This window comes from Mchenga conophoros, linkage group LG7 (assembly GCF_057382185.1).
Source record: "Mchenga conophoros isolate Kocher_MC1m ecotype Shallow Benthic linkage group LG7, M_conophoros_male_GT1.1, whole genome shotgun sequence".
NCBI classification, from domain to species: Eukaryota; Metazoa; Chordata; class Actinopteri; order Cichliformes; family Cichlidae; genus Mchenga; species Mchenga conophoros.
In genome coordinates, this window is record NC_140532.1 from 29,715,494 (window position 1) to 29,951,180 (window position 235,687).

Genomic DNA, 235,687 nt, shown 5'->3' on the forward strand with positions numbered 1-235,687 from the left:
CTGAGATCCCGCACCGCTGCCTACAACACGGGACTCATGACGGGGGACATGGACCCGTACAAAGCCGCGTCATATAACGTGCGGAGGGCGGTGAAAGAGGCGAAGCAGCGCTACGGGAGGAAACTAGAGTCACAACTCCAACAGAGTGACTCTAGGAGCCTGTGGCGGGGACTAAGGACAATAACGGACTATAAAGCACCAACAACCGGTATGACGAACGCGGCCGTGACTCTGGCAGACAAGCTGAACACTTTCTATGCTCGCTTCGAGGCTGCAGCTAAGGTCTCCAACAATGCTAGTGTTAGCGGTGCTAACGGCTGCGGACAGGAAGATACTGCCAGCACCGGAAACGTGCTCGTCATCTCCGAGCATGAAGTAAGGAGAGCCTTCAAGAGAGTGAACACCAGGAAAGCAGCAGGACCAGACGGCATCCCAGGTCGTATCCTCAGAGACTGCGCATACCAGCTAGCTCCTGTGTTCACTGAGATATTCAACATCTCTTTATCTCAGTCGGTGATCCCCACATGCTTCAAAGAGTCCATCATTGTTCCTGTCCCGAAGAAACCCCACCCTGCTTCTCTCAATGACTATCGCCCTGTAGCCCTCACCTCAGTAGTGATGAAGTGCTTTGAACGCCTGGTCAGAGACTTCATCATTTCTTCACTACCAGACACACTGGACCCACTACAGTTCGCTTACCGTCCAAATCGTTCCACAGACGATGCCATCTCTCATCTCCTCCACACATCACTCACTCACTTGGACACTAGAAGGGGGAATTATGTTAAAATGCTCTTCATAGACTACAGCTCTGCATTTAATACCATAATTCCCTCCACACTCACCACCAAGCTGGAGCATCTGGGACTCAGCTCATCTATGTGTCAGTGGATCTCCAACTTCCTAACTGGCAGACCACAGGCAGTAAGGATGGGCGGACATGTCTCAGCCTCCACCACTCTCAGCACTGGAGCCCCCCAGGGGTGTGTTCTGAGCCCCCTGCTGTACTCTTTGTACACATATGACTGTGTGGCCACTACCAGCTCCATCACCATCATCAAGTTTGCTGACGACACCGTCGTGGTGGGCCTGATCTCTGATAACAACGAGACGGCCTACCTGAAGGAGATTAGGAATCTGGAGAACTGGTGCCAGAGGAACAACCTCCTTCTAAACGTCAGTAAGACAAAGGAGCTGATAGTGGACTTCAGCACTAAGCAGGAGAGGAACTACCAGACCCCCGTCATCAACGAGTGCCCAGTGGAGAGAGTGGACAGCTTCAAATACCTCGGAGTTCACATCACGCAGGACCTGTCATGGTCCTGTCACATCAACACCGTGGTGAAAAAGGCCCGACAGCGTCTCTACCACCTCAGACGCTTGAGAGACTTCCAACTGCCCTCCAAGGTGCTCAGGAACTTTTACTCGTGCACCATAGAGAGCATCCTGGCGGGAAACATCTTAACCTGGTTCGGGAACAGCACCATGCAGGACAGACGAGCTCTACAGAGGGTTGTGCGGTCAGCTGAGCGCACCATCCGCTCCGAGCTCCCTGACCTGCACTCAATCTACAGCAGGCGGTGCTGGACCAAGGCCAGGAAGATCGTGAAGGACCTCAGCCATCCCAACAACAGACTGTTCTCTCTGTTGAGGTCAGGAAAGCGATTCCGCTCCCTGAAGACCAACACAGAGAGACTGAGGAGGAGCTTCTTCCCGCAGGCGATACGGTCTCTCAATCACACCACCTCACAGTACTGACCCACACATATGGTTCTTACACACACACTGGACTTTCTGGACTTTGTTTTTGCACAACACTGGTCACTATATTCTTCATTTCCGGTTAATACTTGTACAGCTGCTGTTATTGTGTATATATTTATTTAGATTTAGATTTCTTCATACATTCTTATATAGTTCTATATTGTGTATTGTGTATTTTGTTGTACAGTTATTTTATTTTCAACTTTAATTTATATATTTTATCTTATTCTTCCCAGTTAAATTTACCCTTCATTCTAATTTGTGTTGTACAGTTATTTCATTTTTAACCTTAATTTATATTTTATTCCTTCCTAGTTAAATTTACCCTTTTTAATTTTTCATATTTATTTCCTATCTTATTCATAGCCTTTTCCTTTTTTGTTTTCTTTAGGTCACGAGCAGTTGTCCAAGCATTTCACTACATATCGTACTGTGTATGACTGTGTACGTGACAAATAAAATTTGAATTTGAATTTGAATTTCAAATTTCAGCAATCTCTGTGATTAAGTCCTGTTCAGAGTCTTCACTTGTGTTTGTGGTATGCAGGGGAACACGGGACATACAGTCAGCTATAACATTTTGGCTTCCTGGACGGTACTCTAAGTCATACTGGAAACACATCAGTCTGGCTGACCAACGTGCTATCCTCATGCCAGCTCTGTTCATCCCCTTAGTACTTAACAGGGTGGTGAGGGCCTGGTGATCAGTTCTCAGAGTAAATCTCCGTCCCCATATGTACGTCCTACATCTTTCAACGGCCCATACGCAGGCGAGGGCTTCTTTTTCAATTGTTGAATATTTCCTCTCGGCTGGGGACAGGGTGCGGGAGCCAAAAGCAACAGCACGTTCCTCATTGTTTGAGTTGATCTGGGTCAGAACAGCTCCAAGACCATAATCTGACGCATCAGTGGTGATGAACGTTGGGAGATTTGGGTTGAAGATTGCCAGTGCTGGGCTTTTTAGTAGCATTTCCTTCAGTTTGTTGAAGCTTTCATTTGCTGTATCAGTCCATTGAAGTTCAGCAGTCTGACTTGTCCGAAGTAACTCACGGAGTGGTTCAACCACAGTTGCATAGTTTGCTAGGAATTTGCTGAACCACGAAGTCAAGCCTAAGAAGGAACGAAGAGCAGCCATGTCCTGTGGTGCAGGGGCTTTGGCAATGGCAGTCAGGTGGTCTGGGCTGGGGCTCAGGCCATCCTTGGAAATGACGTGTCCCAAGAACAGAATAGATGTCTGTCCAAATGAACTTTTGTTGAAGTTGATCTGCAGACCGACATCCTTCAGGCGTTGGAGGACAGCCTGTAACCGTTCATCATGCTCTTCTCTGGAATGTCCATACACTATTATGTCATCCAAGTAGTTCTGTACTCCTGTCTGGTCTTTTAGGACTGTTTGCGTCATCTTTTGGAAGGCAGAAGGGGCTGAAGCAAGTCCAAATGGAACTCGGGTAAACCGGAAGAGTCCTTCATGGGTTATGAATGCTGTGAGGCTTCGGCTATCAGGGTGAAGAGGCAGTTGGTGATAAGCTGAACTTAAATCAATCTGGCTAAAATGTGTAGCCCCAGCCAGCTGTGCGAACAAATCCTCCATGTGAGGAAGAGGGTAACAGTCCATGATCACACTCTTGTTAGGTTCACGCAGATCCACACAAAGTCTTAAGTCTCCCTTACTTTTTCTTCCAACCACCAGAGGACTCACCCATTCAGCTGCATCCACTGGTTCGATGATGCCTGCTTGGAGTAGACGTTTCAATTCAGCTGACACCTCCTCACGTATGCTGAGTGGTAGACGCCGCAGTTTTTGACGAACTGGCTGTACTGTCTTGTTCACTTGAACTTTGTGGATAAACCCTTTAACAGCTCCGAGATGATGGGAAGAAGAGGAATCAATGTTATTCACCATGCATGTTTGTTTACTGGCTGGTGCTCCTCTTGCAGGATCCTCTCCTTTGTTGATGACTTTTCCAGCAATGATATCAATGTTAAGTGCTTTAATTAAGTCCAACCCCAGCAACGGTGATCCATCTTTAACTATGAAGAATGATCCTGGCACTTTTCTGTCATTGTTTGCAACCCTCACTGAAGCCTGTAGGCAGCCAATGACAGGCAAGTCACCTTTTGCATAAGTGACAAGCTTAACTTTCGGTTCAGTCAAAGCGCAGGGTGCAAAATGTTCTTTGTAGATGGCTTCTGGGAGGATAGATACTGAAGCTCCTGTATTCACAATTAACTCCAGAACCTGAGAGTTTCCCTGTGGTGTTTCAATGTTCATTTTGCATGTAATCTTATCACATGCTGCAGTCATCAGTTTGTGATCATCGACACATAAAACTGTGAACTCAGGAACAACTACTTCCCTGACCACTGCTACAGCTGATTTACAAACTCTGGCGAAGTGCCCTTTTTTGTTGCATTTATCACATTTTACTGTTGCTGCTGGACAGTTTTTATCATTAGCCAGGTGTTTCTCGGATCCACATCTGAAACAATGATGCTGTTGCTCTTTATCACTTGCCTTTTTGTGCCATTCTTTAGATGTAGGTCCCCGAGCTTGAGCCGATCGCGCTCCTCTTTTTCCCCGAAGACGTGCGTCCTTCACCTCCACAGCTTGTACTGCCGCAGTCTGGGCCGTGGGTGCAGCAGAGAGGAGTGTAGCATTCTTGACCGCAGCCTCCACCTGACATGCAATAGTAACTGCCTTGTCCAATGTAAGGTCCTCCTCCAGCAGCAATTTTTCTTTAACAACACTGAGATTAGCATTAGCAACAAGTTGATCCCGAATCATTTCACCCTCCATTATTCCAAAACCACATGGCACAGCTAACGCTCTGAGGGTGGCAACATACTGGGTCACCGTTTCATCAGCCCGCTGAACTCGCTGTCTGAATGTGTGCCTGCATGCCACTACATTCACTTTAGGGACAAAGTGGTTTTCAAGCGCAGTCATGGCTTCAGCAAACGTTGTACCTTGATTCGGCAGTGTGTAGAACAGTCGTTGTCCCTCTGGTCCCAAGCAATGTAATAAGATGGCTCGTCGTCTCGCCTCCGGCCATGCATCTCCCGTAGCATTTATCACTAGCATGTAGTTCTCAAAGAATTTGCGCCACGTCATAAACGGTATTGGCGGCTCACCCGCATGTTGCAAAAAGGGCGGTGGGCTCGGCACTGAAGCGCTCATCTTCGTCGCCAATTTGTTGGGTGTGTAATCAGGCAGCGGAGGCGACGTCTGGGTTCAACACTTTATTTTAGGCTTTACAGCGGAGCTCCATCTTGTTCTCGCTCTCTACTTTCTTCTTCTCCTCTTTCTCTTACCCAGCCTCATTAGCGACACCCCTGGTCTGACAGGGTAACAGCATGTACTAATTTTCTTCCCTTATTATAGAACCTTGTAACACAACACACTGAATCCAGCAAATGTGCCTATTTTAGCTTGAATCAGTCAGTTAATAACAGCCCTGTAACAATGAGCCACTGGTATTGAGTAAATTATGTAGAAAAGATCATTTTCTTTCTTGTGAGAGCGTTGCAGCCATGCATTCTCTATGATAAAGCCGGGCAAAGGTCATCAGATTAATGAGAAGGGCAGAAGGAGAAGTGCTCTGTTATTAGTGGTGAAAAGTTCAGAGTTTAAAGTGAAGAGAGAATTTGTGAATGACAGGAAGTGTGTAAAAGTGATCTGATTATTTCAAAGCAGCTCTTGTTTTGTCTGATAATGCAAAAACTTTTAAAGATAAGATAAGATAAGATAAGATAAGATAACCTTTATTAGTCCCACATGTGGGAAATTTGTTTTGTCACAGCAGGAGTGGACAGTGCAAAAGTTATGAGGCAAAAATTAGAATACAATAAGAATAAATACAGTACACAACTGTACAGAATAGAATAAAATAAAATACTATATACAGTAGAATAAAATAAAATAAATATACAATAAGATAAAAATAGAATACAAATACTATATACAACTGAGTAAAAATACAACGATGACAGAAAGGATTATTGCACTTAGTATTATTGCATATGTATGGATGTGTGTGCTTGATCAGTTAAAGTCTTTATTATGGAGTCTGACAGCAGTGGGGAGGAAAGACCTGCGAAATCTCTCCGTCCCACACCGTGGGTGCCGCAGTCTCCCACTAAAGGAGCTGCTCAGTGCTGTCACAGTCTGCTGCATGGGGTGGGAGATGTTGTCCAACAGGGATGACAGCTTAGCCGCCGTTCTCCTGTCACTCACCACCTCCACTGGGTCCAGAGGGCATCCTAGAACAGAGTGCAGAGTAACATCAGCTGAGTCTCTCCCAAAGATGGTAAAGAAAAAAAGATTAATGTAACTGTAATCCCTATAGACATGGTTACTAGTATTTTCTTGTTTTTTACCTTGTATTATTATTTCCGACACCCCTTGAACACACTTTGATTTTCCGTAGTTCAGTGAATGCAACAAAAGCACGTTGCTGCATTAAGCTAGGCAAAATGGAGCAAGACACCCAAGAGCAATTAACAAGCTACACAGTGAGTCTTTCGGTATAAAATAAGTGTTATAAAGTATTTTTTACAGTCTCTAACTTAAAGTTATGTACTTTTCAGAGGCCTTTATGTGTTTTACTCTCGACCAAAACCAGGCAGAGCGTGTGTTTGTTTCTTGGGAACTCCGGTGAGTTACTAAAAATGATAAGTTAGCAGGAAAATCTATGCTAATTTTACATGTGGTAACAACTGCAACAGTGAAAATTCTGTATTGTCTAAAAAAAAACAAAGCTAAAGCCAGTCGGAGTACTTGAATTGTGTGTGAAATGGAGTGTCGTATTTTATTTTATTGTCTATTTGATTGGGCATCTTCACAAATGCGCAAAACTAATGCAGGATGCACTTTTCTTTTAGCCATAAATGTTGTCCAGTGTTTTTTTCTGCACTTTGTCATTTCAGTTATGGGTTGATTCATGTAAATACGTTATGTAAAACTACTTACGTTACAAACATTTCATGATGTGATTACATATGCCTTAAAAAGGGGTATATAAATACAATTGATTGTAATGCTGTAAAGCAATACAAACCCTACTATACTAAGCAGGTGTTACATAACTAAAACATGATTTCAACAGCACTGCTCAAGAAAGGAACATTTCACACTGACAGCCTAATAAGTACCAGGGAGACTTTCATTTTCCTTCTGTCAATAAAGACAATGTCGATTTGCCTTTATCGCCGTCTGTTTCTGTGTGTCCTCATGAACTGCTTTTTGGTTACTTTTTGCAAGTTTGATGATTCAAGTTCACCAGTTTGTATTTTTTACCCTTTTGGAGATTTGGATTTTACATTCACTTTTTATTGGTTTTTATTTTATTCAGTTTTGTTTTGTTTTTTTTAAACCATTTGTGTTGCATGTTTGACACTTAATAACTGTGTGTGCTTGTGTTGTATGTTCATGTATTTCCTCCCTAGCGTTGGTCCTAAAACCAGGATTGATCCCACGTCACTGCGTTGTTAGTCAGTTTTCCTCATGGCTGAAGCCTTGGACAGGTCACATCAACACCGTGGTGAAAAAGGCCCGTCAGCGTCTCTACCACCTCAGACGCTTGAGAGACTTCCGACTGCCCTCCAAGGTGCTCAGGAACCACATCAGTGAGTTCATCCAAATCAGAAATGCTGTCTTGGAACAAGGACCAGTCAATGCGATCAATACACCCCTGAAGGGCAACACAACTGTCTTTTGTCCAGACATTAGTCCACTTGACACAGGCCATCTCCCTCCTAATCACAGATCTGTAAGCAGGGAGGAGGTGAATAACATTGTGATCCGAAGAACCTGGTGCAGGTCTGGCCACAGACTTATATGCCCCCTTAATTGGTCCATAACACAAATCCAGCGTTTTGTTATGCCTTGTAGGACAAGTGACATATTGAAAGAAATTGTTCAGTGATTTCTTAAGATTACAATTGTTAAAATCACGAAGAATAAAATTAGGAGCATCCGGAGAGTAGGGATGGGTACCGGTATCCGGTGCCATTATGGCATAAACGGTAGTAACCAGACTGATTTATGATTTCTCAGCTTTATTTCGGTGCTTTTTTTCCCCCCCTGAGATGTGATACACTTGAGATTCTAGCCAATCATTTTATGTTTCCAAGGATAGTAGGTGGGCCCAGGCTAAAATGACCAAAGAAAAAGTGGGAAACAGCTGAACATGAGAGGTTTTTGGACAAAGTTTGTGTTTTTTCCATTGTTTAAGCACTGCTTCCAGCCAAGAGTGATACCATTTCTTCACACAAAAACTCAGTAATCCTGTGGTAGAAAAACATTAAATTGTGTGTCATACTGTAAATCACATGATCAAACACATGATTAACCCTCTGTTGTAGAAAAGAAATGTAAATGTTAGCGCTGCGCAGGTGTATACCGGCTCATCATCCACATCGGCACCAATGACATCCCCAAACAGCAATCTGAGCTGCTGAAGTTGGACTTCCTCGAACTCTTCAGCCTCCTTGGTCAGTTGCAGGTGAGTGCTTTTATCTCTGGGCCCACCCCCACCTGTGGCAGAGGGATAGGCCGTTTCAGCCGGCTGCTCAGCCTTAACACCTGGCTTTCCTCTGCCTGTATCTCCCACGGCGTGGGTTTTATTAACAACTTTGATGCCTTCTGGGAGAGGAGGCATCTTTTTGGGGCAGACGGGCTCCACCTCAACGCCTGGGGACGCCGTTTGCTGTCTGCCAATTTGGCATTTGGCGTACAGCACTCCCGCACATCGCCACTGTCTGCCACTGACTGATGTTCCCCTGGTCCCAGCTCCTATATTTGTTCCACTTTTAACAGTAATACACAAAACTCTGGACTCGGACCTCTCTCTCCCACAGTCAACACAATACCCGTCATAATCACAAACAGAGAGCAACAGAATTATCATAAATCCAGTAACTCCAAAAACATTAATAACCTCCGGCCTCTTCAAAAATATCAACATCCATTCAACTCTATTGTCAATAATCCACCAGTCTCAATCAGTATGGCACTTTTAAATGTACGCTCTCTGTCGAACAAGTCTTTTATTATTAATGATTTAATTTTAGATAATAAACTTGACTGTTTATTTTTAACTGAAACATGGCTGGGCTCGGATGCACCAGTTGTTCTCACTGAGGCCTCCCCACCAAATTTTAATTTCTCTTTTTCTATTAGAAGTGGTAAGAGAGGTGGTGGGACTGCATCTTTAGCCAACAACACACTCACCACCAAACAAATTTTATTTGATCATTTTACCACTTTTGAATTCCACGCTATTGTTTTCAGCAGCCCTCCAGTTTTATCTGTCACAATTTATAGACCACCCAAAGACAGCGTTGCTTTTATCAAGGAATTCTCAGAATTTTTAACAAACATACATTCAAAATATAATATGATAATTTTAACCGGTGATTTTAACCTGCACATAGATAATCCTTCTGACCCTGCAACAAAAGAATTCTTAAACATTCTTCACTGTTTGGATTTTACCCAGCACGTCACACAGCCGACTCACAACAGAGGACACACTCTGGACCTGGTCATCACCCATGGGCTGTCCACCAGCGTGTCCTCTGTTGTTGACTTGGCTGTCTCTGACCACTACTGTGTGGTTTTTTTTTTCTTTTGCCTGTCCCGTTTGGCTCTTTTGCCATCAGAATTGTTGTCTAAAGGCAAAGAAAGATGCCCAACGGATTTACTTTACCAAACTGACCATCCCAGCCTTGCCGTAATGGTCCATTTGATTCACCTTTTATTGTTTATTTTATTTTCACTTACTGAATACGGGACAGACTTGACTGGGGGAAAGAAGGGGAGAAAGAAAGAGGGAAAGAGAAACAGCTGAGAAGAGGGACGGGGGAGAAGGGCAAAAGACAAAAACCAACAGAACGGGCAGAGAAAAAAAATGCATCACCTGGATCACCTGCTGAGAAAGAAAAAAGAAAGCAAGCAGAAGAGAACAAGAGTAATAGAATAAACAACATCACAATGATATATGGGAATATGACAGTAAATACTAAATGTTAAACATTATTGTGCAGCACATAAGATCAACCGAACACAGTGTGCTTTGAGGTAGGAGCCAAAAAGGGTGTAGTTTGTGGGTGTGATCACCCGTGTGTACACCTGTGAGCATGGACGCGCTTGTTTTTTGTTTTTTTAAAAGGTTCCTTCATGTAATAATCTGCTAGAGGGTGTGGGGGGGCCACAGCCCCGTCCTCCAGGGCGTGAAGCAGGTGTGTTTTTTAACATCACCGGTTTTATTCAGCGGGAGACCTCGGTGCGAACTGTGAGGAGGCGCTATCTAACCTCTGAAGTGGCTGCAAATTTTACCAGGGTTTTAGTCAAATGCCCCCCTGTGATTTTACCTGCACCCTGCGATTTGATTTTTAGTTATTTTAACAGCAAACTGAAGAAAAGCCTTGACTCCGTTGCTCCACTCACCACCAAAAAGATTAACGTAAAACACGTATCACCCTGGAGAAACGAAGAAGTCAAAAAACTCAAAAGAAATTGCAGGGCAGCAGAAAGGAGGTGGAGGAAAAATAAAAATACTATCAACCATCAAATATTTTCCGAGCAACTTAAAATGTACAATAATACATTAAGGAAGTCAAGAAATTCATACTTCGCCAAAATAATCAGTAATAACAAAAATAATCCCAAGCTCCTCTTTTCCACCATAGATCATTTATTTAACCCTGATTTTAAAAGCTCCAAAAGAACCCCACAGACTCGCTCTGTGAGCAGTTTGCAGACCACTTCAGGGGAAAAATCAGCGCCATCAGATCTGATATTTTATCTAATCGCGATATGATTGTAAACACATCTGAGGGCTCGATTGTACCTGAGGAGACACTGGACAGCTTTGTCCTGGTTAATGCTGAGAACTTTCAGAAGGTTTTCTCCACAGTGAGACCCACCACATGTCTTTTAGATCCAATCCCTTCTTCACTCTTTAAAACACTATATGGATTTTTTGAGGCTGAGCTTTTATACATGATGAATTGCTCTCTTCAGTTGGATGTCTTCCCTGCTGCCTTTAAAACGGCGGTGGTGAGGCCCCTTCTGAAGAAGAGCAATTTGGATTGTAATGATTTTAATAACTACAGACCTGTATCCAACTTACCATTTTTAAATAAAGTCTTAGAAAAACTTGTTTTTACTCAGATTACTGATTTTCTCAATGATAGACAGATCCTGGAGATATTCCAGTCTGGATTTAGGGTGAACCACAGCACAGAGACTGCTCTCCTAAAGGTTTTAAATGATCTTAGATGTAACTGGGACGCCCAAAAGCTCTCAGTCCTGGTGCTACTGGATCTAAGCGCAGCCTTTGATACAGTAGACCACGCTATTCTTTTAAACAGACTAAAACACATGGTGGGCCTCTCTGGTGCTGTACACAACTGGTTCACTTCCTATCTCTCTGACAGAACTTTTATGGTGAGTATGGATACATGCTCCTCTAAGATCCATAAGATGACATGTGGTGTGCCTCAAGGGTCGGTTCTAGGCCCTGTACTTTTTAATTTGTATATGTTGCCTCTCGGCAGTGTCATCAGGAGGCATGGAGTGAACTTCCACAGTTACGCTGATGACACGCAGCTGTACATCTCCGTGTCTCCTGATGACACCAGACCAATGGATGCCCTTTTTAACTGTATCTTGGATATAAGATCTTTGATGGCAGAAAACTTTTTACAGCTTAACCAGGACAAAACTGAAGTTTTAATTGTCGGTCCTGAGGCTCAGAGAGAGAAACTCTTGTCTAAATTAGAGGCATTTTCACTATGTCCTTCGCTACAAGTGAAAAACCTGGGTGTTATTTTTGACTCTGAGCTTGGTTTTATCCCACATGTTAAACATGTAACCAAAATTGGATTTTATCATCTAAAAAATATAGTCAGAGTCCGCCCTATTCTCTCTCGGGCCAACACGGAGATGTTGATGCATGCTTTTATTACCAGTCGCATTGATTACTGTAATGCCCTGCTCTCTGGTCTTCCTAAGAAGAATATTTCAACTTTACAACTCTTGCAAAACTCGGCAGCTCGTGTGCTGACGAAGACCAGAGGGCGGGCCCACATTACACCGGTTTTAGAATCGCTGCACTGGCTCCCCGTGTGTTTCAGGATCGATTTTAAAGTTCTTTTATTGGTTTTTAAATGTCTTAATGGTCTTGGGCCTTCTTATCTCTCAGATCTGCTTTTATCATACAAACCCTCGCGGACCCTGAGGTCCTCTGGTACTGGCCTTTTGATTGTCCCTAAAGTCAGGACACATACTCACGGAGAGGCAGCTTTTCAGTGGTATGGTCCTCGTCTGTGGAACAGCCTGCCGGAGGAGCTCAGGGCCGCAGAGAACGTACATGTTTTTAAGAACAGGCTCAAGACCCACCTTTTTAATTTAGCTTTTACTTAGCGTTTATTTATTTTTTATGCTTATTTATTCTATCCTGTTATTCTATTATTAATTTAGGATTTACCTAATATTTTTTTGATTTTATTCTTATTCATTTTTTAATCTTCTTACTCTATTTATATTTATATTTATATTGTATCCTGTTCTTATTTATTTTATCATTTTACCCTGTATATATCGTATTGCGTCATATCTCCAGTGTTTCCTCGGAGGGCGCTCTCTGCACCGGGGCTGTTATTGACCGTGGCTGCTGGGTCTCTGGGGTTCTCTCAGCCTGGTTGGGGGGCTCCTTGGCCTCCCTCCTGCTGTGTGCCCAGCCCGGAGGCTGCGGTCTGTGACCGGCTCCCGGTGCAGACGGCTCTCTGTTATAATGTTTCCTCACTTGGCTCATGCGAGCCCAGCCCAATTTTTACTCTTTAAGTGTGCGCGTGTGTGTATGTGTGTGTGTGTGGGGGTGGGGGGATATATGTGTATTGAGAGTGTGGGGAGTGAGTTGGAGGGTGGGGTGGGCTGCTTTTAACTATGTAAAGCACTTTGTGCTACATTTTTTCTGTATGAAAAGTGCTTTATAAATAAAGATTGATTGATTGATTGATTGATTGATTGATTGATATACACTCTTTCTCAAAGTGACTTCTGTGAGCAACACAAGGTAATGAATAACACACTGCTGGTAAATTCACAAAGACACAGAAAGTGGCAATTAAAAGGTTAAGTCAGCACAGCCCAAAAGCTCATGCATCCTGTTGCTGTCATCTTTCTGCTCCTGTAAAAAGAAACATACACTCAACAAAAATATAAACGCAACACCTTTGTTACTGCTCCCATTCCCCATGGGATGGACGTAGAGACCTAAAATTCATTCCAGATACACAATATAACCATCCCTCCCAAACAGTGGTCACAAATCAGTCCAAATGTGTGGTAGTGGGCACATCTGCTATATTGAGATAATCCATCCCACCTCACAGGTGTGCCACATCAGGATGCTGATCTGACATCATGAGTAGTGCACAGGTATACCTCAGACTGCCCACAACAAAAGGCCACCCTGGAATGTGCAGTTTTGTCTCACAGCAAAATGCCACAGATGCCACAAGCAATGAGGGAGCGTGCAATTGGCATGCTGACAGCAGGAATGTCAACCAGATCTGTCGCCCGTGCATTGAATGTTCATTTCTCAACCATAAGCCGTCTCCACAGGCGTTTCAGAGAATATGGCAGCACATCCAACCGGCCTCACAACCGCAGACCTCGTGTAACCACACCAGCCCAGGACCTCCACATCCAGCAGGTTCACCTCCAAGATCGTCTGAGACCAGCCACCCAGACAGCTGCTGGAACAATTGGTTTGCACAACCAAACAATTTCTACACAAACTGTCAGAAACCGTCTCAGGGACGCTCAACTGCATGCCCGTCGTCCTCATCGGGGTCTTGACCTGACTCCAGCTCGTCGCCGTAACAGACTTGTGTGGGCAAATGCTCACATTCGATGGCGTCTGGCACGTTGGAGAGGTGTGCGCTTCACGGATGAATCATGGTTCACATTGTTCAGGGCAGATGGCAGCTGAGAATGTCCCAGTTCTTGCATGGCCAGCATACTCACCGGACATGTCACCCATTGAGCAGGTTCGGGATGTGCTTGACCGGCGTATACGACAGCGTGTACCAGTTCCCACGAATATCCAACAACCTCGCACAGCCATTGAAGTGGAGTGGACCAACATTCCACAGGCCACAACTGACAATCTGATAGACTCCATGCGACGATGTGTTGCACTGCATGAGGCAAATGGTGGTCACACCAGATACTGACCGGTTCTGGGTCCCCAGACCTCCAATAGCGCAAAAAACTGCACATTCCAGGGTGGCCTTTTGTTGTGGGCAGTCTGAGGTACACCTGTGCACTACTCATGATGTCAGATCAGCATCCTGATGTGGCACACCTGTGAGGTGGGATGGATTATCTCAATATAGCAGATGTGCCCACTACCACACATTTGGACTGATTTGTGACCACTGTTTGGGAGGGATGGTTATATTGTGTATCTGGAATGAATTTTAGGTCTCTACGTCCATCCCATGGGGAATGGGAGCAGTAACAAAGGTGTTGCGTTTATATTTTTGTTGAGTGTACATACATACATCCACCCTTTTGTCACTGGGTGGAGGTGCAATCTTGCATACTGGAGTCAAGTCAGTCAAGCTTTTGTCTCTCCAGTCAGCTTTTACCAATCAGTCAGTCAGTTCCCCATTTTTTAATTTTCACTCATTCATTTACTCATTGATTCTTTCTTTTGCTGATAGTGGAAATTATTGTCACATTTCGTTTCCAACCTCAGCAAAACGACAACATTTTGAAAAGAAAAAGAAGAATTTTAGACTGGATTACCTCGCTGTATCCTTATAGAAAAAGGGACTCGCTTCCTAATTGTCCCAAATAAATGACTTTCTCCTGAGCCCATTCTAATTTTGGAGAAACTCACTTTGCAACCGTTCGCAACAACATGTTGTGTAGTTCTTCCTATTGAAACATTTAGATCTGCTTAGATGACAAAGAATATTGAACAAAACTTTCAGTGCACTGTGAAAGTAACAAAATAAAAAGAATAAAAGAAAAGAAAGGAAAGGAAAGGCCTTGTTAAATCATGACACGTGTTCTTCATTTCAGGGGGATAAATCATACCAAACCTAATTGGCAGGCTCAACTTTGTAACATGAGACAAATCATCAGCCAGTTTAATCTCAAACATTCATCCAATCAGCCACACCACACACAACATACAGCATAACCCTGTTGTCTCATCACATAATAAGTTTCTTCTCATGCAGTGTTGGTCAAGTTACTTGAAAAATCAGTAACTAATTACCAATTACTTCCCCAAAAAAGTAATCCCGTTACTTTACTGATTACTTATTTTCAAAAGTAATTAATTACACCTGAATAGGTGATAAAGCGATAGATCTTTCAGCCCAATTCTACTTTTTCTGCAATCCATCATACAAAATGTAATCAAATGGAAAAGTCTCTTTTTAAAACTTGTTTTATTAGTTTTAATCTTTTAACTTTATGCATCAAGCAAAAATTTAATTATATGCACCATTCTCTGACTGGAAGAAATTTGTTTAACATTTAAACCTATTTTCTGCACGTTCCAGCACATAAAATAAAATATTTTTTGTGATTACACTCACTCTTTCAAATAGATGCAAGTAAAACACAGCAGAAAATAAATAAAGTCAAAGACTAGCAGTCCTGTTGCTCTATTTTCACCTGTAAAGCAGGACTACGGTAGGCGGAGGTTTACCCTGGTGCAGGTGTGCCGCAGCGGTCAGTTGAAGAATCCGCGAGTTTCTCTGTGAGTTTCCCATTACGTCGTAGCACACTCGGTGCTTGCTTGGAAGTTTAGGGGTTTTTCGCTGTAAAAAGAAGTTTTCTTCCCACACATAACGGACGCTAATGTTTTTGTCACTTTTTATGGAATCAAACTTAAAGTAAGGTCAGTACTTCCACGCTTTAAACGCTGCACGCTCATACTCTCTCTTGCACTCGATATAGGATCCATTGTTGATCTGCACACAGCTGTTGTCACAAAAGTCACACTCGCTTAGGTCACTGTCATGAGACATTCTCGCAAAAAAAAATCACGGTTTTAGTAACGCAGTAACGCAGCGTTCCTACAGGAAAGTAACTGTAATCTAATTACCGTTTTTGCAATAGTAATCCCTTACTTTACTCATTACTGTAAAAAAGTAATCAGATTACAGTAACGCGTTACAAGTAACGCGTTACTTGTAACAAGTAACGTGTTACTGCCCATCTCTGTTCTCATGTAACCAAATGTGTGCCATGTTAAAACTTATTCACCCACCAGAAACTCAACAATCATGCAAAACTCCTCATCAGCATTCTGTTTTCTCCCTATGATGCAATCATCTGTCCTCCTATAATATTTAATCCACTAGTCTACGTATCACTTCCATCTTACTGAGTGACTTGGACAAGATGACAAACAGAATCTCATGCTTAAGATGCTGTCTGGTCTTCATGAGTGTCATTGTATGTGTATATGCATGTAGGGTTAGTATGGTTAATGCATTTTCTGCTTGTGTGTGTTTTATATACCTTTCTCATTTTGTGGTCCAAACTCCTTCACAATTTTCCCACTTAAATCAGTTTCCTTTTTTCCCAGGATTGCTAACCCAAATTTTGATTTCCCACACTAAACGACAGCCTTCCTCTGTGTTCTCACCTGCTCCTCTCACTCTTTGCAGTCCAATGGCAAACAGTTCTCTTCAGCTTTGTCCTGTGTCATCCTCACTGTCTCATCTTGCCATTCCACTCCAAAAGTGGCAAATGTCACTCAGACAGTCTCCTCAAAAGTCATCTTCACACACAGTGAAGTTGCAGCTTGCTGGAAACGCATCTCCATCCATCCATGATGATGGGGTTTTCTTACTCTCTGATGCCGTTTGTACACACTGCTGCTGGACCTCTCTCAGGACTCTGTTGTTGTCTCTTGGGCTGCTATGAATTGTAGATGTGCTGTGCTTCTGGAACTGCACTCCTTGTCTTCAGGCAGAGGTTAGCTTCCATGGAGCTTGTTTTTTCAGGGTGAGGAACACATGGGAGTTAAGCTGTAAACACCACTCAGCCAAAAGCTCTGCCTCAGTGTTTCCTAATGATGTGAAACCTATAACTTTCTTCCAACTGCTGCATGTGGAAAATTGATCCAGGTCTGCTTTTCACCTGAAAGTGACAAACTAAGACATTTTCATTGTTCTCCTCACTGCTTAAACAACACACATCTCTCTCTCTCTGGTTTTTTTTTGGAACTCTCCTTTCTTAAAAACAGAAAGTGGCATTACAGTTGTTTCAGGCTGAGAAACACCAAACACTTGCCATGTTATCATTCATATTTCGTCCACACAACTATTTTTTTCTTTTTTGTGTCCACTGGGCAGGTGACCTGCAGAATCATGTCTTCCCCAGTTCGAGACCACTTCACTCACATACTTTCACACCTCTCTGTAACTCACACACACCATGACGTCAGACACAATCACCTGCTTTTCGACAAAACAAAAACATGATGCTGATGTTACAAAAGTCTCACACACATGAATCAGGATGCAGAAAAGCTGTTGCCCATATGGGGTGCCAGGAAGAAACTAAACTCATGGATAGCTGCATGCTTGAGATGTCATAGCTCTGTTTCCCTCCCCTCTGATAAGGTCAACCAGCTCCTGCTCTGAACATGTGTAGCTTGCTCATCAGCTTAAAAGCGACTGCATACAAAATGACAATCAGACTCACTCACGCAGACCACGTCTGGCCCGCACACGCACACAAAATAGACACATATGAGCTGTCACCACTTTCAAGTACAAAGTTGTTATGAAGTCTGTCACAATCCCCCCTTTTTTCCCCTTTATTTATTTATCCTTCTTATTTCATTGTACTGTATATTGTTACTCTTATTTGCCTTGTATGTCTACTGTACAAACTGAACTGGAATGACTGACTGTTTGCTTTATAATTTCAAATAAAGTTTGGGGAAAAAAAGAAAAAAAAAAGAGTGACTGACTCCAGGTGAATATCGCCAACAACAATAAAAATAAGGTGTAGAAGATCTCCATCTCGGCAAAAACCTCATAAAAAGTTAAAACCACAGTTAGGAACAGAATTAAAACAAAGTTAAAAACAAAAAGAAAACGCCAGTAAACACCTGCTGCAGGTCGCCACAAGAGCAGCACCCCCTTCTGGAGGACTAATATTTCACTGAAAAATATCTGATATGCATATCAACATAATTATGGATGATTATAAAAAACACACACATAAAGAAAATACATCAAAAGACAGATTGTATTATATTTATGTATCAAATATGACAAAATGCAGATTTTACAGAAGTAAAATTATCTCTAGTTTAACCCTTTAAGACCTACCCCAAGTCCGCCAGAGCTTATATTATATTTTTACATGCTGTAGTGCCATTTTTGGGAGCATTTCAAGTTGCTATACATCAATACAACTGTTATAGCCCAAATTTTCATAATATGCATGCATTAAGGGCATAGTAATTACATAAATTGCAAAAAGTGCAATAAACTACAAAAAAATTTTTAAATCGTTTTTGTTTTTTTAACATATATTTCTAGTTAGAGAAATTTAAGAGGCTTATCCCTCTAAACTGCAAATACAAAAAAGTTGCACAAAATAGTTTCCCACCATAGGAAATTTATTTTAAGTGTCTTCATAGTTTTATTTTTGAAATACACCAATTTTTATATACTGCAGGAAAAACGAAAACAAATATTACAGTGCAAATTTGCAAAAGAGCAGCATGTGCATCACAATAAACTATTTCCAGCAGTGCAATATGAGTCCTAAGCATCCCAGAAACGATACAGAAAGTCATAAAGTCAAACACAACTTTTAAAAACACCAGTATAGGCTCATCAGGCCCTGATGGTAAAAGACTACATTTTCGCGAAAATGACGTCACTTCCGGTTTCCGGCAGGTCATGGCGGACATGCGATAGTTCGTGGTGATGTCTATTCCAACCTAAGAAGTGTTACGAACAACTGATTGGCTCGGCAAAGCGTGTTTCTGGAATATTATGTTTTTGTTGCTGCAAGTGCTTTTTATGCAGTTTTTGCAAAGCTATATGTGGAAGGAAACTGTGACCTAGGACAAGCTGATGGCATAAGATGTAAGTACAACTCCTCCGGTTTCATATGCAAAAAAAATTATTGCACTAGCTTACGTGGTTGCAGTTCTACAGGGATTTAAAAGTAGTTGCGCAAAACGGAGCATGCCGCTCTGACCGGTTTTAAAGGGTTAAACATTTAATTAGCGTTCTGCCTGCACAGAATGGATAGTCAAACAAATTGAATAATCATAAATACGTATCCCTAGCCCCATTTTATATTTATTACTTTATTTTTGTATTATCATTATTTTATAATTATAGCACTATAATATATAATAAAGGAAGGATTCTGGATCAGCACCATGATGCAAACTTGTGGCCATAGTATATACAGTATAGATTTTTTAAATTTATTACTAATGATATAACGTTGGTGAGAGTTTTTAAGTGTGGATAATTAAATAATACATTAATCCAATAGCAAATTTCACCTTGCTCTCAGATGGACAGCAAGTGGAGAGCAGAGATGGACAGTAACGCGTTACGCGTTACTGTAATCTGATTACTTTTTTCAAGTAACGAGTAAATAAAGGGATTACTATTTCAAAATCGGTAATTAGATTACCGTTACTTTCCTGTAGGAACGCTGCGTTACTGCGTTACTAAAACCGTGATTTTTTTGCGAGAATGTCTCATGACAGTGACCTAAGCAAGTGCGACGTTCATGACAAAAGCTGTGTGCAGATCAACAATGGATCATATATGAAGTGTGGGAGAGAGTATGAGCGTGCAGCGTTTAAAGCATGGACGTACTGACCTTACTTTAAGTTTGATTCCATAAAAAGTGACAAAAACATTAGTGTCCGTTGTGCGTGGGAAGAAAACTTCTTTTTACAGCGAAAAACCCCCTAAACTTCCAAGCAAGCACCGAGTGCGCTATGACGTAATGGGAAACTCACAGAGCTGCCATATCCTTCCACTGACCGCTGCGGCACACCTGCACCAGGGTAAACCTCCGCCTACCCCACTCCTGCTTTACAGGTGAAAATAGAGCAACAGGACCACTAGTCTTTGACTTTATTTATTTTCTGCTGTGTTTTACTTGCATCTATTTGAAAGAGTGAGTGTAAACACAAAAAATATTTTATTTTATGTGCTGGAATGTGCAGAAAATAGGTTTAAATGTTAAAGTAATTTCTTCCAGTCAGAGAATGTTGCATATAATTAAAGTTTTGCTTGATGCATAAAGTTAAAAGATTAAAACTGATAAAACAAGTTTAAAAAAAAGGGACTTTTCCATTTGATTACATTTTGTATGATGGATTATGCAGAAAAAGTAGAATTGGGCTGAAAGATCTATCGCTTTATCACCTCTTCAGGTTGTAAATCGTGTTTTTAAAAAGTAACTAAGTAACTAAGTAATTAATTACTTTTGAAAATAAGTAATCAGTAAAGTAACGGGATTACTTTTTGGGGGAAGTAATCAGTAATTAGTTACTGATTACTTTTTTCAAGTAACTTGACCAACACTGGTGGAGAGTGATAAATGAGATGAGGAGATGGAAGGAGGAAGAGCGGCACAGAGTGAGTCACAGACAGAGCCTAGTTTATTTCCCACAGTTGTTTCAATCACTTGCTTTATGATTCCAAGCGCTGTCACCAATCTTTGCATTTTGTTATCATCTAATAACACTTGTTTAATCAGCTACCATTTCTCCTATGGACTTTTTGATGTCTACAGTTTCAGATCAACACAAACCTGCCCTCCAGCACAATCAGCAGCAGGAGCAGCAGTAACCCCTCAACAGCATCATTGTAATATATAGGTAAAATATAAGCTATGTTTGCTTTGCGTAGTCCCCACCTGATGACAGTGATATAGTATGATGCAATTCCATATTAGATTCTTGATGAATGTGGGTTGTTGTTATTCAGCCTGGTTCTATGTGCCCCTTTTTTTAAAAACTTTGAGCACCTGCCCTTTCAAACATCTCTGCACAGCCCTGCTGAACTTGTGTTTTGACCGGACTTCGGGCTCACAGATAGGAGGATGGAGGACAAAACAGATGGTGTAGAAATAAGACCATGCTCTGTCCAAACATGCTTTCGAGCTCCTTGGAGGTCCTCCTCTGCTGGCTGAACTTGTTCCTGGCCTTCCTCCAGGGGCTCAAACACAGAGTTTACAGTCAGTCAGCTGGCTGTTCTACTGTTTGTTGACCTGGAGACACATCACAGCACAGCAATCAGGCTTTCTACGGCAATTCTATCCTATCCTCAAATGAAAAAGGAGCAGCTTCACTCTCAGCTACAAACGTGCTCAGTACCTGACGATAGAGATGAAGACCAAGGATCATGAGTACAATGACCAGCAGGACTACCAGTGTGATGACAACACCTTTAACAACATCTGAGTGTGTGGGATCTAATAAAGACACATTCACAGTCAACAAGCATCATTAAAGAGATAATTCATTCAGTCAAGGCCTCTGGATGTCTGGGGCCTGGATCTCCTCCATGCCTGCTTCATGCCCTGGTGGATGGGTTTCTGGCTCCCCACACTCCATTTAACAGATCGTGGATCAGTGTGCTTGTATTAAAAAGGTTTTTCCATTTAACAGATCGTTAAATGGAAAAACCTTTTTAATACAAGCACACTGATCCACACAGGTGTGCACACGGGTGTTCACTGTTCACAGACACAAACAACATCTTTCTTGGCTGCTACCTCAAAGCACATTGTGCGCAGTCGGACCTGCGTGCTGCACAACAACATTCAATATTTAATATTGACTAGTGATGGGAATTCCGGCTATTTTTAGTGAACCGGCTCTTTTGGCTTCCAACCGGCCTGTTTGTACATGCTTTGGAGTTTTTACACAATTTGGAGTTTGTACGTGCTTTGTCTCTAGGGGCCAGCGTAAATATACTTTTATTTATTCACTCAACATAAAATGTAATAAATAAATTATAAAATACAAAAACCAACTATTCACATTTCAACTTTTAACTATTTAAATTTCCAGCTTTTTCCTTTTAAACAAATTTAAAGCGAAACAACACAAAACACTGCAAACCACAACACAATTAAACATCAATTAAAATATTCAAAACAAAAAGAAGATGTATATTCTCTGTCATATGGACCTGCATGAATAAACTTTCTGAATCCTTTATAGTAATCATCCACAACTATTTTCAGTTGTGGATGATTACTATGCCTTTCTAATGTGATGTTGTTGTCCCTGGCTCTCTTTCTCTCTCTTTTCCTCCCGCTCTGTTCCTGTGCTACTGCAAGTGTAACTACTGCCCCTCCCCCCTGTGAAGCGAAAAAAAGTGCGAGAGAGAGGGTGAGAGAAAGAAAAAACAAAACAAAAAAACACGTCGTTCACTTCAAAGATCCGGCTCTAAGAGCTGTTTCGCGATCGACACATCACTAGCATTTACTGTTATTTACACTTAGCATGATTATTGCGATGGTGCTGTGTTTATTATGTTGCTCTCTTTTTTTGCTTGTTTTCTCTTGTTTTCTTTTTTTTTCTCTCAACAGGTGATCCAGGAGGTTTTTTTTCTTTTTAAGTGTCCTTTCTCACTTTCCCTGTTCTCCTCTGTTTTTCCTTCATCTTTCTTTCTCCCTGTCCTATTCCCCAGCCATGTCTGTCCCATCTGTAACAACTGAAAATAAAATAAAATAAATCCGTTGGGTATCTTTGTTGACCTTCAGACATCAATTCTGATGGTTAAAGAACCAAACGGGACAGGCAAATATAAGAAATTGGCATTTTTCATAGATTTAACTTAAGACATGTCAAAATTGCTGCACTTTGGTGGCAAGTTTCTAGCACAATAGTGATTTAAAAAAACAATGTAAAATTGAGTTCCTGCCAAGTTATCTGTTATGTGTAGACACAACACTGGTTGATCAGTCAGGTACAAGGACTGGACTGAAAATGAGTGATAAAGCAGCTAATGTCCAAAGAAAAACAGTGAAAGACCTTCAAAAAGCTGGAGACCTATTGCTCAAGACCACATGTGGTCATGTGATAAAGTACAAAAATACTTACTGCATATTTATGGCTAATATTTCTATGTATCTCAGAATACTGCAGTGTATGCATCAAAGTAGTAGTACCATAACTCATAACCTGAACCTCTCTGTTATTTAACGCTGCCCTGAACACAAACCCAGCAGCCTCTGCTTCAACTTACCTGACACAGTGACAGATAGCAGGGGGCTCTCAGAGGACAAGTCATGGTAAAAAACATAGACGTGATAAATGCAACTGTAGTTTCCTTGGTGGGTGGGCTCTGCAGCAGGAAACAGGAAGTGGGCGGAGTGATTGACAGCTGGCTGGGTGTAGTTGTACGCCGTGTTGGATGAGGTGAAGGTGAGCTGGAAGGAGCCCCCCGGGTACTGTGGCTGGATGGAGCAGCTGATGGTGAAGTTTGAGCCCCTGGACACCTGAAGCCCCTGCTGCTGGGCCATGGAGACCCCATTCATGAAGGACACAGAGATGATTGGCTGAACCAGCAGGTCTGTAAACATTGAGATGATGCAAGGTGAGGTCACATCTACCTTCTGTAAAAAAAATGTAGCAGGATCTCAGCTGGGTGCACTCTCTCCAAAATCATTTACTGTAAACACCAGAGCATATGTCTGCTCCTCGAGCCCTCTCTCGAACCATTAACCTCCAGTTTTCCCGTCTGGTGGACAGTTTGTGTTCTTCATTCAATTTGTTTCAGTTTTCAGGTTGTTTTAGTCACAGCAGCTCTTTATCTCCTTTCTCATCCCGACTTGTCTGTTTTATTTCCATCCAGTTTGGAGATGAACTTACATTTTAAGTTAGTAACTGGTTTGCTGGTGAACACTGATTGTCTACAACAGATGCAACAGTCAAGGTAAAATGGCTTTCTTTTGACATTGGGTATTAATATGTGTTAACTTTTAGTTTGCAAAGTTTTCATGTCACAATTATACAAATGATTCCACTAATTATGTCCAGATACTTTTTTGGTGTTGCTACTTCAGTATCAGCTAACTGAGCAGATTTTGTCTTTTAGGGTTCAGACGGTAACTCTTTTTGCCATTTAAGAAAAGTCTGAGATGGTTAAGTTAAATGAGACAGGCAAAAGGAAATACAGGAATTCAGGTGTCTTTACTGGTCAAGCAGATAATAAATAACTGAAATAAAAATGGAATGAAGCATTTGATAAAATTTCCCAGAAAGTATGAACATATTTCAGAAGAGCAGTGATCGTGACAAACAAGAACTAAACCCTGCAAAGTCGATAAGATAAGGATATGTGATAGATGATTCTGCTTACCTTTGCAGGTGACATTCAGGGTTAGGAAAGAGGAAGATGATTTTGCACATTCTCTCAGAGCAGATCCGGAGTGAACACAATCAGGCTCAATTTTCAACACAGAAATCTCAGAGGGCTCATTTTTCCATTGTATAGAAAATGCAGAGCCACAGCCCAAATGTTCACAGACGACATGTGCCTCCTTCAGATCCCAGTCAAAATAATCGATTGTTCTCCACTTTCCCACTTTCACCTCCAGCATGCCTGCACAGCGACTGGCTTGGCCCACCAACCTGACAGGCTCTGAACAGAAAGCAGAGTTGTTACATAAGTCATTATTTTGACAGTGCCGAGTTGTTTTCCCTGAGAATCTGTTCAGTATAGGTTTGAGATAAATGTTCTTAAATTCTGCCCCACACAAACGTTTTTAAACCTTATTGATGAAACACTGCAGCACGACCTGGAAATTTAAAGAAAAGGACCAAACTAAAACTGTATTTAACCTCCTTTATGTTTACTTATTTAACACTCTGAGAGAGCAAAGAACCGTCAGCCTGCTCTCTGAGTCCAATTTCATCCACCTCTTGTGTGAGGAGGACGTTCTTCCTCACTTCTTCTCCCTTCTTCTGCTTTTCTCCTCCTTCTCCTACTCCAGTCTCCAACAATTAAGGTAAACTGGGAACCGCTTATTTAGTCACTCTAGCCTCGTCTCCACTGGACATTTTAACCCTATATAAATAGCTTTAATAGCTGCAGGTCCAAGAAACTGACTGTACCTGTCTACAGACTTGTCTCTCTGTCTCTGTCCTTCTGCCTTTGTCTCTGGGCAGGCAGGTGAGTGACAAATGAGGTAACCAGCTTGAGAGCGTAGGCGAGTTAAAATGACAGAGTTCTTCAATTCAAACAGGCTTAAAGGAATCCGTGCTGAAGCTCTGGCATATGTGCTAAAACAACTACACAGTGCTTCAGAAGCACAGTGTCGAGGCTTCATTAGTCTGGCCAGAGTGAGGTGATCAATGATGTCCAAAGATTCATTCGTCCCTTTTATGGTGCCTGATCCAGTGGATTACAAAGGATTAAATGATTGGTATGATCATTTATGTGTATAATGTATAAAAATATACATATACATTACAATACTACATTTAAACATACCTATCCCCTGGTTTATTACATGAGCATGTGGATGCAGGGACCTGACAGCAGAGGTATACTGCCAATATGTACATAAAATGTGCTGGGAGTATGCAGAGAGTCATCAGTAAAAGAATAAAGTGAGTTTGAACCACATCAAAGCTGCAGCTCCTCTTCTACCTGAGCAGGTGAGTCCAACAGCTTTGCCAGGTGAGCAGCTGTTTCTAGCTGAGCCTGAGCTTCTACAGTCCAGGAGAGCAGACTCATGGCCTCCACAGTGGAGCACTTTGCTCCACACTGGAGCCTCCACTTCTCCATACAGCGCCCCCTGGAGGACTGAAGGAGGCCCACAGCCGAGCTCCCTACAGACCACCTCTGCATCCTGCTGGTCAAAGTCAGCTTCACACACTGAGGACCAGCTCTGGTTAGACTTCACCTCCAGTCTGCCTGAACACAGACTGGAACCATTCAGCAGCCTGACAGAGTCTGGAGACATCAGAGAAGATCAAACAGAGAGATCAGAGACAGCAGAGACATGTTTCAGCTGTCAGTGATTTGTTTTTGTGGTGCGTCAATATCAGCAAATATTTACTAAATTTTCTACTTTTTCTGAAAAATAAAATGATACTATTTTAGAGAATACTCCAAAGATTCAAAAGGGTTACTTTAAGAAGTGCCTTGACTACAGGTGGCTGTGTGGGTGTCAGGATACTGATGAGCCACAGATGGACTGATAGAAGAAGTCTTTTCAGGCTTATCTGCTGCTGCAGATGATGTGCTACTATTCTACCTGGTCTTTGTGTCTGGTGCATCAGTGTCACTGATGGGCTGACCTGAGCAGGTGAGCTCCACGGCAGAGGAGAAGCCTTCTGTTGTTACACAGTTCCTCAGAGCAGATCCTGACTGAACACAGGTAGAATTGACCCCCCACACTGAGCTTTGTGGGGACTGTTCTATAGAAACAGCGGAGCCACAGTCCAGATGTTTACAGAATACAGCTGCTTCCTTCAGGGTACAGTCAATGAATTGCAATGGTTTCCACTCTCCCAGATGTTTCACCTGCAGTGTACCTCCGCAGTGATTGGCTCCTCCCACCAACCTGACATCATCAGACTCTGAACAGAAAGCAGAGCGTCATCAGTAAAGAAGCAATTTTACTTCTGAAATGATGAGAGACAAATGCGAGTCACGATTTTCCCTCAGTGATTGTTCATTTCACTTTAATTTTTCTGTGTACCTGTTGAATCTTGTTTTCCATAAGCCTGAATTCCTGAGGAGAAAATCAGAGAACCATCAGCATAAAGCAGGATTCTGTGGAGCTCAGCTGTGGACATAACTCTTAGTGTTAGGGTGATTTTGATAATAGTTGTCATTCTTGCACTTAAATTTGTAGCCTTGTTTCAAACTGTATGATTAAAGACATTCTTCTGTTTCTATTGTCCTCCCCTACATGTAGAATGGTGGGGGAAGCTACAGTGTTTAACTGCAGGCACATCCTATGTAAACGTTCTGTTTTCTTATTTAGTAAACTTGCTGCCCTTTATGGCCTCACCTATGCTTGTGTATGGTGTACCATTAAAGGGGTTAAGCCATATACAGGGTGAGGGGAGATGACCCTTTGTGATCAACAGGAAGTCACTTATTTGGGTTTTAACCTGCAAACACGCACGCACATGCACACGCACACGCACGCACACGGGTTGACAATGGGTGGTGCTTGTGTATTCACAGAATAAAAGGCTGCAGGGAAGGGTCGGTCATTTGAGGTCGGGTGAAGAGCTGCAGCCTGATCCGACCAGGCTTCCCTTGCAAGTTAAAACGGATCGCTGTTTGTCTTGCTTTGTTCACGGGTGATAAGTCTCTGAACCAGCAGGGCCTGCAAGCTCAGACCCAAAACTCAGGTTTTGTCTGATTAGTATCTTCTGTCAGTATCTTATATAATATCTAAATAACCAGAGTGCAGAGTACAGAAGTCAAAGACTGATTTAAAAGCATGAACAACGTGATCAAATAAAATTTAGTTCAATTCAGTTTTATTTATATAGCTAAATACCAATAAAAGTCACCTCAAGGTGCTGTATTGCTTTTGTTTTTCACAGATGCAGTCTTGTAAACTTTTTTTAAACACATGTTGATCTTGAATCAAATCCCTGAAGAGCATGAACAGTTTCCAACTGGAAATGACACCATTATTATTTACTACTGGTTATTATTACTTGTAGTTTGGTGCTATACAAATAAAATTGAATCAAACTTAACTGAATTATTAAACATAGTATGTGAAGAAAACTCCTCATTTACATTTTAAAAAATGGAGCATAGATATTTATGATTCAAACGAGAGCAGCACAATATTGGGGATGCAGTCAAAATTAAGAGAATGATAAATTATAAAAAATGTAATATCATCTGTAAAGCATCTGATTGACAAAAGCACATGTTTTTCAGCATGACAATGATCAGAAACACTGCAGTAAAAGCATACCTAGACAGTGTAGAATAAAAAGGGGATGTTTTTTCCTCTTCTAGTTTCATTATTTTAATATGGCACGATTAGTTCATTAGAATCATATAACCAGCTTTGCATTAAATATATACTGAAGTTTTTGATCTTACATTAGCCTTTGTATTACAGTGATTGTTATAACTCTAGTTTGATTTTCTACTTACAGGTACCAGAATAATATGATCTTTCATTGCAGATGTGACCATGATCAACTTATACATATTGCAGTTTGTTGCTTATTATAGAGTTGTGCTCAAGTTAATTAAGGGTTAAAAGCTACAGTCAGCGTGAATGTCTGACTGATCTATGGAGGGGAAAGGCTTCGAGCATAGAGGGCCGCACGCGCTTACATACCACTGATATCATATTATTCTTTGTGGTCTTTTATTCAATTATGTTTTTTGCTAAGTTTAAAGTGGTAGTTAATTAAACAACATGCTTACAGTACATATAATACATATAATCTAGGAATGTGTCCGGCCTGAGGCCTTAACTCATTTGGAGTCTCACTATATTTTGCTCTACTTGGTAACAGATGACCAGAGTCAATAATTAGCCTCAGAGACCCTGAGGGCTTGAAGTTTATTACCTTGTTTGGAAGGTGTTATAGAAAGGAGAAGTTCTATGTCTGTTTGTAGCCATTAAAGATGTACAAGATGCACGATTAACTGTGACTAATGTCTGGAACCTATTTTGATCTGTCATTACGCATGAAGGGGCGTTCTAATACCCTGATTTTTACAAAACTATGGAGATGTGTTTTTTGTGATGAGATCTGAGGCTGTCTGCATACAGTTTCCATCTCCCACGGGTGTGACCATTAAAATCATCGTTTGACTTGACCCTGCCGGACCAGTGTTGTTATTGTGGTGTTTCTCCTGTCTCCATCCCCAATATTTTGAACCATAACAACAGACAAACAGTGGAACACTGTCAGTCATGGACTCCCCAGAGCCTGAATATTCCTGACAGAGAGCAAAACAAAAGGCAGAAACACCAAGAGAAGTGCTTTGAATGTCCTTCAAGAAGAGATGACAGAGAACTGCTCAGAGAGCTCAGATTGAGCTGAAGTATGAAGCTGCTGACACCAAATATTGACTTTCAAACTTGTTTTCATTAGTGCAATAAAAACAAATCAAAGCAGTCCTACCTGAGCCCCACAGCAGCAGCAGCAGCAGCACAAACAGCTGATCCATGTCCGGATAAACGTGTTTCTGTCTGTGCTCTGCTATGTTCATCACATGCTGTCTGGTTTATAAATTTAGGTTACACTAGTTTCGTTATAATAGAAGAATTTGCTAAAAGAAAAAAACAAAAGCACAGGGAGGCGAGTTGTGTGTATCTGCCAAGAGAATCTCATCTTACTCATCACATGATCAGAATTCCCATCGTTTATGTTTACTTTTCTCTGTTCTGTATGAGTCTGTCACAAGAGTAAAAACATAAACTCAGTTATTACTAATGCTGAAATTATTAAGAATCCAGCAGCCAGAGTCCACAAGTAAACCACCAAACCAATCTTATCCAGGAGGAAACTGTCTCTCAGTGCAGCTGGTTTAAGGTGTAAATCTCCAACTTTTACTAGTGAATACACATCTGTTCAGTTACTATTGCTGAATTCATTAACACAAGGGTGACAGTGGGTAAAGAACAGTCACCAAAGAAAGTTTTTCCTCATGCAGTCATTGGGTGTTAGTGTAAATGTGAATGTTAGACAAGGCACATAGATGCAGAATAAATAAAATATATGTGTGTCTGTGTGTGGTTAAGTGAAGGAGGCTTTTAGTAAAAGTCACTTGGACTGCTCAAGTATGAGCAGATTGACCAATCAGAGCCATGTGTAATGCAGAACTGAGTGATGGAAAAATGTAGACAGAGGAAACAGCACTGAGTTCTTTCAAAGCAGCAGTCATATTCTTGTAAAAATGGTGATTTGTGTGGGCTGAATAAACTCCACCCACCCCGTAATAGGTCAGCATTTCTGATTATCCCCCAGTCCAGTTGAAAATTTTTAAACAGGAGGAAGACCACACTGGTGAAATTCACTGCTGATAGTTAATAAAGTGTAACTTGGTTTTGCAAAAAACAGTCAATAAAAGATACATCAGACCGAGAATGATATATGAGATAAATGAAAACATATCTCATGTCAAAGGTTAGGAAGTCTCAAAACTCTGATTATGGAAGAAAGTCTTCTGTGTCTGTGTTTGTGCACATCTTAAAGCACAGAAAATGATTTGGAAGCAAACAGAAAAGGACAATAACTGTTAAAAGAAAAACAACTGAGCTGAAATAAGACGAGTTGCTGAAATCAAGGACCAAGAGCCTTAGCTGGATCAAAAAGTACCACCCAACATACCTAATATAAAACATAGCAAGAGGAAAACAACACAAGACAGCACATTCAGATAAAATGAGTCACACTCCAATAATTCATCCCACATGTTGGTAAAAAATCCAGAACTGAAATCCTGTTTCCAGGAAGAAAGCCACAAGAGTCCATGCAAAGCATTAGCTGCGGCTTAGAAATTCTCAGGAAAGTGCAAAAATTCAGCATGGAGATGTCCTGAATGCAGGTGTCATGCCAGAAAATGAAGACCAAAACAAAATGTTGGCCAATATGAAAAACACAGTAAGATAATGCCACTTCCAATACAACACTAACAATGCTTCTTTACCAGGAACAGAAATCTAGTGTTTGATAGTGATGCACTGAAATATGCACGTCTGAACCTTTTGAGAATGGTGGTGAAAGAAACACTGAGCAGCAGAGACAGCGAGTAATTGTTTAAGACTAAGGCATCTTGGAACGGTTTGAAAAGATGTTCTTAGAGGTTTGTGTCAGTGTATGCTATAATGCCATGGAGTTTGTGTAACTGTTCGGCAGTGTGAACAACCATCTTTGAACAGAGGTGGTGGTTTATGACACCAACTGTCTGCCATCTATAATCGAGTTTTGAGATCCCTTCCCAGAAGCCTTAACGCCCACTCACATCCTGGGCCATTTGACCTCAATAAATCACATGATAGGGTGCAGCTAGGTTTCACAATGGGTTCACCTTGTCTGATTGTGACTCATACCCGTTTTCACACCTTGGCTCATGTGAGAGGAGTGTGAGCGTGTTAATCACTGCCCTGCACCCTTCCTTTGGAACCCCTGGAGCCCTTGTAACAGCCGTTATGGTGTGGTGTCCCTTTAAGACACCCAAGTCGAGGGTTGATGGTGTCATCAGTGTGTGCCACTGCTCTCTCGCTCTCTCTCTGTGATTATGAGGACACGTGCCTTCACGCTCGTGCTTAACGAGGGACGGACTTATGTTTTCTTTTCGAGACCCTTTTTTTGTTTTGTTTGCAGCGCTTGGGTTGTATGAACGCTGGGCATTTTGTTGTTGAGCCGCAGCTCATTAAAGAACCACCGTGGATTACTGATACCAGTGTGGGTGTGTATCCTTCCGCCTAGCCTGCTAGGTGTTTTGCCGCCTCTTCTCAACCACACAACACAACCCAACGTTACAAAATGGCGCCCGAACATCTTCTCTTGGACCTCAGTATGCAGTATCTTCGAGCAGCGGATGATTGATACACTGAAAGGTACATAGAGGAGAAGTAGAGCTAGTAGTAGCCTGCCATACTTCGCGGAGACAGACCAGGCTGGCCTCGACGCGGACGTCCGATTCGCCGGATCACGGAAGTGTGTTTCTACGGCAACGAGTGGAGCCGCCGCAGCGCTGTTTTCGGGATGTATTATCGTCATCTGCCGAACGCCTTTACTGCGACATTTTTGGATTAACGTGGATTCACGCTACTTGGACGCGAGATGGATGCCGCTTCTTCATAGTTTCTGAAGAACATGTAAGCGGAGTAAAGCGCACCGGATTTTTTTTTACCTTCCTCGCCAGCTGAGCTCACGCTGCAGACTTTGCTTCGTTCGTACGGTCTCTGCAGGTGGGAACTTTTCCACGGGACAAACCTCTATACCGCGTCAGGACTGGACAAGTCTGGTGTCCTCTGGAAAATCGCCAAACTGATGTTGTGAGTGTATTTAAAAAAAAAAAAAAAAGAAGAAAAAAGAAGAACGCTGTCTATATTTCAAACTGATTTGCTATTGATTCTCACTGGCTTAACTGTCCTTATTGAAATGCTGTTTTAAGTGCATCTGACTTGAAAAGGTGTTGCTCATACTCAGTTACTCGTAAGTTTGGATCTATTTTACACCTAAATGCTTTTGATCCAGGGTGTTTGCTCCTTCCACCTCCACGTTTCAAAGTCAGATAAGACATGTGCAGCTAAACTTCAGAATTCACATGTTTCATATATTTTTGTGTGACCAGAACTGAAGTTGATTTCTGCTTAACTGCTACCTTGTATAGATTTGGGTCTTTGATAAGTGTGTATTATGGCTACTCATCCTGACTTGAATGACATGTGTGATGATATAGACTTTATGTTACACCCCAACCGACTTACTGCCAGACATAGTACTGCTGACCTTGGGCATAAAGTGCAAAGTCTGCAAGCAGAGGTTGATATGCTTCAGCAGTGTCTTCATGACTCTTTGGACCTCCAGAGGAATATTCTGGAGCAGTGGACTCAACAAAAACGACCAGTCCCAAAAGTGCCAGCTGCCCAGATTACTCACCCTTTTCCTCAGGCCTCCTCTACCCCATATGTGCCAGGCCTGCCAACCAGGGAAACGCAACAATCTATCTCAACACCTGGCCCCACGCAGCCTGCCAGAGCCTTGTCCCAATCCCACTCAGATTCACTGGAGCTAATTAATACAACCAGAGTCCTTGCTGCGGCATTGCACCAAGCTAAATTGGAGCCCAAGGTGTTCGCTAATGATGGCAGCCTTCACCCAGAAGAATGGCTGCAGTCTGTTGCTGCTTATAAAACCTCCTTAGACCTAACAGACGCCCAAATCCTCAGAGAGCTGCCACACTTCCTAGCTAAGGAACCAAGAAAGTGGTCTAATGTGCTCATTCCTCACGTATCTACATGGGCTAAGTTTTGTGAACTTTTCAGAACCGTCTTCTTGCCTGCTGACAACCAGGAGCAGATTTTGAGAGGCATCCTGGACTGTTTCCAGCACCCCGAAGAACCTCTGCCAACGTTTGTTGCCCACATGCTCAGTGAATTTAGGAGACTGAGGAACCCACCATCTGAACTGGAGCAAATTGAGCTCATCTGTAACCACGCAGTGGAGAAGTACAGAGTAGCACTGTACGGAACGCCTGTAAAGTCAGTAATTGATCTAGTGCTGCGTGCCCACGAGCTGCATTCTGTTCTTGGCACTAACCTTTCACGGCCCTCCCGAGCTCAGCCGAAAAACAGAGCTGAGGGAGGACCCCGCTGTTTCAAATGTGCCATGCCTGGTGTTACCTCTCGTACGTGCCCTAACTGTTCCACTGATTTTCAGGGAGCTCGACACTCTCCCAGGATGGCTCCGGAGCTTCCCCAAACGCTGTCTCCTGACCAACATCCAGTAGCTCAGCCTGCGGATCCAGATGAAACTGGCGGGGTCAGGGAGACGAGAGCAACGGGCAGGAGGCCGGGAAACTTCAGGGGGGGGAGAGTGTTTCACTGGGGCAACCCTCCCCCCCAACCAATAACTCAGCCCTCATCGTCTTTGTCAAATCAAAGTGTGCCACCAGTGCTCAATCACGTTGAAGATGGAACTTCGCAAGCATCGTGGAACACCCCTCTCAGAGTTAAAGTGAACTTTAATGGGGCGGCTCTGGATGCCACACTAGATACAGGGGCATCTCTTTCAGCAGTAAATGCAGACTTATTATCTGAGAGACACCGAAACCAGTCATTAGAGAATCCGTGGGATTCTCCTCCAATAAGACTGGCCAATGGCACCAACTGCAGTCCATTAGGAATAACCTGGCTGACCATTGGATTTATGGGCAAGCGAGTCTATCAGCGGTTTGTGATAGTGCAGGACCTGTCATCCCCCTTTGTTCTTGGGATGGACTTCATGACTCGCACTTCACTGACAATACATGTCCCAACAAGAACTGTAATTATGGATGATAATCCCCCATGTCTTGATGAACTCTGTGAAAATGGCTTTGTGGAAGCTGATCTTGAGTGTGGAACTATGACCCTGCAGAACACCCCGCAGCTCCGTGATAAGGCTGGAGAAGCTAACTTGGATTCTGAGGAACGGGAAGAACTGTTGGAGTTGTTAAATAGTTTTGGTGACCTGTTTGATGGCCACCTTGGTCGCACTTCTCTGGCAGAACATGTCATTGTAACTGGGGATGCAAAGCCTGTTAACTTGCCACCATACCGCACCTCACCAGCTAAAAAGCAGATCATAGAAGAGCAAGTGAAAAAAATGCTACAGGATAACTTCATCGAACCTGCATCAGGACCATGGGCAGCCCCCGTGGTCATTGTGAACAAACCCCCCCGCGAACCACGGTTCTGTGTTGACTTCTGTGGTCTGAATCAGCTGACCGTGAAGGATTCTTACCCACTCCCACGAGTGGATGAATCACTGGACTTTCTGTCGAGAGGGAAGTTTCTCACAACACTAGACCTCGCTCGAGGTTACTGGCAGGTCCCCATTGCTGAAGAAGCTAAACCAAAGACTGCTTTTATCACGCACTGTGGCCTGTTTCAGTTCAGAGTCCTTCCTTTCGGCCTGTGTAACGCCCCTGCGACTTTTCAGCGGCTTATGAACAATGTTCTAGCTGGCCTGATTTATAAGTCCTGCGCGGTGTATCTAGATGACATTGTTGTCGCATCACCGACCTTTGAGCAACACCTGCTTGACTTAAAAGAGGTCCTTGGTAGGTTTCAGTCTGCTGGCCTCTCTTTAAAGCTGAGCAAATGCCAATTCTGCCTTTCAGAACTCACCTTCCTTGGTTATCGGGTTACGCCGGCTGGCATTCATCCTGACCCTGACAAGGTGAGAGCTGTGACTGACTTCAGAGTGCCGACCACAACAAAGCAGGTTCGACAGTTCCTTGGCCTGACTGGCAACTATCGCCGCTTTGTGCAGGACTATGCCCGCCATGCAGAGCCACTCTTCGCCCTCACTAAAAAGGACGTGCAGTTTCACTGGGATGACAAGTGCCAGGCAGCTGTGGACTTTCTGAAACATTCAATAACCTCAGCGCCGGTCCTCAGGTTCCCAGATTTTTCGCGTCCATTCTTCATTCACACTGCTGCATGCGATGCTGGTCTTGGGGCAGCATTAATGCAAAAAGATGAGGATGGCAAAGACGTTGCTGTAGCATTTGCTAGCCGGGCTATGCACAAATCGGAAAAGCCCTACTCAACTCCAGAGAAGGAGTGTCTGGTCGTGATCTGGGCCTTGGAACATTTCCGACCCTATGTCGAAGGCTTGCACGTAACCATTTACACCGACCACGGCAGCCTCAAGTGGTTGATGTCTCGACCGAATCCCTCTGGCAGGCTTGCTCGGTGGTCTCTGCGCCTTCAAGACTTTGACTTCAGCATCATCCACAAACCTGGAGAACGTAATAAGGTGCCCGATGCCCTTTCCCGTAATCCTCTACCAGATGTGGATGCCCCCATTGATCTTCTCCCTCCCTATGCCGTGATTGGGAGCATGGACCTTCGTGCTCTACCTTCTGTAATTGTTTCGGACCGCCCGCATGTTCGTCAGCTGCAGCTTGAGGACCCAGTCACAGGCCCGTTGCTCAATCAACTGGAAACTGACCAACAAACGGGGGAGAATAATCAAGATCTGGAACAGTACGTTGTCCATGACAGTCTCCTCTATTTCCTCGACCCAAAGACAAAGTGTGGTCTCCACCCACTCAAGCAGCTTAAACTGTTTGCTCCTACTGCCCTCCGTGGTTATCTGCTCAAATATTACCACGATCATCCCACAGCTGGACACCTGGGCATTGCAAAAACGCTGGCACGCTTGCGTCTCAGATTCTTCTGGCCACACATGAACTCTGACGTGAAAAAGTATGTGGTCTCATGTTGTTCGTGTCAAACCACTAAGCCGAGTCAAAGAAAAACAGCAGGCCTTATGGTCCCTATCCAGCCACAAAGACGATGGGAGTACGCAGGGGTGGACTATGTTGGCCCACTGCCCCGCACACAAAGGGGGAATGCTTATATCCTTGTTTTTGTGGACTATTTCTCAAAATGGGTCGAGGTGAGTGCTGTGAGAGAAGCCACTGCTCAAGTTGCTGCGAACAAGTTCATTACTGACATTTTTGCCCGACATGGTTCTCCCTCCCACCTTATTTCTGATAGGGGAACGCCTTTCGTCAGTGAACTCTTTGAGCATGTTTTGTTGACTCTTGGGACTGAACACAGACTAACAACTGCATACCATCCTCAAACGAATGCAACTGAGCGTGTAAATCGCACTTTGAAAATGGCCATTCGAGCCTATGTTGGGGATAAACACACCTCTTGGGACAAGTATCTTCCCCAGATCTGTTTTGCACTGCGCACTGCACCTCACGAGAGCACAGGCTTGAGCCCGTCCATGATGCTGTATGGGCGAGAGTTGGACACGCCCTTGGACCTTGTCACTCAACCCTCCTGGGAGGGACTGAGCAACCCGGAAACGCCCCACTCAGATAACCTGAGAGCTTTGCTTCGGGATGCTCATGAACATGCTCGCTTGGTGCTCGGAGAGAGTCATGAAAGGCAAAAGCGCTACTATGATCTGAGACGTCGCACGGTTTCTTATGAAGTTGGGGACCTTGTCAGGGTAAAGTCACACCCAAAATCAGATGCATCGTCCAACTTTTCTGCTAAGTTGGCCCCGCTTTACACGGGTCCCTACCGCATCTCCAAGGGGATGTCGGATGTGAATTACTCTCTCACCACAGTGGACACTGGGGAGAGAGTGGGAGTTTTTCATGTTGCGAACATGCAACCATTCCATACCTGGGACTCAGCTTTGTCTAGCCAGCGTGCGAAGCTAAATGCTACAGCAGCTTTGGATCTCAGTGTCCCGGACAGCAGTTTGCCTCCTGCTCTTTCAGTCCTGCTCTTTCGGGCCGCATTGACTGTGACGCGGTTGACGCAACTCCCGCGGTCTTTAGCAATGCCCCTGCTGAGACTGGCTTTGACTGTGCTGACGCTGCCCCGCTTGTCGTGGACCAGAACTCTTTCCAAGAGACTGCTGACGTTGCTCTGGAGACAGAGGTTAACAGTTCACCTCCTGCTGCCGATGGGTGTGCTGTTAGAGGTTCTTATGACCTCAGACCAAGACGAGTTCCTAGGGTCACCGCTGACTGGTCGGTCAATAGGTGGACCAACCCTTTTCATACTGACAGATTTAACATAAAGTGACCTTGTTTGCTTTCTGATGTGTTTCATGTGGTCTACCTTTGTCACAGGACCGTTGTTTGAGTTTTCTACGATTCATGTTGGCACTGTTTTCATGTTGTGGTGATATGTTCATGCTTACTGTTGTAATTTTTGGGAAAACGGTGGAAACGCAATGTAACAATAAGAGGGAATTTCATTCTGTCATTGTCCTGGCTGTCCTAAGCTTATTTTCTTTCTTTGACATTTATTTGAATGGGCATTCACCATGTGGGACACTGTCATGTATGCCAGTTTGTCAATTTTGGACTGTACATTCCATTCCCCTATTTTGGTTTTGACGTCTTATCCTGCTGACCATGTATGGAGGCTGGTTAAGTTTGAACTGTACCTTTGCTGTGTTCGGCTGGGGACAGCCTTTGTTTAACCGGGGGGGAATATGTAACAGCCGTTATGGTGTGGTGTCCCTTTAAGACACCCAAGTCGAGGGTTGATGGTGTCATCAGTGTGTGCCACTGCTCTCTCGCTCTCTCTCTCTGTGATTATGAGGACACGTGCCTTCACGCTCGTGCTTAACGAGGGACGGACTTATGTTTTCTTTTCGAGACCCTTTTTTTGTTTTGTTTGCAGCGCTTGGGTTGTATGAACGCTGGGCATTTTGTTGTTGAGCCACAGCCGTTCAGCCGGGCTTTTATACGGTTGCTGAAGAATGCGTATTAAAGAACCACCGTGGATTACTGATACCAGTGTGGGTGTGTATCCTTCTGCCTAGCCTGCTAGGTGTTTTGCCGCCTCTTCTCAACCACACAACACAACCCAACGTTACACCCTCTTCCCTTGATCACTGTTTATATGTACATATCTCACATGGTGTACATAAATTCTCCTTCGATTGCACAGGTATGAGTCCTGCAATTGAGTCCTGCCTAACCCAACGTGATATGAGCAATGTTTATTTCAACACTGGCCCCACCTTTCCAGATATCCCACCTACTGTTCCCCAGTAGGAGTAAGAGCTATTAATATTTAGATCCATACCCTGATACTGGTAACAGACTGATACTAGCAGTACAGGATCAACCCTTTGGTTAATTTTTCAAGTTTTTTGTGAAAAGCACCGATATCGGTGCAGAACCTCACTTAAACAAAGGCTGTATTTAGCTAGCCCCTTATTCCCCAGAGCAAACAGCCCACATATTCGATTTGGTAGATTTTTACACAACCTGCCCTCTCCGATGCAAACCCTGAGGGATTTGTGTCAACACATAGGCTCAAACCAGGGAATATTCACTTGTTAGACAAAGGTTGGACCACTACACAACAGGCATACATAAAAAAAAGTGCTGTTTGGGCAGGTTAAACTTGTTTGAGTTTACCCCTTTCTCATTGATATTTATGTATTTTAGAAAATCTTAATGCAGTTTTATTCTGTGAAGCATCTAATTTAGCTCTGAAAGATGCTTTAGAAATAAAATTGTCTTGCCACCTCTGCCACAGTGAAATGCATGGTCCCCATGTGCCACCCCCCAAAACATCTGGAAAAACAAACAAACAAGTATTGTAGGAATAATAATAAGGCAGAGAAATACTGTCGGTAATAACTGCAATATGTTCTCTGCTTTCATCTGTCAGCTCTGAGATGAAATAAAGGCAGTGTGGGAGAGCCTGATGCTCTTGTCTCTGTTATTTATGCAGTTTAAGTTTAAGGAACTCAAAATAAGAGGGTAAAGTTAGCAGGACCTGCAGATTTAAAGGTACATAAAATATTAAGGATCTGTTTCCAGAACTTTATGAACAACTTCAGTGAAGTTCTCACTGCAGATACATTAAACGTCTGAGGCTCCAGTTCATGAACTTGAATATGCCAACACACAGGTTTTATAATACTGCTATAAAGCTGCTGTTACTAAGAAGGACCTGACCTAACTAGTTGGAGGTCTTTCTTCAAGTTCAGTGTTGTTTGTTTAACCAACTGCAATGCTCTTCAGACCCTGGCCTGTAACAGCTTGTATTAACTGTGTGCATTCTGCACAAATCAGGAACAAAACACACAGAGAAGGCTGACAAAATAGAACCAGTACTTACCCAAGAATGAGAAAGTTATCAGCAAAACATCAAAATCAGACAGACCAAGCTCAATGGAGCACAACGTTTTTTAGATTAAAGAGAAAATCCTCATGTTCAGGCTTCTGCACTTAATGTGGACCTTTTCACTCATACTGCAACAGAAAAAGGGCAAAACCACCACCCACTTATGTGTGACCACAGAAGTTTCATATGAGCCTCAACTGAGCTTTGGTGTGGATTCCTGCTGAAGGCATAGCTGTGCATTGTAAGCAGGGTGTGTTCACAAGAGGTGGGATGATCCCCTGGGTAGGAGACCACCCTGACAGTCCCAGATGGTGCAGTCCCCATAGACTCCCATGTTAAAATTTCCAATGCTACAAGTTTAATATCATGTTTACCACCTGATATAAAAAAACAAACGAACAAAAAAATGGTTTTGGTCTCCAGCATAGTCTGTGTTTCCCCACCATTATTAACTAGACTCTATGATTCTTTACAGGTGACATCCAAGGCAAAGAGGAAAAGAAATATTCAGATGGTTTTGTAATTTTCAAGATATTGTGCAAATGGAAGAAATCAGTCCTACATATGTGATTAATATGTGCGCTGAAGGACGTATCCTGGTCAAAAATGACACCAACGTTCCTCACAGCAAGCATCTGACACCATGTTTCTGAGATTTTCAGGGTTGAGTCCAATTAACTCAGTTTTATCTGAATTTAGAAGCTGAACTTTAGAGGTCATCCTGTTTTTTATGTCTGTAAGACATTTCTGCCGTTTAAGTAATTGGGGTATTCATCTAGTTTCAGAGTCGACTGCTAGAGGCCAGAAGAAGGTCATTAGTAACCTTCGCTAAAGCCGCCTCAATGCTCGGATTGCTGTATTACAAATCCTGACTGAAACACTTCACATAAACTGTTAACTATCAGTCAGCTGTTTGACAACTGCTCTTTAAAGGATTTCTGACATGAAAAGGCTAGAAATCTAAAAGTTTAATTATCACTATTTCAAAAGCCTGTGGTATGTAATGAAGATAGATGGACGATGGACCCAACAAAAAGCTTTGTTGCATGAATTCCCCCCAAAAAACAAAAGTCTGGCATGCAGAGGTAGGAAGTAGGGAAAAAAGAGAACACACAGCATGAAGTTTTAACTCTAAAGGAATTCATGAAGTCATCACAAGTTAAAGGAATCCTTGGCTCAGTAGAGCTCCGATTCTTTGTCAGCCTGACTATAGACCTGAAAAGAAATGTGTTCGTTTTAAACTAGCAGATTCATCCTGCTGTGACCAGGTAACTGTAGGAGGAATAAATCAATATGTTCATCAGTTATTAATTAATTTTTCAATTCAATTTGATTTTATTTATATAGCGCCAAATCACAACGAGTCACCTCAAGGTGCTTTATATTGTAAGGTAGACGCTACAATAATACATACCAATTAATAATATAAAGTTTACTAACGGGACATAGAAAAAGAGAAATGTGATAAGTCATTCACTCTTTGCAGAGATGGGCAATAACGTGCTACAGGTAACGCGCCACTGTAATCTGATTACTTTTTTCAAGTAACAAGTAAAGTAAGGGATAACTGTTGCAAAAAAGTAATTAGATTAAGCACGCTGCATTACTGCATTACTAAACTGTGATTTTGTTTTTGAGAGTGTCTCATGACAATGACGTAAGCGCGTGCGACTTTCGTGGTAACAGCTGTGTGCAGATCAAAAATGGATAATATATCGAGTGTGGGCGAGAGTATGACTGTGCAGCGTTTAAAGCGTGGAAGTGAAAGTGACAGCGTCCGCTGTGGGAAGAAAACTTCTTTTTACAGAGAAAAAAAACACCGCCTGAGCAAGTACCTCGCACAAGAATGTGAAATTCGCAGAGAAACCCCTGGATCCCCCCACTGACATCACCGCCGAGGCACCGGGCAAACCCCCACTCCTGCTAAACAGGTGAAAATAGATTTAAGAGCGACAGGACTTAGTCCCCTTGAGACTTTGATTTTATTTATTTTCTGCTGTGTTTTATATGCATCTATTTTTTAAAGTGAGTGTAAACACAAAACAATATTTAAATTGCATATGCTGGAATATGCAGAAAATAGGTTTAAATGTTAAACAAATTTCTTCAAGGCAAAGACTGTTGCATATAATTTAGTTTTTGCTTGATGCAATGTGCATTAAGTTAAAAGATTACAACTAATAAAGCAAGTTTTAAAAAGAGACTTTTTTCATTTGATTCAATTTTAGATGATGGGTGAATGTGGTGTGTTGTATAAAGCACTTTGAGTACTCCAGGAGAGTAGAAAAGCACTATATAAGAATCAGTCCGGCAGCCTCAGACACCGTAACTCCAGGTCGTCACTCCTGTGGAATGAAGTAAAAAGTTACAGTTAGTTAAACAATGCTGGTTTAAATTGTACCAGTCAGAGAACTGATCAATACTTATGAGATCTTTTGGAATTATAGTACTTTTTGTTTTATTGTTAACAATGAAATGATCATGTTTGCAAATCAGTTGCAATTTGGTAAAATATGTTTATTCATAACACAGGCTCATATAACTTTTAAAAAGTTATGAATTTTGCATGGTGTATTGCATCTACATGTCCAATGTCTCGTTTCCTCACTGGATTTTGTGCAAAGTGGATCTCTATAAACACTTAATAAACACTTAGTAAACAAAATTAACTATAATTTTATTATTAATACTCACAAATATTGAATTGCTAAAAAAAAAAAAGGTCATATTTTGTATTTAATGTTACTGATCCAAAGTGTGCACGCCAATAGGACACAGTTAAAATCCAACAGCCTAATATCAAAAAATACAGATATCAAAACCAGCAGTGGGGTCCACCAAGCTCCAGCGTGGCCCACAGGTGAGCTCTGCTGAATGTGAAGGCCACAACATGTCACCTGTCACACTCATCAAACTGTTAAATGAGTCAGTTGACCTGTGGAAGAAGAGCTCTCTCTCATTCAGGACGACTTTGCACTGAGCTGCTGTGACTCATTGCTTTAGGCAATAAGTCCATGAAATGTGAGCTGATGTTTCATCTGCTGATGCAGTAGTGAAGCAGTGCTGGGTGTGTGCGCTGGTACTCTCTGGTCCTGTTCCACCCTCCTGCTTCCTGATGGAGCAGCTGTGTGGAGTGACACAGCTGACTCCACTTAACAGTGAACACTCAGATCAAGAACACAATGATCAATAATTCAGGCCAAGAATTAAACTTCATTCTCTTAAAGCATCAGGCTGCTCATTTTTTCAGCTTTGTGTGGTTGAGAGATGTCATGATATCAGAATTTACTACAGCTGTTGTGGCAAAAAAATCACTTCAATGATATTTCTTCATTGAAAATCCATATTTAGGGTCCCCATTTCAGTCAAATTAATGAACTTTGAGTTTGTTTTGTCACTTTTTAGGTAAATTACTTATGATCAAAAGATAGGTTTGGGCAGAGAGAGAGTCTGTAACTATAATTGTGTCAGAGGATGCAAAAAGAACACATATCAGTATGATTCAATTCAATTCAATTTTATTTATATAGCGCCAAATCACAACAACAGTTGCCTCAAGGCGCTTTATATTGTACAGTAGATCGCACAATAATAGATACAGAGAAAGACCCAACAATCATATGACCCCCTATGAGCAAGAACTTTGGCGACAGTGGGAAGGAAAAACTCCCTTTTAACAGAAAGAAACCTCCGGCAGAACCAGGCTCAGGGAGGGGCGACCATCTGCTGCGACCGGTTGGGGTGAGAGAAGGAAGACAGGATAAATGCTGTGGAAGAGAGACAGAGGTTAAGAACAGATATGATTCAATGCAGAGAGGTCTATTAACACATAGTGAGCGAGAAAGGTGACTGGAAAGGAAAAACTCAATGCATCATGGGAATCCCCGGCAGCCTACGTCTATTGCAGCATAACTAAGGGAGGATTCAGGGTCACCTGATCCAGCCCAAACTATACAGGGAGTGCAGAATTTTTAGGCAAATGAGTATTTTGTCCACATCATCCTCTTCATGCATGTTGTCTTACTCCAAGCTGTATAGGCTCGAAAGCCTACTACCAATTAAGCATATTAGATGATGTGCATCTCTGTAATGAGAAGGGGTGTGGTCTAATGACATCAACACCCTGTATCAGGTGTGCATAATTATTAGGCAACGTCCTTTCCTTTGGCAAAATGGGTCAAAAGAAGGACTTGACAGGCTCAGAAAAGTCAAAAATAGTGAGATATCTTGCAGAGGGATGCAGCAGTCTCAAAATTGCAAAGCTTCTGAAGCGTGATCATCGAACAATCAAGCGTTTCATTCAAAATAGTCAACAGGGTCGCAAGAAGCGTGTGGAAAAACCAAGGCGCAAAATAACTGCCCATAAACTGAGAAAAGTCAAGCGTGCAGCTGCCAAGATGCCACTTGCCACCAGTTTGGCCATATTTCAGAGCTGCAACATCACTGGAGTGCCCAAAAGCACAAGGTGTGCAATACTCAGAGACATGGCCAAGGTAAGAAAGGCTGAAAGACGACCACCACTGAACAAGACACACAAGCTGAAACGTCAAGACTGGGCCAAGAAATATCTCAAGACTGGTTTTTCTAAGGTTTTATGGACTGATGAAATGAGAGTGAGTCTTGATGGGCCAGATGGATGGGCCCGTGGCTGGATTGGTAAAGGGCAGAGAGCTCCAGTCCGACTCAGACGCCAGCAAGGTGGAGGTGGAGTACTGGTTTGGGCTGGTATCATCAAAGATGAGCTTGTGGGGCCTTTTCGGGTTGAGGATGGAGTCAAGCTGAACTCCCAGTCCTACTGCCAGTTTCTGGAAGACACCTTCTTCAAGCAGTGGTACAGGAAGAAGTCTGCATCCTTCAAGAAAAACATGATTTTCATGCAGGACAATGCTCCATCACATGCGTCCAAGTACTCCACAGCGTGGCTGGCAAGAAAGGGTATAAAAGAAGAAAAACTAATGACATGGCCTCCTTGTTCACCTGATCTGAACCCCATTGAGAACCTGTGGTCCATCATCACATGTGAGATTTACAAGGAGGGAAAACAGTACACCTCTCTGAACAGTGTCTGGGAGGCTGTGGTTGCTGCTGCACGCAATGTTGATGGTGAACAGATCAAAACACTGACAGAATCCATGGATGGCAGGCTTTTGAGTGTCCTTGCAAAGAAAGGTGGCTATATTGGTCGCTGATTTGTTTTTGTTTTGTTTTTGAATGTCAGAAATGTATATTTGTGAATGTGGAGATGTTATATTGGTTTCACTGGTAAAAATAAATAATTGAAATGGGTATATATTTGTTTTTTGTTAAGTTGCCTAATAATTGTGCACAGTAATAGTCACCTGCACACACAGATATCCCCCTAAAATAGCTAAAACTAAAAACAAACTAAAAACTACTTCCAAAAACATTCAGCTTTGATATTAATGAGTTTTTTGGGTTCATTGAGAACATGGTTGTTGTTCAATAATAAAATTATTCCTCAAAAATACAACTTGCCTAATAATTCTGCACTCCCTGTATGCTCTAGCAAAAAGGAAAGTTTTAAGCCTAATCTTAAAAGTAGAGATAGTGTCTGTCTCCCGAATCCAAACTGGAAGCTGGTTCCACAGAAGAGGGGCCTGAAAACTGAAGGCTCTCCCTCCCATTCTACTTTTAAATACTCTAGGAACAACAAGTAGGCCTGCAGAGCGAGAGTGAAGTGCTCTAATAGGGTGATATGGTACTACAAGGTCATTAACATAAGATGAGGCCTGATTATTTAAGACCTTGTATGTGAGGAGCAGGATTTTGAATTCAATTCTGGATTTAACAGGAAGCCAATGAAGGGAAGCCAAAACAGGAGAAATCTGCTCTCTCTTTCTAGTCAGGACTCTTGCTGCAGCATTTTGCTTTAACTGAAGGCTTTTCAGTGAGTTTTTTGGACATCCTGATAATAAATATTATAGTAGTCCAGTCTGGAAGTAATAAATGCATGAACTAGTTTTTCAGCGTCACTAAGAGACAGGATATTTCTAACTTTAGAGATGTTGTGCACATGGAAAAAAGCAGTCCTACATATTTGTTTAGTATGTGCATTGAAGGACATATCCTGGTCAAAAATGACTCCAAGGTTCCTCACAGCATTACTGGAGGCCAAGGTAATGCCATCCAGAGTAAGAATCTGGTTAGATACCATATTTCTAAGATTTTCAGGGCCGAGTACAATAACCTCAGTTTGATGTGTTATTAGCTTTAATAACACAACATTTTTAAGTGTCTGTGTTTATTAGTGGTATATCTAGTGTACAAAGGTGAACAGCAGCCAGCAGTTCACCTCATGAACTTTTCATGAGGTGAACTTTCATTCAGTCCTGACACACAGGAAAAACTGATCATGTGACACTAAACCAATTTTTTAAAAATCAGATCAGATCCCAGTGAAGCTCCGCCTCTCAGTGTGGTTAAACACTGAGTATCATCAGAGAGACGCCTGCCTGGACATGGATCCACTGCTGCTGCTGGTGGTGCTGCTGTGGAGCTCAGGTAGGACTGGCCTACACATCTGCATCACCCAAACGCACAGTTCATATCAAAGGAATTTGTATTCACTTCAGAGCCCCTTATTCAGCAGCATCACATGGGTTCATGTTCAGTAATATGTCAGATAAAGTGTGTTTATCAGAATGAAAAAATTGTAGCACACACTGCTGTCTCATGCTAAGCAGTCAACCTCATTCAGGAAAGGGAAGAGGCTTCCTGCTCGCACTGTATACAGCTGGAATGCAGTTTGCTCTGTCCACAGCTGAGTGTGACTGATATTTCTTGTCTAACTTTCTCCTCAGGAGTCCAGGCTGAAGAAAAACATGACTCAACAGGTAATCATCCTAAAAAGAAGTAAACAGCCACAGAAGCAAAATAAGCAGGGCAGTTTGACTTCATCCTTTTGAAAATTAAATTCACGTCTGTACTGATGATTTTCTGCCATCTATTCAGAGTTTGCCAGGCTGGTGAGAGGAGCCAGTCGCTGTGCAGGAACACTTGAGATAAAACATCTGGGAGAGTGGAGACCCATAGACATGTCTGACTGGACATTAAAGACATCAGCTATATTCTGCGAACATCTGGACTGTGGCTCTGCTGTTTCTGTAGAAGAGAGAAAAGAGTCTGCAGGCAGATCTGTGTGGATGATCAATTCTGACTGTGCTCAGTCTGGAGCTGCTCTGGGAGAGTGTGTAATATCAGGATCCTCCTCCTCTATAGTGGATTTCACTTGCTCAGGTGAGTCAATGATTGGTAGTAATGTACCTGATTTACACACACACACACTAGATAGACTAGCAGCAGACTGCCCAGAAGCCATGAAGAACAGAGCTTCAGAGTTCCTCTGAGCTAACTACCAGCCAGCCCAGGAGAACTCCTCTTTTAGCTTAATGAAACTTGTTGGTTAGCTTCATAAAAAGACACCAAAGAACACCTGGACACAAATCTGAGACACAAATTCTGTCCAACCAGAGTTCATCAGTATCTCCACACACAGACAACCTCCTTCACTCTGGGCACTTCCTTAATGTAGTGATCCAGTTAGATTTTTTTTAGATTTAGATTAAGATTTTTGGGAGTTTGTTCTCAAATTATCTCATCTCGTTCCGCAACATCAAGAACATTGATATGGACATTCTCACTACCAGTTTGGACAATGTTCAGATTCCGGACTTCTATTCTACTCCTGATGATTTGTTGTTATCTTATAATAATTGTCTACGCACTGTCCTTGATTCAAATCTGCATATTGACTGTGAATCCACTGTTTGTTAATTTTATCATGTGCTTTTGTTTTATTGTTCTTATCTTGCCATTGTTTTACTATGTGTCTTCTTATTGTAAAGTGTCCTTGGGTGACTTGAAAGGCGCTCGTAAATAAAATTTATTATTATTATTATTATGCTAAAAAGTGTCCAGTGTGTGATGTTATAAAGATGTGTTCTGTTGTTAATGATGAAGTCATGTTGAGTTGTGCTGAGGTTGAATCAGTGAATAGTTGTTTGCTGCCATCTTTTTCTTGTGTGTCTGCTGTCTCTGATCTCTCTGTTTGATCTTCTCTGATGTCTCCAGACTCTGTCAGGCTGCTGAATGGTTCCAGTCTGTGTTCAGGCAGACTGGAGGTGAAGTCTAACCAGAGCTGGTCCTCAGTGTGTGAAGCTGACTTTGACCAGCAGGATGCAGAGGTGGTCTGTAGGGAGCTCGGCTTCGGTCCTCCAGGGGGCGCTCTATGGAGAAGTGGAGGCTCCAGCGTGGAGCAAAGAGTTCCAGTGTGGAGGCCATGAGTCTGCTCTCCTGGACTGTAGAAGCTCAGGCTCAGCTAGAAACAGCTGCTCAGCTGGCAAAGCTGTTGGACTCACCTGCTCAGGTAGAAGAGGAGCTGCAGCTTTGATGTGGTTCAAACTCACTTTATTCTTTTACTGATGACTCTCTGCTTTCTGTTAGAGCCTGATCGTATCAGGTTGGTGGGAGGAGACAGTCACTGTGCAGGTATACTGGAATTGAAATATTTGGGGGACTGGAAACCAGTTTTTATCCGTCATTGGAACCTGAAGGCAGCAGCTGTTGTTTGTGAACATCTGGGCTGTGGTTCTGCTGTTTCTGCCCAATCTGAAGACTCTACAGAAAAAAATGTGTGGTTAATCAGACCTGACTGTGTCAAACCTGGATCCGCTTTGTGGGAATGTGCAAAATCAGGTTATTCATCCAATGTCCTGAAAGTAACCTGCTCAGGTAAGAACAACAGTGACACATTCTCTGAGCTGATCATTGTTGTATTGAACATTCAATTAGAAGTAAGAGTAATTATACAAACATAACTTTAATTTTTAAGCCAATAGGAAACTTGAGTAAAAATATCAAGGCATGAGTTTAATTTATCTCCTTTGAATGTAACTAACAATTTATCAACCACATAGGATTCCCAATGTTAAAGAGCTGATATTAACAACTGGTTCTACTAATACTAATACTGATGATAGTAATAATAGTGACAATACCCCTCTATGGATTGCCACATTACCATTGTTGAATGGTAGGGGTGTCCCAGTGATATATTCCTGGGCTTTTGATAGAGTCTCCAAAGACAGATTGGTCCTGATTGAGGTGTCAGATAAAGAGTGATTCACAAAAGCCCTGTGGAGAACTGGATCAGGTCAAGGGACAGGTCTACTTTTATATTAAATTCACTTGTTGGCCTGTGTAAAGCACTCTCTGGTCTGTTTTTTCACATGTTCATGTCTCTGAAAGCAGACTGATAAAATGACTCATGGTGAATTTGATAATATGTGAGCTGATAGCAAATTCCTCAAAAACCGGTCTGAGATTTTGTTCTGTCCTCTGCTGAGCTCCAATCAATGTTTTGCCTTAAATATGTGGGTTTTTTCTTCTTTGGTTTCCTACTCAGGACTCCAGGCTGAAGAAAAACACAATGCTACAGGTAAAAGGATGAAATCAGAGAGAATAAAGAATGAAAGTTCAATTAATCTGTTCAGAAGTAAATTCACTTCTTTACTGATGACGCTCTGCTTTCTGTTCAGAGCCGGATGATGTCAGGTTGGTGGGAGGAGCTAATCTCTGTGCAGGTACGGTGGAGGTGAAACACCTCGGAGAGTGGAGACCAGTGGAAGAATCTGACTGGACACTGAAGGCAGCAGCTGTTGTGTGTGAACATCTGGATTGTGGCTCTGCTGTTTCAGTAGAACAGAGACAGAAGTCACTGACATTGGTGTGGCAGCTCAAACCTGATTGTGTTCAGTCTGGATCTGCTCTTAGGGATTGTGTCTCTTCAAGTTTGTCTTTTTTTGTCCTAGATCTCACCTGTTCAGGTAAGCCAATCAGGCAAAAATATTTATGACATCATGTATGGCACAGTAACAGCTTGCACACAGCAGCTAAAGTGAGTTGTACCCTTGTCTCCAGACTATGCTTCCATTTACAGAAGGTATGTCAGTGAGATTTGCGATATCCTCAAAGTATTCCTAAGTGCCAACTCCTCACTCTTTAGATTGTATACAGAAAAGTGGCATGCTCTCCTTAGATGGACCCAACTCTCCAGGATCTTTTTCAGCCTGACCAAAATTTTTGTTCCTTTAACCACACCTAGGTTTTTGATTCTTTAGTCACTAAATCTACCCTTAGCTTGCCCCAGTGATTCTCCCAGCTCCCCTTGGGCACCAAAGCTAACCAATCAATAGGACTCCTTCTTCCGTTCACTTTACATCTGATTATCACAGTCTTTTCAGGAGTGACTGCTGCATCTGTCACTGAAGACCTTACAACCATAGATAATCTGCCTCAGCAATGGAAGTGAATTGGCCTACTTTTCCATCCTGTCTCTCTAAAATCATTAGAACATTTTTTTAAATAGAAGATTTTTATATAGGTTGTATGTGTAGAGCAATAATTGTTGAGTATCAGAAGAGCACAACAAAGAACTGCAGCTGTTTTGCCATCATTTGTAAAACATCAGAAATCAGTGAGAGCCTGTCCACTGTATAAAATGTAAATGTGATACTAACATGTCTCCTGTTAGAAAGATGAGTTCTGTTGTTAATGATGAAGTCATGTTACAGTTGTGCTGAGTTTGAATCAGTGAATAGTTGTTTGCTGCCATCTTTTTCTTGTGTGTCTGCTGTCTCTGATCTCTCTGTTTGATCTTCTCTGATGTCTCCAGACTCTGTCAGGCTGCTGAATGGTTCCAGTCTGTGTTCAGGCAGACTGGAGGTGAAGTCTGACCAGAGCTGGTCCTCAGTGTGTGAAGCTGACTTTGACCAGCAGGATGCAGAGGTGGTCTGTAGGGAGCTCGGCTGTGGGCCTCCTTCGGTCCTCCAGGGGGCGCTCTATGGAGAAGTGGAGGCTCCAGTGTGGAGCAAAGAGTTCCAGTGTGGAGGCCATGAGTCTGCTCTCCTGGACTGTAGAAGCTCAGGCTCAGCTAGAAACAGCTGCTCACCTGGCAAAGCTGTTGGACTCACCTGCTCAGGTAGAAGAGGAGCTGCAGCTTTTTGTGGTTCAAACTCACTTTATTCTTTTACTGATGACTCTCTGCTTTCTGTTAGAGTCTGTCAGGTTGATGGGAGGAGTCAGTCCCTGTGCAGGTATACTGGAAGTGAAACTGGGAGATTGGAAACCAGTCTTTGTCCCCAACTGGAGCCTGAAGGAGGCAGCTGTTATCTGTGAACATCTGGGCTGTGGTTCTGCTGTTTCTTTGAGAATGATAACAAAGTCCTTAGCCAGACTTCCAACAAGGATCAAACCTGAGTGTGTCCAGTCTTTCTGTGCTGTAAGGGAGTGTGTAACATCAGTTTATTCTCTCAACATCCTCGATTTCACCTGCTCAGGTAGGTCATCTATAACATCCAGTGTTCCCTCTGTCACACTGACAGTTAGTGGTTATTTTTGGTAAAACCCTTGATAGACTTTACCTGGCAGGACACACCTGGGAAAGCTGTGTACTCACTGTTTTTAACCCATTATTTGAATACAGGATGGATGTGACCTCACCTCAGAGCAGACACTCCACAAAGGTTAAAGATGAGTTTATTGCATCAAAACAACCCAGAATGCTTCATGGTAAACTTGAGTAATTTTTACAGGGATTATGTTCAGTCCCTTACACAGGATTACTTTGCAAGGATTTACAGATAAGTCGTTAATCCATATATTCTTTCATCTAATTTCGATTTGGGGTAAAAACCTGAAGATAAATTCAGTCGTGCTCCTAAGGCTGAAGAGAAAACTTTCCATACCTGTGATGTAAATTGATGGCCACATTCAAAGACTATATTCATTAGGATGCCATGAATGATACCAAGAAAAACATGTCACCCCCCCTACCTGGGTGATATGTAAATCTTGTCACATGCCACAGTGTATCAGAGAAGTAAATGGACATGTTCTGTTTATTTTCTCTATGTTCATGTTTCCTGATTTATTGTGTTAGTCATCTGTCTCCATGCATTGCGTTTAGTTCTACTTCTTGTGTGTTATTAGTCAGATTTGGTTGTAGCTGTGTTCTGACCTGTCTCTTATCATCATCATCACTCCTGTGTATTTAAGTCCTTAGTTTTCTCCTTTTCTGTCTTGTCATCATCGATTTGTGTGTTTCTGGTTCAGTTCAGTCATTCAGTCAGTCTCTATCCTGTTCTGTTCATCCTGTCTCCACAATAAAGACCATCCTTCACCAGCTTGCGAGTGAAGGTCCTCTCTTCCTTCTCTCCACACACCACGATTTGACACTTTGTGGTGATGCCACTTCCCGTCTTCAAGGAAAGCTGGGATCTGGAGTTCTCACCTACTCTTCTTTTCTGCAGGCAGTTGTCTGTCTTGATAGGCAGAGAAACCAATGTTTCAAATGTTTCTGTGTCATCACTTGATGCTACCTCATTCTTCACTTGATCATCTAAACTGTGCAAAACAAACCTCATGATGTGTCTTCAGCACAATCATCAGTGCTCCACTGGCCTTGTCTCAAACTTAGCAACCTATCAGAAGTGTCATCGGGGATAAGGGAATGATCAAACACTAGGGGACGATTCTTCCTCAAAGTTAGAATAATTACACTCCTTATTCAGTAATTGGGTTTGGTGACCGGATGACAATGTAGTAGAAACCTTTGACTCTTCCCTAACTCACCAGAGTGGGCTTCCAGATGTGGAAGGTTGAACTAGGTATACGGGTGGTGAATCAGATGCCAAAGCTGGAGGGCAGGGAGACGCTGTCTGAAGTGGACAGATTGTTCTGATGAGTTTGAGATTTTCAAAAGACTCATAATTTTCTTACTTTCCATATGAATTTCATAAGGATGTCAATCAATTAAAGTAAGAATAAAGTGTTTGGGTGTTAAATATATAACTGTAACTCTAACTTAAACACAAGTTGGGTTCTGTTCTAATAGTTGTTTTGCTGAGTATTTTTGAGTCTTCGTTTGACAATGAAGCCCTCAGTATGTGATGAAGTCAGTCTGATCTATGCACTATCACGTCTCCTCAGGCCAGCAGGAGGCAGAGCTCGAGCAGACGGGAAAACACTGAGCTGGTTTACTCCATTCTCAGTGTTTGTGTACATGAAGGAGAGATGGCTGAAGTGAAAGGAACTAAAGGAGCAGAAGAGGACCTCATCTTACATCCACATGAATTTCCCATCATAGACAGCTTAAGATCAGCTCAGTCAAACTCAGTTTTCTACCAAAGACACAAATCTGTAAACATACCTGACTAACACATTCATTACAAATGAGACCATTAGTATGTGAATCAAAGAATTGTCACTGAAAAATATCCAAAAGTTTCATGTATAAGTTGATTTTGTAAGTTGAGCTAAAAATAATGCACAGCTGAAGTAACCGTGGAACGTGGATCATTTATACAGCCATGACTGTCATCATGTTTATAAGTGCTTTGGCTGATTTTAGTAGCTTACAAACACAAAGGAAGCATTAACTTCTATAACAGCTTTACGTTTAACTTTTACAGTTTTAAGTGTGATTTTCATGAATGAAGCTCAGCCAAGCCATCACAGGCCAAGACTGCTTATTTTTCCATAGTTTTTTGAGTACAACATGAACCAGACTTCACAAATAATTAGAAATAAACATACAAGGCAAAATATCCATCCTTCATTTTTTTCCACATATCCACTCTTGAGTTGTTCATGAGGCCAATGTCACTCAGTGTGTACAGAACCAACGAGATAGGTCCAAAGACCGAACCTCGGGGGAACCGCAGGAGAGGATCCAAAATTAGCAGCAAAAAAGGAAAAACTGCTGTGAATGAGAAGAGAACCACTCCTAAGATGATCCAAAGAGGCCAACATGATTTTTCAGTCAGGATACCGTCATCAACTGTGTCAAAGGCAGCAAGACACGGCAGTACAGAATACTCACCTGGATCTGCATCAAGGTTCTTACAGGTTCTAAAGAACATCACTTATAACCATCATTTCACTAAGCTTATACTTCAGAGGTGTTCAGTTATAATTTAAGGAGAAAATTTCCTCGGACAAAGGTCCAGAATATTATAATTCAGTCAATATATTTTAAAATAGCCTGACTGCTGTGTGTTGATAAAAAGCATAGCAGAAGATGCCAGTGGGTGAATTATGTCCTTTCAGAAAGACAGCTACTGTGATGAAATCTACTCTCCACAGACAAAACTAGACTAAAGCTCTCGCTTTATAAACCCTTTGTGTTAACCGTGGAAGTGACACAGTAAAATTATTATATGTAGAAAGGATACTGACTGATTTTATTTTGAGGTTTATCTTGAAATATTTTGTTATTTCACCTACATCAGAGATATCAAACTCATTTCACATCGTGGGGTCCATACAGGGCACTTCGATCATTTAATAATATATTTAAATATATAAGCAGCTCAATTTTCTGACACGATAAAGAAACACTTCTATACTAAATGAGAGACATATTTCAGCGTCTGACTCTGCATCCTGCAGCACCGAGCTGACACTGTCTGCAAACCTGTGGAAATATAAAGACTCACTCACTGCTGTTCAACACTTAAACATCAAATCAATTTTCGCCTTCATCCTTTTTCTTTATATTCCCATTTCATTTTACAGAGTTTCACCAGAAGAATTTTAACAGTGTGACCACTATAAAAAAAAAACCCTACTCATAGGAAAACAAAGGGAGTTGGTGTGGGTGGTGTTCCTGGATTGTAGGACAGAAGTTAACAATGTTATCTCAAAGTTCCTCAGAACAAATTCTCAGGAAAATAACTGTTCAAATAACAACTTATAACCATTAGCATGTGATCAGTTTTAAATCTCCTGTGTGATGAAAGCCTCAGCTTCATGGGAACAAATATTATCATTTTATTCGATGTTATTCTGACCTGTAGTTAGACACTGCATCTTGTAATGCTAATAGTATTCAAACAAAACTCAGATTTGTCTGAGGTTAAAACATTTATTGAATTTAAATGTAATTTTCTTACAATATCTTTCTCTAATAATCTGACAAAAACAGCATCTGGTCTCCACTCCACATGTTTCTTACACACTGCATGTTGTTCAGGGTCCTGCTGAGTCAGCAGGTAGTACTACTTCCTTTACACGTTACTGTCATCATCTGAACTCGCTCATTTCAGGCTGTGGAAGCTGCCAGGACACACTGCTTCTTAATGTTTCACTGTGAGACACTAAGGAAGCTCTTTGGTTTGTTCTATGTAGCAGTGCCTTATATCAAAGATAAAAACATAAAAAAAAAAACTATGTTCACAGAAATAACATACAGGGTAATTCACACACACACACACACACACACACACACACACACACACACACACACACAGCATGGTCAGATTAAGTTGTTTTTACAGACAATAGCAATGAGCCAGAACCACACAACAAAAAAGTAATGAATAAAAGACATTTCCACAACAAGTTGTTTGTCTTTGAAAGTTCTCAGTCATCCAGGTCATCATAGTCTAAGTAGCTTGGAAAGAAAAGCGTCTGGACTTAGGTTGTTTGAAGACAGAAGAGCTACCTCGTCAGGCCAGGACTCTGCAGTATATTTACACCTACAGGCCAGTGGACAGTCTTTCAATGATGAGGATGTACACATCTTGGACAGGGAGGAACGCTGGTTTAAGCGCGGAGTCAAGGAGGCCATTTACGTGAAAAGGGAAAGACCATCTCTGAATCAAGGAGGGGGCCTAAGGGTACATCTTTCACCATCTTACAATGCTGTGATTGCAGCCATTCCCCAACTCTCTGTGAATGTTACTCGTGGCCATTGATCAGAGGTTGTTTATCATTGGTCATGAGAATTTGCATAATTAAGATTAAGGAACTGACCTCCCAGCCCATTGTTCCGTCACTGGGCTGGTTTCAGTCATTATGCAAATGTACTGTTTATAAGATTGGGGAAACCTGCAGTCAGGTGAGACTGAAGAAGTCACTTTGATGAGTGACGAAACGTTTCTCCCTCAAAATGCTACGTCCAGATGAACAGAATCAACTTTTGGAGAGTTGCTTGAAGACGTTTCACCTCGCATCTGAGAAGCTTCTTCAGTTCTAGGGTTAAATGGTGGAGAGTCACAGATTTAAGCCCTATGGGAGTGTACCCAAGACAGACATGGACCCCCTAATGATCCTCTACCTAATCATATGAGCCAGCGTGTGAAAACGAGTGTAGGTCACAACCAGCCAAGGTTTTGGGTGAGCTCATTGTGAAACCCAACCCCACCCTATCATGTGATTTCCTGAGGTCAGATGGCCCATGATGTGAGTGGGTGTTACAGTTTTTTACAGACGCTAGGACACATTTCTCAATACTTAGGTCACTTTTGCAAAACTCCTCACACAGTGAGCACAACAGAAGTCTATGTGGGCTAAACTGAGGACCAGTTATCATTGTTTTGGCACAAAATGCATTCAATGACTACATCTCTCAAATTTCATGAATTATTTTCTCACTCAGACACAACAACTGCCAAAAATCTTTGTACGTACAGGACATTTTGCATGTGCTTACATACTGTTTTCAAAACTGTTAAACTTATGATCAAAACAACAACACAATGCAAAACTTAAAAAGACAGCAAAATTCAACAGCAATATTTTAGTGAAACATATTTTAAACTAAAAATGCAGTTTAACCAGCCACAGCTGATTCTCATTGTAGATGAACATCTACACAGGTGTTACTCCTTCAATTTTTCAACTCCTTCAATTCTGGCATGCCAGAAGATTCTTTCCTAGGTGTGTTGCCCTAGATGACATAAGATGTGATGTGGATGAGAACCTGTGGCCAAATGGAGAAGACCGAGTAGATTAGCATTACTATTGTATGTGTATCAGTGGATGGTGTGTATACAAATTCTTGTATTTTGGGATTACAAAATGTAATCAAATGGAAAAGTCCCTTTTTTTAAACTTGTTTTATCAGTTTTAATCTTTTAACTTTATGCATCAAGCAAAAATTTAATTATATGCAACATTCTCTGACTGGAAGAAATTAGTTTAACATTTAAACCTATTTTCTACACATTCCAGCACATAAAATAAAATATTTTTTGTGTTTACACTCACTCTTTCAAATAGATGCAAGTAAAACACAGCAGAAAATAAATAAAGTCAAAGACTAGCAGTCCTGTTGCTCTATTTTCACCTGTAAAGCAGGAGGCGGAGGTTTACCCTGGTGCAGGTGTGCCGCAGCGGTCAGTTGAAGAATCCGCGAGTTTCTCTGTGAGTTTCCCATTACGTCGTTGCACACTCGGTGCTTGCTTGGAAGTTTAGGGTTTTTTTCGCTGTAAAAAGAAGTTTTCTTCCCACGCACAATGGACACTAATGTTTTTGTCACTTTTTATGGAATCAAACTCAAAGTAAGGTCAGTACGTCCACGCTTTAAACGCTGCACGCTCATACTCTCTCCCACACTTCATATATGATCCATTGTTGATCTGCACACAGCTTTTGTCATGAACGTCGCACTTGCTTAGGTCACTGTCATGAGACATTCTCGCAAAAAAATCACGGTTTTAGTAACGCAGTAACGCAGCGTTCCTACGGGAAAGTAACGGTAATCTAATTACCGATTTTGAAATAGTAATCCCTTACTTTACTCGTTACTTGAAAAAAGTAATCAGATTACAGTAACGCGTAACGCGTTACTGTCCATCTCTGCTCTCCACTTGCTGTCCATCTGAGAGCAAGGTGAAATTTGCTATTGGATTAATGTATTATTTAATTATCCACACTTAAAAACTCTCACCAACGTTATATCATTAGTAATAAATTTAAAAAATCTATACTGTATATACTATGGCCACAAGTTTGCATCATGGTGCTGATCCAGAATCCTTCCTTTATTATATATTATAGTGCTATAATTATAAAATAATGAGAATACAAAAATAAAGTAATAAATATAAAATGGGGCTAGGGATACGTATTTATGATTATTCAATTTGTTTGACTATCCATTCTGTGCAGGCAGAACGCTAATTAAATGTTTAACCCTTTAAAACCGGTCAGAGCGGCATGCTCCGTTTTGCGCAACTACTTTTAAATCCCTGTAGAACTGCAACCACGTAAGCTAGTGCAATAATTTTTTTTGCATATGAAACCGGAGGAGTTGTACTTACATCTTATGCCATCAGCTTGTCCTAGGTCACGGTTTCCTTCCACATATAGCTTTGCAAAAACTGCATAAAAAGAACTTGCACTGTAATATTTGTTTTCGTTTTTCCTGCAGTATATAAAAATTGGTGTATTTCAAAAACAAAACTATGAAGACACTCAAAATAAATTTCCTGTGGTGGGAAACTATTTTGTGCAACTTTTTTGTATTTACAGTTTTGAGGGATAAGCCTCTTAAATTTCTCTAACTAGAAATATATGTTAAAAAAACAAAAACGATTTAAAAAAAATTTTGTAGTTTATTGCACTTTTTGCAATTTATGTAATTACTATGCCCTTAATGCATGCATATTATGAAAATTTGGGCTATAACAGTTGTATTGATGTATAGCAACTTGAAATGCTCCCAAAAATGGCACTACAGCATGTAAAAATATAATATAAGCTCTGGCGGACTTGGGGTAGGTCTTAAAGGGTTAAACTAGAGATAATTTTACTTCTGTAAAGTCTGCATTTTGTCATATTTGATACATAAATATAATACAATCTGTCTTTTGATGTATTTTCTTTATAATGTGTGTGTTTTTTATAATCATCCATAATTATGTCGATATGCATATCAGATATTTTTCAGTGAAATATTAGTCCTCCAGAAGGGGGTGCTGCTCTTGTGGCGACCTGCAGCAGGTGTTTACTGGCGTTTTCTTTTTGTTTTTAACTTTGTTTTAATTCTGTTCCTAACTGTGGTTTTAACTTTTTATGAGGTTTTTGCCGAGATGGAGATCTTCTACACCTTATTTTTATTGTTGTTGGCGATATTCACCTGGAGTCAGTCACTCTTTTTTTTTTCTTTTTTTCCCAAACTTTATTTGAAATTATAAAGCAAACAGTCAGTCATTCCAGTTCAGTTTGTACAGTAGACATACAAGGCAAATAAGAGTAACAATATACAGTACAATGAAATAAGAAGGATAAATAAATAAAGGGGAAAAAAGGGGGGATTGTGACAGACTTCATAACAACTTTGTACTTGAAAGTGGTGACAGCTCATATGTGTCTATTTTGTGTGCGTGTGCGGGCCAGACGTGGTCTGCGTGAGTGAGTCTGATTGTCATTTTGTATGCAGTCGCTTTTAAGCTGATGAGCAAGCTACACATGTTCAGAGCAGGAGCTGGTTGACCTTATCAGAGGGGAGGGAAACAGAGCTATGATATCTCAAGCATGCAGCTATCCATGAGTTTAGTTTCTTCCTGGCACCCCATATGGGCAACAGCTTTTCTGCATCCTGATTCATGTGTGTGAGACTTTTGTAACATCAGCATCATGTTTTTGTTTTGTCGAAAAGCAGGTGATTGTGTCTGACGTCATGGTGTGTGTGAGTTACAGAGAGGTGTGAAAGTATGTGAGTGAAGTGGTCTCGAACTGGGGAAGACATGATTCTGCAGGTCACCTGCCCAGTGGACACAAAAAAGAAAAAAATAGTTGTGTGGACGAAATATGAATGATAACATGGCAAGTGTTTGGTGTTTCTCAGCCTGAAACAACTGTAATGCCACTTTCTGTTTTTAAGAAAGGAGAGTTCCAAAAAAAAAACCAGAGAGAGAGAGAGATGTGTGTTGTTTAAGCAGTGAGGAGAACAATGAAAATGTCTTAGTTTGTCACTTTCAGGTGAAAAGCAGACCTGGATCAATTTTCCACATGCAGCAGTTGGAAGAAAGTTATAGGTTTCACATCATTAGGAAACACTGAGGCAGAGCTTTTGGCTGAGTGGTGTTTACAGCTTAACTCCCATGTGTTCCTCACCCTGAAAAAACAAGCTCCATGGAAGCTAACCTCTGCCTGAAGACAAGGAGTGCAGTTCCAGAAGCACAGCACATCTACAATTCATAGCAGCCCAAGAGACAACAACAGAGTCCTGAGAGAGGTCCAGCAGCAGTGTGTACAAATGGCATCAGAGAGTAAGAAAACCCCATCATCATGGATGGATGGAGATGCGTTTCCAGCAAGCTGCAACTTCACTGTGTGTGAAGATGACTTTTGAGGAGACTGTCTGAGTGACATTTGCCACTTTTGGAGTGGAATGGCAAGATGAGACAGTGAGGATGACACAGGACAAAGCTGAAGAGAACTGTTTGCCATTGGACTGCAAAGAGTGAGAGGAGCAGGTGAGAACACAGAGGAAGGCTGTCGTTTAGTGTGGGAAATCAAAATTTGGGTTAGCAATCCTGGGAAAAAAGGAAACTGATTTAAGTGGAAAAATTGTGAAGGAGTTTGGACCACAAAATGAGAAAGGTATATAAATCACACACAAGCAGAAAATGCATTAACCATACTAACCCTACATGCATATACACATACAATGACACTCATGAAGACCAGACAGCATCTTAAGTATGAGATTCTGTTTGTCATCTTGTCCAAGTCACTCAGTAAGATGGAAGTGATACGTAGACTAGTGGATTAAATATTATAGGAGGACAGATGATTGTATCATAGGGAGAAAACAGAATGCTGATGAGGAGTTTTGCATGATTGTTGAGTTTCTGGTGGGTGAATAAGTTTTAACATGGCACACATTTGGTTACATCTGCAAGTATGGCTCGTCTGTGAAGCACTTTGTTGTACCTGTGACTTTTAAATGTGCTATAGAAATAAAATTGAAATTGAAATTGAAATTGAAACATGAGAACAGAGATGGGCAGTAACGCGTTACTTGTAATGCGTTACTTGTAATGCGTTACTTGTAACGCGTTACTGTAATCTGATTACTTTTTTACGGTAATGAGTAAAGTAAGGGATTGCTATTGCAAAAACGGTAATTAGATTACAGTTACTTTCCTGTAGGAACGCTGCGTTACTGCGTTACTAAAACCGTGATTTTTTTTTGCGAGAATGTCTCATGACAGTGACGTAAGCGAGTGTGACTTTTGTGACAACAGCTGTGTGCAGATCAACAATGGATCCTATATCGAGTGCAAGAGAGAGTATGAGCGTGCAGCGTTTAAAGCGTGGAAGTACTGACCTTACTTTAAGTTTGATTCCATAAAAAGTGACAAAAACATTAGCGTCCGTTATGTGTGGGAAGAAAACTTCTTTTTACACCGAAAAAACCCCCTAAACTTCCGAGCAAGCACCGAGTAGCTACGACGTAATGGGAAACTCACAGAGAAACTCGCGGATTCTTCAACTGACCGCTGCGGCACACCTGCACCAGGGTAAACCTCCGCCTACCGTAGTCCTGCTTTACAGGTGAAAATAGAGCAACAGGACCGCTAGTCTTTGACTTTATTTATTTTCTGCTGTGTTTTACTTGCATCTATTTGAAAGAGTGAGTGTAAACACAAAAAATATTTTATTTTATGTGTTGGAATGTGTAGAAAATAGGTTTAAATGTTAAACAAATTTCTTCCAGTCAGAGAATGGTGCATATAATTAAATTTTTGCTTGATGCATAAAGTTAAAAGATTAAAACCAATAAAACAAGTTTTAAAAAGAGACTTTTCCATTTGATTACATTTTGTATGATGGATTATGCAGAAAAAGTAGAATTGGGCTGAAAGATCTATCGCTTTATCACCTATTCAGGTGTAATTAATTACTTTTGAAAATAAGTAATCAGTAAAGTAACGGGATTACTTTTTTGGGGAAGTAATTGGTAATTAGTTACTGATTACTTTTTTTAAGTAACTTGACCAACACTGCATGAGAAGAAACTTATTATGTGATGAGACAACAGGGTTATGCTGTATGTTGTGTGTGGTGTGGCTGATTGGATGAATGTTTGAGATTAAACTGGCTGATGATTTGTCTCATGTTACAAAGTTGAGCCTGCCAATTAGGTTTGGTATGATTTATCCCCCTGAAATGAAGAACACGTGTCATGATTTAACAAGGCCTTTCCTTTCCTTTCTTTTCTTTTATTCTTTTTATTTTGTTACTTTCACAGTGCACTGAAAGTTTTGTTCAATATTCTTTGTCATCTAAGCAGATCTAAATGTTTCAATAGGAAGAACTACACAACATGTTGTTGCGAACGGTTGCAAAGTGAGTTTCTCCAAAATTAGAATGGGCTCAGGAGAAAGTCATTTATTTGGGACAATTAGGAAGCGAGTCCCTTTTTCTATAAGGATACAGCGAGGTAATCCAGTCTAAAATTCTTCTTTTTCTTTTCAAAATGTTGTCGTTTTGCTGAGGGTGGAAACGAAATGTGACAATAATTTCCACTATCAGCAAAAGAAAGAATCAATGAGTAAATGAATGAGTGAAAATTAAAAAATGGGGAACTGACTGACTGATTGGTAAAAGCTGACTGGACAGACAAAAGCTTGACTGACTTGACTCCAGTATGCAAGAGTGCACCTCCACCCAGTGACAAAAGGGTGGATGTATGTATGTATGTTTCTTTTTACAGGAGCAGAAAGATGACAGCAACAGGATGCATGAGCTTTTGGGCTGTGCTGACTTAACCTTTTAATTGCCACTTTCTGTGTCTTTGTGAATTTACCAGCAGTGTGTTATTCATTACCTTGTGTTGCTCACAGAAGTCACTTTGAGAAAGAGTGTATACACCTGCGCAGCGCTAACATTTACATTTCTTTTCTACAACAGAGGGTTAATCATGTGTTTGATCATGTGATTTACAGTATGACACACAATTTAATGTTTTTCTACCACAGGATTACTGAGTTTTTGTGTGAAGAAATGGTATCACGCTTGGCTGGAAGCAGTGCTTAAACAATGGAAAAAACACAAACTTTGTCCAAAAACCTCTCATGTTCAGCTGTTTCCCACTTTTTCTTTGGTCATTTTAGCCTGGGCCCACCTACTATCCTTGGAAACATAAAATGATTGGCTAGAATCTCAAGTGTATCACATCTCAGGGGGGGAAAAAAGCACCGAAATAAAGCTGAGAAATCCTAAATCAGTCTGGTTACCACCGTTTATGCCATAATGGCACCGGATACCGGTACCCATCCCTACTCTCCGGATGCTCCTAATTTTATTCTTCGTGATTTTAACAATTGTAATCTTAAGAAATCACTGAACAATTTCTTTCAATATGTCACTTGTCCTACAAGGCATAACAAAACGCTGGATTTGTGTTATGGACCAATTAAGGGGGCATATAAGTCTGTGGCCAGACCTGCACCAGGTTCTTCGGATCACAATGTTATTCACCTCCTCCCTGCTTACAGATCTGTGATTAGGAGGGAGATGGCCTGTGTCAAGTGGACTAATGTCTGGACAAAAGACAGTTGTGTTGCCCTTCAGGGGTGTATTGATCGCATTGACTGGTCCTTGTTCCAAGACAGCATTTATGATTTGGATGAACTCACTGATGTGGTGTGTAGCTACATCTCTTTTTGCAAAGACTCTGTGATTCCAGTCAGAGAACTTAAGACTTTCCCCAATAACAAACCGTGGCTCTCTAAAGATATTAAGGATCTGATTCTTAGAAGAAAATTGCTTTTAAGGAGGGAGACGTTCCCACTGTGAGAATATTGAAGATGGAGGTGAGGCCTGGAATAAAGATTGCCAAGATGAGGTATAGAAATAAGATTGAGGCAGAACTCAGTAGTAACAACCTCAAAAGAGCTTGGCTTGGTATGAAAACAATGCCAGGGCTACAGACAAAAGGTAAAAATAATATTACCTTAGACGGGTTTACCTCTGACAAACATCTGGCAGACAGTCTTAACAGTTTTTACCTTCGTTTTGAGAACTTTGACTGTTCTAGGCAGACCAGCACACTGAGGGAAAAGACTATCACTCCCCCATCTATTTGTATTGATGAGAGGGGGTTAGCTAATCTTTTTAGACACACTAAAAGTAAGAGTCCCGGACCTGACAACATCTGTGGACAGGTACTGAGAACTTGTGCTGATCCGCTGAGTGGGATTTTCACCATATTTTCTCACTTTCTTTAGAGCTACAGACAGTACCTAAGATTTAGAAACATGCTATCATTGTTCCTGTTGCTAAGGGCAGTTCTCCTAAGGTACTGAATGATTTTAGGCCTGTGGCTCTGACTTCTTTAGTGATGAAGACATTTGAGAAGATAATTAAGAAGGAGATTTTAATGCATGTTGAACACCATGAGTGGGGGTGAATCGTGTATTTTCTGATGTGCTCTCCTCCTCTACTGGTTCACCCCAGGGTTGCTGCCTCTCTCCCCTTCTGTTCATTCTGTACACAAATGAGTGTTGCAGCAATTTCACGAACAGACACATCCTGAAGTTTGATGATGACACAGTGATCGTCAGTCTTCTAGTGGGGGACGAGTCAGGCCATGGACAGGTTGTAGATGATTTTGTGAATTGGTGTGATGAGTCCTTCCTTTCACTTAATGTGTCAAAAACTAAAGACATGATTATTGATTTTAGGAAGTCCTCTTATAACTCATCACCTACTATCATTAAAAGTGCTGATATTGGATAGTTGAGAGTTATAAATATCTAGGTGTGGTACTTGACCATAAACTGTGTTTTGAATCTCATGCTGATGACAAACACTGTTCTTTTTAAATTCAAATTCAAATTTTATTTGTCACATACACAGTCATACACAGTACGATATGCAGTGAAATGCTTAGACAACTGCTCGTGACCTAAAACAAAAGACTATGAATAGGATAGGAAATAAATAGGGTAAATTTAACTAAGAAAGAATAAAATAAAATATTAAATTTTAAAATAAAATAACTGTACAACAAAATACACAATACACAAAATATAAATTATAGAAAATGTATAAGAATATATGAAGAAATATAGAACAGTAAGAGCAGCTGTGCAAGTAATAAATGGTAATGGTAAGAAATGTAATGTCCAGGGTTGTGCAATCCACATATTTAAGTGTCTTGTGCAGTGCAAATATGCTTAAAAGTGATTTATTTAAGTGACTTGTGACTAAGTGAGTGATTTTATTAGATGACCATGCAGTGTAGTTGTTCAGTGGCAACTAGTCTAAAGAAATGTCCAGAATGTCCAGTGTGTGTAAGAACTGTATGTGTGGGTCAGTACTGTGTGGTGGTGTGATTGAGAGACCGTATCGCCTGCGGGAAGAAGCTCCTCCTCAGTCTCTCTGTGTTGGTCTTCAGGCAGCGGAATCGCTTTCCTGACCTCAACAGAGAGAACAGTCTGTTGTTGGGATGGCTGAGGTCCTTCACGATCTTCCTGGCCTTGGTCCAGCACCGCCTGCTGTAGACTGAGTGCAGGTCAGGGAGCTCGGAGCGGATGGTGCGCTCGGCTGATCGCACAACCCTCTGTAGAGCTCGTCTGTCCTGCATGGTGCTGTTCCCGAACCAGGTTAAGATGTTTCCCGTCAGGATGCTCTCTATGGTGCACGAGTAAAAGTTCCTGAGCACCTTGGAGGGCAGTCGGAAGTCTCTCAAGCGTCTGAGGTGGTAGAGACGCTGACGGGCCTTTTTCACCACGGAGTTGATGTGACAGGACCATGACAGGTCCTGCGTGATGTAAGCCCCGAGGTATTTGAAGCTTTCCACTTTCTCCACTGGGCACTCGTTGATGACAGGGGTCTGGAAAATTAGATCTTTTAATGTCTCATCTGAGATGCTGTCTTTGTTTTATAGAAGTTTTATCGAATCTGTGATGTCTGTATCGCTGCCTGGTTTGGTAACCTGACGGTGAAGAATAAGAATCGGTTGGGACTTCTCATAAAAACTGCTAGCAAAATTTTAGGGCGCTGGCAAGATAGACTTTTGGCCATCTACAATAGAAATGTGCTTAGAAAAGCTCATTCTATTATTAATTGTTTGAACCATCTACTTCACAGTGAGTTTGAGTTGTAGCTTTCCGGCCGCCGTTTTAGAGTACCGAGGAGGAGGACTAAAAGACTCCAGGTCTCTTTTATCCCTACTGCATCTTGTCTCCTTAATGGCAAATAACTGTCCTTGGACTTTCTATCACTATTATTGTCATTATTACTTTATAGTATTGTTCTGTTTATTTTTATCCTGCTGCTAAACTAATTTCCCCTTGTGGGACAAAAAAAGAAATTGAATTGAATTGAGAAAGGCAGAGAAAGGCCCTGTAACTTACTTGGTGGATAGAGCTACAGACCCGTGACACCCTTACCCAGTTAGCTACCAGCTATGACCAGTACACGTGTTCAGCTAATAAAATGGTTGTAACTGGCTTCTGTCCAGCTTCTTTTCAGTTATACAGCGATGATGCCCTCTAGTGGTGACTGCAGAGTTAATCGGTACATAATGAGACGTTTGAGTTTTGCCCAGTGTTAAATTTTTTTATCAGGTTTGATTTTTGGGATTTTGGAGACTTGAAGGAAAATACTTTAGGTGAACTTGTATTTTTAATAAGTGCTCTATAAATAGTGATACATTTGATCCAGTTTCATTTCTTCCTGCTTTGCTCCGTAAGCCACTGTGCATTTGCACCTCTGACACTTATCTTTGTAAGTTTCAATGATTTTTTATCTCACTGTCCTTTTTTCATGATCAAATGTAAAGTACAGTGTTCAGCCCTGTTGACCAGGTGGGAAAACAACTGTTTAATGTTTTATATGTTTGCAAGTCCAGCTCCAGATGGGCAAAGTGTGGATTTTGCTATTTGCTTTCAGACCCAGAAAATATCCTGAAGCAGGGTTAGCTACAAGCTGCTTATAGTCTATTCGCTCTGCCAGTTGGCTACTCTCTTTATCACTGAGCAGCAAACTTCAGGCCGACATTCACTGCTTTACAATGCCTGACAGTTTCCATGGTATCTAACCAACAACCCAAAACGTTTGCAGTCACAAACTTTTACTTCGTATCAATGCAGGAAGCCACTACTCTGCCTTAGCTCATCTCGTCTCCCTCAGCCTGCAGCAAAAATCCACACCGTGTACCTGTGTCTGGTTCAATTTAATTGGGGGGGAAACAAAAACAAACCAGCTCTATCAAAGTAAAATGTTTTGTAACAAATTAAATTAAAAACATTACCTAATATAATGATAAATAAATACATCCTTTAACATTTTTAACAGTTTAACCATGAAGTTAATTTGTTATCATGCAACAGAGAATATATTTGAACTTTTTTTAAGCATGTGTTATTTAGCTGTGATTATTGTGAACTGCATATTTATACACATTTTATTCTTTTTTTTTTAACTGGGTTACACTCATGTCTCCAAGGTGGTAGACTTTGCTGAAGTGTTGGAGGCACCCAGGTTCAAAGCACCAACCATGTGATTATCAAACATCTGAAACCAGCCTGAAGCAACGTAAACACAGAAAGAGACGAGAACTGATGTTGCAGCACAAATTTGACTTGAAGTATGCAAGTCCCAAATTCAATTTGTCTTAAATTTAGGTGTGTGATTACCATGCCCAAAAGTCCAATCCACCAGCTGTCTGCTGCAAAGTGACACACGATGGCAGAATCTGTCCAAGGCTTCAGCCATGAGGAAAACTGACTAACAACGCAGTGACGTGGGATCAATCCTGGTTTTAGGACCAACGCTAGGGAGGAAATACATGAACATACAACACAAGCACACACAGTTATTAAGTGTCAAACATGCAACACAAATGGTTTAAAAAAACAAAACAAAACTGAATAAAATAAAAACCAATAAAAAGTGAATGTAAAATCCAAATCTCCAAAAGGGTAAAAAATACAAACTGGTGAACTTGAATCATCAAACTTGCAAAAAGAAACCAAAAAGCAGTTCATGAGGACACACAGAAACAGACGGCGATAAAGGCAAATCGACATTGTCTTTATTGACAGAAGGAAAATGAAAGTCTCCCTGGTACTTATTAGGCTGTCAGTGTAAAATGTTCCTTTCTTGAGCAGTGCTGTTGAAATCATGTTTTAGTTATGTAACACCTGCTTAGTATAGTAGGGTTAAACTTATAAACTAGATTCGAGAGGAGTAAAATAAATTTGAGAGAATTGAGTGTTGAACAGCCGGCAGATTTATTACAATGTTACAATGGTGCAATAACCCAATGTATACAGCACAGAAAATTAACAGAAGATCAACAGAAAAGAGCACTCTTTCGAAAATAACAACAAAATAAAATAAAATGAGTAGTCTCTTTAGACCTGACTCCTGATGAGCAGGATATTGGGACTTCAACAGTTTCCCAGAGAAACAATCTGTATCAAGTAAGCAGTTTTTGCTCTTGCTTATTTGAAATCCTGCGATTCGAAGTATTTCAGACTGTAGCTCTACTCCTGCATCCAGAACAGCTGGCCACACTGCTTTTGGATTCGCCAAGAGTTTTCACAGGGTCTGGCTCGCCATCCATATCCAGAACCACTTCAGATCCAGGATCACAAAAAACCAGTCTGCACATACAGTACAGAGCAATAAACAAAACAGTTCTTAACAGTTTTTCTAAATAAAACGAGATCTTATAGAGTTTTCAAAATCAAGTACACTGTTGTTTTAACATTGTTCTGTCTCTATGAATTCCATTTGTATTGCTTTACAGCATTACAATCAATTGTATTTATATACCCCTTTTTAAGGCATATGTAATCACATCATGAAATGTTTGTAACGTAAGTAGTTTTACATAACGTATTTACATGAATCAACCCATAACTGAAATGACAAAGTGCAGAAAAAAACACTGGACAACATTTATGGCTAAAAGAAAAGTGCATCCTGCATTAGTTTTGCGCATTTGTGAAGATGCCCAATCAAATAGACAATAAAATAAAATACGACACTCCATTTCACACACAATTCAAGTACTCCGACTGGCTTTAGCTTGTTTTTTTTTTTTTAGACAATAGGGCTTTGGAGTTGACGTCATGCCGCAATGCATTGTGGGAGCGCAGCTCCATTTTCGGGGTCTACGATCCAAACAAACTCACTGTTGGAACGGCGACGACGACAAGAAACATGTTTAAAAGCAGCTCAAAAGAAAACGGACGGTATAGAGACCGATTGCGTCCAGAGGCGAAGCAGCAGTATTTGAAAAAAAATAGAGTGCATCGCAAATCTGGACCCATACGACATATGGCAGTGGAGTAAAGACCCAGACGACTTACCGCCACTGTCCTACCCCGATATCTTCACCTATCTTGTTTGTGGAGTAAGCGCTTACACTGCGAACCAGTTTCGTAATTACAAGTCACTGGAGGCGCACATCCAATTTAAAAATGGCTGGGTGCAAGATTTGGCTATTTTCAAGCCGCCAAACTCTTGAGTACGTCGTCAAAGTAAGTCAGCTGGAGTGCATCGAGTGAAATAGCCATTTTCCACCCCCCACCATAATTAATGTTATACATTTATCAGTAAACTGCTAAAATATCGTTATCATATTATGTGCCCATAATTGTAAAGTAGATGCAAATTAACACATTGATAATCGGGCAAATTATTAACGCCAATTTGTGTCCTCCCTGTCTCCTCCTGCGACTCTTTACATAGCACATATGTCTGCAAAGTCACTCCATTTGATGTTTGATCACAATTTCTATAACTTCCGAGACCACCAACGATAATATTATTCAGCTATAAAGTGTGATGTGAACATATTTAGAACTTACCGGAATGAAAATGTCTTGAGCACACCAACTGATATCTGGAGATGTAACAGAACTTGATATCAGCTCGTCTCACGGCTGCTATCCAGGCTAGACGCCTTCGTTTGGTAATATCCGATACATGAGCTCCTTCATGTTGCTTCCAGGTTGGGAAAGCATAAAAAGACAATCCAAACTTTATTCCCGTGCCGGTCGTAAGATCTAACATTGCAGCCGACCACACAGCAAGTACGAACCATGGCTATGCTTTCGCTCCTTACTTACGGTGTGTTCACACCGAACGCGATGGACGCGAATAGAGCGTCAGGTTTACATGTAAAGTCAATGGAAAGGCGCGATGACGCGCAATTGCGGGTCCCGCGAAAATTCGGAAGCAGATTTGCGTCGCGAAAACGCCAAAACGCGTGAAACGCGCGTCAGTGTAGCGCGTCTGGCGCGTTTGACTCTCGAATAAAACCACGCGCGTGAGTTTTTGTGTTGCATTTTGTGCATACGCGCGTTTCGCGTCTACCGCTCGAGTTGGAAAAATCTGAACTCCAGCGTCAAATCGCGCCGCGACAACCAATCAGGAGCCTGGTGACGTGGCTGTTACCTAGGTCAAAGGGGCAGATCCAGCCAAAGCCTTTCATACTTCAAAGGAGGGAAGGCTAATCAATGCGGTAGCAAACAACTCGGAGCTGTACAACACCAGCTGCTTTCAGTACCGAGACAGGAATAAAAAGGACCGAGCTTGGAGGAAGATATGTGAAGAGATCGGGCAACCTGGTAAGTTTATTCATTTCTCTTTTGAAAGTTTTCACTGACCCGGGAAGCCGCACAAAAGCTAGCAAGCCACCGCTATTTTCCCACTGACGTACAAGTACCGTTCTGCTTTTATGCATGTTGTCATTTAGGAATATATTTTATTGTTTATTAATAAACAGCACACAGTGGTCCCGCTGTTCATCCGTCACTGCTTTGCTTTTTCGCTGATTTTTTATTGCACAGTACAGCATTGCATTCTGCAGCCTGATTGACAAATCTCCTGCGCTTGCCAAATTTATCACGTTTGGTTTTGATAACCATCACGTCCAATAGAAAAAACAGCACAAAAACACCCATAACTATGAGCCTCATTCGGAAATAGACACCTGCACCGTGAGGGAAAAAGGCGCACGAAAGTGGCGGGCAGATGAAGACAAACCGCGGCATAATAATACTTTTACGTTTTGCAATCTACAAAGGTTTGCACTTTGAGAATCAATTGTGAGAACTGTGACCAGGGGCTAGTTATTCTGAGAACCCCTGCAATAAATGAGGGACCACTGTCTACTCTACGATTATTATATCCAACCTGTTAACATTTAATACTGTATTGATAGAACCAACTGATTCTGCAGCAGAGCATCCCCTGTTGATTCTCCTGGCTCCCCAGTCCCTGAGCTCCTGCTGCTGCACCCACAGATATGTACAGCAAGCACTGATACCTTTTTAGTCGGTGGGATTCCCTTGTGATCACCTTTACTAAATATCTACAACCAATCTGATTATATCCTGTTATTGTTTTTTTTTTTTTTTCAATGTTGAAATTAAAATCTAGTAGCAGCCTTCTCATTTCTTTGTGTTTTGTGCTGTTTTACAGGCCCACAGAGGAGGACGGCTCCGAGGCAGATGAGGGACGGGTCCCAGGACGGTCCATCGGTGGTGGAGCTGGCCACTCTCTGTAAATTCTTATATTTTATATATTTATGTTTAATGTTTTTCTGTTTGAGACTTTTAATATTATTTCAAATAAATGTTTATAATGACTAATGTCTCAGTTCTACTACACAGCAAATGTTGGCACACAACTTGACACATGTAGAATTTATTTCATATTATACTAATGACAAAATATACTGATACAGTGGGATGCAGAAGTTTGGGCAACCTTGTTAATAGACATTATTTTCCTGTATAAATTGTTGGTTGTTACAATAAAAAATGTCAGTTAAATATCATACAGGAGACACACACAGTGATATTTGAGAAGTGAAAAGAAGTTTACTGGATTTACAGAAAGTGTGCAATAATTGTTTAAACAAAATCAAGCAGGTGCATCAATTTGGGCACCACAAAAAAGAAATGAAATGAATATTTAGTGTATATCAATGTGTGTGTCTCCTATATGATATATGGGGTGCCTTTGTCTGGACGTGCTTCCCATCCAGAGCTGCACAGCACAGAGGAAAGTTCCAGCGCTCCTGGAATCCCTCTGTGATGGACCGCCAGTCTCCAGGTGAAGGCACAGCCATGAAGTCGTCCACTAGACAGTCCCAGATGGACGTCGCTGCCTGGGGGGTGATCTGGCTCACCGTGGACACACCGACTCTGAAACTGAACGCGATGGTCCTGAAGGAGTCCCCGGTGACAAGGAACCTGGACAAAATTGTTCAAAATCAGTATTATGTGTACTGCAGTTACAAAATACATTATTCAAATTCCAAAATACTTTTGTGATGTCAGATATAAATCACAAAACTTAAATCTTACATAAAACATTTTGTAATTATAAGGATAATTACAAAATGTATATTAGATAATATCTAAAACAGTTGTGTTTTGTTTTAACTTTAACATATCATAATTTGATTGGTAGCAACTTTCACAACTACAGTGAGCCAATCACTCATAATTCCTAAACATGTCAATCAGGTAGGAATGAAGTGAGACATTAATAGAAATAAAGAGTTGTGTGTTGACATGCAGCCCTTTCCTTGCTTAAATCATTAATATTTTTGAAAAATTAATCTGTGATAAGACAGCTTATCAAGATAGAACCATGTAACTAGAGATGAATCAAACTGTTCACAGTTTTATCTAACTCTGTTTTAATAAAGGCTGTGACCCCTGCTATAGAGTCTGACAGCTGCAGGGATTATATACAAACATTCAACTATCCCAGAATCAAACCAGGTCTAAATAAAAAGGAGTGAGTATCACTACAAAGGTTAACTCAGTGGTCCTAATGCTACAGTTTGATATCAGCAAACACCGAGCGCATACATTGATGTGACACCACAGCCATGCTATCATGCAAACACTGATAACAGCATAAATCGAATTAAATCGGGACTTGATGAGACCTTCTGAGTATCACTAGAAATATTATAAAGAGTCGTCTCTGTACCACAGTTTGCTTTCAGTAAACACCGACAGCATTCACTGTTAGCATAGCACATCCATGTTAGCAGTGTATAACTGGATGGATTAGCATATTAGCACAGATATCAATAAAGGACTACCGTATTAAATAGTTTTACTAACCTCAGGCAGACGGACAGGCGCTCTGCAGGTGGGATTGAGCGCCTATAATTGGTGTCTAGGCGGGCGATGCTGGGACCGACGAGGGAAAGCAGGTCCTCAAACTGGCCGACGGTGATAGCGCTGGAATCGGCCGTCATCCAGGCGCAGCTCCTGGAGCAAGTGGTGAAACTCACCAAACTGCTCATGCCTCTGGAGGACCTGATGGACCCAGGTACGGCGAGGACGTCTTTTACGCTGCTGCTCTGCTCTCCACAGTACATAGAGAAGGGAGACTCTCTCTTCAAGCGCTAGCTCGATAGCTGCCATCTTGCAAAGATACCGGTCTGGCACAACTCCCTCCCACATTCCTCCCACATTTCCGGTTCACGCGCGTCAAAATATGATATTTTGACGCGCGATGGATTTTTCTTGGACACGCGTTGAGACGCGAATGTACACGCGTCAAATTAGGGGCGTTTGGGGCGTTTTATTCGCGTCCATCGCGTTCGGTGTGAACACACCGTTAGACCCCCAAAATGGCGGATCGGGCCAAAATCCTTTCCACGCCCACCCCCGTGACATCACGCTCCAAAGCCCTATACAGAATTTTCACTGTTGCAGTTGTTACCACATGTAAAATTAGCATAGATTTTCCTGCTAACTTATCATTTTTAGTAACTCACCGGAGTTCCCAAGAAACAAACACACGCTCTGCCTGGTTTTGGTCGAGAGTAAAACACATAAAGGCCTCTAAAAAGTACATAACTTTAAGTTAGAGACTGTAAAAAATACTTTATAACACTTATTTTATACCGAAAGACTCACTGTGTAGCTTGTTAATTGCTCTTGGGTGTCTTGCTCCATTTTGCCTAGCTTAATGCAGCAACGTGCTTTTGTTGCATTTACTGAACTACGGAAAATCAAAGTGTGTTCAAGGGGTGTCGGAAATAATAATACAAGGTAAAAAACAAGAAAATACTAGTAACCATGTCTATAGGGATTACAGTTACATTAATCTTTTTTTCTTTACCATCTTTGGGAGAGACTCAGCTGATGTTACTCTGCACTTTAAAAGTTTTTGCATTATCAGACAAAACAAGAGCTGCTTTGAAATAATCAGATCACTTTTACACACTTCCTGTCATTCACAAATTCTCTCTTCACTTTAAACTCTGAACTTTTCACCACTAATAACAGAGCACTTCTCCTTCTGCCCTTCTCATTAATCTGATGACCTTTGCCCGGCTTTATCATAGAGAATGCATACAAAAAAAAAAAAAAAAATGACAAAGGATGAACTGAAGCTCTGCCATCACGTAATGTCGCATACTGCTGTTTCTGATGTCATTTAGAAAAAAAAAAAAAAAAAAAAAAGAGAATGCATACATGGCTGCAACGCTCTCACAAGAAAGAAAATGATCTTTTCTACATAATTTACTCAATACCAGTGGCTCATTGTTACAGGGCTGTTATTAACTGACTGATTCAAGCTAAAATAGGCACATTTGCTGGATTCAGTGCAAAGTATTTCTGAGTGATTACCTTTCATAAACATTTCTGCCCTGATGACTGAGATCTCTTCTTCCACAGGACACGAGTGTTTGATGAGGAAGAAAAAAGATCATACGCTCTACATTTCTTAGGGGGCCTGGAGGCCAGTATATAGATGTAGACCCAAATGCAGGTACAGGTACAGGGAGCAATGGTAAGGTTTTTTCAAGACTCTTTGTTTAGTTAACACAAGAGAAAGAAAACATAGGAAGGAGCTTGCTAGAACAACTCTCAGGTGCACTGTGAGCAAAGGGAGAGGTTGATTAGTAATGGGCTGGGAAGGTGGAGAGTAAATGGAGAGACAGATGGTACACAGCAAATTCAAAAGTGTTAAATGTTTTGGTGTTAATAGTCTTCTTGCAAAAGTAGAGTTAATTTTACTCTAAGCAGAGTCACATTCTTTTAATGTAACTCTGAGGTGTAAAATGATAGTAGTTAAAATCGAGTGTTAAAAATGAGTGTTTCTCTGTCAAATCTGGAGGTGTTACAATGGAAACATTAACTCTTGACCTCTTAACTCTGAACTCCTAGAGGGGCTATGACACCAACAGAGTAAATTCACAGACTCCGCCCCCAGCACGGCTCCAATCGAAGCTGAAGTGAAGCCGTTTCAGAACATTTTGCTCTACATATTTGAGTTGTTTGCCATGCTTGGTAAGTCATTTTTTCAATGATTGTTTCAATTATTATTATGAGCTTTTACTTCTGTGGCTCTTTGGAGTTGAGACAAAGCTGTGTGAAAGGCATTAGCCATGTTGCTCGGTGATAGCATAATATTCTGTTTTAGCTAGCTGAAAGGTATTGTTTGCGGGCAAATACCACAGCCTTGAAAAAAAGCTTGCATGTGAATTTTCAGTCAAATTTTTGGTCAAATACACCTAAAACAATGTCTAGAATGTGAAATGTTGGTATAATGGTGCTACTTGAAGCCTGAAAACGATCGCCCATAAAACAAAAAAAAACGAGCAAACAGCAGTAGCAGACGTCCTGACTGGGTTCTACGTTAGCATAGATCCCTCCAGAGTTTTGTGCACACGGTTTAGGTAAAAATGAAAAAGGTTGAGGTTTTACATTTAGTTCAGTATTACCTGTTGCCTGTGTCCTTGTCTTTTGGGAAAATACTTTACACAAGTAATGGCTCAAAGAGGATTCCTTTTTCTTTTTTTTTTTACTGTGCTGCAATTGTTTACTGGATTATTTGTGCCATTAATTAGTGTCAACTAATTTTTATTCAATCTCCACACAGGATATGCTTGTGAAGATGGAATATGGGGGAGAGCAGAAGTGCGTTGAAGTTCCACAAAGGGATGAATGAAGGACATGCATATTGTATTAAAGAAATAAGTGATGAGAATGCTGTTATTTGCATTTACCATGTCAGACCTTTTGATAAACAAAATTCTAATGAAAGTGAGAACATGTATACTGTTACATCTTTCAGAAAATGTTTTGAAATTGTGGTGCACAGTTCAGAATAAATGTTTTTCAAAAACCATTGCGTCTTTTTAGTAAATGTTTATTTCCAAAAGAAATTTCTAGAAGTTCAGAACAGGAAAATTCCCGCTTTTTAGAATTAATTAGAAGATAACTCTTACGTAGTTAAACTAAAATACTCTTTGAGAGTTAATATATAAACTCTTTTTTTTTGTGTGTGTGTGTGTCCCGTTTGGATCTTTAGCCATCAGAATTGTTGTCTTAAGGCCAAGAAAGATGCCAAACGGATTTATTTTACCAAGTGGATCATCATGGCCTTGCCATATTGGTCCATTTGATTGACCTTTATTGTAATTATGAATTTATTTTATTTTCAGTTGCTACAAATGGGACAGACATGACTGGGGGATAGGACAGGGAGAAAGAATGAAAGAAAAAGAGGGAGAGAAAGAAAACCAAAGGGGAGAAGAGACGGTGAGAAGGGGGGGAAGAAAAAAACACCTGGATCACCTGTATGGAGAAAAAAAACAGAGGAGAAAGCAAACAACAAAGAGCAACATAATAAAAAAAAAAAACAGCACCATCACAATAAACTAGCTAGCAGTAGATAACAGTAGATACTAAATAATAAACGATATTGTGCAGCACGCAAGATAGACAGCGCACAATGTGCTTTGAGGTAGCAGCCAAGAAAGCTGTAGTCCGCGTCTGTGAACACCCGTGTGTACACCTGTGTGCACACCTGTGTGGATCAGCATGCTTGTATTCCAAAGGTTTCTCCATGTAACGATCTGCTAGGGAGTGTGGGGAGCCACAGCCCCGTCCTCCAGGGTATGAAGCAGGTATGGAGGAGATCCAGGCCCCAGATATCCAGAGGCCCCAGAGTACAAGGACCCGAGGAGGACCACCAAAGGGGGGGGACCGTGCCACCCTACTGGGAAGAGCTGAGTAGAGCCCCAAAGGAGAGGTCACCCCGCAGCTAAGGAGCAGAGGCCAGAGGGGGTTGCAGTGGTGTGCCCGCGGGCTCTGCCGGCAGCCAGCTGTGCCAGAGAGGACCGAGCTTCAGGCCCTGAGGCCAGAGGCCTGAGGGCATCCCACCCCCCGGAAGGAGCCCAGCCGGTCCACAGGCGCCCGGCCCCGCCAATCGGCCACCAGGAGTGAGCCGGTACATACATGAGCGCCCAGCCCCAGATGACAAGGACCACCAAGACACCAACGTCTGAGGGCATCAGCTACCGGCAGGGAGTGTGGTGAGGGGAGATAGGCCTCCGTACTTTAGAGGGCCTGAGATGTACCCAGAGAGGTTGAGTCTAAGACCCAACCTGACATATAGACACAGACGAACAGGCACACGCGGACACAGACGTGCATTCCCACCCCATATGCACAACCAAATACTCGGCACTCACCCAACGTGTAGACAGACACAAATAGACTCTGCACAGACAGTCGCACTCCCCAAGCCTACTCTATATCCCAGGTCCAGGTATCCCCGGCCCTCAGAGGGGCAAGCCGCACCTAGACCCAGGAGATGTAACCCTTCTCTCTGGGGTGGAGGCAAGCGGGGACCACCTCCTTATCTGCAGTAGCAGGGAGGCCCCGCATCCCAGACCCCAGTCTGACGGCCAGCACCTCCTCCCAGCCCCCCAGCCCTGACGGCTAACAGACCCGGGGTGGGTGAAGACCTCAAACCTCCCTACGCCCGCTCATATGTAGTGTTGCTGTGTGCTGTTCTAAAGTGCATTTAAAACTCAGGAGAGCATGGTACTAGCTTCCTCTCAGAGAGCAGCACGGCTCTTCCCGAAAACCCTTAGTGTCTAAATGCATTTAAAATTGAGGGTAGGGCACCAGCGCCAGAGGTGGGTTGGAGTACACCGACCATCCTCTGGATGCTGTAAAACGTGCCCACCCCCAAGGCCCTATATGTATGTGTTATGTGAGAGTGTGAGTAATGTGGATGTCTAGGTTGCAGAATAAAAATATATAAACTCTTAACACCTAGTTAGCATTAGTAAGTGTTAAATTATCAACTCCAGACAGATTTGTTGTTTAACACTAAACCGGAGTTAACTTACCAACTCTCCAAAAAGAGTTAAATTAACACTCTCTGATGTGAACCCATATAGACACTTTAATAGTGTTGAAATCTGACAGTGTTAATTTGGACATGCTGGATTTGCTGTGTACCCTCCACGGCTAAATAAATCGGTTTCAGTAATGCACTGATATACAAGAATGAACATAAGGGGCTTCTTTCAAAGAAAAAACTCTGGTAGTATTTTATATATTGTGTTTTGTATGTTGTTCAGTATATTTCTATGCAAAACAAGAGGAATTTCAACACACAGCAGTATATTCACAGTTTAAACCAGATATTTACACACACTTTATGGAAAACACAAGAACATTTTTTTACTGTACAACATCAATTTAGAGTAAACTTGTTTTGTTTTGGTTAAATAAATATTGAAATATCTTTTGAATTAGTTAAATGTCAGAATAAAGAGAGACAGAGCTTCTATTTTTTATCACTTTCATCAAATTTAGGAGTACATATACACTAAGTTTATTGTTAATTAATAAGAAACTCCAGACGATTCCATTCTGAGCTGAAGAAGCTTCTGATAGGTTAGTAGAGTCCATGTGAGTAAACTGGTGGCACAGCTGTGGATGCATATAAGGCAAAACACAGAGCCTGTTTCTGTGACATGGGAAAATTAAGAGATGTCAACCAAAACACCAGGAAAAGAATTGTGGAGCTCCATAAGTGTGGCTCACTTTTGAATACAATTTGGTGCCATTTATGATTAAGAAACACAGACAGTTTCTCTCTTTACTCTTAAAGTTAACAAATATGTTTTTTTATATTTATCTAAAAAAATAAACATTTAGTCTGATTTGATGTTACAATTAAAAAAGTGTTTCTGTTTTTATCTGAAGAGTAAATATCTGGTTTCAACCCTATATTTGATGATGTTGGTGTTTGGCTTGATTGTCAGCACAAAGAGGGCGAGAGAGGAGCAGAGAAGAAGAGAGAGGAACAGAGAGAGAGATGGAGAATGACGACAGAACAGAGATGAACAAGAGGAGGTGAGACACACATGTTTGTCAAATGGTTGTTTACCAAAAGTATCACCGTATCATAGGTACTCATGTATCTCGTACCTAGTGTTTCTTTTTAGGTTTGTTATTTTTCAAATTCTACATTTAAGTTTTGCAGGCTTGTTTGCACAACAAGGCTAAATAATTATATAAGCTTTTCTGAATCTAAATATTGTACTTTGGTAGAATTAAACAATAAGTGTAGTGCAGGTCTATGATGATTTTTAGTGCTACTATCATCTAGTTCTGATTCTTGGTTAAATCCTCAGTAGTCCTGATTTTTAACTGTTGTAGTCCTGTTTTAATTCTGGATCAGTTCTGGGTCTGGTTGAATTGGGGTTCAGTCCCTGTGTCTTGATACAGGCCCGACTTTGTTCTGCCTTGCTGCTTAATTAAAAAACTAGTTTAAGGTGTCCTGCATATGTCATATATATTTTTCCCTATATGAAGTCATTCTCTTTTGAACAAAACTCAAAACAGAGCCTATTAATCTTTCAGCCATTTCTAACCCCCCCCCCCCCCCCTCCCCCCAATCCCACATGCATACTACCAGAGGTGGGACCAAGTCATTGTTTTGCAAGTCTCAAGTAAGTCTCAAGTCTTTATCCTCAAGTCACAAGTCAAGTCTCAAGTAATGTCAGGCAAGTCAGAGTCGAGTCTCAAGTCACTGGTGTAAAAGTCCGAGTAAAGTCACAAGTCTGAAATTTTGAATTTCAAGTCCTTTTGAGTCTTTAAAAAAAACGAAAAAAGCATGTTGCAGTTATGCTAAATGTAAATATTAGACCATGTAATTTTTAAATCTGTGTTTTTCTCAACACATGACAAAATAGTGAACTTAGAAAATATACACAAATTGTGAAATTGCACCTCTTTAAAATGCAGCTCAATTAAACCTAGCTCCAAGAATAATTTTCACCGACAGTTCTGAGATAAGCTGCATGTTGTTCTTGGATGCGGTTGTAGGACCGGCTTTAAAATCGCATGACAAAAATATCATACACATTAAAAAAACTGCATCACCAACGTAGCCTGGACAACATTTGCTAGTTAGATGAAGTCAGCTATCTCATCGTAGCATATTTATATGCATATTTATAATCATACGGTTCTTGGAGTGAGTGCATACACTCATGAAGTTTAGTAACTTCAGGTCACTGCAACAAGCCCAGGTACAGTTTACCGACGGATGGGTGCAGGACCTTGAAATGCACCGTGTAGAAAGTAAAGACCATCGTACATATCATAAGTTTACCAGTCTCACAAATCGTCGTCATAAATACACATTCGTTAACCGTTTATTAATAGGACCTTTGAGCTCAATGGTAATTAATTAGTAGTGGAAATAATTTCTGGTACCCATCACAGAAATGTAGCAGTGACAATAATACTGTATGCTGTAATCGTACTGGGCAATTAGTGATACAAAACAACTGTTTTATCCTGTGAATAAAAGTATATGTTTTTGTCAATGTACCATAATAACAGAAGCGAAACGCAATATTGTGTCAGGACAATTCACTATTTATGCACAATAAACAAAGGAGCATAGCGCGACAATTTCTGTTCAGCGCCAGACTTGCTTGTAACCTATATCACCAATTATGTTATGAAAATGACGTATTAACTACAACAGCAGACTGACCTTTGTGGGAATGCTTGGAGCAGACTAAGTCACAAGTCTTAGAACATTTTTTCAAGTCAAGTCTAAAGTCATAAAATTAATGACTCGAGTCTGACTCGAGTCCAAGTCATGTGACTCGAGTCCACACCTCTGCATACTACCCTTTAAAGCTAAGACATGGGTGTATCAAATGTCTGCCTCCGCCTCTGCACCACAGTACAGTGAAAAGGATCCTTATTCCTGACTTTAATAAGCTGCAGTTAAAATTATGAAAAACTTACCAACCTTTGCTGAGCAACATGAGAATCTGCTTACAAACGGTGCACTGAGACCTCCTCCATCCTCCATCCATGTTGTGTTTAAACAATAACTAATGTAGAACTCGAGTGCTGGACCCAGACAAGCCAATGAGATGTGGAATATTCTCTTAGAGATTTGGCACATGAATGAACTTAGACAAGCTCTTAGTCCTTAAACAAACAAAATCATGGTGACAAAGTTTAGCCGAACTAAACACTGGACTTCAATTAACAGGAATGAGAGATTGTTATGGGAACAGAGGTAGGCAGGAAGGGACCAGGCAAGATGAGGAAGGGACAAGTTGGGCAGGAATCCAGGGAGGGAGTTTGGTGATTGTGACACAGGACCGAAGGATTGACATTTCAGCTTTGTCGTTTAGCAGCAATTTTACTGACAGTAGTGATTACTGCGGTTTCGGGGTTCTGCCCAGGACCCCTCTGCAACTCTCACACTACCCTCTCCGTCTCACTGCATGACATAAAAACAGTTGCCATTCATCAATCCAGTTTAGCACACCTGCTCTTCCCTGCTTCTGCAGCAGGCCCAAGACCACACCTTCGCCACAGTGATGTTATCCAGAAAATAACTGTAAAAAAGCCTTAGTTGCAAGAGAAAGGGAAAAGAGCAAAACCAAACTAGCCTGTTTACCACACGGAGAGAGCTAATAATCTGGCAGAGTCTAGATGGCTGTGCTGGTCCTTATGTAGAGAGCTGATGAACGACAGGTGATCTGAGGAGGGGTGATGGGGTGGAGGGGAACAGCTGCCCTACAGATTAAAGCCTGTTTGGGTTTTTTTTATAACAAGTTTTATGTTTTAGCTTTGATTGTTTTGTGGGGTGTTTCTTAGTGATGCACTGTAACACTTTCAAAGACAGACCTACAAAGATGGAGCTCAAAAGCTTCAGAAAGTATTTAGAAACTTCATCTTTTGCATGTTGTCTTATAAAATGAAAACATTTTTAATCACCTTTCTTCCACATTCTGATGTTCAGTTTGAACTTCAACAGGTCATCTTGTTTACATGACTAAATGCATTGAGTTGCTGAAGTGGCTATTGAGTAGATTTCATATATATACTGTATACCACCACTGTGACACACACACCAGGTAGTCTAGCAGCAGGCTGTCTCCAGCAGCCTGAAGCTTCTCCTCCTTCAGATTCACAGCTTTCTGCTGGTGTCCAGCAGCGACTCTGGGCCACAGATTTGAACAGAACAGTTCAGCTGGGGTTCATTAGTATCTCCACACTTGTCATTGTCAGTGTCTTTCACTAATTTGCATAAGAGTTTTACTCTGGGTCACAGATCTTCTCAGAAAATCACAAAAATGAGAACGAACCAATCCAATCAGTCTGATCTGTGCTGTCATGTCTCTCCAGGCCTGCAGGGGGCAGAAGCCGAGCACACCTGAGAACACTGAGCTGGTTTACTGTAACTTCAGTCTTTGTGCACCTGAAGGAGCAGAAGACGACCTCCGAGGAGCTTGTCTCAAACCCAGATGAACTTCTCATTTGTAAAAACAAAGACTGGTTTCTACTGAACCCACATTTACAATCAGAGAACAGTTTCAGTACAAATGAAACTTGAGACTTCCTCAGATTATAAGTTTTACCGTCACAGATACAAACAGTTCTCATCTTTAAGTTTTCCACACATTTAAATTAAAGTCTTGCTGACTCGTGATGAAAGATTGATTTTATTTTAAGAACTTCCTTTTCCTTTCCAGCCATCAGTGTGTTTGATCCACTTGGTACTTTCCACACGTCTTTCATTTCTTCATTTTCATTTTCCACAGACAGACAAACTGTTCCAACTTCTGCAATCTGGTAGAAGGTTGCGCATCTTCCGGGCAAGGACAGAGAGACTCAAGAGGAGCTTCTATCCCCAAGCCATCCGTGCCCTAAACACACACACCCGCCCTCTCACATCATCTATAATTGACTGAGTCAGGACTCTTCCAGACACTAAACCAAGGCACAATGTACATTTCAATTCCTTTAATTTTAAATATGTTTATATTGTCTATTCTGTAAAATAGTCAGATGTCTATTCATATTAATGTACAGAATTCACCTGCTTGCTACTACTACTGCACATTCACCCAATGTATATACTATATATATATATATATATATATATATATATATATAATGTTCTTCCTCTACAGCCTCCCCTCATTTTTGCACATGTCGAGGAGCGTGTCAGGCTACATTTCACTGTGTGTTATACTTGTATAACTATGCATGTGACAAATAAAGAACCTTGAACCTTGAACCTTGAAGATACCAAATATCAACATCTCTTTAAAGGTGCTGTCAGCAAAACCTTTTGTGTTGATTCTTCATCATAAGTTTACTCTTGAACTAAATCCTAATTTAATCATGAGATTATGGAAACAATCGATTTACAGTCACTTCATTATAAGTTTAAACTTTTATGCATACAGACTTTCAGCTTCATATATTTCTTATTCTTCAGCTTTTTAATATTCCTGTGTGATCTAACCTCCAGCTCCTCTTGTTGGTTTCCTCGGTGATGTCTGAAGGATGGGTGATAATTAGCTCTGGATCTTCTGCTGCTGGTTCAGGGGAGGTACAGTGAGGTTCTGGAGCATGATCTGGGTTTTGTGATGCAGGGTGGGCCTGTCATGAGCTTTGTTTCACAGGTTTCCCATTTCAGTTGGAGTCCTGTGAGTCTTCTTGTCTAAGTCGGGTCTGTGACTCTGCTGTTTTTAGGGCCCTGTGAGGTCCATGATCCTTCCTGGTTCTATCTTCACTGCCTGTCCTTCTTTTTGATTCCTGTGTCCTTCCTGTTTGTCAGCCCCAGATCAGATCCTAATCGTCTTCTTCCATCACGACAGATGTTTTGGTTACTAAGAGATGTAATCAGCATCCACAGCTATGTTTGTTGCAGACGTTTTTTTCAGTGATTTTCGAAAGATGACAAAAAAAAAGAACACAAGGAGGACTTCATAAATATGTGCAATTAACTGAATCATCACACTTAGTCTTTCCTGTGTGTGAGATGCAATGAGTATAGTTTCTTTGAATTCTTGTCTTATTTGTATTAAAATGATTTTATTAAAAGGATGTGGATCGTTATACTCGTATTATGTTTGAGATCATGAAGCAGAGCAGTGGCTGTAAACAGATCATATTTAACTGACGTCACCTTCAAATGAAGTCATTTTGTTTGATCAGCTGTTGTATTAACTCCTCTTTTATTACACACTGTTATCGGCTGAATTGAGGTGAACCCTGATGTTCTTCTTTAATCTCAGTTTTCTCCTCCTTTAGCTCTTTTCTCCTCTGTGCCTCCTGCTCATCAGTCTGCTGTGATTTACTGCCTCACACCAGTTTTGTTGAACACAGAAGGTGGTGCAGAATAAACAGCAGTGAGTTTTCGGGTGTCTGTGGCTCAGGAGGTGGAGTGGGTCATCAACTAATGGGAAAGTTAGTTATTTGATCCTTGCCTCCTCGAGTATGCATGCTGAAGCATTGGCTGGAGAGTACTGAACTGTCAGAGTGTGTGAATGCAGATAAAGTGCTCTAACAGTGTGTGAAGAGGCTAATGAGGCATCATAAATTTTAAGAGGAAGCAAAATCTGCAGGACGAAGCAGGATAAATTCAGGCAGCGCCTTTTCCTTCCATCAGCGATTAGAGGTCAAGATGGAAGGACGAGGAACTGGTGAATGCTGTCTAACCTTCTCTATGAGCTTCACTATTTTTGAAAAGTCATTTAATAATTTATCTGTGCTATTTATATGACCCGAAACGGCTTCTTTTAGCAGGTTTTTATGGTTTTTGTTTCAGTTCTGCTGTCATAAGCATAGATAATCATGCTTGCTTCATACCACAGTAACTGCATGTAATTTGGTTCCTTTTTTCTTATTAATTATTACTAATTTCACTTTAACTATATTTGTTATTTTAATACAGGTTGTGTTTTTTATTGTTATAGCTGTTTAAATAATAAAACATAGCTTCTCTCATCTTCTTCTTCTGAGTCATAAAGAAAAGTTTGCACTTCAGCCCTTCATCCATTTTCAGTTTTAACCCTATTATCAGAACACACTTGTCACGGTTTGCCGGGGCAAGCCGTGTGAATAATAATGGATCCAAACTGCAGGCTGCTGAAGTGGAGGGTGAGTTTATTTGCAACCAAAAGGTACAACAGACAGGGTGGCGAGGAACCGAACGGTGAAAACTCTAAACTGGGAAAACTAAATAAAACACTAACCGGAATACGAACGTGACATGCAGGGAGAATGACCAGAGAATCAACACAGAAGGGTGGAAGGGAAATAACACAGGTGGGAGACACAGCTGGGAGTGATTAACATGACGAGACCAGGGAGGCAAACTGAAAACACTCACATAAGACGCAGACCTTCACAATAAAACAGGAACACACGGGGGGGAACAGGGTAAACACCAATTAGAGAACAGAACCAAAATCGCGAAGAGAAAACACAAAACGCTGGGTCAAAAGGACCCAGGATCATGACAACACTATCTTAACATTCTCGTACATTTGTCCTGCAGTAGAGAAATAAAGATGTTATCAGATAACATGAGTTAAAATTTCTGGATTTTTTCATGAACACTGGTAATTTACAGCTCCATCTGGGCTTTTATCTTCAACAGGGAAGAGAAATTATGGAATATAAAATGTGGTGACTTTTTTCCTCTTAGAACTGCTTTTAATCCCACCTTCAGCAAACATTTGGAAAATGTCATCTAAGATTTTACATTTGTAGAAATAGTTGCTGCTACATTTGTTGCCAGCGTAATTTAGTTTTTGGTGTTGTTGATAAAATGATGTGAATTTAATGCGAATGACAGATTTCCAGCATCAGTTACTGCTGCCTGCTTCCACTGTACAGGCTGTGACTACTCTGTGGGATGTTGGTGTGGTTTTAGATGTGCTGTTGATGGACGGCATGTCTGATGGACAGAAAAAAAGACCTGATTTCAGAATGATAGATTCTGCTCATCACCTCTATACTTCTGTCCAAAAATAGGAAACAGTGAAACAAACTAAAACATAGTTTTACACATATATTAACCAGAGTCCTTCTGGGTCAAAACCTACTTGACTTTTATACATCTAAAAATAAAATGTTCAAACTATTATTCATGTCATGAGTAGATATGATTCTAACTGCTGGTCATTATAAGCATTTGAAGCTTGGCTGGTGCCATAAAGTCCGAACAGATGAGAATTTATAGCATAAAAAAAATCATGTACCTGGATACAGGATATTTGGTCTTTTACTAAACAATATGTTCAATAAGACTCTGAAGAATTCAGCCAAGGAAAAGGCTGATGTGATGGAACACAGAGTTCAAGAAAGGTCACAGTGGAGTGACCTCCAGCAGAGCTCACACAACCAACCAACCATCCATCCCACCATCCCGCCCCTTCCTGTTAGCAGAAATATACTGAGGACAGCACATGATGGTCAGAGCAGAGAGACGTACAGCTGGACATGGATCACCTATTAGTGCTGCTTCTCCTGTGGAGCTCAGGTAGGACACCTGCACACACACACAGTTCAGTTTTGAAAAACACCTTCTAGTTAGAATCCTTCAGACTTCGGACAGGTGATCCAGGTGATCCAGGTGATCCAGGTGATTGATATATGTATTTTTTGTCTGCTTATTTTGTTGGTTTTTGTTTTTTGCCCTTTATCCCCGCTGTTTTTCATTCCCTCTTTCTTTTCCCCAGTCAAGTCTGTCCCGTATCTAGCACGTAAAAATAAAATAAAATAAACAATAAAAGGTGAATCAAATAGACCATTACGGCAAGGCTGGGATGGTCCACTTGGTAAAGTAAATCCGTTGGGCATCTTTCTTCGCCTTTAGACAATAATTCTGATGGCAAAAGAACCAAACAGGACAGGCAAAAAAAAAAAAGAATCCTTCAGACTTTGTCAAATCAAAGCCATATTTTAATATATTGACAGTCACTTGTGAGTTGTTTTGTCCGACAGGTCAATATTCAGTGATGATCTCTGTGCAGCAGCACTCACTGTCGGACTTCCTCACTGATGATGATGAGTCACAGTTCCTTTACTCATGACCAAAAATAACTCAAGAAACTCTAATGTCTCTGTAAAGCTCACTCTGAATAACTAGCTGAACACACCTAAAGACTGTTTCCACCAGCTGGAGCTGATTCTAGCCTCTAACAATCAGAGAGGAGCCCAAACTTTCTGTCTTTCTGGCTGCTGTTACAACCAAATTTCCCCTTGTGGGACAATTAAAGGATTATTCTATTCTAAACTGTACTGTGTTATCCACAGCAGACTTAACGCCTCCTCACTAACAACTCCACTTTGAATGAATGAACGAACTACGTCTACTATATTTTAGAGCCCAAAGAGGGAAGCATAGCCCCATCACGTCTAGACTTCTTATGAAAATGATGGAATTTTAAAAAAACAAGACTCACTGTAATAGAGGTTAAAGTAGAGCTCTTCCTTGCCACCATTGCAGTGTGCTGCTCAGAGGAAATCATCAGGTTGTTTGTGACCTTCTACAATAATATAGCCGTTATCCTATTAAATCAAATTGTTTTGTTTTTTTTTATTTAAAAATAGAAAGAACCTTGAGAAGACTATTGTTGTGAATTGGCCTGTTGTGGCTGTGGCTCAGGTGTTAGAACAAGTCGCCTACTAATTGGAAGGCTGGTGGTTTGATCCACATCTGCTGCAGCCTGCATGTCAAATATCCTTGGCCAAGATACTAACCCCAGGTTCCTCTCTGATTGTTTCTCTCACTGTAAAATCATGAATGTTAGATAGAAAGCATTTATATAGAAAAATGTTCTTGAGTGAATGAAGCAAGTTGTACAAAAGCACTTTGAGTGCTCAGTTAGGGTAGAAAGTGGTTTAAAAGAAACAGTCTATTTACCATAAATAAAATAGAATATATATGTGTGTTATTAAACTACAGCAGGGGTGCCCAATCCCGGTCCTCGAGAGCTACCGTCCTGCAGCTTTTAGATGCATCCTTGTTCCCACACACCTGAATCAAATGAATGGCTTGTTATCAGGCATTTGCCAAACATGATGGCATGCTGAAGAGATCAAACCATTTGATTCAGCTGTGTTGGAGTAGGGATGCATCTAAAAGCTGCAGGATAATAGCTCTCGAGGACCGGGATTGGGCACCCCTGAACTACAGTGATAACATGTACTTCCTGTTTTCATCAGAAACTCCTCATTTCACAATAAGGCTTTTATTGTGAAACATTTTCAAGAACATGCTCCTCATTTTGTGACAGTGGCTGTTTCACATGTTTTAGAAAACTTCCTTTGTGAAGTGAGACACACAGAGTAGCATTTATTTTACTTTCAAGGAAGTAAAAGCATACACAGTCAACGTCGAGCGCTCGAGTGCAAGTGCAAGCCTGCGAGTTTCATCCATACACTTTTTCCAGCATTATCCTGTTATAAACTGTCAGCTACATGATGTACTCATACATGATTATAATTGTGCTCTGATTAACAGATGGAAGAGCAGAAATGTGAACTGAAAACAAGATAGATAGAGAGAAACAGAGGGACATACATTTCTTCAGCTTACTGTTAAGAGTATTGCATAACTTTAATAATTTTGCTGTCAATATTTTTGTTTTTGTTCTGTTCACAAGCAGAATATTATACATGCTATCATTAGGGCTATATATATATATATATATATATATATATATATATATATATATATATATATATATATATATATATATATATATATATATATATATATATATATATAAAGTTCCTAACTTGCAGGGAAAAAAAATCTGCAAATATACAAAATTACATTCTGGATAATGAAGTCAGTGAATCAGATCAGATGCCTGCAGTCAGCATAATACCATGCCCCCATTTCTCTGTATAAGAAAACAAGTTTACCAATTGAAGAGACTTCACCCCTAACAGAAGAAAAAAGGAGAAAGTGCAACTTAATGAATTTAAATAAGAGTGTATAAATGGAAAAAGGACAGCTCCCTTAAGTGTCTCCACTTAAGTGACGGATGTTAAACACCTTTTAAAGATGAGGCTTGGGCTGAAATAACAGGGGTGATGAATATTGTTTCTAATGGGACAATTAGCCTGGCTCAGTGAAAGAAATTATTTAAAAATAAATTTGATGTTGGAAAAAAAAAAGAACCAGCCCACTGTAAGAAAAAGAAGAAAAAGGGCTGACATGTAATCATTGAACCCAAAAAAATAACTCACTTACAAAGAAACATCAATATCATCCAGCATTCTGGGATAGTGCCCAGAAATTAAACTTAGTGATTTCATCCAGTAAGAGGATGTCATTATACATATATACTGTCCTAGAATGTACCACAGGTCTTCAAACTGGCAATAGGTAAACCGTTACTTAAAAAGCCATCTCTAGACCCAGCAGTCTTAGCTAATTATAGGCCAACTCCAACCTTCCTAAAGAGTAGTTGTCAAACAGCTAACAGATCATCTGCAGAGGAATGGCTTATTTGAAGAGTTTCAGTCAGGTTTCAGAGCTCATCACAGCACAGAAACAGCTTTAGTGAAGGTTACAAATGATCTTCTTATGGCCTCAGACAGGGGACTCATCTCTGTGCTTGTCCTGCTAGACCTTAGTGCAGCGTTCGATACTGTTGACCATAATATCCTATTAGAGAGATTAGAACATGCTGTAGGTATTACAGGTACTGCACTGCAGTGGTTTCTATCATATCTATCTAATAGACTCAAATTTGCTCATGTAAATGGAGAGTCCTCTTCACACACTAAGGTCAGTTATGGTGTTCCACAGGGTTCAGTGCTAGGACCAATTCTGTTTACATTATACATGCTTCCCCTAGGCAGCATCATCAGAAGGCATAGCATAAAATTTTACTTCTATGCAGATGACACACAACTTTATCTATTCATGAAGCCAGATAACACACACCAATTAGTTAAACTGCAGGAATGTCTTAAAGACATAAAGACCTGGATGGCCGCTAACTTTCTGCTTCTTAATTCAGATAAAACTGAGGTTATTGTACTCGGCCCTGAAAATCTTAGAAATATGGCATCTAACCAGATTCTTACTCTGGATGGCATTACCTTGGCCTCCAGTAACGCTGTGAGGAACCTTGGAGTCATTTTTGACCAGGACATGTCCTTCAACCCACATGTTAAACAAATATGTAAGACTGCGTTCTTCCATTTGCACAACATCTCTAAAATTAGAAACATCCTGTCTCAGAGTGACGCTGAAAAACTAGTTCATGCATTTATTACTTCTAGGCTGGACTACTGCAATTCATTATTATCAGGATGTCCTAAGAATTCTCTGAAAACACTTCAGTTAATCCAAAATGCTGCAGCAAGAGTACTGACAGGGACTAGAAAGAGAGAGCATATTTCTCCTGTTTTGGCTTCCCTTCATTGGCTTCCTGTTAAATCCAGAATTGAATTCAAAATCCTGCTCCTCACATACAAGGTCTTAAATAATCAGGCCCCATCTTATCTTAATGACCTTGTAGTACCATATCACTCCATTAGAGCTCTTCACTCTCACATTTCAGGCTTACTTGGTGTTCCTAGAGTATTTAGAAGTAGAATGGGAGCTATATAAATAAAATGGAATTGAATTAAATGTTTGTTTAGATACCAGAGAATATTCCATGAAAAGGTTAAAGTCTACACATTTTCAGTTAACATTTTGTGCTGTTAACTCATAATTATATATTTTATTGGTGGTCTAAGGAGCTTGGAAAGAAAAGCATCTGGACTTCTTTAAGCGTGGAGACTTAATTCAAATACATCTACTCTCTGTTTCATAAGGATAAGAGTGCAGATGTGGTGGATCATAAATTTGATTAGTTTTGAAGTTGTACATCTCTGTTCCTTACATTTCATGTCATGCCCTTATTAATGTTTTATTTGTTGCTTTGACTGTTTTCGAATAGAATATGCAGTGGGAATATAGAGGGAGATAAGTAGTGAAAGTTTTGCCTGGGTTGATTGTGCGTCGATCCATTGTTAATGCCTCAGGGCTCCAGTAGGTGGGTTCGCGCGCTTCCTCCTTCACTCAATACAGACGAGTGAGAGTGAGAGCTGCGTGTCTGTGCCTTTCTTTCACCTCTCCGCACTATTTCCCCTGTTTAAGGGCACAACACAGACATACTATATCCCAGTGTGGTTTGCCAGCTGCATTGCTCAAGAAAACCGCGCAATCATTACTCTTCAGCTGTGGATACATGTGCAATCAGTAATGATAGTTATACTGGCTGCTAATAAGGGTTAGATTGAAGGTTAGGGTCTTTCTGCAAATTCTAATATGATGCCATAAGCTGCTGATTTATTTGGATCTTTGTGTTTTTGCACTGGTTTGAGATGGCAGCAGCATAAGGCCAGCAGCCCTAACTCAATTTCCTTCGTGGCCAACCTTTGGGATCAATAAAGTTTATTGATTGATTGATTTTTTTTATTTTATTTACTCTGTTTTTATATTTGATTCTGTCTCACTTCACCCATTTTATCACAGGTTCACTTTTTGTAATAGTAACCCTTCATGCTGAAAAATGGAACATCTTCTCCTGGTATATCATCATCATATTGTGCTTTTGACACACCGATAGTTTTGACAAAACAAGATTACTTTAAGCAATGAGGACCAGAATGGACTGATCCATGAAGTCTTTAAAAACTGCAATGTTGATTTGTGACTTCTTGTTTTACAAGTCAGACTTGGAAAACGAGTCCAGAGTCCTGCTTTAAAATGGCAACTTTTTTCTCTAATGTTCTTTTCAGGAGTCCAGGCTGAAGAAAAACATAACTCAGGTAAATGCAGAAATCAAATACTCACAGAAGCAGCAGATAACTTTACTTTTCAGAAGTCAATTAACTTCTTTACTGATGACTCTGTGCTTTCTGTTCAGAGTCTGATGATGTCAGGTTGGTGGGAGGAGCCAGTCACTGTGCAGGAACACTGGAGCTGAAACATCTGGGAGAGTGGAGAATAGTATATGGTTATGCTTGGACCCTGAAACATGCAGATGTTGTCTGCCAACTGCTGGACTGTGGCTCTGCTGTTTCTGTAGAATGGAGATTTGAGACCACAAACACACCTGTGTGGGAAATGAAAACTGAATGTATTCAGTCTGGATCTGCTGTGAGAGATTGTGTAACATCATATTCATCTTCTGTCATCACCAATGTCACCTGTGCAGGTGAGCCTATAAGTATAAAGCGTGTCATAAGTGCAACACGTTCACATCAGCTTCTCAGGAGTCACAACAGAGAAAACTTTAGGATTCATCTGGACCAACCACCTCTCTCAAAGGTCTCTTTCAGTTTTCTGAACCACCGTGTCCCATCAGTACCTTCTTATCTGCCCTCATGACAAACAACAAAAACATGCTATCCACTAATTACAACAAATCCCATTGTACACACCCAGACTGTAGAAAGTCTTTGCTGACAAGCAGCATCTGATTGTTGTGACCTGGCTACTGTGGAGGTCTGCTCCATGTGTGTTTGAAAACACACTAAAATCAAAGATAGAGGCTATGTTTCCAGTCCAAAGTATAAATGAACACATCCAAGTAAAAAAGGAGCTACAAGGCAGATTTGAGTATAAAAAAATGGAATACGTAAAGTCATAAGAGGCTAATATCATTAAGAATAAAAGGAAGCAAGTTTTGAACATTGTCAACATGTAATGCATGTTAATGATGAAGTCTAATCAGAATTGTGCTGAGTTTGAGTCAGTGAATAGTTGTTTGCTGCCATCTTTTTTTTGTGTGTCTGCTGTCTCTGATCTCTCTGTTTGATCTTCTCTGATGTCTCCAGACTCTGTCAGGCTGCTGAATGGTTCCAGTCTGTGTTCAGGCAGACTGGAGGTGAAGTCTGACCAGAGCTGGTCCTCAGTGTGTGAAGCTGACTTTGACCAGCAGGATGCAGAGGTGGTCTGTAGGGAGCTCGGCTGTGGGCCTCCTTCGGTCCTCCAGGGGGCGCTCTATGGAGAAGTGGAGGTTCCAGTGTGGAGCAAAGAGTTCCAGTGCGGAGGCCATGAGTCTGCTCTCCTGGACTGTAGAAGCTCAGGCTCAGCTAGAAACAGCTGCTCACCTGGCAAAGCTGTTGGACTCAGCTGCTCAGGTAGAAGAGGAGCTGCAGCTTTGATGTGGTTCAAACTCACTTTATTATTTTACTGATGACTCTCTGCTTTCTGTTAGAGCCTGATGATGTCAGGTTGGTGGGAGGAGCCAGTCGCTGTGCAGGTACACTGGAGCTGAAACATCTGGGAGAGTGGAGACCAATGTTTGAGTTTGGCTGGACGCTGAAAGAGGCAGCTCCTATTTGTGAACATCTGGACTGTGGTTCTGCTGTTTCTTTACAACACACCGAGTCATCATTACAATTTAGCTGGAGGATCGAACCTGACTGTGTTCAGTCCAGATCTACTCTGAGAGAGTGCACAACATCGAGTTACTACAACCCCATCCTGAATCTTACCTGCGCAGGTAAATATATTTTTGTTGTTATTCAAATCAGATCAATTCAATTTTATTTACATACAGCCAAGTCACAACAGGAGCTATGCTTTATATTGTAAGGTAATGACCCTACAATAATACAGAGAAAGGCTCAGCAATCATATGACCCTTATAAGCAAGCACTGTGGTGACAGTGGGAAGGAAAAAAACTCCCTTTTAACAGGTGTTTTTTCTTCACTTATTATGTGTTTGCACACCTCTCTGCAGGAGATTTCTTCCTCTGAAAAGGGAGTTTTTTCCTTCCCACTGTAATAGTGCTTGTTTATAAGGGTCATATGATTGCTGAGCTTTTCTCTGTTTTCTCTATATTATTGTAGGGTGTACCTTACAACATAAACATCCTTGAGGTGACTGACATCATGATTTGGCACTGTATAAATAAAATTTAACATGTGTTAGATTGATTGGTGATTTGAAAGTAGCCATAGGTGTTATCATGCACAGGGATGCCTCTTTTAACACTGTATCCTGTTCAAGATTTAGCTTCCTTTGACCATGACTGTTGGTATAGGCTCCGCCCTCTCAGAAATCTGAACCGAATGGATGGAAGAAAATGGAGAGACTGGTCTTCTAAATAATCACACCACTGATCATGCCTCTATGAACTATAATTTTTACAGTTACAAGTTACCAAAAAAATTCAAAGAATTTGAAAACGAACATATCAGAGGTTTAAAAGCTAATAATTTCAGTTCCTCCTCTTACAAGACATTGCCCGATTGCATATTTTCACATTACAGTTAGAGCTGGGCGATATGAGATTTTTTCATATCACGATATGTTTTTTTCATTTCAGACGATAACGATATATATCACGATATAAGCCAAATAACTATATTTGTAAGATTTAAATGTGCCGTTGCTCACAAGTAAAATGTGAAATAATCAGCAGCTTGTTTTTATTTAAATATTTATTTCCCATAATAAGTTCAACAGGGTAGATGTACTTAAGGAACATGAGACTTTTTCAGATAAATAAAGGCAAATATTGCAAACTACACAAAAGGCAGCCGCTAAAGCGTTTAAGTTTCAAAATAGAACAAACGAAACAGACTAAATTGTCAATTCCACTTAGAAACAAAATATTAATTCTAAAAATAAATCTTAGTTTGTTTTACAGAAGAACAGACAAAACTGGCTAACTTTTGTCAATATCAAATAAACTGAGAACTAAAAGGAAATTCTCAATCTCTCCTTGTTGTATAGCTTAGCTTTTCAAACAGTTTTAACAGTTACTTTAGTCTGACAAAAGCCGAATGACGAATTAGCGCTTCCAGTCAGAGACTGAGGCTACGTCCACACGTACACGGGTATTTTTGAAAACTGAGATTTTCCGTTTTCGTTTTAAAAAATAATCCCGTCCACACATAAAGGCAGAAATGAAGGAAAACGCTGCTATGAACATGCCAAAGCAGCAGGTGGCGCTAGATTCCTAACCGTGCAGAAATGTTGGCCAATCAGAAGTCTAGAAGCCTCGGTGGGAAAAAGTAAACAAAGCTGGGGCATAGAAGCAGAACCGAGTCGTATGTGTGGAGGGACAGTAACTGTGTGTATATGTAAGCATTTAAACACTGCAGAGAGTAGAATTAACAGTAACAGTATTGTAGAAATTCATTTCACCGAAACAATAACGTGGCGCACAGTGTGACGCATGCACCAGTTTATTGTATTTCCATACTTGCTTTCGGCACAATTTACAGTGCACGCTACTCTGTTTTTTGTCAGACTTGAAATAGCCGAAATACCTTCACACTACGGAACTTCTATGGCTCTTCTGTTCGACAATCTCTCCGGCATTGGAACCATCATCTGTTTTCTCTTCGGTAACCTTCGGTCACGCTCGGTTGATTTTTCTAGTCGGCACACTCATTTCCTCCATTACCTGCTGGCTGCTTCCCAAACAAACACACGTGCGGCTTGGCACTTGTGCTGTACGTAACAAGTCACGCGACGTGACGCTGCGGCTGTGATTGGTTCGGCTCTGCGCTACTTAATTTGGATTGGCTGACCTTTTTTTTTTTTTTTTTTTTTTTTAAGAGGACAAGAGCGGCTTTTACTATCGAGTAAAAGTTATATCGCGATACATATCATTATCGTTCTATCGCCCAGCTCTAATTACAGTTAAAAGTTTTTGACCTGCTTCTGAAGAAATAAAATGAGCTGAATGTAATTTTAAAGATGTGTTCTGTTGTTAATGATGAAGTCATGTTGAGTTGTGCTGAGTTTGAATCAGTGAATAGTTGTTTGCTGCCATCTTTTTCTTGTGTGTCTGCTGTCTCTGATCTCTCTGTTTGATCTTCTCTGATTTCTCCAGACTCTGTCAGGCTGCTGAATGGTTCCAGTCTGTGTTCAGGCAGACTGGAGGTGAAGTCTAACCAGAGCTGGTCCTCAGTGTGTGAAGCTGACTTTGACCAGCAGGATGCAGAGGTGGTCTGTAGGGAGCTCGGCTGTGGGCCTCCATCGGTCCTCCAGGGGGCGCTCTATGAAGAAGTGGAGGCTCCAGTGTGGAGCAAAGAGTTCCAGTGTGGAGGCCATGAGTCTGCTCTCCTGGACTGTAGAAGCTCAGGCTCAGCTAGAAACAGCTGCTCACCTGGCAAAGCTGTTGGACTCACCTGCTCAGGTAGAAGAGGAGCTGCAGCTTTGATGTGGTTCAAACTCACTTTATTATTTTACTGATGACTCTTTGCTTTCTGTTCAGAGCCTGATGATGTCAGGTTGGTGGGAGGAGCCAATAACTGTGAGGGCATGATGGAGCTGAGACATCTGGGAGAGTGGAGAACAGTGTCTGCCTTTAGCTGGACGCTGAAAGATGCAGCTTTTGTGTGTAAACATCTGGACTGTGGCTCTGCTGTTTCTGTTGACTCAAGACATGAGTCTTTAAAGAGACCTGCATGGTGGATCAAATATGATTGTGTTCACGTCAGATCTGCACTGAAGGACTGTACAGCATCAAGTTACCATACCTTCATCCTGAACATCACCTGCTCAGGTAAAATATGTATGACATAATTTAAGACGGTAATGTAGCAGGTTAACATACACAGTAGCAGGAATAGCAGCTGACTGTCTCCAGCCATCATGAAGGCTGACATTTAGAAGTACTCTGAAGGAACCTCTGACCAGTCTGAAAGGACTCTTTCAGCCTAACAGTTTTTTAGTTGCTGATTACAGCAGCTGTTTATGAAGTAATGTGCTCGAACAGCAACTATGCTAACACAAATCACAGCTAGGTCTAGAAAGGTGAACTTAGGGCATGGGCTAATATGGAAGTGGAGATTTGTGAACTGGACCAAGAAACTGAACAGACAGTAGGGCTGCCACAAACGATTATTTTGATAGTCGACTAGTCACCGATTATTTTTGCGATTAGTCGACTAATCAGATCATCATCCATTGAATGTAAAACATACAGCTTATTGCACCAGCAGCATCTGCTCTTATATAACCATCATTAGCTTACAGCTTTAAGTGTTTAAGGTCTGTGCTAACTAAAAATAAAGACAAGATGATAGTTTATTAAATTTTAATGAAATTTGCAGATTGTTTTGGTGAAGTTTAATAAACTCCTTGCTATCTAAAATATAACAGGACACCGGAGTATATTCTTGAGCATCTCACATTTCTGATAATCAGTTGTCAGCTTGACGTTTATTCAGCTGTGTAAAAACTATAACCTTAATCTCAGCCAAACCGATTTACTCAGGAACAAATAAAATACTAAAAAAAAAAAGCCAAACAATAACATTTTTAAGTTATCTAAGTGACTTATATATGTTTAACCTGAGTAGGGGAAGACGGCCGTGGGTATGAAAACGATTTCCCCGGAGTCCGCGGTTCTCAGGGGCTCTAGGGAGCCTTGCCGCCGGCTAGCTATCGAGCTAGTGGGTAACAGACATTGGAGCGCTTTTGAAAATATGTGGTGTCTTGATAAACTGAGCAGATATTTCAGGTTTCCACAGCTACATTCTCGCCTGAAAACATGTTAAACGTTTATTTTGTGACCCAGAAAGAATAATAAGAGTAATATTAAAACTAACTAGCTGCCGCCATTGTTGAAAATTGAGCTGGGCTTCGCTATGAATTCTGGGACAGAGCTACTTCTTCTTCTTCGGGGTTTAACGGCAGCTGGCATCCTTGTACATGCAGTGCTGCCATCTTCTGTTTCAGTCTGTTTTTACACTCTTAAATACTACTACTTATTCCTGCGTCTTTTGGGATCTTACAAAGCTTCAAACGACGTGTCGACTATTAAATCAGTCGTCGACGATTTTGATAGTCGACGTAATCGTGACTAGTCGACTAATCGTGGCAGCCCTAACAGACAGTAAGACGAGGTGGGAGATACAGGAACAAATGATGAGACATCATTTGAGATGAGGCATCAGTGATGGTACAGTTGGCTGGAACTACTCAATAGAAATTAGTTCTTGTTAACATGATAGTGGCAGGTGTCTCTAATCCAGGTGTAGGCAACTCCAAGCCTCAAGAGCCGGTGTCCTGCAGGTTTTAGATATCCCCCTGGGTCATCACACCTGAATAAAAGGATTAGTTTATTAGCAGGCATCTGGAGAACTATGCGACACGTTGAGGAGGTAAATCAGCAATTTGAATCAGCTATGTTGGACCAAGGACACATCTAAAACCTGCAGGAAATCCTAACCCTAACCCTACCCTTGAGGTCTGGCGTTGCCTACCCCTGCCCTAATCCTACCCACAGATCACACTCATTATTTTACAGCAATGCAAAAAATACTGGACCAATTGTAGGTTTATAGGAGCGTTGGAGCAAAGCACAATAAAAAAAGATCAGAGCTAGAAATCTTTAAATGACTACCATTACTAAATACAACAACAAACAAAAAGTACATCTACAGCCACTGTTACATAACGCTGAACCCTTCTTTGAATAAAACTGAATTCAGTTAACAATTCCCCTCCCTAAGTTGTTTCCTTAATTATCTAGTTTTTGTCTCTTCTTTTTAGTGAAAGAAGGACAAAGGGTTATAAATCTTAAAATTGGCATTTGTGGATTGAGCAGAGAAATCCACTTTTTTTTTTCACCAACACGAAAAACAGTCATGATCAATAAATCAACATGGGTATGAGTCACAAGTTTTATCACTTCCCCTAAATGATGCAAAGAGGACAAAACTAAGGTTACATTCACATGTACACAGGTATTTTTTCTTTTAAACATGTTCCTTTCTTTGTGTTTTGGCCTTTCATTCAGTATTTTGGATGAAAGTATTTTGGACGAAACAGTATTTTGGATCAACAAAAAAGATTTTCATAACCTGGGTGAAGATTTTCAGAAACGTAGTATTTGTGTTGATGTGTGGCAGACAACAACAGAGATTTTTTTTCTCACAAAATCAGAGGCGTGCACCTGTATCTCCATTTTGTCATGCCAGACACTGCACCATACACCATGACTGGGGGCTTTTGAATGGCTAATATTTTTTTCATTATTTGTGTTTTATCACCACCTGTTGCTTGCTGTGCTCATGGCAGCACTTCATAGTGATGATGATGATGATGCTCCCAATCCACTGGTTTCCAAACCCTTCCAAGTGTCAACTGCTACCTTACTCAGAATAAATAAACCAGTCAGGCAACCATTTTTGATCTTTGTTACGTACAGTCATCACTACTTCTGGATGCCTTTTTTGGGTATCTGCCCCGGCCGAAAGCTGCTCCCATTCCCCTGTCAGGCCTTTCCTTAACTACAGCCTCAATTCATGTTCAAGCCATCTGGCGTTATCCACTTAAAATGCTGTCAAACCTTAAATGAGGATGTGGCCCCAGCTATTGAATTGGAGATAAATTATCTGTTGGACTACACCTCCAAACATGTCCCGTCTGGTTCCCTGTTACCCTCCCCACCGGCTCTATAAGCTGTTCATTCTCCTTTTGGTGCCCCACCTTCCCTCCCCATTTTTGATTCATTCACTTATCATTAGTTCATGGGGAAGATTGTGTGAAATCTAAAATGAGGGTGTAGGACCAGGTAGTGAAAAAGACCAAGTCTTACTTCTTGCTGTGTTGTTGCACCTGTAAACTGGAAGATGGTAAATAGACTAGTTCATGTATAGCGCTTTGCAACTCTATCTGAGCACTCAGAGCACATTACTTTATTTGCCTCATTCACACCAGCACTTTTTTCTATCTAACATCCACACACATTCATACTCTGATGGATGCATCCGATAGCAATTTGGGGTTAGTATCTTGCCCAAGGAAATTTAGTGTGCAGACTGGGATCTAACCACCAACTTTCCAGTTAGTAATGGAGTACCACCTGAGATAGAGCCACCCCGACAAGGCTGTCTGCTATGGGTAATACACTGACTAGGCAAAAGTACCTCACACAACCACACTTAAAGACAACTGAACTACCAGTCTCACATTTACACACTTATCAATTTTGATGTAACCATATTTGAAATTTGAGCGTATATGAAATCCTCTCCCCCCCTTACTTTCAAACAGGTGATAATTTCAATAACTTAATCGTCATAGATCAGTAACTGAGTCAACAGAGCTAATATGGAGCTGACTCATGGAGCAAATAATCGGCTGAATTTAGCCATTCTTCAGATAAATAGTCTAATAGCCTAAATAGACCGCAACTGCAGTTATCAATTCCAACTGAAATTATTTCAGTTTGTCCTCAATAAATTACTGTTTAACATTATTTTATAGCCCTTAGAATATTCTAGAATGTACCAGATACATTTTGATTACATCAGGTACTGAGCAAAGGCATGCTTATAACTACTTACCAGGAGATAGCCAGGGCCAACCAACATTAGCAATTACAGCAGGGCGATATGACCAAAAATATTTATCACGATATACATCTGAAAATTTGCGATAACGATGTAGCTGACGATATAATTGACACTAGACAAAATACTTTACAACTCCTCAACTTTATTAGTTCAAAAAACCCATCAATGTATTTTCACTTAAACAAGCAGCTGTTTTTTTATGTGCATTAAAGTTATATAAAAATTTAACAGTGCAAATGCAAATTCCTTGCTGACAGTTTAACCAAAACCTAAAAAGAGGTTATACACACACAATACGGTAATATTATGTTGAAGCACAGTACGTATCACTCCGCGAGGCTCCTGCCTTACGATAGCCATAATGCTCCGACAATCCATCAAGCTTAGCAAAGTCGTACTAAAACATTTGACAGTGCTGTGTACGACATAAAATCATTTTGAGGTCAGTAAACACAACCAGAATTCATACATAAAGCACACGGGATTATAAGGGGCACTGTGGATTTTCAGAAAAATCAAAGGATTGATTTTAAGTGTGCCGTATTTTCCAAAAAACACGGTAATAACGACGGCCCGCTTGCATGCTCTACCAAAAATAGTGCTTTGTTGCGTATCTGACGGACGAAAGCTAAACCAGTTCCACACCACTGAAGTTGCAGCATTTTTACAAACCAATTCTGGTTCATCCGTTTCATTCAACGATCCGCTTTCGCCCTTCTCATTCTCCGTCGGCGACATGCTTTTTCCGCCATGTGCATATGAAAACAAAGGCAGTGCACATGCGCGTTTTACCCTTATTCTATCACAATATTTCATTTTCTTATCGTTGCCCAACATTATACTGGTATTACCATGAATGGTATGATATGGCCTAGCCCCAGTAGCAGTTTTTGATACGGCCGACACGGGTGGTTGCCCGGGGCGGCATCGTGGTGGGGGACGCCATCACAGACATCGGCAAAAAAAAAGTTGCTCGCACTCTGCTGCTGACCCTACATCAGCCAGCGCATTTTGGAGATGGCATAGGCACCGATCGGTTTTCTATCACCCATTTGCTGGGAGCAAGGCTGGACTGGGACAAAAAATCGGCCCGGGCATTTTGACTAGAGACCGGCCCACCAGGATAAAGATTGAAAATGTGACGTCATTCAGGGGTAAAACCGCAAAGGATTCTGGGAACTTGTGGCAAGAGGTACTAGCGCACGCAGGCTTTCAAATGAACTCAGTTACACAGGATAAAAAGAAACAAAAAATGGCAAGAAGCTGTTGTATTATTAACTGCAACAGCCGGTCGCATGACAGCCACGGGAAGCCGATCGTTTTTTTTTTTTAAATCGGATTACGTCGTTGAAGAGAAATGTTTTAAGCCATGTTTCCGAAGTAAGAGCCGACGGATGGTCTGGATATACCAAATATAACGTCCCAGAACACTCCAGCTCACATGTTAGTCTGCTCCAAGCATTCCCACAAAGGTCAGAGTTTTTTAGTCGTTAATGCGTCATTTTTCTTAACATAATTGGTGATATAGGTTACAAGCAAGTCTGGCGCTGAACAGAAATTGTCGCGCTATGCTCCTTTGTTTATTGTGCATAAATAGTGAATTGTCTTGACACAATATTGCGTTTCACTTCTGTTATTACCATGGTACATTGACAAAAACATATACTTTTATTCACAGGATAAAACAGTTGTTTTGTATCACTAATTGTCCAGTGCGATTACAAGATACAATATTATTGTCACTGCTACATTTCTGTAATGAACCAGAAATTATTTCCACTACTAATTAATTACCGTTGAGCTCAAAGGTCCTATTAATAAACGGTTAACGAATGTGTATTTATGACGATGATTTGTGAGACTGGTAAACTTACCTTTGTTCGTACAATGGTCTTTACACGGTGCGTTTCAAGGTCCTGCACCCATCCATCGGTAAACTGTACCTGGGCTTGTTGCAGTGACCTGAAGTTACTAAACTTCATGAGTGTATGCACTCACTCCAAGAACCGTATAATTATAAATATGAGCGTGGTGAAAGTTGGGCAGCACGCTAACGTCTTTTGTCCCTCTGTGTGCTCGTAAGGGTCTGACCCTTTCACACCTTTGATTTTTTCCTCGTATCTTTTCTTTCTCTTTTCGTCGAGTCTGTCTTTGTACGGACCGGCATTGTTCTCCTTTTGTTTTGTACATTCCTTTTTTGTGCGGCAAAGAAAAAACAAGAAGGTATTGGAACCGGAAAATGAACGTTTTGCGGTGCTGCAAATGCTTGCATTTGATGCGGTACTTGGATTGTTTTGCCACGAGTTCCCGGCATGCAATGCGCGAAAACAAGGGGGCGGGTGCATTCGGCCTCCTCGGCTGTAATTGGTCCAGCCCAGAGTCGATCATGACCAATTGGCCAATCCAACACCTTTCATTATATATACCCTTCCTAAAAAAAAAAAAAAAAAAAAAAAAATCCATCGGCCCATAAAAACAAAAGTTCGCCAGCGGCCCACCGGGCAAATGCCCAGTATGCCTGATGGCCAGTCCAGCTATGGCTGGGAGTAACGATGTGTTCACACCGAACGTGATAGATGCGATCAAAACGCGCCAGATTCACACCTCGACGCGTGTCCAACGTGAATTCATCGCGTGTCAAACCTGAAATGTGGGAGGAAGTTATGCCAGACGGTATCTTTGCAAGATGGCAGCTGTCGAGCTAGCACTTGAAGAGAGAGTCTCCCTTCTCTATTCACCGTGGAGAGCAGAGCAGCAGCGTAAAAGACGTCCTCGCCGTACCTGGGTCCATCAGATCCTGCAGAGGCGTGAGCAGTTTGGTGAGTTTCACCACTTGCTCCACGAGCTGCGCCTGGATGACGGCCGCTTTCAGCGATACCACCATCTTTCCCTCGCTCAGTTTGAGGACCTGCTGTCCCACGTTGGTCCCAGTATCGCCAAGACACCAACTACAGGCAGAGCGCCTGTCCATCTGCCTGCGGTTAGTAAAAGTGTTTAATACGGTAGTCCTTTATTGATACCTGTGCTAATATATGCTAAACTATTTTTTACACACTGCTAACATGGATGTGGTATGCTAACAGTGAATGCTGTTGGTGTTTACTGAAAGCAAACTGTGGTACAGAGACGACTATTTATAATATTTCTAGTGATTTATGCTGTTATCAGTGTTTGCAATGATAGCATGGCTGTGGTGTCATATCAATGTATGCTCTCGGTGTTTGCTGATATCAAACTGGTATGAGGACCACTGTGAGTTAACCTTTGTAGTGATACTCACTCCTTTTTATTTAGACCTGGTTTAATTCTGGGATAGTTGAATATTTGTATATAATCCCTGCAGCTGTCAGACTCTATAACAGGGGTCACCAGCCTTTCTTAAAACTGAGAGGCAGATAAAATTGTGAACAGTTTTTAGTTATATGGTTCTATCTAGCATATTTTATCTTGATATGCTGTCTTATCACAGCATATTTTTTTCCAAAATATTAACAATGATTTAAGCAAGGAAAGGGCTACATGTCAACACACAACTCTTTATTTCTGTTAATGTCTCACTTCATTCCTACCTGATTGACATGTTTAGGAATTATGAGTGATTGGCTCACTGTAGTTGTAAAAGTTGCTACCAATCAAATTATGATACGTTAAAGTTAAAACAAAACACAACTGTTTTAGATATCATCTAATATACATTTTGTAATTATCCTTATAATTACAAAATGTTTTATGTAAGATTTAAGTTTTGTGATTAAATCTGACATCACAAAAGTATTTTGGAATTTGAATAATGTATTTTGTAACTGCAGCACACATAATACTAATTTTGAACAATTTTGTCCAGGTTCCTTGCCACCGGGGACTTCTTTAGGACCATCGCGTTCAGTTTCAGAGTCGGTGTGTCCACGGTGAGCCAGATCACCCCCCAGGTAGCAATGGCCATCTGGGACTGTCTAGTGGACGACTTCATGGCTGTGCCTTCACCTGGAGACTGGCGGTCCATCACAGAGGGATTCCAGGAGCGCTGGAACTTTCCTCTCTGCTGTGCAGCTCTGGATGGGAAGCACGTCCAGACAAAGGCACCCCATATATCATGTAGGATACACACACATTGATATACACTAAATATTTATTCCATTTCTTTTTTTGTGGTGCCCACATTTATGCACCTGCTTGATTTTGTTTAAACAATTATTGCACACTTTCTGTAAATCCAGTGAACTTCTTTCACTTCTCAAATATCACTGTGTGTGTCTCCTGTATGATATTTAACTGACATTTTTTGTTGTAACAACCAACGATTTATACAGGAAAATAATGTCTATTAACAAGGTTGCCCAAACTTCTGCATCCCACTGTATTAGTATATTTTGTCATTAGTATAATATGAAATAAATTCTACATGTGTCAAGTCGTGTGCCAACATTTGCTGTGTAGTAGAACTGAGACATTAGTCTTTATAAAAATTTATTTTAAGTAATATTAAAATTCTCAAACAGAAAAACATTAAACATAAATATATAAAATATAAGAATTTACAGAGAGACAGGAATAAAAAGGACCAGCTGCTCTCCAGAGCAGGAACAAGGCTGAGGAGGAAATGCTCCATTGGAGACTGGTGTGGCCTCTTCAGGGACACCAGGATGGCCAGCTCCACCACCGATGGACCGTCCTGGGACCCATCCTTCATCTGCCTTGGAGCCGTCCTCCTCTGTGGGCCTGTAAAACACAGCACAAAACACAAAGAAATGAGAAGGCTGCTACTAGATTTTCATTTTCAACATTGAAAAAATCTGTTATAAACAGATTGGTTGTAGATATTTAAAGATATTAAAGATATTTAAAGATATATAAAGGTAATCACAAGGGAATCCCACCAAGTAAAAAGTTATCAGTGCTTGCTGTACATCTGATGCTACAATTACATGAGCAGGAGCTCAGGGACTGGGAAGCCAGGAGAAGCAACAGGGGATGCTCTGCAGCAGAATCAGTTGGTTCTATCAAGTAAATATTAAATGTTAACAGATTGAATACAATAATCAAAGAGAAAGTATATACAGTGGTCCCTCATTTACTGCAGCAGGGGTTCTCAGAATAACTAGCCCCTCGCTACGGACTTTATACACTTTTTTCCCCACACACATGAACATTAGTCACAGTTCTCATAAGTTGATTCTCAAAGTGCAAACCTTTGTAGATTGCAAAACGTAAAAGTAGCAATGACGGATGAACAGCGGGACCACTGTGTGCTGTTTATTAATAAACAATAACATATATTCCTATATGACAATATGCATAAAAGCAGAACGTTATTTGTACATCAGTGGGAAAATAGTGGTGGCTTGCTAGCTTTTGGGCAGCTTCCCAAAAGCTAGCAAGAGCATCTGGCTGCAGCCACTGGGGAGCGCCATATTGCGACCTCCACACTAACCGGAAACACGTAACTTCAGTTAAATCGACTTTGACAGCGAAAACTAAATTGTATTTTTGTTACTATTGATGCTGCTGACAAATAAATTTGATTCTAAGTGGGGTTTTTTTAACAGTCTGGGTTTATTAAAAAAAAAAATCACCATCCCTCCAGCTTTTTCGTGGCCAAAAGTGTCCATGTGTTATATTTTTGTTTCTTTGCTACTTTTTCTGCATAAAGTTTTTTCACAAATATAAAATAGTCATTACGTTTTACATTTTTAATCCTTCAAACACCCTTTTCTAGTACAATGCACTTGTTTGAAGACAACCTCAAACCCACCATCTCATATATCAGCAGTGCTACTGGAAATTATTGTACAGTGATCCCTCGCTGTAACGCGGTTCACCTTTCACGGACTCGCTGATTTTTTTATTTTATTTTTTTTAACAGCAAATTGTTTTGTGCGTTCTGATTGCTGTAGACCATTGTCAATCAATCTAGTGCCGTGTCTTCTGCACGGCAGCAGTCCCCAACACCCAGGCCCGTTTGGTACTGGGCCGCGAGAGTTGAGGCTCGGGTGTGAAGTGTATGGTTTTCAGGGTTTTTAATCGTTAAGTTGGGTTCCCTGGGTCTTTTCCCATGTTGTAGCCGTGTGTCTCAATGTTGTTGGTGCATTTCAGGAGGACACTGCTAATAAAGTTACACAATCACACAGTGAATTTGCGTTTATTATCATATTTACAAAATACTACAGTTTTTGTCTTTGTCTGTATCATTTTATTTTGTTGTATTTATCCGCGACACCTTAAAGGCCGGTCCGTGAAAATATTTTCTGACATTAAACTGGTCCGTGGTGCAAAAAAGGTTGGGGAGCGCTGCTGTACAGCACAGAATGAGTTTAGTTTGTCGAATTTATATAAATCTTCGATCGCTAGCAGTGTAACTCTGAAGTGCTGCACTGTATGTTTGTAAGTTTTCTCCCCGACAAACACAACAATGCCGACGAAACGTTTTGCACGGTTTCATTTTATAATGGACTTATGTTTCTACGAAGGTTTGAACTTTAAGAGTGTTTAAACAAAAGAAAAAAAGTGTGAAAATGTTTGTGCTTGTCTGAGGAAAGTGTATAAAGCATGTAGTGAGGTGTTTTTACAGTCTTAAAACAGCTAAAATAATTGTAAAAAATAAAGTTTACTACTTCGCAGATTTCACCTACCGCGGGTTATTTTTAGAATGTAACACCAGCGATAAACGAGGGACCACTGTATTATTAATAGTAGAGTCTGGGACATCTAATTGATTAACATCAACATTGATTATTGTGCACTATTATTTTTGTTCAAGGAGAGCCAAAAATACAAAACTCTCTCTCTACTTTTACCGACCTTAAACCGACACTTTAAATTAGCACCAGTCCTTTTCATCAAAACCAAAATTTTATCTACATTCTGTTTTTTACATTTTAAATCCCAGTTAGGTTATATATTACCAGTAGCTTTTATTTATTATTACCAGTAGCTTTTCAGATAAAACAGTAATAATGGTTTCATAAATCTTCGTATTTTATTTTTTTTCATATAAGCATCAGGGACAAGGCTGTCTTGCAATTGTTGAGGTCACTATAGTGTGCACCCTATTTCTTCAAGGATCACTCTTCATTTGTAGGTTTTAGTGGACTCCTACTACTGTGAAGTGGTTTTCATGGGACAGAGGCTTGTATTCCAAGATCTCGGAGATTGTAGAGATGAGCAGTGATGCCCTTCTTGCCATCTTTCCAGAAATATAAGTGATCTGGAAGCTGTTAGGCTTACTTACAGCAGCAGCACTTTTTGCACCTGCAGAAACTCCAGGACACATTTACTAACAGTGTTTGTTGCTGTTTGTGCTGCAGCTGCAGCTTTGAATTTTTTTTGAGAGTTAATATTTTGGCTATGGTGTCTTGTTATGAAATGTACAAGAGTAGAAGTGTTAGCAGGTGTGTCAAAGCTAAGTTTGACTGGGAAACTCAAAGCTCAATAGCCTGTATCAACAAAAATTCACTGCAGCCTGTGTAATATTTGATGCATCATAATTTATTCCAGTCTATCTTGCAAATACATGTTTGCGTTGCAATGTCATGCACAAACACACACAACTATTAGATCCTTAAGATCAAACCTGCGTCATTCTTTCGGTCCACTGCAGTGTAGCAGTCAAACAAGAAGAAGAAGAAGTGAAGTGGCCCCAAATGGCCAGGATAGAGATCAGAGGGTTAATGCGTAAAATGTATAAAAATATTATTGATTACAGGATAATACATTAATGTTAATATCAACAACAAGCTCTTTACTCTGAAGTTACAAGTATAAACAATGCTGTTACATTTACAGTTACACTTTTTACAATAAGTATGGACATAAAACAAGTGAACAACATTTTATAATAAGTTTAACTGGAATTCTGTACACTGAAAAACAAACACATAAAAACACAAACAAACAGCCAGTGCCTTCATCTGTCCATTAAATGTCAAACATCGCATTGACCCGTCCCTGCTCATCAGCACATGCTTTTAAAAAGAGCTCCATGTCCTCTGCAAACTGAAAAACAAAGAGGAAGAAGTCCCTCTACACAAAAACACTGCAGATGACAGGCCAGGCAAACATCTATTGATCTGTTTGAATGCCTCCTCATCATGTCAGCCTTGAAGTTTTTTTGTAAGAAGACTAAGACCACAGTGAGGGCATTTCATTTTCATGGACTTTCCACAAGCCACAGTTTCATTTAGCACAGAGGGTAGAGCACATGAATGTTCTACTGAAGATTCAGAAAATGGTTTAGATGCTGGAGACAAGACATCGAGAGGGAGGCGGGGCTCCACGGAGAGTTCAGTGGGGAGCAGTCCTGAATGCTGACATGACAATAATTGCCTTGCCATATCCCCACGCTGTATGACTGTCATGTTACAGACAGGGCAGTGAAAGTGCACCGGTATATCATTTTGTCTGTAACAGAGAAAAAAAAAAGAAAAAATAACAACATGTGTCATGATTCGGCTGTGTGGCAGGCAGGAGAGGACCCAAACGCAAACTCACGGAGACAAAACGTAAACTCAAAAACACAGCTTTAATGCTGGCAAAAAGTGAAACACAAAAACAGTACTAAACTAAACTGGGAAAGCTAAACATAAAGTATACCAGGAACCACGGGGAGAATCACACACAGCATGAGGGAGACTACGACACTGAACACAGAGCTTAAATACACAGAGGGTAGTGATGGGTCGTTCGCGAACGAAATGGCTCTTAGAGCCGACTCTTTGACGTGAACGACGCGAGCCGGCTCCTTATCGCGAGCCGTCACGTGGGTTTTTTTTTTTTTTTCTTTCTCTCAGCCTCTCTCTCGCACTTTTTTTCCGCTTCACTCTGCACGCGAGCCTTGTGCTTTACGCTGGGCAGAGGGGGGAGGGGCGGTAGTTACACTCAGTAGCACAGGAACAGAGCCAGAGAGAGAGAAAGAGAGGCAGGGACAACAACATTAGAAAGGTATAGTAATCAACCACAACTATTTTCAGTTGCAGATGATAAAGGATTGAGAAAGTTTATTCATGCAGGTCCATATGACAGAGAATATGCATGTTCTTTTAGTTTTCATATTATAATTTATATTTAATTGTGTTGTGGTTTGCAGTGTTTTGTGTTCTTTTCACTTTAAATTTGTGAAAGGAAAAAGCTGAAAATTTAAATAGTTAAAACTTGAAATGTGAATAGTTGATTTTTGTATTATATGATTTATTTATTACATTTTATGTGGAGTGAATAAATAAAAGTATATTTACGGTGGCCCCTAGAGACAAAGCACATACAAACTTCAAATCACGTACGAACTCTGAAGCATGTACAAACTCCAAAACACGTAAAAACACGTACAAACTCCAAAACACGTAAAAACTCCAAAACACGTACAAACTCAGAAGCACGTAAAAACTCAGAAGCATATAAAAACTCAGAAGCACATAAAAACTCAGAAGCATTTAAAAACTCAGAAGCACATAAAAACTCAGAAGCATATAAAAGCTCAGAAGCACGTAAAAACTCAGAAGCATATAAAAACTCAGAAGCACATAAAAACTCAAAACACGTACAAAAGACAACAGAAGTGCTCCAGGATGCTGGGTGCAGTATTGAGCCTTTGTTATCTTGTGGCTACACAAGCCAGCAAGTACCAACGACCGGATTTGGTGTGTGGTAATAACAGGTAAATGAACTTTTTTTTAAATTATTTGAATATATATATGAGTGCCTGTGTATAAATACACAAACAATACACACATGCTTTCAATTGTGTAATTTAAGTGATCTAGTAGCTCTGCTTTGGAAGTTCAGTTCATGCTAGAAATGTGTTTTGGAGTTTGTACGTGTTTTGTCTCTAGGGGCCACCGCATATATTTATATATAAACATATATAAATAAAACCACTTGTTTTTATGTTAGTAATTCCTTTTGTGCATAATTTTATATTATTGTTAATAATAAATTAATTAAAGCAACAAAACAACCTGAAGAGCCGGTTCAGAGCCGAAAGAGCCGGCTCTTTTTAGTGAGCCGAACCGAAAGAGCCGGATCTCTAAAAAGAGCCGGAAATCCCATCACTAACAGAGGGATAACGAGGGAATGAGACACAGAAGGGGAGCACAGCTGGGAGTAATCAGGCTGGACGAGACAGGGACACAAAACTAGAAACACTCACATGAGGCATGGACCTTCAAAGTAAAACAGGAAACACACTGACTGAATTCCAAAACATGCAAACTTAACAGCAACTGGGGAGACAGAACATAGGAACCTGAAACATGGTACAAAACATCAAAGTGGACATAACATGGAACACAGGGAAGCCATATAACAAAGCCAAAGAGCTAAACCTAAGATAACCATCTAGGGAAACAAGAAACAGTACATCAAAGGACTCAGAACATAAACCATAATATAAAAGCACAGGATCTCTTCCAAATAAAATAGGAAACATAATGAGACGCAGACATGACAACCAGAACTTGACAACGTAAGACACAGACATGAAACACATGAAGAGCAGGGGAGTCTTAACATGGGTTGGAAACACAAGGGGGAACTAATAAGCAAATGAACCTAGGAGACCTAATGAGCTTAAACAATACTATAAACATCAAAATGAACTAAAACTCAAAACACTGGGTCATAAGACCCAGGATCGTGACAACATGTAATTTAAATGCAGTTGTATAGAATGCAGTCAGTTTATCTAACAATCAGATTGTACATATTAACAAAAATATCCAAGCCATCCTCAGTAATGAAAGCAAAATGGTGTGGATCACAAGAGCTGTCAAGAAATGTGGTGAACAGGAAAAAAATATTTAATAAAACACACTTTTTTCTCTCGCTGATGAATGCACTGAACTGTACAATGTGAAAAACAACATTTAAGTCAACAGAGAGACTGCAGAAGTGCTGAAAAGAAGTGCATATTTATAACTTTAACTATGAGGTATATTTAATACCAACATACCTTTGAAGGCAAAGCATTTTTAATGTGTCCATTTATATGCTCCTCAATCTTTGCCGTGACAGTAGGGCTGAAAGTGGGGCACAGAGGGCAGTGAAACAGCCAACACGTGGTGCATTCCTGCAATTCTGGCTTGGAGGCAGAACTCCAAATTGATATTATATACACATTTAAGTTCAGGTTTTAGCAGAAATAACACGTTACAGTTAGCATGTAAGAGATTTGGGAGAAAATTCTTTACAAAAACATAATTTACAATTTATTTGTGACAGCTACAGGGGTGGCTGTAGCTCAGGTGGCAGAGCAGGTCAGCCACTAATCAGAAGGTCGGTGGTTCGATCCCAGGCTGCATCCTGGCTGCATGCCAAATATCCTTGGGCAAGATACTAACCCCGTGTTTGCCTACTGGTGGTGGTCAGAGGGCCCGGTGGCACCTGTGTCCGGCAGCCTCGCCTCTGTCAGTGCGCCCCAGGGCAGCTGTGGCTACAATGTAGCTTGCTATCGCCAGTGTGTGAATGTGTGTGTGAATGGGTGGATGACTGAATGTAGTGTAAAGCGCTTTGGGGTCCTATGGACTAGAAAAGCGCTATACAAATGCAGGCCATTTACCATTTACCATACTATGGTAAATGGCCTTTTATATTGACATATAAAAGACAACTGAACAAAGGCTAACTAACATCTGGGCAATAAAACTGAATGGAATAGAGAATATTAGTATTTATACATATATAAAACTCTGTGACAACCTTTACAATGTTTTTGCAGGTGGAATGAGAGACATGAACAAAGTGCAATATGCAGTAAATAGAACAATGTGCATTGATGTTACAGATCGTGAAAAGTAGTGAAGTGAATTTGTTCATAACAAGCAAAAATCAAATACGTTTGAAACTGACCACTAAATGCTAATCAGAGGTGTCAAATGTGCACACATTCCTTACTAAAGTTTAGATACCTCGGGGGTCTGACCGTTGTTGTAACGCTAATAAAGTGCTAACGTAATCAGTGTAAGCAAACTAGATGATTCCTAGAATTATATAATTATAAACGGCAAATTTAGACATGAAAGACTATGTCCCAACCTTTACGATCCACTTGCAAGGTTTCCACAGTCGATGATCCATGCAGGAACGTATTTCTGCCTACTGTGGAGGTCACGTGTTTCCGGCTACTGTGGAGGTCACATGTTTCCGGTTAGTGTGGAGGTCCCAATATGGCGCTCCCCAGTGGCTGCAGCCAGACCCTTCTCAAAGCTAGCAGCTTCAGTCAAAACTTTCAAAAGAGAAATGAATGAACTTACCAGGTTGCCCGATCTCTTCACATATCTTCCTCCAAGCTTGGTCCTTTATATTCCTGTCTCGGTACAGAAAGCAGCTGGTGTCGTACAGCTCCGGGTGGTTTGCTACGGCGTTGATTAGCCTCTCCTCCATATTGAATTAAGTGTGAAGGGCTTTCGCTGGATCTGCTCCTTTGACCTAGGTCAGAGCCACGTCACCAGGCTCCTGATTGGTTGTCGCGGCGCGAATTGACGCTGAAGTTCAGATTTTTCCAACTCGAGCGGTAGACGCGATAAGCGCGAATTCACAAAATGCAACACAAAAACTGATGTGCGTGGTTTTATTTGCGAGTCAAACGCGCTGCTTTGACGCGCGTTTGACACGTTTTCGCGTTTTCACGACGCAAATCTGCTTCTGAATTTTCGCGGGACCCTCAATCGCGTGTCATCACCCTTCTCCATTGACTTTACATGTAAACCTGACGCTCTGGTCGCGTCTATCGCGTTTGGTGTGAACACACCGTAAGGGCGCCCTCCGTTTGCGAGGTGCGCCTGCTGCTTGCGGCACAGGGAGGAGAGGCCGGGGCGGCGGGGGATTCTCTGGCTGGCTGGAGCAGCAGCTAATAACCAACTCGCAAAATAAAACAAAATAAAAACAAACCAACAAGTACGAAAACACCAGACATCATGATACGGACTTATAATTTGCACCAATGTTTTTTCGAAATTCTATACACGAAAAGCGAGCGCGAGAGCCCTCGGTGCGCCTGCTCGCTGCTGAAGTCAAAGTAAACTTTATTGTCATCTCTGCTACATACAGTCCAGTATATAGAGAGAAGAGACAATGGGGCTCCAGTTACAGCAGTGCAAGTAAACAAAGAATATATATAAGAAGAGTAAGAAAATAAATACAGTGGGGCAAAAAAGTATTTAGTCAGCCACCGATTGTGCAAGTTCCCCCACTTAAAATGATGACAGAGGTCAGTAATTTGCACCAGAGGTACACTTCAACTGTGAGAGACAGAATGTGAAAAAAAATCCATGAATTCACATGGTAGGATTTGTAAAGAATTTATTCGTAAATCAGGGTGGAAAATAAGTATTTGGTCACCTCAAACAAGGAAAATCTCTGGCTCTCACAGACCTGTAACGTCTTCTGTAAGAAGCTTTTCTGTCCCCCACTCGTTACCTGTATGAATGGCACCTGTTTGAACTCATCATCTGTATCAAAGACACCTGTCCACAGCCTCAAACAGTCAGACTCCAAACTCCGCCATGGCCAAGACCAAAGAGCTTTCGAAGGACACCAGGAAAAGTATTGTAGACCTGCACCAGACTGGGAAGAGTGAATCTACAATAGGCAAGCAGCTTGGTGTGAAAAAATCAACTGTGGGAGCAATCATCAGAAAATGGAAGACATACAAGACCACTGATAATCTCCCTCGATCTGGGGCTCCACGCAAGATCTCATCCCGTGGGGTCAAAATGATCATGAGAACGGTGAGCAAAGATCCCAGAACCACACGGGGGGACCTGGTGAATGACCTGCAGAGAGCTGGGACCAAAGTAACAAAGGTCACCATCAGTAACACACTACAACGGCAGGGAATCAAATCCCGCAGTGCCAGACGTGTTCCGCTGCTGAAGCCAGTGCATGTCCAGGCCCGTCTGAAGTTTGCCAGAGAGCACATGGATGATACAGCAGAGGACTGGGAGAATGTCATGTGGTCAGATGAAACCAAAGTAGAACTTTTTGGTATAAACTCAACTCGTCGTGTTTGGAGGAAGAAGAATACTGAGTTGCATCCCAAGAACACCATACCTACTGTGAAGCATGGGGGTGGAAACATCATGCTATGGGGCTGTTTTTCTGCCAAGGGGACAGGACGACTGATCCGTGTTAAGGACAGAATGAATGGGGCCATGTATCGTGAGATTTTGAGCCAAAACCACCTTCCATCAGTGAGAACTTTGAAGATGAAACGAGGCTGGGTCTTCCAACATGACAATGATCCAAAACACACCGCCCGGGCAACAAAGGAGTGGCTCCGTAAGAAGCATTTGAAAGTCCTGGAGTGGCCTAGCCAGTCTCCAGACCTCAACCCCATAGAAAAGCTGTGGTGGGAGTTGAAAGTCCGTGTTGCTCGGCGACAGCCCCAAAACATCACTGCTCTCGAGAAGATCTGCATGGAGGAATGGGCCAAAATACCAGCTACTGTGTGTGCAAACCTGGTAAAGACCTATAGTAAACGTTTGACCTCTGTTATTGCCAACAAAGGTTATGTTACAAAGTATTGAGTTGTATTTTTGTTATTGACCAAATACTTATTTTCCACCCTGATTTACGAATAAATTCTTTACAAATCCTACCATGTGGATTCATGGATTATTTTTTTTTCACATTCTGTCTCTCACAGTTGAAGTGTACCTCTGGTGCAAATTACTGACCTCTGTCATCATTTTAAGTGGGGGAACTTGCACAATCGGTGGCTGACTAAATACTTTTTTGCCCCACTGTATACACTTTAGGACTAGGGATAAAGGGATCAGTAACAATTTCAAATTTATAGTTTGATGATTTAAAGTCTCACACACAATCTGTCGAAAGGGGAGGGGGGCCGGCTCCTTCCAAATAGAGCACATTTCCTTCATAATGTTGTAAATCCAAGCCCATTATGCATTCATGATTTGAATCCTGGGTTGTGCGAAACCCCAGAAATAAACCCTAGACAAAGTGAATCTGTGAATTAAGGTGGAGGTCTATTAGGTTTTGTTGTGATCCTCGAGTTGGGGGATGGGTGTTCATACTGGAGTGCAAAATTAAAACCAATGGAAGGAGGACAAGAAAAGTTCAAAGCCATCAGGTGCTCAGTTTAGAAAAAAGAGAAGAGAAAGAGAAACGAGCAAAAGATACAGGTAAGCAGATGTGTCACTGGATCATAGCAGGTCATCCTGAAACAATCAGAGTCAGAATACTTTATTAATCCCTAAGGAAATTATGTGGGTTACAGTTGTTCCAAGAAGAAATGGTAAAAAACAGTAACAGTAATAGACTAAACTCCAAACAATACATTATGTTACAGATTTTAATATTAATTAGTCATTGTCAATTGTTGATTTGTCCTGTACTCATTGTATGACGTGGTTGGTAGCCGTTTGCATACTATGCATACTCTCTCTCTCTTCATATGTGTGTGTGTGTATGTTTCTCTGGTGAAATTCAGTATGGTTCCGACAACAGTTTTATGTTAATGTACAATCCTTAACATGTTTTGTGTGTGTGTGTGTGTGTGGGGGGGGGGGGGGGGGGGGGGGGGTTCGCCCAGGGCGCCAAAAAGGCTAGGACCGCCACTGCCCAGCACTATTAGCAACCTCATCGCCAGTGTCTTTTTTGCTAATTTAACCTAGAAACTGTACTATGAACATTCTTTTTTAACGCCTAGGACACAAGTATCATTTACCTTACCTTTATATGCTGGCACAGGTTTGAAGTCAGAAGTTTTATAAGGTGCTAGTTCAGTCCCCTTGGAAAAAACAGCTTACACTGCCTAATAAAGCTGCTGCATTTCTTAAACTTCAAGCTGAAATAGTCCCTTAAATATGGCGGTAGCTTCACTTCGTTTCCTTCCAGTGCAGCTTCAACAAAATGTAACAAAGTTTTGCTTTCACCTGGGTTTGCACCAAGGGTGTCTGACCTGTTTTTGATGAATGATTTTCTTTTCCTTCTCTGGAACTGGGTCATAGGGGCAGCAGCCTAAGCCAGACCTTCCCAAAGTGTGGGGCCCGCCCCCTAGGGGTGAGTGCAGAGCCATTGCAGGGGGGGCGCGGCATGAAAAGGGAAAAAAACAAACAAACAATGCTTGGACACTGCTAGCATGGGGCGCCTACACAAACGCAAAGCAGGAGATGAAGCATCGCGGAATATGTTTCCAAACCAACTTCTTTCTAAGCCAAAGACTAGAAAATATGGTGAAGCATGTCTGCCCTTTGGTTTCACCTGCACAAGTGCCGAGGTACTTGTGCAGAATTGGTCTTTCTTTTGTTGGGAGCACGTGCTGGGCTCTCCAAATCACAGACAAACAGGATCCCACATTCTTGATTTTTAGTTCACAAACACTTGTTGTAATGACTAACTACTCCTGACAGGCACATACCTTTAAAGTTGCATGACGAACTCTGTATTCCTCGTCCACACATAAACGCAAAAAATGAGTTTTAAAAAATCTCCGTTTTCGGTGATTCAAAATGCCATTTACGTGTGGACGAAACAGCTGCGTTTTCAAAAATACCCGTGTAGGTGCGGACGTAGTGTAAAAGAGTTAGTAGTTTATTTTCTTACTACCTGCAGATTACTTGTATTTGCTTAATTGTTTACTAAATGTTTGAGGTGTGAAATAAACCGCAATTGAGCAAATATGGGTGTGTGTATTTGGAGGATGTGTTAGTGCATGCGTGTGTGTGACTGAGAAAAGCGACCTGTCGGATTTGAACCCAAGTGTTATTCAGTTACTGAACTTCTGCGCAAATTAATTTGTCTATAACAAACACAATGTTAGGAACATAAGGATGTCTGTAGGTGCACTTGGCACAAGCACACGCTATGTCACAGGTCAATGATTAGTTTTGTAATGGTATCATCAGATCTGCCGCTGTATGTTCTGTACACTCAGGTAAAGAGAGGAGTTCGGCAAAGGTGGGTACTGGACATGCCTAGACTGGCTAAATGTATAGTGAGTAGGGATGGGTATTGTTTAGGTTTTATCCGATACCAGTACCAAACCGGTACTTTTGAAACGGTGCCGGTGCTTAAATGGTGCTCGAACTGGTGCTTAAAGAATGGAGAACACAAAATTGGTCCAAAAACCTCTCATGTTCAGCTGTTTTTTTTTGTAAAAAGATAACAATGCTAGCCTCTTCTGTAGCTATAGGGGATTTATGGTATCACTCTTGGCTGGAAGCAGTGCTTAATCAATCAACACAAACTTTGTCCAAAAACCTCTCATGTTTAGCTGTTTTCCTCTTTTTCTTTGGTCATTTTAGCCTTTTTGGCCAGTGTGAAGGGAGTATCTGCCATCAAACAAGAAGACAGCCGCATGTAACTACGACGGTGTTTGCTAGTTCACCTTACGTGCATTAATGTAATAACGTGGTTAGCTTACATACGAACAACATTAAGCTACTCACGCAGAGAAGAACGGCTGCTGCTGCCATCATCATCCATGCATCATTTCTGCTACATTGGCAGGGCTACGGGCCAGGACTCTACTCTTCGGGTTTTTGGGGGGATGTTGCTAACTCTGGGTCCGATAACAGGCAACCCACCCGCAGTAGATGTGCACGGCGTGAGGTCTCGCAGCAAGCTATCAAATACGGCGCATTTCTCGGCTTTTAACAAAATGCTATACGTCGCCAGGTGATTCATCAGATTCGAGGAGTTACCTCCTTTGCACAGTATCACCTTAAAGCACTTGTTGCAGGCTGCTGAGTTTGCATCTTTTGCTGTGAAGTACAGCCAGAATTTGACCGCTTCGCCTTGGGCATTTTTAATCTGTAGCTCTGCTCTAAAAGAACGTACGTACCTGGGCCCGCCTACTATCCTTGGAAAGGTAAAATGATTGGCTAGAATTCAAAGTGTGTGACATCTCAAGAAAAATAAAGCACCAAAATGTGCGCTGCTTTTCGGTCTGGTTACTACCATAATGGCACCGGATATCGGTACCCATCCCTAATAGTGAGCATTGGGAGCATCTGACAGAGGCCCCAGTCCACAAGATCTTCAGGTCCCACCTCGATTAGAACTTCAACAGCCTTCCAAACAAAGCTGGGAACACTGAGTCTAAATGAATATTCTGCAACTCTTGTTGAGGATGTGTAGAGAGCTGTAGCGTGCAGCCCTCTGCACCAACCTTACATGGTGGTAAGCCCTGAACTAGATGGTGGAGACTGGAGATGAAAAGAACCATCAACCTGAAGAATGATACCTATGAGGCTTGGTTAGCCTTTGGGCACCTCACTTACCGGATGTCCCGTAAGTGAGGTGTAGGCATGTACCCTCGGGAGGAGGCCCTGGGCAGACCTGGATATGCTGGAGATATTGCTAAGCCTAATAATTTTTCTGAGGAGGCTTAGCAATACCTTGGTGCCCCTCTAATTGAGCAAGAGGAGATAACTGGGCAGAGGAAGGTCTGGTCTGCTGCTAATTACTAGAAGAAAAGTTTCTACCTTTTTTGTTTCTCCAAAATATTAAAATATAAGTAGTTCATTTATAGTTATTGGGCAGTATGTGTGAATGGACTGTGCCTTTTGAGAAGGTTCTGCGTGGATTGTACTGTTGTCTGTTGGTATGAAAAAAATAAGTGAACTTCTTGAAACATCTAAAAGAAACTAGCTTCAGTTCCTTTCTCAAATGTCAGATTATTGACAATGTCCTATAAGCAAAATTTAAATATAGTTAATCTAACTTTTCAGACTCTTCCTCACAGTAAAGATTCAAACCACGTGAGAGGAGCATCGCAGTTTGCAATAGGGGCTAATTCTAGATAAATTGAATAGGGAAACACTTTAAACATCAATGGGTGCATTACTGATATAAAAATTTCCCATTGTCATCACATTTTTTCAAATATCCTTTTTGTGTGTTTTTTTCTCATGAATTTCAATTTTTTTGATGAAGGCTTTATTTATTTCCACACTTGTATATTTGCGTCAGTGTTATGCTTAGTGTTCTTGATCAAGGTTGAAGGGAAGTTGCTTTTTCTGGAAATACTTGGTCTGATAAGGAGAGTTCCACCTCCCATTTTTAAAAAATATGGCTTAGCTTCCTTCCTCCTAATAGAGATTTTCTACTTCATCAACACCTAATAAAAATAAGCACTTAAAATGAAAATAATAAAACTTAATAAGAATTTAATGAGGCTTGTCTTGATTCTTTTTTTTTTTTTTTTTTTTTTTTTTTTTGTGTCCCTTTTGGATCTTTAGCCATCAGAATTGTTGTCTTAAGGCCAAGAAAGATGCCAAGCGGAGTTATTTCACCAAGTGGATCATCATGGCCTTGCCATATTGCTCCATTTGATTGACCTTTATTGTAATTATGAATTTATTTTATTTTCAGTTGCTACAAACGGGACAGACATGACTGGGGGATAGGACAATGTAATGAAAAATGCATGCATGAAAGAGTTCGGGTCTTAGGAGGATAATGATCGTAAACTAACAGCCCATTGTTCATTTAATTGGCTAGTTTCAGTCATTGTGCAAATGTAATGTTTATAAGATTGGAGGAACCTGTAATCAGCTGAGACTAAAGAAGCCAATTGGATGAGTGTTGAAATGTTTCTCCCACTGAAAATGCTAAGTCCAGATGAACAGAGTGAACTTTTTGGGGTTAATGATGGTTATTACAAATTAGTTCTCTCTTCTAAGTCTGATGGTAATCTTTTTTTTCTCACAGTAACCTTGTTATATAAAGAGGAAAATATCAGTTCAAATGTATCAGATCTGTTTCTCTTCAGAGTCTGTCAGGTTGGGGGGAGCCAGTCGCTGTGTAGGAACAGTGGAGCTGAAACATCAAGGAGAATGGAGACCAGCAATTGACTATGACCTCAGGAAAGCAGCTGTTCTCTGTAAACATCTGGACTGTGGATCTGCTGTTTCTGCTGTAATCAGACCGAAGTCCTCACCTGCAGATGTGCTGGGGATCAGCTCTGACTGTTTTCAGTCTGGAACTACTCGAAGTGAGTGTGCAGCACCAAAAGCCTCCAACTACACCCTGGATCTCATTTGCTCAGGTAAGATCATGTGTGACATCATATATGACAGCCAGAATTTCAGGGTAATCCTCCCTCTTTAAGTTTTAAGTTCTCCGAAGAAATGACAGAAATCACCTGCTTCACCTTAAATAATCAACTGTCTTTACAGACTTGCTGGTTCAGCCCATCATCCAGGCATCCTCCATGGATGGGGTTTATGAGGCCCAGGAGCAGGGGCTTACAGTATCCAGGCACTCCAACTTCACCATCAGCTGCTCCATCCAGCCACAATACCCAGGAGGCTCCTTCCAGCTCACCTTCAACTCCACCAACACAGCGTACAGCTACACCCAGCCAGCTGTCAATCACTCTGCCCACTTCCTGTTTCCTGCTGCAGTGCCCGCCCACCAAGGAAACTACAGCTGTGTTTATCACATCTACGTTTTCTCTCATAATTTCACTGCTGAGAGCCACCTGCTGCCTGTCACTGTCTCAGGTAAGCTGAGAGATGATGAAATATCAGTCTGGAAAAAATATCAATCTAAACTTACTGAAAATTATCTGGAAACATCCTATGTGACTAAGATTATAGAAAGTGTATAAATGTCAATAGAAAACATTGTTGTATCACATGCATTAGTAATTAACTTAACACTCATTGGAAACAAGATCGCATATATAGTAGTTTGTTGTTGTTTTTTTTACACATGAAAATGACAGATTATGATTTTTGCACTCCTGTAACGGTTGTCTTTAAGTTTACTGGTTGTCCTGCTTCCCGTTCCACTAACTCTGTATATGCAGTCTGCGGACTTGTGTTTCTCATATGCATCTCACTGACCACTAAAAAACAAATTAAAAAAAGGCCAGAGTCAGGTTACTGAGATGTTTCAAGGCTGAAATAAAAATTTCTTACTAACCAAGCAGAGAGAGAGAGTTCAGTCCTCAGCTGAGCTTTATTCAAAATCCTAAACTATACTTCAGTACTACAGCTACAAGAAGTATTCAGAGAGGAGTGATGATTTACAGAAGTGCCATCAGCAGTCAAGTATTAAAATCTTTTCAAAAATCTTTTTACTTCTTTCCTTATGACACTCTGCTTTCTGCTCAGAGTTTGTCAGCTTGGTAGGAGGACCCAGTCGCTGTGCAGGAACGCTGGAATTGAAACATTTGGGTGTGTGGAGACCAATGGATAGCTCTGACTGGACCATAAAGGCAGCATCTGTTATCTGTGAACATCTGGATTGTGGCTCTGCTATTTCAGTAGAATGGCGAGAGGATTCCACAGAGAAATCTGTGTGGAAGATCCAAGACGGCTGCATTGGGTCTGGATCAGCTATAAAAGAATGCTTACAACTTAGGTTGTCTTCCTTCTCTCTGTATCTCACGTGCTCAGGTAAGCCTATCAATATGATCACATTACACTGATAGTAATGTGTCAGGTAGACGCATAAATCACCTAGACTGGCAGACAATCTTCATCAGCCTGGCAAAGCAGAGCTTCAGGAGTCCAGTGGAACAACCAGCAGCAGCTTCTTTGGTTGCCACTGTCACATCCCCGAGTGACTGACTGGCCACAAGTGTTAACAGCTCAGCTTAGCCAGGGTTCATTATTACCTTCACCCCGACACAGCCTTTGTTTTCCAGAGCACCTCCAAATACTCCTCATTTGAACTTGTCAATGTATTTGAATGCTAATGCTAGTTTCTAGACAAATGTTAAAAACCTCGGTGTGTGCCTTGAGGGTTCCTTTAGACTGTGTAGACAGGTGAGCGCATTAGTCGAATCTAGCTTTTTTCATCTGAGACCGCTAGCCAAGTAAAGCCATACCTGCCAGCTTGTGTCTTTGAACGTGTTAGTCATCTGTTAATTACTTGCAGACTAGACAACTTTAATCCTCTGTACTTTGGTTTAGACCAGGCTTCTATTTATCATCTGCAGTTGATCCAAAGTGCAGCTGCTCCTCCGCTGACTGGTACAAAATGAAAGGCGCATATAACCCCAGTGTTGGCTTCTCTACATTGGCTTCCTGTTTCTTACAGGGTCCAATTTAAAATATTACTCTTTGTTTTTAAATCAGTAAATGGCTGAGCCCTCTCTTACCTTTCTGAGTGTCTATTTATTTTTGCTCCAAAAAGAACCAGGAGGTACGGTTAAAATCCAATGCTATTCATTCCACAGTCTAAACTTAGATCTTGTGGTGATGGAGCCTTCTCTGTGGCAGGTCCCAGACTCTGGAATAGTCTGCCTCTAACTGTTAGATTTGTATAAATGCTGGAACATTTTACATCTGTATTGAAGACACATTTTTATGGTCTGGCTTTTAGCGCAGGTTGACTGAAACATGTTTTCTTTTAACAGTCCTAGTTATTGTTGTTTTAGTTTATTTTATTGTCCTATTGTATTATTCCTTCTGTTTTATATTTTATTGCATCATTGTTGTTCAATTTACTTATTTTAGTTACATTTCAGTTTGAAAAGCACTTTGTGCAGCATGGGGCGTTTGGAATGTGCTATGTAAATAAAGTTGACCATGACTTTTCCTGCATAGCCAGGTCTCCATTTAAGAGACCTTTAATGTTAATGAGACTTTTTACAAGGAAAAATAAACGATATATATTCTCATTATGCAGACACATTTGCACATACATTCCATCCCCATAATGTTCTCTCTATGGTTCCCATTGTGCATGTTTAAGGCTGAGAATTTTCACAACAGACGATATTATTCCAGACCTCAAAGGGAATATCCATAAACATAATAAAAATACAAATATTTATAAGTTACTCTGCATCAACTGTCTGTCTGGTCATCTGGCTGATCTGAATTGCCAAAAAAAACCAAAACAAATAGCCTTCTCAATGTAAGATATACAGTGGTATGCAAAAGTTTAGGCACCCTTGATAATTTTCATGATTTTTCTTCATAAATCATTGGTTGTTTGGATCAGCAATTTCATTTAAATATATCATGTAGCAGATGAACACAATGATATTTGAGAAGTGAAATTAAGTTTATAGGGTTTACAGAAAGTGTGCAATAGTTACTTAAACTAAATTAGGCAGGTGCGTAAATTTGGGTACCCTTGTCATTTTATTGACTTAAATATCTTTAGCACTAATTATTGGAAGACAAAATTTGTTTGGTAAGCTCACTAACCCTTGACCTACATACACAGGTGAATCCAATCATGAGAAAGGGTATTTAAGGTAGCCAATTGCAGGTTTTTCTCCTCTACATCTTCTCTGAAGAGTGACTACATGGGAGCCTCAAAACAACTCTCAAATGACCTAAAAACCAACATTCTTTAACATCATGGTTTAGGGGAAGGATACAAAAAGCTATCTCAGAGATTTCAGCAGTCAGTTTCCACTATAAGGAACATAGTGAGGAAACGGAAGACCACAGGTACAGTTCTGTTTAAGGCCCAAAGAGGCAGGTCAAGGAAAATCTTAGATAAGCAGAGGTGGAGGATGGTGAGAATAGTCACAGTCAACCTACAGACCAGCTCCAAAGACCTACAACATCATCTTGCTGCAGATGGAGTCACTGTGCATCGTTCTAATATTTAGCGCACTTTGCACAAGGAGATGCTGTATGGGAGAGTGATGCAGAAGAAGCCCTTTCTGCGCACATGTCACAAACTGTGTCTCTTGAGGTATTCTAAAGCACATTTGGACAAGCCAGCTTCATTTTGGAATAAGGTGCTGTGGACTGATGAAACTAAAATTTAGTTATTTGGACATAACAAGAGGTGCTATGCATGGTGGAAACAACACAGCATCCCAAGAAAAAAATTTGGTGGTGCTTCCATCATGCTGTGGGGCTGTGTGGCCAGTGCAGGTACTGGGAATCTTGTTAAAGTTGAGGGTCGCATGGATTCCAGTCAATAACAGCAGATTCTTGAGAACAATGTTCAAGAATCAATCACAAAGTTGAAGATGCACCAGGGCTGCATATTTCAACAAGACAACGGCCCCCATATACTGCTCAAAATCCACTAAGGCATTCATGCAGTGAAACAAGTACAACGTTCTGGGATCTCAGTCCCCAGACCTGAATAGCATTGAAAATCTATGGCGTGACTTAAAGTAATAATAATAATAATGGATTGGATTTATATAGCACTTTTCAAGGCACCCAAAGTGCTTTACAATACCACTATTCATTCACATTGACACACTGGTGGAGGCAAGCTACGGTTGTAGCCACAGCTGCCCTGGGGCGGACTGACAGAAGTGAGGCTGCCATATCGCACCATCAGCCCCTCTGGCCAACACCAGCAGGCGGTAGGGTAAAGTGTCTTGCCCAAGGACACAACAACCAGGACAGAGAGCCCGGGAATCAAACCGGCGACCTTCTGGTTACAGATACGCTTCCCAACCCCCTGGTTTTCCTTGCTCGGAAACCATCAAACCTGACTGAACTGGTTATGTTTTGTAAGGAAGAGTGGTCCAAAATACCTTCAATCAGAATCCAAACTCTCATTGGAAGCTGTAGGAAACATTTAGAGGCTGTAATTTTTTCAAAAGGAGGATCTACTAAATATTGATCTAATTTTTCTGTTGGGGTGCCAATACACCTGCCTAATTTCATTTAAGTAACTATGGCACACTTTCTGTAAATCCTATATTCATTTCACTTCTCAAATATCATTGTGTTCATCTGCTATAAGATATACTTAAATGAAATTGCTGATCCAAACAACCAATGGTTTATGAAGAAAAATCATGAAAATTATCAAGGGTGCCTAAACTGAATTCATATCACTATTTTTTTTTGTAAATAGTTTGTAAATAGATCATTGCAAATATTCAAGCATTGTACATATTGAGCGCTGCAGTAGGAGTGGTCAATAGTTAACTTTTTATTTACCATAAAAAGTTGATTAGTGACATTGATATCAGACTTGGCTAATGGTAGCAGAAGTGTTCATCTTAGTAGAGCTGGGCGATATATCGAGTTTTTAAAACATATCGATATATTTTTATACGAGATATAAGATGTGACAATATCCTTTATATCGATATAGTCTATGTTACGTTATAATTATAGTTGTGGAGCCGCAAGTTTGCCTCTCTTTCGTCCACTTTTGTCTCTACGCAACGTTACTCCGCCTCGCCTTCACTGAAGACAACTCCCCCTCCTCCCCCATCGCTTCACGTGCAGGCAGCGACAAGATGGACACGGCAAATCTCCGTTAACGAGTTACTGCGCATCGCCCCATGCGTGGGGCTGGACGGCGTCAACGTGTTAACGAGCTAACCGCGCTAACGAGCTAACCGCGCTAACCCTAAAATCCTTTCATTCTCTCAAAAGTTGATAGCGCGCCTTATGTATGAATTCTGGTTGTGCTTGATGGCCGCGAACCGATTTTATGTGGAACACGGCGCTCAGCAATCTGTCAAAAAATGTTTTAGTACGACTTTGGTAAACTACGAAGCTGCAGCACTTGATGGATTGTCGGCGCATTACGGCTACCGAGGAGCTTCGCGGAGTGATCCGTACTGTGCTTCAACGTAATATTACCTATTGTGTGTGTATAAGGACCATAAATGGCACCTGTAAGAGACGTGGTTATGAAGCGGATTTCAAACTCCAGGCTGTCAGTCACACAGCAAAACTTGGGAACAGAGCAGCTGTAAAATCTGTCTGTCTTTGTTATTACGCTCAGCGTCTTTTAGTTTATATTTTGACTGCACAATTGTGAGCTCTTTGTTTAGCACAAAAACAACATTGTTTTCTTTTATTTATGGAGCATTTTTATTTAATGAATGATCATAATTTAATTTTGAGTAATTTTTCATGTACATCTGTGCTGTATGTTAATAAAAGTGCCTGTGTGACATCTGGGACACAGCTTTGACTAAGAACTCTCTTTTTGTTCTTACTTTATGGCTTAAAAAATATATCGAGATATATATCTTATATCGCCATCCAGCTAAAAAATATCGAGATATGAATTTTCGGTCATATCGCCCAGCCCTACATCTTAGCTGAGGTTATTCCCCCATAAGAAGTATCTTTTTAAGTGTTCTCCTTTTTCTATTGGTGCTTTCACACCATATAACTGTGAAAGTACCACCAGTCAAATCCAGGTTGATCTACTTCCATGCAGAGGTTGTCTGTTCCTTCTCTCTGTATCTCTGTGGCTACTCTGCCTTCCTCCCACAGTCACAAAACCTCCAAGTTAGTCTCAGAAAAAATATTTTTCTTGTGTGTCTGCTGTCTCTGATCTCTCTGTTTGATCTTCTCTGATGTCTCCAGACTCTGTCAGGCTGCTGAATGGTTCCAGTCTGTGTTCAGGCAGACTGGAGGTGAAGTCTAACCAGAGCTGGTCCTCAGTGTGTGAAGCTGACTTTGACCAGCAGGATGCAGAGGTGGTCTGTAGGGAGCTCGGCTGTGGGCCTCCTTCGGTCCTCCAGGGGGCGCTCTATGGAGAAGTGGAGGTTCCAGTGTGGAGCAAAGAGTTGCAGTGTGGAGGCCATGAGTCTGCTCTCCTGGACTGTAGAAGCTCAGGCTCAGCTAGAAACAGCTGCTCACCTGGCAAAGCTGTTGGACTCACCTGCTCAGGTAGAAGAGGAGCTGCAGCTTTGATGTGGTCAAACTCGTTTATTCTTTTACTGATGACTCTCTACTTTCTGTTAGAGCCTCATGATCTCAGGTTGGTGGGAGGAGCCAGTCGTTGTGCAGGATCACTGGAGCTAAAACTGGGAGATTGGAGACCAGTGGAAGCTTCTGAGTGGATCCTGGGCAAAGCAGCTGTTATCTGTGAACATTTGCACTGTGGTTCCCTTGATTATGTGGAGGCTAGAAATGAGTCCTTGCTCAGATCTGTTTGGAGACTCAAACCTGACTGCGTTCAATCTGGATGTGCTCTGAGGGAGTGTGTAACATCAGAATACTCTTTAATGATTATGAATTTCACCTGCTCAGGTAGGCTCACCACTGACATCATCCATGACAGTTATACCTGTCACATGCTTTCTGTCATGAATATAATGTTTGCTTAGTGGTCTTGATTGTAAAGATTGAGAAAGCTTCAGACCCTCCAGGACACACTTGCAGGAAGCATTATGCTCTGTGTTTGGTGCTCATTGTTTGAATGAAAGGTTGATGTAAGGTGACTTTGTAGAATCTGTGTGTTTACAGACCTGCTGGTTCAGCCAAACATCCATGCATCCTCCATGGATGGGGTCTTTGAGGCCCAGCAGCAGGGGCTTCAGGTGTCCAGCCGCTCCAACTTCACCATCAGCTGCTCTATCCAGCCACAGTACCCAGGAGGTTCCTTCCAGCTCACCTTCACCTCCTCCAACACGGCATACAGCTACACCCAGCCAGCTGTCAATCACTCTGCCCACTTCCTGTTTCCTGCTGCAGTGCCCGCCCACCAAGGAAACTACAGCTGTGTTTATCACATCTACGTTTTCTCTCATAACTTCTCCTCCGAGAGCCGCCAGCTGTCTGTTGCTGTTTCACGTAAGCTGAAGTTTTCTGATTTTTTTGGATGCATATAAACACATTTGACCAATCACGGCACTGAAGAGAGTGAAACAGTCAAAGTGTTCAACATGGCGGAACACTTGTTTGTTGTGTCACAGAATAGCTCACAATCAGGTCTTTGAAATCATCTCTTCCTTCTCATGTGTTGTCCCAAATCTGCTACCCCACTGAAATCCTGAAATATGGATGAAAGCTTCAACTGCTGGATCAGACCAGAAAATTCTCCCTGCTGCCGCTTTCTCCTGAGAATGGCATGCACCCAGGATCAGGACTAGCTCATCGTCGCTTGATGTTCTCTCCATTTTTTCCACACAGTGGGCTTTCTGAGGATACTTTTTTTTTTGTAAAAACTTAACGTGCTCAGTGTGTGTGTAGGTTATATGGCAAGTTCACATACGGGAAAAATTATAGCATCTCATTTTTGTGTATGAGCCTTATAATTAGAGCAAAGATCATGTTTCATCACCTGGATAAGTCTGGTTCTGAGTGCGGTCAACTGCGAGAAAGATACAAGCATCATCTCATCTATCATGCACCCCTCAGCCATTTTCAGGTGTACTTCCTACACCTAGCTAAGACTCAGATACTTTATTCAGGACCCAGAACCAGGGTTAATCTGCTAATAGCTCACTTTGTTACTATGATACATAGGGCCATCCTGGCGTGCATGAAGACCCACACCTGATGTTGCGTTCCAGAGTTTTCATTTGTCAAAACCGCAGTGGTCTCAGGACTGATGTTTAGGTTCACTTAATCCCTACAAACCAAAAAGTGCTTCACGGTGAAAATGGATAATGAGCCGAAGCAAACTGAAAAAGTAGCCCAAGAGTTTCTAAAGGAAAAAAGATGGGTGATTCTTTAACAACCAAAACAGCCACCTAATGTCAGCACAACAGAGGAACTTTTCAGAATAACCCACAAGCAGAGCATCTCAGGGAGGGGATCCAGGATTTAGTGAGTGATGTTCATAGGTCCTCAACTTCAGGCAGCCAGTGACTGCAAAGGATTATTATGAGTATAAAAAAACAATCCGTATATTTGACCAATTCGTGAGCATTCTGAAAATATGGATTAAAGTGTTTGTAATTGAATACTTGGTTAATACTTTAGTTTACTGTTTAGCTAAACTTGATGATTTCATTTAAACATCCCCTGTGATGGTGTACTGAAACAAAACTGTCCAAATACTTTTTCTATACCACAGTACAGTGTCTCAAATTATATTTGTAATATTTCAATGAAGATATATTTGCACTTTCAACAAATAATTAGAGATGTATCACTATTTTTAGTCTGATTAACATATTTCATTTCACATATTCTTATATTACTATTCTTATATCTGAACAGCTGTAAAAATGACTGTTTCTTCTCAGAGATCAATCAAATATTTTATTCAGGTTCAGTGTAATAATTTAAACTACTGAACTCATTAAACTTTGTTCCATCCAACAGCTCCAGCAGCTCCAACAGTTCATACCATCACAGGAGTCATCCTGCTGCTGATTCTCCTGATTGTGATTACTGCCCTTTATTTCTGCTGGAAGGTACTGAAACATCTTTGTTGCTGAGAATGAACTGACAAGAGGATCAATGCAGTCAGTCTGATCTGTGATGTCTCTGCAGGCCAGCAGGGAGCAGACGCTGAGCAGAAAGGACACTGACGTGGTTTACTACAACTACAGTGATCACAGAGAAGGAGGATCAGCTGAAGATGAAAGTCGCCAGGGAGGAGAGGAGGACCTCAAAGAAGCTCATCTCAAATCCAATTGAATTTCTGAAAAATGACTATCATAATAGTTAACACAACAGTTTTCTATTGAATATAAACTTGTGTACTCACTTCACTGATGTATTGCTTCATTTAAAACTAGAGGGGAAAGCACAATGTCATCCAACAAACCAGGGGCGATTCTAGGATTAGAGCTTTGGAGGTGCTGAGCACCCAGAGAGCTGCCCAGCCAGGCAAGATAAATCATAAGATTCTTAAATTCATCAAGTCTCTCTGTGCCTGGGTCCTCGTCTCAAAACATGACATCACTGTTTTGTACATTTTAACACAATTTAATCCCCATATTTGTGAAAGAAAAGCAAAACACTTTTTTGAAAAGTCTGTAACAAAACCATCAAATCTGATCAAGGTTATTTAAATGCTGCAACTGAAGAATGGATTGGAATAAAAAAAAAATACATATCCTAACCTTCATTACTGGGGGAAAATAATGAGTGATGCTCATAGTGAGTAAAAAGTAAACTGAGTGCATTGTTTGGACAGAGATTCACTTTTAATGTGTATGTATAATATAATACAGATACATAAAAAAACACTCCCAAAACAGAATAAATTATTACAAATAAATCTTTACTGCAGACACTAATTTTACTAATTTAATAATACTAATTTTGTGTTGTAAGATTTATGGGTTTCATTCTTTCATAGTGGTACTTAGGAGAGCTTGACACTGTGAGAAGTTTGAGAAAAACTGATAAGTGTATGTGTGCTTTTGGAAAACATTTAAAGCTGCTGTACAGAATCTTTGAAACAAGCTTAAAACATTTTTAGAATATAAACAGAGCATCTGCTTCTCTTTACAGCTCCTCACTCCACCAGGACTCTGTTTGGCACTTTCTGATAGTGCGCAAATGTGATGTACGTACTGCAGCAGTCATACAGACAACTGGACGGTCCAAAAGTTGGCCTACCTATTACTGGCTGAGGTTTTATTAGAGTTGTGGCTGAACTACATAAAAATATATCATTAATTTTAATCTCCCCAATCAATGATAATGTTATGTTGGAATGTTTTTAAAGAGGGTCAAAAATGTTTCAACCCAGTTTGTTTTGCAGATTCTGTACAGCAGCTTTAATATAGGGAGGACACAACTTCCAGATTGTTTGAGTAAAATCAGGTTTTTTCTCTTTTTGCCTGTCACTTTTCCTGTCTGTTTTCTTACCTGGTTCTTCCTGACCTTGTACTTTCTCCTCACGTTCCCCTCTTTCCTCGCTCTAATTGTATTCAATTAGATGAAAAATTACATTAATATGAAAAGAATACTATTAAGATCACTAACAAAAAGTCCTCTCTCAGTGTACTTTCAACCAAAAGGCAAATAACCACATGAACATCTATTAAAAGATATAAACATTGAAACACTGATCCAACATTATTCTTGATTGACGGATCATTTGATTTTACACTTTTACCTGAATGTGGCTTCTTTTTAAAAAAAATAAAACCTCCTTATATCCATTATGAACCTGGCTGTCTCTCTGTACACAAACACACACACACACACACAACAGCAGTTATAAGGTTAATGGGCATTCAGTCAGTTAGCTAGTTAGTATCCATTTCAAACAGGACAGTGGTAACAACAGCAGGCTACAGACAATTTTAAGTTTTAGATTTTAAATAGGTTGTATAACTTTTAATGAGAGCAACAGGACGGTCAAATGTCGCTGATTTTACTACAGAGCAGGACGGATTGTAGAGTAGCAAACATCAACCGAAAAGTCAAAGGAGCTTGCAAAGAAAAGCGTCTGGACTTCTTTAAGTTGCTTGAAGACGTTTCACCTCTCATCCGAGAAGCTTCTTCAGTTCTAAGGTCAAATGGTGGAGAGTCCCAGATATAAACCTAGTGGGAGTAACCCCCCACAGAGGGACAAAAGGACCCCCTGATGATCCTCTAATCGCCTGAGCCAAGGTGTGAAACTGGGTGTGGGTCCCAATCAGCCAGAGTTTCGGGTGTGTTCATTGTGAAACCTGGCCCCACCTTATCATGCGAATTCCTGGGATCAGATGGCCCAGGATGTGAGTGGGCGTTAAGGCGTCTGGGAAGGGATCTCAAAACTGGATTATAGATGGCAGAGAGTTGGTGTTGTAAACCCCCGCCTCTGTTCAAAGATGGTCGCTCACAGTGGACATAGATGGTTTCTTTCACTCCTCTTTCAAACCATCTGTCCTCTCTGTCCAAAATGTGAACATTAGCATCCTCGAAAGAGTGTCCTTTATCCTTAAGATGCAGATGGACTGCTGAGTCTTGTCCTGTGGAGGTGGCTCTTCTGTGTTGTGCCATGCGCTTGTGAAGTGGCTGTTTGGTCTCTCCAATGTAGAGGTCTGAGCATTCCTCGCTGCACTGTACAGCATACACCACATTGTTAAGTTTGTGTTTTGGCGTTTTGTCTTTCGGGTGAACCAGTTTTTGTCTGAGCGTGTTGCTGGGTCTGAAATACACTGGAATGTCATGCTTGGAGAAACCGAAAAGTTTTCAACACTGCTGGTTACCTGGTGTAATGTTTTTCAGTAAAAAGAAACATGGTCTGACTCCTACCAACTATATAAAGAGTAACTGAAGGTAAAATGCAGCTAATATGTCCTGTTTTAAGCCAGGCACTTACACCTCTGCTCCGCTGCGTCTCAGCCACCATCGCTCTGGCAGCAACGGCGCTAGAGCCAGAGCAAGGGAGAGCTGGAACAAACCATTTTTTGGGGGGGGTATCTATACTTTTGTTCTTAAAATGTTACGTCTCAACCAAGTACTGTATGCTTTTTATGTTTTTAGTAGTGTGTCACACAAACAGCAAATATTGTCCAAAAAAGTAAGAAATCTTTGGGGGTGCTTTGATTCATTTTGGGGGTGCTGAAGCACATTTATTTCTTACACTTTAAGCCAGGGGTGGGCAATCTCAGTCCACGCGGGCCGGTGTCCCTGCAGGCTTTAGATGTGTCCTCAAACCAACACAGCTGATTTAAATGGCTAAATTAGCTCCTCAACATGTCCTGAAGTTCTCCAGAGGCCTGGTAACGAACTAATCATGTGATTCAGGTGTGTTGACCCAAGGTGAGATCTAAAACCTGCAGGGACACCGGCCCTCGTAGACTGAGATTGCCCACCCCTGCTTTAAGCCCACAGAGTCGTGCTGACAGATTTTTTTTTTTTGTCCTTTATCACAGCAACTTTTTCTTTATCATTTAGAAGAACAGTTAAATATGGAACTTCTGCAAACTGTATGTGGCCCGCCATGTAAAATGAGTTTGACACCCCATCTAAGCCTTTGTCCAACAGAGTCCTTCCTCTGGACACAGATCCATTCGCATGGTGGAAAAACTTCAAGCATAAGAAGATTGAAGCTACGCTAGCAGAACAAGACCATTTGTTCCAGGTACATCTGCACCAAGTGAGAGGATGACATTGATACTACAAGTACATCTTATCTCTCAACAGAGAGTGTGGACAGACTGATGTTTTTGCAGAGGCAGGTTGTTTTAAAGCGGTGCAGCGTGTGTTATTTTGGTTTATGCAGCATTTTTATATTGATGGCTTGCTGTTTTATTTAATTTTACATTTAGATAATGCAGTAACACATGTTAAGAAACAGCAATATTTCAAATAAATAAAAAGCTTAAATCAGATGAAAGAAGATCAGATTTCAGGACTGGACTCCTCACAAACACTGAAGAGTCAAAGTTGGATTGAACATTTCTACACTGTGTCTGAGTTCAGTGTCTCTAACATCCCCTTTACTCACTGATTAGAAAGACAACAACATGGACTGTTTCTGGATCATGTCAGTGACATGTTACTTTCCCACAACCACTTTACTAACACTGAGTCACCATGAGAGGAGCAGCAGAAACAAGCTCACACTGACAACTTTAGAACAACATTAGAACAACGTGACAGAAACACATGTATTTGTGAAGAACACAGAGTGACTTTGTGTTTAATTTGTGATATCAGGGAGGGAGCTGTTCTCACACACTGTTGTACTGGTCATTAAACAGCAGGTGGCGACCTCACTTCAGTTAAAGCACAGTCACAGAAACACACTGTGGGCTTCATATATTCGTGTAAAATTATAGCTGCTGTATCATTTAAATTTGGGATACTTTTTGACGTTTTGATTCGGACAGGGGGAACAAATTGCGGCAGGATCAGCTCAGATCGTGCTCCCAACGCAGGGGAAACCAATTCTGCAGGGGAGACCTACCTTGGCACTTGTGCAGGTGAAGCCAAAGGGAAGATGCTTCACCGTATTTTCTAGTCTTTGGCTTGGAAGAAAGTTGGTTTGGAAACATACTTGGCAATGCTTCATCTCTTGCTTTGCGTTTGTGTGTGAGCCCTGTCAAAAACCTGTCAATTACGCTATCATTGTCCAAGCGTTCTTTTTTTTTTTTTTTTTTTTTTCATACCGCCCCACCCGCCCCTGCAATGGCTCTGCACTCACCCCTAGGGGGCGGGCCTCACACTTTGGGAACCTCTGTGTTAAGGTATTAAAAAATATCACACTGTTAAAAAACAAATGAATGTGAACCTTCTTCAGTCCATTTTTAAATATTTTCCCAGCTGCTGTTTGAACCGCAGAGCTGCTCTGGTTCCTTCATCCACTCTGCTTCTCATCTCCTCCAGTTTCTGGACCTTCTCTGTGTTTCCTTTCTCCTTCATCTTCTCAATCAGGAAGTCCAAGTGGACAATGGAAGATGCTGAATCAGCTTTCAGAGCTTGCTCATCCAGTTTGACAACAAGTTTGTAGGACTCATTTAATAACTGTGACTCATCTGCTGTCTGTTGGATAATTTCCTTTTCAGGGTTTCCCAAAAGATTCTCTATTCTTTTCCTATAATTTTTATTTTTCTTCAGACCTTCTGGAAACTGTTTCAGTTCAGTCAGGCCACATCTATCTTTCAGATTTTGGATGCAGGTCGTCAGTCTGATTCGTTCATTCAGAACTTCCACAGATATCATCAGTCTTTGAGCTGTACCTTTTTCCAGAAAGGCTGTGAACTCTCTCATTCCTCTCTCTGTTACTGTCCATGCAAATTCCAAACTAATTTCGTTTTCCTCTGTTCGCTCTTCATGCTGGCAGCTATTAAACAGGAAGTGAACAGGCTGATTCTTCTCATTTTTGGCACATTTAATGTTTGCTGCTTCAAGAGCTCGAAAAGCATTTTTAGGACGTCTTCCATCTGAGTGTGTGATCAGAGCTACAACATTTTTCTCCATGTTTTCTCCAAACAGAGACATCACTGAATCAAAGACATTTATCGCTCGGTCACTCAGTCGATAATCTGACATTTTCATCACCAATCCCAGTGCATGAACTTCATGAACTCCATTCTCTGATCCAAACAAGTCCAATAATTGCTGACTGATGATGTCATGTTTAATCCCTCTGGTGTCTCCATATCCAGGAGTATCGATGATGGTCAGAGAGTAGGGAAGAGTTTTATCTTCAAAACCAAAGATCTCGTACACGATCACATCTAATGTCTGACTTTCTGCCTGACTTTTCTTCTCCTCCTCTACGATCTGAAACCAGACTTCATCCTCCCACTTCACTCCCATGCTGTAGTTAAACAGAGAGTTGATCAGAGTAGATTTTCCTGCTTCTGTTTCACCTACAAGTAAGATGGTTTTATTTGGCTTGTTTGGATTTTTTTCACCAACAGTCATTCTTGTCAGAGTTCCAAACTTCTGTTTTTTTGTTCTCAGCTGGTAAACAGCAGGAGGTCCTGAACGGGTCAGATCACTGTTGGAGATGATGTCCTTGTACTTTGAGATGTTACTTGTCCTGCATAAAAAGCAGAGTTTCAATCAGAAGTTACAATCGAAGTACAATGTTTTTGAGTAGTCATGTCTGTGCCTCTATTATCTGTATTACTTGCAGGATTTTAAGGCACCTGTATTTCAGTACTGTGTCAAATTACAGCTGCTGTTAGTGATGTGTCGGTCGCGAACGAAACAGCTCTTAGAGTCGGCTCTTTGAAGTGAACGACACGAGCCAGCTCCTTATTGGGAGCCGTGGGGTTTTTTTTTTCTTTCTTTCTCTCACCCTCTCTCTCGCGCTTTTTCACTTCACTCCTCACGCGAGCCTTGTGCTTGCGCTGAGCAGAGGGGGGAGGGGCGGTAGTTAAACTCGCAGTAGCACAGGAACAGAGCGGCAGGGAAAGAGAGAGAAAAAGAGCCAGGGACAACAACAAGGGACAAATCGTCACATTAGAAAGGTATGGTAACAGTGTTGCCAACTTAGCGACTTTGTCGCTATATTTTTCAGACTCCTTTAGTGACTGCGGTAATGCAGTCATCTAGCCATCACAATTTGCCTTTTTGTTAAACCCGCTCAAACCCTAACACTTGCTCATTTTTCCTGCTTCTAACATCAGATTTGAAAAGGAAATTTTCACTTGCTCTACTAACAGTAGTGATGGGATTTCCGGCTCTTTTAAGAGAACCGGCTCTTTCGGCTCAGCTCACTAAAAAGAGCCGGCTCTTCAGGTTGTTTTGTTGCTTTAATTAATTTATTATTAACAATAATATAAAATTATGCACAAAAGGAATTACTAATGGAAATAAAAAAGTGGTTTTATTTATATATGTTTATATATAAATATAGGCGGTGCCCCCTAGAGACAAAGCACGTTCAAACTCCAAAACACATTTCTAGCGTTAACTGAACTTCCAAAACAGAGCTACCTAGATCACTTAAATTACACAATTGAAAGCATATGTGTATTGTTTGTGTATTTATACACAAGCACTCATATATATTCAAATAATTAAAAGAAAAATGTTCATTTAGAAGGAGTCCTATCGGGCTTGGTTAGCCTGTGGAACTACGGAGGCAGCTGACAAGGTATCGACAGGCCAAGCGGAATGCGGCTCGGGCAGTGGCTGAAGCAAAAACTCGGGTGTGGGAGGCCATGGAAAAAGACTTTCGGACTGCCTCGAAGAGATTCTGGCAAACCGTCAGGCGTCTCAGGAGGGGAAAGCGGTGCTCTACCTTCACTGTGTATAGTGCTGGCGGAGCGCTGCTGACTTTGACTGAGAAAATTGTCATGCGGTGGAAGGAATACTTCGAGGACCTCCTTAATCCCACTGACACGTCTTCCGAGGACAAAGCAGAGTCTGGGGATGAGGGGAATGACCTGCCAATTTCTGGAGGCGAGGTCACTGAGGCAGTTAAACAACTCCTTGGTGGCAGAGCCCCTGGTGTTGATGCGGTCCGCCCCGAGTTCCTGAAGGCTCTGGACGTTGTAGGGCTGTCCTGGTTGACATGCCTCTACACTGTAATCCCAAAAGTTATTTGCATTCAAATGGTTTAGCTATAATCACTGATGGTAATTAATTCTCTTTGTAAAACTAAAATCATATAACTGTGTCAGACAGAACTCATTGGTGGAAGCTTTTTGCACTTAACCTATATTGTTTTGCATGTGATGCACTAAAATGAATACATTTAACATGGTCCTTTCTATTTTAAGTTTATTCTAATAAATAGTTTAAGTTCAATTTTTTATAAGAGAATAAGTTTTAAACTCAACACTCAAATAATAAAAGTAAATTTGATGTTTACTGATCATGTTTAGTTGAAAGCACTTTCACTATTTTTAAGTTTTTGTTGCCCCTCCCATATTTTTCCCGGCACTGGAACCGAAGAGACGTCTGGACTTGTTTGTCGGGAAAAATTAAGACAAGTCGTTTTTGGTGGTTTTGCCTGGGATTGGACATGTTTGTTTCAGTCTACAGTCGATAGGGAGTACTTTTCCTCAAACCTCCACGCAAACTGGTGAGTTAAATCTTTCTATTTCAACTTTAAGCAAAAATAATTGCATGTTACATTACGCAAATGTGCACGCTAATTCAATCTACAGTGAACCCTCGTTTACCGCGGGGGTTACGTCCCAAAAACAACCCGCAATAAGTGAAATCCGCAAAGTAGTGAAAAGTATTTATTATAAATGTTTTAAGGCTGTAACCCTCACAGCCTTAACCCCTGCTCATGTGTAATGGTTCTAGCATCTTCCTCGTCCATCCAAACCGTGTTCAGGGTTAGCCCGGGTCCGGACTCCGGCCCCGGTCAGAGGAGGAGGACCAGAGCACGGCCGGGCACCTCCAGCCGTTCACACGGACAAATAAACCTGTCATTATTCTCTGCACAACCGCGCTCTGACGCTCAGCCCCTCGCTGAGGCTCGAGGGGCTGAACACCGCTCCTCTGCACCTCGACGGCCTCTCGTAAAGTTTACTTTACTAACATGTGCGCCGCTGCAGCGCCATACAGAGCTGAGCAGTGTCTCGTCCTCGGCCCTCGCTGCTCCGTGCGGTACATCGGTACATGTTCTACAGAGAGCGAAATGAGAATGTACAACTGGAGTGGACCAGAGTAGAAGAGTGAACCAGTGGATGGTGTTAGATGAAGCTCTTCATCTTTATGAAAGAAAAATTACAAAAATATCCTCCTTCCAGGTTAAGCCTAGGTCGCAACCTGCTGTACAGGCTCCTGCAGCCAATCTACAAAAACCCATTCTCTTGACGGGTTGCTGCCTTATCAACATTGAAGAATGGGTCAAATGCAGAGGACAAACTTCATTATACAGTTGTATAATGACAATAAGCCTTACAGATTCCCCAAATTTTCCTGTTTTTTTATTTTATTTGAACAATTAACTTGTACTTAAATAATAAACAACATTTATAGAAATACAATACTTTGACCTTTTATACTTGTGTTACTCTCCACCAACAGGTTAACTCACAGTTTTTTCCCCCCCTCTGTAGAATGCTGCTGATGGTGACCTTGAAATCCCAATAGGAATCATCTTCAATGGTGAAAACGGAAGTCCAGAGCAAGAACTGAACCCCTCCCAGCTGGGGATCCTTCTAGAGGGAAATGTGGTAATGGATTCCATCTGCAGTCTTCCTTTGGCAATGTGTCTCCTGTTTGGACTGACTTATGCACTCTACTTGGAGTACCCAAAGTGCATGAAGAATACATTCCTGTTTATCCAGCAGATTATGCTGAATCTGGGACGAAACGATCCTCCTCCAAAACTCCAAAGGCTAAAAAATGAGCTTTCAATGTGTGCATAGATACATTGAATGTTCACTCTTCATTGAGCAGCTTTTTCTCAAGTTCAGGAAGTCATTATTGTGTTTGTAATTGTCTTTTTTTGTTTTTAGTGGATGGCAAAACCAGGGCTTAAAGGAGTAGTTCACTGATTTTACATATGTTCTTACCTTAGCTTTGAAGAGTTGATGCATACCTGTCTTGTCTTTGTGCGAGAGAAAGGCTCTCCCATATATTCCAACTACCTCCACTTTTTGCTCCTTTTAGAAGCTACCGAGCTCCTCCACGTTTTCCCTATTTATGTAAAATTACATGAAAAGTTACACTAAGTTTAGTTTCACTAAATTTAACGTATAGATTTTTTAAGCCGATAAAAAGGGGCACTATATTACAAGTGCGCAGTAACCCTAGTGCACTCTGGAGCATAGACTGAGTTCCTGGGGGGATGAAGAAGTGCTCCTACAGTGTTATTACACCTTGTAATATAGTACCCCTTCTTATCGGCTTAGAAAATCCACACGTTAAATTTAGTTAAACTAAACTTGGAGAGTGTCACTTTTCATGTAATTTTACATAAATAGGGAAAACGTGGAGGAGCTCGGTAGCTTCTAAAAGGAGCAAAAAGTGGAGGTATTTGGAATATATGGGAGAGGCTTTGCTCCATTTGCATGACTGAGGGCACGCACAAAGACAAGACTGGTACACATCAACTCGTCAAAGCTAAGGTAAGAACATATCTTATTATGTAAAATCAGTGAACTATTCCTTTAATTTCATTGTCTCGCTGGGGCCATTCTTTATTCCATAGTTTTTATTTTTCCAAGTTAAAATATTTGTGAAAATAAGTTTTACTGTTACAACTTGTTACCCAGAGTGTTGCACCAAAGTTCTTTACTTGTGATACACAGTTTTATCTGTTTAAAAGGATTGTTTTAAAGAAAATGTTTTATTGGAAGTCCAATTGTGCAAACAAAAAACTTACTGTTCAAAAAAAACTACCTCAGAGACCACAAATAAATTCTTGTCAAAAAGTGGCTAGGAACAACTGAAATATTGTGTTTGTTTCTGAAAGAAATGTCTTCTTAGAAGCGCCATGTGTAAAAATTGGAATACTGTTCAAAGGAAAACAAAAGTCTTGTTTTGTTATAAATAAAGTAAAAAAAAAAAACACTTTAGTGGTCTTTGGTTTTGAGTGTGTTTGCCTTGACATATTAAGTTTTAGTAATAATAATACATTTAATTAAAAGACGCTTTTAATACGCAAAAAAGTGAGTTTTGTAATATTAGCACCACTTAAACAATTTAGTTTTTTCTATTAGTATTAAGTTAACTGTACTTAAACAAATTATTTTTGAAATATTGAATACTTAAACACTTTATGTAGCGATGACTCAATATAGTAAATTGTGACAATTTTACTTTTAAGTTTACTTGACTAAATCAGTTAATTTTTTGTTTTGGGTTGATTACTCAAATCATTTGAAGGGAATCGGTTTCCTCAAACGATTTAAGTGTATTGAACTTATCCGGGTTTACAGTGTACAATGTTGCGTGGAGATCAGGGGCAGTACCCCTGGACTGGCAGACTGGGGTGGTGGTCCCCATCTTTAAGAAGGGGGACCGGAGGGTGTGTTCCAACTACAGGGGGATCACACTCCTCAGCCTCCCTGGGAAAGTCTATGCCAGGGTGCTGGAAAGGAGAGTTCGTCTGCTAGTCAAACCTCGGATACTGGAGGAACAATGCGGTTTTCGTCCTGGTCGCGGAACATTGGACCAGCTCTTTATCCTCTCAAGGATACTTGAGGGTGCATGGGAGTTTGCCCAACCAGTCTACATGTGTTTTGTGGACTTGGAGAAGGCATTCGACCATGTCCCTCAGGGTGTCCTGTGGGAGGTGCTGCGGGAGTATGGGGTGTCTGGCCCATCACTACGGGCCATTCAATCCCTATACAACCATTGCAAGAGCTTGGTTCGCATTGCCAGCAATAAGTCGGACTCGTTCCCAGTGGGTGATGGGCTCCGCCAGGGCTGCCCTTTGTCACCGATTCTGTTCATAATTTTTATGGACAGGATTTCTAGGCGCAGCCAAGTGGCGGAGGGCTTTCACTTCAGTGGCCTCAGAATCTCATCTCTGCTTTTTGCAGATGATGTGGTTCTGTTGGTAGTGACCGAAAGAACAAGATCGCGGATACAAGCGGCGGAAATGAGCTTCCTCCAAAGGGTGACTGGCCTCTCCCTTAGAGATAGGGTGAGAAGTTCAGCCATCCGGGAGGGGCTCAGAGTAGAGCCGCTGCTCCTCCACATCGAAAGGAGCCAGGTGGTCCGGGCATCTGACAAGGATGCCTCCTGGGCGCCTCCTGGGTGAGGTGTTCCGGGCATGTTCCACCGGGAGGAGGCCTCGGGGCAGACCCAGGACACACCGGAGAGATTATATCTCTCAGCTGGCCTGAGAACGCCTTGGTGTCCCCCCGGATAAGCTGGAGGAGATGGCTGGGGAGAGGGAGGTCTGGGCTTCTCTGCTTAGGCTGCTGCCCCCGCGACCCGGCCCCGGAAAAAGCGGATGAAGATGGATGGATGGACGTTCATTTACCTGTTCCTACCACACACCAAACCTGGTCGTTGGTACTTTCTGGCTTGTGTAGCCCATAGGTAACAAAAGCTCAACACTGCCCCTAGCATCCTGGAGCACTTCTGTTATCTTTTGTACGTGTTTTGGAGTTTGTACGTCCTTCGGGGCTTGTATGTGCTTCGGAGTTTGTATGTGCTATGGAGTTTGTACATGCTATGGAGTTTTTACGTGTTTTGGAGTTTTTACGTGCTTTGGAGTTTTTATGTGCTTTGGGGTTTGTACGTGCTTTGGGGTTTGTACGTGCTTTGGGGTTTGTACATGCTTTGGGGTTTGTACATGATTTGGGGTTTGTACGTGTTTTGGAGTTCGTATGTGTTTTGGAGTTTGTACGTCCTTTGTCTGTAGGGGCCACTGTAAATGTACTTTATTTAATCACTCCACATAAAATGTAATAAATAAATCATATAATACAAAAACCAACTATTCACATTTCAACTTTTAACTATTTACATTTTCATCTTTTTCCTTTTAAACAAATTTAAACTGAAACAACACAAAACACTGCAAACCACAACACAATTAAATATAAATTAAAATATGAAAACGAAAAGAAGATGCATATTCTCTGTCATAAGGGCCTGCATGAATAAACTTTCTGAATCCTTTATCATCCACAGCTGAAAATAGTTGTGGATGATTACTATACCTTTCTAATGTGACGTTGTTGTCCCTGGCTTTCTTTCTCTCTCTTTCCCTCCCACTCTGTTTCTGTGCTACTGCCAGTGTAACTACTGCCCCCCCCGCCGCCGCCCTCTTCCCAGCGTAAAGCACAAGGCTCACGTGCGAGTGAAGCAGAAAAAAAGTGCGAGAGAGAGGGTGAGAGAAAGAAAGGAAAAAAAAAAACCCATGGCTCCCAATAAGGAGCCGGCTCACGTCGTTCATTTCAAAGAGCCAGCTCTAAGAGCTGTTTCGTTCGTGACCGACACATCACTAACTAACAGGTGCGATGATAAAGTGATAATGTTATTAATTTCACCTGTCAGTGGCCACGATGTTAACTTTTGATAAGTGTACACTGACTTTATAAAACACTGGAAATTAAACTCTAAAAGCTAAATACTTGATAAACTAAATCTTACTTCATGTAAGGTGGTCACATGACAAATTTCACACAGAAATGTGGAAGGTCTTTTTTATCAGAGCAAGAAACAGTGCCTGAGGGTGTTTAGAAGTCTCTGCTGGCACTGTGACTGAAACTCCCTAGGTGTATCAACCCTCTGGGGTCGACGGATGCGCCGGCGCATCAAAATCACATGACCAATTTAAGACGACACAGCTACAAGATGAAGTGACTCAGAGTCTCCATTTGAACTTGGGTCGAAAGCTATATACCAGTTTTTGAATTGTGTCGATGGGCCACGTAACACCAGAGTTATGATAAAAAATACACGCACCGTTTTTTCCTGAACAAAACAGTGGTGTTTACAGTGGGAAGAACGGCGTTTTCTATGGACAGCGCTAGCAAACACTCTCTGATTGCGAGTGAAAAAGGAGAAAGAAAAAACACCCCTTCCCTATTGGTGTTACAGTTTACCATGTCAGCCAATCAAAAAAATGAAATGGCAACATGTGGCACTTGGTTGTCTAGGGAGAAGGGGAAGTTTTAGGAGTGACACCCGCGACTGAAAGTGGGCGAGCGAAAGAAAGAGAGAGCGAGTTTTCATATGTGAGACATTAGTGACGTTTAGCGTGTTTGGAGGCTATAGTTAGTGTGTTGTGTAGTTATTGTTTTGTATTGTGTGTCAGTTATACTGCTGAATTTCACATTTTCTCCAAAAAAAGCCATAAAAGGCAGATTCCAGTGTAAACGCTGTTACTGAACACAAACTATTTTTTTTTGGACTGGCACAAATAATTTGTGTGCCTTCTTATTTGATGCAGAACACCTGATTGTTCTGTAAATAGTTTTAAATGGTCATATAAAAAACGCCTGAAGCTTTGGCTGAATTTTTAGGTAAATAGTACCATATAACTTTGTTGTTTGCAAAACTTGTGCATAATTTTTAGAAATGTACAATTTCTATTTGCATTTCAAGTTATGAAAATGATTCGTTAAACATGTTTGTGGGTTTTACAGTAAAAAATATACCTTTTTTCTACTCGGATTTTTAATTTTTTGTCTGAATTTAGATCAATTGTGCTAATATAGTATGTCAAAATGAAAAAATAACTCGTATTTCAGATATTTGAGGTTGTGCTGAAAATAATGATACCAAACAAGGCAAGATAAACATCTTTTAAAGGTGAAATATAGAGGTAAAATCAAAAGTAGTCAAAAACGGCCAATTCTACCCTGGAACCCATAGGGTTAATTGAGAATGCAGAAACATTCAACAGATGTGTAATCTCACCAGACAATGGTCTTTGTAGAGCTTTCATGCAGGTTTTTTCCTGACAGCCACAGCTTGTTGTTACTCAGGTCCAGCTCTTTCAGACTACATGACTGGGAGCGGAGAACTGAGAACAGATCATTACAGCTTCTCTCTGATAGGTTACAGTTACTCAGCCTTAAACAGAGCAGCAGATATAACAACACATTACAATCCATTTATGAAATATTTGTGGTAAACAATCAGTAACATTTACTTGCCGTACATGTTGCCATAGTGCCATATGTTCTAATGCTAATAATCTAATGTAGCAGTGTTAAACTTCTGATTAAACAGCTGAATCCTGACCTCAGAGTTTCCAGTTTACAGTGTGGATTCTTCAATCCAGCTGAGAGAAGCTTCATGCCTGAATCCTGGAGCTTATTGTTACTCAGGTCCAACTCTCTTAGATTGCAGGACTTGGAGCTGAGAAGGGAACATAGGGGTTCACAGCTTCTCTCTGACAGATTACAGCAATTCAGCCTTTAAAACAGAAACAGAAGGAATGTAAAAAAGAAACAAAAAACAACTCATCGCACACACACTCACTCATGTAGCCAACTGAGGAACTAAACAAAAATTTCACACAGATGTTAATGATACTCTTGATACAGATGGAATGTAAATGTAATATGAGTAAAAGCAGAAAGCAATATTTTCCAAATCATTTACTGATTAAATTAAATTAAAAAATAATAAGACAACATATCAAATATTGGATCCAGGACATGTTATTATTTTTTGAAGTCTGGTATTGTGTTCCAGTTATGAAGCATGTGTACTTAAACATTTAAAATTTCTTTGCTGAACCTTCTGTCAGTAACTGTTGGCCTCCTCCTGAATCCTTCAAAGTGTATTTGGAATGTATGATTAATCAGATTTGTCAGTATGTTTAAAAAAAAAAAAAACTGTAGTCAGATTTGAAAGTGCTGTGATCTGGAGATGTGTAGAGCAATAAAAATTATTTAACCCTGAGCTCAGCCTCACAGGATCATGCTTTCAACCTACATACCACTCTCAGTGCATGAGTATCACCATGTGGTGATAGTACCCTATAATTTAAAGAGTGACTTTGGTCAGCTGCTAATGTTGATTTTGCTGATGCAAGGTAGACTGAAATGAACAGACTACAGACTGTTGATGATTTATGCAAGTATGTGTTTACATTTCTTTCATTAGTTGTCAAAAATAGCTAATATCATAGCTATGTTATGATATTATGATATCATAGCTATATATGTAACATTATAGTAATTGTGCTTACTCTGCTTATGGTTTACCTGGCAAACGCATATGTCAAGAGGCAGTAATAAGATAAATGAACCAGTTAGTTCAAAACCCCTCTGTATAGGAGCTACCGTGTTGATGATTTTTATATATTTCCATTCCCATTTAGTGCCTATATGTTTTGGAATTTGCATGTATTTGCATACAAGTAATAATGTGTTGAATATGCCTTGTTGTTTTTCTGACATTTGCCAGGACTTTCTGATTCCTGATTGGTTTGGAAGTTGTTCTATTGAAGTGTGCCAAGAGTAAATGTGCTGCTAAGAAAATTATTCATCTCACGCTTGCTGCTTCTCTTAGTTAAGAGAGCATTAGTACCATATAACTTGGTCTGACAAACCTGACAGTTTGCAGTTTACAGTGTGGATTATTGAGTACTGCAGAAATCAGCTTCACTCCTGAATCGTGCCGTTTGTTGTTACTAAGGTCCAGCTCACTCACACTGCAGAACTGGGAGCTGAGAAGTGAACACAAAGCTTCATAGCTCCTCTCTGAGAGGTTACAGCAACTGAACCTGAAGTGAAAAAAGAAAAACTGTAAAAGTGATATTGTTTTCTTTGGATAAAGGGGCACAACAATTCAATACATTTCCTTGCACTTACAGAGCTTTGTTAGATGCTTCAACCACTGGCAGCAGACCTAGAAAAGCCTTTTCTGAACCAGAGTATTCCTTCAGGTCAAACACAGTCAGATCTTTTTGGGATGACAATATGATGAAGACCAGAGCTGACCACTGAGCTGGAGAAAGGTCATCTAAGACTGTACCCGATCTCAGGAATTGCTGGATCTCCTCCACTGGAGAACCATCCTTCAGCTCATTCAGACAGAGGAACAGGCTGATTCTTCTCTCAGGAGATGGATTTTCTCTGACATTCTTTTTCACAAGTTCTACTATTAGCTTAATGGTCTGTGAGCTACTTCTTGTTTGCAGCAGGTCTTGTAATAGAGGTTTGTTGGTCTGCTGTGAAAGGCCCAGGAGGAAGCGAAGGAACAAGTCCAGATGTCCATCCAGACTCTTTATGGCTTTGTCAACAGTTTTACTGTAGATTTCTGGTATATGTGTTTGGCTGAAAACATTTCCAGATCTCTTCAAACAAGTCTGTGATTGAGCCAAATTGTCTTCAGTGATAATATCTGAGACCACAAACAGAGCAGCCAAAAACTCCACTACACTCTGATGGACAAAGCTGAACACTTTTTTCCTGCCCTTCTTCAGCTGATGATCCTCTTTAAAGAACCAGAAGAATGCATTTGAAAGCTTTAAGGGTTCTGTGAAAGTGCTTTCATCCTCTGTTAGTTCTTCACTGAAGATCAGGCAGCTTTTCTCCAGCTGGTTAAAAGCCAGTTTTCCAATCATTTTAATGCACTCAAGGCTTTTTTCTGGGCCATATTTTTGCTTCAAATTTCTGATCTGAACATTCAGGAACTCTGTGTAAACCTCAGTCAGGGTCTCCGGCAGATCTCCTCTCTCTTTGCTCTTCAATACCTCCTGCAAAACTGTAGCAGTGCTCCAGCAGTAGACCGGGATGTGGCACATGAAGTGGAGGCTTGGTGATGACTTGATGTGAGAGATGATTCTGCTGGCCTTCTCCTCATCTCTGAATCTCTTCCTGAAGTACTCCTCCCTCTGTAGCTCCGTAAACCCTCGGACCTCAGTTACCATATCAATAAAATCAACAGAGATTGCTTCTCCAGGCCATGTGGTCATCCAGATACGAGCGGAGGGAAGCAGGCAACCTGTGATGAGGTTTGTCAGCAGCACATCCACTGAGGTGGACTTGGTCACATCGACAGGTAGTTTTTCTGTGGCAGTGAAGTTCAGCTGAGGGCAACTCTCATTCAGTCCATCCAACACAAACAGAAGTTTGTATTCACTCTTTTCAAAGTCTGAGTTTCCTGATGTCTGCAGTGTTGTGAAGATGCTGTTAAGCTCCTCCTCTTTGATGTGCACACTTTCAGGGATACACATGTGGATGAGTTTGGCAAAGCTGTACTCTTTGTCCTTTTGCAAATTCAACTCATTAAACATGAAGGGAAATAACAGATCTACATCCTGATTGGTTCTTTTTTCAGCCCAATCCAAAACAAACTTGTGCACCAGGAAGGTTTTACCACTTCCTGCTTCCCCAGCAGTCAGCACAGTTCTTATATTCTTTTTAATGCCAGAAGGATGTATGAAGATGTTGCTAATTTCAGTTCCTGCAGGCCTTCCAGAGGCCATTTCAATCTGCCTGAAGTGACTGGTGGTGTGTGTTTCTCCTCCAGCTGTGATGTACAGATCAGTGTAGATGTCATCCAGGTTCTTTTCATCTTTCTTTGATGTCCATCCTTCTTGTTTGCACATAAACCTGACCTGAAGATTTGACTGAAGTTGTTCTTTGTAACGTGTTATGGGCCGTGGAGACTTCACATCTGTATGACATGAACGTGTAAAGAACAAAGTTTTAAACTTCCATTCCACGCAGACTTAATAAGTAAAAATCGTTGTGTTTTATTTAAATAAATCTGTCACTGCCAGTTTCAGTAACATAGCATATTTCATTATGTGTAAATCAATGTGTCTACCAAAAGATAAAAAAAAAACATTTTAAAAAACTGAGGGTCTACAGTCTCTTAAGGCGATTAAAAAGTTAACATATACACATAAATCCACTCTTTGCATTTTCAGATTGAAGTTATCTGCCTGTCACCTGCAAAATCAGCCGTAAAGACCAGTCTGATCCTGAGTGATAACCAGACGACATGTGTGGTTCTCCAGCAGTTTACCTTGTGCTGTTGTGCTGATGGTTGATAATCGCTCTGTCAGATCATTTCTGCTGATCTTTGTTAAAGTTTTCTTCACCACCTCCAAAGACTGCTGATTGTAGGTCTGTACTATCTTATCTACTGTTTCTGTCCTCTTTACATTCTCCAGATGACTCTTTGGGATAAATGGGAGGCCATCCAGGTTGTGTGGCTGCTCCAAATACCACTTGAAGTCACTGAATTCTTCATCTCCCAACTCTTCCAGTGTCCTCAAAAGCAGCTCTTTACTGGTCATTGTTTCCTCCTGAACAAAGATTATTAAAAAAAAAAAAACAAAAACAGTTTCACTCATATGTAGGATCACTTTTAAACCTGCAGTTTTCTGCATGTATCCTAAACTGCTGTTTTATAAAAAAAAAAACCAAAAACAATAAATACTTGAAAACTGGAAGAAACCATGTGTTTGTAAATAAGCTATTAAATTAGAACATTTATGATGCCTATAAAAAGCATATCGCTCCCCTTGGACAGAGTTAAAGTCAAAATATATACAGCAGGTTACACTGTACAGTGAAATTCAGAAATGTTGCCAGTCACCTTTTAACACACAAAAATATTATAAAAATTCTAATAAAATAACAATTAAGAAATTTACAACAGAAAGTGCAAGAAATAAATGTGACAAAAACAAAATGAGTGAGTTACAGTGAGCACTATTTCTACCACTAGATGTCTATCGATTGCAGATTACAGTAAATTTGAGTTCTGCTTTTTTACCCCTACCAATTAAAGCATGGTACTAATACTGTTTGTCGCAAAAACACACAAACAAATAAATAAACAAAAACATTTAGGAATAAATAAGGACAAAATTGATACAATCTACTAAATATTTTGTGGTAAATGTTTCAGACTGGATCCGCTGGATCCTTTGTCATAAGTATTTCTATAACAATGATGCTGAGTTGTTCAGAGTTGGCTGAACTTTTCTGTCGGTAAGCACTCCAGTTAGCTAGTGTTAGTGAAACTGTCTATGAAATGTTATTGTTGGACTCGGACACTTTGTGAATAAACTGTCATACGATGTGACAGGTGACATAATGTCAGCCTATAACCACAGACAGCTACTCACAATAACTAACTGTGACAATATCAGGAATAAATAAGTATTTTTATGCAATTTTTGTGTTAGAGCCCTGACTTCAGTGCAGGAGGCTTGAGGCAAGGCTTTCCATGGTCGAGCAGCCACATCCAAGTTTAATATGCAACTTGTCAAATGCATCGGTGTAAAGCTCACCACCACTGGACAGGACTGAGTTTGGTGTGGAAGAACTTGACTGGTCTGCACAGAGTCCTGACCTCATTCCAACAGAACACCTTTGGGATGAATTAGAGAGGAGACTGTGAGCCAGGGCTTCTCATTCAACATTAGTGTCTGTCCTCATTAATGTGCTTCAAAAATTCCCATAAACACACCTAAACCTTCTGGAAAACCTTCCCAGAAGAGTTATAGCTGCAAAGGGTGAGACGGCATCATATTGGATTTTATGGATTAAGAATGGGATACCTTTCAAGTTATATACATCTGAAGATGGACGAGTGAATACTTTTGGCAATATAGTGTATGTTGTCAGTCTCTAGCCACAAACATAAAACATGAGTACAGAACAGCAATGTCCATCTCAAAAAGATGTGATTAGCATCTGGATATCCTCCTCACCTTAAGCCTCATCTCCTGAACTGGGCATAAAAATGCTGATTTATTCCCAATACTGTCGTAGGTACTTATTGCCAGCAGATTAGACATGCAACCCTCTCATTTCTGGACAGCTGACAACATGCCAGCTAAATAATAACAGCTGTTTATAACCCATAATTATGCTAGCTAACATATATAGCTCAAATAGCCTAAAACTCAAAATTTCCCTTTGATAATCAGTTTAATTATATTCTCACATCATGTGAGAGTTTATTTGCTACATGTTTAAATCCAACAAAGCTAGATATATTAAGTAACTTAAAAAAAATGTTATTTGAATGAAACTCCAAAAGATTTCATGACTGGACTAAGCACACAAATTTTCAAGATCCTAGCAACACCCCTGTCTTAAAGACATCAAGGCCTGAATAAACTAAATTGACCTTAGGACTCTCAGGAATATGGTGACTAATTAGATGCTTTCTCTGGGTGGCATTAACTTGGCCTCCAGTAACACTGAGGAATCTTGAAGTCATTTCTGACCAGGACGTTTTTAAAATTCTTCCTGCACAGTGTGTCTTAAACACTCAGGCCCCATCTTATCTTAAAGATTTTACTGTACTTTATTATCCTAACAGAACACTTCACTCTCAGACTGCAGGCTTACTTGTTGTTTCTAGAGTATTTAAATGTAGAATGGGAGGTAGAGTCTTCAGTTTTCAGGCCCCTCTTCTGTGGAACCAACTCCCAGTTTGGATTCAAGAGAAAGACACTATTGTGGAGGTAAACACAGACGGCACGAGAGCTCTCGATAAACATTGCTCATTTATTACTCATCACCACAGAACTGAACACTTTCCCTCCAAAACACAGCAACAACACTTCCTGAGAACTGGGTGTGAGTGGAGCCCTCCAGTGGTCCACCACACATGCCCCCCCCCGAACACCCAGTAGGGTCATCCCCTAGTCCAGAACCCTTGCTTTAATTAAACGTCCAGAACGGCTGAACCGGGGAGGTGGAGAGCTGGCGGAGGGGAAACGAGCCTGAGGGCCAGGCTGGCACAGGCGGTCAGGAAAAACTGAAGATAGCTCGGGCCCCGCCAGGTGGGGGGCGCTCCCAGAGGAAGAAGCATGGTTGTCCAGTCCAGTGGAAGGCGAGCGGCCACGGCGGGGGGCCTGAGCCGGCACCACCTGGTCATCCAGAAGCACATGTGCTGGTTTAAGTCTGTCAATAGAAACAGCCGACCCCCAAAATCCAAAAGGAAATGCTTCCGGCCCGGTTGAATAACCCGAAAGGGGCCGTCATACAGTGGACGCAGCGGAGGCCTATAAGCGTCATGCCTGACAAAAACAAACTGCGAAGAGTCCAATGACCTTGGAACAAAGGTGTCAGGCACACAATGGTGCACTGGGCCAGGAAGAGAAAACGAGTCTCTTGGGGGACAGAGAGACAGCACAGAGGGAGCGAAGCACGGGGGTGGGCTCTCAGGCAAGAATTCCCCGGGGACCTGGAGGGGCTGACCAAGGACAAGTTCAGCCGGGGAAACCCCAAGGTCTTCTTTAACCGCGCAGCGCAACCCCAGTAAAACCCATGGAAGGCGGTCAACCCAGTTGCCATCTGTGAGAGAAGCACGGAACGCAGCCTTAAGCGACCGGTGGAAACATTCGCACATCCCGTTGGCCTGCGGGTGGTACGCAGTGGTGCGGTGGACCTTGACCCCCAGGCCGTCAGCCATGGCAGACCAAAGCTCGGAAACGAACTGGGGGCCCCTGTCTGAGGTAATGTTGGCGGGGGGACCGAAACGCGAAACCCACGTTGACAAAAATGCCCTGGCCACTGCTGCTGCTGTAGTGGACGCCAGAGGCACTGCCTCAGGCCAGCGGGTTGTGTGGTCCACTACAGTCAAAAGGTGCGTGAAACCTTGTGACTGCGGCAGAGGACCAACCAGATCCACATGCACATGATCAAAACGCCTCACTGGAACGCGGAAGGATTCGAGGGGCGCCTGTGTGTGCCTATGGATCTTAGCGCGTTGGCATGGGATGCACGCGGCTGCCCAGTCTTTCACCGATTTACGAAGGCCCGGCCAAACGAACCTAGAGCTGACCAGCTTGACCGATGCCCGGACGCCTGGATGAGAGAGGGCGTGTACGGAGTCGAAAACGCGACGACGCCACGAAAGGGGAACTACAGGGCGTGGACGGCTGGTGGAAACATCGCAAAGCAGGCTAGGCCCGCCGTTCCACACGGGTCTGTCCTCCAGTACAAGGCCCGTTTGCGCAGACCGAAGGGCAAGGACGTCCGGGTCGGCCTGTTGGTCAGCGGCCATAGCCTCAAAGTCTATGCCAACATAAACAGGAGAAACCAGCACGCGGGATAGACAGTCAGGACTTACCAGCCACGTGCTGAATGTCAGTTGTGAACTCGGAAATGGCTGCCAACTGGCGCTGCTGACGCCCGCTCCACGGATCAGAGACCTTGGACATCGCGAATGTCAAAGGTTTATGATCGACGTACGCGGTGAAGCTCCGACCCTCGAGAAAAAAACAAAAATGCCGTGTGGCGAGGTGTAGGGCCAGCAACTCCCTGTCAAAAACGCTATATTTGCGCTCACTGTCTCTAAGCGTGCGACTAAAAAAAGCGAGCGGTTGCCAGACACCGGAGACCCGCTGTTCTAACACTGCGCCCACTGCCACGTCCGACACGTCGGAGGTCAACGCAATCTCCGCCGACGGAAACGGGTGGGCCAGCGGGGCCAGCAGGGCGGCGTTTGCCAGCGCGGTCTTGGCCCCAGAAAATGCCTGGATGCGTTCAGGGAGCCAATCAATCGGGTCCTTAGCTGTTTTACCCTTCAAGGCAGCATAGAGAGGCTGCAGCAGGTGCGCAGCTCTTGGGAGAAAGCGGTTGTAGAAATTGACCATCCCCAAGAACTCCTGCAGCGCTTTAATGGACGCAGGACGCGGAAAAGCCGAAACGGCCTGGACCTTGTCTGGCAACGGAACCACACCGTCAGCGGAAATGCGGTGGCCCAAGAAATCCAGAACCGGCAAGCCGAACTGGCACTTGGAGGGGTTGACGATCAGGCCGTGTGCCGCCAAGCGCTGGAAAACCTGATGCAGATGGGACGCGTGCTGACTCTCAGAGCAGCTGGCCACCAATATATCGTCAAGGTACACGAAGACGAAAGGCAGCCCGCGCAAAACAGAGTCCATCAACCGCTGAAAAGTCTGGGCGGCGCCTTTCAGGCCGAACGGCATGCGCAAAAATTCAAACAGGCCGAAAGGGGTAATAACGGCAGTTTTGGGGACGTCTTCGGCGCGCACGGCAACCTGGTGATACCCCCGCACCAAGTCAATTTTAGAAAAAATCTAGGTGCCGGCGAGGTGGGCGGAAAAATCCTGGATGTGGGGAATGGGGTAACGGTCATTCTCCGTGACATTATTCAAACGGCGAAAATCCCCACACGGCCGCCACCGACCGTCTGACTTGGGCACCATGTGTAGCGGAGAAGCCCAGGCACTATTCGAGCGCTGCACTATGCCGAGGCGCTCCATTGCGGCAAACTCTTCCCGAGCGACGGAGAGTTTCGCGGGGTTGAGGCGGCGCGCGCGTGCGAACACCGGGGGACCGACCGTCGGAATATAATGTTCAACCCTGTGCTTCGTTGCCGTGTTCGAGAAATTAGGAACAGTCAGTGAAGGGAACTCCAAGAGCAAACGCTGAAAAACATTCCCTGAAGTCACTAAATTAGCCCGATTCAGGGGCTCGATGGCGCGAGTGAAACAGGGCATTGAAGAAAAAGACAGTGCATCGATTAAGCGTCTGTTAGCGACATCGACCAGCAGGCCATGGGCACAAAGAAAATCAGCGCCCAAAATAGGTACAGAGCTAGCGGCAACAACAAAGGTCCATTGGAAATCCCGGCCATGAAAACAAACAGTCACGAACCTTTCCCCGAACGTTGCGATGGGAGAGCCATTAGCCGCAATAAGCTGCGGTCCGCAGCCCGCTGCTAAACTGTCGGCTCCGGACGGGGGAAGGAGGCTCTTCTGGGAGCCGGAGTCGACCAGGAAACATCTCCCAGAGCGCGAGTCTTCTATGAAGAGCAGTTTTTCTTTGTCACCAGCAGTCGCCAGCAGTCGCCAGCAGTCGCGGCCGCTACGGCGTGCTGGCGGGGTCCATGTCCCAGGGTCGGAAAAGCGCAAGGCGGCAGGCAGCGGCGCTCTCCGGTGCCAAAACGCTGATGGTAGAAACAGAGCTCCCGTCCTTGGTGTCGCTGTGCCGCGACCTTTGCCGTCAGCGAAGGATCGGGTACGTCGTGGCAGGTCACTGGGGAAGTGGAAGGCGCCGCCGGCGAGGCTGGAACTAGGTCGTGATCGTGGAAAGTGCGGGTAGCCAGGAGAATACGATCCGCGTCCTCAGCCAGGGAGCGATAATCCTTCGTGCCCAGAAGCGGAGAGTTGGCGAGGCCGGCTCTCACGGCCGCCGGCAGCTGTCGGAGGAAGATGTGGGCGAAGAGGAATCCCCCGTCGTCCGGTCCGAGAAAGGATAGCATGTGCTCCATCAGTTCGAGAGCCGTACCGCCACCCAGGCCTGAGAGGGAGAGGAGCTTCTCGGCTCGCTCTGCGTCGGTGAGGGCATAGCGCCGAAGAAGCAGCTCCTTAAGGGCGGCGTACTTCCCTCGGGTGGGTGGGTCCCGGAGGAGAGTCAACGCATGACGGGTGGCTAGCGGGTCGAAAGAAGCCACCACATGGTGATATTTCGTGTCGTCAGCCGAGATGCTACAAAGGGCGAACTGAGCCTCCACGTGCACGAACCACGACGGGGGATCGTGAAGCCAAAAGTCCGGCAGCTCGAGCGCCACAGCAAACGTAGCTGCAGCCGGAGGCAGAGGGCTGGCGGCTGCTGATGCATCCAGAGCGGAGTCAGCGCCACCATCGGACTGCAGCATGTTCGAGTCAGGGGTCACCAATGTGGAGGTAAACACAGACGACACGAGAGCTCTCGATAAACACTGCTCGTTTATTACTCATCACCACAGAACTGAACACTTTCCCTCCAAAACACAGCAACAACACTTCCTGAGAACTGGGTGTGAGTGGAGCCCTCCAGTGGTCCACCACACTATCTCTACTTTTGAGATTAGGCTTAAAACTTTCTTTTTTGATAAAACGTATACTTAGAGCTGAATTATGTAAAGCTGAACCAAAACGTAGTTATGCTTGTATAGGTTCAGGCTTCTCATGATGCATTCACCACTTCCCCTCCATTCCCTTCTTTTCCATCCTGATGTGTTTACATGCCACCACTGAACATCCTTGAATTTTGTCTTCTCTCTCCTAGAGAGAGAATAATGTCCCCTCTGTCTATTTGGGGGCAACTGGTAGGTGCAGTGTGTTCGATGGCAGTCACAGATGGATGCTGTTCACACATTTAATGGGCTGCTTATGATAATGCAGTATATCCAGGCACATGCAGAGGGGGGAGTGGAAGGGGTTGATCACCTGCCCCTTTCCTGATGGGTGCCCCAAGTGCCCTTTTCTTGAGGTAAATGTTTATTTATTTATTTTATTTTATTTTTTAAAGTGTGTGTGCGTGTGGAGTCCTGCCTGTGCCCCTCAACAATAATATTTAACTATTAATCACATTTTGCTAAATAAAAGGATCTGGCGTCCATCAGTCACATGACTGCCATTAACTAATGATCGCCCTTGACGCCAGAGCGCACTGGTTACGTACCAGGAAAGAGCTCTCAAAGAGTACGCACATTTTTTGCCGTCTGGGCGGTGCAGAGCTGTCGGAGAAACAGTTAGTTGGGAGACGCAGACTGATGCAACAAAAACCAGTAAGTAGGGTGTACAGCATACACTGTAGTCTATAGCACACAAGAGTGGTAAGCTGGCTTGTGGCAAATGATGAACTGAAACAAATGAGCGTGCTGTGTGTGTAACAGTGCGACAAATATTACCTGTCCTTTAAGTAACTGCACAAGTAGTGCTGGTCATAGCTGCTAGCTAACTGGGTAAGGGTGTCATGGGTCTGTAGCGCTGTCCACTGTTTTAGGGAAGATATTTAGTTTTAAAGTAACTTACAGGGCATTTCCTTGCTTTTCTGGAGGGCTTATATTTCATTAAAAATATTTAATATGCATATCCACATAATTATGGATTTATTTATTATTTAAACACTGTATTTTAAAGAAAATACATTAAGAAATAGATTATATTAGATTTATATTTCAAATAGGACAATATGCTTATTTTACAGCAGCAACAATACTGTATCTCTACAATTTAAACATTTAATAAGCTTTCTGCCTGCACAGAGTGGATAGTCAAACAAATTGAATCATCATAAATACTTTTATGTATTACTTTTGTTTTATGTATATAGATTTGTTGTTTTTATTATTACTCATGATATAACATTGTCCACATATGTACTGTAAGGACAATGTGTCCAGACTTGTCCTTAGAGGACATGTTTAGCAGCTGTGTGAGGCTGCTAAAGGCAGTGGATCCCTCACCAGCTGGAATAAAAAAAGTACAGGTAGCAATAACATATGTAATAGTTTTTGCATTGCAGAGTTATTCCAGTATAAAAAACAATAATAAACACAATTGCAATGTTTTGGTTCTACAACATTTTCTATCATTACTTTCTTGTGGATTAAATGGAAGAGTTTTTAAGTGTGGATAATTAAATAATAGATGGATGCAATAGCAAATTGTGCCTTTTTCTCAGATTCACGGCGAGTGGAGAGTGATAGCTGAGATGAGGAGATGGAGGAAGAGAGGCAAAGAGTGATTCACAGGAGGAGCCTAGTTTATTTCTCACAGTTTTGTTGCCTTGTGGTTCCAAGCGCTGTCACCAATTTTTGCATTTTATTATTATTTCATAACACTTGTTTAATCAGTGACCATTTCTCCCGTGGACTTTTTACAGTCTACAGTCTCAAATCAACACAGCCCTGCCTTCCAGCACTATCAGCAGCAGGAACAGCAGCAACACGTCAACAGCAACATTGTACCCCATCGGGTAAAACATAGGCTACGTTTGCTTTGCATTGTCCCCTTGAAACTTGTCTGCACACTTCTCTGTGTGAGTTCTTATGTCCAGCACAGGTTTATACCTGTCACACACGGTGGACTACAATCACTTTATGAGATTACTTAAGTTTCAGTCATTATGCTCCTACTTCATCACCTTCACCCTGAGCTGCTCTTTCACTCTGTCCTCTGCAACAGGATGTGAGGATTTCTTAATGCTGCTTCACTTAAAAAGAAACAAAATGCTTTGCAGCGAAGTTTCAGTTTGAATTTTGATTTGATGTTTCATATTAATGATTTCACTTCCACACTGCCACAGCTCTGCCCGGCTATCATAGAAAATGTAGTTTAATACATATGAATTAAAGATTTAGTGTTCAGATCCAAGCTAGAGATAGGACGTTTCACTTACAGTTCAGTTAATGTCCATCACAGCAGCAGGCGCCCTGCATCAGGATAAACCCAGTGAGGCTCCTGCACAGGTACACAGGTGTTTTAGGTAATCGCAGCTTTTTCTCTGTTTTTTGGTTAACTGAGAATAAGATGGTCGACACTGACGTTTCAACACTCAGCAGAACTTCCGAAGGGCGGACGTTTCGAAACACAGCTCAGAAGTGTGGTTCAAAACACGATGGTCACATGACCGTGTGCCTATGGACAGTGGTCACATGTCCGTGGTTTCAAACATAAAAAACATGCAGAAAGTTTGAGTTTGAGTTTTGAGGGGTTTTTCTGCTATATGGGCAGAAACTGAAGGATTATTCCTGCTCATTCACACACACATCCTCATATACAGGAGATTTATTTCTAACTGTTCTCAGTTTTACTCTCTCTGACACCTCAGTGTAAGCACACCCTCAGACTGTAGCAGTAATAAATTAATATTATTATTATTATAAAGAGTAAAGCTAAAAAAAGTTTCATCCTCTGCTGAGGAATGTGTTTACTCAGGTTGATTAGATATCTGTCAGTATGAAATGGGCGGATGTGATTGGTCATAATTAACCCAGATGGGGGCGTTAAAACGAAAACACATCGAGTCTTTTATTGAAGTCTTTATTATTGAGTTAATTGAAATTTAAAAACAAAAACAAAAAAACGAATGGCAGCTTTTTTGTTTAACAACGTGTAAAACAAACGTCATGACCGTGAAGTCCGTGAGACATTCGGGATTTGAGTTTGTTTATTCAGCGCTTCGAAAACCTGAAAAGCTGTGAGGTCATCACCACAAAAACAGCAGCTTTTTTCTCACATTATTATTTCATGTATAAACTGAGTTACTAAACAGCTGAAAACCTCATTCATGTTATTTTTGCCGAGGTTCGCTGTTCACAGTTAGTCTTTAATAATCTGAACATTTTTCTTTCTTGATTTCTGCTGAACATGTCAATCATACCTGATACTGTACAATATAAAGCGCCTTGAGGCGACTGTTGTTGTGATTTGGCGCTATATAAATAAAATTGAATTGAATTGATACCGTCATATAATAAATACTCCTGTTTAGAATTATGCAGGGTTTATTTTTTTGAATCATTGTTTTAAAGAATGACATTTTCATGACCTGACAACAGCAAAGGCTGTCCAAAATTTGAAGGCTGCTCCAAATGCGGCCCACAAATGCGTCCTCCTTTTCCCCAGATTTGAAGGAGGGGTCTGGCGTATCCTTTGTGGCCCACCCTATCACAGGATTCATTGCGAATCGAAGGCTGAAGAATGTTTTGGGGGAAAATGGCAGACAGTCTAAGCGGTCCAAAAATAAACTTCTAAATATAAGTACTGGGTTTTTATGTCACTAAAAATATCCAGTAGAACAGATGTTAGTATAATGAAGAATCTTTGAGTAGGCCAGTTCCTTCAAAGGATGCAGCCCCTGAACTCGGACAGTTCCACACGTCACATCATTGACGTAAATGCGTTTTAAATCGCTGAAAGCAGAAATTCAGCCAACGTGAAGATGATCAGAAACTTTTTTTGAAGTCATTGTTTGAAGGCTTTTGATTGGCCAGCATTTCTTTGTGGTTAGGGTTATATAGCTAGCTTTTTTGGCCTGCTCTTCACAGCACTTCAAATCATTTTGGGTTTTTATGTGTGTGCTTTCATGTGCACAGTGATATAAGTAACCCTGCTTAAAAAAAAAAGACTGAAATCTCTTTGCAGGTGAACACGTGGACAGTCTGACTGATCCACTTTGTTTAAACTCTCCAACAGCTCCAGCAGCTCAAAGTGAAGCACGAAACTGTGATCCTGACACAGAGCCCACAGACTCCAGGTTAATTCTCAGCGCCCTGTTTTCAGTCTTTAGATCTTTGCACGATAACAGATTCAAAACCATCCTTCTTTTCATTCACCCTGTCTGTTTTCATTTTATTCATTTCTTATTTTATTATTTTTATCATCAACATCCTTTTAAACGTTTTGATGAACGAAGATGCAGAGTCAGGAAGTTTTTTTAAAAGGTTTAAAAACGTAGGAGGAAGTTCTCTGCTCCATCCACTCTTCCTCACTCTTGATTCCATTTTCTGAAAGTCCTTTGAAGTGAATGTTTTCCACTGTGTTGCAGTCTGCTGACATCAAGGTCAAATGGTGGAGAGTCCCAGATGTCCCAGTACGACACCAACTCTCTGCCATCTATAATCCAGTTTTGAGATCCCTTCCCAGATGCCTTAACGCCCACTCACATCCTGGGCCATCTGACCTCAGGAATTCGCATGATAAGGTGGGGCCAGGTTTCACAATGAGCTCACCCGAAACTCTGGCTGATTGGGACCCACACCCAGTTTCACACCTTGGCTCAGGCGATTAGAGGATCATCAGGGGGTCCTTTTGTCCCTCTGTGGGGGGATACTCCCACTAGGTTTATATCTGGGACTCTCCACCATTTGACCTTAGAACTGAAGAAGCTTCTCGGATGAGAGGTGAAACGTCTTCAAGCAACTTAAAGAAGTCCAGACGCTTTTCTTTGCAAGCTCCTTTGACAATGTGTTATTATTTTCTAACAAAGGAAATGTGCTGATTGATATGGTCTGATATGGCCACGGACCGGTTTATGCTCGACAATATTTTCATGGACCGGCCTTTAAGGTGTCGCGGATAAATACAACAAAATAAAACTAGTACCGGTACCGAAAAAAAAGATTTATTCATAACACACGTGAAAAGACCCAGGAAAACCGAGTTAACGATAAAAACGATAACAAAATAACGCTGAAAACCGATAAAAACCCTGAAAACCATACATTTCACACCTGAGCCTCAACTCTCGCGGCCCGGTACCAAACGACTCACGGACCGGTACCTGTCCGGGGGTTGGGGACCACTGTCTTAAAGAAACGACAGCAGCGCCTTCAATGCTGCACACAAACAGAGCAACAGCGCCCCCTGCTGCAGAACCCAGAACTCCCACTCTGAGCTTTGACTTCTCCAGGCAACCTTCTTTTAGTATTTAGAGAATTCAAACACACACTTCAGAGTCACTTTACTAAGTCAGAAACCTTCCTAACCAAATCTACTGAATCCATTCTCAAATCCATCCAGCTAATTCAGCGTGTGCACATCTTTTTTAATACAGCAGTGAATATACACATGACTGCTGAGAGGGCACCATGCTGACTCAGCCTTAATGGATCCAAATGCAACAAAAGCTGTAAGAAATAAATTGTGAAAATAAATGTCAGTAGTCTGCAGACTTTTGGCAGCATGTGACTGTGTAAATCTGCTGAAGATTAAATGGAATAAAACTGAATGACTAAAGTAAGCTACAGTTTGTCAGGATGAGGTCGTGGACGAAAGAAGGAGGACCCAAACGCTGGACTCACAGGTAGGTGAAGATTGGTGTTTTATTGTCAACGGAGTGAACAAACAGAACAGAAGTAGGAAACGGCTGGCCGGCTGGACGACTGACTGAATGGATGAATGAAAGACTGACTGACAACTGACCGGCTGACCTGACGGAACTGAACAGAGGACAACCTAACGGCGGCGAGAACAACATCACAATAACATCAATGACAAGACATTGGACTGGTTGAACTGAGGGACATAAATACACAGGCTGATTGATGAGAGATTAGAACCTGGTGAGTACACAGCTGAACATAATGAACTAATGATAAACGGGAAGAGGACGGAACATAATGCACATGGACCAAGGCTAACACAATAAAACAGGAAGTGGAACAGGCAGAAGATAAACAGTGAACGTGAACTGAAAATACTGGGTCACCGACCCAGGAACCCTGACACAGTTCTTCAGAGTTTGTACTTACATGTAGTATTTGAGTAAAGACACTTTCAGGATGCTCTGCTGGTTCTGGATGAAGGTTTGTTCCCGGCTCTGTGCTGGAATATTTAAGTGAAGCTGATCGTTTTACCTGTTTGTGTTTGCTTCATTCACACTTACGTGTAAAGACGTGATATGAATCCGGCCCAAGGTCCGCTCCGCCTTCTTGAAGGTGGGACAGCTCAAAGTTCAGCTGAACACGCTCCTCCTTAAATGAGATGGTCTAATCTGAGCTGCAGGTTCATAGTCCACTTGAAAAAAGCCCAACACTGAAACACTCATTTCATTTTTAAACCTTCTAAGGTTTTTATTCTAACACATCGTTGGTTAGACAGCAGATAAATGCTTTCAGTCTTCACTCAGGAACATTTTACTTGATTGTAATATTTTAATTTAACTAATAAAAGATTTAATAAAAGAAGGAAGTAGCTTTATTAGTCAGTGAAAACTGAAGCCTTAGACTGCTATTCATTGTAAAGTCCAGCAGGGGACGACTCCTCCGGTTTTCTAAAGAAGCTTTATTGTACAAAAGCCCAAGAAAACATGATCCTGCTGCTCACTGTGAAGTCAGTAAACCCTCTCCTGGTGAATTTATTCTCTGAGATGCTTATTTTGAGTCTTATTGGATCAAACATGAAGTTGTACATTTTGGTCCCATTAGAGGCTCAGAAAGCACGTCACCGTTTTTACATCTGCTGATTTAATTACTGACTTGATGACTGAATGAAGGTTTGTTCTTGTTCATGTCTCTTAATGTGTGAATGACTGAAGTGCAAACATGCATGAAACAACAACAGTTATTCTGAACCAGTAACATAACACCTGTTTGCTCCACAGTTTTGAGTACCAGGTGAAACGAATGAATCTTATCCTGTGGTGTAAACCTTACACTTATGCTTTACACTATAGCCTCTTGATTTTTAGTTTTAAGCAATGGAAACGACTGCAGGTGGTTTTAGTGAAGGACTAGAAGATGATTGTGGGAAAGATGGATGACCCCTTATTAAGAGCTTTATTGTTCCCCTCAGAGGACTCTCATGATAAAGTTTGCATGTTTGTGGCAGATGCAAAGAGCAGCTGCTGGCTATGATCCTGGGTCAGTGTGGTTACGTAAGTGAACCTGCAGAACAAACACAGCAGGGCCAGTTGAAGGACGCTGCAGGGCCACGATAACGAGAGGATGGTACAAGCAGACGGGTTAAAGGTTGTCCACAAGCCAATCACATGACATCCAAAAATCAGCTGATTACAGAAACTACAGGGTGGGCCATTTATATGGATACACCGTAAAAACATGGGAATGGTTGGTGATATTAAAGTCCTGTTTGTGGCACATTAGTATATGTGAGGGGGCAAACTCCTCAAGATGGGTGGTGACCATGGTGGCCATTTAGAAGTCGGCCATCTTGGATACAACTTTTGTTTTTTCAATAGGAAGAGGGCCATGTGACACATCAAACTTATTGGTAATGTCACAAGAAAAACAATGGTGTGCTTGGTTTCAACGTAACTTTATTCTTTCATGAGTTATTTACAAGTGTCTGACCACTTATAAAATGTGTTCAATGTGCTGCTGGATTGTCAATGCAACCCTCTTCTCCTACTCTTCACACACTGATAGCAACACCGCAGGAGAAATGCCAGCACAGGCATCCAGTATCCGTAGTTTCAGGTGCTGCACATCTCGTATCTTCACACCATAGACAATTGCCTTCAGATGACCCCAAAGATAAAAGTCTAAGGGGGTCAGATCGGGAGACCTTGGGGGCCATTCAACTGGCCCACGACGACCAATCCACTTTCCAGGAAACTGTTCATCTAGGAATGCTCGGACCTGGCACCCATAATGTGGTGGTGCACCATCTTGCTGGAAAAACTCAGGGAACGTGCCAGCTTCAGTGCATAAAGAGGGAAACACATCATCATGTAGCAATTTCAAATATCCAGTGGCCTTGAGGTTTCCATTGATGAAGAATGGACCCACTATCGTTGTACCCCATATACCACACCAAACCATCACTTTTGTTGTTCCAACAGTCTTGGAGGGATCCATCCAATGTGGGTTAGTGTCAGACCAATAGCGGTGGTTTTGTTTGTTAACTTCACCATTCACATAAAAGTTTGCCTCATCACTGAACAAAATCTTCTGCGTGAACTGAGGGTCCTGTTCCCATTTTTGTTTTGCCCATTCTGCAAATTCTGTGCGCCGATCTGGGTCATCCTCGTTGAGATGCTGCAGTAGCTGGAGTTTGTAAGGGTGCCATTTGTGAGTAGCTAATATCCGCTGAAGGGATGTTCGACTAATGCCACTCTCCAGTGACATGCGGCGAGTGTTATGCTGTGGGCTCTTGCTGAATGAAGCTAGGACAGCCACTGATGTTTCTTCATTAGTGACAGTTTTCTTTCGTCCACATTTTGGCAAATCCAACACTGAAACTTAGCAAGCAGTTTGCTAACTGTAGCATGGGAGACGGGTGGTCTCGTAGGGTGTCTTGCATTCAAATCTGCTGCAATGACCCGGTTACTGCGTTCACCAGATATCAACACAATTTTGATCCGCTCCTCACGTGTTAACCTCTTCGACATGTCAATGGCTGTGAACAAAGAGAAACCTGTAAATAACTCATGAAAGAATGAAGTTACGTTGAAACCAAGCACACCATTGTTTTTCTTGTGACATTACCAATAAGTTTGATGTGTCACATGGCCCTCTTCCTATTGAAAAAACAAAAATTGTATCCAAGATGGCCGACTTCTAAATAGCCACCATCCATCTTGAGGAGTTTGCCCCCTCACATATACTAATGTGCCACAAACAGGACTTTAATATCACCAGCCACTCCCATTTTATTACGGTGTATCCATATAAATAGCCCACTCTGTATTTTCTTTTCCTTGTCTGTATCCACCCTACACCCGAGTGCTTTATTAAAACTTATTTTGTGGTAAAGTTATCAAAATAATTGCCAGGAGGTCTTTCAAGACGTGCTAGGAGAATACTGGCCTGCACAGATGTTATAACCTTTCATCAAGAATGTGTGAATGGCTGTTTACACCTGTGAGAGCTTAACCTGAAAGCTCGCAAAACAGAAGTGTCTCTTTCAGAGGTTTCATTGTGTACATCATGAAAATGATGCAAATGTGACATCTATGCAGAGAAGCTTCCATGTCCCATGTTTAAAAAAATGTTGAAGAAAGGGTGATATTTACAACCTGCAGGACACCGGTCCTTGAGGCCTGGGGTTCCCCGCCCGCGACGTTGAACATCCTGTTAGGTCATGATGCTGAACACTACTTTATAGATATCTCAGGCTGACAAGCATTTTGTTTGTTTTTTTAAATATAAAATCCAGGTGAGACTTTGTTTACTTTTCACTGATTCTTTGTTCAGATCGGAGTGAATGTCTTTAGCTGCAGGTCATCAGCTCTTTGGAAAGGTGTGTGTGTGCAAACATAAACCAGACTCCAGCTAAAAGCCATCCACATTTTATTGTTCTGTCACTCAGGGGTAAGACAGCAGGCTGTTGCCACAGAAAACATTTCACCGTCACATTACACCAACTTTAAACATTCAACTTTATTCACCGGCTTTCCTTAAAACCCTCGTTAACACACACACACACACACACACACACACTCTTCACTTCAGACACACGATTCCCTCCAACACTGAGCGGCGCGTACAAAATACTTTTTTTAAAAACAGGAAATCGATGCACACACTTACACACATCTAAATGAACATGTAGCTTAAACAGAGTTTGAGAACTAATCCATGAACATCACTCATCACAGCACAGGTGGTAAAAATCACATTTTCCAGGTCACTTTTCTTAAAAAAATAAATTCTGTTTTCCTTACCAGCTGCTCTGAGCAGACGCTAAATTAATCAGTGACCGATGTCAGAAGCATTTTCCTACAAACTAATGTGCAAATCTTTGCATTACTGTGAAAGAAAGCAGAAACATTAAAGCTGCAGCCATCCACCCCACAGTCAGACCACCCACCGACTGTCAGCTTCTAAAAGCAGCTCATTTCTGTCACCCAGACAAAAATCTGTCATTAAGACTTAATTCAGTGAGAAATAAAACCGATGATTATCTGCAGGCAGGTCATCCTTTCACAAATCATTCTTTTAAATCATCCAACTTGCCAGAAGGAGCAGCTGAGACCCCGCCCACCTGACCTCAAACATGCTCCCTCACATCACTTGAGATTTACGCCCCCCCAGGAAATCTGAGTCATCCTAAAGTTAAGCAGCTGCTAGTTTTCATCTTTAAACTTGTTTCAGTTGCTTCAGTTTTGTTTCCTTTTCCTATTTTTTTTTTTTTTTTTTGATTAGTGAAGCAGATAACTTCATGATGAAGATTGTAAGAAAACTGAAGACAACCCAAACACAAATTTTCTCTGGCAATTTCTGAACAGCTTCTATTTTTGAAGCATTTCTAAAGTTCATGTTTTAAAGCCAAGAATCACTTCAACCACAAAGCCCCCTCCCCCAAAAGATCCACTCTTGGAAGACTTCCTCCCCCCTCCCCCTCCTGTAGCACTGATGTGAATCTAATGTGATTCAGCATTGGCATTAACGGATGCATGTTTGTAAAAGTGACTCTGCATGTATGTGCAGCATGGCAGTGCGTGCTTTAAAAACAGAGCAAGCATGCTCAGTAGTACGGGCCGATGTTCTCATATCCGGCATAGCCCGGCCAATCAGGGAAGATCCCGTGTGAACACGTGGGGCTGCCATATCGGTCGAAGTGAACCCCATAGTCACAGGAGGGCCTACTCCAGGCCTGCTGATGGCCCCTCCTCATCGAGGACCACGTGATGCTATAGTTGTTGCCTTGGTTGCTGTCCCAGTGCTCGCAGCCATCCACCTGGTAGCAGACGGCAAACTCGATGCGCTCATGCGGCTTCAGCTCGCCAGACACAGACACTTCGAAGGAGAAGGTGTCGTGGTGCAGGCTGGGATAGGAGTCCTTCATGTACACACAGTCCACATCCGTGTGGCTTTTCCACGAGTCAAAGGTCACACGCACCTTCACTGACTTCTCGAAAGACACGTTCCTGACTTTGACGGTTCCCGCGAACGCCTTCTCTTTCAACAGGCAGTGCTCGAGGCAGATGAGGTTCTCCTCCAAGCGCTGACGGAACAGCAGGTAGTCTGAAGCAGGCTGAGCGAAGCCCAACACCAGCCGGTCATCCTCAGCTTTGAGTGACAGAGCTGAGCTCAGCTGCTCCTGGATGTTCATGGGAATGTCGATGGGGTCACTGAATGGAGAGAACATCTTCACCCGGGTCAGAGCCAGGCCTTTGTGGTCGGCAAAGGTTACACGCTTTTTGGTTTTGGTCCCGTTTTTGCTAATGGATCTGTCATCCTGGAGCTCGGACTGATCGAGGAGGTGCGAGTGCTGGAACCTCAGAGCAGGTTTACAGGTTTTCCGAGGCTTCCTGTAGGAAAAGTCCTCTTTGGAGAGGTACAGGGGCAGGGTCATGTCGATCGGCATGGTGGGCTCTGGAGGAAGCACGCACAGAACACTGAAACACAGGAAAGAGCGCTTCTGTTAAAATACATCGTTAAAATAATCTTACTCCATTTTAATATTTATCATTACACTGAGAGCTGACTCAAACTGTCTGCTCTTTGTAACACCAGGACGTTAGTTACAGAGCAACAGGATCAGTCAATGCAGATAAACCTGGATTCTTCTATGGAAATATAAGTGGTTTAATTTCTGCTGCTCACTCCACATTACAAACTCTCACTTTATTACAGATGACAAATATCCAAATTAAGTCATATGGACAAACTGAAAAACAGTGCAAGTCCATCATTTACAGTAAATGATGTGATTAAGTCACAGTACAAAGTTCTCAGCACAACAAGAATGTCATCACAGTCTAGGGCTGCTCAATTAATCGAATTTTAATCTCGATTACGATCTGGGCTTTCAACGATCATTAAAAATGACTGAGCTGATTATTAGCCCCTCCCTCGTACTTTACTCTCGCGCTGCTCTCTGCATTTCGAACACGTGTCACAACAATTAAGAGCAGCGGTCCCCAACCTTTTTTGCGCCACGGACCGGTTTATGCCCGACAATATTTTCATTGACCGGCCTTTAAGGTGCCGCAGATAAATACGACAAAATAAAACTAGTACTGGTACCGAAAACATTATTACTAACACACGTGAAAAGACCAAGGAAAACCGAGTAAACGATAAAAACGATAACAAAATAACGCTGAAAACCGATAAAAAACCCTGAAAACTATACATTTCACACCTGAGCCTCAACTCTCGCGGCCCGGTACCAAACAACTCACGGACCGGTACCGGTCCGAGCCCCGGGGGTTGGGGACCGCTGATTAAGGGGACTCGAGGGAAGCTCGGAAAGCTAAGCAGAAGTTATTTGGAGAGGAGAGTGACTGCCGCTGGTTGAAAAGAGGTTAAAAAAAAAACCAAAAAAAAAAAACCCACTTGTGGTGTGGAAACATTATGGGCTCGCGGAGTCAGACATGGATCAAGTAGACAGTGTGTAAACTCTGCTACAGTGTCGTAGCTGCACCACAGAGCAACACTGCAAAGTTCACTAAACATAGATGTTTACATTTTTCATTTATGTTTTATATTGCAAACATTTGCACTGTTATCGGTATTTGCACACTATTTTATGACAATCTTTAAAGTCATTATTCAATACATTGTTATTGTTAAATAAATATCGTCAAATAATCGAGATCTCAATTTCAGTGAAAATAATTGTGATTATCATTTTTGCCATAATCGAGCAGCCCTATCACAGTCTGTATCATATTCAAAAAGTACATTTTAAAAGTTTAAGTTTAAACTTCATGATCTTTTTTTGTAACAAAAGTGAACATAAAGAAAATCAATGAGTACAAATCATTTATATGCAGATTGACCAATCACAACAATGTGATTGGTCACTTGCAATGTTGAACCTGGAACAACATTTTCATGATGGTCTGGGAACAACACCAACACGAGGATATCAGATCATCCGTGTGTCATGGTGAGACCACCACAGATTTCACCACATTTTACCTGTAATTGTATGGTAATGTATGTCATGCATCTTTGTGGAACAGGTGACCCACGTTGCTGTAAGTGGTTAGATTTCTGTATAAAAGCTCCAAAGCTCCTTTAGTGGTTTAAGTCCTGCAGCAACTGTGTCAGTGTGTTCTTTACCTGAGGCTCTGAATACAAGTCTTTAATGTGAGTTTACTATGTGTTATTTCATCACTGTATTGTTGTAGTGCATGTATTTTCCAACTTGACCACATTTTACTGCAAACTGATAATAGCCCTTTTTTAAAATTATAATTAAGATGCAGTAAAAAACACCAGTTCTAAGCTCCTAAATTTGACCCGACGATGCTGTAAAGATTCAAACTCAATGAAATTGTCAAAATTTCAGGCTAAACACGAAACAGGTGTAAACTACAGATAACAGCAACAATCCTCATATCGGTCATGAATTATGCCCATATTGGGAAGAGGGGAGCAGAGTCTCTCTTGAGTCTGATATCACATCCAGTAAATTTTCTGTCTGACAACATCTGAAGCAGAGCAAACAGTGACAACAGCCGTGAAGACTGTAAATATCCAGCATATCTTATCTGCACAAACAGTTAATCAGGTCAGTGAAGACAAAGGTGGAGCTCGTATGCCTGAGCCCCTGCAGTAAATCTGACCCTCGTTAATCCACATCAGGACAACACTGGGATTCTGATCCTTCTCACACAGACAGACACCTCAATCAGGAGCTGTGACCTAAACAATCTCATTGTTAAAGTCTTTAAAACACACAGGAAACAACCTTTGACCAAGTGACTGACTTAGAGTCTGGGGTCAGATACAGCCAGTCATCCAGGTGGTGACCTGTACACAGGTGTCTGTGCTGGCGACCTTCATTAATGGGAAAAGATTTAGAGTCTGAGCAGACTTCAGATGATGAGATATGGAATCACAGCATGATATATTTTCAAAATACAGAAATGCAAAAGCAGCATTAGAATTTGTTTTCAAGTAGCACAGCGCATCAGCTTAAGGTAAAAGAAGAAAAAAAAACAACAACTGAGCATCAGTGAAACAAACGTTATCCATCAGGAGGAAAACTTTAGCTTCCTCCAATCTGCTTACCTCTAAATCTGACTGCAGCACAGAAGCACTTTAATTACGAGTGTCCTTTAAACCTCCAAGCATGACAGTTAAACAGCAACATCAGTTAGCCATGAGAATAATCGGCTGATGTGAACGAATGTAACACTAGTGTTTGTCACCGACTGTTAGTAAACCATCACACTGTGAATGTGATGCATATTAACAGACTATTGAGGTGTTTCTAATATTCTGACACCCTAGTCTATGTACACAGAAGGACAACATAAGAAACAATGAGTGACAATATTTAATATCAACTAGGGCTGGGCAATATTATACCGTTTATGGTAATACCGGTATAACGTTTGGCAACGATAAGAAAATGAAATATTGCGATAGAATATGTGTAAAAGGCGCATGCGCAGTGCCTTTGTTTTCATATGCACATGGTGGAAAAAGCACGGCGGAGAATGACAAGGGCGAAAGCGATCGTTGAATGAAACAGATAAACCAGAATTGGTTTGTAAAAATGCTGCAGCTTCAGTGGTGTGGAACTGGTTTAGCTTTCGTCTGTCAGATACACAACAAAGCACTATTTTGGTAGAGCATGCTAGCGGGCCATCGTTATTACCGTGTTTTTTGGAAAATACGGCACACTTAAAATCAATTCTTAGATTTTTCTGAAAATCGACAGTGTCCCTTATAATCCTGTGTGCCTTATGTTTGGATTCTGGTTGTGTTTACTGACCGCGAAATGAGTACGAATTTGCTAAGCTACAAACCCGCACCGCTTGATGGATTGTCGGAGCATTACGGCTATCATAGGCAGGAGCCTCGCGGAGTGATACGTACTGTGCTTCAACATAATATTACCGTATTGTGTGTGTATAACCTCTTTTTAAGTTTTGTGGATATTATACATGGTTATGCTGAGGATAACTGTCAGCAAGGAATTTGCATTTGCACTGTTAAATTTTTATATAACTTCAATACACATAAAAAACAGCAGCTTGTTTAAATGAAAATACATTGATGGGCTTTTTTTTGCACTAATAAAGTTGTGGAGTTGTAAAGTATTTTGTCTAGTGTCGATTATATCGTCAGTTATATCGTTATCGCAAATTTTCAAATTTTTATCATGATAAATATTTTTGGTCATATCACCCTGCTCTAATATCAACTTCAATTATGAGTCTGTGATAAACATGGCTGAATTGCCAAAAATACTGGAAAATATTTTAAATTTCGAAAAATAAATCCTTAACAGTCTCTTCGTGTTGTATTTAACTCGTTGAGACTGGACAGGTGTACCTAGTAAAACGCCAACATAAAACCTACACTAACACAGTTGCGTTCACGGTGCCCCCTCTCATCAGGTGAAACGGACTTCAGTGAAAACACCGGAGCAGCAGGAGCTCCACACCACAGACACATTTACCTGCTAGCAAACTCTTCAGGTCAACACCAGCAGCACACCCACTCTGACGCTTCACCTTCAGGTGTAGCGTAAGTTTCGTCACACTTCCGTGTCTTGCACGATAAATGGTGCCACAGTCACACCCCCTCCAAGTCACCACGTTGTGGTCACCTTCCGCCATGTCCGTGGGTTTCATTCATTCATTCATTTACCAAAAGCGTGAAAACGTTTGTAAAACCACAGCTTTCTGCGGCCCACGCTACGTCACACACACACCTGAGTACGTATCGATGTTTGATGAGAGAACCGGCAGGTTAATGCAAACAGGAAGAAATTAAAAGAACGAAGAAAGAACCGAACAGTCTGAGTTTTGTTCTAAAGAGTTAAAGAAGATAAATAAACTGCAGTCTTACGTCTTTAAACACTGAAAACCATTAATATTAATACTTTAAACTTAGAGTTTGGTTCAAAGCAGTACACTGTTAACCTCAATCATGAAAAAGAACTGCAGACACACAAACTCGCTGTATCTGAACTTTTACTTCACAGTGTAACTGCACGATGGCTCCAGAGCCTCTTAAAGGCTTCATTTATGACGTCATCAGAACCTAACCGGGCCTCTAAGGCTCCAGACTCTAGTGTTCACACCAGAACTTCAGTACCATCAGCGTTCAGCACCACGGTCTTATCTGGAGCTGCTGCCGAGAACCATTTGCGGTTTGTCCGGTTCCGTTGTGCCGTCACCGCGCTGTGCCCTGGTCCTCGGTCTGGTCCTGGTTCCGGGTCTCTGTCCTAGATCTCTGAGGACTCCGCAGCAGCACTCTGCTCGGGCGCTAACTCTCAGCTCACACTAAAACCGATGAGCCGCTTTTCTTCTTCTCGTGCCTTCAAACGGCCACGCCGCTTTCACGTGGACACGCGTCCGCAGCCAATCAGAGAGCGCGCTGACGGAGTGGTCGGCGGCCTGGCGCCCTGCTGTCAGAGCCGTCTCTCCGCGTGAAGATTGACAGAAAGCCGTAATCTGAGTTATTTATCGTGGTTCGTAGGGCCCAGTTTAGCGCCTCGTGCTGTTTTAGTAAATTAAATGTAGATTAAATCAAACATCATCCGCTTACTACCTGGAAGCATGAATATTAACCCTGTAAAGGTAAAACTTCACAAAAATACCTTTAAAAAACGCCTGGAATAAATAAATACATTGAAAATATATTAATTTGCATTTATGTTTTATAATTTATATCATATTTGCTACATCCGACATTGTTTTCCAATTTATTTATCTCTTTATGTGAAACTTATTTATTTTTATTATTTATTATTGTTATTATTATTATTATTATTATTATTATTACCTATTTTTCGGGAGGAAGTAAACTTATGACGTAGAACTCTAAAAAAACTCAAACTGGATCAAATATGATGCAGCTGTTTTACAGAGTTCAGGCTCATATTTTTGTGATTTTAACAGTTTTCTCTTAAGGCCTGTGAATTGGTTCTACTTAAAACTTTAGTTTAAACTCTTAAGTTTTCAATATGTGCATGTTTGTTTTTTCAGATTTTCTTTGGTGTAAAATTTAAAAATGAGCAATAAAATTTGTATATTTATGTGAGAAGAAGCTAAAGTGAGATGCAAAACCTGCTTACAAAAAAGAGGAGAGACTCAAGTCTTCACTGGGCCAAAACACGTGTGAACATGTATAACATTTCATGTCATTTAGATTCTGTCTATATATTTTTGGTTTGTTTTAATACATGAGTGCATGTATACATACACACACACACACATATATATTTGTATTTGTACATGTAAATGCAAGTATACATATGTTTATATATTGGCTTGTTGTATATATCTAAAATAAAGAATAAAAAAAATAAAGAATAAAAAAAAATAACATCTGTAAGAGACAGCTGGAGACATGTAACAGCAAACTGTGTCTGCAATGTCTGTGGGTCTCTTTGCCTCTGTTTGCATCTGTGGGTTTAGGATGAGTGAGGGTCTTGGGGTCATTGCTGCAGCACTTGTGGGCTGCATGTGCAGCTGAACCTTTACACCCGAGCACAGACACACTGAATGTTTTTTCTGTAATTCTTCTAAAAACATGAACACACGTGACATTTTCATATTGATTTTCTTTTAACATGAGCTCACTTTGTGTCCGTGTAACAGTGCTTTGTGTTTTGTAGGACACTACAAGTCTCCCCCCCCCATGATGCTGAACAGCTGACAGCTTTGTAAATAGCAGCTCTGATTCGGGACACGATCCCAGGTTAGAGAACGGGCTGTGGTATTTTGGTGCTTCACCTTAGCACATGAAGCACAGCTGGTACACACACAGGCACAGGTTACACCTCAGTGCTGTCAGTGAGGTGCGTGGAGTTTGCATTGGTGGTGTGATTAAACAGGAGAACTGAAAACATCCCCACATCCGCTCTGAGATTATAATCTTTACTTATTGTTAATTTTTTAAAATCTAAACAGCTGATTGATTATCTGAGAAGAAAGTTCCTGGTGAAGTTTATGACTTTACAAAACCGTCCCTTTCACTCTCGCACAAATCACCCGTGACCCTAGTCTCCACCCACTCCACCCTGCCTCCACTCTCAGACACCACCTGTTGTTTTGAATGGTTGACCCCATCTATTTAAACTCCTCCACCTTCCCTTGCTCTGCTCTTGCAGCTTTAGTGATGATTTTCACATATTTAAAGGTTTTAAATATTAACTATTGTCACTTTTGGCATCTTTGACTGTAAATTGTTTTTACAAACTAAACCTTTTGTGCCTTTGTTGTTGATAAAGTTATCAGATTATTATTATTAAATTAATTCCATCAGAAGAAGATATAGAAGATATCTTTATGTTATAATATAAAGCATATTGACTGAATGTTGTTGTGAATTAGGGCAATATAAATAACACTGAATTAAACTGCCTGTTTTATTTCTTAACTCTGATAAATAATCTTCATATTCTAATAATCACAAAGACCAAAATTAGTAAAAAAATTGAATTAAACCCTTCATGTTAAAAAAAACTTGAACTTTAGCAAATACAGGAAAACGAAACTGAACCTAAACTACATTTAACACCGAAAGTAAAGTGCTCAAAAAATCAGGATCAGTCTTAAACTCTCCCCTCTGTACATGTTAACCTAAAACACCTGAAGCATGAGATTAAACTATTATAGATTTCTGAGGTGTCTGCAGCGTGGCTCTGAATGAGGTCCGCAGCTGAAAAAGGAACTTTATTAATTCTGTTCTTTATGCATCTTTGCAAACATCACATAAAGCACAAATACAGTCTTTGCAGAGCACCTCCGACAGCAGCAGGACGTCCCTGCAGAGATACTTTGTGTTCCAGCAGCTGCAGCATGAAATGATGTCAGCACGAATGGTGGCCTTCCAGCCTCGTTAGGAAACAGCCTGCTGCTGTTCTGGCACAGTATCATGTAAATATTTGTTCAGAACTCAACCTACTGAACGCTGGGGTTCAAGAGCAGAAAGAGAAGCTCTCTGATAAGGACCCTGAACGCAGCACCACATGACTTGAAAATAGACCGAGCTGTGCTGTGACAAAGGTGAAATGTTAATCACGGCAGTCGATCACAGCTGAACACGCTGTGTTCTAAGGCTTCTAACTCTCTGTGGGTTCAGTCAGAAGCTGATGAAAATGAAATGGAGTTTACTGTTCAGGGAATAAATTATAAAACATACAGAAATCCATCATCTGCTTCCCAATCACTTCCAGTTTAGAGTCGGTTTGTGCTGGACATGTGTGTGTGTTGGGGGGAGGGGTCTTTTATCAGCACTATATGAGCTGGAATAATAAGAGTAATTATTCTCGGTGTGGAAGAATTTGAACGAAGTCAGAAACAGAGCAAAACAGGACAAAATCTGCTGTGAATAAACATAAATATTAAAGTGACTGAACACAAAAATTTGATTGGTGGTCACATGATTTTGACTAATAGTGCAAATTTGTTTACTGCATGTAATAGTTAAATATTTATGTGCGATGTCATGTTAAGTTATAGCAGTTTGTTTCTGTGATCTCAATTGGTCAGAAGAGATTTTGTTGGCAGTGATCCTGAAAAAAAATATGAGTATTGTCCCTGTGCAACTTGTATGTACAGTATATATATATACGGTGTATACATACTGTGTATATGTGCAGTGCTGTGTTGAGTTGTGTTCTGGACTCTGCAGCTAAAAGTTGAAATCAGGTGAAGCGTGTGAACGAGGTGCAGTGGCTTTGGCTTTGATCCTGAACCTTTCAAATCAATCAGTGCTGCTTGTTTAAGGCCATTATGGGACCTCCGCTGTACATGGATGTGCTCATGTCTTTAACCTGCTCTGTCTAGCTTGGGGGAACTGTGAAAGCTTTTGTTAGTTTAAGTTTTATTCTCGCAGAAACCAGAAGAAGCGCACACATCTGTAATTTACACCTAAACTCCACCAGCTGTGGGAATAATTGCTCCATTTCCTCCACGTTAACGATCAGTGAACAATACCGAAGAAGAAATGATTACATTTAAATAACAATGGGCCTGATTTACATATGAAAGCTGCAAAATGCATCAGCACAGAGGTAAGGACCTGGGGCTTCCATACAGCACCTGCATGTGGATCAATAGCTTCCTCTCGGGCTGTAGACAGAGAGTCAGAGTTGGCCATCACACATCCTCAGCCCTGAGTCTCAGCACTGGCTCACCCCAGGGCTGTGTGCTCAGTCCACTGCTCTACTCTCTCTACACACACGACTGCACTCCTCGCCACCACAGCAACATCTTTGTGAAATTTGCAGATGACACCACAGTGGTGGGGCTCATTTCCAAGGGAGACGAGTCTACGTACAGAGACGAGGTGGAGCAGCTGACGTCATGGTGTAAGGCCAATAACCTCCTCCTCAACACTTCAAAAACCAAAGAACTCATAATAGACTTCAGAAGGAAAAAGGCAGAGATCCAACCACTATTCATAAATGGGGACTGTGTAGAAAGGGTGGCAAGCTTCCGCTTCCTGGGAGTCAATATAGAGGAGAACCTTTCCTGGAGTGTGAACACCTCCGAGCTGCTGAAAAAGGCCCAACAGAGACTGTACTTCCTGAGAATTCTCAGGAGGAATAACATCACACAGAGACTGCTGGTGTCCTTCTGCAGAGCCACCATTGAGAGTGTTCTAACTTACTGCATATGCATCTGGTACACTAGCTGCACAGGGGCTCAGAGGAAAGCACTCCAAGGGATCATTAACACCGCCCAAAAGATCACTGGCTGCCCTCTCCCCACACTGGAAGTTCTACACAACGCCCACTGTTTTAAAAAGGCCCAAAACATCATAAAAGACACCTCACATCCTGGCCACTCCCTGTTCGAACTGTTGCCCTCAGGCAGACGGTACAGGGCAATCAGAGCAAGGACTAATAGACTCAAACACAGCTGTTATCCAACTGCAATAACACATCTGAATACTACAAAAAAATGTCCATCACGCCACTCTTGTGTTAATCTATGCACGGTCTGAAGCATGTGTGTGGGAATGTATGTGAATGTTTTACTGTTATATCTTATTAGTATTTTAAGTATTCTATCTATTTTATTTATTGAATTTTATTGTTTTATTTATATTTCGATATTGCTAGGGATGATGCAATGATCGGGGACCATTCTTAATTTCGTTGTTCTCATGACAATGACAATAAAGTTTCTGATTCTGATGTCTTAATTAGCTACACACACACACACAGTATATGATTTATTGCTGGTTCAGCTCTGTGTAGTTATACTGAGGCAGCTGATCCTGTTCATATGATGTATCACTTTAAAACATTTATGATACAGTTCCTGTAGCTCTGCTGTCCTGATTCTGTGGATTTAAATGTGTTTGTTGGTCTGTTAATTAAAAAGACAAAAATGCATTTTTTATTTGAAGGATAATTCTAATTAAATGTTTGAAAATTAATTAATCTGATATAATTAATTAAGATAAAAAACCGAAATGCCTAATTTATATTAAATAATTATGTAATTCATAATTTCACTTTTTTAACTTTATAGAAGTTGAATAACAGCAGCTGACACCGACAAAAAAAAGACTCCAGATGTGTTTGAACGGCTGATTAATTATCAGCACTTTGTTGCTTTTATTCATGTTTTTATTAACGTCTGTTTTCATCATGTGGTTCACACATTTCCCTAAACTCAACAAAATGTAGAAATTAAAAATAAATTTCTTTATGAATTATGAATTAAATGGGATTTAAAATGTATCAACTTCAAGCTTTAAAGCTTAAATCATTTATTTATTTAAAGTTATTTTTTTCATGGTCTGTTTTTTCCTCAGTATTATTAACTATTTTTTAAAATTTCTTCTTTCTTGTTTATTTGTTCTTTATTTAAACTTTATTTCATTTCTTGAACTCTCGGTATAGCAGAGTGATGAGAACTTTCTCTGATGAATACTTGAATGGAAGCGGGGATGATCAGCATCAGCAGCTTTCAGAAGGACATGAAGAGCAATGTTCCCTCTAATTTTTCACGTGTCTGAGCGAACACGCAAACTCCCTGAGCGGTCTCTTGGACCTCTGTGAGCAACAGCAGACGTGTGCACTGTGGTCACGCCAGCATCGAATCCATCCAAGTTACATGGTTTATTACAATAATCAAATTACAGCATTTACATTTATGTTACACTACTTTTAATTAACTGCTTTAGCCCACTTACAATGTAAATTTAAAAAAAAAAATCTTGTTCATGACCTGTGTAGCATGGTAACACTATTGGAAGTAAAAAAATAACTTGAACTCCAATTTTGAAAACACAACTTTTTATTATTATTATTATTTTTTTTTTTATAAAGCTCTGACTTGTATTATGAGTCTGTGGTCTGGGAGAGAGTCCTGTAACTCTCTGTGTGCAGAATACAGTATAAAATGACCAGTGCTGGGCAATTAATTATATAGTTACTTCTTCAAAAAAAGTTACTGAGTTTTGTAAACAAGAAAGTTTTTTGCAGCTGTTTACCTAAAAATGCAGCCAAGGCGTTTTTTAAATAAACATTTCAAACTATTTACAAAACAATCAGCTGTTCTGCATCAAATTTGATGCCACAGAAATTATTTGTGCCACTCCAAAAAATAATTTCTGTCCACTATGAGATAAAGGAGAACAACAGCCTGATACCTGCAGGCCTGGCAACAGGAGATGTATCACTCCTGTAACACCTGTAACATTCAGCAGTCGCCTCATTGTTCTGACACACACAACAAAACTATTGACTACACTACACACTAACTACACAACAAAACACACTAACTACACAGGATTTGCGCTAAACGTCGCAAATCTCTCACATCTCAAAACACCGGCATCACTCCTAAAACTTCCCCCCTCCCTAAACAACTAAATGCTATGTTTTGATTGGTCGACATGGTACATTTTTCAACCAATAGGAAAGGGCGGGGTTTTTTGGTTTTGTTTTTGCTCCCAGGCTTTTGAGTGTTTTCCGTATAAAACGCCGTTTTTACCGTTTCTCCCCGCACTAAATATAAACAACAACAGTATTCAGGAAGAAAACCAAACATTGCATATTTTTATCATAACTCTGGTTTTACGTGGCCTATCAACACAATTTAAAAACTGGTATAAAGTCCACACCTTTTCCGTCAATTGTTCCGTCTGTCCTGCTCACATCTCCAATGGTTGTACATGTTGTCATTAATGTGGCTTCACTCCACATCAGCCGCTTTGCTAGCTAAAACACCGGCGTCGGCACATAAGGATGTATGGCAAGCCATTAGTGCCAATGGCTTGCCATAAGGACGCTGTCATAGCCTGTCAACGACATCAAAGTTAAAGAGAATATAGTTGTGATTGCTTGCAACATTATAATATTGTAAATGGTAAATGGCCTGTATTTGTATAGCGCTTTACTAGTCCCTAAGGGCCCCAAAGCGCTTTACACATCCAGTCACCCACCCATTCACACACTGGTGATGGCAAGCTACATTGTAGCCACAGCCACCCTGGGGCGCACTGACAGAGGCAGAGTGGTAATGGGTGTAAGAACACAAAATAGAAAATAGGCCTGGGATGGGAACAAAGAACTGGGGTGCAGGGCAGAAAGACAATCAACCCCCACCCCCAGGGCATGAAGCAAGAGTTAGAGGGTGAGGGGCAGACAAAGGGCAAATGGACACTACCATAAAAGGAGATGGGGATCAGGGTGTCAGCACCCTTGGCCACTTTCCATTGTGGGGGTGTTTACTGTAGGGGGGAGGAGACCAGAGGTTATAACTGTAACTGTTGCGTGGAGTTCTTTAGATCAGCCTTTAGCATAGGACTGCATAGGAGTGCAGTGTGCTGATCTCCAGATGCATCTGTAAGAATAATGGGTAATAAAAGGATTGTGTAAAACATGGAAACATCTCAGCGTGATCTCTACCAGGACCAAAAGAATTGCAGAGACTGGCGTTGTCTCAACAGTGGCATCGTTCTAATCCCATACAGGAGCAGCCAGTCACTTACTAACTAACACTGCAAAACAGAATTGTTACCATATTTACCTTAATTTCAATTCAGGTTAGATTTTTTTGTGCGCAACACAGATTTTTTCTGCGCAGAGGCCGTGCCAGCAGTGCGCAATTGTGTATGCGCGCAGCTTAGAGGGAACACTGACGAAGAGATTGCAACTCTCCGGCAAACTGGGACCCATTCAGACCTTCCCTCAGCCCCTTGGCCACCTCCTCATTAAAATTACGTGAATACCAGTCTTACTGCCAGACTGCCCCCTCATAAGGCTCATTAGCCTCCATTCACATGAAGACAATAAAGATCCCTTCAGCCTCATTGATGGAGAAAACAATCAGTTTGCTCTTCTGAGTCAGTGCCTTAGATTAGATTAGATTAGATTAGATTAGATTAGATTAGATTAGATTAGATTAGATGAAACTTTATTAATCCTTCGGGTGGGTTCCTCCGGGAAATTCAGTTTCCAGTAGCAAGGCACCGAAAGAAGTTGCATTGTACAGATACATTAAGGGGAATGAGAGTAAGGATATAAGCATAAATACACCATATATACACATATACACATATATAGATACAGAATATACAATATGGATAAATAGGATTGCTCATTTGAGTGAGTATATTGCACAGTGATTATTGCACAGTCAAATATAAGAAAAAAAGACAAAACAAAAACAAAAAACAAATATTGCAAATATTGCACAGTGTAGAAAAGCACCTACAGCTCAGTTGTTCCACAACCAGTTCCTTGGTCTTTGAAGTGTTGAGTTGCAGGTGGTTTGTGTGACTCCATGTGACAAAGAGGACTTTGACTTTGTTTTCAGTCCTCAGACCTACATTGAGGCCAAGTGCGATTTAAAGATATGGAGGAGCTTATCTGTCTGTGAAAGACCGGCTGAGGAGAGATAACAACATTAAAATCCATTTATTGATTCATAATCGAATCTAAATAGCTGTGCACACAGGGTGCAGACTGAGAGCTGCAGCATTGGGTTTGAACACCCAATGCTGTGAAAATCACTGTATGGGCTCGAGAACACTTCTGAAAGAACATAAAAATATTAAAGAGAGTGGAGCAACCCCCTCCACATGCACACACACACACACACGCACACACATTTATTTGTGAAGGCTGACACACAGGAAGTAGTTCCTGCAGAAATACCTAATAGTGAAACATTAATGTGTTCACATCTTCGTTAAAGCCCTTGTGTTGTCTTCACCTGCTTAGGAGGTGAAGATCCAGATTAGTGCTTAAATTCAACTAGAGCACAGCTGGAAGCACTTGTGCGTGCAGCTGTGCTCAGCAGGGTGTGAAGATAAGGTGTTTTGACGCTGTGACGCCGATGACGTCATCTTGTGTTCTGGAACCTTCAATCTTCTGTCTCAGGTAATTCCTGATCTATCCGGTGGAGGGCAGTAACGATAAAGCGCTAAGAGAAGCGGCAGAATGACATGGTGTTTGCGCACGCGCAGACTGGCTCTGACGTCATCTGCTCCTCCCGGTAGGGCCGGGATGTGACGGGCTGATGCTACTGAGCTAACGAGCTGAAATCAAGAGGTTTCTCTCGGAGACCGGTGGCTGATAATAACAGGAGCAGCTCGCGGAGATAAACGTGGCCTCGTCACTCCGAGAGGAGCCGGAGCCCACACAGGAATCACGGTAAGAGCTGATGGGGCTGCTGGGAGGAGGTTGCTAACCCACGGCGGCAGCTAGCCGGAGTTCCTGGTTGATCTGGTGTTCCAGATCTACTGGCGTTTAGATCAACTGGCGTTGGTCGAACAGATGTGTGGCAGTCTTGCGTTTCAGGAGCTGCTACCGACAAACCAGCAAAAAAACGCCAAATGTGTCATCTGTGACACTTGTGAGGTTGTCTCAAACACACTCCGTCAGTCTTGATGCTGTTGAACAACAAAATGTTTAAAAATGTGGCGAGTTTACCTGGTGATATCCTCATGCGCGACGCGATCGCAAAAACAGCAAACAAGTAACACCACGCCGATGTTGTTCACAGGACAGCAAGAGTAAACGATCGGGAGACTCTTGTCGTCGTTATCGTTCCCCTCGCACGGTTTATTTCTCCGAATTCAGCGTTTTTGCTTCACAACTAAAGCGAGCAGTTTACTTTGTGCACTAACATGGAGTCGAGTCAACCAGCGCCACCTCTGGCCAAGTGCCACAGCCTACAGCCAGATCAACCTGTGACACATCTGCACCACGTTTGAATCAGTGTCATGCACATTTGTACCTTTCAATTGTCTCTGTTTGTGTGTCATGCAAATAAACCTTTGAAAAGAATGAAATGATATCATATATTCCTTATTGGCCTACATTTGTACAAAATCCCAAATTATATACACAAAGTCATAGAAATCACCACTCCAATTGGTCATCATGATTTTAATATTCTCTTTTTCCATAACAATGAAATACGCCTTGGACAAATATGACACATCAATATTTCATTAGTGTTGTAACATCACATGTCGTTAGCATAGTCTGCCTGTGTCTTCCCTCTGCAAACGAACATTTCAGAGTTGGTTGTTATATACAGTCTGTATAAGTGTGGTTAATCTAATAAACATTTGTAAGGAGATGGCAGTTACTGTGAATGTACTGCAGGTGATTAGTAATAAACAGTCAGACAATGACCCTGACAATCTCATTCAATCTTGCAGATTGAATGCACCTTCTGTGGAAAGTGGTACCACACAGTGTTGTGGACAAATGTTGTGGGTGCTAAATAAACAGAAAAAAGTGATCCCTGTTGTCTTTGCTTACTGATTGTTTTTAGTGTTGACAATCCACATTGCTGGCATTGCATCTGTCAACATGTTTGTGGGCAGATTTGGATGTACCAGGGGTAAGTGCAGCCACTCAGCCTCTACTCAATGTGATCATAGCAGCAGGTGCAGATGTGTCACAAGTTAATCTAGTAGTAGGCTATGGTAGTAGTGGACTGACCTCCATTGGAGACTGCTCCAGCTGCTGTGTGATAGTGGATCTGCTACAAATTGAAGATCATAAGCAAGTTTTGGAAATTAACCCTTGTATTATGTTGAAGAACAAACAATTGACATTGATTTTGTTGCGGGTCATTTTGACCCGTACTGTGTAAATCCACTCAGAATTATCCAAAAACTGCAATAAAACAATAGCAACTTTATTTTCCATTAGATAAACATGTAGAACACAGACATACAACAGTTAGACTTTCCATAACTATTTTAGGAACAATTTGGTTTTTCGTTCTTACAAACACATTTCTTTTGAACTTGCCCAACGTTCTCAGTTTTTCAATGCTCAACATTTTCAATTTTGTCCACATGCTGGACAAAATGTGCTTTCTGCAGATGTACTTCTTGCATTCCTCACAGAAAGTGCTTGTTTTCAAACAGGAATCTTCCTAACTAAGATTTAAAACAAAGGATTTCTACGTCTCCTCCAGTCTCACAAACAGATGACAAACCAAGCGACACACCTGAGTCACTGACTTTCTTAAATCCACTCACTCTCACTGGCTCTGTTTATTACTAATCACTGTGTAACTGCTGTGAATTCAAAGTAACTGCCATCTCCTTACAAATGTTCATTAGATTAACCACACTTATACAGACTGTATATAACTCCAGCCATGTTGATGGATTGCCTATATTGGCTGGAAATATTAATTTCCAGGGAACAGACACAGACAAATGATGCTTACAGGATGTGATGTTACAACACTAATGAAATATTGATGTGTCATATTTGTCCAAGGCGTATTTCATTGTTATGGAAAAAGAGAATATTAAAATCATGATGACCAATTGGAGTGGTGATGTCTATGACTTTGTGTATATAATTTGGAATTTTGTACAAATGTAGGCCAATAAGGAATATATGATATCATTTCATTCTTTTCAAAGGTTTATTTGCATGACGCACAAACAGAGACAATTGAAAGGTACAAATGTGCATGACACTGATTCAAACGTGGTGCAGATGTGTCACAGGTTGATCTGGCTGTAGGCTGTGGCACTTGGCCAGAGGTGGCGCTGGTTGACTCGACTCCATGTTAGTGCACAAAGTAAACTGCTCGCTTTAGTTGTGAAGCAAAAACGCTGAATTCGGAGAAATAAACCGTGCGAGGGGAACGATAACGACGACAAGAGTCTCCCGATCATTTACTCTTGCTGTCCTGTGAACAACATCGGCGTGGTGTTACTTGTTTGCTGTTTTCGCGATCGCGTCGCGCATGAGGATATCACCAGGTAAACTCGCCACATTTTTAAACATTTTGTTGTTCAACAGCATCAAGACTGACGGAGTGTGTTTGAGATAACCTCACAAGTGTCACAGATGACACATTTGGCGGTTTTTTTTTTGCTGGTTTGTCGGTAGTAGCTACTGAAACGCAAGACTGCCACACATCTGTTCGACCAACGCCAGTTGATCTAAACGCCAGTAGATCTGGAACACCGGCAGCTGTCGCTCTGCGCGTCTCCGCGAACAGCCCCAAGGCTGATAAGGAGTCGGCGGGCGTTCACGCGCGGCTGTGAAGCTCCGAGAGGCTGTGAGGTCAGCTGCGGGTCACCCGATCATCTACATCATAACACATAAGGAATCGCAGTTTCCTCCGGGTGTGGTCTCCCAGAAATCCTCCTCATCAGCCGGGAACGGTGATGAATATGTCCGCGGCTGTCAGGCGGAAGTCAGGACTTCCTGTCTGTGATTGGGTCTGCGGTTACAGCTCCTTGTAGCTGCGACACACTGAGAGCCTGTATCATCACTGGGAGCTGTTTACACACCTCTGTAGCATAGGGGTGCAGGGAGGAGGAGGGTGCAGAGGGGCATAAGTGCACATCTGGGTAACCTGCACATCTGTGGAGCCCCATTAATGCTGAATGAGGTTTAAGATCAACATGTGTGATCTGACCAGAGGCAAGAACAGTCACTCAGACTGTCTGACTCCCTCACAGGTTAACTGTATGTTAGTGAGGCCTGACACAGTGATGGTTGCTACTTACCTGAGTCTGAGCCTCTGCAATAGCATATCCACTCTCCTTACTCTTCTGGGAGGTCACTGAGGCATTCCCGGCATTACAGGGTGGGCTGTGGACACAAATGTAAAACCACAGGGCCTACACACATTAACACACACATAGGCCGGACACACAAACTATAAGCCTGTTTAACAACAGTGATATGTTAAACACACATTCACTGAGGCTACATCGGTTGAGTCTGAGCTCATTCCTTCAGCTCATTCCTGCTTGTTGGTTCATCACTGATCATGTGACTTTTCACAACACCAATGGTCTTTTTGGGGACAGATAAAAAATCTTCACATGTTACCCCTGGTCCTTCAGCTGTTCACATAAGGAAGAAATCTGTAGAAATAAAAATAAAATGAAGTGCAAGTGTGAGAAACATCAAGAGAGGCACAAGTCCTGCAGCACAGACTGATGTCACAGCTGTGTGGACACTTTGGTTTTATTGATGGTAATCTCATCTGAGAGAAGATCTCTGACCTTTATACCATCACGAGGAGGATCACATGACCACAGACAGAGAAGCCCAGCTTCCTCTTAAAGCGTTTGCCTCTTCTTCCTTAGAGTCAAAGTTTCTGAATGGATCTGTGGTTATTAAAACAGAAACAGCTAGGTGGCAGATGTTTGCAGCTTGAGAGGAAACGTGAGGCAGAGCAGGTGTGTTTGTTTCAGTAGGACGTCAGAACATTAGACATGCTGTAAAAAAAAAAAAAATACAAAGCAAGCTAAAAGGAACATCTGCAGGCAGTGCCTGTAAGCACTGACAGGGAAATATGTTTTTCATGATTGAACAGTTGAACCTGGACAGAAGTCAGAGAGTGACACAAGGTGTGAGGTAACTAATAGTGTTAGGTGGCCTCACATGTGTGGATGACAGGATGGGCCTCCATGCTTTCTTAGAGTACATTAAGAAATAAACCTCTGACAGAAACTCTGGAGCAATAATCCGCTGCATCAACAGTTAAATCTTCATCCATAGACAGAATCCAACTCCCTGGCTGGGCTTGCAGTAGGCAGCAATGAGCTTTGCACTGCTTTGTGGCTCTTTGTGAGTTCAATACAGGAGCTCATCACCCAGCATAGTCCCGGTGGAGTTTATCCACCGAAGAAGACTGAGAGCAACCTGACCACCAAGCTGGAAGGAAGGGTCGGCTTTAGCAGGGACTGAACTTTCAAAATAAGGGTTAGGCTTAAAAAACCTGAGTGGAATCCAGCTGTTTGTTGTAATAACCACAGATACATTCAGAAACTTTGACTTTGAGGAAGAAGAGGCAGAGTCAAAAGTGGGCAGCTCACCCAGGTGATGTCATTTAGAATAGAATAGAATAGAATTCAACTTTATTGTCATTGCACATGCACAGGTACAGGGCAACAAAATGCAGTTTGCATCCATCCAGAAGTGCTTTAGTGATATAGATATATTACAATATATATTAGCAATAATATAGATATGTGAGTATATTACAGAAATGGGTCTATTATGGTATGTTATAATGTACACGGTATGAAGTATGTTATGAATATGCTATAAGTGTAAGTATGTACAGGCTGTAGTGAGTACAAGCTATGTACAGGCTATGAACAGGATATAAATATGAAAAACTATACAGAAATCTGAGATATACAGCTATACAGAAATGTGAACTGTGCAGGTTATAAACAGTTGTGGAATTAAAAATTATTGTATGTACAGAATGATTATTTACACAGAACTATACAGTAGTGCAGTTAAGATAAGTGAGATATGTGGATAATTTCTACAGAGGCTATATAAAGTGCTAGTGGTTGTGAGTGGTGGTTCAGTCCATGTTATTATTGTGTGTCTGAGGGTACAGTTTTCCATTGTGTGTGTGTGTGTGTGTGTGTGTGTGTGTGTGTGTGTGTGTGTGTGTGTGTGTGTGTGTGTGTCCAGTCCATGTGTTAACGTGGGTCAGATGTCAGGAGGCAGAGTTCAGGAGTAGGGCTGCCACGATTACGTCGACGACTGATTTAATAGTCGACGCGTCGTTTGAAGCTTTGTAAGATCCCAAAAGACGCAGGAATGAGTAGTAGGATTTAAGAGTGTAATAACGGACTGAAACAGAAGATGGCAGCACTGCATGTACAAGGACGCCAGCTGCCGTTAAACCCCGAAGAAGAAGAAGCTGTGTCCCAGAATTCATAGCGCAGCCCAGCTCAGTTTACAACAATGGCGGCAGCTAGTTAGTTTTAATGTTACTCTTATTATTCTTTCTGGGTCACAAAATAAACGTTTAACATATTTTCAGGCGAGAATGTAGCTGTGTAAACCTCAAATATCTGCTCAGTTTATCAGGACACCACATATTTTCAAAAGCGCTCCGACGTTTTCGGAGACGTCTGTTACCCACTAGCTAGCCGGGGGCAAGGCTCACTAGCGCCGTGAGAGCACCGGACTCCTGGCAAATCATTTTCAAACCCACCGCCGTCTTTCGCTACTCAGGTTAAACATGATATATAAGTCACTTAGATAACTTAAAAATGTTATTGTTTGGCTTTTTTCAGTATTTTATTTGTTCCTGAGTAAATCGGTTTGGCTGAGATTAAAGTTATAGTTTTTACACAGCTGAATAAACGTCAAGCAGACAGCTGATTATCAGAAGTGTGAGATGCTCGAGAATTTACTCCGGTGTCCTGTTATATTTTAGATAGCAAGGAGTTTATTAAATTTTAATGAAATTTGCAGATTGTTTCGGTGAAGTTTAATAAACTATCATCTTGTCTTTATTTTTAGTTAGCACAGATCTTAAACACTTAAAGCTGTAAGCTAATGATAGTTATATAAGAGCAGATGCTGCTGGTGCAATAAGCTGTACGTCCAATGGATGATGATCTGATTAGTCGACTAATCGCAAAAATAATCGGTGACTAGTCGACTATCAAAATAATCGTTTGTGGCAGCCCTATTCAGGAGTCTGACGGCTGTGGGGAAGAAGCTGTTCAGGTACCTGGTTGTCTTAGTCCGGTGGCTCCTGTAGCGCCTCCCAGAGGGCAGGAGGGTGAAGAGTCCATGTGATGGGTTAGCCAGTGATGGTGCTAGAGGGAACACAGAGATGATGTAAAGCTTTGCATAAAGACCCAACGGTTCGTCCAAAGGCTTCTGCACACTTCACCCAGTGAACGTGACCGAATCCTGAGGAAACATCACAGCAGACTTGCTGGCTCTGAGTTTGATGACCCTGCTACGTAACCCCGGTCCCTTGCTGAGGAAAACTGCTGTTTCCCGTGTCGCTTGTTGGAACCTCCATCCCCCAACTTTTCAAAGAAACCACACAAAGAGTCTTTCAGGGCAGGTCGGCGTGCCTCTGCTCATCGGTGCACGTCTGTCCTGATTCTCTGAGATGGCGGTCATCATTATTGTGTTAGACAGCAGTTACTGGCAGCTAACCTAATAACCAACCAACAGCAGCTCCTTTATTGTCACTGTCTGCAGTCAGACTTTCCCACAGAGGTTTAGTGTGAATATTTTTCATTTTTCCAGCTTTCTGCAGGTAATGTGGAGATGATCGTCGAGCCTGACAGATGTGTGCTCTGCTCAAGAGCGCTTCAGATCTCCCACAAATAATGAGACTAAAATCCATCACAGAGCCAACAGATGTAGCATTTGAAGATTCAAGTGATTAATGCTTCGTTACAGTTTTTTACAGCCGCTAGGACACATTTCACAATACTTAGGTCACTTTTGAAAAACTCTTCACACAATCCTCCTAACTGACCGTCAGCTTGGCAAAGCAGTTCATTTCACATTCAAAATGCACTACAACTACCAAAACACTTCATTCAGGTCTCAAATAAACTCATTCTTCCAGAACACTAGCAAAGGTTGACAGCTGACAAACACACTTTGTCACCCACAAAACAATGATCTAAAAAACACTAACAACATGTAGCATGACACAGTGTTTTCTTGTGTAAAACAAGGACTCATCTCTGTTTATAATTTCAATATATGTTACTGGAATGAATCAGACATCATGCAGAATTCGTTAATATTTGTTTATGTATTTTTATTTTCTGGTAATCCCAAAATACAAGAATTTGTATACACACCATCCACTGATACACATACAATAGTAATGCTAATCTACTCGGTCTTCTCCATTTGGCCACAGGTTCTCATCCACATCACATCTTATGTCATCTAGGGTAATACACCTAGGAAAGAATCTTCTGGCTGCCAGAATTGAAGCAGTTGAAAAATTGAAGGAGTAACACCAGTGTAGATGTTCATCTACAAAGAGAATAAGCTGTGGCTGGTTAAACTGCATTTTTAGATTTAAAATATGTTTCAATAAAATATTGCTGTTGCATTTTGCTGTCTTTTCAAGTTTTGCATTGTGTTATTGTTTTGGCCATAAGTTTAACAGTTTTGAAAACAGTATGTAAGCACATGCAAAATGTCCTGTACGTACAAAGATTTTTGGCAGTTGTTGTGTCTGAGTGAGAAGATAATTCATGAAATTTGAGAGATGTAGTCATTGAATGCATTTTGTGCCAAAACAATGATAACTGGTCCTCAGTTTAGCCCACATAGACTTCTGTTGTGCTCACTGTGTGAGGAGTTTTGCAAAAGTGACCTAAGTATTGAGAAATGTGTCCTAGCGTCTGTAAAAAACTGTAAAGTGACCACGCCAGTGTTTCTGTCCACCTGCTGCAGGTTTGTGTCAGTGCCTGCTGACGGGAGCGCAGCAGGATGAGTGGGGCGGCGCTCGGCATCGAGATCGTAGTGGTGTTTTTTTTGGCGCTGTTCCTGCTGCACCGATATGGAGACTTCAAGAAGCAGCAGCGCATGGTGCTGTTCGGCACGCTGCTGGCCTGGTACCTGTGCTTCCTCATCGTCTTCATCCTGCCTCTGGACGTCAGCACGGTCAGTATGACACACAGCATCAAACTGAGATCCCTCCAAAGTCCTCAGAGGTGTTCAAGCCTTCCATTCACGAAGCTCCTCAGGACTTTGATGGTTTCTGTCTAGTAGGGCTGCCACAAACGATTATTTTGATAGTCGACTAGTCACCGATTATTTTTGCAATTAGTCGACTAATCAGATCATGGATCTGCTCTTATATAACTATCATTAGCTTACAGCTTTAAGTGTTTAAGGTATGTGCTAACTAAAAATAAAGACAAGATGATAGTTTATTAAATTTTAATGAAATTTGCAGATTGTTTCAGTGAAGTTTAATAAACTCCTTGCTATCTAAAATATAACAGGACACTGGAGTATATTCTCGAGCATCTCACACTTCTGATAATCAGTTGTCTGCTTGACGTTTATTCAGCTGTGTAAAAACTATAACTTTCATCTCAGCTAAATCGATTTACTCGGGAACAAATAAAATACTAAAAAAATCCAAACAATAACATGTTTAAGTTATCTAAGTGACTTATATATCATGTTTAACCTGAGTAGCGAAAGACGGCGGTAGGTTTGAAAACGATCTGCCGGGAGTCCGGTGTCCTCACGGCTCTAGTTAGCCTTGCCCCCGGCTAACTATCGAGCTGGTGGGTAACAGACGTCTCCGAAAACGTCGGAGCACTTTTGAAAATATGTGGTGTCCTGATAAACTGAGCAGATATTTGAGGTTTACACAGCTACATTCTCGCCTGAAAATATGTTAAACGTTTATTTTGTGACCCAGAAAGAATAATAAGAGTAATATTAAAACTTACTAGCTGCCGCCATTGTTGTAAACTGAGCTGGGCTGCGCTATGAATTCTGGGACACAGCTTCTTCTTCTTCTTCGGGGTTTAACGGCAGCTGGCATCCTTGTACATGCAGTGCTGCCATCTTCTGTTTCAGTCCGTTATTACACTCTTAAATCCTGCTATTATTCCTGCGTCTTTTGTGATCTTACAAAGCTTCAAACGACGCGTCGACTATTAATTCAGTCGTCGACGATTTTGATAGTCGACGTAATCGTGACTAATCGACTAATCATGGCCCTACTGTCTAGTTGTTCTTTGTCATTTTTGAGATTCTTTTGTTTTTTAATATAACATCTTTAACTTTTATGACATTTCATAGAGAAGCCTTATGAGCTCCTGTGGACTTCAAGCACATCTGTTACACAACAAAAGATTACTGTTTTATACGGCTCTGATGTAAATGTCAGATTTCGACTTCCATATGTGTGGAAAAGATCTTTACATGTTTGATTTCATTCAGTGAATGTGTGTCAGCGTACGTTTGTCTGTCTGCTGCTTACAGACAATCTACAGGCAGTGTGAGCAGGACCACAAGGAGCAGGCGTCTGTTCCCGCCCTCGTCTCACCGCTGTCCAATCGCACTATAGTAAACACAACCGCTGCACCCACAAAAAGGTTTGAATGCTGTGCGTGCGTGTGTGATTTCAGGGTAAAGGTTGAAACCTCTGCAGTGAGTTTTCTGGAAATTTGTTGGTGATTAACAGGAAGTGTTTGACATAATTCATAATTCAGGGACAGAGAGCTGAACCCAAACAACACATCCACTCAGTATGTCCTCTGTGATCTGGACATGAAGGCATTTCAAGTCGTTAATGATCTTTTCACACAGAGAGTCAGAGCAGAAGACAGAGCAGGATTTGAAGCGACTCCTTCTTATTGAACTTGAGTAAATGTACTTTGAAACTCAGGCGGCTTTTCTTAGAGAGACCTGAGTGTGTTACAAAAAATGTGACTAAAAGAAGTGTTGTCTTAGTAAATAAAACCAGATAACATCAGCAGGTTTCTGAACTCCTGATTGTGTTTCCTCTCAGTGTACGAACGCTGTGCCACAAGCCGTGGAGCTACATCCCTGATGGCATCATGCCAGTGTTCTGGAGGGTGGTGTACTGGACGTCTCAGTGCCTCACGTGGTCAGTACGAGCCCGAGTCTCCTCATGAAACCTCCACATGCTGAGTTTTTGTGTTTTAAAGGTTTTCTTGTGTCGTCAGGCTGCTGCTGCCCTTCATGCAGTCGTACGCTCGCTCCGGAGGCTTCTCCATCACCGGGAAGATCAAAACGGCACTGATTGAGAACGCCATTTATTACGGGACATACCTGCTCATTTTCGGCTCTTTGCTCATTTACGTGGCCGTTCATCCTGAGTTGCGCCTCTCCTGGTGAGTGGACCCTGAGGAAGAACCCCCTTTTTTTGTTTTGTTTTGTCCTGTCTGTGAAGAGAAAGACAGGACAAAGACATGCTGTGACGATTAAATGCAGAGGGCTGTATAAACACATAATCGACTCCTAAACTCCTCCTGATTGGCTGCTGTATGGAGTTACCTGCTCTGTGTGTTACTCAGGTACGAGCTACAGACCATCGGGATCACTGCCGCCAACACCTGGGGTTTGTTCCTGCTGGTGCTGTTACTCGGGTACGGGCTGGTGGAGATCCCTCGGTCCTACTGGAACTCCTCCCGGCACGGACACTTGCTCGTCAAGACCTACTTCAAGGCATCCAAGCTGATGACGGAGAAGGCGGATGCAGAAGAGAACCTGGAGGATGTCATGGAGGTAAGTGACAGCCTCCAGCAGTTACAAACATTTGGTTTAATGTTGCCGTTTTCACTGAGACGTCTGTTCTGCTGTAGGAGGTGAGAAAGGTCAGCGAATCCATCAAATACAACCACCCGCTGAGGAAGTACATCGACACCATCCTTAGGAAAGTACGTAGAGCGAAGCTGAGCGTGAACATGATGGGTGATAACTGTGATGTTTAAGTTCATGAGTGTGATGACGTGCTCGTGGTTTCCCTCAGTGCCCCTTGGACTACCAGGAGAAGATGGGCAGGAACATGGACGACTACGAGGACTTTGATGACAAACAGAATACGTACCCGACGGAGAAGAGCCTGGTGAAGCTTCATAAACAGGTGAGAGGATTTGACGAGTCAATCAAACTGTGCTGCCTTCTTATTGGAGGAATAAAGAGATGAAACAGATTCTAATGAAGACTCCTGATGATGTGGTGGCAGATGTTTTTGTGTTCAGTGAAAGTGTTTCTGTGTGTTTCCTGAATACCTGCACAGAGCACGTCCACCTTAAACTTTATCCACATGATAAAGCTGCTCAGTGAAGGTTGGGGGCATCAGCTAATCTTACAAAGCTCAGTCTAGTGCTGACCTTTGTTAGCCGGGGGTGAGAAGCAAACCATGATGTCAGGCTCCGTCTGTCTGAGATGGACGGACATTTTACTCCCACTGGCCCCCAAAATTTCCACCGTAACAAAGTTTCTGATGTCCATTTTAATTATGTTGCTGATGGTACATTACATGTTCATTATATTTAAAGATGTCTCTTTTTTCTGTTCTTCATATTTATTTATATACATGAGGTGGCCAGAATATTAGAAGTGCCTGAAAATGCAGAACTGAGCTGCACTGAACTGGCTTAGATTGTAAGATTCAGATCGATAAAGATATGAATCATAATCTTTGTAATCACTGCTGTCAGCTGAGCGAGAAGATAGTCCTCGTTCCACTGCAGAACAGTTACAGTGATGCTGTACAGGTGATGATTTCAAAAAAGAAGAGGATGATGATGAGATGACGATGATGTAAAAAGCGATGAAACAAGGAAAAATCTTTCTCTTTGTGCTTGTAGTTTCCTCCTCACACTGCACACAGCTGAAGTCTTCTGTTTCCTGTTCACTCTGTTTCCCCTACTCTGATGTCCGAACCTGTCGTGTGCAGGTGATCTACGCCGTGCAGAGACACAACCGGACGCGTGTGCAGTGGCAAATCCTCCTGCAGCAGGCCATCCACCTGGAGGACGTGGCCAAGAACGAGACCAGCTCCACCCACCAGTTTGTCCACAGCTTCCCTTCATCAGAGCCGGCCGGCTGGTTCAGCAGATACATCTACACCCCGACTGTAGGTGGGTGTAATGAGATCACTCCTGTAACCACCTGCACAGGTGTCCTGCTACAGTTTTCCTTTGGTTGCTGGTGGCAGTGACGTCGAAGAGTAAACACTGCCGTGTGTGTGTGTGTGTGTGTGTGTGTGTGTGTGTGTGTGTGTGTGTGTGTGTGTCACAGAGTGGTACTGGGAGTGCTTCCTGAAGCGCTGGTTTTACCGCCTCCTCTCCATCGTCCTGACTCTGTTCAGCGTGGTTGTGGTTTGGTCCGAGTGCACCTTCTTCAGCACACGGCCCGTCCTCTCGCTGTTCGCCATCTTCATCCAGTTGGCTGAGAGAGACTACAACTACCTGTACATCGAGGTGAGCCTGAGAAGACAGACGCTGGTTTACACACAAACCATCAGACACAGAGCTTCATATTTCTGTAGAGCCTCTGAAAGTGTTTAAAGGCTGCTGTGTGATGGAGTGCTGCACAGCTGAGTCTTTGTTGTTTTACAATGAAGGAAACATGACATGTGATGCGTGTTTCAGTTTCACTTTCTTTGTTGAAACACGATCACACTTCATTCAGACCTCTGATCACCTTTTGCTCTCTCTCTCCACCAGATGGCGTGCTTCATCACAATCTTCTTCCTGTGCACCTGTGTTTACTCCACCGTGTTTCGCATCCGAGTCTTCAACTACTACTACCTGGCCTCCCACCACCAGACCGACGCCTACAGCCTCCAGTTCAGCGGCATGTAAGTGACAGCAAGAATGCTTTTATTTTGAAAGGATTCTGAAAGGGACATGTTCAGGAAAGATCGCTGTAAACCAAGAGAAGACATGAGCACACATGTTTCTTTCTAGAATGTTCCTCCTCATATACAAGAAAAACATTTGTACTGTTTCAAAAAACCTCAAATTACTTAATTTTAATACCTGTTCTGTAGAAAGGATCTCCTCTTTATCTTCTTAAAGCACAGAAACTAGAGCGTTTTGTAGTGAGTCAGTGTTATTAAACAACATGTTATGTGACGCAGAAGTTCACTTGGAGGCGATGGAGGAGTTGACCTGATGGAGGTTTAGTGACTCTGTCGTGTTTTCCTCCTGCAGGCTGTTCTGTCGTCTGACTCCTCCTCTCTGTCTCAACTTCCTGGGTTTGATCCACATGGACTCGGCCATCTCCCACCAGGAAAAGCTGCAAACTGCTTACACTTCTGTAAATACCCACACTGTATGAAACCTGTGTAACACACCTGTGCTGCAGTGTCTGCCTGACTCACCTGTTGTTTGTTTGTTGGAACAGATCATGGGATCCATGCGCGTCCTCTCTTTCATTGCTAATGGCTTCTACATCTACTACCCCATGTTGATCGTCATCCTCTGCATCGCCACCTACTTCAGGTGAGATGAGTCTCTGGAGTCTTCCCTGCTGGGCGCTTCTTTAACAGTGTGGATTGGTCATGTGACAGAAGATGGTCTGAAAAGCCAGAACAGGGTTTTACATACAGAATTTGCTGCTTTTCCTTGTTGTTCATGAGTTAAACTGAAGTCTTTGAAAACAAAAAACTGGAAGAGATCCCGACGGATTAAATAATTCAGATTATAAAACCTTTGCATGTCTGGGGTGTTGGTGAGCTGTAGCATTTATAGCAGTCTTTTAGATCCTGCTTCTCTCTGCTGGTTAGTGCAGGATTAAACAGAACCATCAGGCGGTTTATTATATATGTAGTTATGTTTGTGACTCTGTGTTATAATCAATGTTCTCCTCAGTTTGGGGACTCGCTGCCTGAATCTTCTGGGCTTCCAGCAGTTTATGGATGACAGTGAAATGACCTCTGACCTGATCGACGAGGGAAAGGAGCTGATTCGCCGGGGTGAGACTGCCACCATCATCTGAATTCTCTTTGACTTTTTAACATGAAAGTAGTAAAATAGTAAAATACAATATTTTTTACAGAGAAAAGGAAGAGGCAGAGGATTGAAGATGGTGAGAACAGACGGAGGGTGAGTACCTGTTTGCTGCTTCTTTTTAGATATCAGAGAAAACTAATCACATGCATCAAAGTCCCTTTGTATATCTTATTTTAATAATATATATTTTCATTGTTTATTAAGTGCACAGACTGTAGTTTACAGCAGGTTTCCTCAGATATAATATTATATTCCAAAATAACAAAGTCAGCTGCTGGGAGAGGAAACAACACTGAAACAGGAAGTACAGAAGATGCTCATCACTGGGTTTTCTGCCTAAGATTAAAGATTGAACATCAGCGTCCCTACAGGCCAATAACACAGAGACAGCTATTTAGAATCAGCAGATGAGGCAACTGTAGTGACAACACTGAAATGTTTGTTTTTCTGACTGTTTGATGAATGTGTGAGTGAAAGAAAGCTGATGCCAGGAGTGATGGAATCATGGCGTGACACAGATGACTCATGTCAGAGCGCTTACACAACCCGTCACGTACAAACATGAACTGATGTCTACTGGGAAACAGCAGGAGTGAAATCCTTGTTCAAGCGTCCTGATCTGTTTGTGTTGTGTCATCTGCTGCAGGAGTGGAAGGAGCGCTACGGGAACCCGAGAGAAGACTACGCTGCGAGGAACAGGAGCAGCCACGAGATGAAGGAGACGAGCTACTCAGACACCGTGAGCTCCAGCAACAGCAGACGTAAGTCAGCAGGTGGTCGGCGCTGCTCTCTGAAGGTGTTTTTGGTGGTTTTCGGGTGACGGAGCACTTCCTGTTGTTTGAACAGAGGCTAAATATTCCCGGTCTGGGAGCCGAGCAGAGAGGGACCGCATCGAGCTGCTGCAGGACGCCGAGCCCTTGGACTTCAACGCCGAAGCGCTGACAGATGACCCGCTGGACGCTGAGTCTGGAAGGTAAGCATGGTGTCATCGTCATGGTTAGGCCACTGTGTTTGGGATGCACGTTTGAGAGTTTCCCTGTTTTCAGCTGCTGGTAATGTTTAATTCTTTAACTTTGTATTTTAATAGTTTTCAGTTTGACTGCTGTTTCATTTCAGAGTGTGTTTTTTTTTTTTTTTTTTTTTTAAATACAGATAATTATCCAGGATGAGATTCAGGAAGTTATTACAGTACAACACAAGAGTGCATAACTTAATGGCCCCAAGCCAACACAGCAGAGACGTGACACCCAAACACTCTTGTTGGTGGTACGTGTGAAGCGGTTTTCATCAGATCCTCCTGCTGACCCCTAACCTGCTGTTTTTATTGCCCCAATAGATTTAAAGAGGAGTTTCAAATTAGCACTATTGCCTCACAGCAAGAAGGTCCTGAGTTCAGCATCAGGGAGTGGAGGGCGTGTGTGGAGTTTGCATGTTCTCCCTGTGTTTGCGTGGGTTCTCCCCGGGTATTCCGGCTTCCCCCACAGTCCAAAGACATGTAGTTAGTGGGGATAGGGGATAGGCTCCAGCGACCCCTGCGACCCTGAAAAGGAGAAGCGGAAGCGAATGGATGGATAGAGTTTCAAATGCAGATAACTTGACTTTGGTTGCTCATGTTTAGCTCCTGTCTGTTGGCGGGATGTAAAATGTCCGTGACCTGCAGGGTTGATGTCTGCATGCACCAGCCAGAAATATTTAAAAAAGGGTTAACTAAGGGTTAACTAACCAAAATGTTGTTAAAAAGCAAAAGGAAGAAATAATATTTAAATGTTTGGATGTTTTTTGGGTGGATTCAGTAAGAAAAGGTGAAGAAGTGGAGACAGAGAAGTGTGGATAGTTTTCCGTTTACGGAAGCGGTTGTGGGATTTATCGGGAAACTAGCGGACGACACAGCAGAAAGAACTATCATCCGAACGTTTCCCAACCATGTGTGGGTGGATAAAAACATCCGCGACGCTCTGAGATCATGCACCGCTGCCTACAATGAAGGGCTTGTCTCCGGTAATATGGACCTATACAAGGCTGCGTCCTACAACGTGCGCAGCGCGGTCCGAAAGGCAAAGCGGAGCTACGGGGAAAAACTAGAGTCACAGCTACGACAGTGCGACTCTAGGAGCCTGTGGAAAGGACTGCGGACTATAACGGACTATAAACGACCAGCTTCTTCAATGATGAATGCAGATGCTTCACTGGCTGATGAGCTGAACACGTTTTATGCTCGCTTCGACGCCGCAGCAATTAAAACAACAAACGGCTGCGCACGCTCGGAGTGCACCAGTGAAGAAAATGCATTCGTCATCACAGAGCATGCCGTCAGGAACACCTTCAGGAGGGTGAACACCAGGAAGGCAGCAGGACCAGATGCAATCCCTGGCCGGGTCCTTAGAGCCTGCGCTGATCAACTAGCACCGGTGTTCACGGAGATCTTCAACCTCTCCCTGGCCCAAGCTGTGGTTCCCACGTGCTTCAAACAGTCCATTATTGTCCCTGTTCCAAAGAAACAACAGCCCGCTTGCCACAATGACTACCGTCCAGTAGCACTGACTTCAATTGTGATGAAGTGTTTTGAAAGACTGATGAGAGATCACATCACTTCTTCACTTCCTGCCACCATCGACTCACTTCAGTTTGCTTACCGGACTAATCGTTCCACAGACGATGCCATATCTCACCTGCTCCACACATCCCTGAGTCACCTGGACACTGGCAGAGGGAATTATGTTAGGATGCTGTTCGTGGACTACAGTTCAGCATTCAACACAATAATTCCCTCTAAGCTTTTCACCAAGTTGACGGATCTAGGACTCAGCTCATCACTGTGTCAGTGGATCCTCAACTTCCTCACAGACAGACCCCAATCAGTGAGGGTAGGAAAACAAGTCTCCCCCTCCATCTCACTCAGCACTGGAGTGCCTCAGGGCTGTGTTTTAAGCCCCCTGCTGTACTCACTGTACACTTATGACTGTGTAGCCACATCAGACACCACCTCCATTGTCAAGTTTGCTGACGACACTGCTGTTGTGGGCCTGATCTCCGACAACATCGAGACGGCCTACCTGGAGGAGATTAGGAACCTGGAGACCTGGTGCCAGGAGAATAACCTCCTCCTAAACATCAGCAAGACTAAGGAGCTGATCGTGGACTTCACTACAAAGCAGGCGAGGAATTACAAACCCCTCATCATCAGTGGCACGCCAGTGGAGAGAGTGGACAGTTTCCGATACCTGGGTGTCCACATCACTCAGGACCTGTCATGGTCCTGTCACATCAACACCCTGGTTAAGAAAGCCCGTCAGCGTCTCTTCTTCCTCAGAAGACTTAGAGACTTCCATCTGCCACTGAAGGCGCTCAAGAACTTCTACTCCTGCACCATCGAGAGCGTCCTGACGTCAAACATCTGCACCTGGTTTGGGAACAGCACCAAGCAGGATAGACGAGATCTGCAAAGGGTGGTGCGCTCGGCCGAACGCATCATTCAATCAGAGCTCCCTGACCTGCTGTCCATCTACACCAAGCGGTGCAAGTCCAAAGCTAGGAAGATTATGATGGACCTCTCCCATCCCAACAATGGACTCTTCTCACTGTTGAGGTCTGGGAAGCGCTTCCGCTCCCTTAAGGCCAAAACAGAGAGAATGAGGAGGAGCTTCTTCCCCCAGGCTATTCGGGGCCTGAACCAGGTGTAGACTGGACTCTCCCAAACACGTCACTATAAGACTGGACTCTCACACACGTCACCACACGCACCACCACACATTTCCTATAATCCTATAATTCCTATAATTTATAATCCTTATCTTTATAATCTCTTCTGCTATTTGCACATTCTTTACTGTAAATTCCTAAGTTAATTTGTAAATTTTTGTAGTAAATTGTAAATATTGTAGAACTTTTCTTCTGTCATTTAATGGTCGGGCATTGTACAGCTACAAGCATTTCACCCCCATGTCATACTGTGTATGGTTGTGTGTGTGTGACAAATAAAATTTGAATTTGAATTTGAAGAACTTAAAGGTTTTTTTTATAAAGTTTTCTGATAAATAACTGTCAGTTTGTTCATTTCAGCGCTGACCTCAGTGCTCTTTAATGTGTTGGAGTAAAGCACACCTGTTTCTAATGTGTCTGCACTGACCTATCCAGAGATGTGTGAACTTGTGTGTTTTTGTGTTTTCAGGCACTCTGGAGGACGGTACCTGTCCATGTCGTCATCTCGTAGCCGAATATTTGACGACATCTAGAAGAGAAGTCTGAATCACTGTCCACACGTCCACCTGCAGCATGACCTCCTTCTCTCAGCACTCGGCATGCACACTGAATAAAAGCCGCTCAGGTGAACTTCTCTCACCTGCAAACATCTACATAAACAATTTGCATCCGTTTCTGTATGCAGCTGCAGGTCCATGAAAGCACTTTTGAAGGAATATTAAATTTACTCAGCATGTGACAGACTGCAGGCCTGAGCTTCTCAACAGATCAAACCCTCAATTTACTGCATGTCATGAAGGCAGGAGAGGCAGTCAGAGCACATGAATGTGAATCACTTTATCCGCAGGTTTCATGGAGGCCCTGCTAATATATTTAATTTCTAGTGTTTATTCTTTAATGTTGTAGATTTATTTAACTGTCTGTCATGATGGGAGCTGTTAGGATTCGCTGATTCAGTCACTGATAAACCTGAAATCCTTCAGTCATGTTGGAGGTCAGGGCTTCATGTTTATGGGATTAATGTGCAGTTTAATTGAGTCTGTATTTCTCTGTAATTTAAAGCTAATTGGGAGGTGGTGGTATCTGAAACCATGTGATCACTGTAAACTCTGTGATTAATTACCTGATCGACCTACAACAACTTCACTGTGTTTAAACAGGAATGAATCCAGTTTCACTTAATAAATATATATATATATATATATATATATATATATATATATATATATATATATATATATATATATATATATATATATATATATATATATATATATATATATATATATATATATATATATATACAGCACTGTGCAAAAGTCTTGAGCCCTCATTTGCCCCATTTCTTTACATTTTGCATGAAAACTGGAAATAGGTGCAGCGATTCATTGATATGTGCAAATATTTATAAAAAAAAAAAAAAAAAAGAATATGAGGCAAAAACAGAGTTTTTACAGTTCGAACGAGCTTGAAAGTGAATGTTTGGTCCGACCTTCATCCTTCAGCCCCATCTGAACTCTGTGAGGATCTACAGGAACATTTCTCCAGGCTCCTTGAAGGACATTCAAAGCTCTTCTTTGGATGTTTCTCCCTTTTGTGGATAATGATGATAATGATGATGATGATGCCACTCTTTTTATGTCGTTCTGTGCTTTGAGAAGATCAGACCATGACTGACGGTGTTATTGTGTTATATCTCTCAGGTCACTGCTGAACTGTTTCTTAAGGACGCGACTTTAACATACTGTTCAGAAAACATTCAAATATTACAAGAAATTTTGACTTTGACAAATTAAGGACAGCTCAAGACTTTTGCACATTACTGTGTCCTGTTGAAGGAAATATTGACAGATGTTTGCTTCATACATGGATTACGGAAGTAAGAAAAAGAGAAGTGACCTTTTAAAAAGCAGTTTTTAGGGTTAGAGATGTAACCGCTGGGCTGGTCATTATTACAAAGTTGTCATGTTTTAGAGCTTCAGATGGTCTTTCTTACCTTCCAGGCAGCCAACGTTAGTTTCTTTCATCCTAAGTAGGCAGTTCAAGTTTAAACCTGCTGACTTATTCATGTAAAGTGAGCAGTATTTCATCTGTGTGCTGTTAGATTTATATTTGTTTTTGTTTACATTAAAATAAACTGGAAATATAAAGAACTGAGAGCAGATCCCTGAGGAACCCCAGAAGTCATTGTGGGCTTGTATTGATTCCTAAACCAAGCTGCTTATGAATGTATTTATTATAAACTAAAGATTGAGATTGACTTTGAAAGATTGACTGAGGCTGCCTGGAATGTAGGAAAAACAATAAGAAACCATGACAGTGATCTTTGGGGGATTTCTTTAGTCACATTTTTATGAAGCAGTAGTTTATAACATTAATATGAAGTGAGCTGAAACTCTAAAAACACAGAACTGGCCCTTTAAATAGCATTGGCATTAAGTGTTGTGGCGTTGATGAAGATCCTGCTGGCAGAAACGATCTTCAGTCAGAAAGGTGGATGGTCAGGATGAACCTGGACACTTCTCTGTACATATGTATCATATCTTTTGTATGATATGGGATAATAACTGATAGAGACAGATGTGACTTTGTATATATATTTCTTGCAGCCTGTTAACACTGTACCTTCTCTCAGTGACCTCCTGCCTTTACAAATGGCTCTTCTGTGTTTCTGTCTCATCATTCTGGTGATGAATATTTATCGTCCACCATGATCGCAGCACATTGTTCTGGTAGTGATTTATTCCCGGGACAAAATAAAAATGTCCTTTGCTGCCGTGTTGTTACACAATAAAAATGATTGAGGTGTCAGACCTGGTCTAACCCTGGTTATTGTCTCAGATACGACGCATGGCTTCAGTTGGTTTCCTTCATTTGTTTCTTGCTATTTTTCAAACACATCTGCTGCTTAAAACTTTATGAAATAGCTGCACTCACTGTTAAAAGGAAACCCGGAAGAGCAGACACAACAAATAGAAGTGATAATAAAAGCTCCATCCCCACAACTTTACTGGCCTTATGGATCAGTTTATCAAGTCTGTTGGCATCTGCGACCCTCAGCCTGCTCCCCCAGCATGCAACAGCATAGAGGATCGCACTGGCCACAACAGACTCATAGAAAATCCTGAGCATTTTCTGGCAAATGTTGAAGGACCTCAGTCGCCTCAAAAAATAGAGAAAAAACTGGCCCTTCCTGTAAAGTGCTGTGGTGTTTTTAGCCCAGTTGATTTATTTCCACAATTCCATTCAAAACATTAAATTTTCATAGATTATAGATTCAGGGCCCACAACTTAAACGATTTCAAGTACTTAGTTGTTTATTTGTACATAAGTTGGGCTTCCAGCTCATAAAACCCATGAAAACAGGATTTCAAACAATTAGAATACTATGAAGACATCACCATTTACTTCTCATTTTTGCAGGAAAAAAAAGAAATAAATTAGGATCACATCAAATTAATCAAAATGCGATATTTTCAAAATGATATGTCAATCTTCAATACTTGGTTGGGAATCCCTTCGCCTTAATCACTACCTCGATGTGCCGTGGCATTGAAGCAATCAGCCTGTGGCATTGCCTGGTAGTTATGGAAGCCCAGATTTCCTTGATGCTTGCTGTCAGCTCTTCTTTGTTTTGGGGTCTGGTGGACCTCTTTTTCCTCTTGATTATACCGCATAGATTCTCAATGGGGCTTAGGTCCGGTGAGTTGGCTGGCCAGTCAAGCACTGTGATGGCATGGCAATCAAACCAGGTTTTGGTGCTTCTGGCGGTATGGGCAGGGCCTAGGTCCTGCTGGAAGATGAAATCTGCATCTCCATACAAATCCTCAGCAGAAGGAATCAGGAAATCCTCTAAAACATTCTGGTAGACTGCTGCGGTGACCTTGGATTTAAGAAAGCAGAGTTTACCAACACCTGCATTCCACCCCAAAACACGACAGACTGTGGATATTTCACACTGAACCTCAAGCAGCTTGGGTTCTGTTTCTCACCTGTCTTTCTCCAAACACTTGGACCTTGATTCCTGAATGAAAGGCACACTTTACTTTCATCTGAAAAGAGGACCTTGGACTACTGGCCAACAGTCCAGTCCATCTTCTCCTTGGCCCAGTTGAGTCCTTTGCGACGTTGGCTCAGGCTCAGAAGTGGTTTTGAAGCTTTGACTCCTGCCTCATTCCACTCTTTCTGGATCTCTACCAGATTCTTGAATCTTCTGTCTGATAATCCGCTGAAGGCCACGGTCATCTCTTCTGCTGGTGCATCTGCTCCTGCCACATTTTGCCCTTCCATTAGACTTTCCATTGATATGCTTGGACGCAGCACTCTGTGAACAGCCAGCCTCCTTAGCTATGAACGTTTGTGGCTTACCCATCCTATGGAGGGTATCAATGATGCTCTTCTGGTCAGTCAAGTCTACAGTATTCCCCATATTGCACCTAACTGAAACAATTGGATCAAAGTGAAGCAATTTAATGACACCTGGAAAAACCTGTGCAGGTTCTTTGTGTAGTAGATGAATTATGTGTGACACTCAGTTTAAATCATTCATGCCCTGCAAAATTTGGGCTGATGTCTTCATAGTATTCTATTTTTTCGAAATCCTGTTTTCATGGGTTTTATGAGCTGGAAGCCCAAATTATGTACAAATAAACAACTAAGTGCATGAAATCATTTAAGTTGTGGGCCCTGAATCTATAATCTATGAAAATTTAATGTTTTGAAAGGAATTATGGAAATAAATCAACTTTTCCATGATATTCAAATTTTTTGGAAAGGGTCTGTATATTATGTGATACTGTCATTAGCTATTCAATATATATATTTCCTCTTTATTGTGCACACTGTCACTTAAGCGCTCATTGCAGACTCAGTAACCAGCAGCTTGTGGTTTCTGTAGTCTTGCAGTTTTTTCCACTCTTTTGAGCTGTAGCCGATTGAAGGAGGCAGGTGGTGTATTTGTTTGCGGTGGCACAAACGAATTCTTGGTATCAGAGTGATCTTTGTGAACTGCTTACAAACTGTAAACACACATAAATACATAAAACACACAGGTCCGTGTCACTAATATAAGAATTGCAGACAATATCCATGTGTTTATATTTTACAGAAAAGAATTATACTGTAAGTATTATGTATAGAGAACTGAACTGATGTTATATATAATGTTATAGTTAAATATTATATGTAGGTTGTAAAATAATGTACTCAGTCTCTGTGATTGATATAAAACATGTAAAAGTTCTGGCTCTTCTCCAGCGAGCATCATGCAACATCGGGACTCCACCAGCTGCTAGGTTCCTGTACCGTATCAGCCTGCACCTAATCTGTGCCTAATCTAGGAACTAGTCTGGGAACTGATCAGATAATCTGAATATTTAACCTGTGGTCTGTGTAGCCAGAGAATATCTATAGAAGAATTTGTGCCAGTCATTGTTCAAAAATGAGTAAAGTAGACAGCACACTCTGCTACCACACTTTTGTTTGGTAAGGGTTCTGAAAATCTAAGAGATCCTCTGTTTTCAAACTGTGAACAGGGCCAGTTTAAGCAGAGAACATTGTTCTCATTGAGTTGTTTTCACATCAAACCGCACGCATGCAGGAAGTAAAGAAAGGGAAGTGGTTTGAGAGCTCCGTAAACAGTCTGCATCAGTTGGTTGGTACAGGATTTACACCTGTCAAAGCACAAATACCCAGTGTAAAGTTTAATTGTGATTCAGTTTTTTCTTGCTGTTAAACGTGAGACTGACACAGCGGTGCTGTAAGCTGCTGAGTCACAGTTTCAAATCCTTTGAACAGCACTGAAAACAAAATGTTTCATCTCGAAAGCTTCATCCAGATATAATGATCAGTTTTAATTACTACTAACCTCTTTTCAAACTCAGAGCTCTTACCAACACTTTTTACTGTTTGCATTCAGGCCATTGCAGGACGTTTGACAGCTGCTGCTTATTTCACTGTATGTGAAGCAGGACTGGAGCTCACCGCACATTAACTTTCATGAGATAGTTCCTCCCTCCTACAACCTCACATGCTCCCACTCCGTTATTATGCCTTTTCAACAAAACCAATAAATGTGGGACAATGCTGTCAGAGCAATTTCAGTCCCAGGACATCTAAAGTAAATATTTTTGTAGTAAAGTGAAGGCTGACTTGGTGTATGCAGGAGAGTTTGCCATATAATTATAATAATAATAATAATAATAATAATAATAATAATAATAATAATAATAATAAATGAAGCAGATACAATAGGGCCTTCGCACTCTCAGTTCTCGGTCCCTAATAACTTTATCTAAAAGAAATATATGAATACAACAAGAAACTGTTTATTTAAATTTAATAACCATAGCACAAAACAAAATCTGTACAAGATTAACAGAAGTAAACATCATAAACAGTTAATGCAAAATCATTGTTCATCCTCTTGAATTAAAAAGTGTTGTTTAACTTGAACAATTTGTCGCTATAAAGAGGCCAAATTACAAAAGGTGTGCTACTGTGCTATTGTGTAAGTATTTGTAGACCTGACTTTTAAGAACCTACAAAGAGAAACAACTGATGATCCAGTGAAGACACTATGAGCAGACTTACTGAATGGAGCAGAGATTTTATTGAGGATTGACAGAAAAGTGCATCAAGCAGGAGATGATTTTATGTGGAACAACAGAATAGAGAGAATTTGAACAAATCTAACATGAAAGGATCCAAATGTTTCCACTCAGCCTGAGTCATCAGAAATATTTCAAGCAGTCATTCAGAGCATGAACACACATGAAGAATCCAATCGGATGAAAGAAGATCAGATTTCAGGACTGGACTCTTCACAAACACTGAAGTTGGATTTCTAGTCCCCATCTCTCTCATCATGCAATGATCTTTCTACTGTTACTGTACATCAATTAATCGTGTATTATTAGTTGAACACAATTTTAAAATATTGCATGCAGTGACTTTTACATAAAGCTAGGCTATGCTTATTTTTAAGAATATTAAAATGCATTAATAACATAAGAAAAAACAATCTGCTGAATTAAAAGGCTTGAGCATTATGTGATACGGTTAACTGTCATTAGCTATTGGAAGATTAAAATATGAATAAAAATTAAAGGTGGAGTTTTTTTCAAACAACAACATCCATACATCACTCACATGGTGTCATATTAGACAAGTGCTGCTGAGCCTGCACCTGCTTAACTTGCCTGTATTATTAGACAAGACATGCTCCCCTCTCCATCATCATCATAACCTTCCTGACTAATATGAAATATTATAGAATATATAATAATATTATTAATGATATAATTAATTATATAATAATATTAAAGAAGTTATCAAACACTTTTTCAAACTCTACATCACACATGTTAGTAAATGTGGTTAACTAGAGGAAATTCATCTGTTGGGATGAAAAATCACTGAATCTCGTTTATTCCACACATGGTGCAGACAGTAATTGATGTCAGAGAAGTGAACACAGACCAAGGATTTACAAGCACAGATCAGCATTTTATCCACAAAGTGCACGTGCAAACAACCAGAAAACAGCTGCGGACCTCTCAGCTTACCCAGCTCCTGGATATCGACAAACCCATAAAACAGAGACTACAGTTTCCTATGAGCATGAAACAAGTGCTTTCAGCATCAATAGCTGGTTGCTGACACAAGATGGGAGTAATGTAAAGGATGGATGCAAAGGACTGAGGAACTTAATAACGGTGCAGTCTGGGATGAAAGGAGAGAAATTTATATTTGTTTATTTATTAAGTTGACAAATCTTGTATGACCTAAAAAAAACAGTGTGGTTTGTTGTGCAAATTTCCATATTTATCAAACAAAAATTAATCAAAAAAGCGAATGATTTGATGTTTAAAGTATCTCCACAGCTCAAAATCAAAAATTAAGTTTTTTTAAACTTTAGTGAATCTTTGTTTTTTCACTTTTTTTTGATCATACTATAACTGTACTGCAGAGCTACTTTGGTTCCTTCATCCACTCTGCTTCTCATCTCCTCTAGTTTCTGGACCTTCTCCATGTTTCCTTCCTCATCCATCTTCTCAATCAGGAAGTCCAGGTGGACAATAGTGGACGCTGAATCAGCTTTCAGAGCGATCTGCTCCAGTCTGACAAGATGTTGGTAGGACTGATCCAGGAACTGTGACTTCTCTGCTGTCAGTTGGTTCATTTCACGTTCAAGATTTTGCAACAAGCTCAGTGTGTTCTGACTTTCTGCCTTGTGCTTTTCGTACTTCTGTTTCACATCTTCTATAGCCCTCTGAATTTTTCTTGTCTTTGTCACATAGATCCAGTTGTCTTTCACATGATCTAATGCAAGACACTTTCCAGTGCAAACAGTGCAGCAGCCATCTTTCATGACCTCACAGTGTTTAGCATACCAGGCCATTGTGCATCCAGGATAGTGACAGTTCTCCTCACAGACTTTACAGCAGACAGCTCCTCTATAAAAAACTAAATACATTCCACCATTTATATGTTTTTTATCTTTGTAGACTTCATCAAGTTCAACAGTGAAATTCTGATGTTTTTTCATCCCTTCTTTATGTTTCTTCAGAGCTTCTTGAATCTGTCTGATTTCTGTCTGCTTTAGTTCAGTGAGTTTGATTCTCTCTTGCAGGTTTTGGATGCAGGCTGTCAGTCTGATCCGTTCATTCAGAACATCCACAGTTTTGCCAAGTTTTTGAGGTGAAGTTTTTTCCAGAAAATCTGTGAAATCTCTCATTCCTTTCTCTGATATTTGACCAGCAATTTTCATGTATTCTCCTTCCTCTGTTCGGTCTTCATGCTGGCAGTTATTAAACAGGAAGTAAACAGGCTGGTTCTTCTCATTTTTCGCACAGTTTATTTTTGCTGCTTCAAGAGCTTGAAAAGCATTTTTAGGACGTCTTCCATCTGAGTGTGTGATCAGAGCTACAATGCTTTTCTCCATGTCTTTTCCAAACAGAGACATCACTGAATCAAAGATGTATGACAGTCGGTCACTCAGTCGATTCTCACTCGCCTTCATCACCAGACCCACTGCATGAACTTCATGAACTCCATCCTCTGATCGGAACAAGTCAAATAATCTTTGAATGACAATCTCATCACATCCAATCCCTCTGGTGTCTCCGTATCCAGGAGTATCGATGATGGTCAGAGAGTAGGGCAGAGTTTTATCTTCAAAACCAAAGATCTCGTACACGATCACATCTGAAGTCTGACTTTCTGTCTGACTTGTATTTACGTTTTCTACGATCTGAAACCAGACTTCATCCTCCCACTTCACTCCCATGGTGTAATTGACCAGAGCATTGATCAAAGTAGATTTTCCTGTTCCTGATTCACCCACAAGTAAGATGGTTTTATTTGTTTTTATCACATTTTTTTCACCAACAGTCATTCTTGTCAAAGTTCCAAATGTCTCTTTCTTTGGTCTCAGCTGGTAGACAGCAGGAAATCCTGAAGAGATCAGATCAACATTTTCATCCTCTGATAATCTGTTACTGATCCTACATAGAAGAAAAAAAATAGACTCATTACTTGCTTAAAGTGATTATTTACATGTCAGGAGTCCAAAAAAATCTTCTTGTGATTGCTTTGGCCATGAGCAGACTGCCACAGTCATCCACAGGTAGCACAAGAAGTGCTAACTGGTCTCCAAACACTTCCCAACTAATAATAGCTGAGTGCTACAAAAAAACAGAAATGGAGAATGTTGCCTTCACAGTAAAAGTTGTTGCTTTTGAAATGAAAGACCTAGCTTTTACTTTGAAGGTGAACCTTTTCTATTTCTGGTTTGAATGACACTTTTGTAAGTTGTCTTGCTGCTCAGTTGGTGAGTGATTATAGAAAAGCCAGGATCTCCCAGACAACCTGTGGCTGACCACAGTAATCTGCTAGTAACCAAACCAATCACAAGCAGGATTTTGGGTAAGCAGACTCTTTGCGACAGATTTCATTTAGGGAAATCATTCTCCAAGTCTGTGTGACTGAAGTTAGCTTAAAAAATAAACAGTGGCACAGGTCCAGAGATGGAGCAGCTTCAACCTTACGTAGGCTCTTGAGACGCTCGGCTACAGTACATTTGCATAGTCATTATGCAAATGTACTGTTTATAAGATTGGGGAAACCTGCAGTCAGCTGAGACTGAAGAAGTCACTTGGATGACTGACGAAACGTTTCTCCCACAAAACTCTACGTCCAAATGAACAGAATCAACTTTTGGAGAGAGCAGGTAAACAAATTCCACACAAAGACGTAAACACAATGCGTGGACCCGACCCATCAGAATCTGTGAGATGTCGGCTTTCTCACCTGACAGAATGTACGCAGACATGCCGTCGGGGCTGAAAGCTGACATCTCACAGATTCTGATGCTGCAGGTCTCATCACTCTCCAACCAAAATTGACTGAACCAGCAGCAAAAGATATTTGATAAATATCGTCATTAATTTCTTCTTATCTTTGCTGTTTTGCTTCTATGATAAAATCACACTTCCTGCACAGCTCTTTCTCTCTCTCTCTGTCAGTGTACTAAAACAGTTTCCCATCTCAAATCTCTGTTTTCTGCATTATTCCCTCGCTTATTACGCATCAGCTTTTTTTTCAAAAATGAAAAATGAAATTCTCATTTCTGCTGTTCAATACCGAAGAAATTTAGACTTTTTAATTGCAAAACTCTTAGCTGTGTCTAAAAAACCATTTGTAACATTACTCTGCTTCACTTCAGCAGCATCAGTTACTGTTGACATGTTGATTCATGGTTTTCTTTCATTTTTGTTCTACTGCAGAATATTTTTAAGGTTATCTGCTATAAAAAACCAGATCAGGAAAATCTCCTTCATGTTTTTCTGTGTTTTATTGTTACTTTGACACAAAGGTATCTGCTGTGATGTTTACACCTCTGATGAAGTCTCACAAGTATCAGGTTTCTTTTTATAGATATGAAAAATATGAATATGTACTGATAAGTGATCAGAATTATAATATTTCTGACTGTCTGAGGCAAAATGTCCCCAATTCAAATTGAGTCGGATCGAAATCGGGGATCGAATCGAATCAGGACCTTGTGAATTGAAATGATGTTAGAAATCAGAGACCCAGCCCTAATTTGTAGTTACTCAGCTGCATACATTCCTGCTCTTTAGGCTGCAGGTCTAGTCTTTCACTCTTCTTTCCTATAGTGTCAAATTCAGCTCATTTTGACCAGAGTCATTTTCACTCTAGTCTACTTATTTTCTTGCCCACCGTCTCACAGCCAATCAACTGTAGGTGTTTGTGCTTTAAATCTCAGTGTTCAGGGCTCACAACAGAGAGTTTCTGCTAAGTGTCCAGCTACTTCAGTTCTACCAACACCATCTAGACTCTGGGATCCTGCCCTACGTCCCTTCAGTTGTTGGACTCCAGTCTGTCAATTAGCAGTTTATTACTTCAACTCTGTACTTAAATAAATCTCTCAGATCATTTCTCCTTATTGAAGTGCTTTTAGTTGAATGTACATACCTTAATGCTGCTCTGGTTCTTTCATCCACTCTGCTTCTCATCTCCTCCAGATTCTGGACCTTCTCTGTGTCTCCTCTCTCCTTCATTTTCTCAATCAGGAACTCCACGTGTACATAAGCTGACACTGAATTAACGTTCTGCTGCAGTGTGACAACAAGTTGGTAGGACTCATCCAGCCACTCTGACTTCTCTCTGGTTAGAACTTTCATGACCTCATTTAGACGTTTTAAAAGTTTCCCTTTGTTCTTAAACTTCATTTTTATTTCCTCTTTGGTTCCCTGAACTCTCTTTCTACTGGTCACATACCTCCACTTGTCTTTCACATGATGTGATGTAGGACACCTACGAGTACATGAAGTGCAGTGGCCCTCTTCCATAACCTCACAGGTTTCAGGGTTGCAAGCAATTGTGCATCCAGGATAGTGACAGTTCTCCTCACAGACCATACAGCAGACAGCTCCTTCATAAAACCCACCACGTATAAGTCGTTTCTCTTTGTAGACCTCATCAATTTCAACAGTGAACTTCTTATTCTCCTGGTTTTTATTCATCAGAGCTTGTTGAAACTGTTGGATTTCTGACTGTTTCAGTTCAGTCAGTTCAATTCGTTCGTGCAGGTTTTGGATGCAGGCTGTTAGTCTGATTCGTTCATTCAACATAAATGTCTCCAGTTGTTGAGGTGAAGTTTTCTCCAGGAACTCTCTTAATCGACGTAATTCTGTATTTGTTACTTTCCATGCGTGCAATAGAAAAAACTCATTTTCATTTTTTCTCAGGAGGTTCTGTTGGTTATTAAACAGGAAGTGAACAGGGACATTTTCCTTATTTCTGACACATTTAATATTTGCATCATCAAAAGCTTTAAGTGGAGTTGTAGGTGTTCCAATCCCCGAGTGTGTGATGAGAACAACAGTGTTTCTCTCCACATCTTTTCCGAATAAAGACAGCACTGAGTTGAAGATGTACGTGAGTCGGTCAGCAAGACGATTCTCCCCCGCCTTCACCACCAGACCCACTGCATGAACTTCATGAACCCCACCCTCTGATCGGAACAAGTCCAATAATGTTTGCCTGACAATTTCATCATGTTTAATCCCTTTATTTTTTCCATATCCAGGAGTATTAATGATGGTCAGAGAGTAGGGCAGAGTTTTATCTTCAAAACCAAAGATCTCGTACACGATCACATCTGATGTCTGACTTTGTGTCTGACTGCTCTTCTCTATGATCTCAAACCAGACTTTATCCTCCCACTTTACTCCCATGGTGTAGTTAAACAGAGCGTTGATCAGAGTAGATTTTCCTGCTCCTGTTTCACCCACAAGTAAGATGGTTTTATTTGTCTTGTTTGGATTTTTTATACCTACAGTGACTGTTGTGAATGTTCCAAAGTTCTTTTTCTGCGGTTTCAGCTTGTAGATAGCAGGAGGTCCTGAACTGATCCACACACTGTTCGATGAGTTTTTCTTCATCCTGCAGAATAATCAAACAATTTATTCAGTATGAAATTATATGTCTGTATCATTTGTGTTTGTACATAATTTTTCATTTTCATTAAATTTATTTAATTTATACAAACTTATATGCTTATTAAAACTAATCGTTCTGCGTAGATCTCACTGCATGTTTGGAGTAAAGAAGTGATATAATAGATGATAAAACACAGTTTCCATCAATACATTTTCTACCTCTTGTCTGAAGCTGCGTCATGGGAACAGCAGCCTAACCAGAGAAGGCCAGACAACCTTGTCCCCATCCGCCTCCTTCGGCTTATCTGGAGAACACAGGTGTTCCCAGGCCAGCCGAGAAATGTCATCTCTCCAGCATGTCCTGGGCGTCCCCCAGAGTTTATCCTCTACTTCTGGTGGAACTTGCCCGTAACACTTCACCCAGGAGGAACCCATATCAGATACCCATATCACCTCAACTGGCTCCTTAGAACGGACTCAGGTCATACTCTGAGTCCCTCCTGAATGACTGAGAACCTCACGCCATCTCTAAGGGAGAACCCAGGCACTAGTATCCTTGATCTAAATGTTTTAGCCACTTCCCAGTGCTTGTGCCCATAGTTGATCCAAATATCGCTCAACCTGCAAATTGACAACTTCGGAGCCTCCCTTCATTGCACCTGTCAACCTCCTGCTCTGCTATTTCCTCATTCAAGAACGAGACCCTTAACTTCAGTAAAATTACTCAAACTCCTCCACTTGAGCACTTTGCCCAATTCTGGCTGAGACCTGTGGCCTCAGACTTAAAGGTGCTGATTCTCATTGCATGTGCTTCACCTGCAAACTGCTCCATTACAAGGTGAAGATAATAAATAAACAAAGTCAACAGAAGCACAGAATTTGCAACAAAAAACTCAACTAAAGCTTATCAGACACAAGAAGGCAAATCATTGCAAACAAACAGATTTTAACGTTAAAAAAAGTGAAACAATAAAAAAACAAAACCTCTGAGATTAAAAATACAGCACTGGGGTCTGCACATGTTAATGTTAATAGCACTTTAAATGATTTGGAAAAATTTTACAGCAGCAAATATGCAGAGATGCAGAGATGAGGTTTACGATTTGGTGAGCACTCACTAAGGCTGGAAACACTTTACCTGGTTTTTCACGTGCACTATTATTTGCAAACTTGTTTTTGAGTCATGGTACCCTTTGCAATGAAATATTTTTAAAAACTGAAATGCATCTCAAACATGCCTCTTCATATGTCAGTTAAAAAACAAAAAACAAACCCAAAAGTCACCTGGCAAAGTCAGCTCTGAGTTTCACCCACTCTGAGCCGTGACAGGAAGGATTTGGTTTCTCACTCTTAGCTGGGTTAACCTGTGCATACTAAAGCTTCTGTGTGCATTAAAACAACACCGTTGCTTTGTAACATGATGACTGAATTCTGGTGCTGACCGCAAAGTCTGACATCTGTCTAGAACAATGTCTGCAGCCATGTGAAGGTCAGAAAGGTCTGCTGTGGGCAAACTACTGTATTAGAATACCCTTATCAGTATGAGGGGGTGAACATAATCGCTTTCCAAAGTACAAAAACCTCCCACTGAGAGGACAGCTTCAGAATAACACAATCTTAATGTGTATGCAGTCTGTAAAGATAACACTGTTTTCCTTGGTACAGAGTGTCTACTACCCACCAGGAAGGCTGCAGATGGATTCTTTCATTATTCTTTTGTAAACTGAACCTTTACTTGCGTGACAATCACAAACACTGAGCACCTCCCTGCATGGTCTCCAACATCAGCTTCAGAGTGTTTCTTGACTTGTAAACTATGATCCAGCTCAGCTCTTCAGGTCATCTGGAAAAGTTTGCCCGCTGATGTTGCTTACAGTGTAGGCTTTTCGACTGTGTAAAATAAGTGTGTCATATGATAATCCTTCGTCCAGGATGTTAACATTTTTCCTGAACACTCACTATATTTTGTGGACACAAATCTTTGCCCAAGTACAGGTGGATTCTGTTCATGTTTTTGAGCTGCATAAACACAGCTCAAAAACAGTCTGTCGCTAATGAGCAGCTGAGCCGATGTTGAATGATTCACATTAGCAACCTATGCACTGTTTTTCTTGGTCTTCATGCATAAATTATACGAGAGTTTGCATGTTTTTGTTGGCTGAATACATTTCCAAACAGCAGATGATGATCTGCTGAAGGTGGACAAACCCTCCACCTTCAGGTGTGCCACACATTTGAATTTTGCTTAATATCTGTCTTTTAACAGAGTTACTGGTCCAGGAAACTCAAAGCTGTGGTGGCAGCTGAGATGTGCATGTGGTCAGGTGCTGATTGCTTTTTTAATCTTTTTTTTTTTTTTTTGTCTGTATTGTCATTGTTTTACTACCTCAGAGGATGTCATGTTCCACTGATACCTAAAGGTGGCAGTAATTCATCTACAAGCTGTTTGACCACAATTAAAGATGAACAACAGCAGGCGAGTAACTACCAGAGATCAGCTAATGAAGTGTTGTGGTCACTCACTCTGTTGCCATGGTGATTATGTGGCTGAAGGAGTCTTCACACAGCGATGCTTAAACAGGCGTTGGTCTCTAGGGAAAGAAATCGAGTGTTTATTTGATATTGACGAGGACACTTAAATACAGAACCTGTGTTTGTTCCCCTCTGTGACGCTCTCACATCATCTGAGTGCAGAATCACTCAGTGTCAGAATTACAGAGAGAGACTGAGAGACTGAGAGTTTGTTCTTTCTGCATTCATCGAGGTTTCTACAGTTTATTGTACAAAAATGAACTGTGCTCACTCATGAATACATCTGTAGATCTATAAATAGAAATATAAATCACATTTATATTTTGCTTTCCTGCTTTAAGTTTTCTGTAATCAAAGGTATTTTAGTTTTTGATGATAACTTTTCTCCTTCTTTCCACACTGTTAGATTTATTTATTGAATAATTTGGTTCAGTTTTTGTGAAATCATTTAGTCTGAGTTTGAATCTTAGCTTCTTACCTGTTGTCTTGGTTTCAGGAAGCTTTCTGATGCTGAGGAGGCAGAGAGATCAGAGGGGCGTGAGTGTTCAGAGCTTTTATACTGACAGGAAGAGACAGATACTGTGTGATCACATGATCTCACAGCAAGTCACGCCAGGAGTTGCTGTACCTACTTCTCAAAATGAAGACTTTCACAGGTCTTTGACAAAGTACCCGTAGGTGGAAGTGGGGTATGTTTAGAAACGTTACCTCAACCTTTTCAATTATTTACTATAATCCCAGTGATGTGAACATTAAGGTCAATGCCTGCAAAGATCAAACACTTAAATAGCTGAGTCTTGTCCTTGTATGTTCATATTGCTTCACAAGCTCTAAAGAAATAAGGAAATGTGGACTGTTAGGATGCCTGGGTCGTTGACCCAGGGTTTTTGAGTTTATTATATTATTTATCATTTCCAGTCTTTGGTTTCTTTGTTAGAGTTCTGTCTTATGGTTTATGTCTCTGTGTAATCCTTAGTTGCTGTCTCCCCTGTCGGCTATATCTCCGTGTCTGTGTCTGCCCTGGTCCCACGTCTCTGTTCCCTCTGTAGTGCCTGCCTGTGAGTCTGTGTCTGTAAGTTCAGTCTGGGTTATGTTTCCTGTTTACATTTACATGAGTCTGTGTCTCATGTAAATGCGTCTGGCTTTGCTTCCTTTGTCTCGTTAGGCCTGATTTGCCCCAGCTGTGTTTCCCTCCTGTTACCCATTCCCTGATTGCTCCCTCTGTGTATTTAAGCCCTGTGTTTCTCTGTGTCCGTGTTGTGATCTACCCTTGTTTATGCTGTGTGTTCTGTCTGCCTGCTTATGTAAGTTTATTTGGATTTTTGTTACGTTTTTGCCGTCCAGCAATAAAAGCTGAGTTTGAAGTACACGTTTGCCTGCCGTGAGTCTGCACTTTGGGTCCACTACTCCTGCCTGCACACAGCAACACATGACATGGATTTTCTCTAGTGATGGGCAGATGAAGCCCCATGAAGCACTGAAGCTTTTCATCCAATTGGTTCACCCCAACGCGAAGCTTCTTGAAGCTTCATTTGCTCTAGCAGGACACCTACTGGACGTAAAAATAATAGCTGGCATGAATTTGAAGAGTGTGGCATTTTGCACACAGCCTGTAAATGTCAACAACAAAAGGAGTGTGTAAAACATGTATATTGTAGTGATGGCAGTATACTGTGTATATTTATACTGGCAGTATGGGAATGATTATTTGGAAATGCTTGAAATGGAAATGATCATTTACTGTGAGGTGAGGTGTGGTTGGGGTGTGGACAGTAGTTGTGCTTTTGTAACGTTGAGGTATGGACAGCTACACACTGAGGCTTTGAGCCTCAGTCCTGCCTGTTCCCATTTTATTCTGTAAAAACTAAATGTTCACTGCTTTTATGACCTTTTTAGTGGGGAGAACATAGCTAGGATTTAATGATTTAACAAATCTTTTGAATCCTTTGTCCTCCACAATGCTAAATGGCTGGGAGTCCTCAATCACCATGCTGACCAGGTCTTCATCTATTTGAGATTGTTCTCCTGAGGAAAGACAATAAAGATAAAGCACAAATATAAATATCACACACGTAACTTATTACAGCTGTATAATATTGTTATATCATTTAGTAACATTACTGCATGCTATATTATCATTGCATTTGATGGCTCACCTGGTCTTGCTCCACAATCGGTGTTCCCCTTATTCTCATGCAAAGCTCTGTAGTGCCTAAGCATGGATGAGGTGTTGTTGTCATATCCCAGCTCCCTGGCACATAGCAAACACTTCACCTTGTACAAAAGTCAAGACAGCTCAACATAAATTGTATTGCAGCATCAGTATTATGGAAATACATCTTCTGTAGAAATTTACATACCTTGTTGGGAGGAATAAGATCAAAATGTTCCCACACAGGGGAGGACATCCTCCTCTTCTTAGCTGGCTCCATTCTCTCCTGACTTTCTCTCCTCACTCTCATAAACCTCCAAACGGTCTCCAAACTCTCACTAACCGCAACTCTCCATCAAACACCCACATTTTGAATGAAGTCTGAGGGGTTTATATCGCTGTCATAGCTCGCGGCAAAGTTCGAACCACGTCATGAACCAGTCACGTGGTACAGCCGGGCAGCGAGGCTTCGGACGTCATCATTTTCAGCTCCTCCCATAAATGAAGCAAGCCTCGATACGCGCTTCGCGGAAACGCCCCCTCCATTACTCGACACACGCTCCGAAGCCTCGATACAGAACGTCCCATCACTAATTTTCTCGGACATTCGTTTTAGTAACACTCAGCCAAATTTAAAATATTATGATTTGTTTTTCTTTACAAAAAATGCATTAGCATTTTCAGTATTTCATTTCATCTATTAACATTTTCCTTTATATTATGATGCTGGATTATTTTGATACTAACGAAATCTAATTTTATTAAAGCAGAAATGGTTAAGTAACAGAATTCGCCAAATGATCCTCTAATTTTTTTTTTAAGATTTCTGCATTATTATGGTGATCTGGTGATAGTTACCAATGATACGCAGCACAGGACACATGATTTGGGTGTGCCTCATACTTCAGGACCTCACACAATACCAGCGACCTCTATCAGAAATAAACCCTTAAATCAGAAATATATTGATCACTGCTTTATTGTTTTCAGAGAGAAACATGGGTGTAAAAACCTGAGCTCATTATTTTGGTTATCAGGCCTGCATCACTCTGTCCCTGGTTTCTGAGCTGCTCTTGGCAGAAAGCTGGTTATTATAGAAATCTCTGGGTCTTTGTATATCAATGCTAATCCTGTCGCTCACCCTGCGACTGGCATCACAATAATTAGCCCTGCTTTGTAAATTGGTTCCTTGGCAAATAAACTGCTGATCAGATGTTCGTCCAAGAGTGTGAGGTTCAAAGTTGAGTTTTGTGTCCAGCTCTTATTGTTGTTTTTGGAACTTCTAAACATTTTAGCAACTTATGGTATGACATCACACCCCATGCGCCACCTTGTCAGTTTTGCTGATTGTTTTCATTGAAGTCTTGGATGATCCGTTGCTGTAAATTATGGGATGGCTTTTTCTCCTGTCCTTTCATAAATTTAATAAATGGTTCCAGTATATCCATTGCTGAAGGAGGTAATGAAGGCAGCACTGAAGATTTCTGTGGCAGAAACAAGCTTCCATAGTTTTTTGCCTTTTCTTCTCTGGGAGCTTGTTGAAGAGTAATCTGCTGATTGAGTTCAATGTGTTCTGTTTTAAAAGCTCACTCCTACCTGCAGTCTCTTTCTGATGCTTGGTCTGAGAGTTTTTCTCCTAGATTATCCCAAATGGTCATACTGACAAGAAGCCTCGGGATATGCTGGATCAATTACAGCTGCAGTCAGCTCGGAAGCACAAAGGTGGATGTGTTCAATGTTTAGTTTTCATTGCTCTTTATGCCTGGGACCGTTTTACTTAGTGATATTAAAGTTTAAATGAAATAGAGTCATTGCACAGACATGGTTCAACCAGAACTGAGAAAGAAGTCGAAGAAAATAAAACAAAGATTCTCACATGCATCAAAAACTGTTCACATTTCTTCCAAAAAAGCCTTTTTCACTTTGCAAAAACTTAGGGTTGGGGTTTTGGTCCTCACCATGACCATTTAGATTTCACTGGGTTAAAATTTGGAAACAATAATCCTAAAGGTATCCAGCAGGTGGAGCTAAAGAACGTTTTCCCTCCATTTACTACTAAAAATATAAGAAGCATACAGTACTTGGTTGAGATGTAACATTTTAAGAACAAAAGTATAGATACCCCCCTGCCAGAGCGATGGTGGCTGAGACGCAGCGGAGCAGAGGTATAAGTGCCTGGCTTAAAACAAGACACATTAGCTGCATTTTACCTTCAGTTACTCTTCATATAGTTGGTAGGAGGCAGGCCATGTTTCTTTTTACTGAAAAACATTACACCAGGTAACCTGCAGTGTTGAAAACATGTTTTCCGTCGATGTTTGCTACCCTACAATCCGTCCTGCTCTGTAGTAAAATCAGCGACATTTGACCGTCCTGTTGCTCCCATTGAAATGTATACAGCCTATTTAAAATCTAAAACTTCAAATTGTCCGTAGCCTATTGTTGTTACCACTTTCCTGTTTGAAATGGATACTAACTAGCTAACTGACTGAATGCCCCTTAACATTATAACTCCCATTGTGTGTGTGTGTGTGTGTGTTTGTGTACAGAGAGACAGCCAAGTTCATAATGGATATAAGGAAGTTTGTTTTGTTTTTTTTTAAAAAAGGAGCCACATTCAGGTAAAAGTGTAAGATCAAATGATCCGTCTCTCAAAAATAATGTTGGATCAGTGTTTCAATGTTTATATCTTTTAATAGATATTCATGTGGTTTGGTTATTTGCCTTTTGGTTGAAAATACACTGAGAGAGGACTTTGTGTTAGCGATCTTAATAGTATTTTTTTCATATTAATGTAATTTTTCACCTAATTGAATCTATTTGTGTATGATTTTCAGTCCAAAGAGGGAACGTGAGGAGAAAGTACAAGGTCAGGAAGAACCAGGTAAGAAAACAGACAGGGAACAGTGACAGGCAAAACAGAAACTGTTAAACTGACAAAGAGAAAAAACCTGATTTTACTCAAACAATCTGGAAGTTGTGTCCTCCCTATATTAAAGCTGCTGTACAGAATCTGCAAAACAAACTGGGTTGAAACATTTTTGACCCTCTTTAACAACATTCCAATATAACATTATCATTGATTGGGGAGATTAAAATTAATAATATATTTTTATGTTGTTCAACCACAACTCTAATAAAACCTCAGCCAGTAATAGGTAGGCCAACTTTTGGACCGTTCAGTTGTCTGTATGACTGCTGCAGTACATACATCACATTTGCACACTATCAGAAAGAGCCAAACAGCCCTGGTGGAGTGAGGAGCTGTAAAGAGAAGCAGATGCTCTGTTTATATTCTAAAAATGTTTTAAGCTTGTTTCAAAGATTCTGTACTGCAGATTTAAATGTTTTCCAAAAGCACACATACACTTATCAGTGTTTCTCAAACTTTTTACAGTGTGAGAAAATGTCAAGCTCTCCCAAGTACCACTATGAAAGCATGAAACTCAGAAACTTTACAACACAAAATTAGTATTATTAAATTAATAAAATTAGTGCCTGCAATAAAGATTTTTTCGTACATTCTATACATTCTACCACAGGCAAAGCTGCCTCCATTTCTATAGTTTTTTATTAATATTTTGTAATAATTTATTCTGTTTTGGGAGTGTTTTTTTATGTATCTGTATTATACTGTTTACTTTTTACTCACTATTGGCGTCATTCCCCCCCCCCCCCCCCCCCCGTAATTAAGGTTACGGTATGTATTTTTTTTTTATTCCAATCCATTCTTCCTTTGCAGCATTTAAATAACCTTTATCAGATTTGATAATTTTGTTACAGTCTTTTCAAAAGTGTTCTGGTTTTCTTCAATTGTGTGAAAATGTACAAAACGGTGATGTCATGTTTTGTGACGAGGACCCAGGCACAGAGAGACTTAATTTAATTTAATAAAGAAATTTGCAGACTTGCACAGAGATGGTAAAATTTTGATGACTGATAACAGAGACGAAGACAGCAGATGACGAGCACGTGGAGGAACAGGGGTTTAAATGCACCAAGGAGACAGTCAGAGGGAACACGGGACAACTGGAGACATGTAAGGATGCAGGGACTGAAAGAGCCAGGGAAGAAGTCTCATCGTGACGAGTAAAGTTCATTGCCTGGCTGGGCAGTTCTCTGGGTGCTCAGCACCCCCAAAGCTCCACTCCTAGAATCGCCCCTGATTAGATCTATTTGATTAATAAATCATTTTAATAAATAAACCTTCCCTGTTTAAACATGTGCCACAGTGTGGTCTCCCTTTGCATGTGACTTCTTGATGTTTGTTCACACACACACACACACACCTCAGCATAAATGAGTACACCCCAATTATAGTCTTAGGAGAAAAGCCACACTTAAGACTACACAATTCGAATTAACAGGCATTAAACCACAAGTAGAGCTGGGCGATAGAACGATAACGATATGTATCGCGATATAACTTTTACTCGATAGAGAAATTAGGCTATCGCGATAGACCTCGCCGCTCTTGTCCTCAAAAAAAAAAAAAAAAAAAAGGTCAGCCAATCCAAATTAAGTAGCGCAGAGCCGAACCAATCACAGCCGCAGCGTCACGTCGCGTGACTTGTTACGTTCAGCACAAGTGCCAAGCCGCACGTGTGTTTGTTTGGGAAGCAGCCAGCGGGTAATGGAGGAAATGAGTGTGCCGACTAGAAAAATCAACCGAGCGTGACCGAAGAGAAAACAGATGATGGTTCCAATGCCGGAGAGATTGTCAAACGGAAGAGCCATAGAAGTTCCGTAGTGTGAAGGTATTTCGGCTATTTCAAGTCTGACAAAAAACAGAGTAGCGTGCACTGTAAATTGTGCCGAAAGCAAGTCTGGAAATACAATAAACTGGTGCATGCGTCACACTGTGCGCCACGTTATTGTTTCGGTGAAATGAATTTCTACAATACTGTTACTGTTAATTCTACTCTCTGCAGTGTTTAAATGCTTACATATACACACAGTTACTGTCCCTCCACACATACGACTCTGTTCTGCTTCTATGCCCCAGCTTTGTTTACTTTTTCCCACCGAGGCTTCTAGACTTCTGATTGGCCAACATTTCTGCATGGTTAGGAATCTAGCGCCACCTGCTGCTTTGGCATGTTCATAGCAGTGTTTTCCTTCATTTCTGCCTTTATGTGTGGACGGGATTATTTTTTAAAACGAAAACGGAAAATCTCCGTTTTCAAAAATACCCGTGTACGTGTGGACGTAGCCTCAGTCTCTGACTGGAAGCGCTAATTCGTCATTCGGCTTTTATCAGACTAAAGTAACTGTTAACACTGTTTGAAAAGCTCAGCTATACAACAAGGAGAGATTGAGAATTTCCTTTTAGTTCTCAGTTTATTTGATATTGACAAAAGTTAGTCAGTTTTGTCTGTTCTTCTGTAAAACAAACTAAGATTTATTTTTAGAATTAATATTTTGTTTCTAAGTTGAATTGACAATTTAGTCTGTTTCGTTTGTTCTATTTTGAAACTTAAACGCTTTAGCGGCTGCCTTTTGTGTAGTTTGCAATATTTGCCTTTATTTATCTGAAAAAGTCTCATGTTCCTTAAGTACATCTACCCTGTTGAACTTATTATGGGAAATAAATATTTAAATAAAAACAAGCTGCTGATTATTTCACATTTTACTTGTGAGCAACGGCACATTTAAATCTTACAAATATAGTTATTTGGCTTATATCGTGATAGATATCGTTATCGCCTGAAATGAAAAAAACATATCGTGATATGAAAAAATCTCATATCGCCCAGCTCTAACCACAAGTGAGTCTAATGATTCATTTAAGAGGTGTCCAGCAGACGGGTAACTATAAAAGGGCATTACTTAACAAATAAAAGCCCTTCCCATTTCATGCTGTCAGCAATGGCTCCACATGGAAGAGAAATGTCTGAAAATCTGAGAAAGGAAATCATTTCTTTACACAAAAAGGTGAGGGCTACAAGAAGATCAGCAAATCCTTACATATCAGTCAAAATACTGTAGCAAAAGTGATCCAAAATTTTAAGAAAGATGGAAGTGCAACCATCGTACAGAGATGTCCAGGCTGCCAAGTTAAGTTGACATCTCAACAGGAGCGTCTTCTGATGAGAAGGGTTGAAGAAAATCACCATGCAAGTTCACTGCAGTTAGCTAAAGCAGTAGAAAGCCAAACTGGAGGGACTGTTTCCTGTGACACCATACGGTGCACACTCCATAGGAATAGCATGCATGAGTATCGTCCACGAAGGAAGCCTCCCCTAAAGACCATGGACAAAAAGCATGCCTAGAATTTGCTAGGGCTCATGCTGAAAAAGATGAAGACTAATGGGACTCTATACACCGGAGTGATGAAACAAAGATCACTGTTTTTGGAACTAATAGTTTATAGCTGCATTTCATTGATGGTATCATGAACTCAACAATGTACTGCTCTATAAGATGCTGCCATCACTGCGTACACTTGGTCGTCACGCACTTTTCCAACATGACAATGATCCAAAACACACATCTAAAGCTACTGTTGCATTTCTGAAGAAAAACAGGGTGAAGGTGATTGAAGGGTGAAGTAGGTCTCCTGAACCCAATCGAACACCTGTGGGGAATTCTGAAGCGACAAGTTGAGCATCACTCTCCAGCATCCAGGCTCTAAAAGAGGTTATTCTTGAAGAATGAAAAAAGATAGACGTTGCAATATGTCACCAACTTGTTCATTCCATGCCTAGAAGACTTGGTGCTGTCCTTGAAAATCACAGTGGTCATACAAAACACTAGATATAGTAGTTTATGTTGTGCGGTGTATTCATTTTTGCTTCAACCAGTTTGAGTAAAACTGAAGATTTTATGATCTAAGTTACATTATTAAGCTTAATTTCATGTTATGGAGTTAAACAAGTGTTCAGTAAAACTCAGCCTTGTGAAAATTTTGGATATTGTTCTTTCGTTCACTGAGCTACTGTTTAATTTTGTACTTTTTAAAGGGGGTGTACTCATTTATGCTGAGCACTGTGTGTGTGTGTGTGTATGTATATATATATATAATACAGCTCTGTGTCTTTTTACGTTGCGCACTGGTTCACTATCACTCACAAAAATTACCAAAACACAACACAAATCCCGCCAATGATTCACTTCCTTATAAACCGCTGAATCAGGTACCCAAGCTGTGAAGTACCAAATGAAGCTTCGGATGTCTGGCGTGAATACAGTACCTTGTCCTCCAGCACTGCAGTGAAGAACCACGGAGCCACTTTAGACTTCTAGTTTTGATAAACCTGCCTAGATCAGGTGACCCTGAACAAGGAATCATCACTGTTACAATTCTTTTTCTATTTGAGGTTTACATTGTAGTTTAAAGTCTAGGTCAAAAATAATTGCAAGCTGTGAATTTATGCTCTTAGCCTTAATCTCACTGTCTGATAACAACAATGACATCACTCAAATCCAAGAAAATCTGACCGTGCTCACAAAGTATAACACACCTTTTAGTTTAGCTGCTGGGGGACTTTCCCAAGAGGCACTGAGCACGATGGAGTTGTTGGATACAACTTATTAACCAAACTCATTAGCTGATAACACTAAATCTTTTAATGTAAACTGTGTTATTTTCAACTCCTGAAAATGGTAAATCCCTAAGGACCCCAAAGCGCTTTACACTGCATTCAGTCATCCACCCATTCACACACTGGTGATGGCAAGCTACATTGTAGCCACAGCCGCCCTGGGGCGCACTGACAGAGGCGAGGCTGTGGGACACTGGCGCCACCGGACCCTCTGACCACCACCAGTAGGCAACGGGTGAAGTGTCTTGCCCAAGGACACAACGACCGAGACTGTCGGAGCCGGGGCTCGAACCGGCAACCTTCCAATTGCAAGACGAACTGTGAACTCTTGAGCCACGGTTGCCCCGAAAATCATCAGTTGTGATGAAAAACAACTGGAGGCGATGTGTTAATACCAATGGGTGACTTCAAAATTATTAAGTCTCTTTCTTTGCTCTTTCTCAGCTTTCCTGAGAGGCTATATAATACAGTATGCCTCATTTAAAAAGAGGCAAAATATTACTAAACTTCAAAATCTAGAACGTCAAATTAAACTTGCTGATTTAAAATTTAAAAATGATTGTTCTTCATTAAATTTGAATGAATTGACCAAGTTAAAATATGAATTTAATGCAATACTGTCACAAAAAGCTGAATTTTCTCTATTTCGTGCTAGACAAAAACACTTCGAGGAAGGGGATAAGGCCGGAAGGCTCTTAGCAAGATATATTAAACAGAGAGAGACTATGGCTATGATCTCAGCTGTTAAAGATAATAATGGACGTCTTTTCTTTAAACCTAAAGAAATTAATACAATATTTAGTAATTTTTATAAAGATCTTTATAGCTCGGAATCAAGCATTTCAGAGAGTGATATAAAGAAATTTTTGTTATCTTTAAATCATCCTAGGGTGACAGTGGATCAACTGAAATATTTGGACACTCCCATTACCGTTGAAGAGATAGTGGGAGTTATTAAACACCTGCCCTCTGATAAAGCACCAGGCCTGGATGGATATACAGCTGAATTTTATCAATCCTTTCCAGAAGATCTTGCGCCACTGCTTTTAAACACTTATAAGGAATCTTTTCAAGAGGGTAGGCTCCCACCTTCACTATCTGAAGCCATCATTACACTTATCCTAAAGAAGGATAAGGACCCCACTGACTGTAAAAGCTACAGACCGATAAGTCTGACCTCCTATGATAGTAAGATTTTATCTGGCTAATCGATTAAACCGGGTAATAACCTCTCTTGTACATGTAGATCAAGTTGGTTTCATAAGCTCACGCTCTTCAGCTGATAATATTAAGAGGTTAATTGATATTATGTGGGCGGTTCAGGGCAGCCATTCTCCCATAGCTGCAATTTCGCTGGATGCCGAAAAGGCATTCGACAGAGTCGAGTGGAGATATTTATTCGCTACTTTAGAGTGTTTCGGTTTTACCAAAAGCTTTATTAATTGGATTCAGCTTATATATGTACACCCCAAGGCATCAGTACTCACAAATGGAATAATAGGGCCTTCTTTTGAACTAGGTAGAGGAACCAGGCAGGGGGATCCCCTCTCTCCACTTCTTTTTGCTCTGGCCCTTGAGCCGCTGGCAGTGGCTATTCGTAGGGAGCCCAATTTTCCAGGTGTCAGTATAGGGAGAGACTGTCATAAACTGAGGTTGTACGCCGATGACATTTTGCTTTTTATATCAGACCCAGAAAAGTCTTTAAACTCCTTGCAGGCAATAATAAATACGTTTTCAGCTATTTCTGGTTATAAGGTGAATTGGACCAAATCAGAGGCCCTTCCGTTAACTAATTATTGTCCTAGGTCACTTTTTCAAACCGGTATGTTTTCCTGGCCTCAGAAGGGCATTAAGTATTTAGGCATCACCTTCCCGCCTCATTTGTCAGACCTGATAAAGATAAATTTTGAACCTTTACTCAGTGATATGAAAATTAATATTGATCGCTGGTCTCAGATGTATCTCTCAATGTGGGGAAAGGTAAACGTAATCAAAATGGTATGTACACCTAAGTTCAATTATTTGTTGCAGGCTCTACCAATTCATGTTCCTTTGAAATACACCAAACAGTTTGACCAGCTCTGTAAGTCATTTATATGGAATAATAAAAAGCCTAGATTGAATCTGAGAAAACAGCAGAAACCAGTGGACAGAGGTGGGTTAGGGATGCCTAATCTACTTTTATATCATTATGCTTTTTCTCTTCGGCATTTGGCACATTGGTTCTTACCCCCTGAGAAAGTGCCTCCTTGGTTTTCCATTGAAAGTACTGCTTGCTCGCCATTTACACCATTATATAGCTTATCAACTAATTTGTCCCCCCGTATCCAATCACACCCGGTACTTTCTCATTTGAAAGAAGTATGGAAAAGAATGTCCAAATTATTCACATTTGATCCATATCTTAACCAATCTGCTGGTATTTGGTATAACCCCAAACTTTCTATTTCTAAACTACCCTTCTTTTGGAAGCTCTGGTTTCAGAGAGGTATAACAGTGTTGGGGGATCTTTATGAAAATAGTATATTTAAATCATTTGGAAAACTTGCAGAAGAATTTGATTTACCTAGACAGGAATTTTGGAAATACCTGCAACTAAGACATTTGATGGCCAATACATGTGGTTCATTCGCAAAGTTCCCTTTAAGCTGCGATTTTCTGGAGGAAATAAAAAAAAAACCTTTGGGCGTGGACAAGAGGCATCAGCTTATTACAAAATGCTTTTATTAGCTTCTGATCCTAACACACTGTCCCTCAAAAGAACGTGGGAAATGGACTTAAATCTCAACTTTACAGTGGAGGAATGGAATGGCATCCTCAGGAATCTGAAAAAAATGTCACGCGAATTGAGTTCAAGATTGGTTCAATTTAAGATTTTAAATAGAGTATACTGGACACCCTCACGGTTGCATAGGGTGGGTCTAGCGACTGATGATGCATGCTGGAAATGCCAGCAAGGAAGTGGCACACTTTAACATTTGCTCTGGGGGTGCTCCAAAGTCCAAGATTATTGGATTCATATTCACACTGTAGTAGAGAAGGTTGTAGGTCAAGGGGTCCCATTTATGAACAGTCTTTATGTATTAGGAGACCCTTCAGCTTTGAGTCACTTATCCACTTCTCTTGCTCATTGGGTACAAACAGCGATTATGCTGGGGAGGAAGCTGCTGGTGAAAGAGTGGAAGGCCTCATCGACTCCTACCTTCTCTCAGTGGTATACCTCTTTGGGACAAGTGGCAGCTTACGAAAGATTATCATATAGACTGCTAAATAGACTGGACGACTATAATGATAAGTGGGCTAACTACTTTTTACATACAGGTCAGTGACGTATCCGGCTAAAGCAGTTAAGGTCGGACTAAATAGGATAGCTGTAATGTGGTCTATGTGAAATGTTGGCATCATTTTTTTTTTTGTGGGGGGGATGGAAATATGCATTGATTCTCAATTTGTTCTGTTTTTGTTACTGGGAATGTCCATTCTGCTATTCTGCTATCTTTTGGTTTGTTTTTGTTTTTTTTTTGGGAGGGGGGGGGGTGTTTGTATATTAAAATCTAATAAAGTTTGAGTCATAAAAAAGTCTCTTTCTTTGACCTAGAGAGAATGGTTCTAAGAGCTTCCTGGCCTCTTAATTGCCTGAGCAGGTGAGATAGAGGGAGTTGTCAGAGTCATATTGGGATACACAATCTTGTAGAGCAGATGTGGTCAGAAGGCAATGACCTAAAACAGACCATACAGCTCTTATTTGAGGTATCTTTCTCTGTCTGAAAGAAACAGCAGAACCACAACCCAGATGTACACAGAAGACATTAACTGTCTCCATCCTCCAATCAAATGACTCCACTGGTCTCCACTCTCCCAAATGTTTCAGCTCCAGGATTCCTTCACAGCGACTGGCTCCTCCCACAAACCTGACAGGCTCTGAACAGAAAGCAGAGAGTCATCAGTAAAGAATAAAGCGAGTTTGAACCACATCAAAGCTGCAGCTCCTCTTCTACCTGAGCAGGTGAGTCCAACAGCTTTGCCAGGTGAGCAGCTGTTTCTAGCTGAGCCTGAGCTTCTACAGTCCAGGAGAGCAGACTCATGGCCTCCACACTGGTACTCTTTGCTCCACACTGGAGCCTCCACTTCTCCATACAGCGCCCCCTGGAGGACCGAAGGAGGCCCACAGCCGAGCTCCCTACAGACCGCCTCTGCATCCTGCTGGTCAAAGTCAGCTTCACACACTGAGGACCAGCTCTGGTCAGACTTCACCTCCAGTCTGCCTGAACACAGACTGGAACCATTCAGCAGCCTGACAGAGTCTGGAGACATCAGAGAAGATCAAACAGAGAGATCAGAGACAGCAGACACACAAGAAAAAGATGGCAGCAAACAACTATTCACTGATTCAACCTCAGCACAACTGTAACATGACTTCATCATTAACAACAGAACACATCTTTATAACGGCACACACCGCAGACATGTTAACACCACATTTAGATTCAAACACCGGACCAGCTCTCAGTAAGTCATTAATATGTGCATCTGAATGGTCCTAACCTGTGCAATAAATAAATAAATATGCATGAAAAATTCATGTTTCAGCACCTGGTGATTTTGTTCTCACCACAATGTGAACATTAGTGAATCAGGATCACTGTAAATAACAGGCTTGTGCTGCCTCAACCAAGTTTATCTGAAAAAGGGACAAAGACACCAGGACTCATTCACAAACAGTCCTTAGTACTGCTGTTACTACTGCTACGAGTACTATTGCTGCATTACATGTGAAGAAAAGAAGAAAATGGAAGGAAAAGATGTAGGCTTTCATCTTTTCATGAAGATACTCTAATATTATCTGATTGTATCTTTCATTAAAATGGCTTCTATCCTTGCTGGTCACTTTCTGACATTTTATTAGTATAATTTGTTTCTCATTGGAGCTCTTGGTGGTTTACAGTGAGCCTGATTTGCTGACTCTTGGTGGTAAAAAATGTGCACGCTTGTTTTTTTCAAGTTATTGATATTATTGTGGTTGTGTGTTGTTACATTCTTCTCACATGTTATGTCATACAGTGGGATGCAAAAGTTTGGGCAACCTTGTTAATAGTCATTATTTCCCTGTATAAATCGTTGGTTGTTACAATAAAAATGCCAGTTAAATATATCATACAGGAGACACACAGTGATATTTGAGAAGTGAAATGAAGTTTATTGGATTTACAGAAAGTGTGCAATAATTGTTTAAACAAAATCAGGCAGGTGCATAAATTTGGGCACTGTTGTCATTTTATTGATTCCAAAACCTTTGAACTAATTATTGGAACTCAAATCGGCTTGGTAAGCTCAGTGACCCCTGACCTACATACACAGGCGAATCCAATAATGAGAAAGAGTATTTAAGGGGGTCAATTGTAAGTTTCCCTCCTCTTTTAATTTTCTCTGAAGTGTAGCAACATGGGGGTCTCAAAACAACCATCATGGTTTAGGACAGAGCTAGCGTAATGGACAGGGCTCCCACACAAACGCAAAGCAGGAGATGAAGCATCGCCAAATGTGTTTCCAAACCAACTTCCTTCCAAGCCAAAGACTAGAAAATATGGTGAAGCATCTTCCCTTTGGCTTCACCTGCACAAGTGCCAAAGTAGAGTCTCCCCTGCAGAATTGGTTTTCCCTTCATCAGGAGCAGCGCTGGGCTCTCCAAATCACAGACAAACAGCATCCCACATTGTTGATTTTTAGTTCACAAACACTTGTTGTAATGAGTAACTACTCCTGAACTTTTGGAGATGTTAGCTCTTATACTGTATATGAGACACATTTTTAGCTTCTAATATTAGAGATCCTGCCACTGGCTTTGGGCTGTGCAGGGCTTTCCCTCTTCCGGAAGATGATTGAATAAAGAATTATAAATGTTTTGACCACTCTGAGTCGGGTTTTCTCTGTTCTATCATGGGGATCAAAGAATCGGGTTTAATAATGGGTAAGCCGTGAGTACTCAGACTGAACTGAGTACTCAGCTTCTCTACAATCTTCCCATATGGCGTTAAATAAACACATGGTTTCATTGACCAGATTGATGGCATTGTACATTTTGAAACCCGTGAACCCCTTCCTACCTGGGATAAACAGATTGTAGAGAAGCTCACGGCTTTGCAATGGGAAATAGATAGACCCGGTGACCAGTGATGGACATTAAGAACAACTGCAAAATTGGTGCACTTGTCTGCACTAACTCAAACAATCATCTCCCTCACTCATGCAGCTCAGGAACAACAAATTCTTGTCCCTGATGACGGGACTATGTTTAGTCTCTTTCAAGTACACCTGCATTGGCTGAAGACTGTTGACTTTTGCTTAACCGGGTGAAGGACACTCTCTCTCAAGTTGAACACAGGATACACACACATACACCTCGGATGCTTGCCCCTCGTCCGACGCGCATCTCTGCACTGGAACGCGTAGAGTTGCTGCCATGTGATGCTGCTGTCTGCATTGGCTTACTCTAACCCTGCTCACCCACCCCTGTTGCTTGTCACGTGTTTTCAGGGTGTTACGGTGTGAAGATTCGTGTGCTTTTGTGCTGAGGAGTTTTTGTTTTCTGTTCTCATACTGATCCCCTATCAGGAGCTCAGTCTGAGTAGAGTTCTTTGGCAGCTCTGTTCATCTCTGCTCCCGTCAGCTTTACTCAGCTGCCTGCCCTCCTGCTACAGTTATTGCTCTTCACAGATTCCTTGCTCCTGAAACCCAGCAGCCTTACCCGGACCACCTACCTCCCCCCTGCCATTTCTCCGCCTTCAAAGATGTACTGAGACTCCTGGGTGCATTCCCTGAAGCCCATGCCTTTTCTCCATGCCCCTGAGTTAAAGCATTCCTGATGAAGATTTAGTTTCTCACATATTCAGTGTCATTGTGTTTTTCCCTGGTCATAGTTTCACTAGTTTTTAGCCTCACTGATCTTGTAGACCTTAGTTCATAGTTCACTGTCTAGTTGATTTTGCAATTTCATGTCTTCTAAATAAAATCTTGTTCATCACACTTTCTCGTGTGAGTCCTGCTTCTGAGTCCTTCTGTCTGTCGGCCTCGGCCGTGACACTGTCTGTGACTCATTATGAGTGCTTTTGTTTTTAAGGATGTTCAGATTATTTTCTGAGCACCAGTGGGACAAGTTCTCTACCTCCACGCTGTATACTGTCCCATCTCCATCAGAAATTAGCCCAACCACAGTGGTGTCATCGGCATACTGGTCTATAACGTTGGTTGGGTGGGTTGGTGTACAGTCATAGGTGTACAGGGCTTACAGCAGGGGTGTCAAACTCAAATACACAGTGGGCCAAAATTCAAAACTGGAACAAGGTCGCGGGCTAACATTAATGTTTACTGAAAAAAAAATCTTCCTCCAGATTTAAGAATGAATCTCTTCTTATGGACTTGTTGGGATTCAGAGATTCTTTTATTGCTACCATATAATTTGCCTTATGAAGAATGTATTAATAACATGTTTCACAGTATCATTTATCGGTAATATTTCCTACAGGGTTTGTATTGCATTGAATATGTCTGTCATCACATTGACCTTTCTATTTTTACAGGTTGAGTTCATTCTATACACAATGCATAAATGTGCTTGGTTAGAGTTGATGTTCCATTCTAGAAGGTTTTAAGCTTCACTGGTGAGAGTGTCCAGATGATACATGCTGAGGGGGGATGAGAACATAGCAGGTTAATTGCATGCATGCTTACAATACACATATTAATCTAGTAGCAGGTTTGAGTGAAGGCCTAAGCGTCTTCTGCTTCAGTTTGAGACTGGCTGCAAAGTACTCTACTTAGGGATTAATGACAAGGGTCCATCATTAGCTCTCAGAGATGCTAAGACCTGAAGTTATTACCTTAAAAGGCAAGTAATGTAGAAAGGAGAAGTTATATGTCGGTGTAAGGTTATATGTATGTGATGTACCCTTGTCTGCACGAATTGAACTTTTGCCCGTCTGTCACCATGTATTTTTGAACTGCATTGACGTAGGTGTGATATTTTGTCCTATAAAACCAGAACCCAATGTATTCTTGTCAGAGCAACCCATTCCGTATGCTGACGGTTGGTTGTTCTCCTGTGATAATAAAACTCATCGTTTGATTGCACTTTTCCGGAGCCTCCGTCGTTTGTTGTCTGGTCTAAAGTTGATCGATCTCGCAACAGACTCAAACAAGTTTTGCTGAAAAACTGAATATGGAACAAGCAAAGCTCAATACTAAACAATATATATATTAGCTGTATAATACCAGTAGGCCAGCTCTAATAATAATTTAGTATTGGCTTTGCGGGCCAAATGTAATTAGGCTGCGGACCAAATTTGGCCCGCGGGCCAGAGTTTGACACTAATGGCTTACAGTAAGGGACTGAGAATGCAGCCCTGTGGGGATCCAGTGCTGAGTGACAATTGGGGGGAGATTAAGATGGCTTTGATCAGGTGGCAGGGGGACCTGAAGGTGGTCCAGTTTGGTGGTGAGGATGTCTGGGTTTATGGTGGTGAACATTTAGCTGTAGTCCATGCTCACATAGCTCTTCTTGTTCTTCAGATGGTTCAGTGCTCTGTGAAGGATGATGGTGATGGCATCCTCCATGCTCAATAAGCAAACTGGTGGGGGTCAAGGGAGGGGGGTAGACATTCTCTGATTTGTTGAGACACTATCTGCTATCCACTATCCGTGTGCTGTACAATCCCATAGTAGATTACAATGTCATTAAACTAGTTATTAAACTTCTCATCACTGTGTCTGGAAAGTGTGAATAAAGTTCATTGTGGTATCTGGGACTCAACAGGTGCAATGATGTCACTGTGGAGTTAAGAAATCTTTTACAGAGGGGATCTACATACACTCTTCCTAAACCTCTGAAATCCTTACCACAGCTATGGGAACTCATGATGTCATTGTAGAAGGTTAATGGTGTTTACTGGTCTTTCAAATTTATTAGATCCAAAGCCTAATTTTATCTCATGACGGATATAAACACATAATATCACTTCAAGATGGTGGAAGATAGGAGAATTTTTGAAAGCAGCAATTTTTGAAAGGCCAATGACAATAGGTTATTGTCATTGGCCGTTTTACTTCTTTTCACCGACTAACTACTCTGACACTGTTTGTTGTAGACAGACTGTTCATACTAATAACCAGCTCCATTATGTGTTACAAGCCTATATTTCATAATTTTGTATCTTTGCTGAAATAGTCCACTTTTTCTAATAGTAGAAACCCAATCATTTTGAATGGGGAGCAATGCCTCTCTCTCAGCTGTGGATTAGTGGCAGAGTTACCACTCACTCTCCTCAGCCTTGTGTGGTGAAGGTTGTGAGTTTAAATGCAGCATGAAGTTTTTTTTTCAACATCACATTTAGTCTATATTGCATATTTACACTTCAACACACTTTTCAAAAATATTGTTTTCCTCCTCATAATCTCAGAAAGAAAACAAAAGGATTCCTACTACAGAGGGACAGCCTTACTGCGACAATGGAAATGTCCCTGATTTTCTCCATAAATACACAGACTAGTTGTCACATATTATGAAAAGATGATAGCAAACATGGGTTTACCTGAACAGGTTATGTCAAAGATGCTGGTAGGTGGCAGTTCCCAAGACACTGCACATTGCCCCAGAGGAGATCGAGACAGAAGACAGTCCCGACTGATCCACCACGTTGTTGGTCTACTCGAGGCATCCTCTCTTCTTCCAACAGAAACAGGAAAGCCACAGTCCAGATGTTCACAGACAACAGCTGCTTCCTTCCGAGTCCATGAATCTGCTCTCCACTCTCCCTGATGTTTCAGCTCCAGTATTCCTGCACAGCGACTGGCTCCTCCCACAAGCCTGACATCATCAGATTCTGAATAGAAAAGGAATTTATGTCTGAAAATATTAAAATCAAACTTGGTAAATTCTGCTCCAGCAATTCTTTAAATCTCTTTTTTTCTCTTCTTACCTGTTGACTTCTCTTCAGCCTGGGCTCCTGAGGAGGACATGAGAGAAAACTCATGAACATAAAGAGCAATTCTGAGTGGAGATCAGTCGAGGACAGAACAAACATGCCAGTAAACTTTATGTTTTGTCAGTGTGCATGTGAATTAAGGATCTGAAAACACAGCTCACTGTACAAATGAAAACACCACAATTAATGATTTTTGAAAATCAACAAAAGAAAAAATGTTCTTTGCCACATTTATTGAACACCCACAAACGTGCAGGTTCAACAAAAACAAAGAAAGCAAGAAGCGTGTCCAGCATGTCTGCCTTCAGCACAGAGGCCGACAGAGACAACTTCTCCTTCTGTTGTTATATAATACTGATATTCTTACTTTTAATTGTATCTGACGTTAATTTTATGCACCAATTATTCAGCAAGTTGTGTCCAAATCCTTCAACGAAAAAAGTTACATGCTTAAAAGTGTCACACATTTTTACCTTGTACAACATGTGAGTGTATAAGACTGCTTAACAGTTACACAGTTTTTAGTGAAGTCTTTGGAAGCAGAGATCAGTCTTCATGAAGAAAGTACAAAGTCAAAATTTGTGGTAACCCTACAGAATCAATCATCAACTACAAAGCACACGAGAGTTATCTCGACAGAGTTATAGTCAAGGTCAATGTGTAGTATCAGAAGCAGTTAACATCATGATGTATTTAAAATCCAGGCAGCACATAATGTCAGTCACTGTAGTCAGTTGTTATTCTCTCAGAGCAAAGCTTCATGTACACGTTAGAATCAACCATTACAGTTTTTTACAGACGCTAGGACACATTTCTCAATACTTAGGTCACTTTTGCAAAACTCCTCACACAGTGAGCACAACAGAAGTCTATGTGGGCTAAACTGAGGACCAGTTATCATTGTTTTGGCACAAAATGCATTCAATGACTACATCTCTCAAATTTCATGAATTATCTTCTCACTCAGACACAACAACTGCCAAAAATCTTTGTACGTACAGGACATTTTGCATGTGCTTACATACTGTTTTCAAAACTGTTAAACTTGTGGCCAAAACAATAACACAATGCAAAACTTAAAAAGACAGCAAAATTCAACAACAATATTTTATTGAAACATATTTTAAATCTAAAAATGCAGTTTAACCAGCCACAGCTGATTCTCATTGTAGATGAACATCTACACAGGTGTTACTCCTTCAATTTTTCAACTCCTTCAATTCTGGCATGCCAGAAGATTCTTTCCTAGGTGTGTTGCCCTAGATGACATAAGATGTGATGTGGATGAGAACCTGTGGCCAAATGGAGGAGACCGAGTAGATTAGCATTACTATTGTATGTGTATCAGTGGATGGTGTGTATACAAATTCTTGTATTTTGGGATTACTTAGTGCAAAAAATTAAAAATACATAAACAAATATTAACGAATTCTGCATGATGTCTGATTCATTCCAGTAACATATATTGAAATTATAAACAGAGATGTGTCCTTGGTTTACACAAGAAAACACTGTGTCATGCTACATGTTGTTAGTGTTTTTTAGATCATTGTTTTGTGGGTGACAAAGTGTGTTTGTCGGCTGTCAACCTTTGCTAGTGTTCTGGAAGAATGAGTTTATTTGAGACCTGAATGAAGTGTTTTGGTAGTTGTAGTGCATTTTGAATGTGGAATGAACTGCTTTGCCAAGCTGAAGGTCAGTTAGGAGGATTGTGTGAAGAGTTTTGCAAAAGTGACCTAAGTATTGTGACATGTGTCCTAGCGTCTGTAAAAAACTGTAATCTGAGAAAATCATCATTCCCAGCATCGGCGTAGTCGAGTTTATGTTTAATCATTCAGTGCAGAATCAGAAGACCCACATACGTATCAGCAAGGTGACAAGTAGGGACTTTTATCCTTTGGCTGCTCAGTTCAAACAAGCAGAGACAAAGGCTCCTTCAGCTCTGCACCACTTTCATCAGGTCACCACACTGTTCTCTTTTCTTCCGCCTGGTATCAACAATTCAACTCAGTCTTCTTAATCAACGTGCTTTAGACGGTGACCACAAAGCAAGAGGGCAGTGTGCTCATAGCTGCTGTCTGCCACGTTCTCTGTGAGCCTGCAGGGTCCTCTGGATACTCCAGCTGATACCCAGCATGTTATGTGTGTTGTGTCATGTCATGTCATGTGTGTGTGTGTGTGTGTGTGTGTGTGTGTGTGTGTGTGTGTGTGTGTGTGTGTGTGTGTGTGTGTGTGTGTGATCAGGTTCTTTAATGGTTCAGTCAACTCAGTGAATACTAACTGGGGATTTTTAAAGCCATGGTTCTCAGCCGGAAAAGGGTGGAGTGCCCAAGTGGAGGAGTTCAAGTATCTCGGGGTCTTGTTCGCGAGTGATGGGAGAAGGGAGCCGGAGATCGACAGACGGATTGGGGCTGCAGCTGCAGTAATGCGGACGCTGCACCGGTCCGTCGTGGTGAAGAGGGAGCTGAGTGTAAAAGCGAAGCTCTCAATTTACCAGTCGATCTACGTCCCTACCCTCACCTATGGCCACGAGCTGTGGGTAGTGACCGAAAGAACGAGATCGCGGATACAAGCGGCAGAAATGAGCTTCCTCCGAAGGGTGGCTGGCCTCTCCCTTAGAGATAGGGTGAGAAGTTCGGCCATCCGGGAGGGGCTCAGAGTAGAGCCGCTGCTGCTCCACATCGAAAGGAGCCAGCTGAGGTGGTTCGGGCATCCGACAAGGATGCCCCCTGGGCGCCTCCTGGGTGAGGTGTTCCAGGCATGTCCCACCGGGAGGAGGCCCCGGGGCAGACCCAGGACACGCTGGAGAGATTATATCTCTCAGCTGGCCTGGGAACGCCTTGGCATTCCCCCGGATAAGCTGGAGGAGGTGGCTGGGGAGAGGGAGGTCTGGGCCTCTTTGCTTAGGCTGCTGCCCCCGCGACCCGGCCCCGGACAAAGCGGATGAGGATGGATGGATGGATTTTTAAAGTACAGTCCTACCTGAGCTCCACAGCAGCAGCAGCAACAGCAGCAGATCATGATGATGATCCATGATCCATGTACACAGACGTCTCTGATGGTCTTCTGTGCTGTGCTCAGTATTTATCTGTAGGCAGAGGCAGGACTTGAGTCCACTGTGTCTAATTTTGTCATTTCATCTTCAAATCTGTTGACCTCATTTGAACC

At 41.5% G+C, this 235,687-nt stretch overlaps 8 protein-coding genes, 2 long non-coding RNA genes and 1 pseudogene across 15 annotated transcripts; 6 read left to right on the forward strand and 5 right to left on the reverse strand.

Annotated features, from left to right (window-relative positions):
• The first annotated feature begins 9,046 nt into the window (after nucleotides 1–9,046).
• On the forward strand, nucleotides 9,047–10,222 carry LOC146570362 (uncharacterized). Its single transcript, XR_014892989.1, has 2 exons — nucleotides 9,047–9,375; nucleotides 10,006–10,222. It is a non-coding gene; the product is annotated as an uncharacterized LOC146570362 (long non-coding RNA).
• Nucleotides 10,223–18,062: 7,840 nt separating this feature from the next.
• Nucleotides 18,063–232,553, reverse strand: LOC146570363 (scavenger receptor cysteine-rich type 1 protein M130-like). Its single transcript, XM_085279424.1, has 9 exons — nucleotides 232,514–232,553; nucleotides 232,127–232,417; nucleotides 226,541–226,846; nucleotides 26,124–26,405; nucleotides 25,471–25,776; nucleotides 24,178–24,459; nucleotides 23,062–23,388; nucleotides 21,180–21,277; nucleotides 18,063–21,073 (listed from the first exon to the last, which is right to left on the reverse strand). The coding sequence occupies exons 1-9, from the start codon at nucleotides 232,551–232,553 to the stop codon at nucleotides 21,059–21,061; spliced, it is 1,947 nt and encodes a 648-aa protein (XP_085135550.1). The 3' UTR covers nucleotides 18,063–21,058.
• On the forward strand, nucleotides 45,589–53,374 carry LOC146570364 (scavenger receptor cysteine-rich type 1 protein M130-like; annotated as a pseudogene). The gene is made up of 10 exons (XR_014892986.1): nucleotides 45,589–45,688; nucleotides 45,988–46,020; nucleotides 46,139–46,423; nucleotides 47,258–47,552; nucleotides 47,630–47,917; nucleotides 48,591–48,623; nucleotides 48,724–49,011; nucleotides 49,860–50,165; nucleotides 50,242–50,523; nucleotides 52,175–53,374. The product of XR_014892986.1 is annotated as a scavenger receptor cysteine-rich type 1 protein M130-like (transcript).
• LOC146570365 (uncharacterized) lies at nucleotides 69,452–70,602 on the forward strand. The gene is made up of 2 exons (XR_014892988.1): nucleotides 69,452–69,576; nucleotides 70,433–70,602. It is a non-coding gene; the product is annotated as an uncharacterized LOC146570365 (long non-coding RNA).
• On the reverse strand, nucleotides 70,642–72,471 carry LOC146570366 (uncharacterized). Its single transcript, XM_085278801.1, has 2 exons — nucleotides 72,097–72,471; nucleotides 70,642–71,208 (listed from the first exon to the last, which is right to left on the reverse strand). Exons 1-2 carry the CDS (start codon nucleotides 72,354–72,356, stop codon nucleotides 70,938–70,940), a joined length of 531 nt encoding a protein of 176 aa, XP_085134927.1. The 5' UTR covers nucleotides 72,357–72,471; the 3' UTR covers nucleotides 70,642–70,937.
• LOC146570367 (scavenger receptor cysteine-rich type 1 protein M130-like) lies at nucleotides 85,563–130,146 on the forward strand. Its single transcript, XM_085278791.1, has 15 exons — nucleotides 85,563–85,615; nucleotides 90,889–90,918; nucleotides 91,017–91,307; nucleotides 91,930–92,235; nucleotides 92,313–92,600; nucleotides 94,948–95,253; nucleotides 95,332–95,622; nucleotides 119,154–119,429; nucleotides 119,560–119,886; nucleotides 120,502–120,786; nucleotides 125,659–125,964; nucleotides 126,040–126,327; nucleotides 126,544–126,870; nucleotides 128,350–128,441; nucleotides 128,521–130,146. The coding sequence occupies exons 1-15, from the start codon at nucleotides 85,576–85,578 to the stop codon at nucleotides 128,665–128,667; spliced, it is 3,600 nt and encodes a 1,199-aa protein (XP_085134917.1). The 5' UTR covers nucleotides 85,563–85,575; the 3' UTR covers nucleotides 128,668–130,146.
• LOC146570368 (uncharacterized) lies at nucleotides 101,946–103,835 on the forward strand. Its single transcript, XM_085281275.1, has 3 exons — nucleotides 101,946–101,993; nucleotides 102,130–102,404; nucleotides 103,269–103,835. Exons 1-3 carry the CDS (start codon nucleotides 101,946–101,948, stop codon nucleotides 103,537–103,539), a joined length of 594 nt encoding a protein of 197 aa, XP_085137401.1. The 3' UTR covers nucleotides 103,540–103,835.
• Nucleotides 132,742–159,917, reverse strand: LOC146570369 (NACHT, LRR and PYD domains-containing protein 3-like). Of its 3 annotated transcripts, none has more exons than XM_085278789.1 (7): nucleotides 159,790–159,917; nucleotides 146,794–147,076; nucleotides 144,630–146,439; nucleotides 144,368–144,541; nucleotides 143,050–143,223; nucleotides 142,723–142,878; nucleotides 132,742–134,467 (listed from the first exon to the last, which is right to left on the reverse strand). In XM_085278789.1, exons 2-7 carry the CDS (start codon nucleotides 147,065–147,067, stop codon nucleotides 133,216–133,218), a joined length of 3,840 nt encoding a protein of 1,279 aa, XP_085134915.1. In that variant the 5' UTR covers nucleotides 147,068–147,076; nucleotides 159,790–159,917; the 3' UTR covers nucleotides 132,742–133,215. The 3 variants fall into 3 exon arrangements, with proteins under 3 accessions (XP_085134915.1, XP_085134916.1, XP_085134912.1); XM_085278790.1 differs by lacking the exon at nucleotides 159,790–159,917 and adding an exon at nucleotides 155,934–156,166; XM_085278786.1 differs by lacking the exon at nucleotides 159,790–159,917 and having other exon boundaries at nucleotides 146,794–147,486.
• Nucleotides 164,316–170,319, reverse strand: ppp1r3b (protein phosphatase 1, regulatory subunit 3B). The gene is made up of 2 exons (XM_085278800.1): nucleotides 170,011–170,319; nucleotides 164,316–165,341 (listed from the first exon to the last, which is right to left on the reverse strand). The coding sequence occupies exon 2, from the start codon at nucleotides 165,308–165,310 to the stop codon at nucleotides 164,468–164,470; it is 843 nt and encodes a 280-aa protein (XP_085134926.1). The 5' UTR covers nucleotides 165,311–165,341; nucleotides 170,011–170,319; the 3' UTR covers nucleotides 164,316–164,467.
• lmbrd2b (LMBR1 domain containing 2b) lies at nucleotides 179,349–198,085 on the forward strand. Of its 3 annotated transcripts, XM_085278796.1 has the most exons (18): nucleotides 179,349–179,542; nucleotides 187,589–187,798; nucleotides 189,140–189,252; nucleotides 189,669–189,767; nucleotides 189,847–190,014; nucleotides 190,198–190,408; nucleotides 190,486–190,560; nucleotides 190,653–190,766; nucleotides 191,586–191,769; nucleotides 191,930–192,111; nucleotides 192,358–192,491; nucleotides 192,847–192,952; nucleotides 193,040–193,137; nucleotides 193,507–193,610; nucleotides 193,694–193,740; nucleotides 194,294–194,408; nucleotides 194,494–194,620; nucleotides 197,816–198,085. In XM_085278796.1, the coding sequence occupies exons 2-18, from the start codon at nucleotides 187,625–187,627 to the stop codon at nucleotides 197,877–197,879; spliced, it is 2,115 nt and encodes a 704-aa protein (XP_085134922.1). In that variant the 5' UTR covers nucleotides 179,349–179,542; nucleotides 187,589–187,624; the 3' UTR covers nucleotides 197,880–198,085. The 3 variants fall into 3 exon arrangements, with proteins under 3 accessions (XP_085134922.1, XP_085134923.1, XP_085134924.1); XM_085278797.1 differs by lacking the exon at nucleotides 189,140–189,252; XM_085278798.1 differs by lacking the exons at nucleotides 187,589–187,798; nucleotides 189,140–189,252 and having other exon boundaries at nucleotides 179,350–179,542.
• On the reverse strand, nucleotides 203,771–213,362 carry LOC146570372 (uncharacterized). Its single transcript, XM_085278794.1, has 4 exons — nucleotides 213,325–213,362; nucleotides 212,838–212,905; nucleotides 208,846–210,318; nucleotides 203,771–206,852 (listed from the first exon to the last, which is right to left on the reverse strand). Exons 2-4 carry the CDS (start codon nucleotides 212,846–212,848, stop codon nucleotides 205,280–205,282), a joined length of 3,057 nt encoding a protein of 1,018 aa, XP_085134920.1. The 5' UTR covers nucleotides 212,849–212,905; nucleotides 213,325–213,362; the 3' UTR covers nucleotides 203,771–205,279.
• Nucleotides 232,554–235,687: the final 3,134 nt, after the last annotated feature.

Bases quoted from the DNA above. Each gene is read 5' to 3' on its own strand.
- lmbrd2b (XM_085278796.1), top strand. From the start codon at position 187,625: ATGAGTGGGGCGGCGCTCGGCATCGAGATCGTAGTGGTGTTTTTTTTG. The intron at 190,767-191,585 runs GTGAGAGGATTT...TGTCGTGTGCAG, and splicing joins TGGTGAAGCTTCATAAACAG to GTGATCTACGCCGTGCAGAG. The intron at 194,409-194,493 runs GTAAGTCAGCAG...TTGTTTGAACAG, and splicing joins GAGCTCCAGCAACAGCAGAC to AGGCTAAATATTCCCGGTCT.
- LOC146570368 (XM_085281275.1), top strand. From the start codon at position 101,946: ATGGCCAGTCCAGCTATGGCTGGGAGTAACGATGTGTTCACACCGAAC. The intron at 101,994-102,129 runs GTGATAGATGCG...CTGTCGAGCTAG, and splicing joins ACGATGTGTTCACACCGAAC to CACTTGAAGAGAGAGTCTCC. The intron at 102,405-103,268 runs GTTAGTAAAAGT...AATTTTGTCCAG, and splicing joins CGCCTGTCCATCTGCCTGCG to GTTCCTTGCCACCGGGGACT.
- ppp1r3b (XM_085278800.1), bottom strand. From the start codon at position 165,310: ATGCCGATCGACATGACCCTGCCCCTGTACCTCTCCAAAGAGGACTTT.
- LOC146570372 (XM_085278794.1), bottom strand. The intron at 206,853-208,845 runs GTATGTACATTC...TCTTCTATGTAG, and splicing joins AGAACCAGAGCAGCATTAAG to GATCAGTAACAGATTATCAG.
- LOC146570369 (XM_085278786.1), bottom strand. From the start codon at position 147,160: ATGCAGAAAACTGCAGGTTTAAAAGTGATCCTACATATGAGTGAAACT. The intron at 143,224-144,367 runs GTTTGTCAGACC...TCTGTTTTAAAG, and splicing joins TGTAAACTGCAAACTGTCAG to GCTGAATTGCTGTAATCTGT. The intron at 142,879-143,049 runs GTCAGGATTCAG...GCTCTGTTTAAG, and splicing joins TGTAAACTGGAAACTCTGAG to GCTGAGTAACTGTAACCTAT.
- LOC146570367 (XM_085278791.1), top strand. From the start codon at position 85,576: ATGGATCACCTATTAGTGCTGCTTCTCCTGTGGAGCTCAG. The intron at 85,616-90,888 runs GTAGGACACCTG...TGTTCTTTTCAG, and splicing joins GCTTCTCCTGTGGAGCTCAG to GAGTCCAGGCTGAAGAAAAA. The intron at 95,254-95,331 runs GTAGAAGAGGAG...CTTTCTGTTCAG, and splicing joins TGTTGGACTCACCTGCTCAG to AGCCTGATGATGTCAGGTTG.
- LOC146570366 (XM_085278801.1), bottom strand. From the start codon at position 72,356: ATGTACTGTGGAGAGCAGAGCAGCAGCGTAAAAGACGTCCTCGCCGTA. The intron at 71,209-72,096 runs GTTAGTAAAACT...AATTTTGTCCAG, and splicing joins CGCCTGTCCGTCTGCCTGAG to GTTCCTTGTCACCGGGGACT.
- LOC146570363 (XM_085279424.1), bottom strand. From the start codon at position 232,553: ATGTCCTCCTCAGGAGCCCAGGCTGAAGAGAAGTCAACAG. The intron at 232,418-232,513 runs GTAAGAAGAGAA...TTTTCTATTCAG, and splicing joins GGCTGAAGAGAAGTCAACAG to AATCTGATGATGTCAGGCTT. The intron at 26,406-226,540 runs GTAGAAGAGGAG...CTTTCTGTTCAG, and splicing joins TGTTGGACTCACCTGCTCAG to AGTCTGATGATGTCAGGTTG.